This window comes from Dendropsophus ebraccatus, chromosome 1 (genome assembly GCF_027789765.1).
Source record: "Dendropsophus ebraccatus isolate aDenEbr1 chromosome 1, aDenEbr1.pat, whole genome shotgun sequence".
Classification (NCBI taxonomy): Eukaryota; Metazoa; Chordata; class Amphibia; order Anura; family Hylidae; genus Dendropsophus; species Dendropsophus ebraccatus.
This window is the reverse complement of record NC_091454.1, coordinates 154908494-155196851: the sequence shown is the minus strand read 5'-3', so window position 1 is coordinate 155196851 and position 288358 is coordinate 154908494. Positions and strand designations below refer to the sequence as shown.

At 41.7% G+C, this 288358-nt stretch overlaps 2 protein-coding genes across 2 annotated transcripts; one reads left to right on the top strand and one right to left on the bottom strand.

Moving 5' to 3' along the window:
• Nucleotides 1-49053: 49053 nt before the first annotated feature.
• On the top strand, nt 49054-148352 carry LIPC (lipase C, hepatic type). Its single transcript, XM_069956564.1, has 10 exons — nt 49054-49176; nt 85886-85945; nt 119077-119267; nt 120039-120218; nt 126220-126337; nt 130553-130786; nt 131149-131391; nt 144560-144680; nt 145195-145404; nt 147939-148352. Exons 1-10 carry the CDS (start codon nt 49098-49100, stop codon nt 148051-148053), a joined length of 1551 nt encoding a protein of 516 aa, XP_069812665.1. The 5' UTR covers nt 49054-49097; the 3' UTR covers nt 148054-148352.
• Nucleotides 148353-161058: 12706 nt separating this feature from the next.
• On the bottom strand, nt 161059-286446 carry ADAM10 (ADAM metallopeptidase domain 10). The gene is made up of 16 exons (XM_069982269.1): nt 286254-286446; nt 240646-240796; nt 202665-202783; nt 200555-200713; nt 190202-190308; nt 188774-188926; nt 183317-183409; nt 181462-181645; nt 176303-176466; nt 171799-171982; nt 170885-171035; nt 169606-169789; nt 167706-167814; nt 166193-166413; nt 164408-164534; nt 161059-163382 (listed from the first exon to the last, which is right to left on the bottom strand). Exons 1-16 carry the CDS (start codon nt 286303-286305, stop codon nt 163288-163290), a joined length of 2253 nt encoding a protein of 750 aa, XP_069838370.1. The 5' UTR covers nt 286306-286446; the 3' UTR covers nt 161059-163287.
• Between the last annotated feature and the right edge of the window lie 1912 nt (nt 286447-288358).

Below are 288358 nucleotides of genomic sequence, written 5' to 3'. Positions count from 1 at the left end.
ATTTTTTTATCGCTTTTTATTACAATTTTTCTGGATTTGATGCTACCAAAAATGCTCAATTTTGCACTTACCGTGCGAGATCAGGAAGGAAATAAATTAATATTTTGGGCGATTACGCACGCGGCGATACCAAGCATGTTTATTTATTTATATTTATAAAATGGGAAAAGGGGGGTGATTTGGACTTTTATTAGGGGAGGGGGTTATTTATTAATAAAAACACTTTTTTCTTTTTTCACATACATTAATATGAAGCCCCCTGTGGGACTTCTATATACACAGCACTGATCTCCCATTGAGATCAATGCTGTGTATATAACAGAGCACCAACCCATCAGATCAGTGCTCTATTATAATGGTCTGCTGCAGACCACATACATGGATTGCCGAGCCAGGATCAGCGTCATTCCGACGCTGAGCCCCAGCTGGCTCATTAGAACGGATCTCCCCTCCGCGATCGCACCGCGGGGGGGAGATCCCCACTAGACACCAGGGACAGGGGCCACATACACTATTCAAATGCAGCTGTCAGCTGACCCATTACCCCCACCACAAACCCTTTAAGCATTTTCAGATGACAAGACCTTTATAAATAATTTGGACATATAGCAGACCTTACCTCAGTAAAGCTTATGGGGGTCTATAGTTAATAGAAGATGAAAAGTAAAAGTATATAAAACCATTGTTCAGCCTTTTTAATAATGTTTACAATGTGCTTAACAATTGATTAGGCCTGGTTGTTTGTGTAGATACGGAACAATGGATTGTCTGTATCCTCCTCCTCACCATGTACTGCGATTCACTCCGCTAGCTACAATTTATTCACTGCTAAAATCTTCTATTTTCATGCTGCCAGTTCATTTCCAATGTCTTCTTAGAACCCATAAGATTTATAAAAAAAAAAAAAAAAAAAAAAAAATATCTTCAACACAATGGAAATTGTAAATAATTCTATAAACTATAATCTCAAAGAAGCAGGTATGAAAGCATTAATGCTGTTAGTAAAATAATGTTTAACTATATAATAATTCCCATTTATGATTAAGCTGCTGCAATGTCAATTAAGCCTCCTAGATCCAGGTTGTAATAGTTGCGTCCCTTCCTGAAAATGCTAAATGTGGCTGCTTGTGACCAAATATTAACAGTATGCCGGTAAATAAGTTTGGAATCCCAAACAAATCTAAGGGATAACTATTAGAGATGAGCAAATTTACAGTAGGAACAAAGCGAATCACTTTGTTCCTTTTGGCATTTAGCTCACTAAGCTGCCGTCTTTTAAGTCTGCTCTGCTATGTGCCGCTCCTCCCCGCCTGCTGGAAAAAGATGGATCCAGTCCTGGGAAACTTGGGGCACCTGGGGAGGAGCAGCATGGCGTGGAGCAGGCTTTAAAGCCCACAGCCTGATGAGCAGAATGCAGAGAGGAACTAAGCGATTTAGGAAAATAATTATAAGAAAAACAAAAAACACTTTTTGTTAGGCTTTGGATTTAAATTGGTGTTTAATGTGCATAGTAGCTATGAGCTAGTTAGTGTTTTTCTGGTGAACCCATGTTTTGGTCTATGGTTATTTGACACTAATATTATATGTCATGTATAATAGTGCCAAATTAAGGCATTATTAAATGGATTGTCTGTAATGAAATAATTGAAAACCTATGTATAGGCTATTAATAGTTTATTGGCAGGGAGCTGACTGGTATTGACTTAAAGAGAAGCTAAGGCTGCAGTACACTGGTGCCGCCACCAGGCAACTGCTTCAGGCTCCAATCTCACTATAGTGCAGCCACTGAACAGCTGATCGGCGCCCTGCCAATGAACTATTGATAGCCTATCCTGTGGATAGGCTATCAATTATTTTATCCAAGACAACCTCTTTACCAGACAACTTTGGTGCCTGAAAGAAAAAAAAAACGATAAAATTTTCATACTTACCATCATTCCTGGGTCCAGTTTCGTTTGTATTTCTCGCCATTCCCAAAAACTCCAATCTCCGTCTTCTTTTCTTCATGGGTCTTCGGCTGGGAACATCAGATGACTGATAGCTTGCTCGGCCAATCAGAGCTGAGCAAATGTGACGGTCTAACTAAGGGATACTAGGTAGGACAGCCTCCCCCTGTGAAGACGTCATTGACACATGGCGCTGTCCATGGTCGAAAAGGATCAGGTGATTAGACATGAACTCTCGACTTCTGATTCCCGCTGTCTGCAGCCTCCGTGGAGAGGGTAGATACAACCTTGAGGACCGTCTGGAAAACTGGGATACAGCCATAGCCATAGGCTGTATCCCAGTTTTTTAGGTGGTCCTCAGTCTGTATCCACCCACTGCACGGAGCAGGCAGACAGCGGGAATCAGAAGCCGAGAGTTCAGGTTCATTCGAACCCGAACCTCGGCTGGTTCGCTCATCCCTAGTAGTCGAGGGGGATGTGGATACGAAAGGCGGGCAGAAAGGTAAATAAAACACATTACAAAGTTATATAACTTTGTAATGTGTTTTAATTGCAGGTAAAAAAAAGTTTCCACAGCGGTTGTCCTTTATGTTGTACAGAATTGTAAAACCATGGCTTTTCCACTCCTGTCCATAGGTTGGTGTGGAATTAAAGCTCAGCCTCATTCACTTCAGTGGAACTGGACTTCAATACCCCAAACCATGGACAGGTGTGGCACTGTTCATGGAAAAAAAAACATAGCAATACATTTCTAATTCTGTACATTCTTTAGTATTTTGACGGCAGTAACTATCTGTATATCTGCTGGCATGGTTACTTTTGTGTATGTCCTATGGTTAATTTTCTCCACTGTTAGCTGTGCTTACAAGTGAACATAAAAAATTTGAATACTTTGTTTTGTCTCATGTTTTTCCTAATGTAAACTTCACAACTTCATGAGTTACCCTTTAACTATAATTATTGAAATTATTTTTTCAAAACTTGAGACCCATTGCTATAGCAGGAATGTTTTTCCCAAAGTTGCCTTCATTGTAAAAGACATTCTTCAAACAGCTCTTGTCCTCACTAAATTGTCCCTGTCACATGTCCAGCAGGAATAACATCATAGTAAGTGACAGCTAGAAAGGTGAGAGTCACCAAACACAGCAACATGATACAAGGATCTGTAGCATACACTACATGGCAGTCTTCGATCCATTGTGCAATAGGAAAAGGAAAACAAATAAGAAAGAAAATAGAAAGCATTGCCTCTCAAACCATAGGCAAAAGTCTTCTTACCTTCTTGGATCTTTGGCTGACATGCAGGGTGGACCTGGAGTACATGAACACAACTGATAAAGCAGTACTGAAATCCACAGTTATAGATGTATGTATGCCTTTTTAATGGATTTTAATAAAGTTATTGATGATTTTTTGTAGACTCTTGTAGAGGCTTGATTTAAGGCTATACACTAAAATTCAGTGGACACTCTATTATAATGAGATAGATAGATAGATAGATAGATAGATAGATAGATAGATAGATAGATAGATAGATAGAAGATAGAGAGAGGATATATCTAGCCATAACTTTATTTATCTTTATTCTATCTTTGGTCTCACCGAATAAATATTGTAAAACAATGAAATACTTAAGTGAGGAACAATGAAAATAAACCACTCAGTAGAAAACAAACTTGATTTTGGTCCATTTAACATATGGAAGTGAGTCTGGCATAAAATACAGAACTTTGGTTGAATACAATGTTTAATACCTAATGGTCACATCCTTGCTTTTGAACTCCTAGATCTCGTCCGCACATCATTTATTCTGATTTATGGGGGGAAAGGACTAGGGATGGTCCGATCCGAGTTCGGTTCAGGTTCGTACGAACCCGAACTCTCGACAATGATTCCCGCTGTCTGCCCGCTCTGTGCAGTGGGTGGATACAGCGGGAGGACCGCCTGGAAAACTGGGATACAGCCATAGCCATAGGCTGTATCCCAGTTTTCCAGGCGGTCCTACCGCTGTATCCACCCACTGCACGGAGCGGGCAGACAGCGGTAATCTGATGCCGAGCGTTCGGGTTCATACGAACCCGAACCTCGGCAGTTTCGGACCATCCCTAGAAAGGACCTATTGAGTTTAATGTCGTCATCCACACATCCATTTTTAAAAAGGATCCATTTTTTGGCCACCAATCCATTTGGCAAAAATGTAGGTCCTGCACTTACACAATCGCCAATAGAAGTCAGAGACGTTTTTAATGGACACAACATAAGTGCACCATCCGTGTGCTGTCCGTTTTTATACTGAAGCATTGCCTAGCCAGTCCTAGACAGACTTCACCCTGTGGCCTTTTATTACTCTCCTATCATTGTTGCCACACTAATCATTTCTCTAAGACATCACTGATCCAGATTTCTGAGGTCTCTGAGAAGAAAAACAAATGTGTGGCTAAAGCCTTAGAAGTTTTACATATAAGAGGCATTTTGGGGCCAATACTGTATATTTACCCAAGGAGATGGTTCTTTCCTACCTATCTTGCATCCAAAAGTCTGAACTGTAATTCTGGATATTTATTTGTTGTTACACCATTTTATTGAAAATGAGTGGAATGAATAAGTCAATGCTCAAATATACACATAAGCTTCTTCAAATAATTTCTTGATGAAGCAGCTGTTTATAATGGTGACTTGCATAATGCAGACTGATTTGATTTACGGATAATTCCCTGGAAATGACAAGTTTATTTACATAACCTTTACAAACATTCACTCGATTACATTACTCCAAGTCTTTTTGTTTATAATATTGTTTCTCTTTAAACACTCAATGTAAGTGTAAATGATGAAGAGCTTTGGCTCATACATTATCTAACATGTGGATGTATTTGAACACTAAGGGGAAATTTACTAAAGACCCTAATTTTTTGCTGGTCTTTAGCTAAACTACGTAGGAGCTAAACTACGTTGAAGTACAATTTACACCAGCTTTCTGGCATGAATTTTAGGAAATTTGGCTGTTACAGTAGGCCATGCACGATTAGTGGCAGTCACAGGAGGCCATGCACGATTAGTGGCAGTCACAGGAGGCCATGCACGATTAGTGGAAGTCACAGGAGGCCATGCACGATTAGTGGCAGTCACAGGAGGCCATGCACGTTTAGTGGCAGTCACAGGAGGCCATGCACTATTAGTGGCAGTCACAGGAGGCCATGCACGATTAGTGGCAGTCACAGGAGGCCATGCACTATTAGTGGCAGTCACAGGAGGCCATGCACGTTTAGTGGCAGTCACAATTTGTAACAAAGCAGGACTGTAAATATTTGCATTTGTTTTACTGGAAAACTGACACAGCCCTATCAATAAATTCACTGCTAATATGACTTATAATCTAGAACTGCAATATATATAAAATTTTAAATAACTGGCTCCTCTTTGGCTTTTGAAAGAAGATTAAAATATTATCTTATACTCATAACTAGAGATGAGCGAACCTCGAGCATGCTCGAGTCGATCCGAAACCGAACTTTTGGCATTTGATTAGCGGTGGCTGCTGAAGTTAGATAAAGCCCTAAGGCTATGTGGAAAACATGGATATAGTCATTGGCTGTATCCATGTTTTCCAGACAACCTTAGAGCTTTGTCCAAGTTCAGCAGCCCCCGCTAATCAAATGCCGAACATTCGGGTTTGGATGGACTCGAACCCGAACCTGGTTCGCTCATCTCTACTCATAACTGATCCTATTGTATTCACTTAAAATGGCGACAGATATCTATTTTGTTCATAGTTGCCGTTTATGTCTAATGGGTGGTTTTTAGTGTTGCCTTTGCATTTCCGAATTAGAGAAAAATGTATTTCACTGGCCAGGAGATGATCATATGCAATCACAGAGTGAGCATACAAAAAATATAAGGGTCCTCCCCCACAGCTTCCTTTATTTCTTACAAGAAACACTGTATTTTCCTGTGTATAAGACTACTTTTTAACCCAGGCAAATATTCTCAAAAGTCAGGGGTTGTCTTATATGCTGGGTGTTGTCTTATAGGGCGGGTGCTCAAAAAATTTGGAACCGGGTTGGAGAATCTGCAGTCGCTGCATAGGGTGGAGCTCAAAAATTACTTTGTATCCTACCAATATTACCGTACCTCCTTCTCTGCCCCTCAGATCTCCTTGCTGTCTTATGTCTTTTATTAATTTTTATGTGGTGTGCATTGGAAGAGGGGTAGTCTTATATGGTGAGTATATCCAAAACTCTATAATTTAACTAGAAAAGTTGAGGGTTGTCTTATACGCCCAATCATCTTATATGCCGGAAAATATGATACATAAGAATACACCATAACGTGTTTCCAGTCACTGGACAATGCTTGGGGGTTGGCCACCAATCATTATAAAGAAAAACACACTAGATTTGTAAAGAAAGTATGTACATACAGTATTAGGAGCCTGGTATTTATCATAGCTTTTAACTTTATAAGTTAAATTACTGTGCATGCCTACTTTGATAAGACAGGACTCAAGTTTATATTCTGCCACAGTATAGTTTATATTCTGCCACGGTATATTTAGAACAAAGCACAATATTCCAGCTAAGCATCTCACAGTTTGCACATGATCAACTCATGATTGTACTGCAAGATTTTAGAATTATATGTATCTAGTCATGAATTCGATCACTCAGCATTTGAATACTGTACCAATGGATCGGCTGTATCCATGTTTTCCCAAGGACTCTCTTTAGCCACCAGTATTTGAATACTGAATGTTCGGACTGGAGCATGCTGAATTTGTGAACATCTCTATATTTAAAGGACTATTCCACTCAAAATTAATTTTTAATACGTTGCTGCCCAGCTGCAGAACATAAACAGCCAATTCTTGCCTTTCCGCGCTCCCTCTTGTCCACATCATCTTGTCTGAACGATCCTGCCTCCACTTCCCATCTCAGTCAGTGATTGGCTGAGCAGGCTGTCTCTGCCAGGCAAGTCTGTTTCAGAAATGGAGCCGTGATAATTCAACCAGGGACCAAAGATGATGTAGGAGGACACCATGGGAGTGCAGAAAGGTAAGAATAGGATGTTTGTTATGTTCTAAACCTGGGCAGGAACATATTAAAACTTATTTCTAAGCGGACTACCCCATGGACTCTAATAATCAGGGTTACTATTTTATTAGATATCTGGGACCATTATAGTTCCAAAGAACAAAACAGCAGACATGTTTTATACTAACAGCAAACAGTACCAAGAAGCTTATGAATCAGGTGTCCTAAATGTGTTGCCTTCTCAAGTCATACAGATAACCAATGTAAGACCAAGGAAGAAGATGATAATGATGATGATGATGATGATAATAATAATAATGAAGATCAAGAAGATCCTGACTGGGAATCTGACCTGGAAAAAGAAAGCCAATCCAGGAAAACCTCCCGTTTCTGCACAATCGCTTAGGGAATTCATTCATCATAAACTGTCATAGCCTTTATTAACATAAGATTATATTCCTGTTTGTCTTTTGTTCAATTTAATTTGATAATGTTTTTTTTAAATTGATGACTAGTTTTAATTTATTAGGTTCAATTGATTTCAAAGGAACAGTTACATATAGTTCTGTTCCATGCTAGCATCTGCCTTTTGGTGCATGTGGCCATTGTCTAGAGTATGAGCCAGGCCTAGTGCCTAAATTTAAGAAACCTTGTTTCTAGGCCCAGTATTTAAAAAGAAATGTTTTTGCACTTCCTGTGCTGGAAAATACCTCTCCATATGCCTTGTTCAGGCCAATAAGGTAGACTGAACTTTGTATGTCATGAAAAATGTTTCCGGATTAATTTACTTTCCTTTAACAGAGAAATAAACATTGCCACTTAAAACTTGGAACAGAAGATTTTTCTTTAAAAAATCTTAAATCAATAAAGTCAATAAAAACGGTGACAAAAGGGGAAATATCCTTTACTTTACTTAAATCTCCTTTAGGGTGCCTTCACACCTACCGACTCACAGCGTTAATAACGCTGCAAGTCGGCTAGGTCCTGGCAGACCGCTGCGTGTATGTAAATCTGCCGGCCGCTTAACCCCTTCTGATGCCGGCCGGCCGCCTCCCGCTCAGCTCTGTATACATTACCTCCTCGCTCCATGGGGTCCCGGCGTCCTGCTCTCCCACCCGGCCAATCAGTGGCTGCGGCAGGGCGACACACTGATTGGCCGGGCGGGAGAGCAGGACGCCGGGACCCCGTGGAGCGAGGAGGTAATGTATACAGAGCTGAGCGGGAGGCGGCCGGCCGGCATCAGAAGGGGTTAAGCGGCCGGCAGATTTACATACATGCAGTGGTCGTTAAGACCGCTGCATGTATGTACTGACAGTGATCTGCCAGGACCTAGCCGACTTGCAGTGTTATTAACGCTGCGAGTCGGTAGGTGTGAAGGCACCCTTAGGGTGCCTTCACACCTACCGTATCGCAGCAGAAAATCCGCTGCGGATCCGCAGCAGATCCGCAGCAGATTTAACTAAATGAATGAACACAGCATCAAACCGCACTTACAAATCTGCAGCGGATTTGACAGTGCGTATTTAATGCTGTGTTCATTCATTTAGTCAAATCTGCTGCGGATCTGCTGTGGATCCGCAGCGGATTTTCTACTGCGATACGGTAGGTGTGAAGGCACCCTTACACTATTTCTATGATTGTTTCTACAATATGTCTGCAGTTTTCCATTAATGTAACAGCAGCATTTGTAGTACTGTTTTCCTGGCATGTCAATGTACATATTATTTCTTCCTTAGTTTTAAGAAATCAGGCAAACTATCTATATATAACATGTGCATCTATATCCAACAATAACATAAGCTATGCTGTTGTTATTGTTCAAACTGGTCATTTAACTACTTGCGGACCACCGGACTTTAACATGGTACTTTGGATTGGAGCCTTTTTAAAATATGGCCGGTGGTAGGTTGTTTGAAAATAATAGAGCGCACTTATCTGGCTCGGTGTCCCCTCTCTGCCCTAGGACCCAGTAGTTTTTAAAAAGCTGGACAGATCCAGCGGTGCTGCGGGAGCCAGGGAGGTAAGTTCACTTTATTATCTACAAACAAACTATTACCAAATATATATTAAAAAGGCTCCAGCCCGGAGTACCCCCGTAAACGTCCCTCTCAATGTGAATTGGAGGTAGGTAAAAATCCTAAAACTCAGTACACAGCAGAAATTACCAAAATCTTGACCTAGATCTGTCTAACATAGCGACTGGTATTGATTATCTTGTTTATAGCAGCTTATAGCAGAAATCTCACAGTTAAGCAGAATAATAGCAGGAGAAACAAGAGAAGGGGGAAGCAGTTAACCAATTAGAACTCTGCATGCCCCTGCAGGGCCCTCTGATAATGGAAAGACATTAAAGGGGTACTCTATATAACAAATTTAGATTTGTAATTTACTTCTATTTATAATTCTCAAGTCTTCCAGTACTGATCAGCTGCTGTACTGTATATCCTACAGAAAGTGGTGTATTCTTTCCAGACTGAAGATTCTAATAGAAGATCACCGGCATCACAGGTCACAGAATCAGGTGATGGGCAATCAGACGTACAACCACATCTATTATAAAGTGTTGCAAGTGGTGCTCAGCTGTCACACATAGTCATGCGCAGTGCAATTGCAGTTACATGATTTGTTGCATTAGTACTGGTAGTTGTTTTTTACTTCACATGCAATCAAGGTGGATTGTGGGAAAGTTTCTTCACTGTTGCATGGAAACAGAAGGATAGATGTTACCTTACTAAAACCACATATTTATTCTCCTTTACATATATGTTTGTGGTACACAAAGATTTTACCTTCTTTGGTTTGTGACACCGCCCCCTTAAAGTGACACTGTCACTCTTTTTTGCATTCTGACTTCTCTACATAGGTGTAAAGGGGAAATTTAGTAGTTTTCATACCTTATTTTATATCATACATCATGGTGCTTGTTCAAGTAAAAAGTGACATTTTATCAACTGCAGATTGTGCTAAGTGGGAGGGGCTTTACGGCAACTGCACCACTTAGTCCCGAACACAGGGCCACCATTGGCCTCGCCCCTCCATGATATCATTGGCATATCGCCCCGCCCCCTCGCCGACCATTGGAAAAAAGTGCCCTTAAGTTCTAGGCCTAGGTTCTAGGGGACTATGTGCCAATGACGTATGATATAAAATAAGGCATGAAAGCTGCTAAATTTACCCATTTCACCTGTGTAGAGAAGTCAAAATGCAAAAAGGGGGTGACACCGCCCCCTTAATTATAAGCTGCGATCCTTAGCTATAAGCGAGTAAAGTGCAAGGCAGAAGATCAGAGATATTCAATTCACTGCTCCAGAGCATGCGGAAAGATCATGGAAAAATCATTACATTGCTCAAATTTAAACGAAAATCTTATACAATCAAACAACTAACGGAAATTCAGAAACCATTGTTAAGCGTTCGCTAATCTTTTGGTGTATGTACACATTGTTTGTTCAGAATGATCACAGTTCTTAAACTCTAGTAGTGTGGTTGTAACTAATGACTATTGTTCTGTATATTATGGTGAGGGATTTTAGGTAGTTTTTAATAGCGCCCATTTACAATCATTTACCGTTAATTGGTGGAAATGAAAAATGGCTTTGTCTAATAAGACCCTAAGGCTTACAGGTTCTAAAAGGTTAGAAGCTGGGGGACTTCTTCCTTAGACCAGACTTTAGGTAAAAGCTAGAGAAGGTCACTAGTAGTGGTAATACAGAGCAATGTTAACCCCTGAAACTCCATAATACACCTGTGTATGCTGTAGTAGCAGTGTTTAGCAAAGTGACAAAATGACAGTCTATACCAGTCACAATACCCAGACACAGATGAAGACTTTTGAGAGAGATTCTTTAGCCACATGACAACTTTATACTTTTCGTAGCTGGCATATGGGTGTCAGGGGACTGCAATAATGTACATTGTAATGAAGAATAGATAAACCATCTAACTCTAGTCTAAGTCAGCAGCATTCTAGAAAAAAATATAAACTTCTTGATCCTGAATTACATAATGGCTAAATAATAATTAATAGCCAATAGCCCATTTGAAATAATTCTTGAAGTTACTTTAAGAAATGAATCAGTAGTAGGGAACAGACATGAAACTCTATTCAGATGTGTCTAGACATTTTAAATTGTATTCACATTTCCCTCCATATTTTACTAGTAATACATTAAAGACAAGTTGTCTTCAGCTACATGACAAACCATGTATCTCTGCATTTTATTCTAGGGCAATCTGGGAGCTGTCTTCTCTCAAGGACTTAATCTGTACAGCTTTACAAAATAAATTAGAAATAAAGAAGCTTGTGTGAATAGAATGGCATTGCGCAGATGAGAATGTAATCAGTTAGTCTAGTGCCATAAGTGTGAAATTGTACCCACTCCCATATATCAAGAGAATTGCAGGCTGGCAACCACAGGGCAAACAAGTGCCTGTATGTTTGTCCACAGACTTGGTCATTAGTTTGACGGAAATTTTAACTTAATGTGACTTTATTGGTCTATAAATAATAGATGTATTCAATACTGCAGCTCCTGATAACTCGCCATGAAATTATATGATATAGGTTTGCATTGTATGGTTTAGGCGGCGGTTTGTGAGGGACAGGAGTATTTAGACCAGGAATAGAGAACCAGCTACAAAACTACAATTCTCATCATGCCTAGAAAGCCAAAGAAAGTCTTCAGCTATCCAGGCATGATGGGAATTATAGTTTAACAACAGGTGGGAGCCACAGGTTCCCTTTTTACTGATTCCTGATTTAGACAATATGAACACTTTCCTAATTTAATTTTTGCATGCTATCTTAATAGTTCTGATATAAAGCAATTAAAGGGAACCTGTCAATCCCCCCCCCCCCCCCCCCCCCCCGTGCCAGGGCAGAGCCCGGCCGACCCTCCCGGTGGAGACCCTGCTACTTACCCCATGCACGGAGTCCCGCTCCAGGACCCGCTCTCATTGCCGAAATATCGCCGTCGGATTTCCAGCGCAGTCATCAGAGATGATTACGAGGCCCACAGAGAATGACAGCTCCATTCATTCTCTATGAGCGTCGGACTCTCTGATAAAAAAGAGGAAAGCACTAAAAAGCTCAGCAGTGCGAAAGAAGACCTGGATGCAAGATGTAAACCACGGGTAACATTCAAGAACAAAAAGGTCAGATATTATTTAGCTAGAAAACATCTAGAAATCTTCCATATTGCGGAATGAGAAAAGACTTCCATAAGAAAATAATTTTTTTCTTGATATTTATAGATTTTTTTTTTATTATTTTGACAGTACTATGCAATTAAAAAAGAAATACAAAATACTCTATTACCACAAGCCGTCATCAGCCAGGCATAAAGACATGGGCTATAATGTGACTTTTATGTAGCACTACCGCTTTATTGTACCAACATTGATTTCTCAAGCGTCAGCTGCAGTCCTCAAGATTGGATACTTCTCAATATATTGCTTTGGACTGCAGCGGTAAGTGTCTTGGCTCTGCAATGTGATCAGCGTTGCCAGGCTTGTTAGACTGCTTATAATAAGGACTGTTAGGGCTCTCCCGACCGACCACTGACAGAAGATGTCAGTGAAGATAGGGGTCGGCATTATGGATAATCACCATCTGAGCCCTTTATTCTGGGAGAGATAAGCCACATTTAGAATGCTCTGGCTGCAGCTTACCCCTTCCATCCCCATAGAGAATACAGGAAGCTCAGGCATGAAGGTGGGGGGCGGGAGAGATAACTAACAGTCATTAAGCCATCAGTTATTGAAGGTGTATGGCCAACTTAAAGGACAACTCTAGCGGCCAAAAGAAAAAACACAGAAACACACACTTTATATACTTACAATCCCTCCGGTGATGGCCGCTTGAATCTCCCACCGACCACCGTCCTCAGATCAATATGGGGCCAGATAGCCTCTCTAACAGCTATAGATATCTTTGTGACATATAAAATGATGTAAACCATAGATAGCACAATTGCACAATGATATAAAAGAAAATACCTGGCACTACATCTAGCATTTCATTTTAGGGATCAATGGTGGTTAAAGAAAATGGCACCGAACAAAGATTCCCAGGAATACAGGAATACAAGAAATGTGAAAACATACAGCTGAATATATGCAATCATTCAACATTACAGAAAAGCAAAACAAGAATGATCAGCTTGCTTTTCTCAGCTTAGCTTAAAAGCAAAATCATGTCAAACTTAAGATATATTGCTACGCTCCAAATTTCTGTTGGAAGGCAGAATAAAGTGCCACAAATCAGTCTAAAGCAATGAGCTGCTCATTGGTTACTCTCTAACTTTTAGTATGTATCAGATGAACTGTAAATTTCTTTTCCGAACCAAAAAAAAAATAAGCTAAACATGCAAAGATCAAAATGTCCTCGATGCTCCACTAAGCATTTCTTGCAATGTTTCTGTATTTATCTGTAACAAATGCAAGAGCCATTAAAGCAGAGTACATTTCCTATAAAGTAATAATGGCTTGCATAGCAATTTTGTGAACACAAATGGGAGCAATACCAACAACAAAGATACTTTTAGTTTAATGTATCTCCAATGTTTTCAGCATTGTGTCAATGTTTCACTCATTTTAGGAATTTAAAGGCAATTGAGCAAGTATAATAACTGAATATACATATTAGCGTTATGCAATGTAGTATCAGATATAATACAAAAAAAAGATGAAAGGTATCTCCAGGAGCTAAGAAATATAGAATACAATAATAAAGTACAATGATGCATTTAAAGCTATACAATACATACTTCTGTAATACCCACTGCTGTGTTTCCCTCATTGGTTATACTGCAAAGCAGCTCTCTGTGGGAGGGACTGTAATGCGGCAGTGTGATTGAAAACACTTTCTAAAGGTTTAGGATTTATTATACTGCAGTCCTCAAATGTCTCTTCGTTCTGCTGATATTAGTGATAAATGAGATAAAGGAAAAAGCAATTCACAGCCTACCCTGTATGATAACAGAGCTATAGATATATCATACCTCATAAATCATACCTGTTCCTTAGCTGATGGCTGTTTCAAAAATTATAAAATCATGTTTTCATTCTAAGCTCAAGTATCATAGAGGTGGGGTGGTGCTGAGCTGCAGCATGTAAGGCTAGGTTCACACTGCGTTTTTGCAATCCGTTTAACATATACGTTTTATGGAAAAAACGGATAAAAAAAACGGATGCAATTGTGTGTCATCCGTTTTCAATTTACTTCCATTATAAAAAAAAAAAAACAGATTAAAACGGATGCGGTTTTTTTACATACAGAAAAGTAGTGTCAACACTACTTTTCTGTGTGTTACAAAAAACGCATCCGTTTCAATCTGTTTTTGTTATAATGAAAGTAAATAAAAAACGGATTCAGACGGATGACACACAATTGCATCTGTTTTTTTCATCCTTTTTTTTCATAAAACGTATATGGTAAACGGATTGCAAAAAAGCAGTGTAAACCTAGCATCTTTTTTTGCATCAGTTTTTTCCATAAAACGTGTACGTTAAACGGATTGCAAAAACGCAATGTGAACCCAGCCTAAGGGCCCTATTCCACAGTAACGATAATCGGCCGGATTGGCCCCATTTGGCCCGATTCGGCCGATTATCGTTCGGTGAAATAGAGTGAACGATCAGCCGATAATCATGTCATCGGCTGATCGTTCATTTAGGGCCAGACCTAAAATCATCTTTCCCCCACCGCTCATTGCTACGGTGGAATAGCGGTGCGCGGCGGGCGACGGACGATTTCAGAAGCACCACACATTACCTGCAGGGCTGCTTCTCCGTGCTGTCTTCATCCCCGGGTCCCGCGCGCTCTATCTTCCGAATGGCCGGTCAGCTGACGGAGTGCTCAGCCAATCACAGGCCGGGACCGCTGCGGCCTGTGATTGGCTGAGTGTGGCCTGTCAGCTGACCGGCCATTCGGAAGATAGAGCGCGCAGGACCCGGGGATGAAGACAGCCCGGAGAAGCAGCCCTGCAGGTAATTTATGATGCTGCAAGGACATCGGTAACGATGTCCTTGCAGCCCTCTCTCAACGATCATCGGCCCTCCTCAGCCCGTGGAATAGGACCCTTAGCCTCCTCTCTCTTCCACCCTAACTGCCCTGCATGATTGATGTACAGGGTTCAGTCGTAGAAGACAAGCAGGGAGGGGTTGAGCAGAGAATAGAAGACAAGCAGGGAGGGGTTGAGCAGAGAATAGAAGACAAGCAGGGAGGGGTTGAGCAGAGAAAGGGGATGTGCATGCTGCAACTCAGTACCACCACTATGACACTTGAGCTTTAAAGAAAAACATGATTTCATACATATTTATATATATTTTTCGGAAATTAACTGAATGTAGTATATATAAATATATATACAGTGGTGACCCGGAAAATAATGGCGGCCGATACTGTCCGAGACAGCACTGACTGCCATTACTGTTAAAAGTAATGGTGGCCACGGTGCCACGTCCCAATCGCCGTGACCGGCCGTCCGATGACGACAATCAAAGTCCCCAAAAATGATAAATACCTGCAGGTATTTGGCCATACTTACCGGATCCTGGATGAATGTTAAAAAAAAAACGTAAAAAACACTACATTACACTACACTACATTGAATAAAGTTTTACACTACACCACTACATACCCCATATACCAATCCCTATATAAAAATGTCCCCCATGGTGTTTTCGGTGTTGGACGCATACGCTATTATTGCCTCTGACACCAAAACAGCCAGTGAGGATGAATGGGGGGGATCCTTTTTTCCTCCATTCACGTGTCTGGGGGTAGCGTAGCATACGCTGCCCCCCAGACACGTCTCCATCCTATGCATGGGCGGATTCCATCATCCGTCCAAAGAATGAACACATTGGACAGAGGGCGGAATCCGCCCGTGAATAGAATGGAGTGTGACACGAGCGGAGACGTATGCGCCTGCATCAGTCCGCCGGTGGGTGCCAGCTGCGGAATGCACAAAGGGTTATCCTTCGCCATTCTGCAGTGTGCACGTACCCTTAGAGTGTATGAAGGAAGGGACACCCAAATCCACCCCCAGATGCCCCCCCCCATCCTCGGAGTTAGGGGGAAGATCGTTCGGGAACTGATCTTCCCACTGCTGGATAAAGGTCACCATCTGTAACTTTTATACCAGCACCCCCTCTTCTGGTCCCTCGCTGCCCGAGCTACTGTAGCTTGCGGCACGATCCGAAAATATCAGAAGCAGTAATAGAGCCCTAATATTTAGCAGCCATGGAGCGGACCCAGCGCTTCTGGATATGAAGGACCCCATATTGTACCAGAGCAACATTTTCCAGGTGACGTCCCCCACACTGAAAAAAAGGAGACCCCAGAAGAAGTGGAGAGTGTGACGTAACAGGGGGATCAGGAAGGATACCATTTTCCAGTGTGACACCTGTCCTGATCCCCCCGGCCTCTGCATACAGGATCGCTTCAAGGCGTACCACATGTCATTGGGGTTCTACATTTTTTAAATTCTTCCCCTTATTCCTATTTCAGGGGTCTCGTTGATCCAGGGATTATTCTGATTGCCATTATGGAGTCGGGAAGGAATTTTTTCCCAGTGATGAGGCTACTGTCCTCTGCCTCACAAGGGTTTTTTTGCCTTTCTCTGGATCAAAACAGGTTGAATTTGATGGACACCTGACATTTTCAACCTTATAAACTAATAATTGGCCTAATACCCCCAAATAAATTAGAATTGTCCCTTTTCCCCAGCTAAATAGGTATGACCGCCATTCCCATTAGAGGATGCCATGATGCAATTACAAAGCCTCTGTGCGGCCAGGACAGTAGAAACCCCCCACAAGTGACCCCATTCTGGAAACGACACTCCATAAGGAATCTAATAAGGGGGGCAGCAGGGATATGGCCCCCTGGTGACGGCCATATTTAGGACGTAAAAAAGGAAATAAAATGGTATTTTTTATTTTCACGGCACATGTTCTACATATGTGCCCATCACCAGTGGGGTCCATATGCTGACTGCACCCCTTGTTAGATTCCTTATGGTGTGTAATTTCCAGAATGGGGTCACTTGTCAGGGGTTTCTACTGTCCTGGCAGCACAGGAGCTTTGTAATTGCGACATGGCCTCCATCCTCCATTCCAGCATCTAAATGGCGCTCTGTCCCTTTGGTCGCTTGCCCTGTGCCCATATAGCACATTATGTCCACATGTGGGGTATTTTTGTACTCAGGGGAAATTACCCTACACGTTTTGCGTTTATTTTCTTTTTTAACCCCTTGTGGAAATGGAAAAAAAATCAACATTTAGTGTAATTTTTTAAAATATTTTTACTGTAAATCATTGATCTTGTCTTGATTTTTTCATTTTCACAAGGGGCTAAAAGATAAAAAAACACAAAATGTGTAGAGCAATTTCCCCTGAGTACGGAAATACCCCACATGTGGACATAAAGCATCATGCGGGTGCAGGGTAAGCCTCCAAAGGGAAGGAGCGCCATTTGGTTTTTTGAGGCTGGATTTGGCTGGAATGGATTTCGAGGGGCCATGTTTCATTTAAAAGGCCTCTGTGTTGACAAGACAGTTGAAACCCCCCACAAGTGACCCCATTATGGAAACTACACCCCTCAAGAAATGTAACAAGGGGTGTAGTGAGCATATGGACCCCACTGGTGACGGGCACAAATGTGGAACAATGTGGCGTGAAAATGAAATATTACTTTTTTTACACTATAATGTTGGTCTAGCCTTGAATTTATCATTTTCACAAGGGGTTAAAAGAGAAAAAAACACAAAATGTGTAGAGCAATTTCCTCCGAGTCTGTAAATACCCCACATGTGGACATAAAGCGCCATGTGGGTGCAGGGCAAGCCTCCAAAGGGAAGGAGCGCCATTTGGATTTTGGAGGTTGGATTTGGCTAGAATGGATGATGAGTCCCCTGTCACTTACTGATCGGGACCCCCCCAGTGTGACTGCAGGGGTCCCGATCGGTAAAACGGGCCGCTGGAGGTCTCTCACCTGCCTCCGTGCGGTCCGATCGGCGCTCTGGTCACTGAGCCTGCACAGGCAGGCTCAATGAGCAGAGCGCCGATAACACTGATCAATGCTATGCCTATGGCATAGCATTCATCAGTGTAAAAATCCAAGTAGTGAATGTAAAAGTCCCCCAAAGGGACTTCAAATGTGTAAAAAAAAAAGTTAAAAACACACACACACTAGCCCAAAACCCCTCCCCCAATAAAAGTTGAAATCACCCCCCCTTTCCCATTATATAAATAAAACATATAAAAATAAATAAATAGATAAACATATAATATACCGTAGCGTGCGTAATTGTCCGATCTATTAAAATATAACAAGCGTCATTGCGAACGGTAAACGGCGTACACGAAAAGAGGGAAAAAAGTGCGCGGATTACCGATTTTATGTTACATTATATATATAAAAAAAATTAATAAAAAGTGATCAAAACGTCCGATCTTCACAAATATGGTATTAATAAAAACTAGAGATCATGGCGGAAAAAATGACACCCCATACAGCCCCGTAGGTGAAAAAATAAAACCGTTATAAGCGTCACAATAGGCCCATTTTATTTATAATTAATTGCCAAAAAAAAGGATTTCATTAAAAAAAAATATATAACATTAGAGAATCTGCGTAAACCTGCATATGGTTGTGTTCGTACTGACCTATAGAGTAATGGTATCATGTCGCTTTTACCATATAGTGCATTACGTAGACACAGGAACCCCCCAAACGTTACCATATTGCATTCTTTTTTGCGATTTCACCAATTTATATCTTCATAAATAATATATTTGGAATTCCATCATACATGTTATGGTAAAATGAATGATGCCATTACAAAGTACAACTATTCCTGTAACAAATAAGCCCTTACATGGCCTGTAGATAAAAAACTGAAAGTGCTGGAGCTCTTAGAAGGGGAGGAAGGAAAAACGGAAACACTAAGATCAAAATTTGCGCGGTCCACTGGGTCATTTTGGGCCTGGTCCTCAAAGGGTTAAGGGGTGTAGTTTCCAGAATGGGTTCACTTGTGGGGGGTTTCCAGTGTTTTGGCAGCACGAGGGCTCTGTAAATGCGACGTGGCCCTTGAAATCCATTCCAGTGAAATCCAGCTTCCAAAAGCCAATTGGCGCCCTTTCCCTTTGGAGGCTCGTACTGCGCCCGCTTGGCACTTTATGTCCACATGTGGGGTATTTCCGTACTCGGGAGAAACTGCGCTACATGTTTTGTCGTTTTTTTTTCCTTTTATCCCTTTGTGAACAATAAAAAATTGAAGGCTAGAACAACGTTTTAGTGTAAAAAATACTTTTGTCTTTTTTCACGCCATATTGTTTGGAAAATCTGTGAAGCACCTGTGGGGTCCAGATGCTCACTGCACCCCTTGTTACATTCCTTGAGGGGTGTAGTTTTCTAAATGTGTTTTTTAGGTTTTGGCACCTCAGAGCCTCTGCCAACCTGAAGTGGTAAAGTCAGAAATTACCAAATATAACAGAGCCATTGTAATTCACTAGGCGCTCCTTTATATCTGAGGCTTGTGGTTGCGTCAAATAGCGCAATAGGGACACATATTGGGTATTTCTATAAACTACAGAAACAGGTCAATAAATATTGGGGTGCATTTCTCTGCTAATAGGTTTATAATTATAAAAAATATTGGATTACAATAAAATCTCTGCACAGAAAATTTAAATTTTCAAATTTCTTACACACTTAGCTTTTATTTCTGTGACTCCCATAAAGGGTTAAAAAACTTTCTGGATGTGCTTTGGCTGAGTTTGGGGGGTGCAGTTTCTGAAATGGGGTGCTTTGTGGGGCTTTCTAACATACAGTCCCCTCAAATACACTTTCAGGCTGGGTTCACGCTATGTATATTTCAGTCAGTATTGTGGTCCTCATATTGCAACCAAAACCAGGAGTGGATTAAAAACACAGAAAGGATCTGTTCACACAATGGTGAAATTGAGTGGATGGCCGCCATATAACAGTAAATAACTGCCATTATTTCAATATAACAGCCGTTGTTTTAAAATAACAGCAAATATTTGCCATTAAATGGCGGCCATTCACTCAATTTCAACATTGAGTGAACAGAGCCTTTCTGTGTTTTTAATCCACTCCTGGTTTTGGTTGCAATATGAGGACCACAATACTGACTGAAATATACGTAGTGTGAACCCAGCCAAACCTGAACAGGTCCCTAAAAATATCTGATTTTGAAATTTTACTGAACATTTGGAAATTTGCTGCTAATGTTTTACGCTTTCTATTGTCTAAAAAAAATGAAATATAGTTTAATAAATGCCGCCAACATAAAGTAGACATGTTGCTAATGCTATTTAATATATAATTTATGTGGTATAACCATTTTTTGTATAAGCAGAAAAGTTTTAAAGTTCGAAAAATGCATTTTTTCACAATTTTTCCCGTTATTTTGTTTTTTTTCATAAAGATTCGTTATAAGTATCGACTCCAATTTACAAGAAATGTGAAGTACAATATGTCACGAGAAAACAATCTCAGAATCAGCCGGACAGGTAAAAGCATCCCAAAGTTATGAATAAAGTGACACTGGTCATATTCATAAAATTTGCTCCGGTCCATAAGGCCATTTCAGGCCCGGTCCTTAAGGGGTTAACCCTGTCTTAGAAAATAGACTATAAGCATTGTTTGATTACCTGTAGCCCTTACACATAACCCCCCCCCCCCCCCCATTCTGCCATACATAAAATTTACAAACATAATATAAATATAGACTACACCAGACTTTACATAGACATACACACATGCAAATCCACAATGCACACATATACACTGCCAACAAACATATATGCCACATATAATGGCAACAGATATACTGTACGTATACTACATGCTTACATACATATGCTGTTTACATCCACTACTCACATGCATATACATATATCCTGTGAGACAAACAATGTACCTCTAATAATGGGACTGCAGCCTGTAATACAAACTACACACATCCATTAATGTGACTGCACCCTGTAAGACAGACCCTCCACCTCTAATAATGTGACTGTGGCCTATGAGATCGACCATGTTTCTCTAATAATATGACTGCAGCCTGTGTGATAGACCCTGTACATCTCATATTGTTACTGCAGCCTGTGAGATAGATTGTGTACCTACAATAATGTGACTGCAACCTGTGTGATAGACTTGTACCATTAATATTGTTACTGCAGCCTGTGAGACAGATTGTGTACCTATAATAATGTGACTGCAGCCTGTGAGACATACCCCATACCTCTAATAATTTGACTACAGCCTGTAAGACATACCCCGTACCTCTAATAATATGACTGCAGCCTGTGAGACAAACCTTGCACCTATAATAATGTCACTTCAGCCTGTGAGACATACCATACACTTCTAATAATGTGACTGTGGTCTGTGAGATAGACCCTGTACCTCTAATGATGTGACAGCAGCCTGTGAGATAGACCCTGTACCTCTAATAATGTGACTGCAGCCTGTGAGATAGGCCCTGTACCTCTAATAATGTGAATGCAGCCTGTGAGACAGACCCTGCACCTGTAATATTGCATCCTGAGGGAGGGAGCCTTCTAAGGTTATACATGTTTATGCAGACCAGGTGTGAGGGAAATGGTCAGAGTTAAATTAGCATTAATTACATTAAGTAGTAACTAATTTGAATTAAAGATTGCAAGGTCCTAGTTTACAACATATAGACACTTTGGAAGCTTAGTTGACCTCCGCTATGTCATCTACAATAGCAACTATGGGGTGATGCATGCGCCGTGTCCTGGTCCCTTTTTTCTAGTTATTTTATGAATAGGTTTGCTATGTGGCTAAAGAATATCTTGCTTTCTATTCTAAAGTGTTTTTGGATATCTTATGTTCTTAACCCCTTCGGGACCAGGCTAACTATCGTTTTTGCGTTTTCGTTTTTTCCTCCTTGTGCTTAAAAGGCCATAGCACTTGCATTTTTACACCTACAGACCCACATGAGCCCTTATTTTTTGCGCCAATAATTGTACTTTGCAATGACAGGCTGAACTTTTGCATAAAATATGCTACGAAACCAGAAAAAAATTATAGGCGCAGTGAAATTGAAAAAAAAAACACAATTCTTTTTCTTTGGGGGGACTGTGTTTTTACGCCATGTGTCCTATGGAAAAACTGACATATTTTATATGTTCCACAAGTCGTTACGATTAAAACGATATGTAACATGTATAACTTTTCTTTTATCTGATGGCCTGTAAAAAATTCAAACCATTGTTAACAAATATATGTCCCTCAAAATTGCTCCCTTCCCAGGCTTATAACGCTTTTATCCTTTGGTCTATGGGACTGTATGAGGTGTCATTTTTTGCGCCATGATGTTTACTTTCTATCGGTACCTTGATTGCGCATATACGACTTTTTGATCGCTTTTTATTACAATTTTTCTGGATTTGATGTGACCAAAAATGCGCAATTTTGCACTTTGGGATATTTGTGCGCTTACGCCGTTTACCGTGCGAGATCATGAATGTGATTAATTAATAGTTTGGGCGATTACGCATGCGGCGATACCAAACATGTTTGTTTATTTATTTACTTTTATTTATAACCTGGGAAAAGGGGGTTATTCAGACTTTTATTAGGGGAGGGGACTTTTTATTGATAACAACACTTTATTTATTTTTTTTACACATATACTAGAAGCCCCCCTGGGGGACTTCTAGTATATACACTTTAATCTGTCATTGAGATCTTTGCTGTAAAGTTATACAGCAAAGATCAATGAGATCGGCACTCGTTTGCTTTCGGCTGCTGCAGCCGAAAACAAACGAGTGCCGAGACGGGGACGGCGCCATCTTGGAGAGGTCCCCGTCCGGCTTCAGTAACGGAGTTGTCCCAGAGGAGCGATCTCCCCCACTAGACACCAGGGAACGGCTGAATCCGTTAATCGGAGGCAGCTGTCATCTTTGACAGCTGCCTCCGATTATCTAATTAGCGGGCACGGCGATCGAACCGTGCCTGCTAATAGCCGCAATCCCGGGCTAAATGAGGCACCCGGGATCGCGGCGGTTCAGAGCGGGGTTGCTGCGCGGCCCCGCTCTGAACGCCCACACCCACACGAGGACGTACAGTTACGTCCTCGTGCGGGAAAGGGTTAATATGTATTGCTACTTCATTTGTAACACTGCTTAACAGCATACATTAAAGTATGAGGATATGAAGAGAAAAGAAAATGTCCAGCACTCACCGATAACTTGATAGCAGAACTTTATTCCGTCTTTAATTCATAAAAGTGAAGCAGCAGGGAGGGGAGAGGTGCGGAACATGTCTCTAATGGCGACGGCCGTTTCTGGCCTCTAGGGCCTGTCGTCTAGCCGAGAGCACACGCCGTGCAACAGGAAGGGGAGAGAAATAGACATCGGTACAATCACGTGACTAGTGATAATTAAAAACATATTCATTTAGCTACAAAAACATCACAAGAACACAGTTAAATCGTTTCTTTCATTCAGGCCTAGGGGACCCGTAGCGTCGAGACCTGTAATCCATAAGGATTCTCTCCTAAGCAGGGTTTGGTGCTGGTCTCCACCTCCTCTGCCGGAGTTAACCCTTTCGAGTCCAAGAAATTTAATACATTTAGTATTGCCCCCGTGTTCCTTCCGGATATGATCGATAAAACGAGGCACCCCCTTGCCAGTGCGTACGGAGTACATATGATCCTTATATCTGGTCCATAGGGGGCGCTTCGTCTTTCCGATGTAATATCTCTTGCAAGGGCACACTATTGCATATACGGTATAGGTGGACTTGCAGGTGATGAAGTCTTTTATGAAGCAATCCTTATCTCCTAGATGTATATACGCCGTACTTAACATTTGGCTACAATAATTGCACTGACCGCATCTGCGGTAACCTTGCGGTAGAGACGTATTCAGCCAGTTAAATTTTTTGGTCTGGTCTGTATTGCCGCTAAGCATGTCTTCTATGGTCTTGTTCTTTCTGTGCGTTATACAGGGTTTGCAACTAGCAATTTCATGTAAGTTGGGGTCATTTTCAAGTTAAAACCAGTGTCGGTTTATGGCATTCCGTATTACGTCATTTAGTGGGGAATTTTGGAAAATAAACATGAATCTTTTCTCTGTTTCTTTACTCTTCCTACTCGCAGAGTTTAGAAGGGAAGTTCTATCTTGGCTGGCTGCTCTAATATATGCGTCTTGGACCATGGCTTGTGGGTAGCCCCTGCGTGCCCGTCTCTTCTCCAGATCGCCAGCCTGCACCCTAAATGTGTCGTCAACATTATTGACACAACGTAAACGTAACATTTGTCCGTAGGGAACAGCTTTTTTGACGACAGCTGGGTGTGAGCTGGCGAAATGGAGAAGGGAGTTGCACGCAGTAGGCTTTCTATATACAGAGGTTTTTATGTTGTAATTCTCTATTTCCACGAGGACATCCAGGAATTCTAGTGTAGTACCCCCAAATTTATATGTAAAAAACATATTTCTGTTATTATGTGTATTAAGGAATTGCACGAATTCACAGAAGGATTCCTCACACTCACAAGGGGGTGCCTCGTCTTATCGATCATATCCGGAAGGAACACGGGGGCAATACTAAATGTATTAAATTTCTTGGACTCGAAAGGGTTAACTCCGGCAGAGGAGGTGGAGACCAGCACCAAACCCTGCTTAGGAGAGAATCCTTATGGATTACAGGTCTCGACGCTACGGGTCCCCTAGGCCTGAATAAAAGAAACGATTTAACTGTGTTCTTGTGATGTTTTTGTAGCTTAATGAATATGTTTTTAATTATCACTAGTCACGTGATTGTACCGGTGTCTATTTCACTCCCCTTCCTGTTGCACGGCGTGTGCTCTAGACTAGGGCTAGACAACAGGCCCTAGAGGCCAGAAACAGCCGTCGCCATTAGAGACATGTTCCGCACCTCTCCCCTCCCTGCTGCTTCACTTTTATGAATTAAAGACGGAATAAAGTTCTGCTATCAAGTTATCGGTGAGTGCTGGACATTTTCTTTTCTCTTCATATCCTCATACCTATTGTTTATTTCTCCGAGCACCACGATGCAGATGTCTTTATTGGAGTAGCCTCCCCACCTGTGGTTTTCCTAAGCTCCATTGCAGTGGCTGGACTGATTGCTACGCCGGTAGTGCTGAGGTCTTTATTGCTCCACCATCCCAATACATTAAAGTATATTGCCAGTGGAAGACTTAACTCTTCACAGATCAGAGAGCATGCCCAGAACATTTTCCTGAAGAAGTCAAAATGTTGTATCCTGACTCCAGTTTCATATATCATTGTGGCAGTTGTAAATCACATATATCTCTAAACTGCTGTTACCCGAGCAGTGCAGTAGCTGAGGCAAGCTGAGTTCTCCTAAGCATGCAGAGACAATTAAATAAAATCTACAATTTAAATATAAACAGATTGAAAAGAAAAGAATGTTTCATTATCCTTTCTAATTACTGAAAGGGAGCGTGTATTCCCATCAAACCAGAAACATATTTATCTAAATACACCCAATTGTGCACTAAAAATACAACACCTGCAAATACCAATGCAAATGCCCCATGTGGACTGCAACCTAAAAATATCCATGTTTGCAGGCTTAGATACATCTGCTCAGCGGCAACTATCAGAAGCTATCCCTGGAAATAATTTTAGTATATGTTGGCATCTATGCCACAGTTATGTTTACCCAACCGACACAAAATGATTAATCATTTGGCAAGTAAAGGGAAGTTATTTAGGAACAATCACAGTGCGGCATGTTATAACGTTATATTACATTACACAAGTACCTGTATCCTTATTTGAACTTTGAAACTTTATTGGAGGGAGGAATAAAAGAGCATTTTGTATGTGTATGTGTCCTTGTCTGCTTACACATAAAACATTATTCTGCTTAGAAGCGTCTTCACAGAGCTCTCGTACGGGAACAGCTTGAAACATGCTCATTATTTGATTGTTTTTATGAAACTGCACAAATAAAGCAGGTAAAGCCTTTGAACCCCTGTGGCTATGGTTACCTCCAGTGAAAGATTTGAACAGTGATAAGAGAGATGAAATGCAAATGTTCAACGCTCTTTGCAATAGAATGCAGAACATTTGCATCATATGAACATCACACATTCAGGCTTCGGGATTTTTATGTCATGGCGCTGCAGATCTATTTCACACATATGTAAATAAGAACTGATTCCACTTCATGCGCCTGCACATTTTAACTCTTCGAATATCAAGACACTAACAATGTTCAAGATGTGAAATGCAGTATGTACAATAGAGGGCCTAGCAAATGCGCCTATGGCTGCAGAGTAAGGAGTTTACATTAGGTTTAAAGGGTTGGATTTGAAGGTGGTCATGTGAGGGGAGGGTCACATAGAAAGGTACATATAGTAGGAACATAACTAATTTGCAGAGGTCTCCAGGATTCTTTATTCCTGGAATATTCTGCATAATGTCTGTGTATTTTTGGTAGTCCTTACCTGCACTCATAGTGCAAGACCCTCTCCAGCTGCAGCTCAAGACATCTCAGTAATATTAAGGAGCTGCAAAAGTCCATTGCAGTTTTTCTATTCTTGCATACTCCTCTGCAGCTGTCCACCAGTCAACCCAGCATTTTAAGGGGCAATTGTTCCTTTCCACCTGTTGATGGCATCACTCTTACAGAAATGTTGTGCCACAGCCCACTCAATGACTCTGCTTGAAGCAGTCCTCCTCTACCACTACAGCTCAGCTTTCTTACTATCTTCCCAAAGCAGAGTTTAAAGGCAGTCAGCTAACAAGCTTCTCTAGTACTGTAAATTTGATCATCCTTTGTTAGGTTTTAAGTTAGTTTTACATACCTCAGACTGGTCACTATGTATTCCCCTTTCCCCCACCCTAGATTGGTCACCCTGTACCCCTCTCTTCACTGACTGTTCTCCCTGTCCCTTTTCCACATATTTGTAGCTTTAGTATTCCTCCTCCATAGTGCAGACTGTACAGGACCAGTGGTGACATCATAGTCAAATATTAGGGTCCTTCAGTATGTTCTCTAATGTTACTGAAATCTCTCCTGGCTGCAGTTTTGCCCTAATTAGTACAAAATTATTTTTTAAAAAAACAACAACTTTTTTTTCTTTTTTTTCGGTGGCCATGAGAGTGTGTCTATTTGGGTGGCCATGGGACCCCTAGGAGCCAAGGGGTGGCTCCTGTAGGGAAAACCACCAAAACCACCATATTAAGTGGCCCTATAAGTCAATGTAATGACATGGGAAAAACCAAGGCTAGGTATCCATCCACATACAGCTGTTTCGGGGTGTTGCCCCTCATCAGTGTGGATCATTATTCTGGCTAGGTGGGAGCAATGCCTGGTAAAGCAATAACAGAAACAGATCGCTGATCTCAGGGACACCAGCCAAATGATAACACTGCCAGCTGCTAGTAAAAGTGCTCAATGCAGTGAAATCCTAGGTGCATTGCCCCCTGGTAAACATGAATATGCCAAAGAAGAGCCCGTGGAGCCTCATTAAAGAGTTTTGAAACACAGGACTAGCCAGATATCCCTCCGGAAAGGACCCAGCCAAGGGGTGGCTTCGGTAGGGAAAACACCAAAAACACCATGTTTAGTGGCCCTATAAGTCAATGTAATGACAAGGGAAAAACCAAGACCAGGTATCCATCCACATACAGCTGTTTCGGGGTGTTGCCCCTCATAAGTGTGGATCAGGATTGTGGCTAGGTGGGAGCAATGCCTGGTAAAGCAATAACAGAAACAGATCGCTGATCTCAGGGAGACCAGCCAAATGATAACACTGCCAGCTGCTAGTAAAAGTGCTAACTGCAGTGAAATCCTAGGTGCATTGCCCCCTGGTAAACATGAATATGCAAAAGAAGAGGCCGTGGAGCCTCATTAAAGAGTTTTGAAACACAGGACTAGCCAGATATCCCTCCGGAAAGGACCCAGCCAAGGGGTGGCTCCTGTAGGGAAAACACCAAAACCACCATGTTAAGTGGCCCTATAAGTCAATGTAATGACAAGGGAAAAACCAAGACCAGGTATCTATCCACATACAGCTGTTTTGGGGTGTTGCCCCTTGAGAGGAATGAGTTAATCCATCCATTATCAATTATTAATCCTCCCCTTGTCTCTTGGACTTCAGTCCAAGTATTGGGGTTAAAAACAGCATCGTGTTGGATGTTAAAATATTTCAACATTGCTTTTGCCCTTTTTGCTTGTTCTTTGCCATATCGGCAGGTCACTATGTGGGTTGCAGAAACCCCTTTTGATTCTGTGTGTCCCATTTTATATTACTTCGTGATCGTATAACAGGAGGCACCCAGAATGATCAACTGATGATTTCCTTTCTTGTGTCCTGTACACTTATGACCACGGATCACTACCAAAAGCTGGGACTTAGAATATTCCACGGTTCAGGGCTTCCTTTTCTAATGTTGAAATATACTCTTGCTGCTATGTAGATTGCAAAACAAGTTACCCCAAGTATACAGAGGACAGGGATTAGCATATTACAGATCTTTCCCTTGGAAACAACCAGACTACTGTCCAGCGTCCTTGTATAGTTAGGCTACTAGGCTCATTCCAAAGTGGTTTTAGCACTGGCACTGTTCCCACCGCACAACGCTCCGTGTCTATGAGGACCTGTGACAACCACGGCCGGGCTCTGGGTAACAGTTTTAGCCTGAATGAGCAATTCTTCGCCTACTATATACTATCCCTCACAGGTTAGGACAAACAGACATAGAACAGCCAACAAGAGGAGAACAAAGTTCAAATTGACACGCCTATCGTGAGTTCACTTTGATAACTTACTCTGCAGAGGTAGGTAAGAAAGATGTGAAGGAGGAGAGCACAGAAAAGAGCAAACAAATTTTTTACTCTTACCTGGCCAGGTTTTGTGGTCTCCTTGTTCAGACAAGTACATACTCATGTGGACCAGACTTTGGCATCTGGATGTAGTCAATTTGAAGTCTCTGAAAGGGATAATAAGCCCTTGGTAAATGTTTTTGTGGGACTTTTACTGTCTGTCCAGGGTTATTGGCCTGGCAAATGTGACATACCCTTAGGCGTTCATTCACATAGTGCCTGAACCCTGGTGCATACCAGAATTTTCTGCTTTGTTCAATAACCAGGTGTTGATATGTATGCATTTCCTGGGAAAAGCCAGATGCCCAGAACGCATTAGTTACGCCACAGTACACAGGGGAAAGGTTGTTTAAAAATTTGCCATTCTTTTATTTAATACAATCAGTGTAAAGCCTTCTTAAATTTGGGCTTTCCTCTATTCTCTATTGTTTTCTCTGTTGCGGCTGGGTTTTCCAGTCTATTTAAGTGGATCCCAATTGACCAGGTTTTCATTTCCATTTATTTTTTGGCAAATGAAATGCCCATTCAGCTCAACTGTCGGATTACAGTAATTTTACTTGACATGTTAAAAAAAAAATTATATATATAGTTTCTGTGTGTCTATTTATTTGGGGGCTTTTGTCCATTTCTCCAATATTTTAATAAAAATAAGAAAAGTCCCACTACAGTTACCAACCTTAACTGTCTGTGCTAGGTCTCTCAGGGTCAAAGAGAGTCAGAGTGCTGCCCCTTCCCAACCACTTCCTGATCCACTGGTATCCAATAATGTCCATGGAAAAAAGATAATTATATGCCATTGATTAACCAATGTCCGCTGCTGTCCTGGGATAAAATTTATCTGACGCTGCTGGTCCACCGATGTCCATTGCTGTCCTGGGAGAAAGTGTCACTTTACACCACTCATTTACCAATGTCCACTTGTGTCATGAGAGAAAATTGATCTTACACTGCTGGTTCACCAATGTGCACTGCTGTCCCTGGTGGAAACTAAATGATTGGCTGATTGGCATTTTTTTAAATTGTGATTTTTCAATTTTTGACACTTTAACAAGAACATGTGTTTACAAATTGGTAACTCTTTAATAGTCTCAGTATTGCAGCTACTATAGTTGAAATTTGTTTGCATTCAATTCATGAATCTAAACAAATTTGACCCAAAATTTGCGAACCTTGCAAAACAAATTTTCACCTGCTTCACTTATCTCTAGTAGCTACCTTCAAAAGGTGACACTGTAGAGAAAGTTATTTTCCTTCTTCAAAGGAGCTACTTTGCATACCTTTTTTTCCATAGCACATTGCAAGGGCTTGTAAGACTCTATATGCAAGTTTAACCATCTCCACACATTACTCCCCTAGTTCCCCTAAGTTAAAGTGACACTGTCACCCCCTTTTTGCATTATGACTTCTCTGCACAGGTGTACAGGGTAAATTTTGCCATTTTCATTCTTTATTTTATATCATACATCAAAGTGCTTGTTTCAATTAAAAGTGATCTTTTATCATCTAGGGATTGTGCTACCTAGGCGGCGCTTCACGGGCGCAGGGCCACTCAGTCCCGCCCACATCGCCACTGCAGGCCCTGCTCCTCCCCATCATCTGTGCATAGGCCCCAGCTATTTCCAATCACAGAAATAGAAATAAAATATAACTTTTATTATAAATATTTAAAATGACTCTTTTCAATACTCAAATAGAACATATATGCCAAAGCAATAATGACAATTAAATCTAAGATGAACAGACGATTGCCACAAATGCCCACCCAATAAGGGGTATAACGTACCAGTTATGCCTACTAGAGAAGGCTGCAAAGGGCCTGTAGAAAGGGCTCTACAGATATTCCAAGTACAACAGTTGGATCCTTGTAAGAGTGTATATGACATACGTGTAGAGATGAGCAAACCTCGAGCATGCTTGAGTCCATCAGAACCCGAACTTTGGGCATTTGATTAGCGGTGGCTGCTGAACTTGGATAAAGCACTAAGGCTATGTGGAAAACATGGATATAGTCATTGGCTGTATCCATGTTTTCAAGACAACCTTAGAGCTTTATCCAAGTTCAGCAGCCCCTGCTAATCAAATGCCGAAAGTTTGGGTTTGGATGGGCTTAAACCCGAACCCGGTTGGCTCATCTCTACATACATGTTATCCTAAGACACAAATATACCTTGTGCATTTGTGGAGAATAAAACTCTAAAAAAAGGACTCTACAGATATTCCAAGTATAATAGTTGGATCCTTGTGAGAGTGTATATGACATACGTGTTATCCTAAGACACAAATATACCTTGTGCATTTGTGGAGAATAAAACTCTAAAAAAAGGACTCTACAGATATTCCAAGTATAATAGTTGGATCCTTGTGAGAGTGTATATGACATACGTGTTATCCTAAGACACAAATATACCTTGTGCATTTGTGGAGAATAAAAGTCTAAAAAAAAGGGCTCTACAGATATTCCAAGTACAATAGTTGGATCCTTGTGAGAGTATATATGACTTACATGTTATCCTAAGACAAAAATATACCTTGTGCATTTGTGGAGAATAAAACTCTAAAAAAATGTCATGACATCACTGAGGGGCAGGGTCTACGGTGCCGTTGTGGGCATGGCTAAGTGGCACTTTGGTCTAGAAGCATCGCCCAGGTGGCACAATCTGCAGTTGATAAAAGATCACTTTTAACTGGAACAAGCACCATGATGTATGATATAAAATAAGGTATGAAAACTGCAAAATTTGCCCTTTACACCTGTGTAGAGAAGTCAGAATGCTGTGGCCAAACCTTCAACTTCCATAAAGTCATTGCTCGTTCTTTATTTTATTGAGAATTACACAATATTATTAATGTGTGTCTCACCCCCACTCATATGGTACACGTTATCTTCCTGTAATCTGTTAGAGTTCTGTGTACCTATACCCAACTCCGTATTCAAGACCTTTACGCAACTATGAATGGACTGTAGACAATGAACTAAACTGTCCTGATGTAATAATATAAGGTTACTTTAACATGGAGTGAAGTTATACTTTAACCCCTTAACGACCGCGGGCGTAAGTGTACGCCCCCAAAACCCGTGCCTTAACGCAAACGGGCGTACATTTACGCCCGCGGTTTCCCCGATCGCTGCGTGTACACACGCAGCGATCGGGGAAGATGGCCTGCTATAATGTATAGCAGGCCATCCCTGCTTGTCGGCACGGGGGGTGATTAACCCCTACCGTGCTGAAGATTGCCGCTATTGGCTGATCAATTCAGATCAGCATATGGCGGCGATCTGCAGCTTTCCGGGTCACCGGTGACCCGATGGCCCTGAAAGCAATGGCGGTCGGTGCTGTCCGAGGACGACACCGACCGCCATTACTGTTAAAAGTAACGGTGGCCACGGTGCCACGTCCAGATCGCCGGGACCGGCCGGCCAGGAGCGGCCGGCCGATCACGGCGATATAAGTACCCCATGAAAGGGTTAAATACCTGCTGTGGACACCTCAGCTAGGTAGCTGAGGTGTCCAGAGCAGGTATTGACCCATACTCACCGGATCCAGCGTCCCGATCACGTCTTCCGGGTTCCGAACGCGTCATCGTCTTCGTCGGCGTCTTCGTCTTTTTCCGGCGGTCCCCATCGGTAATCATCGGCTCCAGCGTCGTCAAACTTCGGCTTTTTCCGGAATTGGCGTTCTACTGCCCCCTAGCGGCTGATAAGTGTATATAATACACATATCAGTAGCTATAGGGTTGAAGAAAGATTTATTTTTTTTTTCCCAATTTTTTTTTTTATTTTCCGCACCCTATCGCCGCTGAGTGCTGATCAGCATCGCACGTAAGTGCGCCGCTGATCAGCAACTCCTCCTTTTTGGCGTAGAGTGTTTTTTTCCTATATCCTACAGCCACGGTCTGCTTATAAGTGCCGCACATAAGTGCGGCATTTATCAGCAACTCCTTTCTTGGCGTAGTTTTTTTTTTTATACTTAATGTTAAAAAAACATGTAAAAAACACCATTACACTACACGGAATAAAGTTTTACACTACACCACTACATACCCCATATACCAATCCCCGTATAAAGATGACCCCCAGGGTGTTTTCGGTGTCGGACGCATACGCTATTATTGCCTCCGACACCGAAACAGCCAGTGAGAATGAATGGGGGGGTCCTTTGTTCCTCCATTCATCCTCATCCTCATCATCCAATGACGTATCTGGGGGTAGCGTAGCGTACGCTGCCCCCCAGACACGTCTTTTCCGCCAGTACCGTCCCAATAAGAGATCACGGTATGGCGTGAAATTCTACAAACTCTGTCAGAGTACCTCAGGGTACACTTACAGATTTAGGGTACGTGCACACTGCAGAATGGCGAAGGATAACCCTTTGTGCATTCCGCAGCTGGCACCCGCTGGCGGACTGATGCAGGCGCGCGTCTCCACCCGTGTCATAGACTCCATGTTATGCTTGGGCGGATTCCATCGTCCGTCCAAAGAATGAACACATTTGACGGAGAGCGGAATCCGCCCGTGCATAGAATGGAGTCTATGACACGGACGGAGACGCGCGCTCGCATCAGTCTGCCGGTGGGTGCCAGCTGCGGAATGCACAAAGGGTTATCCTTCGCCATTCCGCAGTGTGCACGTGCACTTAGAGTGTATGAAGGAAGGGACACCCAAATCCAGCCCCCAGATGCCCCCCCCCCCCATCCTCTGAGTTAGTGGGGAGATCGTTCGGGAACTGATCTTCCCACTGCTGGATAAAGGTCACCACCTGTACGGGGATAACTTTTATACCAGCACCCCCTCTTCCGGTCCCTCGCTGCCCTGTAGCTTGCGGCACGATCCGAACATATCAGAAGCAGTAACAGAGCCCTAATATTTAGCAGCCATGGAGCGGACCCAACGCTTCTGGATATGAAGGACCCCGTATCGCACCAGGACAACATTTTCCAGGTGACGTCCCCCACACTGGAAAACAGGAGACCCCAGAAGAAGTGCAGAGTGTGGCGTAACAGGGGGATCAGGAAGGACGCCATTTTCCAGTGTGACGCCTGTCCTGATCACCCCGGCCTCTGCATACTGGATCGCTTCAAGGCGCACCACACGTCACTGGGGTTCTACATTATCTAAATTCTGTCCCTTATTCCTATTTCAGGGGTCACGTTGATCCAGGGATTATTCTGATCGCCATTATGGAGTCGGGAAGGAATTTTTTCCCTGTGATGAGGCTACTGTCGTCTGCCTTACGAGGGTTTTTTGCCTTCCTCTGGATCAACACAGGTTGAATTTGATGGACACCTGTCATTTTCAACCTTATAAACTAATAATTGGCCTAATACCCCCAAATAAATTAGAATTGTGCCTTTTCCCCAGCTAAATAGGCATGGCCGCCATTCCCATTAGAGGATGCCATGATGCAATTACAGAGCCTCTGTGCGGCCAGGGCAGTAGAAACCCCCGACAAGTGACCCCATTCTGGAAACTACACCCGATAAGGAATCTAACAAGGGGGGCAGCGGGGATATGGCCCCCTGGTGACGGCCACATTTGGGACGTGAAAATGAAAAAAATTGTATTTTTTATTTTCACGGCACATGTTCTACATATGTGCCCGTCACCAGTGGGGTCCATATGCTCACTGCACCCCTTGTTAGATTCCTTATGGGGTGTAGTTCCCAGAAAGGGGTCACTTGTGGGGGGTTTCTACTGTCCTGGCAGCACAGGAGCTTTGTAATTGCGACATGGCCTCCATCCTCCATTCCAGCCTCTAAATGGCGCTCTGTCCCTTTGGTGGCTTGCCCTGTGCCCATATGGCACATTATGTCCACATGTGGGGTATTTTCGTACTCAGGGGAAATTACCCTACACCCTTTGCGTTTATTTTCTTTTTTAACCCCTTGTGGAAATGGAAAAAAATCAAGGCTAGACCAACATTTGGTGTAATTTGTTTTAAATTTTAACTCTAAATCATTAATCTTGTCTTGATTTTTTCATTTTCACAAGGGGCTAAAAAATAAAAAAAAATAAAAAATTTGTAGAGCAATTTCCCCTGAGTACGGAAATACCCCACATGTGGACATAAAGCGCCATGCGGGTGCAGGGTAAGCCTCCAAAGGGAAGGAGCGCCATTTGAGGCTGGATTTGGCTGGAATGAATTTCGAGGGGCCATGTTGCATTTAAAAGGCCCCTGTGTTGCCAAGACAGTTGAAACCCCCCACAAGTGACCCCATTATGGAAACTGCACCCCTCAAGGAATGTAACAAGGGGTGTAGTTAGCACCACCCCACTGGTGACGGGCACAAATGTGGAACAATGTGGCGTGAAAATGAAATATTACATTTTTTACACTATAATGTTGGTCTAGCCTTGAATTTATTATTTTCACAAGAGGTAAAAAGAGAAAAAAACACACAAAATGTTTAGAGCAATTTCCCCCGAGTCCGTAAATACCCCACATGTGGACATAAAGCGCCATGTGAGCGCAGGGCAAGCCTCCGAAGGGAAGGAGCGCCATTTGGATTTTGGAGGTTGGATTTGGCTAGAATGGATGATGAACGCCATGTCGCATTTATAGAGCCCTTGTGCTGCCAAGACAGTGGAAACCCCCCCACAAATGACCCCATTCTGGAAACTACACCCCTCAGGGAATCTAACAAGGGGTGCAATGAGGATATGGACCCCTTGATGACGGGCACATTTTTGCCGTGAAAGTGAAAAAATGAAATTTTTCACTTTCAAGTCACATTGTTCCACATTTGTGCCCGTCACCAGTGGGGTCCATATGCTCACTGCACCCCTTGTTAGATTCCTTGAGGGGTGTAGTTTTCAGAATGGGGTCACTTGTGGGGGGTTTCCAGTGTTTTGGCAGCACGAGGGCTCTGTAAATGCGACGTGGCCCTTGAAATCCATTCCAGAGAAATCCAGCTTCCAAAAGCCAATTGGCGCTCCTTCCCTTTGGAGGCTCGTCCTGCGCCCGCTTGGCACTTTATGTCCACATGTGGGGTATTTCCGTACTCGGGAGAAACTGCGCTACATGTTTTGTGTTTTTTTTTTCCTTTTATCCCTTTGTGAAAATGAAAAATTGAAGTCTAGAACAACGTTTTAGTTTTTGTCTTTTTTCACGCCATGTTGTTGGGAAAATCTGTTAAGCACCTGTGGGGTCCAGATGCTCACCGCACCCCTTGTTACATTCCTTGAGGGGTGTAGTTTTCTGAATGGTGTCCCTTTAGTGGTGTTTTTTAGGTTTTGGCACCCCAGAGCCTCTGCCAACCTGAAGTGGTACAGTCAAAAATGACCAAATATAACGGAGGCGTTGAAATGCACTAGGCGCTCCCTTATATCTGAGGCTTGTGGTTGCGTCAAATAGCGCAATAGGGCCACATATGGGGTATTTCTATAAACTGCAGAAACGGGGCAATAAATATTGGGGTGCATTTCTCTGGTAATAAGTTTATAATTATGAAAAATATTGGATTACAATAAAATCTCTGCACAGAAAATTAAAATTTTCAAATTTCTTACACACTTAGCTTTTATTTCTGTGACTCCCCTAAAGGGTAAAAAAACTTTCTGGATCTGCTTTTGCAGAGTTTGGGGGGTGCAGTTTCTGAAATGGGGTGCTTTGTGGGGCTTTCTAACATACAGGCCCCTCAAATACACTTTTAACCTGAACAGGTCCCTAAAAATATCTGATTTTGAAATTTTACTGAAAATTTGGAAATTTGCTGCTAATGTTTTACGCTTTCTATTGTCTAAAAAAAATTAAATATAGTTTAATAAATGCCGCCAACATAAAGTAGACATGTTGCTAATGCTATTTAATATATAATTTATGTGGCATAACCATTTTCTGTATAAGCAGAAAAGGTTTAAAGTTGGAAAAATGCATTTTTTTTTCAATTTTTCACGTTATTTTGGTTTTTTTCATAAAGATTCGTTATAAGTATCGACTCCAATTTACAAGAAATGTGAAGTACAATATGTCACGAGAAAACAATCTCAGAATCAGCCGGATAGGTAAAAGCATCCCGAAGTTATTAATGAATAAAGTGACACAGGTCATATTCATAAAATTTGCTCCGGTCCTTAAAGTGTCACTGTCGTGAATTTTTTTTTTGCAGAAATCAATAGTCCAGGCGATTTTAAGAAACTTTGTAATTGGGTTTATTATCCGAAAAATGCATTTTTATCATGAAAAAGCAGTTTGAAGCTCTCCCCCCTGTCTTCATTGTTCTCCTATGGAGAGAGCTAAAGAAAAGACCAAAACAGGACAACAAAGAGTTAATCTACAAATCCCTCACCTGATATCTCTTGGGACCATCACCAGTGTCCTGTCTGAGCTCAGATTACAGCTGTCACCCAGCTCGGTGCCTGTAATCCTCTGTTATCTGCTTTCTGCTGCCGGCTAACTCCCTCCTTCCTCCTCCCCCCTCCCCTCTCCCTAGAGCAGACAGCGTACGTCTCCTGCAACAAGTCACAGTTTTCAGATTTTTCAGAGTGGATGAAAAAGAGGAAGGAGGGGGGGACCTGGGAAAAGGCTTTTTACATGCAGATAATGGCAGATTTGGCTAATAAACCCAATTACAAAGTTTCTTAAAATCGCCTGGACTATTGATTTCTGCAAAAAAAAAAAAATACGACAGTGACTCTTTAACCCTTTAAGGACATGGCCTATTTTCGTTTTTACGTTTTCGGTTTTTCCTCCTTGTGTTTAAAAGGTCATAGCACTTGCATTTTTCCACCTAGAAACCCACATGACCCCTTATTTCTTGCGTCACTAATTGTACTTTGCAATTACAGGCTGAATTTTTGCATAAAGTACACTGCGAAACCAGAAAAAAATTCAAAGTGTGGTGAAATTGAAAAAAAAAACGCATTTCTTTTATTTGGGGGAAATGTGTTTTTACGCCATTCGCCCTGGGGTAAAACTGACTTGTTATGCATGTTCCTCAAGTCGTTACGATTAAAACGATATATAACATGTATAACTTATATTGTATCTGATGGCCTGTAAAAAATTCAAACCGTTGTTAACCAATATACATTCCTTAAAATCGCTCCATTCCCAGGCTTATAGCGCTTTTATCCTTTGGTCTATGGGGCTGTGCGAGGTGTCATTTTTTGCGCCATGATGTGATCTTTCTATCGGTACCTTGATTGCGCATATACGACTTTTTGATCGCTTTTTATTACATTTTTTCTGGATTTGATGCGACCAAAAATGCGCAATTTTGCACTTTGGGATTTTTTTTGCGCTGACGCCGTTTACCGTACGAGATCAGGAATGTGATTAATTAATAGTTCGGGCGATTACGCACGCGGCGATACCAAACATGTTTATTTATTTATTTATTTGTTTACTTTTATTTAAAACCTGGGAAAAGGGGGGTGATTCAGACTTTCATTAGGGGAGGGGGCTTTTTACTATTAACAACACGTTTTTTTTTTTTTTTACACATATACTAGAAGCCCCCCTGGGGGACTTCTAGTATATACACTTGGATCTCTCATTGAGATCTCTGCAGCATAGATATGCTGCAGAGATCCATGAGATCGGCACTCGTTTGCTTTCGGCTGCTGCAGCCGGAAACAAACGAGTGCCGAGCCGAGGACGGCGCCATCTTGGACGCGTCCCCGGCCGGCATCAGTAACGGAGATCGCTCCTCCGGGACAAGGTCCCGGAGGAGCGATCTCCCCCACTAGACACCAGGGAAACGTTGCCTCCGGTAATCGGAGGCAGCTGTCAACTTTGACAGCTGCCTCCGATTAGCTAATTAGCGGGCAAGGCGATCGGACCGTGCCCGCTAATAGCGGCGGTCCCGGGCTACACGCGGCACCCGGGATCGCGGCACTTCAAAGCGGGGCCGCCGCGCGGCCCCGCTTTGAAGTGCTAATGAGGACATAGGACGTACCGGTACGTCCTATGTCCTTAAGAGGTTAAGGCCATTTTAGGCCCGGTCCTTAAGGGGTTAATAAGTGCATCATTCCAATGCAACATGGTTTTATTTTTGTAGCCAATTTGAGGAATCCATGAGATTCTTGCATAAACACATTTCAGAGTATTTCATCTATATCATAAAAATCAAAGTCTGTCTGTCTGTCTGTCTGTCCTTCTGTCTGTCTGTTTGTCTGTCTGTCCTCTATAGACTTCTAAACGCCTGAACCGTTTGACCCCAAATTTGGCACACAGATACATTGGGTGCCCGGGAAGGTTATTGCGAAGGTCCCGTCCCCGCCAGATGTACAGGAGGGGAGGGGGAGGGGAAAGAGAGGCGCCTCATAGAGATGAATGGGAAAATATCCTCACTGCAAACACAGGTGATATAATTAGCTGCAGCAGACACGGCAGTTGGAGCCTTAGCAACCAAAAGGATTACTGCTTTCATTTTCGCAGGGAGCAATGGTTGCTAGGGAAGCTGCCTCACCACATCCACAGTAATAACTGGTAGACCCCCTACTCCAAGTACATGTATATACATGTATATACAGGACCTCCTACTCCATCTATACAGTACATGTATATACAGGACCCCCTACTCCATCTATACAGGACATGTATATACAGGACCCCCTACTCCATCTATACAGTACATGTATATACAGGACCCCCTACTCCATCTATACAGTACATGTATATACAGGACCCCCTACTCCATCTATACAGGACATGTATATACAGGACCCCCTACTCCATCTATACAGTACATGTATATACAGGACCCCCTACTCCATCTATACAGTACATGTATATACAGGACCCCCTACTCCATCTATACAGTACATGTATATACAGGACCCCCTACTCCAAGTACATGTATATACATGTATATACAGGACCTCCTACTCCATCTATACAGTACATGTATATACAGGACCCCCTACTCCATCTATACAGGACATGTATATACAGGGCCCCCTACTTCATCTATACAGTACATGTATATACAGGGCCCCCTACTCCATCTATACAGTACATGTATATACAGGGCCCCCTACTCCATCTATACAGTACATGTATATACAGGACCCCCTACTCCATCTATACAGTACATGTATATACAGGACCCCCTACTCCATCTATACAGTATATGTATATACAGGACCCCCTACTCCATCTATACAGTACATGTATATACAGGACCCCCTACTCCATCTATACAGTACATATATATACAGGGCCCCCTACTCCATCTATACAGTACATGTATACACAGGACCCCCTACTCCATCTATACAGTACATATATATACAGGACCCCCTACTCCATCTATACAGTACATGTATATACAGGGCCCCCTACTCCATCTATACAGTACATGTATATACAGGGCCCCCTACTCCATCTATACAGTACAGGTATATACAGGGCCCCCTACTCCATCTATACAGTACAGGTATATACAGGACCCCCTACTCCATCTATACAGTACATGTATATACAGGACCCCCTACTCCATCTATACAGTATATATATATACAGGACCCCCTACTCCATCTATACAGTATATATATATATATATATATATATACAGGACCCCCTACTCCATCTATACAGTACATGTATATACAGGGCCCCCTACTCCATCTATACAGTACATGTATATACAGGGCCCCCTACTCCATCTATACAGTACATGTATATACAGGACCCCCTACTCCATCTATACAGAACATGTATACAGGACCCCCTACTCCAACTATACAGTACATGTATATACAGGAGCCCCTACTCCATCCATACAGTACATGTATATACAGGTCACAACAGGTATACCAAACTGTGACTGGGTAACACTGCTACACCAGACCTGACCAATACCGCCATACTGTGCTGGATAACACTGTCATATCAGACCTGACCAATACCGCCAAACTGTGACTGGATAACACCTCCATACCAGACCTGACCAATACCGCCATACTGTGACTGGATAACACTGCCACACCAGACCTGACCAATACCGCCACACTGTGACTGGATAACACTGCCACACCAGACCTGACCAATAACGCCATACTGTGACTGGATAACACTGTCATACCAGACCTGACCAATACCGCCATACTGTGACTGGATAACACTGTCATATAAGACCTGACCAATACCGCCATACTGTGAATGGATAACACTGCCACACCAGACCTGACCAATACCGCTATACTGTGCTGGGTAACACTGTCATACCAGACCTGACCAATACCGCCATACTGTGAATGGATAACACTGCCACACCAGACCTGACCAATACCGCTATACTGTGCTGGATAACACTGTCATACCAGACCTGACAAATACCGCCATACTGTGACTTGATAACACTGCCATACCAGACCTGACCAATACCGGCAAACTGTGACTGGGTAACACCGCCACACCAGTCCTGACCAATACCGCCATACTGTGACTGGATAACACCCCCATACCAGACATGACCAATACCGACACACTGTGACTGAATAACACTGCCATACAGGTAAATACAACCCTGCAGGTATACAGGACACTACAGGTATACAGGACCCCAAAACTATACACTGCAAGTGCACGGGACCTCCACAAAACTATATACCACAGGTATACAGGACCCCAAACTTTACACTACAGGTATACAGGACCCCAAAACTATATACTACAGGTATACAGGACCTCCAACTATATACCAGGACCTCCAACTATATACCACCAACTATATACTTAAGGTATACAGGACCTCCACCAACTATATACTACAGATATACAGGACCCCAAACTATACACTACAGGTATACAGGACCCCAAAACTATACACTACAGGTATACAGGAACTCCACTAACTATATACTACAGGTATATAGGACCCCAAACTATACACTACAGGTATACAGGACCTCAAAACCATACACTACAGGTATACAGGACCTACACCAACTCTATAATACAGGTATACAGCACCTTTACCAACTCTATACTACAAGTATACAGGACCCCAAATATACTACAGGTATACAGGAACTCCACCAGCTATATACTACAGTTATATAGGACCCCAAACTATACACTACAGGTATACAGGACCTCCACCAACTCTATACTATAGTTATACAGGACCCTCAAACTATTTACTACAGGTATACAGGACCCCCGAACTATATACTACAGGTATACAAGACCTCCACCAATTATACACTACAGGTATCCAGGACCCTCAAACTATAAACTACAGGTATACAAGACCTCCACCAACTATACATTACAGGTATACAGCACCAACTATATACTACAGGTATACAGGACCCCCAAACTATACAGTACAGGTATACAGGACCTTCAACAACTGTACACTGCAGGTATACAGGACCTCCCTCAACTATACACTATAGGTATACAGCCCCCCCAACTATGCACTACAGATATGCGAGACCCCTAAAAACTATACATTGTGGGTATACAGAACCCCTCCAACTATGCACTACAGGTATACACTAATTCCACTGATTAACTCAGATGAAACAATGCCTTTAGCTTGGCCTCCTGGGCACCTTAGAACAAATCTAATTAACACACTGACACTTTATACCCTGGCAGCGCCGGGTACATTTTCTAGTATATTATACGATTTAATTTTGGTTGTTTCCAACAATGTCATTCAGTGCTGCATAGAGTAGGCAGTAATACAGGCATTGGCTTTTCGTTAAGCTACTTGTCTGCTGAATCTCAAAAATTTAAAATTACCCGACGTCTACAATATACTACCCAAAGGGTCCCAAGCCTAACTGGTAGATTTCTGATACTAATGTTGTACTGAAGAACAGTTTTCCACCCAAAACTTAAAATATTAGTGAAGACCTAGACAAAGTTTTCTAACTATTTTTTACTTACTTGCCCAAATAAGGGTACAAACACACACACCGTATACGCTGCGTATTTACTGCTGCGATACGCAGCAGATACGCAGCAGATTAGATCTATATAACTGAACACAGCATCAAATCTACTGCAGATCTGCTGCGTATCTGCTGCGTATACAGTGTGTGTGTTTGTACCCTTAAGGTATTTTAGTGTTTTTATGTTTTTTTTTCAATAACAGCTGTATTGCTTGCCACCATTGACTGTGTTCTGACTTTATTCTACACGGTTTTTTCCACATTAGATTGATAGTTTTATCATCCTTACCCAACAACATCTATATCATAAAAATGAAAGTCTGTCTGTCCCATATAGACTTCCAAACACCTGAACCTTTTGACCCCAAATTTGGCACATAGATACATTGGGTGCCCGGGAAGGTTATAGCAAAGGGCCCGTCCTTGCCAGATGTACAGGAGAGGAGGGGGATGCAGAAGAGCGCCCCATAGAGATGAATGGGAAAATCTCCACACTGCACACACAGGTGACATAATTAGCTGCAGCTTTGCCCAGCAGTAAACGGCAGTTGGGAGCCTTAGCAACCAATAGGATAACTGCTTTGATTTTCGCAGGTAGCAATGGTGGCTAGGGCAGCTGCCACACAACATCCACAGAAATAACTGGTAGACCCCCTACTCCATCTATACAGTACATGTATATACAGGACCCCCTACTCCATCTATACAGTACATGTATATACAGGGCACTACAGGTATACAGGACCCCCTACTCCATCTATACAGTACATGTATACAGGACCCCCTACTCCATCTATACAGTACATGTATACAGGACCCCCTACTCATCTATACAGTACATGTATACAGGACCCCCTACTCCATCTATACAGTACATGTATACAGGGCAGTATTACCAGCTGCTGCTGCCCTAAGCACTAAACCTGAGGACGCCCCATCCTCACTCACCAATTAGCATCATGATAGATTGGTGGATAATAGCCCCATGAGGTCACATTTAAGACCACCATGTCAGACCTGACCTATACCGCCATACCAGACCTGACCAATACTGCCACATTGTGACTGGATAACACTGCCATATCAGACCTGACCAATACCGCCATACTGTGACTGGATAACACTGCCATACCAGACCTGACCAATACCGCCATACTGTGACTGGATAACACTGCCATACCAGACCTGACCAATACTGCCATACTGTGAATGGATAACACTGCCATACCAGACCTGACCAATACTGCCATACTGTGACTGGATAACACCGCCATACCACACCTGACCAATACCAACATACCGTGACTGGATAACACTTCCACACCAGAACTGGCCAATACTACCATACCCCCCTTCGAAAAGACTAGATTTTCTGGCAAGTCTGAACAGGAGGTGGAAGACTAGAAAAATTAAAAAAAAATAAAATTGTTTCCTTCCCCCTGCTCCCTGGTGCTGCGCCCATGCAAGGTGCTGCCCTAGGCAGGTATACAGGCAGGTATACAGGATCCCAAACTATACACTACAGGTATACAGAACCTCCACCAACTATATACTACAGGTATACGGCACCCCCACCAACTCTATACTACAGGTATACAAGAACCAAAACTATACACATGACAGGTATACAGGACCCCAAACTATACACTACAGGTATACAGCACCTCCACCAACTCTATACTACAGGTATACAGGACCCTCAAACTATACAGTACAGGTATACAGGACCCCTGAACTATATACTACAGAACACTTCAGGTATACAGGACCCCAAAACTATACACTACAGGTATACAGGACCTCCAACAACTATCCACTACAGGTATACAGGACCCCAAAAGTATAAACTACAGGTATACAGGACCTCCATCAACTATATACTACAGGTATACAGGACCCCAAACTATACACTACAGGTATACAGGAACCAACAACTATACACTACAGGTATACAGCACCCCCAACAACTCTATACTACAGGTATACAGGACCCCAAACTATACACTACAGGTATACAGGAACTCCACCAACTATATACTACAGGTATACAGGACCCTCAAACTATACACAACAGGTATACAGGACCCCTGAACTATATACTTTAGGTATATAAGATCTCCACCAACTATACATTACAGGTATACAGCACCTTCACTAACCATATATTACAGGTATGCAGGACCCCCAACTATACAGTAGAAGTATACAGGACCTCTACCAGCTATACACTGCAGGTATACAGTACTCCCCAAACTATACAGTACAGGTACCCAGACCCCCCTCCCCATTATACACTACTGGTAAACAGGACCTCCCTCAACTATACACTACAGGTATACAACAACCCCCCCCCAATTACACACTACAGGTATACAGGACCTCCTCAACTATACACTACAGATATACAGCCCACCCACCCCCAAACTGTACACTACAGGTATACAGGATGGATGTTTGAAGTTTTTAGTTTATTTCAAATGTGTATAAGCTACAATTTACATAAACAGTGCAGGAATTGTCGGGGAATATAGGGGCATATAGGGCTACTGGCTATTTCCCCTTAAACAAAAAAACCAAGGACATAGATTGGCCTCCTGGGCACCTTAGAATAAATCTAATTGACACACTGAAACTTTATACCCGGGCAGCGCCGGGTACATTTTCTAGTCATTTATAATTGACAATTGATATTGCTGCAATTTTGGTCCTTGCTTTAGGAATATGGCCCCAGCAGCTTAATTTACAATTGCTAATATCTCCCTGTAAAACAAAAAAAATAATGGACTTTATATATTATACTATTTAAAGCGACTGCAGGGGACTGCTTATATTATAGAAGTGCTGTTATTCTAGCAGTAGTTATCCTGAGTGCAATATTCTCCCCCCCCCCCCCCCCCCCCCCCCCCCCCGATAACTTCCCAAAGGCACATACTTCATACAAATAATTATGGAACTGTCTGTGAGCATTATGATAATAATTGCTGCCTGGCAATGGGAAAGCAAACTACACTGAAGAAGGGACAATACATCACCAGCTAATCGCCTATTAAATAGTATAGATAAAGTTTATTGCTCAGGGACTAGCTATTAAAGCTACCAAAGGGTCAGCCTTGAAAAAAAAATTAATATGCAGAGCATAATAGGCTCTTGATTTTTATTATTATTGTTATTATTATTATTATTATCATGTTAAAAAAGGTAAGCCTGAGAATGAGGTGGGGTCCTACCGCCCAATCTCGTTATTAAATACTGACTTCAAGTTGATTGCAAAATGTCTAGCTAGGAGGTTAGCTTTGAACATTAAGTCGATTGTAGCAGATACACAAAATGACTTTATTCCAAGTAGAACAACATTTAACAACATTTACCGGACTTTTTATAACATACAGACGGGGTGGGAGAGGGGCTCCGCTCGATCCTGTCACTTGACGCTACTAAGGCCTTTGACAGGGTCGATTGGCCCTTCTTTTCCCTGTCCTAGAGAAATTCGGGTTGGGGGATTATTTTATTAAATGGATCAAAACACTTTAAAACTCCCCTAGTGCTAGGGTTAATGTAAATGGAGTCTTATCGGATGCCTTTTCTCTTAAAAGGGGTACCAGGCAGTGCCCCCTCTCGCCATTATTGTTTGCACTTTTTATAGAGCCGCTAGCATGGACTGTTAGTGGAGGTAGGGAATTTAGAGATTACGGTATAAGGGGGGAGAATAAGAAATTATTATTGTATGCGGACAACATTATTTTATTTGTGAGAGACCCACAAAGGGCTGTGCCAGGGATTATCCAGACCGTAGAGAGGTATGGGGCACTGTCAGGTCTCCAGATTAACTGGCAGAAATCCACCTTGTTGCTGCTGGAGAGCGGACAGGTCACATTAGGGGACAGATTGGAGGTTTGGGGGTGCAAGGATAGTGTTGAATATCTGGGAATTAAAATATCCGGAGATGCCAAGGACTACTCTAGGCTTAATGTGGCCCCTGCTATTGATAGAGTTAGGAGGAAGGTGGGAATTTGGAGTGCGTTACCTTTGTCTATGGCAGATAGGATAGCGCTAATTAAAATTGTGATATTACCGCAGATGCTATATATTTTTAGATCCTCCCCCATTTGAATACATGACAAATATTTTAAAGACCTGGCAAGATTATTGAATCAGCTCATATGGGGTAGGAAGAGGGTAAGGCTGAAAAAGCACTTTCTTTCCCTTCCGGAAGAAAGAGGGGGTGTTGCCCTCCCAAACTTTAGGATGTATTTTCTGGTATCACAGTTGGCTAAATTAAAGAGTTATTGTGGAACTGAGACTGGGATTCATATTGGTAAACACGCTGGTGAAATGAAATCTGACCTCCTCTCTAGTTTGGATGGAGGCCTATTTAGTTTGGGGGATTGGCCCTCTCACAGGTTATTTAACAAAGTGTGGACACAATTTAGAAAGATTTTGGGGATTAGGGGTAGTATAAAAACACACCTATCTGGCATAATCCCAATCTTAAAGAAATTTATAAAATACAAGAATATGGGTGCTGGGTGAAAATAGGACTAACTAATATAACACATATGTTTGTTGAAGGGGAGTTGATACCTTATGAGGAAATTAGAGTAAAATATACATTACACGAGGGTTATAGATTCAGATATATGCAGATTGAGGATGCAATTAGTTAATCCACAGATAGGGAGAGATTTGCCATAGAGACACATGAGTTGATTGAATATTTAGGGAATGCACAAGTAAATAATAAGCCACTCACAGTTATATATAAACGTTTAATGCAGATAACAGCAGATAAATCTGTTATGAAGGCCAATAAATATTGGAGAGATGTTCTGGGAATACATGCTGAAGAGCAATGGTAGACAATTTATAAGAATGTAGCCATTGCTTCGAGCAACAGGAACCATAGAAGGATTCAGTTAAAAATTATTTATGATTTATATTATATGCCAAAGTTGCTGAATAAATTCAGGAGGGGTGAGGGGGATGGGGTAAAGAAATGTCTCAAGTGTAATATACAAGATGCGGATTTACATCACATGCTATGGGTATGTCCAATTATATTATTGGTAGATACTGGTCTGCGGTTCTTGAGAAAATGAATAACAAACTGGGTGTATCCCTGGAACTGTCCCCGGAGATGTGTATTCTAGATAATATCTCGGAGCATACTAAAAATAGTACGGTAATTAGTAAAATTCTCATGTTAGCACGAGTTGTTATAATGCAAAATTGGTTGATGAAAGATGGTCCATCGGTAGAGAAATGGAAGTGTATGATTGAGAAAGTCAAGAATTATGAGATTTTCTACTATAGGAATTCCCCCAAAGGTGTTAAAGTCAGAGCCCAATGGAGTATTCTGGGAATGGATTAGGTGTTGTTTTTTTGTTTTGTTTTTTTGCCTCCCTTCAGTCCACGGGCGGAGGGGGTGGGTTGGGTTTTGATTGTATATTTTGTGTATTTTTTAATGGAATGTTTGTAATATGCAAGATAATGTGATTTTGGAAAATAAAAATCTTTAAATTAAAAAAAAAAGTCAATACTGCTATAAAAGAACTATTAGCGCAAAGGATTTGCGTAAGAGCTGAAAAAAAAAAAATAGGATCATTTTAACCAAAGAAAATTTTTTACAAATATTGAAGCAATTTCAGGTACATTCACTTGGACTCAGCATAAATGCATGGACAAAGAGAAGCATGGTGATGTGTTAAAAAAAAAAAGTCAAACTTTAAGCAAACAAGCAGTACAAGGTAGTGTTAGTACCAAAAGACAGATGAAGAAGTGTTGATATTGCATTGCTTCCGCAGATATTCGCTTGAGGTTTGGTTTATCATTCACAGCGAGATTTGTAATAAATAAATAAATAAATATATATATATATATATAATTTTTATGGAGTACCCCTTTAAATAATGTTCTTTATGCTGTATACAGTAGTTGCAATTTACACCATTGTGGTATTTAACATATTTATCAAAACCCGTTCAGTTCACAAAGTAGGTGAAAGGAGTATGGGAACTTTTATTTGCGTCTAGGTTATGGCCATTTCCCAAGGTAAATGGAATGAACCATTTATCATCTAGCTTGTTTCACGTGACCTATTAGAAGCTTTAAAAAGGTGTGACACATATTGCTGTGCTCTTTACAAAGCCTGGTGTGCCATAACCTTCAAGCATCAGGTACTCACAATGTCTCATACTCATGCAATGTCTCAAACATGTTTTACACTTATCAAATAATGTACAGATTTGTTGTTTTTTTTTACCTTTAAAATTAAGTTCAAAGCTGTGTGATAAAACCTTTAATAATTAACATGTCTTCTGACTCCTGTGTAGGTCCATAGAGTACAGACATCTTCCATCAGCAAACTCATCTCAGTCACTATGGGGAAAATGCAAATTCTCTGGCTCTTTCTGATTCTTCTGCTGTTTGAACAGATATTTGCAAAAAAGCCATGCAAATGTAAGTAACATACCACCCTATACATTTTACTGTTAATAAATATTGCAGGTATTATTCATATCGACATATAGAAATGTATATGAAACAAGAGGTACACAAATAGGAATATGATTAGTAGACACCCAAATGCATACAGTAGATCAGATGGGATAAGAGTTATAGTAAACGATATCTGTTTTTATTTAAAAAAAATTATATATTATATAATTAAATATTAAATTATTTGTTATTTAACAATCAAACCTAAGAGAAGAAATGATTGGCAAGTGTTACTACAAAGCGTGCCCATACACAATATGCAGCTAATAATCTTGCTCATAGCCAATACAGTCCTGTATTTATAGCTTGCCAAATAGCAAACTACTAAAAGCAGACAACACAGAAAACACATGAACAAGAAGGAATGAGTGCAACTAAAGGCAGGATTCTATAGACGAGACCACTATCAGGGATGAGCTCTTTAAAGCGTCACATACCTTACCTATCATTGCATTTTATATCATTCCTATCATAGAGATATATTTTTCCTATTCAAATCTATTCAGGCTAAATATGATTTAATCTTCATCTCTGTTGTCTTAAATGAGGCAAATGCAGCATAGAAATAGGAAATATATTCATCACTGAATCGGCAGACGTGCTAATTTGCAGGATTTGCTTCATCAAAGGCAGTAGCATTCCCTATGTGGCAATGAATAAACACAGTCCTAACCCATTTCTGTCAGTAAATTCCAGATAACCTTTCAAAGTGGTTATCTTCCCTATCTTGTCCAAACATCAAACTATAGGACCCAAATCAGGCCATGTATCTCAAGTTTAAAGTACATGAAGACTTTCGGACAAATTTAAAGTACAATATGAATTGTAACTTCCGATAGAATTGTAAGTGCAAATGGAAAATGGCACAAAAACTTTACTGAGCTGAATAACAATAATCACAGAATAACAAGGATATTGAATTTCCAGTATTACCTAGCAAGAACCCACTGCAAGTAAACGGCAAAAATAACATCTATTAAAGTCACTGAAACCGATGTCAATATGGTTGGAGCAATGTGTCAGATTTCCAGAAGCATTTATCCCTGGGCAGTGCTGCAATGCCAGAGAAGTTTGATACATCCATAGACTCTGTTTTTCTGGGAATCAGGGTAGTTTTTAAATTAAAGCAACTTGATCTTTTTACATCTATGACATGTCAGAATATTATTGTGGCTGGATGTTCTTGACTGTGCTGATGCCGCCTGTGTATGACCTTCTCTCTGGTTTATATTTTCAGGCTGGAGTTAGATATTTGTAGGTCATTATTCTGTTTGGCAATTTCAGAGTGTACAGAAAGGACAATAACCTTTCGAGGAACCAAGCTTTTTTTTTTCTCGATTAGCTTTCCCAGAGAAAATGGTGTAATCAGACCTGTTGGTACATGAAACAATTTTCTTCTTACTATTATAGATTAATAATATAATTAATATATATTATTTATATTCAAAAACATAAATGCAAATGACCACAATCCTAAGAACTCCTAGTGGATAATCTAATATTGCTAATATTAATGGTAAGGTATACCAGCAATTTCAAAAAAGGATTTTATAGGGAATTAAAGAAGGGTGAATCAACAAGGACTGGGCCAGTTGGTTCAAGGAAGTTGGGATACGATGGCAGAAACCAGATTTAAACCCTGTCTGAGTTTTGCTTTAGGGGCCTCTCCTGCTCTAAGCCAAGCCATTGTACATAATGAAGATAGAAAAAGACATATAAATATGTGCATTAGAAAGCAAGTAAATAATCAGTTCCTTAAATTGATTGATTGGAAGTTGGAAATTGGGAAAGTGCAAAAACTATGACAAAGGCCAATTGGGTAAGAGCATCTCCCAAAGGCAGGTCTTGTAGGGTGTTCCTAATATGCGTCTGGACAACTTAAAGGGAACCTGTCACCCCCCCGTGCCGGGGTGACAGGCTCCCGACCCCCCGTTAGAGCACCCTATACTCACCTAATCCCGCCGGGTCCCGCTTCTGGAGGTGGTCGGGTGATGAAGATCTCAGCCGCTGCAGCCCGGCGCGCGCTGAGAGATGAGTCCAACACCCATAGAGATTGACAGGAGAGTCCAGCGCTCCGTCATTCTCTATGAGCGTTGGACTCATCTCTCAGCGCGCGCGCCGGGCTGCAGCGGCTGAGATCTTCATCACCCGACCACCTCCAGAAGCGGGACCCGGCGGGATTAGGTGAGTATAGGGGGCTCTAAAGGGGGGTCGGGAGCCTGTCACCCCGGCACGGGGGGTGACAGGTTCCCTTTAAGTCAGATGCAGTCAATAAGGGTGCCCTCTTTAACTGTTAGCATGTCATTAGACATGCTTACAGTTAAAAAGGATGGCGCAGCACCCACCAGCGGCCCCAACATGTGCCACGGTGTGCAGTGTGCTGGTGCCCCGTTTTGGTTAAAGGTTGCAGTCCCCTAAGGCCCTATTCCTACACAAAAAATATCTACAATGGACACAATGGACATGTAAGCATCAAAAGGTAATCATTGAGTAATGAAAGATGCTGTCTGGTTTGATGGAATCATGTTTGCATTTACATCATGTCAATGGATAGGTGTACCTAGATGGGTTATCTAAAGAAGAGATGGCACCATCCCCACACAGTGGGATGAGAGCAGCATAATGCCAGCTGTAGCATGGAGCCAGATAGGTATGTGTTCTTTTTTTTTTATTCACTGCTCCCTAAACATCTATCTGAAAAGTGTCCTGCCCGGACAACCCCTTGAAAGGACATCACCTACATTTTTATCACTAACAAGAGCTAGATACTCATACATTTTTTTGTAATCTGTTTCTATTTTCTGTTTGTATACTTTTGTATTTTAGCCATCTTGTCTAAGACGTTTTTAGCATTATTAAGTGATATGCATCAAAGCAAGCCCCATGGATATAATATATTTTCCTCTGTATAAGGCTACTTTTTAACCCAGGAAAATCTTCTTAGAAGTCAGGGGTCGTCTTATACGCTAGGAGTCGTCTTATAGGACGGGAACCAGACTGGAGAATCTGCGGTCGCATACGGTGGGGGGAGCTTAAACACGGCCGCATCCCCGCCGTGTGCGGCGACCATATGAAGGGCAGAGCAAGCTGCAGGTGTCCAGGGTATAGAAAAAAGAAATACAATAGAGTGGCGCTGTGCCCAGAAAAACACACCTCTTTTAACAGTCTGGCCCATGCTTGCATCCTACCGGTATTACTGTACCTCCTTCTCTGCCTCTCAGATCTCGCTGTTGTCTGATGTTTTTTATTTGGTGTTCGTTGGAAGAGGGGTAGTCTTATACAGCGCGTATATCCCAAACTTAAATTTTAACTGGAAACGTTGGGGGTCGTCTTATACACCCAGTAATCCTATTCCTCGGAAAATAGGGTAGATAACAATGAACAGGACATGTTCCATTGACGCATTAGAAAACATTACAGGTAATTCCACAGGTAGGGAAAGGCTGAGCTGTAAATTTCATTTATTGTTTTCTCTAGCAATTGGTATCACCTTCCACTGTAAGCCCTTATTCACACGTTCAGTAATATTTTCTAGTCCTGAAATAACACACTAAAAATTACGGATTGGACATCCGTAGTGCATCCGTATTGCATCCATATTTCCGTAAATCCATTTTTACTACTGAATGCTTTATACAAGTTAATAAAGTTGAGTAGGTTAAAAAAAAATAGCAGCAATTTGCCCAACCCCTAAAATAAGTCACATGATTGATTGTCATCCTGTGGTTGCTTAGAAACAAAACCTTGTGACCTATGAGTCATCCGCATTTTTTTACGGGAGTACGGAAATACGGATGCCAAACATGTTGCAATCCGTAAACAATCCGTAAACAATTGATTTCAATGAGAGGATCCGTAAAAAAAAATCTGGGTCCGAACTAGGACATGTCCTTTTTTTTCGGCATTGATTTTCATCCGTTTCATCTACTGATAGTGTGAATAGCCCAATAGACATCAATGTGCACTAACTCGGATACGGAAATATGGATCCGTAAATTACGGGACGTGTGGATAAGGCCTAAGGCCATGTTCACATGGAGTAAGAGAACGGCTGTTCCGTGACCCGGCCGGCTCACGGAGCGACCAGTCCCTGCAAAGATCATCACGGTCGGTACTGCAGTACCAGCCGGATTATCTTTCCTGCCGTAGAGTTCTGATGCGGGCGCATCAGCGCGCACCCTGCATTAGAACTTGCCACTGCTCACTATGAAGCAAGCAACGGGAGCCGCTCGCTTCATTGTGTAAACTGACATGGTTTCCTACAGCCGCTATTCACTGAATAGCGGCCGCAGAAAACTGACATGTCAGTTCTTTGTGACGGTGCGAGGGATCCCGGCCGGAGCGTTTTTGATGTGTATACGCTCCGGACGGGATCCTATGGAAGGAGAGGCAATGTATATATTTGTCCAAAGTACGGCCGTTGCTGCCAATTGCAACAACGGCTGTACTTTTACATAGTGTGAACATAGACTCATGCTGTACAAATCACTTTCCAGCAGCGTTATAATCACAGACACAACAGAAAATCTCAGCATAGTTTGAGGCCTAGTGGTGAGAATGGAAACTATAAGACTTCGGCATTATTTTAAAATGTAGATAGTAAAATGGAAAATTAGAAAATAGGTGCACACCTCTCAGTAAATCTGGTCAAACTGGGCCTGCCATTTGACAGATGCAGAAATCGATACCTGCTAGCAGGCATAAATCTGGTGCAGGAGAAGGCCAGGTATCCCCCCTGCCTTGCCTTGGCCCCTGCCTACCTATCAGACGAGCTCGACATACGCCCAGGAAAAGGTACGGATTTTCCTTGGTGTATGCCCAGGTGCACATTAATAAATTCCCCCCAATATGTCTAATGTGTATGAGGTATAAAATACTGTATAAAATGTACAACTTTTATTGTAACACCATGCTCTTTGTCACTCATCCTAGTTGTAAAACTCTTATTTATAACATAAAGTCTAGTTTTTGGGGGGAAGGGGTGTGCGTTGTTTTATTTTCAAATTTTATTTCTTAAGAATTTGTCTTTTGTTTGTTACTAATAGTGTACCCAAACCAATCCGGGAGGTATAGATCAATCAATATCAATCCTAGCAAGCTAGTATATATACCCCATTTTCCCCAGTGGTTAAAAATTAACTTTTAACAAATACTTTAAAATACTATATAATGAATGAAAGAAAAGTGCAAATTTTAAATATCATCACAAAGTGTATGAATACAGTATCACTTACCAATGTAGCATTACTTCATGCCACACTGGTATAACTACAGTATTATTGGTAATAACAAAGGACTCTATCCAAATCGTCTTGCTACAGTCACATAAAGTGACACTGGAAATTGGAAATCAAAATCCTAACAGTATCAGAAAAAGCTCAAGACACATACACTCATTCTGTTGAGTCCTTTAACCCCTTAAGGACAGAGCCTGAAATGGCCTTAAGGACAGAGACAAATTTTATTAATATGACCAGTGTCACTTCATTCATTAATAACTTCGGGATGCTTTTACCTATCCAGCCGATTCTGAGATTGTTTTCTCGTGACATATTGTACTTTACATTTCTGGTAAAATGGAGTCGATACTTATAACAAATCTTTATGAAAAAGACCAAAATAACGTGAAAAAATGCATTTTTCCAACTTTGAAACCTTTCTGCTTATACAGAAAATGGTTATGCCACATAAATTATATATTAAATAGCATTAGCAACATGTCTATTTTATGTTGGTAGCTTTTATTAAACTATATTTCATTTTTTTTAGACAATAGAAAGCTTAAAACATTAGCAGCAATTTTCCAAATTTTCAGTAAAAAAGGTTTAGGCTAGGTTCACACTATGTAACAGTGCAGCTGTAATTGTGCGGCGGTATTTTTGGTGGTTCATGCGTACGCTGGAAAGTATACGATATACGGCTGCACAGTGCACACTATGTATGAATCTACGGCCCTATCGTAAACGGACCCGTAAAAATTAACAAGACCATTGTTTGCGGCTGGAAATGCGGCCGTGGATTGACAGGCGGTCCGTACGGAGTACTTCAAAAATAGCCGGCAATGATGCCGAATGCCGATGCCTCTAATAGTTAATATATTAAATTAATAAAACACATTTTCTTTGTAATAAAGTCCCTTTCGTTGTTCAATAATTTAATTCTAACGAATCCATCATTGTGCAATTAAATATAATGTTAAAATAAATATATATATAAATAAATGTATATTTATATATATATTTATTTTTTGAAAGTATATTTAATTGCACAATAATGGATTCAGTTAGAATTAAATTATTGAACAACGAAACTGATTTTATTTCAACGAAAATGTGTTTTATTAATTAAATATTAATTAGTACAGGAAGCTCCAGTAAGCCGTTAATTCATATTGCCGGCAATAGAGCTTTCTGTACTAATCATCACTTTACTTTAATTAAAACATCAAATGTTTCTTCTAATTATGTTATCACAATAGCATTATTAGAAGAAACATTTAGAATTATATGTGCGCTCAGCTTATTGGCTGATCGACTGAGCGCACATATAAAGAGCCGGTCCGCAGTACAGTGACTTCATTGTGCTGCGGACCAGCGAAGAGGACACATCGGGGTGAGTATAAAGCTCTCCCCACCCCCTCCCCAGCACTGCACCCCTCCCAGCAAGGAAGGGGGGTCACTTAACCCCTTCCTTGCTGGGATGGGTGCAGTCTGACATCAGTCTGGCCCCCAAGGGGTTAAGGGGGATACAATACATCCTCCCTTAACCCCTTGGGGGCCAGACTGTAAGCAGCGATCTGTAAAGATGCTGCATACTGTAAGGAGCACAACACCGCTCACAATGATGGGTGTTGTGCTCCTGTTTGTGTGTTTTTTGTGTGTTTCTCCCTTTTTGTTTTTCAGATATCGGTATCCTGGGGATTACGTCGGATTCGGTGGACTACGTCGATGACCAGCGGTTGTTTTTTTTTTTTTTTTTTTAATAAAATGGTCAATGAGGGGTGTGGGGGTGTTTTTATTTGAATAAAAAAAATTTTAACTTGTGTCTTGTCTTTATTTCTTTACTTTATAGACTTAGTAGTGGAAGCGGTCTAATAGACGGAATCCATTACTAAGTTGGGGCCTAGTGTTAGCCGGTATAAAATGGCTAACACTAACCCCCTATTATTACCCCAGTACCCAATGCCACCAGCGGTACTGGGAAGAGCCGGGTGCCAGTGGTCCGGGAGCGTCAAAATTGGCGCTCCTGGACCGGGCGGCAGCAGGCTGGTAAGATTTAGGCTGGTGAGGGCATAAACCAATGACTCTTCCCACCCTGGTGTTACCAGGCTGCTGTCGTTTGGTTTTTAACCCGGCTGGTTATAAAAATAGTGGGGACCCTATGCGTTTTTTTTTTAAATAAATAAATAATTAAAAAAAAACGCATAGGGTCCCCCCTATTTTTATAACCAGCCGGGTTAAAAACCAAACGACAGCAGCCTGGTAACACCAGGGTGGGAAGAGCCATTGGTTTAGGCCCTCCCCAGCCTAAATCTTACCAGCCTGCTGCCGCCCGGTCCAGGAGTGCCAATATTGACGCTCCGGGACCACTGGCACCCGGCTCTTCCCAGTACCCCTGGTGGCATTGGGTACTGGGGTAATAATGGGGGGTTAGTGTTAGCCATTTTATACTGGTTAACACTAGGCCCCAACTTAGTAATGGATTCCGTCTATTAGACGGCTTCCACTACTAAGTCTATAAAGTAAAGAAATAAAGACAAGACAAATAAAAACACCCCCACACCCCTCATTGACCATTTTATTAAAAAAATTAAAACAACAACCGCTGGTCATCGACGTAGTCCATGGAATCCGACGTAATCCCCAGGATACCGATATCTGAAAAACAAAAAGGGAGAAACACACAAAAAACACACAAACAGGAGCACAACACCCATCATTGTGAGCGGTGTTGTGCTCCTTACAGTATGCAGCATCTTTACAGATCGCTGCTTACAGTCTGACCCCCAAGGGGTTAAGGGAGGATGTATTGCATCCCCCTTAACCCCCTGGGGGCCAGACTGATGTCAGACTGCACCCATCACAGCAAGGAAGGGGTTAAGTGACCCCCCTTCCTTGCTGGGAGGGGTGCAGTGCTGGGGAGGGGGTGGGGAGAGCTCTATACTCACCATCCGATGTCCCGATGTTGTCTCTTCGCTGGTCAGCAGCACAATGAAGTCACTGTGCTGCGGACCGGCTCATTATATGTGCGCTCAGCCGAACAGCCAATCAGCTGATATAATTCTAAATGTTTCTTCTAATAATGCTATTGTGATAACATAATTAGAAGAAACATTTGATGTTTTAATTAAAGTAAAGTGATGATTAGTACAGAATGCTCTATTGCCGGCAATATGAATTAACGGCTTATGGAGCTTCCTGTACTAATTAATATTTAATTAATAAAACACATTTTCGTTGAAATAAATACAGTTTCTTTGTTCAATAATTTAATTCTAACGAATCCATCATTGTGCAATTAAATATACTGTCAAAAAATTTATATATATATAAATATACATTTATTTATATATATATTTATTTTAACAGTATATTTAATTGCAAAATGATGGAATCATTTACATTTAATTATTGAACAATAAAAGGGACTTTATTAGAAAGAAAATGTGTTTTATTAGTTCAATATATTAACCATGAGAGACATCGGCTATAGTGCAGAGGATCGCAAACCCCGGTAATAGCGATTCATGTAAACTGTGTTCCCTGCTTTCCCAGATGCATCCAGAGGTGTTTGCATCACTTTCTTAACATTTTATTTGTTATTTTTAGTTGAACCAGATTTCCAAGTAAATGACCGTATGTTTTGAGCCGCATGTCTATTTTTTCCCACGGCCGGAGTTTCACCCGCACATTTACAGCCGCATAAAAAATACAGCCGCACAGTTACATCGTGTGAACCTAGCCTAAATCTGTAAGTGCACCCTGAGGTACGCTCACAGAGTTTGTAGAATTTCACGCCATACCGTGATCTCTTATTGGGATGGTTCTGGCGGAAAAGACGTGTCTGGGGGGCAGCGTACGCTACGCTACCCCCAGACACGTCACTGGATGATGAGGACGATGAGGATGAATAGAGGAACGAAGGATCCCCCCATTCATCCTCACTGGCTGTTTCGGTGTCAGAGGCAATAATAACATATGCCTCTGACGCCGAAAACACCCTGGGGGCCATCTTTATATGGGGATTGGTATATGGGGTATGTAAATGTGTAATGTAGTGTAGTGTAAAACTTTATTCCATGTAGTGTGGTGTAGTGTAGTGTTTTTTTTACGTGTTTTTTTGACAGTAAGAAAAAATATCCCTACGCCAAGAAAGGAGCTGCTGATAAATGCCGCATTTATGTGCAGCACTTATCAGCAGACAGTGGCGGTAGGATATAGGGGGGGAAAAAACGCCCCTACACCAAAATGGAGGAGTTGCTGATCAGCGGCGCACTTATGTGCGATGCTGATCAGCACTCAGCGGCGTTAGGGCGCAAAAAAATAAATAAAAGAAATTTTGAAAAAAAGTTTTTTTTTTAAATCTTTTTATATTTGATATTCACTGATCAGCCGCTAGTGGGCAGTAGAGTGACGCTGCCGGAGATTGCCGAGGCCCGCCGAACCCGAGGACCCGAGCGTTTCCGAAGATTTCCGACGCTGAACGACCGAACCCGGAAGTGAAGCGAAGAAGACGCGAGGACGGCGCGGACCGCAGATCTTCGCTCCAGACGCCCAGATCAGGTGAGTATGGTACACCTGCACCACACACACCTGTTCTGCACCCCTCAGCTACCTAGCTGAGGGGTGCAGAACCCGGCAAAACTGTGTTTTTACAGTATGATCGCCGTGATGGGCCGGCCGGTACTGGCCCACCTATTACGGCGATCGTGGGGGTGGCATCGGCGCCATCTTTGGTGGGGACACTTATGGCGATTGGTGCTATCTCGGACAGCACCAATCGCCATTGCTTTCCGGGTCACCGGGTTACCGATGACCCGGAAAGCTGAATTTAGCTGCTATATGCTGATCTGTATTGATATAGCCGACGAGCAGAGATGGCCTGCTATACATTATAGCAGGCCATCTTCCCCAACCGCTGTGTGTGAACACACAGCGATCGGGGAAACATCGGGCGTAAGTATACGCCCGTTTGCGTTAAAGCCCACCCTGCGGGGGCGTATATATACGCCCGATGTCGTTAAGGGGTTAATTGAGACTGTATTTGCTGCTCGGCTCAATACTCTATCTGCCTGCGGGTGGAGCAATTTTGGATACGCTTCCTAACGCCCCCCCTCGTGGCTGGCTAGAAAAGTACTAAGTACCCATTAGGCTAGTACAAGAACCGCTATTATGAGGATAAGTAAAATCATGCCTCAAGTTTGTTACTAAAACTTTCATGTGTTGCAGTTGCTATTGTTGCTAAGGTTCTAAGTCCAAAGCTGCAGGTTATCTTGCAGACATTCTTTGTTAATTTTTGATGGAGCAATGTTTGTTAATTGCGTACATGGGAAAGGTAAAGAAATGCACACTGACTGTACTTTGAGTAACTGTATTTTTTATTTGTGCTCTGTAAACTGCAGAGATGTCATTTTAAAATGTGTGGGTTACTCTTACAGTTGAATATGTTTCTTTAAAAAAAAAAAAAAAGGGCAATGAGAAAATCTATGTCTTATAGAAAAATATGTGAGACCTCTTACTTACCTGTGCTTTTTCTAACATACAGTACAGTAGTTTGGAGAAAAAAACTGAAATACTTATACCTAAACATGATGTCAAAGCCTCCTTAGTTACATCAATCAAAAATTAGATTTAAACTGGCTAGGTTGGGTTTTCTGAGTTTTATAAGTTTGTTTCAAAAAAGTTTTGCAGACAGATCGTTAAATGGGTAATACCATCTCAACTAACATATTTAAACTAAAAGGGTGGCTCAAGTTTAATAGTTTTGTACATACATTCATTTAGAATATTTGTCTTCTTCTCCTCATATGCCACTCCTTTCCTCTCTATTTGCTTTAACTTGATGAGCCCTACAAATGTAACTATGTTAATTAAGAATAACCCTTTACATTTTTTTTTCTTACTAAACTGAGCGACAAAATACTAATGCTAGTAATGCCACGCTTTAACACTAGTCTCACAAGTATGTTGCCAGTGTATAGCCTGATTTTAAAATTTGTATGATAGTTTAGCACCAGTAACAGTTCCTGACACATGAATTATGGACTCAGTACACAAGAAAGACTGGCAAGGAATCTTTTTTTCTTCTCTGCTATGAGCATTATAGTTTTCATAACTATTTTACACATTTTAGCAATGGCAGCCATTTTTATACAGCAATTTAAATTCTTTCTTATAAAATTTTGCTTAAAGATAGCAGATATGTAACTGCTATTAATAAAAATGCTGTTAGATCAGTTACACTTAGGCAGGTGTAACAGTATAATCTGTAATCCCTATGCATTAAAAAAAAAAAAATCTAAAATCTTGCAGTTTTTACTCATTTCGGTGCAAATCTTTGTGCAACAGTTGTTGCCCAAAAATTATAACGACAAATTTATAAATTGTGAAAATTTGATTTTGATGCTACATTTTGCAAAAAATCAAATAGGCTATGTTCCTACAACATCTTTTTTACGTGAATACTGTCCATCCTTTGATAACGATAGATGTTTCTAATTATTAAGATCATTAAAAACAAATGTCTTTTTTTAAAGACAACCGTTTTCCATGTAAAAAAAAGACAATCTGGGAACTAAGCCATAAACCACTATCGAAAGCAGACTCTATGCTGTCGGCCTTCAGAAATTACAACAGACATTTGTCTTTTCTGTCATGGGAAAGATGCAACCAAAATTATCAAAGACAATGCAATAATTTAATAAATCAGGTGAGCGATCTAAAAATACAATAGAGAACTTATACAGGTAAACTAGATGTCAAAAATCCCCACAAGTGATGAATTGCCTCTATCTGGTTTAAGGAGGTTTTTCCAGGCAAAACTAACTTATAGGGGACAAGTAGGGATCGCGGAGGGGTCTGACCTCTGTTCCCCCCATCGATCTTTGTATTGGCCCCCAGCTCCTTTGTTATGACTACAGCCGCAGGTACGGTATGTGACCCACGGCCCTTTTCATTCCTAAGGAGCCACTGGAAAGAGCAGAGTGTTGTACTAGCAGAAAGTACCTGTGCACACATGGTAAGAACCTCCTAGTTCTCCCATTCTACCTCCGGTGCAGTGGTGAGTTGTAAGCCCTTATTCAAACTTGTGTTGCTTGGTGGCCGCTTTCTCCGCTGGCGGCGGCTGCTGGGTTTGGGGAGGCCCTTGGGGTCCTGTGACAGTGGGGTTGCAAGGCCATTCTATGGCCTCCCTGCTTGCGCTCTCTTTGCAGGGTTGGCGGTCGCTGATCAACACAGTGTTGGTTTAGTGTAGGGACTCATGTGGGCCAGGGGACCTGCACGTGGTTCATGAGGCAATATGGTTTGATCAAATTATATACCAACATCCTGGCGTTGGTTTTTAAATGTAGCCGAGAGGCATTGGTGTCAGCCCTAGGTGTGATGTGCAACAGCTCCTTTCTCTCCATGTCCTAGTGTTGTACTTGCCTCTCTCCAGCGGCTCCATTCATTCTCAATGGAGCCGCAGGTCATGTGCCGTCTCGCTGCTGTATTCATAACAAAGGAGACAGGGGTTGATACGAACATTGGCAGGGAGTATGGAGATCAGACCCCTCTCGATCTCTTGTTTTTACTGAACAACCTCTTTAAATATTTGGAAGCTGTATGTCATTGATATTTAGCTGCAAACCTATCTGTAATGGAATTTTTAAGAGCTATTCGGTTCAGTATTCGAAAAAAGTTAAGAAGTCCTCTATACAATGTTTTACATGGTAATCCTGTGATCTAGCCATACACTATGTCTACACTAACCTTGCTTTATCACAAACACAATTTGTTTCCCTGTTTGGGGGCCTCATCTTCTCATTCTAGCCGGCTTACTTATAAATTCAAGAGCAGTGAGCTGAGTGAATGATAGCCTGAGATTTAACATACATTTAAATATAATGTGGTAAAGTGATCACTTTTTCCGCCATCTGACTAGCTGTCTAGCAGGGAAGATCATACTGTGCACCATAGCAAATTCACAAATTAGCTTAAGTTCAGCAAATCCAATCACTTATTTACTGAAACAGCTCATTCATCTCTAGTAATTGCATCACCTCTCTCTCCCTGCCATGTTCTGGAAGAAAAATTGTAATGTGTTGTTTATATTGTTGCAATGACTTTTTCAGCGGCATGTCTTTGAAGATCTCATTTCAGTCAGGCAGCTGTTGCTTTTCCAGTAAATAAATGAGGGCTCCACTTTGATACCTGTGTATGGAATGAGTATTGCCTTGATCATACGTTGTTAAAATTTTCCTGTTTGTATTTATATTCAGCTGTTTATATTGTTAAAAATAAGGGTTACAATTATTATGGATGAGAATAAAAATGTTAAAGGATTTTAAATCCAGTTTAAATTTATTAGTGAATTGCAAAATTTTAGCAGCATAGGAGTGGTGGTTGTGTCTAAAGATACAGGATTGGATCCAGCTTTTCCCGGCATCCTGGGAGGAGTGGCAGGGAGTAGAGCAGCGCGGATGAGTGGAGCACTGATCAAACGATTGTTTCGTTTACATAAGCGATTTGTTGATCTCTAGTTGTATCCCTTTACAGTTAGGTACACTTGACATTTGGAGGCCTGGATAAATCTACTTATACTGGGAGACTGTCCATGTGGAATTTGTCTTGTTCATATTGGTTGTTAGTTATGAAAAAGAATGTATATTTTTAAGTTTAACAAAGTTCCAATAAAGCATGCATAGGCTGAACAGGTTTCTCAAATTTACCACTTCGGAAGCCGAAAGATAATATGAAATGCAGTGGAACATAGGCGTACGGAGCATAGCGCTGCCCGCAGTAACAAGAGTGATTAACAGCATGAGGAGCAAGGGGTCTCGAGGTGTCAATCACAGCGCCTTATTCAACTATGAGCATGTCATTAGACACGCTTACAGTTAAAGGAGTCAGCGCAGCACCTATCAGCGCACCCCTTTTGATTGATGGGGTGATGCTCCTTTTTAGTTACACAGTTTGCACACTCCTAAGGTTGGTCCTGATCCTGAGATCTTCTTGCACAAAAGTTATATGATGAACTAGTATATACCTATTAAAAGTACTGATATATATTGGTCTTTTATAGAAATCATAAATAGCAGCCATTATGATTTTGCAATTGTAATATGTACGTATAAATTAATAATTTATAATAACCACTTTTTATTTGAACTAATCATCTGATTTACCCTAAAGAATATTGAATTGATATTGTTATCAATTGTAATAGAAACTAAGTACTCAACATCCTGATTCACTTTATAACTTACATCCAGATATTTAAAGGGAACCAATCAGCCCAGTCAGTCTGATATGGTTCCCTGAACCGCTGTATACAGCTCCTGCAGCAGCCACGGCACGTACCACGGCTGCAGCAGTAGCTGTATACCCCCAAAAAAGCTGTTTAATCCCCCGGACGCGTGACAAGCAGCGGCAGGGAAGTAGTCATCTGGGCGTCTCCCTTCCCGTATCTAGTGACTCTCTGCCTGTCAGCGTGCTCAGAGGGGATGATTGACAGGCAGAGAGGACAGTAAGGGACCTCTCTGTCTGTCAATCATCCCCTCTAAGCGCGCTGACAAAATATTCTGCTGTGTCCTCACACTTTATTTGTGATGTCCAAATGGAATTCACAGATATCGATGTACAGATGTCTGTCTGTTTCACAAAATTTACCTTGGTTTTCAAACGTTTATCTGTATGCTTTCTTACAATGAAAACAGGTTTTCTTACTAGGTGAGTACACTCTGGAATAAATATATGACCCTGAGGCTATGTTCACTCAACGTAAAAAAAAAAAAAAGAGAAAAGGCGGATGCTTCTGCTATATAAAAAGACGTCCGTTTTTGTCGCGATTTATTTGACAATGGGATGACAGACGTCCAATGCACACAAAGCATTAAATGATGGACGTTGTCTGTGCGGACGTCAAAATAATGATCATGACAATTATTTTCGGACATCTTTTGCAAACAGTGGAGATAATTTTTTTTATTCACACAAAGTTTTTCTATTATCACCGTCCTTTCTTCATTTTTACTATTAAATTCAATTGACTTTTCAATTAAGCCTTACTCAAAGTCCAATTAGTAACCAAACTAGAATAATGTACCAACAGTCGTCATTGCAAGGGGAGGCCAGACAGTTAAATGACGTCCGTCATTTCAGACTCAAAATGACGGGAGTCATTTTAAACAGAGCTGTAAAAACATAGTGTAAACATAGCCCCTGAGTTATCTACTGATAGGTATTTCCTATATTCTGCCGTTCCCCAACTTTTCTTTGTAGTAAAACTGGAAAAAAAATATGCCACGTTTGTTATTTACAGGCCACAACCACACTGTGGGGGGCATTTATTAAGTCCGGCGTTTTTTACGCCGGACTTATAAATGCCCCCGCAGCTCCGGCGCTACGGGGATTTATGTAGAGGCGGACTGCCTCTACATAAATCCCGTGCGCGCCGGTGCGCACCGACGAAAACCTACGCCAGCTGAGGACTGGAGTAGGTTTTCGGCGTACATTTGGGCGGAACGGACGGTAAATCGCGCGGACTCTGAGTCCGCGCCCTCCGTTCCGCCCACTACATGCCCCCTTTCCGCCCCCCTGGCGTACTCGGCGGAAAGTGCCGATTTGCGAATATTTTATTCGCAGATCGGCCATTTGCGTATAAAAAAAAATACGCAAATCGGCACTTTCCGCCGAAAATCATCCGTTCGCCGGATGATACATGTGGCCCAATGTCTTTCTTTTTGCCATTTTTTGGACGGACGTCATCTTGTCAATTATCCTATAGGAAAAGAAGAAGGAAAATATACCAATGTACTTTACCTTCCTCAGCTTTTATAACTTAGAGCCTAAGGGATACTTATTGTGATTATTTGGGTCTAAAGCTTGAACTACATATTTTCTATGTACTCAGACTCTTACTCAATTTTATAATAGACTTGCTTTGTTTTGCTTTTTATAAAGGCTGAACAGTTTGTAAAATATAGTACTGTTTTATCAAGTTATAACATGTTATGCTGCTGAAAAACAAAACTCAATTTCATAAGAGACTACAGCAGATCGATTTTTCAAGAAACTTATTTGTAACAGAAAATGAAAGATCCTCTGTAAAAAAAAATACTTCAGGGAGTTCCCCTTTTGATATATTAAATCTTGCTTATAAGATATTTGTAGTGAATGGTGTCTTCAACAAACATGGAGGGCAACAATAGAATGTTAGCATATTTGAGTCAGAATACAGAGTTATATGAAAGTGGCCAGACATATTATCTTCAGTTCAGTGTGATAGCTTTACATGTGTATGTATTGTATTCATATTTAATACAGCACAACACAAAATTAAAGGGGAATTTCAACCTCAAAAAAAAAAAATGTGCGTCAGGGTGCTAAAAAATAAAACAAGCTCACAGGCTCACAATTAAGTGATTGGCCGAGGAAGTGGTTCCTGCAGAGTGGATGAAGCACAGGAACCAGTAGTGAGGAGTCGAATGTACAACATTTGGAAAGGCAGCAGTGGGGAATCGGGGCAGATGAGTATGTGTTCAATTTTATATTTTTTTTGTTGGGGCCAGAATACTGCTTTATGTTTAATGTTCCCTAATTTATTATTGTAGTTTAAAAAAGGTGGGCATGTTGGGCTTCAATATCCCCCATCACTTTGTTCTTGGCAAGATAAGCCACCACTAGTGGCATCAAGTAGCAGATTTCTCCCTTCTTACCATTCCGAGCTGAACATGCATGTGGGAATGAGGGGAAATATCTGTTAGGCAAACAATTGTGTGGCCAACAGCTTTAGGAATTGTATAGCCAGCAAATTAGACATAATTTTTCATTTTGATTAAGCATATTATAATTACATATATGACAATTATGTACTTCATCCTACTAATGCTTTTCTTTATAATGCTTTTCTTAATTTTCTTTATTGTATCCATAACACATTTAAACTCTGTATTGCTATTCTTGCACAATGGAGGGAAGTCTTGCAGAAATTGATAAAAAAAAAAATTGTTCTTGTGACGTAAGCATCATGACCTGTGGTTCCTTACTACTTTTTACAATGGCACATATAACAGTTAAAAGCATATTATACAATATTATGACTAAGCTATTTTTAGAAACATAATATAAAAGATGATTAATAGTATGTTAAGCAATTAAAAGTAAACAATATAAATTGATAACTCATTATTATGAGACATTGGCCAAGTTTTTGAATTTGTTACCATCAATAGAACAGCTCATAATGGCTGTCAGCGATAGCTGGGCACCTGCTAAAACTGTCAGCACTAGAGCTGCACTCTGATGCAGGCAGTTAACCCTATAGATGCTGCAGCCATCGTGGCTGCAGCATCTATGGGGTTACAGTTTTGTGTTTTGCTTCTATAAAAAAAATCTTCAGTCTTCCAGTACTTGTCAGCTGCTATATTTCCTGCAGAAAGTAGTGTATTTTTTCCAGTCTGGAAAGCAGGAAAGGGGATTTTCTACTGCTCTCATTAGTTTCTGTCATGGACAAAGGTGGCAACAGACAATGGAAAGAATACACCACTTCTTGCAGGACATACAGCAGCTGATAGGTAGTGATGAGCGAACATCCCAATGTTCGGTTTGGATCGTAACGAACATAAAAAAATGATTATGATCGGTTCGTGTTCGCTGAACATTCACAAACAAATAACGAACATTCAGTAGAAGCGAAAGTTTCAGTCTACGCACATGCGTACAGATTATCAGGAGCAAAGCGTTTTATTTGTACTCATTTGCATACAGGTTTTGTGTGTAGAGTTAGGAACAAGCATACAAATTATCCGGTGCAAAGCGTAAATTACGCAGTGGCGTACGTTCGCAAGTTCGATTACATTCGAAAATTATCATTATAACTATTACGATCATCGAACAAATTGTTCGTGATCGGCGAACGCGATCAATAAGCATCATGTTTGTACGAACATACGAATATTTACGAACATGTTCGCTCATCACTACTGATAAGTACCAGAAGACTAAAGATTTTTAAATAGAAGTAAATTACAAATCTCAGGCACTTTCTGACAGCAGTTGATTTGGAAAAATAAAAATTTGCCAGAGTACCCATCAATGACAGAGTAAGACCATAATGGTCTGCAAAATATGGTGACATATTTATAGAGTTAAAGAATGTCCTTTTTAAAGGGTAATTGTCACTTCTGAGGAGTCATACTGACATGTAGTAGGGGTCTTGGTGATGAGACCCCTGCCAATCTTTAAACAAATATTCAGGGGCCTTTTCTCCTGATTTTTTTTTGTAAAAAAAAAAAAATTTTGAGCTACACTACATATTATTGTGAAAAAAATACTGTTTCATTCTTGTGGCCCAGGGCCAAAAACTTTGCTCAAATACCTGTGGGGACAACATGCTCAGTAAAGGCCTTGAGGAATTTCTTGAGGAGTTAAGTTTAGAAAATAGGGTCATGTCTAGGGGATTTCCACTGCACTGGTACCATGGGGGTCTCTGCAACTGGACATGGCATCCCAAAACCATTCAAGCAAAATCTGCACTAAGAAGACTGGTGCTCCTTTCCTTTGTAGCCCGGCCATGCATCTAAACTGTATTTTATGACCCCATATGGAGTACTTTTGGGGTGAGTATATCCATTTGTTTTAAATTTTCATTGACACTGCTTAATATTAAACACTTTCCTTAAAAACTTGTGGGGTCTAAACACGACCTATACCCATAGATAAATTCCTTGAGGGGTATAGTTTCCAAAATGGGGTCTCCTGAGAGGTGTTTCTTATATTTGGCACCTCTGTGCTGCACAACCAATACAGTGCCTGAAAAACACTGTAAAAAAAAAAAAGCAAAGCCCCAAAATCCACAAGCTAGTCCTTAACTTCTGAGGCCTGTGTTTGCCACAAGAAGCTCACTAGGGCCACATATAGGAAATTTGTGTAAACTACAGATTTAGTGTAATAAATATTGAGTTAAAATTTTTAGTTATAACCTGCTGTACTACCAAAAAATGATTTAATTGAAAAATTGCACAAACATTTTTTAACTTTTACTTTTTATTTCCACTGTGGATTTGTCTTTGTGATTCAACTAAATGGTTAAAAAATGACACAACTTGTGTTATGTATTACGTTATTTTTTTTTTATTATTCTTTGAGAGGGAATGTTTTTTATATGGGGTGATTTAAGGGAGGTTTTAACATACAGCTCTTTCAAATCCAATTTTGAACTGAACAGGTCAATAATAAAATTGATTTAGGAAAATTTGAATTTTGATAAATACTACATTTTCCAATTTTTTTATGAAAATTTGGATTTTTTTCAAAATCAAAAGGTTGAATGTAGCACCCAAAATTTAACATTATCATAAAATACAGTATGTCACAAAAAAGCAATCTCAAAGTAACTTGGATAGGTTTTCACAAAAAAGGAAGACAGGTCAGATTTGCAAGATGGTCCTTGGTCCTTAAAGTGTAAATGTCTTTTCAGGGGACTTTTTAGGATATGCTGTCCTCTTTATGTCCAAGATGAGCCTGACTATATCTGCCCATTCTATCACTAGTATATGCCACCCTACAAACTCCATCTAAGTGTCTGCATTTCCTATGCGCAGTTGCAGTGTGGATAAACACTACCTTACTGTACCTTACTGTACCAAAACTTCAGAGGTTAGCAGACCAGCACCGAGCAGTCTAACATGTGAATCCAGCATTTTCTATCACCACAAAGTCTTCATTGTATGAGCTGTTTGTCTCCTTCCTGCTTACTCATTCCCCATTATGGGAACTGCAAACCCATATTCACGTTGCTTCTCGGTAATGTAGATATATTTTTCTTGAAAATGAACAGATAAGAAGTGAGGGGAAGCTGGATAAACAACCTTTATTGCCTTATTAAACCTATTATAGAGTTTCTTATATTTACTTGTACTATTTATTTCCTCAAAGATATTTTAAATGACAGTTACACTTTAAGGCCAAAATTAGCCCATTCCTGATGGGGTTCAAGAAAGGCTTTGGGTACCATCATTTTGAAAATCAATGTGGAGCCAACCTTATGGATGCCTTTTTCATAATTTTAGCTCACATTACCCTCAACATGACCCATTAAATTCATTGAATAACAGCCTCTATGTTAACCATAGGAAATGTGTTATATTTCTCCATGGAGAATACATTTGTCTCAGAAGTATTGTATATACTTTGTTTGTGCATGACAGCATGCTGGTGCTTGTAACGGTACAATGTGATATCATGCAATGTGCAAGATCTAAGGTAATTACCGTTAAGCATATGCTGTCATACATAACTCATTTTATTATGCAACTCATTAAAGGGCTGTCATTTCTATACAGAAATATTTTAAAATGAGATCGCTATAAGAAGTTCAGCACAAAAGGAGACAATGACATGTAGGTTTTGATTCCCACTTGTTATAGGGCACACTGAAGTACAGTCTGTCATTTAAAAAAATTATTTATTGATTTTCTCTACATGTCAGTTGACAGAAGAGAAATCCCTGTTCAAATTACATTTATTGTACTGTGCTAGCTGGACTGCACAACATAAACTTAACAGAATAGATGTGTAGAGCCTGTCACAAGATATATCCTATCCTGTCAATACATCTAGTCAGAAAGTCATTTAAAGAAGGATTTATCTTCTTACTATAATACACTCTTTAAATGAAGTCATTGTATATTATATATGTGCAGACCACAGTTAGCCCACCAATACCAAGAAAGAATTACAATATCAGAAAAAATGAGTGCTTGTAGACTAATTGTTAAAAGGAACAACTTAAAGCTCTCTGAAAGGACTATATCAGTTTCATAATTAGTTGCCTGTCACTTTAAATAGTAATTTTACACATGAGAGACTGCTTAGTAAATATTGTTTGTTTTGACTTTTTACATAAATAAAATGATGTAGATTTGATGGTAGAATGTGTAGGGGCCTTAATAACAAGTGGCACTGCTGTGTTGGATTGTTGTGGTTGGCAGGTTCGGATCACGAACATAAAAATATTAACGTCATCAGTTCGTGTTTGCTGAACATTCTCCAACAAATAGCGAACATACAGTGGAAGCATACGTTTTGGTCTACACACAGGCGTAAATTACGCAGTTGTGTACGTTTCCGTCTAGATTTATGCAAATGTGTACAGATTATCAGGATTACGAACATACGAATGTTTACGAACGTGTTCGCTCATCACTAGTTGTCAACCAGGATAAAGCTGGGGCTACACAATTCCCAGGAACCACTGCATCACATCGCCTGTTGTGCAACTCTATCACTCATACAAGTGAATGGAGTCGTACTGCAGTTGCAAAAAGTGAATCTAGGACCACCTTATTTTAACAGGAGACTTGGGTCCCCACTCTTCAGATCATGGTGGTTTGGCCACTGAGATAGAGGATAACTTTCTAATGACCCTATATTATGGGTCGTCTAGAGGAGCAAACGAGCGCTCTCAGTGCTCGTTTGCTCCTCGTTCCCCGCTCGCTGCCGCCGCATTGAATAGCGGCGGCAGCGAGCAGGTGAGTGCGGGAGGGGCGGCGGGGAGCTGCCGGGGGGGGCCTCCCGGGTGATCGCTGACCGTCCAGGCAGCCCATAGGATACAGCAGCGTCTGCTGCCGATGCTCCTATTCAACGGAGCGACGGCAGCAGATCGTTGCTGTATCAGTCGCTTGTTTTTCAACATGTTGAAAAACAAGCGACTGCAACGATCAGCCGACATGAACGATGTCGGCTGATCATTGCACTCTATTCCACGGGACGATTATCGTCCGTAGCAGCCGATATCGGCCGAATACGGACGATAATCTTTCCGTGGAATAGGGCCTTTAGACAGGTGAACCCCATCTTGTCCAGTTTAGAAAACCTATTAGCATATATGCTATTAGAGAATTTTGAGTTAACAACGGGGGATATTTGGTCATGGTCCTAATCCCTTGACCACAGTGGACAGCAGTTAAAAAGAGCATATGTGTCTCTGGAGGACTTGTCCTCTCCTGCATCAAACAGGCAACCTATCACATTTAATGGGTAGTGGTTAATCTTTTAAATCTGCAGGAAAATTGATGATTACTCACATGTTTCTTCCAAGAAAACCATTTCCAATCATTGTTTGTAAATTATAGCCTGCAGTCTGTGTCTTTATTTTTCATTCCTTTCTTTTATGTTTATAGCCTGCAGCCTGCAGTCTTTATTTTTCATTCCTTTCTTTTATGTTTTTCACAAAATTGTTATGTGTGTATAATCCACTTATATATCAGTTTTTCCCATTGAATTCAGTGGAAAACATCTTTGCGGTGTTCAGTTTCATTTTTATATATGTGAACAAAACAAAAAATGGCAATTTGACAACATTGCAACTTGAGACAATAACTGAATGTAAAACTAGTAAGTGCTTCAAAAGCCAAAAAATCCTAAAATAAGGAGAGATAAAGGTTATCTGTTTTTGTATTTGTATCTGTATCTATTTTCATTTAGATAATTTAAAGTGTTTTTCAAAATATTTCTTTAACTTGTTCAGTGTGCTTCCCCCAATTGAAAATGCCATTGCTATGTTTAATCTGTACACATTAGCTGTGATTTTCTCTGTGCTCTCTATCTTAAACAATGTAATTACCAGGAACAGCTTATTTATACAATGTATCCCAGCTTCACGATCATACAACTTCATGTGAGTGCAAATATATAAACAAAGACCACTCACTTTTGTAGTCTTTACTTTGACTTTTCTTTATTTTCAAGCAGTAGTATCACTTAGGCTGCGTGTGAACAGAGCACTGGAGGTAGATGGAGGCTAGGCATCCTCTCCAGGAACAGCTATGTGTCAGTGAAGGTGTGGCTACTCTATTCCCTGCTGCTGCCCGTACTGCTGGTTAAGGACAGCAGCAGGGTCAGTGCCATGTAATCACAGAGAAAAGCCAAGTGTACAGAGCAGACGTGCCTCTGCTATTCCCTGCTGATGTCTATATTCAGCAGCACAGGCAGCAGCAGGGAATTTCTGTCTAGTTTACCAGATGCCATGCCCATTGCTTTCTATGTTTGGCATTGGGTATGGCATCTAGTAAAGCTGTTTTGAGATAGAAAACATTAGGAGCAAGGAGGGGGAATAGAGTTTTGCTGCACTTGTACACAGATAATATGTACAATTTCAGCATAGCAACAGCTATTAAAGCGTAACTGTCATTTCAGGGTCATTTTTTTTAAAACATTAAATATCAATAGTACAAGCGATTTTAAGAAACTCTGTAATAGGTTTTATAAACCAAAAGAGTTTCCTTCTGGACTGAAAAAGCAATCTCCCAGCCTTCCCCCTCACTTCAGAAGAAGCAGGATTTCTGTCTCCATTATGTGGCTATGGAGAGGGGAGGGGCTGTTAGGAGTGACTGAACACGGAGCAGTCTTGCAAAGCACAACACCCTGCAATCTTCTCTCAGTAAGTTCATAGATAAGCACTGACCTTTCTGACCCCAGAATCCTGCGTTTTAGGTGCCCAGACAGTGTGCAAACAGCGGACCTTCATGTCACCTCTTCCTGCTCCCTCATCTCCCTCGGCCCCTCCCCCCTCCATAAGGATATTACCTGATAATGCACAGATAAGAAGTCAGGGGGGGAGGCTGGGAAATTGCTTCTTGAGTACAGAAGGAGGCTTTTTTGGCTGATAAAACCTATTACAGAGTTTCTTAAAATCGCTTATACTACTGATTTCTGCAATAAAGAAAAAATATGACAGTTACGCTTTAAGGATTGGGGGTCCTATTCAATTGCAATTTTCTAATAGATCAGGCTGAACAGGCTACAGAAGTACAGTATATTGAACAAAAAATGTTAAATTTTCAATAAAAAAAGACATGTTAACCTCTTCAAAACTACCCACAGTATATGAGGGGGTGCTGATAAGTCTTTGGCTTTACCCAGAAAAAAATGACATAGGAAGATGAAACTTTACATTTATTCCACATACTCTCCACTGATGGCAACAGACTTCTTACATCGGTATTCCAAGTTCTGTAAGCCTTGCAAAAAGTAGGATTTCAGTTGTGCCTCAAACCATCTGTCATCTGCAGCAGCCATGGCATCAGAAATGGTGGGTAATTTAGTACCCTTGAGGTGTTTCTTCAGGTTTGGAAACCAATGATAGTCAGAGGGAGCTACATCTGATTAATAATTTGGGTGGTCAATCAGCTGGAAGCCTAGCTCCACCAGTTTTGCAGTGGTCGTTAGTACAGTGTGAGGGGAGGTGTTGTCTTGCAGGAATAAGGTTACTTTGGACAGCTTGCCTCGTCCTTAGGCCTTCAGAGCTGCCTTCAATTGGTCCAAAAGTTCAATGTAATACGTTGTATTGATGGTGGAACCATTTTGAAGTTAGTTAACTAGCAGCACACCCTCCTTATCCCAGAACACAGACGCCATCACCTTAGCGGCTGATCTTTGCACCCTGAACTTCTTTGGACCAGGAGAACCACTTTGCTTCAATTCTTTTGATTGCTCCTTGGTTTCAGGGTCATACAAATAAATCCAAGTCTCATTCATAGTGACCAGTTGATCCAGGAAGTTCTTATCCATCCAGAAACCAGGGGCGTTGCTAGGGTCCTAAAACATCCGGGGCCCGGGCCCTCTGAGTGTCGTCATAAATGGTTAGCGAAGGAGCCCAGTGCAGAAGTTAGTAACCTCAATGACCGCTCTATTAGCCCAGCTCTATTTCTGCCACTCATAACAACTGTGGCTAAACAGAAAGAGGCAGCCACCTGGCCTGAGCTCCTGTCAGGGTCACTGTCACCAGTCGCAGTACACCCGAGTGGTGAAAAATTGCCAAGTAAAAGCATTTCTAAGAAGATTTTCTTGCTGTGTCCCTCCATAGTAATAATGTCCCCTGCTTTTTTCCCTATATAGTAATAATGCATCTGCTGTATCCACTATAGTAATATATTTCCCCCTCTCTGCCTGCAGTAACCCCCCCCCCCACACACACACACACACACACTACCCCCACCTAACCCACACACACACACTACCCCACCTGACCCATACACACACACTATCCCACCTGACCCAAACACACACTACCCCACCTGACCCACACACACACTACCCCACCTGACTCATACACACACACACACACACTACCCCACCTGACTCATACACACACACACTACCCCACCTGACCCATACACACACACTACCCCACCTGACCCATACACACACTACCCCACCTGACCCATACAAACACACACACACTACCCCACCTGACTCATACACACACACTACCCCACCTGACCCATACACACACACTACCCCACCTGACCCATACACACACTACCCCACCTGACCCATACACACACACACACACACTACCCCACCTGACTCATACACACACACACTACCCCACCTGACTCATACACACACACACACACTACCCCACCTGACCCATACACACACACTACCCCACCTGACCCACACACACACTACCCCACCTGACACATACACACACACTACCCCACCTGGCTGACACCCCCCCCCCCCACACACACACACACACACACACACTACCTCATTTGGCGGCCATCCTCCACACATACACATTACCTCACCTAGCGGCCACCCCCATCCGGCCGCCATCAAAGGTGGTTTAATATCCCCTGCTGGTAGTCCCCCTGTGTATACATCATATACACCCCATATGCATACACACACACCCTAAACACACTGCACATACATCACATACTTACACACATACTATACATGCATACACCATATACATATATCATATACACCAGCACTGTACATGCATACACTCTATACATCATATACACACATACACCATATACATACATCATATACACATACTGCACATATATCACATACACATACTGTACACATATGCATACACCATATGCACACACTGTACATGCATACACTTACTGCTCATATATCATATACTGTACATGCATACACTTACTGCTCATATATCATATACTGTACATGCATTCATACACGTTTAATACACACACTGTGCACCTTACATACATAAGCACACTTTACACACATACACTTGCACACTGCATAGAGACATCCACAGTTCTCATACACGGACAGGCAGGCAGGCACACACACTCACATAGACACTTACTTTTTATCAGGTTGTCCTCAGCTCCTGTCCAGCCACCCTCTTCCTCATGGTCCCGGCTCTCCTGTGTCCTCCCGCCCCTCCCCCTCCTCCCGACAGCAGAGGACAGCAGGAAACATATGTGGAGGGAGCAGGACCCCAGACTACAGCATGAGGCAGCCTACTGGGCCTCTCCAGGAGCAGGGGCCCCGCACTGGCTGTCATCTGACTGGGTAAGGTAAGAGCCCCATCAGATGACAGCTTGCACTCACTGACTGCTGCACATCCTGCTGCGGGGCCAGGACAGTCACATTCAGTGTGCAGTGTGCCCGCACTGACTGGCATCTGACTGGGTAAGTGCCTGAACCAGGGCCCAGTCAGATAACAGCTTGCACCGGCACACACTGACTCTGACTGCACGGGACAGTCAGAGTCAGTGTGAGTGCACTCACTCACTGACAGTCTATAGGAGATGCAGGGGGAGAAAACATTCGGGGCAGCAGGCATTTTATCCGGGGCAGGAGCCCCGGATAAAACTGCCTAGCGACGCCACTGCCAGAAACACTGACAAATGGACCACAAAGTGTTCACTCACATGCTTTTCTGATCTGTTGTCAAACATTAGGGAACCCACTTTGCAGATAACTTCTTCATGTTCATATGTTCATGGATAATAACACACACATTTACAAGAACTCCCCATGATGTCCGCTATTTCTTTAGCTGAAATTTGCTGATTCTTCAGTATGAGATTGTGCACAACATCGACGATCTCCGGAACAACAACCACTCTCGGACGCCCAGGACGTTCCTCATGATTGGTGCTGAAGCGACCTGTTTTAAATTTTGCAACCCAGCTCTTAACTGTAGAATATGAAGGGTATTGGTCCCCTAATGTCTGCGACATATCACCATAAATATCCTTTGTGGACTTTCCTTGCAGAAACAAGAATTTTATCACTCCTCTGCTCTCGTTTGCTGTGAATATGGCATTAGACTCCGCCATTTTGTTGCACACCTAGATCACTGTTGCCATAAGCTACATACACAAAATTTGGAAAACATATATTGGACACGTGAGACACATGACAATGGGAGGTGCTGCCCATGTCAGGTGTCCAATCAGCACCTCTGCAATGTGATTGTGGGACGCCAATCAGTTACCATGCAGCCAGTGGCTTTACTAGCCCTCCATGCATGCCATAGTGACTGTGCTGGCTCAGACACTCTCTGCTAGCAGAGCACCAATCTAACTAATCTATGCAATGCCAATCTAACGATTGCTTATGAAAGTTCTCTAGAAGGCCTACAAAGTGCAAAAAAAAAATTTAAAAAATATGAAGCACCCCATAATATAAGTTCAAATAACTTCCTTTTGCCATTTTTCAAATAAAGATATGCAAACAAAAATAAACATCTTACACTGTAAAATAGATGCAAAATAAGGCCATAAAATAAAAAAGCCATTTTCCTTATCAAATACATTAACCCCTTAAAGACAGAGTCAATTTCGATTTTTGCGTTTTCGTTTTTTCCTCCTTGTGCTTAAAAGGCCATAGCACTTGCATTTTTCCACCTAGAAACCCGCATGAGCCCTTATTTTTTGCGTCACTAATTCTACTTTGCAATGACAGGCTGAATTTTTGCATAAAGAACACTGCGAAACCAGAAAAAAATTCAACGTGTGGTGAAATTGAAAAAAAAAAAACGCATTTTGTTTATTTGCGGGAAATGTGTTTTTAACGCCATTCGCCCTTGGGTAAAACTGACTTGTTATGTATATATTCCTCAAGTCGTTACGATTACAACGATACATAACATGTATAACTTATATTGTATCTGATGGCCTGTAAAAAACCATTGTCAACAAATATATGTCACTTAAAATTGCTCCATTCCCAGGCTTATAGCGCTTTTATCCTTTGGTTTATGGGGCTGTGTGAGGTGTTATTTTTTGCGCCATGATGTGTTCTTTCTATCGGTACCTTGATTGCGCATATACGACTTTTTGATCGCTTTTTATTACAATTTTTCTGGATTTGATGCCACCAAAAATGCGCAATTTTGCACTTTGGGATTTTTTTGCGCTGACGCAGTTTACCATGCGAGATCAGGAATGTGATTAATTAATAGTTCGGGCGATTACGCATGCGGCGATAGCAAACATGTTTATTTATTTATTTGTTTACTTTTATTTATAACCTGGGAAAAGGGGGGTGATTCAGACTTTTATTAGGGGAGGGGGCTTTTTACTAATAATGACACTTTTTTAAACTTTTACACTTATACTAGAAGCCTCCCTGGGGGACTTCTAGTATAAGTGCTTTGATCTCTCATAGAGATCTCTGTAGCATAGATATGCTGCAGAGATCCATGAAATAGGCACTCGTTTATTTCCGGCTGCTGCAGCCGGAAGTAAACGAGTGCCGAGCCGAGGACGGCGCCATCTTGGAGCGGTCCCCGGCCGGCTTCAGAAACGGAGATCGCTCCTCCGGGATAAGGTCCCGGGGAGCGATCTCCGCCACTAGACACCATGGATAAGCTGAATCCGGTAATCGGATGCAGCTGTCATGTTTGACAGCTGCATCTGATTACTGTATTAGCGGGCACGGCGATCGTACCGTGCCCGCTAATACCTGCGGTCCCGGGCTACAAGCGGCACCCGGGACCACCGCGGTTCAGAGCGGGGTCGCTGCGCGGCCCCGCTCTGAACTCCCTTACCGGCATTAGGGCGTAAATATACGCCCTTTGTCGTTAAGGGGTTAAAAAGATACTGTATCCACCAACCCACTCCCTTAAAGCCTGGTACCATCCATTTGATGAGATTAAGTCCTTCCCAGTCGTGCTTCTGATGCCTTAAGGCCCTATTTCACTAACAGATCTGATGACAGATTATCTGCCAAAGATTTAAGGCAAACCCAGGAGTGGATTTGAAAAGAGGAGATCCAGTCTTTCCTTTATGACCTGATCTCTAATTAAAGTCTGTTCCTGGGTTTGGCTTCAAATCTTTGGCAGATAATCTGTTGTCAGATCTGTTGGTGGAATAGGGCCTTTAGTTAGGGTAAAAAATTATCTTTTAGGCTGGGTTCACACTACGTATATTTCAGTCAGTATTGTGGTCCTCATATTGCAACCAAAACCAGGAGTGGATTAAAAACACAGAAAGGCTCTGTTCACACAATGTTGAAATTGAGTGGATGGCCGCCATATAACAGTAAATAACTGCCATTATTTCAATACAACAGCCGTTGTTTTAAAATACCAGCAAATATATGCCATTAAATGGCGGCCATCCACTCAATTTCACCATTGTGTGAACAGATCCTTTCTGTGTTTTTAATCCACTCCTGGTTTTGGTTACAATATGAGGACTACAATACTGACTGAAATATATGTAGTGTAAACCCAGCCCTAATCTGTAGCAGCCAAGTCGATGAGGCTTGGCCTAGAGCGTTCGACGCCTCACCTTTCTTCCTCCTCGCCCTCCTCATCATTAGGAACACACCCCCCCCCCCCCCCCTGGATTTCTCCTACACATTGCTTGTCTTAACAGTGAGCAAGCACCTTAGCGATCCAAAGCAGCATAATTGTACTATTTAGACAAGCAATGAATAGGAGAATTCCAGGCCAGGGGTATGCCTAATGACAATGAGGGCAGGGAGAAAAAAAGGAGAGGCACCGCAGGCCTAGGGCAAGGACATTCTAGGCCACTGCTTCTCAATTCTAGTCCTCATGCCACCAACAGGTAATGTTTTGAGGCTCTCCTTAGTATTTCACAGGTGATATAATTATACTCAGTGCATCAGGTATTATCACAGGTGTTCTTCGTATCCTCAAAACACCTGTTGGTGGGCCATGAGGACTGGAGTTGAGAAGCACTGTTCTAAGCCACGCCTCATTGACTCAGCTGTTGCAGATTAAAAAGTCATTTTTCACCCTAATTAATGCACTGGGCATATTTTAAAAGATACAACCGGGAAGGACTTTGGCCTTATGCACATGTTCAGTATTTTTTTCCATGTCCGTAGATTCCTCTTGCTATCCACCCATACAATCTGCTAAAAGATAAGTGATGGGCATCTGTAGTACATCCATAGTTCATCTGTATTTCTGTAAGGGTATAAACCCACACACCGTATAAGCAGCGTATTTACTGCTGCGATACGCAGCAAATACGCAGCAAACACGCAGCAAATACGCAGCAAAAACGCAGCAGATTATATCTAAATAACTGAACACAGCATCAAATCTGTACCAACAAATCTGCTGCGTATTTGCTGCGTATTTGTTGCGTATCTGCTGTGTATACGGTGTGTGGGTTTGTACCCTAAATCCGATTTTTAGAAACACAACCTTTCAGGGATCAGAATTTTTCAGAATGATGTTGAGGACATAAAGGAAAGCAAAATTTCAGAAGATTATGTTTATTAAAGGAAATGTGTGATCAGAATATAGGAACTGTCTGCAGAGTCAATCAATGGCTGAAGCTTGTCTGTACTGCTTCCAGTGATGGGCTGAGCAGGTATTTCCAATGTGTCAAGACATAAGCAGAAAGTACTTAACAGAGGGAATGGCACACCAGCAGGAAATTGGAGGCAGGTGAGTACCAGTGTTTTTATTTTCTCCCCCAATATAAAAATATTTATGCAGAAAACTTCTTTCATTATTATCATAATATTCTAATAATAATAAATATATATTTATTTTATTTGCTTTATATATCAGTATTTTTCTGTACAAGCCTTCAATTAAAAATAACCATGTGACTATTGAGTCAGTCACCCATATCAGTATAACATATTTGCACCTGGAGAGCATTCCTTGATACAAAAACAAATCATTTCCTCTACTAATTCTGCCAAGTAAAATAAGATTTAAGTTGGATGCATAGGAAAATACCTAGTTCTAGACTGTGCTGGTACAGCAAGGAATTTATGTGATATTGTTCCTACTGTCTGCTTTTGCCTCTTGGATGATTACAAAGCTGAAGGAAAAGCCGGTGGCATGCGTTGTTTTGCTGAAAATTATATATAAAGGTACTGGAGCATTTAATTGGATATTATAAATGCACATTAAGTATGCCCTTTCCTTCAAGACACGCAACAATAGCGCAGTTTAGAAGAACAATATCTCCATATATTAAGTGAGGGACTTATCAAAAACTGCATTACTTGTAAGGCTGAAGAGTTCAATTGGATTTCCATCAGATTTATTTCAATGTGTTGTACTACAGAAGATATAGCAAACATAGTAGCCAGTAGATATGAAGTACTCATAGCCATGTGAACCTCTGGCCAGTAAAAAGTGTTGGCAGGACGTGCAATTAGAAACGCCATGTTAGTTCAGTCAGTAACAACCAGTGGGAAAGACAAGGACACGGACAGTGAGCCCTGCTCTGTTCCCGATGACTGTCCCTGCCTACTTGTCACTGACAGCCCTAGGCAGCTGTGGACAACCATGAGGACGGTCCCAGCACTGATATAGGTGGTACATGCAACACAGACAGACAGACAAACACAATAATTTCAAGTGGTCAATCAAGGTCAGCAAAAGTACAAAATCAGAGGCAGTTGGGTGGTCAATAGGAGACAGAAAGGTCTAGGCAGGCAGCAGACAGGGAAGTCAAAGAACAAAGCCAAAAGTCAGAGATTCACAGACAGATAGCAGAGGTACAAGCTGAAGCAGGGATAAAACTCAATAGGTAGCGGTAAAATTAAGGACTAAGGGAGGTATTTATATAGGATCGGAAGCCCAGTCCAGATATGATTGGACCAGACCTCAAAATAAACACATCACACAGCTTTAGGTTATTTTTACACAATGTATGAGACGGGTCATGAAACGGCCGGTCTCTGAAAAGATCATCCCGTACCGGCCGGATGATCTTTATGGCCGCAGAGTTCTGATTCGGATGCATCCCTGCGCGCCCGCATCAGAACTCTCCACTGTACGCTATGGTGCACGGTGTGCACTGACATGGTTTTCAACAGCCACTATTTAAAGAGTAGCGTCCAGAGAAAACTGACATGTCAGTTGTTTGCGGTGCCGCTAGGGGTCCCGACCAGAGCGTATACTATGTGTATACGCTCCAGCTGAGATTCCATAGAAGACAAGCAACCGATCTTTTCATAAAAAGTACGGTCATTGTTGCCGATTGCAACAACGGCCGTACTTTTACGAAAAGATATGTTGTGTGAACATAGCCTTGTTAATCAGCTAGAATAAACATATTGTAAGTTTCGATTGTGAAGGGTTATGTGTGCTGCTAAACTGATACAGTGTACTATTTGCCCTTAGGGGACAAGAGAATTCTGCCTGCAGGCAGATTATTAACACAAAACTAATCCCCTTATGTATATACATCATACTAAGAGATTTAGCTTATTTTATTTCTTTTCCCAATTGATGAGCAAGTGGTAACACTGTTAAATATGCTCCTCATTTTATGGTAATATATACCGTATTACAATTAATGTAAACGTTGGTGTATTTTAGTAGATTGCACATTTATGCACACGGTGATACCACATATATTTTTATTGTTTGTTTTTTATTTTATTTTATTTTTAATTGGAGGGGGGTGATTTTATTTTTTAATGTGGAATACCTTTATTTATTGGAAAAACACTTTGTAATCCCCCTAGGGGACTTTTATGAGTGATAACTCGACTGCTCATATAGAACAATGCTTTACCTATGTATTGAATTGATCCATTAACTTAGCACTCCTTTGGTACAACCTCTGACCTGACAATAGATTGGATCACATAGCGGGGGAACAATCTGACCCACTGCACCACCAATTGCATCCTGTAAGGCCATTACAATGATGCTGTGAGTTTTGACATATAGTAATAATGCCCCCTTCCCTGCTGTACCACCATAGTCAATGCCCTCTTCCCTTCTGTGCCCTCACAGTAACTGCCCCCTTCCCAGCTGTATCCCCATAGTAATAATGCCTCCTTCCCTGCTGGGCCACTATAGTCAATAACCCCTTCCCTGCTGTGCCCCACAGTAACTGCCCCCTGTCTGGCTGTGTCCCCATAGTAATAATGCCCTCTTCCCTGATGTGCCCCCATAGTCCATGACCCCTTCACTGTTGTGCCCCCACAGTAACTACCCCCTGCCCTGCAGTGCCCCTATAGTAACAATGCACCCTGTGCTGTGCCCCATAGTAATATTGCCCCTGTGTTGTGTCCCCATAGTAATAATGCCCCCTGTGCTGTCTCCCTAGAGTAATACTGCCCCCTGTGCTGTGCCCCCTTAGTAATAATGCCCATTGTGTTGTGCCCCCATACTAATATTGTCTCCTGTGTTGTGCCTCTATAGCAATAATGCCCCCTGTGCTGGGCCCTTAGAGCTCTGTCCCCATAGTAATACTGTTCCCCTGTGCTGTCTTCTTATACTAATAATGCCCTCTGTGCTTTGTACTCATAGTAATAATGCCCCCTGTGCTCTGTACTCATATTAATAACGCCCCCTGTGCTCTGTCTCCATAGTAATACTGTGCCCCTGCATTGTTCAACACAAAAAAAGACATTATGCTCCCCTAATCCTGACATGGAGCGGGTCCCTCTATCTTCTTATCTTCTCTCTTCTTCAGCCTGTGTGGAGCAGGATGGATCCACCAGCAGGAGCAATGACTTCATATCACTGCGCCTGCAGGAGGGATAGATCACATCCAGGCCCTGCTAAGGGAGAAGACACCTGCCATGATGAGGTACAAGGTTATGGCGGCTGGCAGTGGTGGCCCAGGCAAGTGATGGGCACTGAGCTGAATGCAATCCAGGGGTACAGGTGACGGTCTGGGGGGGTGGGGGGGTGGCATGCTATTCATTGCTGCTGAGTAAGGTCTCCGTGGGTGCTACCAGCGCCCCCTAGCTGTCAGCACCCCGTACAGTCTTCTGATGCGCCCTCCGCTAGAAACAGCCCTGGTGAACAGTTCCTATGCCAGGTGGGAAAAGGTTAATTTAGAAATATTTTACAACCACAAATATTCACCTTCCTAAATGTCAGGCGTAATATGCAGTGATGTTCTTCTAAGATTGCAAAGTGTTTGCCTTTGGGGTTTGCTGGCACAATTTCCAAATTATTCATGGTTCTACCTTCGACCAGTGACAGCAAAATGTGCCTGCTGTTCTGATTCTAGCAGCTGAATGTGTGAATATACAGTAACCTTAAATGTTATAACTGCAAATTCTCTAGATGAATGGATATTATGGAAGTTCTTGTTGTGCGTTTTAGAATGCAGTAATAAATGGAAACATCACTATGTTTAGGGAATAATTTACCCAAAGGTAAAATGCCTGGAGCAGAACAAGTTATGCATATTACCTGAAGCGTTTAACTGGATTATTCATCTAAAAAACAAAACATTCAGACCTCAAGCGGCAAAAAAAATATCATAGCCCAAAATAGAGTACCTCCGGTATGAAACATGTGGACTAACAGGCAGCTGTAAGCAATTTCTCAACATTTTGCATCTATTAAATGGGTACTTCAACACGAGGTAAAAAAATAAACATGCTATAGAAGCATATAGCGTTCCCTAGCTGTCTGTCTCAGTTTTGAACCTACCAAAAATCTGTTTGTTATGGGAGGTCTTCGCTTTGTATTTGATAGTTGTTAGCGATAAGTGAAAATCAAGCATGCTTGAGTCTAATCATTCAGTATTTGAATACCGGTGGCTGATGAATTTTAATGCAGCCCTAGGGAGTCTTGGAAAACACGGATACGGACTATGGCTATATCCACGTTTTCCAGGCAGCCTTAGGACTGCAGCCAACTTCTTCAGCCACCAGGAGTCAATGCTGAACTAAAATTGCTCTCATCTCTAATGGTTGTACTTCCTTGTTGGGCAGTTGTTAAGTACTAAGTTCCAAGAATTTAGTCTATGGGGGGGAAAACGTGAATGCTTCTGTGGAAAAACGCAAATAAAAAAAAAAAAACACGCAGAACAAAACCGAAAAAAAAATCATGCAGGTGTTGTGTTTAATTTTTCTCCATTGACTCTCCGCTAACATGTGGATGCCGCGTTTTTGACCCCCAAAAAGGCCACGGCCAAAATTGTCAATTTTAGTTATGTCTACATTGGAAAAATACATCCTTTAAAAAAAAAATCAATTTCGCAAGTTCGTTTACTCTCTAGCACAGTTTCTCTTTTCTCTGTTCTGCAATAAAGAATGGAAATAACAATCCTATACTAATTCAGGTTGTATTTACACATATTGCAGTTTCATTGCAGTATTTTCACCATACTACAGCATTTTCACTTAAATGATTCAGTATCGCGACAGTACTGCAATGAGACTACAATGTGTGAACACAGCCTTAGAGGATTATAGATTGTTGCCAGAAAAAGACCACTGGGTCCATCTACTATAGTCTTCCCTTTCAGTATTTCCTTTCTTATTATCTTAGGATAGATATTTTAGATTTATCAACCACATTTGCTGGAAGTTTGTTATTTAGTCTTGTAACATATTTAAGGGTTTTGATCATGTCTCCTCTTTCCCTTCTTCTTCCCTAAAATCAGTTACAGTTCTATACTTGTCTAAATTAGTGGTATCTTTCTATTATGTTTACAAATAAATAAAATGTGAAGGTTTCACATGGGGTTCAAGCTCATATATAATGAAACGTTATGCCCCACTTTAAGGCTATGGTTACACAACGTATAGAGACCTTAAGTACCGGCTGGATGATCTTCCCAGCCGCAGAACCTCCTATAGCACACAGTGAAGTGAGCGGGCGGAGCCGCTCGCTTCACTGTGTGAACTGACAGGGTTTCCTACCCTATTTCAATGAATTGTGGCTGCAGAAAACTGACATGTCAGTTCTTTGCGGCCCTGCATGGGATCCTGGCCGGAGCGTATATGATGTGTATACGCTCTGGCCGGGATCACATTGAAAATAAGGCATTGTTCCACTCCGCATAAAGTACGGCCGTTGTTGCCAATGGCAACAATGGCCGTACTTTTACGTAGTGTGAACATAGCCTAAGGGTAGGTGCATACTTCGGAACTCTCGCAGATAACATCCTGCGTTTTCCTGCTTTTATCAATAAGGCGGGGCAGGCAGTCAAACTGCCGGTGGTTAAGGGGTAGCAAGGTGCTGGTACCGAGGCACTTTAATATATTCTCTAAGCATTGTGTAATACTCTTCCAATATCGATAAAATTTTAGACATCTTCGTAATAAATGTGTCATAATTTTACTTATGCTCAGTTATCATCTTTAATCATGTGTATTGATAGCAATTGTCAATGTATATGTTTATTTATGTTTGTTAAATTGTAAATATTAATGTGTTGTGTTTTTAGAATTGCTATGCTTATGTTTCTTATGCTTTATAATTTTAGGTCTTTCTGATGGAAATACTAAAAAGAATCACCTTTTGAGTAGTAGTCCATATTCTGAAGGTAATCTTGAATCCTTTGTATTTTTAATTGATGCTTTATGTCAGATGTGATCATATTAAATTATTTTATACAAATTTTTCTAAAATAATATTTTTTACCTCTGCTATTTTTTTTTTTTTTTTTGCAACATTAAAATTGGACTTTACTGTAAACAGTATTTTACATTAAGGTGTATGCCACAATGTTGCCCCTGGGAGGATCCACATATGAGGAAGAGGGTATACTTTCTGTAAACTGTAATGTGAGAGGAAGCTTATGCCTACAAACATATAGCAGCGTAGTTACCAATGTGACACAGATATAAAACCATGTTAAGACTTGCATTTTAGGGTTTCCATCAAGCTTTCCAGTTATTATTTTGATAGCAAGAGTGGCACGGTCTGCAGGGATATTCTTTTAACCAGGAATACCAGAAACCCTATTTTAGTCAGTGGGATACTTTAGTGTTAGTTTTGATCTGTTGACAAATAGATCAACTTATAGCCGCAGATATCCTGCTAGTCCAAGCCATAAGAATTTAGTTTTTTTGCTGATTAAAACATCTATGACTAAAAATGAGCAAACTTACAGTAAGTTCAGGTCCGTCCGAAGCCGAACTCTCTGCGTTTGACTCCAGGTGGCTGTAGGAGATGGATGCAGCCCAAGGGCTCCTCAGAAAACATGGATGCAGTCATACTCTAGGCTGTCTCCATGTTTTACAGGCAGTCCTAGAGCTGTATGCATCCTCGAGCACCGAGCATCCAGGATTCAGCAAGCCTCCACTTACTGAGACTTTCCTCATCTCTACCTTGAATTTTGTCTCAAAAATGGATGTTGTAGTGGTATGGTGCATGACTTTATAATCTTGTTTGACATTTTCGTATCAACATGAAAAGACAGACTAATCTTCCAAAAGTGGTATAAACCTGTCAGTGCAATGCTTCCAGGAATGATAAGAATAAACTCTGTAATGTCAAACAAGAGCGGAAAAGCTCTGCAAGGTATCCTGCTGTCATTACAACTCACAGGAAAATAATTGTATTCATCACTATGTTCACTTGTTAAAGTGCCAGCCAATTATTGTCATGTTGTAGAAGCCAGAGTGGAGAGACCAGGCGGTGAAAGTGTGACCAGGCTCAGCGGGAAAGGGAGGCCCACTGGTGGTATTACTAGTGTTGTTTTCACAGGGAATAAAGTGAGGCCTTATTATTGTGTGGGGCACCAGGAGGAGCACTATTACTGTGTGAGGCACCAGGAGGAGCACTATTACTGTGTGAGGCACCAGGAGGAGCACTATTACTATGTGAGGCACCAGGAGGAGCACTATTACTGTGTGAGGCACCAGGAGGAGCACTATTACTGTGTGAGGCACCAGGAGGAGCACTATTACTGTGTGAGGCACCATGAGGAGCACTATTACTGTGTGAGGCACCAGGAGGAGCACTATTACTGTGTGAGGCACCAGGAGGAGCACTATCACTGTGTGAGGCACCAGGAGGAGCACAATTACTGTGTGAGACACCAGGAGGAGCACAATTACTGTGTGAGACACCAGGAGGAGCACTATTACTGTGTGAGGCACCAGGAGGAGCACTATCACTGTGTGAGGCACCAGGAGGAGCACTATTACTGTGTGAGGCACCAGGAGGAGCACTATTACTGTGTGAGGCACCAGGAGGAGCACTATCACTGTGTGAGGCACCAGGAGGAGCACTATCACTGTGTGAGGCACCAGGAGGAGCACTATTACTGTGTGAGGCACCAGGAGGAGCACTATTACTGTGTGAGGCACCAGGAGGAGCACTATCACTGTGTGAGGCACCAGGAGGAGCACTATTACTGTGTGAGGCACCAGGAGGAGCACTATTACTATGTGTGAGGCACCAGGAGGAGCACTATCACTGTGTGAGGCACCAGGAGGAGCACTATTACTGTGTGAGGCACCAGGAGGAGCACTATTACTGTGTGAGGCACCAGGAGGAGCACTATTACTGTGTGAGGCACCAGGAGGAGCACTATTACTGTGTGAAACCTAAAGAAGGCACTATTACTGTTTGGGGCACTATGAATGTATAGAGGAAGAGAAAAGAGAGAACGTTGCTGAAAAAGCATGAAATTTAAGCTGTATGGTTAATTCTCCAGAGATGAGTAGTGACTGGAATAAGTCTTCCTGGCAGTCTAAGGCAGAAAAGGGAAAGTGAAGAAAAGTATACATGATTGGAAGTAACAAGTTCTGTAATCACTTATGTAATGTGCACAGCATCTATGCAGGGCTGTGTCTACCAATATAAGTTCACTGCATTGTGGTAATACTGGTCTTGGTATGGTAGCTTCAGTCAATAACAGTATTTTAGTATTCTTCAGTCATTACTCAGTAGTAATATGTGGCCTTGTGTGGAGGTATAATATGTAAGCAATTAGTAATGTAATATGTAGCATGCAGTAATCCTAGTTTTTTTTTTTTTTGGTGCAATGAAGAGCGCCAGAGTAATGTCACATCTAGAGTACTAGATGAATATTCACAATGAGGGGTGGGCCGGTGGGAGATAACCCACCCAAATTAATATTAAATAAGGTGAAGATGTTCCTAAATTATCATGAGCTGGTTGTCTCTGCACTCTGTAATGCCACCCAGGTCAAGTTGCTGGTGACCTCACTGTGACTAAGCCTCCTGGCATCACAGAGCGCAGTGACAGCTGCCAAGGGATGTTGTTTACATGGAAGTCTGCAAAGGGATTAAGAAGTTTATAGTGGGGTTGGAGAGGACACCTCAGACACAGTTTTCTGTGTCTTAAGCAAAAAGCAGCAGGCTCAGAACTCAGGAAAGGAGACTAATAAAGTAATGACAAGTATTAAACAGATTGTTAGTCTCCAGGAGAGGCAGTAGCGAAATTTGATGGGGGCAGGGGGGGGGGGGGGCGGTCGCTCCCGGGCCCACTCAGGCAGGGGCCCACTGAAGTCCCAGACGGTTAATGCTGTCTGTAAAAGCTATTGCTTTTGCAGACACCCTTAACACGTCTGTAGGGGCCCCCAGACGGCATTAGCGCCCGGCAGGTGCGGGCCCCACTAAGTCATCTGATGCTGCCCCTGGCGGGGGATATTCTCCTCTCTCCTCTTGTCCTTGGCACAGCACGCTGCAGACAGCTCCTCCCCCTCTGCTCCTCCACTGGCCTGCATAGTTTAGTGCAGGGTTTCTCGGGCTGTCTTACTAGCCTCCTGCACTAATGAACCTCCGACACACTGAAGTCCTGCAACTTGCCGGCAGCCTCAGGATGAAGGTCAGAGCAGATCAGTACGGGAGTCTATAGAGTTAAAGACAAGAGCGCAGGACATTTGTGCCTTATCACCTCCTGTACTGATAACCTCTGACCTCCATTCTCAGGCTGCTGGCAAGTTGCGTGTGCGTGTCAGAGGTTCAGCAGTGCAGGAGGATAGTAAAGGAGAATATATCCTGTGTTTTATCCCTTAACCCTTGTAGTGGTAGCATCCCCCGCAGCCCAGAGTGCTACATGCACCCCCCAGTATACCAGCCCTGTCCCCAGCATCCTCCCCTTCCCTCCTGGGAGCCCAGCAGCCCCACAAGAGGAGCTCCTCCCCCTGCTACCTGTCCTATGCCCACTGGATCAGCCAGGCCCAGGCAATAGAGAGCTCCCCTGAGAAGAGGCTTGCCCTGTCCCAGATCTAAGACTGGATGCTTCAAGGACAAGGGGGGCAGCATCAGCTCCACTAGCTGGAAGGTGAGGTCTGCTGACCCATCTCTGTGCTGCTTCCACACTTACACAACTACAACTCCCAGCATGCTGAGAGGTGTAGTTCTTCGACTGAATCTGATGCATCTGTATGTGTTGAAAAACTAAAACTCCCAGTATGCCCTGACCGCTTGTAGCTGTAAGTTCATGTTGAGAGTTGTAGTTTTGCAACCACTATTAGCAGACAGCCTGCTTCATCTGTATGCGGCTCTCCAGCTGTGGAGACTACGACTCCCAGCCATCAACAACAATGTGAGTTTTAGATTTTAATACAGATGAAGCAGGCTAAGGGCCTATTACACCAAAAGATGTCTGACATTATCTTTCAGATTTTTTCAGCCAAAGTCAGGATGGAATACAAACAGAAAACAGGTCGTATAGAAAAGACTGAGATTTCTCCCCTTTTCAAATCCATACCTGGCTTTGGCTGAAAAAATCTGTAAGATAATCTGTCAAACATCTTTTGGTGTAATAGGGCCTTAACTGTGGTGCAGAATTGCTGGGAGTTGTAGTTTTTCATCCACTGAATAGTCATAGGTTGGTATGTAAACCTGTTGCAGCTCCGAATTGTAGTTTTGCGGCTGGTGTATGATGTGTCATGTGACGCAGTGAACCTGCTGCTTCAGCTATTGCAAAACTCCCATTGTGACCAGACAGCTGGATGGCCACAGGTTATGTATTGTGAACTGCATGTGTATCTGACTATCCAGAAGTGTAAAAACTACAACTCCCAGCCCTAGTGGGAGGTGTAAAAAAATTTTTTTTTTTTAATTTATTTTGGCTCTGGGGCATTCCTATCACCACCGCTCCTGACTCCATCCACCTTCTTTTCCCCAGCAGTGTTCAGTACAGGGGGTGGTGCTTGGTGATGCTGCTGGGGAACAGAAGGAGAGAGTGGATGCACATTCTCAGGAGTGTCACTGATTGGTCCAGTTGCAAGCCTGACCTCCCCTAGCTCTTCCCACTAGCCTCATCCTTCCTGCTTAAGCGCCAGCCGCTCAACCCTAGCTGCAAGTGACAATGTATCTACCTACAAGAGGAGGTGTATCTGGCTACAAGGTGGGGGATAGATAGCTGCATGGGGGAGGTATGTGGCTACAAGGGGGAAGTATAAGGCTGCAAGGGGGCATAACTGTCTGCAAGAGGCATATCCAGCTGCAGGGGGCATACCTTGCTAGGGGCATATCCAGCTGCAGGAGGCATACCTGGCTAGGAGCATAACCAGCTGCAGGGGTTATACCTGGCTAGGGGCATATCCAGCTGCAGGGGGCATACCTGGCTAGGGGCAAATTCAGCTGCAGGGGGCATACCTGGCTAGGGGCATATCCGACTACAGGGGGCATACCTGGCTAGGGGCATATATAGCTGCAGGGGGCTTACCTGGCTAGGGGCACATCCTGATGCAGGGGGCAGACCTGGCTAGGGGCATATCCAACTACAGGGGGCAGACCTGGCTAGGGGCATATCCAGCTGCAGGGGGCTTACCTGGCATGGGGCATATCCAGCTGCAGGGGGCATACCTGGCTAGGGGCATATCCGACTGCAGGGGGCATACCTGGCTAGGGGCATATCCGGCTGCAGGGGGCATACCTGGCTATTGGCATATCCAACTACAGGGGGCATACCTGGCTAGGGGCATATCCAACTGCAGGGGGCATACCTGGCTAGGGGTATATTCGACCACAGGGGGCATACCTGGCTAGGGGCATATCCAACTGCAGGGGGCATACCTGGCTAGGGGTATATTCGACTACAGGGGGCATACCTGGCTAGGGGCATATCAAGCTGCAGGGGGCATACCTGGCTAGGGGCATATCCAGCTGCAGGGGCATACCTGGCTAGGGGCATATCCAGCTGCAGGGGGCATACCTGGCTAGGGGCATATCTGGCTGCAGGTGGAATACCTGGCTAGGGGCATATCCGACTACAGAGGGCATACCTGGCTAGGGGCATATCCAGCTGCAGGGGGCATACCTGGCTAGGGGCATATCCGGCTGCAGGGGGCATACCTGGTTAGGGGCATATCCGGCTGCAGGGGGCATACCTGGCTAGGGGCATATCCGGCTGCAGGGGGCATACTTGGCTATTGGCATATCCGACTACAGGGGGCATACCTGGCTAGGGGCATATCCAACTTCAGGGGGCATACCTGGTTAGGGGTATATTCGACCACAGGGGGCATAACTGGCATGGGGCATATCCAACTGCAGGGGGCATACCTGGCTAGAGGTATATTCGACTACAGGGGGCATACCTGGCTAGGGGCATATCCAGCTGCAGGGGGCATACCTGGCTAGGGGCATATCCAGCTGCAGGGGGCATACCTGGATAGGGGCATATCCAGCTGCAGGGGGCATACCTGGCTAGGGGCATATCTGGCTGCAGGAGGCATACCTGGCTAGGGGCATATCTGGCTGCAGGAGGCATACCTTGCAGAAAGGGGGATATGTGGCTGCAGGGAGCATACCTGGCTTGGAATATATCTGGCTGCAGTGGGCATATCTAGCTGAAAAGGGCATATCTAGCTGGCTGTAGTGGGCATACTTGGTTGTATGTGTCATATCTGGCTGAAGGGGGCATAGCTGGCTGCAAGAGTTATACCTGGCTACTCAGGCCTTTCTGTCTAAAGGGGGCATACAGTATCTGGCTACTGGGTGGCCATTGTTACTGGCCATAGGGCTGTTATTATTGCATTAATAATGACTACAGGGGCTTTATTACTAGGGAATGGGGATTTATTATTAGGGAAGAGTAGATAGATAGATAGATAGATAGATAGATAGATAGATAGATAGATAGAAAAAATATGGTTGCTGCACACAGACTTTGTGGTTCAGGTGCCAACAATCTCACCAGGAACCAGTGGTGTAGCTAAATTCCAAAATTATTTTGGAATGCTACGGTCATCTCTTTACCATAGATAGATAGATAGATAGATAGATAGATAGATAGGAGATAGATAGAGGTGCCGTTTTTGGAAGAAAGCAGCTATGTTTTTCTTTTTCTTTTTTTTTTAAGAATTTATTTAAACTTTTTTTGTTTTGTTTTGTCACAGAAGGAAAAACATACAAAAGAAAAACCAGGCACAATCCGCCCAACACATGTAAACAGATACACAACTTCAGGGGACAGGATGCAATAGCACAGGCCATAACTACAATAATGAAGTAGGGAACGGTAACGGTTAGACTGCATCTCAGAAAATTCAAACTGCCAGAGAACAGTTGTTCCTGACCATTATGGGAAAGACGGAACAAAAAAAGACACCACACACAGCCCAGCACACGCACACCAAGACAGCGCCGCACCTCCCCCCCCCCCAACCAGATAGCCCATAGAAAGGTCTACACATCTGCCGTTTCATCTAGCATAAGCCAGTGAATCCAAATTTTTAAAAATTTCTTGGGGCACTTGCGATGTTCATAAAGGGCCTCGTATAGCGGGACATATTTATTAACCATCTGTTTCCAGCGGGCCAGGGAGGGGACACCTGTGCATTTCCATTCCATGGCTATAATTTTTTTGGCACAGAATAAAAGAAATCTAATGAATACCCTGTAGTATTTGTTTTGTGTGATTCCGTTAATAAGACCTAGCAGACAAACAGGGGGTACATACAAAAGGAAAATCAAAATGATCGGACAGAAATTGCAAGATGGATCGCCAAAAGGCTTGTATTTTAGGGCATGACCATACAGCGTGCATGAAAGTGCCGACATCTGACATACACTTAAAACAGGTGTCAGAAGGGGACACCCCCATCTTCCTGAGTCTCTCCGGAGTGTAGTATGTTCGCATTAGAAAGCAAAACTGAATCAACCGGTCTCTAGCACTGACCACCGTAGGATAATAGGTATGTACCACCTCTTTCCACTGCTGATCCCCCAGGGAGGGAACATCCACCACCCATCTCTCATACGCCTTCTGAAAAGGGGACGAGTCCTCCGGGCTTAGCATTAAATAACTGTGCGTCAGAAGTTTATCCAGGTCAGGGGAACCCAGGAGCTTTCAGCCTGTGTGAACTCCAGGGGAACCTCAAGGCTGCCAAACTGAGCACGAACAGCGTGCCGCAGCTGTAAGTGGTGAAAGAATGCTGAGCGCGGGATCCCATACAGTTCACACATGTCAGAGAAGGAGCGGAACACATTATCAGGGGAAAAAATGTGAGACAAATAGCGAACCCCATGTTTACCCCAGAGAACAGCGCCCTGCAGGCCCATGAGTTCTGAGAGATGGGGGTTGAACCACAGAGGGGTACGGGGAGAGAAGGACGAAGACGGCATCTGCTTATGTACAATCCTCCATACCCTCTGCACTGTAGCCAAGGGAGGAAGCCAGGGCGAATAGGGGGTGGACCTATAAAGGGAATTCGTCAGGCCCTCATATGACCCAACCAACGCCCCGGCCAACGCCACCGCTACACTGCTAAGGTCCAGATCCAACCACCAATTTGCATATACCAATTAAGAGGCTAGGAAGTAGTGGTACATATTTGGAGCAGCGAGGCCCCCCTGATGTTTAGGCGCAAGGAGGTGAGAGTATCCAATCCTAGGAGACCCGCCTTGCCAGTAGAAGGATCTCAGAATCTTGGTTAGATCTGCAAAGAACTGCTTAGAAGGGAAGAAAGGGGAAGCATGAAAGAGATAGAGGAATTTAGGTAGAAAGATCATTTTGAAAATGTGGATCCTATCCAGCAGGGAGAGCGGCAGGGGGCCCCAGATTTTGTAAACGAAGATCAGTGACCGACAGGAGAGGCGCTAGATTCAGGGACATATAACTGTCTATTGAGGCAGTGACCTCCACCCCCAGGTACCGGAACTGACGTGTCACCAACAGCCGATCCGGCAAGGTGGTAGGCAAGGGAAGAGAGGGCGACAGGGGCATAAGGACCGACTTGGACCAGTTCACCATCAGGCCCGAAATAGCACCAAAGTCGTGAATGAGTGACATTAGCGCTTCTAGAGAGGATCCCACATCTGCAAGGTACACTAGAGTATCGTCTGCATATAGCGACACCTTCTCTACTATCGACCCTCTCTGGAGGCCCCTAACAGAAGACGAGGTACGGACAGCCGCCGCCAGCGGCTCGATGGCGATAGCAAAAAGTAGGGGCGACAATGGGCAACCCTGTCGCGTCCCCCGCCCGAGGGAGAAGGAGGAGGAGATATCGAGATAAGTACGAATTCTGGCTGTGGGCTCCGCATACAGCAGCCGGACCCAAGCCCGAAATCGCGGACCAAACCGCATCCCGCCGAGCAGAGACCACAGATACGTCCATTCTACAGAATCAAAGGCCTTGTGGATATCAAGACTAAGTACATACCCTGGGGTTGCGTCCGAAGCACTAACTGCTATATTCATAAATAGACGAGAGATGTTGACATCTGTGGCTCTACCCGGCATGAACCTGGTCTGGTCAGGGTGGATCACCGAGTGCACGACCCCATTGAGCCGCACCGCGAGCACCTTAGCTAAGATTTTAACATCTATTGTGAGGAGAGAAATGGGTCTATATGAGGAAGGGGATAACGGGTCTTTGCCCGGCTTTAAGAGCAGTACAATCAGGGCCTTCCGGAGTGACTGCGGAAGACGGCCCACCTCTAAGGATTCCCCATACATAGCAAGAAGACGAGGAGCCACAGCCTCAGCGTTATTTTTATACCAATCTATAACTAGACCATCCATACCCGGTGTCTTCCCCAGGGGCATAGATTTAATAGCCTCCACTATCTCCTTAACCGTAAGGGGCGCGTCAAGGGCCTCGAGCTATGTTTTTCTAACCTTAGATAAACCTTTTAATTTTTACATTGTTCTATATGTGAAATGTAGAAGCCTCTAACACTTTTCTCAATCCTTATTCACTATGAGTAATGTAGTAGACTATAGCCTTTGTTATTCAGAAAACATTGTCGTCTGCCAAGGTTCCCTATGGGTAACATAATTGGTTGGGGGCCCACTCAGACTCACTCGCCCCCCCCTAGGCTGAACCCCTAGCTACGCCCCTGAGGAGAGGGAATTATTGAAAATGTATTTTGTCTAACCTGATAACTCTTTTAAGTCAATTAACCCCCTCCACCTCGAGCTAGATACTTTATAGGGACTCAGCACCTACCCCTCCCCACTCCTGGCTGTTTCTTTAATTATGCTGCAACCTCTAGTGAACATTACATAGACAGGTGTATGTAGTCCTGCACTATACTGTTGAGAGGTGCTACCAAACAGATATCAGTACATGCACGTCAATAAGATAAGTCTTTTATCAGCAAAATGCCCATCGTATGTGGAAAATATTTGAACCTAAGGCCATTGTAAATTGAGAAACCACTGTAATTGTATACTGAAAAGCAGTACCATTTTCTGCTGCATTTTTCGTACCATTTCTTTTCAGGTTTTAAGGCACTACTACTGCTAACATTCAGTGGCAGCATTTATTGTAAAAAGGTGTCCTGGCCATGTGAAGGACACAGATGTAGTGTGTGTGTGGGGTGAAGGGGTTGTTGTTTTAGGCCAGTTTCACACAGAATAGAATCGTAGCTGATTTCATGCTTCTGAGTTTGCAGCAAAATTTACCGCGATTCCCAACACTGTCAGTTTCTGCTGCAAGTATATAATGCCAACCCCCTTAATCCGCCTGGTGAATACATTACCGGTCCACTCTCCGGCTTGATTCTATGGCTCCTGGTCCCCTGATGTCCTGCTCAGCCAAACAGTGGCTGGGGAGGGACAGCGCACTGATTGGCTGAGCGGGGCGTTAGGATGCCGGGAGCCCTAGAAGCAAGCTGGAGTGTAGACCAGTAATGTAATCACTGGGCTGCCGCGGGTTAAGGGGGACTGTGTTTACATACTCGCAGCTGGATGAAAATTCCACTGTATGTAAACCTATTGAAACTGACATTGTCAGGAATCACAGTGGATTTTGATGCAAACTGCAATTCCGTTCTGAATGAAACTGGCCTTAAAGAGAACAATTGTAGAACAAAGTAATTCACATGGATCAACTTTATTTAGCCTTTGTAACAACTTTGTAACAACATATTCCTCCTTACCAGAAATGCATAACTTAGTAGCCAACCAGCTGTTACCAGTTGGAGCTTGCCCTACATAATCTGTCATCTTTGATTGGATAATTTCAGCCTATATAAGAACATCCCCTCCCTCCACCTTGTTGGCTATTTAGTCTTAAATCTGAAGTGAGAATAACAGAGGCATGGCATAACATAGAGCAATAAGAAAGGAATTGTAAGGGCCTGTTTACACTAAGCAAAACAGGCAGAAATTCCAAGCGGAACCCACTCAGAATCACTCCTGCCTATCTGTCTCAATGTGATGTCTTGTGCGCCTTTGCTCTCCACTCAAAGAATTGACACATCCCATGGCCCTATTTGTATGAGGAATACAAATATTTACTAAAAGTGCCAGATCAGGAGAGGTCACAAATCCTCCTTAAGAAGAAATGATTGAACAAATATCAGACAATTAACTGCCATCGACTACTCTGCCTCATCTGTGACCAGTATTATGTTCTTACAAGTACAGACAACTCAGTCTGTAAAAAAATAAGATCTTCAGATACTCTATATACAAAAGTTACTATTAGGGTACAAACTCACTGGGCGGATCCGCAGCGAGTTTCTCACTGCGGATCCCTGCCCTGTACACATATGGGCAGACAAACTCGCAGCAGGATGCACATCGCGCTGCGAGTTTGTCCGCAGCCCGCCCTGTTAATCCCCCGCCGACTGGAGCCAACACTTCACCTGGTCCCCGCTCCGGCTTGCTTCGGGGCTCCCGATGTCTGCATGTCCCGCTCAGCCAATCAGTGTGCTGTGGCGGGGCAGCACACTGATTGGCCGAGCGGGACGTGCCGGGAACCCCCGAATCAAGCCGGAGCAGGGACCCAGTGATGTATAGGCTCCAGCCGGTGGGGGGTTAACGGGACGGGCTGCGGAAAACTCGCAGAGGGATGTGCATCCTGCTGCGAGTTTGTCTTCCCATAGAGTTTACTGGGCAAGGATCTGCAGCGTTCTCACTGCAAATTCACAGCAAGAAACTCCCTGCGGATGCACCCAGTGAATTTGTACTCTAACTAAACCAGCACAGTAAAACTCCTAAACCTGTTTGATACATAGTATTCCCAGTCATTGCTTTTAGGATGCTATGAAATCCACCGACAAATGAATTCAGAACATTTTCCATTACATCTTTGCATTTCTCTCTTCTGCAGTTTGTTTTCTTCCATTTGGTAATCTATAATCTAAGACTGATAAATTGTCGCTACGTCTTTACCATCTGCCATCTAATATAAAGTGTGTGATCTCCATTTGCATGTACTCAGCATATTCCAGTTTACTAATTCCCAAGAGTCCCACCTTACATCTGTTGTCACACACAATACATTCTTTCCACTTTTCACATCTCTGTCTGTCGCATCCCAGCAAAACGCGGAAGTGATTAAAAGTGTGATCCTGTTATCTGGATTTTGTATACTTTGAAGGCAAAGCTTAGGGCATGAACAGCTGCCAGCTAAATGGCACAATCTCTTAGCTTCTTCTTCTTCTACCGAGACATCCATCTCTCTTTGGACTTCTTGTCTGTAAAGATTTGGCAGTGACATTACAAATTACATTCAATTTTCTTTTTATTTTTCTAGTGCATTAAAAAAAGACTTTAGAGACCAATTGTACAATGAAATTCTGTCTGTTACAGGAATAGCGAGAATTACACTTGAGTGTACTGTATATTGTGAAAATGTAAGAATGTAATAGTTATTTGTGATGGTCCCACTGTGTGTTACTTTATTGTCTTAGAGTATTTTCTTGACCCTGTAGCAGCGAAAGAGCCAAATAAAACAATGTATTTTATTTTTTTCAAACAAAAAAAATTGTTACTGAATTTAGATAGGATTAGGAGTCCCTGGAATGTGGTCCCCTGGTCATCAGTCATAATGCTCCTCACATATAAGTAATGGCTTTTCAAAAATGAATGGAAAAAGTAATGTGTTAGCCAGACAGGCCAAGAGCAAATACAGTGATATAAAATACTGTACAGCATGCTTTCTTCCTAATCTTTTCTTCAGCCTTGAAATAGATTTTACAGTTGGAGAAATAACAATGTGAAACGAGATACACAAAAAAAACAATAGTGTGAAATTAGTACGGTAAGAATCTACTTTCCACCAGGTACATACACAATTATTAACACACGGAGGTTCAGCCTTGTGGAGCAACTTATAAAAGAGAACATTTCTGGCATCCTTATAATTAATGGCTAGACCTTGGACCATTGCTCCGAACAACGTCATTATTTGGAAAGATTTCACTTAATGAGCTTCCTTGTAAAAATATAATTTGTTTTGCTGGGAACTCTGCCTTGGCAGAATTTCCAGTTTCTGTGTAATATTACATTATCATAGTTGCTGTGCATTGAAATTTTTTGTAATTCTTTATGTCACTAATGAATTTAATGACATAGTAATCTTTGACACATTTTACTATATGCCAGAAATCAAATACATATAAAGGCTGTTGTTGAACCTTCTGTATTAAAAAATATAGAAATGTGGGGAAAATTTATCAAAATTATGACTGGCGTAAACGCTTTGCATGCCTGATGGGCGGGTTGGGGGCATGGCAAGGTGGGGAGGGGGTGGGGCCTCCTCCTGCACCTAATTTAATTATAATTTATCATGGCAGAAATCTATATGTGCTCTAAAGCAGATGTAGATTTCTGTGCCTGATGTAGTCTCCACTAAGAGGCGTCCTCCAGCAGTCAGGCAAACCAATTTGGACCTCTATCGTACAGTGACAGTAGCCACTCTAGTCACTCACACTTAAATGTCAATGCGATCAAAACGTTTAAGGGGTTAATGATGGGCGGCAGCATGACCACTGCTGCCCATCATTGATGTTGAGGACTAAGACTAACCTTCCTCACACTCTTTGATAAGAGCTGAGCTCCCGATCTCGATTCATAATTCCATGGCAAATAATGGTGTACGGGTACGACATGAGTCATCTATGGGTTAAGAGGGGGTGTATAATTAAAGTGAGAGAAGTAGGATGATTATTTCAACAAACTGCCCACTATCTAGACTGTTCTCACCAAGTTGTTAGAAAGTGTTAGGAGCAGTGGTTGAATGAGAGCAAGGACACCTAGGAAACAGGCTTTGGATGGCCAAAACAGACCAACAGTAGAGAGGATCATCTGATCCACTGACAAGCACAAGCAGCTATACAGATTCCTTCTCCGCCATCCACACACATTTGGCACCTTCATTTCACACCCGTGTGTCTGTATAATTATTACATTTACATAAAGTTTTATTCCATTACATCTCCTTCTTGGTGTGTGTTATTGTTATTATTATTTATTTAAAAATTGTTCAAGACTCTAGTTAAATAAAAATGTTTTCGATGAGAACGTTATATGCAGTTGTATTGAAATGCATTTCTAAATCCACTATAAGGCTATGTTCACACAACGTGAGAGACCGGCCGCTCGCTTCACAGTGTGAACTGACAGGGTTTCCTATGGCCTGCAATTCAATGAATCGCATACGATATGTATACGCTCCAGCCGGGATCCCATAGAACAATAGGTATTGCTCACCCGTACAAAGTACGGCCATTGTTGCCGATGACAACAACGGCCATACTTTTACGTACTGTGAACATAGCCTCAGGGTATTCCGATGATTTTGTTTAGTGTGAACGTACCTTAATAGTCAAAAGTAAACTCTCCAAATGTATGCATAAAAGAAACTCTTGTGGTATTTGTTTGGCTATTAAAGCCTTTAGACACATCAGATGTATACTGTATGTTGAGAGATTTTCCAGGGGAAAAAATGCTAAACGGTAATCACTAGGTGTAAACCCAGAGTTCCTTTATTAAAGCCAGTCACCACTTAAAGGTTACAAAGCTGCCAGTAAAGAATTTGAAATGCATTTAAAGTTCAGATTTTTTAATTCACCTTGAGAGCACATAACTCTCTATAGCCGGCAACAAATGAACACGACAGAGTACAACATCAGCATTTGCTTTCAGTCTTGTATTCTTGCAACATCATAGATGACCTTTTGTTCTGCTTACACACAAGTCTTTTCTTTACATCTTGTGCCTCAAAAAGTCCTGTAGTTTGCTGCACCTGGTGACCCTGTTTGAAGAAATCCTGTTAGTAAAACTGTTCAAAACAGATGTATCTGACAGAAATCAATGACATACGGCAAATATGCCATAAACACCAAACAGGATGACAGGATTTTGTCTGTTCTGAACGCAATAAACTAGAAGCTGGTTGTCACCCACTTGTTCACTTCAATTCTTATTTCAGCCAGGACTCTTGTTAATAAACCAGTTTTTTGTTTCAGTGTACTCATATTAACATAGAAAGGTATGTTTCCATTCCTATAGAAAGTAGGCCATGAATAAATCCTCCAAGTTACCCTCCTCCACAAGGCCATCAGTTTACTGTGGCTTATCAGAATGTAGCATATGTACCTGGCCTTCAACATGAAAACATTAAAGAGCTAAATATCTCCCATACATCTGTGACAGCGCTTGATAAGGCGAGAAGGAGCCTATAAAAAAGAAATAATGCACTGGTAAAGAAAGGACAGTATAGGTAACAATGTAAGGGTTAACGTCACTGTATAATGAAACACAATCTCTACTGTTATATAATGCTAGCTCGAAACTATAAAAGGCTGAAGAAGGGAATACAATGGTTCTGAACACACTGACTCTGGTAACTTAGACTGATTTTAACAATGTGCCAAAGTAGAATAAATTCACCATTAACTACAATGAAATGGATAAGAGTGCACTACTAGGTATACTATACATAGTTTCTATGAACTACACTCACCGGCCACTTTATTAGGTACACCTGTCCAACTGCACGTTACCACTTAATTTCTAATCAGCCAATCACATGGCGGCAGCTCAGTGCATAAAAACGACGTCAGTTCACACAATGGAGCGTTTGGCCACATGCTCCATTGTGTGCAGCGGGGAATTCGGATGCGGGCGCACATTGATGCTCCCGCATCCAAATTCAGCTGAAGTGAAGATCATCCGACCGGTACTGCAGTACCGACCGGGATGATCTTCTCAGACACCGGCCGTTCTGTGATACGGCCGGGTCACAGAACAGCCGGTGTCTTACGCCATGTGAACATGACCTTAAAGCAAAAGTACCATCAGGCACATTACTTTGGGTTTTTTTACCTTAACGGATTGGCGATGGCATGTCGGTGGCACAGTCCTTTTTTTGAACCATCGCCCGGTTCACGTGAATGGCGCCAGTCTACTCCCAAGCCTGCAGGCCCCCAGTGTGATGATCTGCCCTCCCTCTGTGACACTGCTCCATTAGAATCAATGGAGCCACGTCACAGAGGAGAGGGGACAGCATTATATCTCATTAAGAGGGGCACAGAGCATTCTCTTATGAATAGGATCTGAACAGAATACTTAGCAGGTGTCTTGTATAGAGTTTATCAGTGCTCATATTGGGCAACTATGGTAGCTCGTTATGCAAAAGGACCATTAGTCATCCAATATGAAGAAGACAGCTAGAGCTAGTTTCCAGATAATCACATCTGAGAAATTCTGACTGGTTGTTTATGATGCCTTTTACTTAAGCTACATTTACACAGGACGATAATTGGCCTCTCCGCAGCCCGGCCCCGCATCCTACAGCCCCCTGGGCCGGCTCGATCTCCCCCCCCTGCTGCCCCGATCGCCACCCCTGCCAGCCCGATCGCCCCCCCCCCCCCCCGCCCACGAGCATACCTTACCTGCTCAGCGTAGCGGATGTTCAAAATTCCCGACTCCCCTCTTCAGTGCATTGATTGGCTGAAGAAGGGAGTCGGGAATTTCAAACAGCTCCTCTTCAGCCAATCAGTGCTGCCGTGCATTGATTGGCTGAAGAGAGGAGCCTGGAATTTCAAGCAGCTCCTCTTCAGCACTGATTGGCTGAAGAGGAGCTGTTTGAAATTACCGGCTCCCCTCTTCAACCAATCAATGCACGGCAGCACTGATTGGCTGAAGAGGAGCTGTTTGAAATTCCTGACTCCTCTCTATAGCCAATCAATGCACGGCAGCACTGATTGGCTGAAGAGGAGCTGTTTGAAATTCCCAACTCCCCTCTTCAGCCAATCAATGCACTGAAGAGGGGAGCCGGGAATTTCGAACACCCGCTACGCCGAGCAGGTAAGGTATGCTCGCAATCGGGGTGGTGGGGGTGGCGATCAGGCTGGCAGGGGTGGCGATCGGGCCGGCGGGGGTGGAGATCGAGCCGGCGCAGGGGGCTGAAGGATGCGTGGCCGGGCTGCGGAGGAACGGGGGCCGGGCAGACTTTCGCGACGACCGTTTACAAGAAGCGATCAGCGAAATTTTAGCGAACGACCTACGATGATATGAGAACTTGTTCAAAGATCAAAATGAATGATTTCTCGCTCATCGTTTGATCGTTCGCTGCGTTTACACGTACGATTATCGCGCAAATTCGCACGATAATCATTACGTGTAAACACAGCATTAGATTATCCAACCATTTAATATAAAAAAAAAATCTGATAATTTAACATCTAGTGGGGATTTTTAGCTTTGTGCCAGGGTAATGTGTGCACATGGATAGGGTTATCTAAAGTTTTGCTCTTTTCTAGGAACAAAGTGACCTGTTTCTAAAGAAGAGAGGTCATTTCAGGCATGGAACAAGAACATCTACACGGAAACATTATGGGGGAGATTTATCAAAGGGTGTAAAATTTAGACTGGTGCAAACTGCCCACAGCAACCAATCACAGCTCAGCTTTCCTTTCAGCACTGCCTAAAGCTGAGCTGTGATTGGTTGCTGTGGGCAGTTTGCACCAGTCTAAATTTTACACCCTTTGATAAATCTCCCCCAATATATCTATATCATATGCACACAGGGAATGAGAAGTATAATGTATCATTTATACATGTAATAATGCATAAATATGAATAAAGGGACTAGGCAACAGGCATATGTGAGCTGTTATCGGTTTTCACAGTTCACATTTGGCATTAACTAGTATAATTAGGGATGGTCCGAACCTGCCGAGGTTCGTGTTCGTATGAACCCGAACGCTCGGCAGCAGATCCCCGCTGTCTGCCCGCTCCGTGGAGCGGGCGGATACAGCGGGAGTAACGCCTGGAAAACTGGGATACAGCCTATGGCTATGGCTGTATCCCAGTTTTCCAGCCAGTCCTCCCGCTGGATCCGCCCTCTCCAGACAACAGGAATCATTACCGAGGGTTCGGGTTTGTACGAACCCGAACTGAACTCGGTTCGGACCATCCCTAAGTATAATGTTAAAGGAGAAATCAAGTCCGAAGCTAGATTAAAGTATGTCCTTGCAACATAAAAATTCTCAGCACATATAGACCTTTTCCTTGATAAAATGGTGACGTCAAGACATACTGTATTAGTCCCTGAGGTGCGGGCTGTGCTGTGTGATCACAGCAGCCTGCCTAACATCCTGATTTCTGGGAACCTGTCCCACCTGCACTGTGCCATCACCCATCATTGACGGAGGAGAAGAGGAGGCAGAGCGGGACACACTCAGGGGACATCAGCAGCAACCGCATACCCCAGCCCACACATAAGGGACACCATTGTATCAAGAAATTGAAGACTTAAAGGGGTACTCCAGCCCGGGGTTATTTTTAAGCTATGGCCGGGGAGGGGGTGGTTAAAGACGCCGGGTCCTGGATTGCGCAGCATTATACACCCGCCCCACGGCCGCTTCCTGGTGTGACCTGCGGCATGAGACGTGATGTCCCTAGGCAGCTCAGCTATTCATTGGCCGTACAGGACTCCGCTACGGCCGCTGAATGGCTGAGCTGCCTTAAGACATCATGTTGCATGCCGCAGCTCACAACAGGAAGCAGGCGCGGGACAGGTGTACAGAGCAGCGCGATCCGGGACTCAGCGCTGGAACTGGGGAGGTAAGTGACCAGCAGCGGCTATAATCACCCCTTCCCCGGTCATAGCTTAAAAATACCCCCGGACCGGAGTACCCCTTTAATGTAGTAGTAAATGGAGGGATAAAAGCACTTTATGTCTATTGAGAATTTGTATAACATTTATGTTACAATAACATACTTTAATTTAGCTTTGGGACGAACTTTAAATCATAATTAATGCAAAAATTTATTGGATTTACACAGCTTTATAATATATATAATTTTTTTCTTTAGCTATTAAAGCAGAAGTCCGGCCAGAAATATTTTTTAATATGTTATTACTTATGGAAAGTTAGGCAAATTTCTAATGTACAATAATTATGGGAAATGCACATATACTGCTATTTCCCTTAATTTATTAGATCATGGAATGTTAGAATTCTGTCCAAAACCGTGACGTCACAAATCACTTGTAACTCCTATGGAGTGTCCAGCAGGGGGCGCACCATATATAGAAGTCAATGAGTACCATTGACTTCTATATATGGTGCGCCCCCTGCTGGACACTCTATGGATCCAATTGATGTGTATGTAAAAATGTAATGTACAGTATGTTTTTGATTGAATACATTTATGGAATACTTTGGGGAGCAAGTACACTTGCTCCCCAAAGTATTCCATAAATGCATTCAATTAATACATTTGGAGGGCACCGAGAGAGGTGCCTATGCATCTAATTACCTCCCTCCCTGCTCGGTGCTAGACACATATACACCGTACTACTTCTCCCATGATCTGCTCATAGTATGAGCAGATGATGGGAGTAGTAGTACCAGGGCCCTCACCAAACAGTCCGCCCTCCCCGCCGCCGCCATATATGCACTGTACTACTACTCCCATCATCTGCTCATAGTATGAGCAGATGATGAGGGAGTAGTACCTGTGCTATCCCCATGACATCCCCATGAGATCGGAAGCGCTGTGCTCCCTGCAGGGCCAAGAGCGGCGGCCAGGCAGTGAGTCAGCGGCGGGATAGTTTGAAATTTGAAGCTGGGGGGAGGAGTAGGGGGGGCAGAGGAGGGGGCATGATGAAGCCCTTGTGTGAGGAGCGGCGTGGCCAGCGGTAGAGATGTCATGGGTATAGCACAGGTACTACTCCCCCTTCATCTGCTCATACTATGAGTAGATGATGGGAGTAGTAGCAAAGTGCATATATGGCAGCAGCGGCGGGAGGGCGGACTGTTTGGTGATGGCCCTGGTACTTCTCCTCCCATCACCTGCTTATACTATGAGCAGATGATGGGAGGCGTAGTACTGTGTATATGTATCCAGCACCGAGCAGGGAGGGAGGGGGGAGGTAATAAGATGCATAGGCACCTCTCTCCCTCCCTGATTGGTGCCATCCAAATGTATTGATTGAATACATTTATGGGATACTTTGGGGAGCAAGGACGCTTGCTCCCCAAAGTATTCCATAAATGTATTCAATCAAAAACGTACTGTACATTACATTTTTACATACACATCAATTGAATCCATAATTAACACTCCATATGAATTACAAGTGATTTGTGACGTCATGGTTTTTGATAGAATTCTAACACTCCATTATCTACTAAATTAAGGGAAATAGCAGTATATGTGCATTTCCCATAATTAATGTACATTAGAAATTTTTCCAATTTTCCATAAGTAATAACATATTCAAAAAAATACTTTTGGCCGGAGTTGTCCTTTAAAGTTGTAGTTGGGTAAATGGTTATAACATTACAGGTGGGGGTTTTTTTGTTTTGTTTTTTTTGCACCGACAAAATCAAAATCAGTTTAACAAGTTCAAATATCCTTTTATTATCAATGTGCAGAATCATACATGAAATACACGTGCACTGTGCTAATGGTCAGTTTATTCCCAGCAGTTATCTTGTCAGTCTCAAGACATAAAGAATACATATTCAACTGAACAGTCTATTTTGACAGACTATTAAAATAAGCCAAGGACAAAAGAGTCTTTAATTATATTCATGGACGCATACAGAAGCCATTCAGCTAGAGGTGTGCTGAGCACAGCTTTTCTTACAAAACCCCAGAGGTTAGCTTTGTATCCTAGAAAGCCTCACTATTTATTCCAGGGGTGTAACAATATCAGGGCATGCCAGGGCAATGCACTGGCACTTTTTTTGGGATGGCAGAACGGTCTTAAAAGAGATCCCCTGTGTCCTGCCACTCTCAACACATAGTACTTAGGTACTATGCCAAAGAGAGGGCCATAAGCTCTCTGCCCTGCTATATACTCTCTTAAAGGGGTACACCAGAGGAAAAAAAATTCAAACCAGTTGCTTCTGTTTAAAAAAAAAAATCCTTCAGCCTTCGCGTACTTATCAGATGCTGTCCAGAGCAGTAGCAAGTCCCCATAGAAAACCCTCTCTGGACAGTTACTGACACAGCCTCTGAGAAGCCATTGTTAGTTGAATCAATCATATGTTGGAGGCAGGGGCGGTCTTGGCATTTCTGGGGCCCCAAGCGAAGTTATGTCTGGGGCCCCCCCCCTCGACACACATTCCAAAACAATAGACCGGTGTGTATTGCCCCCAGTAGTATATACCCCTTGTGCGCTACCGCCAGTAATATATACTCCTTGTGTGCTGCCCCCAATAGTATATACCCCTTGTTTGCTTCCCCCAGTAGTATATAGACCCCTGTGTGTTCCCCCAGTTATATAAAGCCCCCCCCCCCCGTGTGCTCCCCCCAGAAGTATATAGACCTCCTGTGTGCTGCCCCAGTTGTATATAGACCCCCTGTGTGCTGTCCCCAGTTGTATATACCCCTGTGTGCTCCCCCACTAGTATATAGGCCCCCTGTGTGCTCCCTCAGGGGTATTTAGCCACCCTGTGTGCTCCCCCACTTGGATATAGAGCTCCTGTGTGTTCCCCCACTTGGATATAGACCCCTGTGTGCTCCCCCAGTAGTATATAGACCCCCTGTGTGCCCCACCAGTATTATATAGACCCCTTGTGTGCTTCCCCAGTTGTAAACAGACCCCTGTGTGCTTCCCCAGTTATATATAGACCACCTGTGTGCCTCACAAGTAGTATATAGACCCCCTGTATGTTCCCCCAGTAGTATATAGACCCCCTGTGTGCCCCACCAGTAGTATATAGACCCCTGTGTGCTCCCCCAGTAGTATATAGCACACCTGTGTGCTCTCCCAGTTGGATATAGACCTCCTGTGTACTCTCCAAGTTGTATATAGACCCCATTCTGCTGCCCCAGTAGTATATAGACCCCTCTGTGTAGCCCCAGTAGTCTATAGCCCCCCTGTGTGCTCCCCCTGTTATATAGCCCCCCTGTATGCTCCCCCTAGTTATATAGACCCCCGATGTACGCTCCCCAGTTAAACAGACCCCTGTGTGCTCCCCCTCCCATATAGTATATAACACAATAAAACAAACACTTATACTCACCTGGGTCCGGGCATCTCCTCTTCTCTTCACTCTTGTGGCCACAGGAAGGGTTTTCCCTGCGATCACAAGAGGCCGCACTCCCCTTGTCCTGGCGCCGATGCTCCAGTGATGTCACTGGAGCGCCGGCACCACAAGGACAAAGCTGCCACTTGTGATCGCAGGGAAAACCCTTCCTGACAGGACTGACAGGAAGAGAGCCAATGTCTCTTGCCCTGTTAGTGCTGCTGCATGTAACTATGAGCGCTCATTACGAGTGTTCATAGTTACAGTTCAGATGGCAGCAGCGAGCGCGGCAGCGGCCCTGTCCAATGGTCTTGAGCACAAGAGCAGGGGGTGTGGGCCCCCTCACTACACTACTCTAGCTATCCAAACATCATAGATTGCTAGACAAGAGCTCTAGGGACACTGGAGTCAAGGGAGATCTCAACCTTGCCTACGCCAGGGACAGATCAACAGAAAAGGACAGTCAACCACCTTAGAAAAGGGACGGACAAGCAAAGTAACTGTCACGTTTGTTTGTTTTTTTTTATTGCAGAAATCAGTAGTAAAAGCGATTTTAAGAAACTCTGTAATAGATTTTATTAGCCAAAAAAGCCTCTTTCTGTACTCAAAAAGCAATTTCCCAGCCTCCCCCCCCCCCTCACTTCTTCTCTGTGCATTATTAGGCAAATATGTCTTCATTACAGAGAAGCCAGTGAAGACGGGTTCTGCTGTCTCCATTATATCCCTATGGAGGAAGGGGCCGAGGGAGATGAGGGAGCAGAAAGAGGAGACATGAAGGTCAGCTGTTTGTAGACTGTCTGGGCACCTAAAACGCTGGATTCAGGGGTCAGAAAGGTCAGTGCTTATTTATTAACTTACTGAGAGAAGATTGCAGGGTGTTGTGCTGTGCAGGATTGCTCCGTGCTTACTCACTCCTCTCAGCCCCTCCCCTCTCCATAGCCACATAATGGGCACAGAAATCCTGCTTTTTCTGAAGTGAGGGGGGAGCTAGGAAAAGAGCTTTTTCAGTACAGAAGGAAACTCTTTTGGTTAATAAAACCTATTACATAGTTTCTTAAAATCGCTTGGACTGTTTATATTTATTGTTTTCAGAAAAATGACCCTGAAATGACAGTTACGCTTTAAGACTGATTCTACAGTAGAGCAGAGTACATGTTCAGATGCTCTATACTGACAAGTGCTCAGCTTAGTAAGAAGGGTTCTATAAGCCAGCTCCACCTAGAGCAGAGACCTGGGACTCGTACTACCCCACAGGACAGGTTACCCGACACTGTGGGGCAGAAGGCAGTTAAGTGAGATGATTAGACTCATCCATATGTGAGTATGAGGATTTCTTCAAACACTTCTCAACACTTAACCACATCCCGGATGAGTACAAAGTACATTAGGCAAGGGCCCTCCTATCTGGTCCCTATCTTCTATTATCTTCTATTAACTTATCTGTTTTTGCACTTCAGCACTGTTTTTAACTGTTTACACTAAGATACCTTTTTCAAGTAAAGTTTACAAGTTGCTTAAAGTAGGACTCTGCACCTTCACCTACAGTTTGCACCTCACACCTGTCCAAACCAAGGTCCAGATGCTGTGTGTCCAGGGGTGGCTGTTACCACTCCTGGCAACCGTGGCAAGTAGCCTCCAAAACACCAAACCACTAGCAGGCGCAACATAAGTACCAGCAACCCGGGCCACGGAACCTATCCTGCGGATAGTGAATAACTTGTCCAAATAAGAACATCCCTTTAAAAGTACTGTATGTATCACCCCTGGTACGGTTACCATGAATAGAACGGCGCTGTATGCGGGAACCAGGTCGTGGTTCCAAAAAGGACCACAGCACAGGCTTCCCCATGCCGGCGCCGCTCGAATTATGTGTTATTTTGGTACATCCTCTTTAATTGCATAACCACACTTCATTTGCATAAAGATGCATTCACATAGCACTTTGGCCTATGCATCAGGAAAACCTTTGACATTTACATTTAATATATTTATAGACTCTTATTTACCTGATGAAGGCCATAAGAGTGTTCTTTTTTTCACTGTATAGAACACTATACAAATATATACACAGACATCCATTACAAAACCTTTACTGCACAGTGTAGGTTTCCTTAAAGGAGAAGTCCTGTGGAAAAAAAAAAATCACCGACGGGAAGGGCGGTTTGGGAACACAATAAAGAATATGTGTCACATCAGATATTCCAGTGTATTTCTTAATAGGGAATGTATTAAGAATGCATGCACTTGAGGTATGCATCTGTAAATCATCCAAAAGAATACTTTCAACATACCCTAACTGCACCCAAAAATAGCCATGGTTTATACACAGTTAAGCTTAGCTTCTCTATTTCAAGGGGTATTTTTATCTCAATTAACATATTTAAACATCCAGGACTCGTCAGTTTTTTAGGTTACCAACCACTACTCTGTTTTAAAAGCAGTGGTCTGGCTGGTGTATATATAGCTATAGTATACATATTCATATATATATATATATATATATATTATCCAGTAATATATAGTGGTCTGTAACCTAGACAATGAGCTGTCAACAATAGGAGGAAAAGAGCAGCATATCAGGAGGAAACAAATTTGTTAAATAATGTACAGTATTTAAAAAAAATTAAATGGGAATACCTGTAGGCACATCTATGAATCATTGGCTAGAAATTCCTTAAAAGACCACCTATACCTTACATGATTAAAGCACCCAAAAGGAATTCAGTTACCATTGATGACCAGTAAAACGTTATCCCTTGTGACCTGATGCTCTTAGTAATTATTATGGTTATTATTTTTATTACTAGCAGATTCATTTGCATTTTCCCCTTCAGATTTCTGATTTATTGGATTCTGTTAATTTTACGGCCAATCAGGAATATCTGTGAATGTCACCTTGACTTGATATGTTAAATCAACTTCACTTTCCAATTAACAATTTAAAATGTAGAAGACAGAAATGGATGTAATTAAAAAAATAAAGATCACAGAATATTCAAAATATCCTAAATGTTGTATTTTAGTAATGACACATTTCTAGAAGCATTAGAGAGGTTGTCTAAGAAAAATTTACTTTTCCCGTATCCACAAGACCCTCTGAACCCCCCGCTTCTCTGTTATGAATAGAGCCACGGGTACAGCATGTGACCTGTGGCTCTATTCATTCCTATTGAGCTGTTGGACAGAGCCGAGTAAGGGGCCTATTCCACAGGAGCGATAATCGGCCGAATCGGTCCCATTCGGCCCGATTCCGCAGATTTTCGCTCCGTGGAATAGAGAGAACGATCAGCCGATGATCGTCTCATCGGCTGATCGTTCATTTAGGTTCAGACCTAAAATTGTCGTTTGCCACCAGCGCATCGCTACGGTTGAATACGGTTCTTCCTCCTGGTCCCGCGTGGCAGCATCGGCTTCGGAGCGGGGCTGTCTGAACTGACAGACCACTAAGCCAATCACTGGCTGGGACTGCCACGGCCAGTGATTGGCTGAGCGGTCTGTCAATTCAGACAGCCCCGCTCCGAAGCTGCTGCGGCTCGCAGGACCGGGAGAAGAAGACCTGCGGCCCGGACAGGTAATGTATGGAGCAAGGGCTGCAAGGACATCAGAATAGGCCTAGTAAACGAGTGCCGATCTAGCAGATCAGCGTTCGTTTACGTCGTTGATCGGGTCCTGCTCGTCTGGTGGAATAGGACCCGAAGCCGGAAGAGTGTTTACTCGCCTCTTTCCAGTGGCTCCATAGGAATCAATAGAGATTGGACCCCCTGCAATCTCCTACTTTTCCCCTATAATGTGGATAGGGGAAAAGTTAATTTGTGTAGGCACTGCAAATGAGTTCCCATCTCACTGATCGGCACTTGTTTTTGCCCACGTACGGCTGAGAATCATGCAACGTAAGAGAACGCTTGTCTCCTATTCTGTGGATAGGTGATAAGGGTTTATGGTGGATAAACAACTATGGGGCCTTCTACTGTCCTTTTATTTTATTTGTTTATGGGGGAGTAAGTTATGAATTAATCAAAAGCACAAAGTCTATTGACAGTTAAAATATTTTCCAGGAAAGTCTCATGAATAATGAATGTGGATTTCAAGCTCACATTTTTCTGGGAAGGAATGGGAAGCAAACATTTTCATTAAGTATTGATTAAGAAAAAGAATAAATCCACAGTAAGCATTACATTTTAACCCTGTGCTTTAAATAAGAATAATATTAAATATATCTAGCATGTATATAGGAAAGTAACAGACTTGATGATGTGTTACAGGAAAACCTCTTAAATAAATGTAATGTTATTTGTGGAACTGGACATTAAAAGGAAGTTTCCCATTAAGATAAATAGGTCTAAATGAGGCATAATGTGAAATAAAACATAATTATTTTATATGTAGAAACATTGTTTATAATGTCCTGTTTGGAAGATATACACTAGCAAATCGTCTATGTCCCCTTTTTTGAATGTGTCCACTTGATAGAAATTACTGAGGTGGTCACACGTGCTCAGTTCAAAAGCAATCTCTTGATCTGTCCCAGAAGCTTACGGCAGTGTCCTTTCTCCCTATGGACAAGTCTGTCAATTACTTGTCATTTTCATGTTATTTTCTTGATTTTATGTTACATTCTGTATGTGTACAATCTGTTTGTTATTCTCTTAAAAAATGTACAGCGCTCTGGAATTAAGGGTGCTTTAAAAATAAAAAAAATAATAGTTATAAAGAAGGACTTTGAGAAATTGTGTGAAACGGTGTGCAATGTCACACATTTCACAGTATGGCCACAGTTCAGAGAGGAAACCAGTAAGGGATCAATGGGGGTGAAGAATAGAACTATGTCAGTGTACAGTACTTAAGACTTATTTGTCCTTTACATTATGTATGTGGCACACATCTTATTTTACCAACTTTGCTTTGTGAGCTGAGCCATGCTGGATATTTTCAGCTGTGCATTTTGGCCTAAATCCACTACAAAGTAAGAGTGTAGCTCTTACATATAACCTACATAGTCACATTTGCTCAATCACAGAGCATGCTCTCAACACTTTCTTGTAGAACTTAAGATTTTTTTAAAAACTGATGTTTGGTGACATGACTGAAAGAGTCAACATTGTTTTCAAAAAGCTTGCATAAACAAGTAATCTTGTAAAATATTGTATAGGAGAGAAGGGCTTATACCAGGCCTTATTAACAGCTTACACTGTTCATTACTGCTCTGTAATGTCTTCCATGCTGCTGTTGCTTTTCAGGGCATACTATAAAGAGATAAAGGAGCAAAGTACCCTCCTCTGTGCAGTATATAGGAGGCATCATAGATGCTTGGCTCCACCCACTGGTCAGGGATATTTGAGATGTAGAAATAAAGCTTGCAGAGCACAAATCTGTTGAAAAAATGTACAAGTAACATAACGTTCAGAAATTTAATCAATTCACTCAACGGCCTTGACAGCACAATCATTGAGGTGTTTTAAAGGTTCATTGAACGAGCACTGATCTGGTAGATAGCCTATCACAGATGGGTCTGCCCATCTAAAAAGATTATAGCCCATGTCTAGCAAATTTCAAATGATAGCAGACAGCAATCTAAAAGATACTGAAACTGATGATTGCCTATACTAGCTTACATCAGTAATATAGTATAAGGCTATGTTCATACTACGTAAGAGACCGGTCGAGTCACAGAACGGCTGGTCTCTGAAAAGATCATCCCGGCCGATACTGCAGTACCGGCCGGATGATTTTCAGCCCCGCAGAGTTCTAAAGCGGCACATCCATGCACGCTTTTGGAGCTGCTCGCTCCATAGTGTGCACTGACAGGGTTTTCTGTGGTCCACTATTCACTTAATAGTGGCCACAGAAAACTGACATGTCAGTTGTTTGCAGCGTCGCTAGGGATCCCGGCCGCAGTATATACTATGTGTATACGTTCTGGCCGGGATTTCATAGACGGGAAGGCAACGTATATTTTCGTATTAATCAAGGCCGTTGTACAACGGTCGTGATTTTACGAAAATATATGTTGTGTGAACATAGCCTAATACAGTATAAAAACACATACTGGTGGGTACAGTGCCTTTACAAAACTTATTTATTGCACCAATATAAAAGAAAATTCTATCTTCCTTAGTCACTGGCTTGGATATGCAACATTAATATGCAGCATAAATGCCAGTTCTACAATTGTTCTAGTGCTGGAGCCTTCCTCTTATATCAAACATGTAATGTATAATGAACAGTTACACAATGTAGTTGTGCCTTATCATTTGGATATTCACCACATTACAGACTATACAGCAAATAAGACTGGACATAGTGAGACCAGATTTGCGTGTGTGCAACATTAAATGACTTTATCTCATACATGCAGAAAGGATCATACATAAATAATACGCTAGCTTGTTAACCCATGAATGAGCAGAAACAGAAGGGTGATCATGTAATGCATGCATTTGGCTCTGTATGATTAACAAACAAAGTTATAGCCCACAGCAATTAACCTTAATTATTAATGTACATTATGTGTTCTCGGAATATCTTAATTAACAAGCCATTGTACGGCGTTCATCAGGCGCACTACACGGGAAGCACCATTATACTCATACAGTGTTAGAAATATTTATGCATTAGTGAAAATTAATGTGAATTAAAACCTGTTACAGGATTGCTAATAAGAATATATTATAATGCTCACATAGGGAGAATATTATCGGATAATTCGCTTTTGTTGCTCCTGCATGATTTTATATTCAATCCTTTATTAGTGGCAATTATGTTCCTACTTTGAGATCATAGCAGAGAAAGGCGTCCATCTTGTAATATAGACGGCCCTAATAATGACCATATGACTATATTACAAGGCGGACGCCTTTTCCTGCTATGTGGGAAGTGGGAACCTATATCTGACATGTATTTTAAATAAAAAATATATAAAGACAGAGTCTCAAAGGGGTTGCATGATTTAGAAAGATGATTTCAAACCCTATATAGGGAAGTCCCTCTGTTTCCTATGTGTTACATGGACAGTGCCCTGATTTAATTAAAATTTAATGCTTCATCTCCCATGTGTGAGTGCAGCGTGACGGTTGAACACTTGCTGCCTGGTTTTATCCACAGACAAATACCTGAGGTCCCAGAGTTTGGACACTCTGTAATTGTAATTAAAAAAAATCATTAAAGTTGACAACCTATTTTTTGTATTCCCCCTAATAATACCAAATCATGGTGCAGTAATGGGGTTATGGGCACAGGATCTTTACATGTGCCCAGTACCATTGACATTACTGATGCAGGAAATCCTGGTAGGTTGTCATTAAGGGGACAAGAATGCATGTATAAAATAAGCCTATGTTCATACCATGTAAAAATAAGTGCAAATAACAACTGTTGTTTACATTTATTTTTACACTGTGTGAACATAGCCTCAGTGTGAATTGTACTTAAAAAGTCACTGTCGTGAAATATTTTTTTTTTTTTTGCAGAAATCAATAGTACAGGCGATTTTAAGAAACTTTGTAATTGGGCTTATTAGCCAAAAAATGCATTTTTATCATAAAAAAGCAGTTTGAAGCTCTCTTCCTCTGTCTTCATTGTTCTCCTATGGAGAGCGTGAAATGAGACACCAAAACAGGACAACAAAGAGTTAATTAAAAGCTACAACACAGGCTCTCTCCTCTGATGTCACCACTGACCTATCTGACCTCTGAATAGCTACCCCCCTGTGTAATCCTTTGTTCTCTGCTCTCTGCTACTGACATTTCTCCTCCGTTTCTCCTTCCCCCTTCCCTCTCCATAGCATAGACCGGATTCATCTGATTGAGATTTCCTGATTCTGATTCCCGCTGTCTGCCTGCTCCGTGGAGCGGGTGGATACAGCCTGCGGACCCCCTAGAAAACTGGGATACAGCCTATGGCTATGGCTGTATCCCAGTTCTCCAGGCGGTCCTCAAGGTTGTATCCACCCTCTCTACGGAGGTGGCAGACAGCGGAAATCAGAAGCCGATAGTTCAGGTTCATACGAACCCGAACCTCAGCCAGTCGCTCATCGTTAGTCCCAATCATTTTTGAATATCTGTGACTGTCCATTCACTACACATCGAAATTTGTGCCAAATTAGCAGAGATTTGTACTACATATATTTATGCCACTTTTTGATGTAAATTTTAGTAAATATGTTAGAGTGCGGGGCACAATGCTCTCTACCCACTAAGCCCTGCTCACTTTTTCGAACCCCACCCTGCCCAAAATATAATGTTATTGACCCTGTATGTTATACAGTGTATATAACAAAAACATACTTTTTTTTGTTGCAAAATTGCATTTGTTTGTCACAATTTCAGAAAATACTACATAGAACAGTCAAAAGGTCCTACATGCACTAAAAGGGTACAAGTAAAAATGTCAGATCACCAAAAAATTTGCCTCTATATAGCTTAATGACACCATACTGCACAGTGAATGGTGTATAAAATACTGCTCTTACGTACACCAGATCTTTCAGAGAGGCATCACAATTTTATAAGAGCCAAGTTAAAATTTGTGAATTGCTTAGAAACTGTACAGTGAAACAACAGTAGAAGCAGGTTGTCAGCTCACCATTCACACATTGTGTAATCACTGTCCACCATAAAGCACGGAACAGTCGGGCTGATTCCTGATGAAGATATGGAGAACAATTGAAAGTGGTGTCCGACTGATGAAGTCAATCCCCTCCTTCATCTGGTTCGGCTTAAGGAAGCCAGTGGATCTTAGAGCAAGATTGTTGCATACCTTTAAGCTTGAATAGGAACACTTGGCATACAGTAGATATACTAAATATTATTACATACATTACATTACATACATGTTATTAAGGTTTTCTTTTTCTCTGTATATATGTATTGTTCTCCCTTTAGGCTATGTTCACACTACGTAAGAGACTGGGGTCACGGAACGGCGGGTCTCTGGCCGGATCGTGCGCGTCCACATCAGAGCTTCCTCGAGCACACAGTGAAGCAAGCGGCCGGAGCCGCTCGCTTCACTGCGTGAACTGACAGGGCTTTCTGCGGCCGGAATTCACTGAATTCCGGCCGCAGAAAACTGGCATGTCAGTTATCTGCGGCCCCGTATGGGATCCCGGACGGAGCGTGTACGATGTGTATAGGCTCCGGCCGGGATCCCATATCAGATAAGGCTATGTTGCTCTCCGCAAAAAGTACAGCCGTTGTTGCCGATGGCAACAATAGCCGTACTTTTATGCAGTGTGAACATAGCCTTATACTTGTTGTACATTTTTATATTCTAATGCCCTACCTCTGGAGTTCTGCCTCTTGTGGGTGGTGAGTTAGAGGGTGTCCCCTCACACACGTTGGTACTCTGTTAATAATACTCAATGTGCAAAAGTATATATACGTATGAATTTGTTATACGCAATGTGCCATGACTAAGGAATGATATTCCAAAACATGTTAGCGTTAAGTTGCATCGATCTACCAGTTTTAATGATCTATATAAAGCCTAGTAATTTTTAATTAATTGGAGCCGAACACCACCTTCATTTGTTCTCCATTACTGTGCAGTGTTTTATTAGCAATACTACACAGTGACCAAATAGCAGTGTCATATATAAATGAATGTACTCACAGGGATATGCAATGTCGACTGTTATCACTATAGAGTGGTACCTCGGCTCTCAAACTGCTCTGAACTCAAACAGTTCAGTTCTCAAACAGGATTTTCAAGGAAGGTTTGCTTCAGTTCCCAAACACTTGCTCGGTTCTCAAACACTTTTTTGGCACCCAGTCTTGAAGTACAGTTATACAGTGTTGGAAAACATCTGAATTCGAACTGTTCGGTATTTGAATGGAAAATTACCCAGTTTGGAATGTTTGGAATTCAAACTTTTCTCGATATCTGAACGTTTTTGTGAGTGAGGATCATGCGTTGTACCTGGTGAATTTAGCACTGGAGGAGCTTCACATACAGTACAGTACTGTAAAAGACTGCTAGAGTTCACATATAGTACAGTAGTACAGTCAATGCACCAACATCTCCCACCCTATACAGTGCTGGGGTGGGGGTCCACTATATAGAAAAGGATGAGTAAAGAGCTGGCTCACTTCTTTACTATAATTGCTGGTTTTGTTGAACATTTCTTGTTTAAAATATATGGTAGTATAGTACCGTTCTGAACTGTACTGCAGATGATTAAACTAGGCACTTTTCAATGTAATTGAGTACTGTAACAAGTTAAACACATTTACATTATTTCCTACGGGAAGTCACTGCTCGGTTCTCACATTGCTCTCCTGAACCAATTAAGTTTGGGAACAGAGATACCACTGTATGTAAACAGATACGTAGATATAGTTTTTCTCAGAAAATAAGACAGGGTCTTGGAAACATGTTATGACCTTACATTATACACTGTACACACTGTACTGTACTCTCTCCCTTCTCTGTGGTTGTCCTGCATGCTCAGCCACCCATTGTCCTGGATTTGGTCAGCTGACTTTACTAGGGTCTAATTTGGAGTAGGGCTTATATTTCAAGCCTACTTCAAAAGTCTTGTTCACGTAGAAACACAGCATATATAAGGTTTTATGGAGGTCCAACACCTTTTGGTGTTAGATAGCATGTGATGCCGCAATGAAGAGGGGCAGCTGGTGGTTCTTAATGTATTTCACATGGTAAAAATTCATTTGAAATTGTAGATGAATATTATGCATGACTGATATAAAATACAGAATTAAAATGTTAAATGTATTAATTGATGTTAATATCAACTATGAATAGAGTTACTCTATGAAGGTCTTGATAGGAAATCAGTTGGAGACTGTGAATCTATTATGCAGATAGGTTGAAACTGTATTTATTTTTTAGTGTTTATTATCTGATTCCAACCTTATATTATAACCTACTGTTTTATCTCGATGTATTCTATAAACAGCATATATGTTTTTTGTTATGGTTTCATATTTACTTATTTTGTTATACTTAGAATCAATATTTGAGGCCAACTTTTTTTTTTTTTTTTTTTTTTTTTTAGAGTACAGAGAAGGACTACGCAAGCAAATGGAAAACAAAAGGGATCCAAATACCATAAAGGCCAAGCTCTTGTTATATAATGACGGGATCATTAATAATATGTGTCCAGTTGTAGCACAACAGCCTGAAACTCTAGAAAATTGTGCATTCAATGCTTCATTTCCCCTTGTTATGATAGTACATGGATGGTCGGTATGTATTTCAATATTTTTTGTATTCTCTTTTCTATTTAAAACTGGGAAGGGTCACCATGACAAGAGTTTTTTAGTCGAAGCCAACTTCAGGAAATGGGGGAATCTACAGTCAGCCTTACATTGTTCCTGATGTCGCCTTTGTAGGGCAGAGGAAGTGAGGATTTTCAGCTTCAAGGTGTAAGTCAGAATGTGCTGCAGATTATCGGTTGGAACAGGGTTAAATCTTTCTTAAGTGCAGTACCCCTTTAAGTCTCTTTGTTATGTAAGTCATATAGTTGACTAAAAAGATATTTTTATACAATAGCTTTTACCAATAAAATGTAATCTGGCCCTTGTAGTTGTACTTATTGATGACTGGCTTGTATAAGTCTTCTTATGTCTTGCCTCTTTTGTATTCTGCAGGGACACATTTTTAAGAAATGCTATATTGTTATTGCTATGCTTAGTTTGTGGGTTGTGGTTCTGATAAGATTATTGTTTTCTTTTAGGAATGAAATTGCTTTTTAAAAACAGTGTTCTAGTTAAAGTATACTTTAAGCATGTGGGCTGAGGATGCAACACTCCTGTTTTGTCAACATACCCAACATATACATAAAAGACATATATAACTCATATAATGTAATTTAAAATAAAATATAACATTATATATATATATATATATATATATATATATAGCGAAAGAGAGAGAGAAAGATCTTGCTATAGAGAATCAACAAGCATTACATGTTAAAGTTTGTCATTGTTAACATCTTTTTTACTATGTTTGTAGATTGATGGAAATTTGGAAGCTTGGATACCAAAGATGGCTTCTGCATTCAAATCTAGTAAAAAGCAGATTAATGTCATCATCGTGGACTGGCTATCCTCTGCTCATACACATTATGCAGTTGCAGTGCAGAACGCTCGATTTATTGGTCTAGAGATAGCAGAATTTCTGGAATGGCTTGAGGTAAGATTACTATTGAGTGAGAAAAGGCTTGCACATTCTAGTGTAACCACCACATAACTGGTCATTCACATTAGAATGAAGTCAGCTGAACCCTATTTTAGCAGCATCATCTAAACGTTTAAAGGGGTTATTCAGGATTCGGAAAAAAAAAACTTTCGGAAACAGCAAGACTCTTGTCTCCTGTTTGGGTGGGGTTTTGCAATTAAGTTCCATTCACTTTAATGGAACTAAGCTGCAAAACCCACACCCAAATTGAAGACAAGATTGGCACTGTTTCTGGAAAAAAGTCGCCATGTTTTTTCAAGCCTTAATAATAACTTTAATGTGTAGGGGAGTCAGGTTAGGTATGTTGACTTTCAATGTGCCTGATCCTTTTGTTCTCAGGGTACAACAAGGATCAGAACTGCCTGTAGGAGACAGATGTGCCTGGTAATTAATGATTTTATTTCTTTCCCCGAAGAGTAAAAATTATGGTGATTTCTATCACTATTAATTAACAAAGACATTTTTAAACTTGTGTTACAATAATGCTAAGGAAGCTTCCATTGTTCAATCTTTAAAAAATTCTGTAATTTACAGAGAGTAACTAAATAATACTTCTAAACAAGCCTGTTCTTGGAACCAATGCAATCTAGCATATGCAATAGCTTTTAAAGTCATGGCTTTCATTGAAATAATTCCGGCTGTTGTAGGATGGCTGTTTTCCATTAGCCGTTGACTATTGTGTTCTTTAACATAAGCTAATTTGTATTATTAAGATAGTTGTTGGTAAAATATGGCACACAATAGATTAAGTAGTCAATAAAAAAATGACTACTATTATTGTTATAGATTAATCCATCTCCCTGGTTATCATGGACTGTGCTGGTATTCTTTCATCCATGTCATTTACAATAATATGTTGTCACTTAAGCAGATGGGAAGCATTTTGCAGAATGATAAATAGCAATAAATGTGCTACAAATATCACAGGCACAGGTTATATATACTACTGCTTTTACATACATATAAACATAGAGAGATCATTTATTGTTTTAGAACAGCACAGTCCAAGTGGGTGATGGGTGATTACTAAAGATTCCTTCTGGGGGGAATAGCTAATGTATGACATCATCACAGTTTCCTTTGTGTTTCTCTTACCAACTTTTTCAATTGTCAACTGTTTCATAATGGACAAATATTTTTTGTTAGCATCCACTGGTCCCTAAAAGGGTATACCCAGAAAAGTGACTTTTTCCCTATTCATAGACTCTGTTATGATTAGAGCAACAGGTCGGCACATGACCCGCGGCTCTATTCATTCCTATGGTGTGACAGAAAGAGCCGAGTACGGTGGAAGAGCGTTGTACTCGGTTCTTTTCGACGCTCCATAGGAATAAATGGAGCCATGGGTCACATGCTGACCCGGTGCTTTATTTATAACAGAGCCGGCGGAGTCCAGTATGGAGATCCGCAGGGGGTACAGAGGTCGGAATCCCCGCAATCTCCTACTTTTTCCCGAAATACCCATTTAACCTCCTGCCTAATGCCTTATCCCATTAGCCTGTCAAAGTAGAAATGCAGTTGATGAACAAACTGATATGCAGTTTTGTGGCAAATGTTACAGACTATATTGTCATTTATTTATGTAAACCTCTGTTCATGTGGGCAATGCTAATCAGTGGCTAACAGCTATCTGTGTTTGTTTGCAAATAGAGAGCAGGAGAATGGAGAAGACGTCCATGGTGCATAAGAGCCGGGGAGCACAGCGCCCCCCTGTGCCTGGCGCCTGCCACACTACTGTGTGCCGCCAGCGCCCACCGAACACACGTTTGCAGGCCACATGAGAAAAACTCGGGGGCCGGAAGTTCCCCATCCCTGTATAGGAGAAAAGTAGGAGATTGCGGGGGTCCGACCCCTGAACCCCCCCTCCCTCCGCGATCTCCGTATGGGACCCCTCCGACTCTGTTATAAATGGATAGGATAGGGGACAAGTTAATTCTTCCTGGAATACCCCTTTAAGTATGCAATTTCATGTAGACATTAACTTGTATAATATGGTGAGTCTCTGGGAGTCATATTCTTTGTTGACAGCGAGGTAGACTACTCTGATGTGAAATTGCATGGGAATGGACCCAAGGATGCTTGTGAATGCACTACTATCCAAGAAAATTATAAGTCAATATCTTATAAACAAAACTAGTCCTTTGTGATGGAACAATCCCTGCAGTCCTCACCTCGTTTCTGATTGTATGCGACATAAAAGCGTAAATTACTGCGCAATAAAAATAGAATGAAAAATCCAGATTAGTCATAAACAAAAATGATTTAACTGCCATATCACAATATACAGTCTATGGCTGAGAGCGGGCAGTGATTGAGATAACAAGTGGCAGACGTGCGCGGGTGTCTATTTGATGGCCAGCTCAGAACTGTATTTCTTTCTTTCTGGACACTAATGCACCTGCCAGATTTACTCCTCTGCTCTTAGTTTTATGACATTGTTAAAGATGTAGTTCAGCAGCCATATAATCAGCCTCAAGATGTTCAGCTAAGTTAACTATTCTGCTGTGTGTACTGGTGCCAGCACAAACATTTGCATTGTAAAATATAACAGCTATATTTATTTACCTTAGCTTCTGCTAGCTCATTTGCATTGGTGACTTGTCATTTCCAGTAGCTGGGAAGCAGTTTGCTCACAAAGAGAATCATAAACAGGGGAAATGAATTTGTTTATATCATGTAGGTCTACATAGAAAGATGATGGAATGATTTACCTTTCCTGTATAGTTAGGGTAGCATTACTGTAGCAACACAGCTAGAACACGAAAAAGTTATTGTGCCATAAAAAGTGGACGAACATTTTTGCTTAACCTTCCAGAATACTTATTAGGAAACCATGAAAGCGACTCTGTACCCACAATCTGACCCTTCCCCAAACCAATTGTAGTTGCTTTTAATCCAAGATCTGTCCTGGGGTCCATTTGGCAGGTGATGCAGTTATTGTCCTAAAAAAACAACTTTTAAACTTGGAGCCCTGTGTCAAATTGGCGTGGCCTAGAGTGTGCCCTAACTTTGCACCACCCCTCCATCCCTCCGCCCCACCCGCCCCATCATTAGGAACACCCCCAGGCAGACTTTTCCTATTCATCACTTGTCTGAATAGTGCACAGGGACCTTAACGATCAGCACATGTGCAGTGTTCAGACAGGTGATAAATAGGAGAAATTGTTCTAGGGGCATTCCTAATGATGAGGAGGGCGGGGAGGAGGGATGGAGGGGTGTGGGAGGTCTAGAGCACAGACATTCTAAGCCCCGGCCGTTTGGCATTGGGCTGTAAGTTTAAAAGTTGTTTTTTAGGACAATAACTGCATCATCTGCTGAACGGACCCCAGGACAGATCTTGGATTAAAAACAACTACACAGTAGTACAAGCGGTTTGAAGGGGTCAGATTGTGGGTACAGATTCGCTTTAAAATAAGAATTTTCATATGTATATCTGGAATTATAAGTTCAGTGACCTGTATAAAAAAACATTTGATCTGTAGCCTTTTACTTTTGTATGGTTGTAAACATTTTTTGGTGAATTTTAATATTTTAGTTTGTCTTAGTAGAAAGTACATAATTTTGCACAATATATAACTCATAAGGATATAAGAAGGAGCTTAGTGTCAATTACTGATTTAATTTAATGAAAGGTATCTTTGACCTCTTTCGTGCCTCCCCTCCCAAATTGTAATTTTTGGCTCACATTGTTATCCTCCCCTCATTCTATGATCCATAACATTTTCAAGTCATACGAGGGCTTGTTTTTTGCAGGATAAGTTGTACAGCGTAAATGTATGTCATGGGCCGGAAAGGGGTTACAATGAGGGTCTGAAGCAGCTGACTTGTGTATTACTGTGTCAGTCAACCTTCACTCCCTACAGCACAAGCCTGGCCCAAGCAATTCACGTCCCTTCCTTAAAAATCTGTATGTAACAAGTTCTGCAAAAAACGAAGAAATCTATAGTCAGACATTAGTGGTACTAGCGTCCCCCACACACACACATCCCCCTGATGCCTGCCTCCAGTAACAAGTACAGCCTGGTTTCTAGTAATTTTAGTGGTGAGTTCTCTAGTGACATCACAGTAAGTGGCTGTAGGCTACGTCAGGAGGTCAGCCAAGCAGTGAAGTCTCAAATTAACAAGAAAGACAAATACATTTTATTTTAATCAGGAACGCAAAGTATTCTACAGAAGTGATGATGTAGACTTACCACCCTTACTAATAATGTTAATAAGATGGCTCATCTACATAGACTTCCCATTGACAGTTAGCTGTTTATAAAGTAGTAACCTGCTGGGACCTCCAGCGATCAGCTCTAACCTTATACTAAATGTATCTGCAGAGCCATCACAGGGAAAATGAAACATTACATAGTCTGCATTCAAATCAGTGGCCTAGATTTACTAAAAACAGTATAATTTTTACAATATTTTTAGTGCAAACTTAGTTGGACATTGTTCAATCCACTAGATTTATAAGAGATTTATAAGAGTGTATCATGCTGTCACGGCCGCGGCGGCGTCCCATGTTCCGGGCCGCCGCCGCGACCTCCTCCTGCCCCATGCAGCCGCCGGGGTCCTTGTGCAGGGACCCGGCGCTGCTGCTAGTTCGGCCCCTGGGGGCGCCTCACCTCTCCTCCCCTCCGCTCCTGTCTCTCACTGTGCCGGCCGGCGCGCGCGTCCCCGCCTCCTAGGGCGCGCGCGCCGGCTGTCTCAGATTTAAAGGCGCTCCTAATTGGTCCACATGTCAATCACTCCCCTATAAGTTCCAGCCCTGCCCCACTACAGGTGTTGGAGCCTCTACATGCTTCCCATAGCGTTTGGCCCAGCCCCCTGTTGTTCCTGATTCCTATCCGCTACCTGGTCCCAAGTCCTTGTTCCTGATACCTATCCGCTACCTGGTCCCTAGTCCTTGTTCCTGGTTCCTGCTCCCCTGTCACTCCATTGCTCCTGTGTTCAGCCTGTCACCTGCGGTTACGTCTACAGACCTCTGCCAGCACCATCTCCTGCCTACTGCTCCTGCCACGCCTCGCCTGCCGTCGCTAGCAACCAAGCCAGGGGTAGCGACCTGGGGGTCGCCTGCCGCAGCAAGTCCATCCCGCCTTGCGGCGGGCTCTGGTGAAAACCAGCGGCCCCTTAGACTCCGCTCCCTGGTGAGGTTAGTGCCATCGCTGGTGACGGTCCAGTGGATCCACTACTCCAGGCGTTACACATGCACCTAAAAACTGTCTAAAGCGTACCTGTCAGGGTGTGAGTTTTTAAAATTTACCATGCAGACACAGTTGCCGACAAAGTTCCCTTTGCTGTGGAACATTCTAAATGTCGGCTAGTTCACTGCACTAGTCCTATTCTTCTCAATAGGGTTTATGAACGGAAATGGAAGACACCTAGGAAATTTCCACAGCAACCCGAACTTCCATTGCCAGCTGCGTCTATGCAAGTCCACAATTCACTGGTGTGCTTTTTTTTTTAGTGTCAGCTTATCCCTCTGAGAACAAAAGGGCCAGGCAGTGAAAATACATCATGCCCTACTTAAATCTCCACTGACAACATCTGTTAATGGAGAGTCAGGACAGAGTCTTGTTTTTTTTTGTTTGTTTTTTTCAATAAATCTAGGCCAAATGTGCCATTCTAGACAAAAGTGTTGCCGGAATAATGTGGGGCAGGTTGTGAGGCTCACATAGGGGGTCTCCCTAAATTAAATAAGAATTACCTAATAAGATGTATGAAAATTGGTTTCTGTACTGGATCACTATAATTAAATGTGACAGCTGCAGTAAAAATGTTGTTTCCCAACCACAATGCGTATCTGATAAAACTGGAAAGAAAACCTGTGACCTGTGTTTAGTGAACAACTGGGGCCGACATTCCTTTTCTCCAGATATCATTTTAATTGTACTGCCTGCTCGCCAATGCACATCATCCTGGCCTAATCTTGCAGTTGTCTTGATCTCTAATTCATGATCTTTTCCAGTCATCCATCCAATTTCCTAGAAGTAATGTTCATTTGATTGGGTACAGCCTTGGAGCTCATGTATCAGGATTTGCTGGCAGTTTTATTAACAGATCAGACAAGATTGGAAGAATTACAGGTAATTTCTAATTATTTACTACAATCCTGCAACACAATTCATTGCAATAATGTATTGACAACTTCTATTCACAATCCCATACTGCACTGTGTGATAAATAGCGTGATTTCAGGAGTCACATCCAGTCACCAATATTACTTATAGGTAATACAATAGCACAATCATTCTCCCTAATGTAAAGAAAAAGAAAAAAAAAAACATCAAAAAGTACATTTACTTTATATTACAGCACAGCATATATTACTCCAACTGTTACCTATAAACCTTCATCTTTTTCCTATAACTGCACTTTATGGTTATTATTTGCCTGTTTAATTATGCAGTTGTTTCAACTTCTATACACTTGCAAGAATACTAGTTTTATGGAGAACCACAATTCTACATACTACAGATTCTGGCTATGTTATGAGTCTATATCGCTGTGTATATAGACCAGTACATAGAGGGGTTTTGTGATTGCGTTATTGTCAGATTTTTATTTTAAATCCACGTGGAAATATGCAAACTTTTAAAAGATATGCAGTTTTTATGTGTTTTTTACATGATCATTTGACTTAAAGGGAACTTGTCACCCCTGGACGGCCCCCCCAAATCCACCCTAACCCTGGATATGGCCCCCCCTGTACTTACCCTATCCTGCTGGTCCTGCTCCTAATGCCTGTCCTGCTGCAGAGATACAGCGGCCGCTCATGTGTGCGCTCAATGTGCAAATGACTGCTGGAACAGTGATTTTCTATGGACGTTGGGCTCATCTCGGCTTATTTGCATACTGAGCGCACACATAAGCTGGCTGCTGTATCTCCACATCGGGAGCAGGACCAGTAGGATAGGGTAAGTATTGGGGGGTGTATCAAGGGGGAGGGTGGATTAAGGGGCTGTCCAGGGGTGACACGTTACCTTTAATAGTGAAAAACCATATTGAGAACTAACACAGCTCTGCCATATTTTAAATGTCCCATTGAAATCAGTTTGGAACATTACAGATATACATTATAGCATATATTTATGATGCAAGATGTTAAAATTGGGAGTCAAATTAGATGGATACAATGATTTGGTAACACATACTTACTGTATAAGTGCTGTTTTTATTATTTTTCATTTGGCAATTATTCCAAGATTAGGTAACCATCTTGATGCCTGTAGTTTAGCATTATAATTGTACAGTGGGTATTTAAATACTTGCAGACACAGAAATATGACAGTAAACTGAAATTCTTGAAAGAGAAATGGGGAAAAATCGAGCTGCTGACATTTAATTAACAAAAATACGTCTGTTAAATGACCCAAATGAACTGACCTTGCAGCAGATGACACAAACAGATATCATTTTCTTAATTCAGACTGCATTTATAGAAGGATCAAGAAATGGAAAAGTATTAGCCAATATAATTCCTCAAGGAAGATACGTGTGATCAGAGCGTCATCTAGTACAGTGAGGCAAGGTTCATGGTTCTGCTGGGGCTCTGTTCAGAGACTCCATTGGAAAGTCTTTGAGTCATCAAAAATCTGGGCCAGACAGTCTGTTTAAAAACAAACACTACCTATTGAGGGATAGCATTGCTTTTAGTGGGTTCCACCTGGTTTCTGGTTTTTGACCGCAAAATACCAAAAATTACTGCTTGCAGATTTTTAAAAATAAATGGAACTTGTGAAAGACCCCCCTAAAGAGAGCCCTGATGGAAATGTGAACCCAAACTAAGATGAATCGACAACAGATTAGAGAAACTTTCTTTCGATTGTTGTTTTGCAAAGTCAAGGGCTTAAGGCTCTTTTACTCAGGTCGATCAGTACCAAGCGTTTCTAGGACACTCATTCAGCCTAGTAAAAGTGTCGGAGATCAGCTCACTCATTGTCCGATTTGATCTTTTGTGCAGCTGTGAAAATCATTGTTATGGGCCGCACATCTCTCTGTCTAAACAGTAGACGTGCGGCTGATAACAATGTTTGTTAATGGCTGCACAAATGATACAGCAGCAATATAGTCATTTTTAATTATTTATTATATAATAGCAACCCTTATGTTTCAAACAAGGGTACTACATTACATAAGGAACATTTTCTTCACGTTAAAAGCATCTTCAAAAATAGCAGTGTGTCCTGATGCTGGAACCCCTATAGTACGTTACAGGACTTGTCTGAGAACCAGAATTCGGAACCACTATATGGAAAATAAAGCATTACACATCATTTAAATCAGTCATCTATCTGTATAATATATGGATGTGCTACATCCTCCAGAGACATTCCTTCTAGCCTCTCTCCTTCTAGTTAATAGATTAGCGTTAAACAGGGGGCTGCCCTCTATTAACTCAGAAGTCCATAAAGCAGTGTTGGAAAAGAGATTTTCCAAATCAACCTTTTTAAGGCCTCTACTAGCCTAGGCAAGTGTTTCGCCAAGGTTAAGAAAGAACAATTTATCTTCCTTGCTGATGGAGGCTTATGTAAATAAGCTAGTTCAACATTAATTTAGATTTCATTTGTCCAACATGACCTTGAGTACTTTGTGTGAGAAAATTCAAAATCCACAAAAAAAAAAAAGTTTAACATACCAGTCATGACCTTGCTAGGTACATCCAATTATCGAGGTGACTATGCTAAATCACCATGTTCTTGTGGAGGTCGCCACTAGAAGTTACAATTACTAAATTGAGGGACAGTGCCTTCATGTATTAGGCGAACATGCCTTAGATGTATGCCCGTATTGGACCTACAATTGGAGGATTTTTAGGACAGGTACAGATTAGAGATGAGCGAACCTCAAGCATGCTCGAGTCCATCCGAACCCGAGCATTCGGCATAGCGGGGGCTGCTGAAATTGGATAAAGCCCTAAGGCAATGTGGAAAACATATCCATGTATTAATGTTTTCCAGACAGCTTAACAGCTTTATCCAACTTCAGCAGCCCCCACTATGCCGAATGCTCGGGTTCAGATAGACTCGAGCATGCTCGAGGTTCGCTCATTTCTAGTACAGATGCTCCCACCAACTTATAGAAGTCTTATTGTTACAGGATCTGTTCATTTTAAACACTCCATTTAACGAAGTCACAATATCATGTATTATATCATATTAAAAAATGTATCCTTGGAAAATTGTATGGCTTAGCTGAACACGTATCCTGTAACTAGCTTTAATGATGTTGTATTTCCAGCACTGAAAAAAAACAATGGCAACTTTTTAAACACACTGCTAAAAATGTCTCCTATGCACAATGTATTACTTATTTAAGGGGCCCAGTATAGAGCTGTGAGGCAGGCAGCCAGTGTGCAAACTGATTGGAATATTGTTTGTTAATGCTCTATTTGTAGAGATTAGCTGTAGCTTCGCTGTACTAATCCTGCACAATCATTAATAAAAAAAAGTTTTGAATTGTAAAAATATCTAAGAATATCTCTAATCCCTTCCCCAATTAGCAATGCAGAATAACAATACGGCTGATTAGTAATTTGTACCTGAATATTATAGGATTAGTATGGATATTACCATTCCTATTCCTTTAGCACAGCCATGTAACCATTGTTGATTAAATCTTTATCATTATTATGTATTCATTTTGACAACTACACTGATTTTAGTAAATAGTAATAACATGTCATCTCAATGTGACATAGACTTGCTCCCATCTCACTGTATGGCTATGTTCACACGTCATCAAAAAAAGAGAAAAAGTGTCTGCTTTTTCTATTTAAAAAGACATCCGATATTGTCGCAATTTAACTGACTGCAGTGTAATGCGTTGAAGTCAATGAAATGACGGATGTCCGATGCACACAGTATATAAAATGAACGGACGTCAAAATAATGATCATGTCAATTATTTTTGGACGTCTTTTGCAAACAGTGGGCGTTATTTTTTAGCTGTTCACATAGTTTTTCTTTTTTCATCATCCTTTCTGTTTTTACTATTAAATTAAAGACACACCCAAAGGCTAAATGGTCCACCTAACTAGAATAATGTACCAGCAGCTGTTATTGCAATGACTGGAAGCTAATCCTTAAAATAATGGATGTAATTTTGGACTCAAAATGATAGACGTCATTTTAAAAATTATAAACAGACAAGAATAAACGTTGTGGGAACATAGCCTAATTTAGGCTGACTTAAAAAAAAATGTACAAAAAATGTAAATCCTAATACAACGCAAGAAAACTACAAAATACCAACCTTCTTTCTCCAGTGAAAGCATTTAAAGTATGTTCTTTTTTTTATAGGTCTTGACCCTGCCGGTCCGTTATTTGAAGGAATGTCACCAATAGATCGCCTGTCATCCGATGATGCAAGCTTTGTTGATGCCATTCATACAAACACACAACAACATATTGGATTAAGTATTGGTATTAATGAGCGAGTTGGTCACTATGATTTTTACCCCAACGGAGGAGATATTCAGCCTGGCTGCCATTTCCGAGACTTGTACAGCCATATAGCAGAGCATGGAATCTATGGTAAGAAGCAATAAATTGAATCTATTGAAGCTGATATCCAACTTGCAAAATAGGCAACTTTTACAAACAGGAAAGCAACGCTGAGTTTGGCGTTTCTTTTATATGATTCCTTTTCTGTGCTGTAGTCCAGAGTCCCATAATGTATGGTAAAGTAGCCACTATAAACAACATAAACAAAGTAATACAAATGCTTCACTAATGCATTGCTACCAGAAGCAGGAAAAGAGAAGGGTCTCATAAATGTAGAAAGTCATTATTCTTCAGGTGCACTACTGATTTATGCAAGTTTGGTGAAAGAAAAGTATATTATTTAATATTAATATTAACTTCACGCATTTAATATTGCATTTTTATTTTTTAAGGGTTTAAACAATCTGTGAAATGTTCTCATGAGAGGTCAGTCCACCTTTTCATTGACTCTATACTAAATGAAGATATGCACAACATTGGCTATGAATGTAAAGACATTAAGACCTTTGAGAAAGGGATGTGTCTAAAATGTCCAAAAAGTGGATGCAGTGTTTTGGGGTACAATATAAGCAAGGAAGGAATATGGCCTGGACACAGTCTCTTCCTTAAAACACGTTTTAACATGCCATTCAAAGGTAAGTAATACAGCAAATAAATTTTATTATTATTACATTTCATGTTTCGGAGTCTAAAATGTGTAAAAGTAGATGCAGGTTTTTTTTTGTTTTTTTTTTAAGGAACCTTAAAGGGAAAGTAGACTTATCTAACCTGTTGATACAGTATGTCCCTAAAGGATGAAGTTAAGTTTATTACCATTATCCTCAGCACTGTTCCCATGCAGTCAGTAGTTAGATCCTTATGTTAATCGGGTGGTTTGGAGCACTGGGGGCAGGGCTACAACCCCCAGAGCATTGATCTGGCCTTCCCTTGGCAGGCCCGGGGCAGACTAGTGCTCTAAGGGAAGGTACCCCTAGTGCTCCAAACCACCCGATTAGCATAAGTATCTAACTACTGACTGTACGGGAACAGGGCTGAGGATGACAGGAAGAAACTTACCTTCATCATCAGAGCTCAAAAGGAATATATCAAAAAAGAAATATATATCAGGTTATCATCATCATTTGTCTAACCTGCTGATTTACTTACAGAATACAGTTTGTTGTAAACAGCCTCTGTAATTCAGAAGGTGTGGGCTGCAGGGAGTTCCAGTGATTGCAGCTAAAATTAAAGCAATGTGGATAATATCCACATTAAGGCTATGTTCACACTACATAAGTTTCCGGCCGTAGTGCGCTCTGTGAATAAGCAGCCGGAGATTTACGTAGTTTGCGTACAATGGAAAGTATAGGATCTACGGCTGCACAGTTCACACTACGTAAGAATTTACGCCCGGATCGTATGCGGCGCCGTAAAAAATGAACCAGACCATTGTTTCAGGACGGAAATGCTGTAACTTACGCCCGTAGCGTAACATGCTGTCCCGTACGGAGTGGTGATTTCTTAATTTTTACACTTTGATTTGCCGATCCAAAAGGTTCTGTGGGGTGTCCGGGGCTAGCGGAAGATATCCAAGTAAAAGACCGCTGTCAGATTGCTATGTACGCCGCTCGGGAAGCGTACGTAGATTTTACGGGCGTAAGTTCGCGGACCGTACGTAGCCGGCCGCAACTTGCGTAAATCCCGGCCAGAGTTTTACACGTATATGTCCGGCCGCGAAAAATATGCGGCCGGACATATACGTAGTGTGAACATAGCCTAACACTGCTGATATAGTCTGCAGTGTTAATTAAATATGGAAAGTGACTCATCAATCTGACATCAATCTAAAGTCATTTCTATTTATAATTAATCATAAAGATGATTTGTTGCAGAAATGTCCGTGACTGTACCATTCCCCTGAATGGGGTGGCAGAAATGCAAATGCGGCAGAAACAAATTCTTTTCCAGCTACTAAAATTTCTGCAATACATTCAATGCATTTGAAAAGTCTTCCTTGGGATAAAATTTAAAAAAAAGCAAAAACTTTCCCCTAATCAATGTGCAAGATCACAAAATTTGAATGTGAAAAGAGAATTTTAAAATTATTGCAAAATGACAGAATTTTGCATAGACATAAGTAGACCCATTGCTATGAAACATAAAATTTAGTTTAAGGGGTCTCCTGTTTCTCTTCAGCAACTTTAAGATGATTTTACACCTTTACTAAAGTCATGTGATAAATTCAGCTGATTGGGCATGATTTAAACTAAGCAAAGCGGTCCGCTAATCAAGCCGCTGGCCTTTCAGTGCTGCACTGCTCCCTGCCACTCTTCCCAGGATGCCAGTAAAAGCGGGATCCAAATCCTGGGAAACTTCTCTCAGTTTCCCAGGATTGGATCCAGCTTTTCCCCAGCACCTGAAGTGGAGCGGCAGAGAGCAGAGCAGCACTGAAAGGCCAGTGGCTTGATGCATAACAGCTGACAATGCATAACAGATCAAACCTAAGCCATGAGGAGAAAAGAACTGCCTGTAAAGCTCAGAGACAGGATTATGTGGAGACACGGCTGTGGAGAAGTTTTAAACAACCAGGACTCTTCCTAGAGCTGGCTGCCCCACCAAATCAAAGTAAAGTAAAATTAAATAATCGGGGGAGAAAGGCCTTAGTACGAGAGGTTTTCAAGACCTCAATGATCGCTCCACCAAAGTGGGTTTTATGGCAGAGTGGTCAGAAATAAGCACCTAAAATCATGTCTGGAAGAAACCAGGCACGGCTCATCCCCTGACCAACATCATCCCTACATGAAGCATGGTGGTGGCAGCATCATGCTGTGGTATGTTTTTCAGTAGCTGGAACAAGGAGACCAATAAGGCTTGAGGGAAAGCTGAATGGACAAAGTACTAAGATATTAGTCATAAAAACTTGTTCCAGAGTGCTTTGGACCTCAGACTGGGTGGAAGGCTCATCTTCCAACAAGGCAATGTCCGTAAGCACACAAAGTGGAGCAGCTTAGGGACAACTTGGTTAATGTCCTTTAATGGTCCAGCCAAAGTCCTGATTTGAACCCAATCGAACATTGCTGGGGAGACCTGAAAAAGGGGGCCCATCAACCATTTCCATCCACCCCAAGGAAGCTTGAGAGTGTCTGGCAGAAAATCACCAAATCCAGGTGTGCAAACCTTCTGGTATCATACTGAAGATGACTGGAGGCTGTAAGAGCATAACTATTTTAGTGCAATAAAATGAAAAAGTGAGAGTCTGATGAATTTCTGAATTCATTGTATAGTCTGTAACATGTTAATACATCCTAAAGTGCGGCATGCAAACATTGTAAAAGTTACACTTTAACGCTTTGACACATTATTCTTTGGCTAAATCTGTGGGCTCTTACAGTGACAGAATTACGTTTACTGCAAACAGACTATGTATGCTCATGAGGAACCACTCTGAAAGGATGTTACAAACTGCTCCATAAATAACCTTTCAAAATGAAGATAGGGAGACTTACACTTGTTATTCGGTGTCTGAAAATACTGCCTTTTTAGACATCAAAACATCTGCCTTTATGCATCATATTTTTTTATCTTCTTGTAAATGTCACAGATAATATTTCACATGTTCAGGACAGAGGGTGGTAGCACACCAGCTGTCTTGCATATCTGGGAAAACAAATTATTGGCTGAAATGTTAATATTCAAAGGGAATTTCACCATATGTTTTAGTAAATATATTTCTGTTGTTGTCATCTCTGTGGCCAATAAAGTCAGAGATGGGGATTCTACATAGAAATTCAAGGCATTCAATGGTGGGCACTCGACTGGGCCACTTGCACTGTTACTTGCATTTTTGCCAATTTAGTCCTTGCAGTTAAAAAAAAGGCTTTTTTTTTTTTTTAATAATCCTTTTTTACAGTATTTGCTTTGTTACTTGACATTTTCATGTTACGGTGTGGTACCGAGGACAATTTTAGCGAGTTTGTTACCTATCTTAATCACTGTAAAGACATGAATATGTCCTTTACGCTAAAGTCCTGCTTCAATAGACTTCCTGGATGTGACAGTGAAAGTTCATGATGGTACCCTTAGTCACCACAGAAGGTTATAGAAAATCTACCACCTCTAATTCTCTTTTACATTACACTAGTCGCCATTCAGAACAAACAAAGAAGGCAGCTTATTAGGGACAATTTATTCATTTGCAGAGAATTAACAATTGTGACAGAGCTTTCTATGAGAAGGCTGACAACCTGAAAAAAAAAAGTTTTTTGATGGAGACTATTCACCTGACTTACAAAATAAAGCTTTTCTGAAAGACAGGGGCTTTAACCCCTTAACGACCGCGGGCGTAAGTGTACGCCCCCAAAACCCGTGCCTTAACGCAAACGGGCGTACATTTATAGTATGTATAGCAGGCCATCCTAGCTTGTCGGCACGGGGGTGGTTAACTCCCCCCGTGCTGACGATCGCCACTATTGGCTGATCAATTCAGATCAGCCAATAGTGGCGACCTGAAGCTTTCCGGGTCATCGATGACCCGGAAAAAAATGGCGGTTGGTGCTGTCCGAGGACGGCACCGACCGCCATTACTGTTAAAAGTAATGGTGGCCAAGGTGCCACGTCCCGATCGCCGTGATCACGGCAATATAAGTCCCCAAAAAGTGTTAAATACCTGCTGGGGACACCTCAGCTAGGTAGCTGAGGTGTCCCCAGCAGGTATTGGCACATACTCACCTGATCCCGGCATCCCGATCGCGTCTTTCGGGTCCCGATCGCGTCCTCTTCTTCGTCGCGTCTTCGGGTATTTCCGCCGGTCCCAGCTTCGGCTCCTCTCGGCTCCCATCGGCAATTTCCGGAATTCGGGACCTACTGCCCCCTAGCGGCTGATAAGTGTATATTATACACTTATCAGTTGCTATAGGGCTGAAGAAAGGTGTGTTTTTTTTTTGTTTTGTTTTTTTAGTTTCCGCACCCTATCGCCGCTGAGTGCTGATCAGCATCGCACGCAGCATCATAGACTCCATTCTATGCACGGGCAGATTCCGTCGTCCGTCCAAAGAATGAACACATTCATTCTTTGGACAGAGGGCAGAATCCGCCCATGCATAGAATGGAGTGTGACACGAGCAGAGACGCGCGCCCGCATCAGTCCGCCGGCGGGTGCCAGCTGCGGAATGCACAAAGGGTTATCCTTTGCCATTCCGCAGTGTGCACGTACCTTTAGAGTGTATGAAGGAAGGGACACCCGAATCCAGCCCCCAGATGCCCCCTCCCCCAATCCTCGGAGTTAGTGGGAAGAACTGATCTTCCCTCTGCTGGATAAAGGTTACCACCTGTACGGGGATAACTTTTATACCAGCACCCCCTCTTCCGGTCCCTCGCTGCCCGAGCTACTGTAGCTTGCAGCACAATCCAAAAATATCAGAAGCAGTAATAGAGCCCTGATATTTAGCAGCCATAGAGCGGACCCAGCGCTTCTGGATATGAAGGACCCCGTATCGCACCAGGACAACATTTTCCAGGTGACGTTCCCCACACTGGAAAACAGGAGACCCCAGAAGAAGTGCAGAGTGTGGTGTAACAGGGGGTTCAGGAAGGACACCATTTTCCAGTGTGACACCTGTCCTGATCACCCCGGCCTCTGCATACTGGATCGCTTCAAGGCGTACCACATGTCATTGGAGTTCTACATTATCTAAATTCTGTCTCTTATTCCTATTTCAGGGGTCACGTTGATCCAGGGATTATTCTAATTGCCATTATGGAGTCGAGAAGGAATTTTTCCCCTGTGATGAGGCTACTGTCGTCTGCCTTACGAGGGTTTTTTTTTTGCCTTTCTCTGGATCAACACAGGTTGCATTTGATGGACACCTGTCATTTTCAACCTTATAAACTAATAATTGGCCTAATACCCCCATTAGAATGGTCCCTTTTCCCCAGCTTTTCCCTGTGCCCTTATGCCATATTATGTCCACATGTGGGGTATTTTCCTACTCAGGGGAAATTACCCAACACGTTTTGCGTTCATTTTCTTTTTTAACCCCTTGTGGAAATGGAAAAAATCAAGGCTAGACCAACATTTAATGTAAATTTCTTGATTGCTCTTGTCTTGATTTTTTTCATTTTCACAAGGGGTTAAAAGATAAAAAAAAAAACACAAAATGTGTAGAGCAATTTCCCCTGAGTTCAGAAATACCCCACATGTGGACATAAAGGGTGCAGGGTAAGCCTCCAAAGGGAAGGAGCGCCATTTAGCTTTTGGAGGCTGGAATGGATTTCGAGGGCCTTGTTGCATGTAAAAGGCCCCTGTGTTGCCAAGACAGTTGAAACCCCCCACAAGTGACCCCATTATGGAAACTACACTCCTCAGGGAATGTAACAAGGGGTGTAGTGAGCATATGGACCCCACTGGTGGCGGGCACAAATGTGGAACAATGTGGCGTGAAAATGAAATATTAAATTTTTTACATTATAATGTTGGTCTAGCCTTAAATTTTTCATTTTCATAAGGGGTTAAAACAGAAAAAAAAACACACAAAATGTGTAGAGCAATTTCCCCCGAGTCCGTAAGTATCCTACATGTGGACATAAAGCACCATGTGGGCGCAGGGCAAGCCTCCGAAGGGAAGGAGCGCCATTTGGATTTTGAAGGCTGGATTTGGCCAGAATGGATGATGAATGTCATGTCGCATTTACAGAACCCTCGTGCTGCCAAAACAGTGGAAATCCCCCACAAGTCACCCCATTCTGGAAACTACACCCCTCAAGGAATCTAACAAGGGGTGCAATGAGGATATGGACCCCTTGATGACGGGCACATTTGTGACGTGAAAGTGAAAAAATGAAAATTTTCACGTTCACATCACATTGTTCCACATTTGTGCCCGTCACCAGTGGGGTCCATATGCTTACTGAACCCCTTGTTAGATTCCTTAAGGGGTGTAGTTTCCAGAATGGGGTCACTTGTGGGGGGTTTCCAGTGTTTTGGCAGCACTAGGGCTCTGTAAATGCGACATGGCCCTTGAAATCTATTCCAGTGAAATCCAGCTTCCAAAAGCCAATTGGTGCTCCTTGCCTTTGGAGGCACGTGCTGCGCCCGCTTGGCACTTTATGTCCACATGTGGGGTATTTCTGTACTCGGGAGAAACTGCGCTACATGTTTTTGGGGTTTTTATTCCTTTTATCCCTTTGTGAAAATGAAAAATTGAAGGCTAGAACGTTTTAGTGTAAAAAATAAATTTTTCTTTTTTCATGCCATATTGTTCTGAAAATCTGTGAAGCACCTGTGGGGTCCAGATGCTCACCGCACCCCTTGTTACATTCCTTGAGAGGTGTAGTTTTCTAAATGGTGTCCCTTTAGGGGTGTTTTTTACGTTTTGGCACCCCAGAGCCTCTGCCAACCTGAAGTGGTACAGTCAGAAATGACCAAATATAACGGAGCCATTAAAATTCACTAGGCGCTCCTTTGTATCTGAGACTTGTGGTTGTGTTAAATAGCGCAATAGGGCCACATATGGGGTATTTCTATAAACTGCAGAAACGGGGCAATCAATATAGGGGTGCATTTCTCTGGTAATAGGTTTACAATTATGAAAGATATTGGATTACAAGAAAATATCTGCACAGAAAATTTAAATTTTCAAATTTCTTACATACTTAGCTTTTATTTCTGTGACTCCACTAAAGGGTTAAAAAAAACTTTCTGGATGTGCTTTTGCAGAGTTTGGGGGGTGCAGTTTCTGAAATGGGGTGCTTTGTGGGGCTTTCTAACATACAGTCCCCTTAAATACACTTTAGACCTGAACAGGTCCCTAAAAATATCTGATTTTGAAATTTTACAGAAAATTTGGAAATTTGCTGCTAATGTTTTAAGCTTTCTATTGTCTAAAAAAAATGAAATATAGTTTAATAAATGCCGGCAACATAAAGTAGACATGTTGCTAATGCTTTAATATATAATTTATGTGGCATAACCATTTTCTGTATAAGTAGAAAAGTTTCAACGTTGGAAAAATGCAATTTTTAACAATTTTTCACTTTATTTTGGATTTTTTCATAAAGATTTGTTATAAGTATCAACTCCATTTTACCAGAAACGTGAAGTACAATATGTCACAAGAAAACAATCTCAGAATCAGCTGGATAGGTAAAAGCATCCCGAAGTTATTCATGAATAAGATGACACAGGTCAAATTCATAAAATTTTCCTCGGTCCTTAAGGCCATTTTAGGCCCGGTCCTTAAGGGGTTAATGGGGGAAAAAAAGAGTGATTAGGTCTACAATTCATATATTTTGGTAATTGATTTAGAGAAATCCTAACTAATAAACCTTGTACTACTTCTAGGAGGCAAAAGAGTCTCAAAAGCATTCTAGTACAAAGCATGTATATGAAGTACTACTCCTGTGGTCAGTGTAACAACCTTTGCATAAATGGGGTTTCTTGGATTGTAAGACCCATTAGCTGCAAAATTAAGTTTGTTATTTATGTGTTTATCTTTCTCGTTGTGGCTATTTCTATTTAGATATGACAATCCGCGCTTTGTGCATTGGATTCCGAAATCACTTCTGGTCAATTATGGAGGGAAAAGGTTCCTCCTGTCTGATGCAACAGCTCTGAGATATGTTGGGTGACAATCCTGGTGTGCTGGGGTTTATTGGGATTAAACGTGTCAATTTTAGACAGGGTGCCAATAGACCCCTAAAACTTTGATACAAGCTAAATCACGTTGGATCCGAAAAATAGATGCTTAGGGCTTCAATGAGTGAATCGATTCAAGTATATTTATGTAATTTAATTGTGTTCTTTTTTTTTTATTACATTGTTTTTATTATTATTTGCTCTACTTATCTGATTGGCTTGTGTAACTGCTGGGTGTATATTTATTCCCATTGATATCAACCATTTGGCATAGTCTGATGAAGCGCATACACAAGTGTGAAACAGCTGTTACCTTACTTCACATGTAGCGTCTTCTTGTACTATGCTATTTTGCTTTTTTGGATTAATAAAAGAGCATTAAATTTGCAATCTGCTGGTAAGTGCCACTCTTTATGGTTTGGACTTTTGTCCAAGTGTAGCACCACACTGGCAGTTCTATCCTAAAGTGACCCTTTACATACATTTTTATTTTCTTCTGTTTGAATAAAAAAATAGGTGATCTTTTTAGTGCTTACTTGCTATGTTAGCATGATCTGCCTAACGTGAACATGTCAGCAGATAGTGTTTCCTATAAGGATCCCAGACATTTCTTTTTTATCTGCATAGTCTAATTGAAGACATATAAGCTATTTTGTTAAAAGGTAAGGGAGGATAAGGTGTACAGGAGGAGTTCTAAAGCATGGCAGGAGCCCAGAGTTATCCAGGCCTTTTATTCTTCGCCTCCATGTCGGCTTGCAAGAGCCTACCTCCTTTTGATTGACAGCGTACATGGCCTTGATAATCCTGGGCCCTGATGAAAAGCCATCTAGTAATGGGAAATATTTTTGCTCATGTTTAGCTGCTAGCAAGTCCATATAAAATTTCACAACTTACATAAAAAAAATTCACATAGATGCATTATAAAATGGCAGAAAACAGTACCATAACCTACTTAATAAAAACAAACATTGCATGGAAGGAAGTAATTGAGCACCAGCAATAATGGTTGTTTTTAGTATCTTCAATTATACAATAATGGTCAATTGAAAAAAACATATAGACCTCGGAAACAGTCGATGATTTGTTATTTACATCAAAGTAGCTATCCGTGGTCCTGATGAAAGGATAACTAGAACACAGCACTGCATGTCTACCTCTACCAGATAGAAGTAAATTTAAAAGCTAGTCATACTACAGTATATCATACTTTATACATTACAAACCACCAGCAAGTAGATTTCACAATATTTCTCAATGTTGAAAGTAAAGGTAGCCAGTTAGATAATTTCACCACCTGATTTTAGGAAACTAAAAGATGTCTATTACTGCAATTTTCTTATTGACTCTCTGCTTGTAGAGTTTCCACCCAGTGTACTGTAACTGTAAGGAGTTGTACACCTCTGGGTCTATTATACCAGGACATAGTTTTGTATCCACTGGACATGAACAGTGCAGAACTGAATGATGGCACACAGATCTTGAAAACACAAGGAAGTGATACAAAAAATTGGTACTGGTACTTGAGAAATTGTAAAACATAAATATTTATTGTTTATTGGCTGAAATCAGAGTTCCCTTTATAGAGTAGCCTTAAAGTGGATCTTTCTCATGTTAGCACAAAGGGTAGAAAAAAAACAACAAATACAGCTGGACTAATGACAGGATCTGTCCCCATATTCTGATGGCAGATTCATTTCATAATGCAAATATAAATTTATGTTTAAATGGTATGCCATGAATCTCTGTAAGAAGCAGTGAACTTACCTTTAATAACCTTCAATTCTTAGAAGAGTTGTCCCATATGTAGTATCTGCTAGAAGCAGGTATGTATTTTGTTAGTTGTTTTACCTTCTAGGATTTCCATATAATCTTTCAGTCCCCTTGATATCTTATGTTAGAGCATAAACTACTGTATTCATATTTGCTGTGATATGGGGGAACCTGTGGTACTTTCATAGCATGTGTATACTACGTTCTCAGCTTGTACCTCTCTGTTTCTGAGGTCACATAGCTATCTTCCTTACTCAGGATTCTTCCCTAGAGGTAATAGCATGAACTCCTCCAAAGAAATTTGGTATAGATCTTTTGGTTCCTGCTTTGACTTTGAAGATGCATAACCTAGGGTTAAATCTCAGCCTCAGTTCCTCAGGAGTGTGGCCAGCTTACTTTATCACCAATTGCCTCAGGCAGCATACTGCAAGATTTTTCCTACCAGAAACTCAATGTACCTGTAAATTCAACCATGTAATTTAGTTTGTACATTGCCTGCAAAGGATAAGAATAAATTATAAAAATAATCATTATAAAAGTGGATTTCAGTGAAAGCTGTGGAAACGCAGATTATTACCTATGACACGTTTTTAGCAGACTTTGTATAATCAGATACAGTTGTCAAACTTGATGAGTTATGTCTGTTTGTCTGCGTTACATCTCAACATCTTACCCGCAGCTCAAATTGTCTGGGTTATGACCTAGTTATGGCTTCACGAGATTTAACATATTCTAATCTGTAAGATGAGCAATTTTCCAAAGACCTTTCTTCTTTCTTTTTAATTATAAAGAGAAGCAGATTTCCCGGAGACTAATACTGTATGCTTGCTTCTAATATAAATATGCGCAAAAGAAGCTGCTGCCTGAATCCCAATGTGCAAGGTTTTATTGTACCATCACTTCTTTGTGAGGCAGAAGGAACATATGCAGGCGCCCAGCCAAGCACGAGAAAGTCTCAGTAATTGCTCTTCGACACCTGAAAGCATTTCCATTCTGCATACAGACTAACATTTATAGCCGTAATTAGTCTGCGGAGGGCTCATTGTTACTCTACGAGTCAGGAACTGCTACAGAACATTTCGGGTTCTGTATAGGAATATACATTAACTTCTATTAGATGACAGTGGTGGAAGACGGGTCCTCCAAGTACACAACCGACTCTTACAAGACATAATCACAGATACTTTCCTTGAAATTTGAACCGCCTTCTCAAAACTAAGAGAGTTTATTAAAAAGTTTTACCCCAAAAATTTATGGGTTGTTCAAAATGATTTCTCAATAGTGCATTAAATGTTTAGATCTTCATTCTCCTTCCAAGTGTGTTGTGACTGTCACTTTTTCACATTTTGTCATGTTGTTGCCCTGTGATAAAAAATAAAATAAACACTAGTTCCCCTCTAACAGAATGTTAAAATTCTTTGTTAGTTTACTAAATACTTAGTTGAAGCACCTTTGGCAGACATTACAGCCTCCAGTCTTCCTGGGTATGATACCACAAGGTTTGCATACCTGGATTAGGGGATTTTTCAGCCAATTTTCTATGCCAAACCTCTTAAAGAGACTCTGTCAGTAGGTTTATGTTGTCCTATCTAGGTGTAGCATAAGCTAGTGACAGAGAAGCTGAACAGGATGATGTATTACTTACATTGTTCTGTGCAGCTGATTTGGAGAAATCCTCCTAACATCCTCCTGACATGGACAATAAGTAGTCCTCTCAATTGGGTGTATAAGCCTAGTAGTCCTCAATATACATGAAAAGCAGAAAACTCCTCCCACCCGCTGCTGATTGGCAGTTATCTATCCATCCTGTGTATAGGCACCTGTCAATCTGTCAATCAGCAGCTGGAGGGTGGGGGAGGGGTGTGGCAAGAATCCTATTCTCCTGCATATTAGGAGAACGGCTGAACAGTATGATGTAAGTAATACACCAATCTGTTCAGCATCTCTGTCACTAGTTTATGCTGTCCTCATTTTAAGCGGCATCAATCTAGTGACCAATTACCTTTAAGCTTTGTTAGGTTGGCTAAGGACCGTTGGTGGACAGCCATTTTCAGTTCTTTTAGAGATGTTAAATTGGGTTTCCCCAACCAAATCAGTCTCCACACTCCATGAATAACTGAACTTCTGACAGGTATATTTTAAGTCAGGAGTGGCTGGGCCATTCGAAGGACAAAGCTTTGGTAAAACGTGTCAGAACTGGGCTGACCATACAAGTTGACTATAAAACTGTAAACTGTAATAAAGGCTTCAGGTCTTTTTTTTATTTTATAATAGTTCAGACTGTATTAAGACAAGAGATGAGCGAATTTACAGTATCCATGTATTACAGGACTCCTTCGCGCAAACCCAAACCCTTGACAAATTTTCTCATCTGTATTTATTTTGTAATGTACTGTGTATTTACAGGGGTAGTGCGGTGTAATGCATTTATTCACTAAATAACAAACATTATAAAGTTATACAACTTTGTAATATGTGTTTTTTAAGTGAATGGCCTCCTTCCCCATGTTTCCCCCCACGCACGGTAGACCCGGAAGTGTGGTGCATTAGACTTAAGGAATCGCTTTCATAACTTTGCTCAGCCAATCACGGCTGAGTAGCTGATGACGCGCTGGAGGGGAGTCGGCATAAGGGAGGGCTGGAGAGATCAGGCTGGCCTCCTGAAGATTACATGATTGTCCCAAGATGGCGGCCAGGGTCGACAGCGATTCTGTAAGTATAATGCACCACACTTTCGGGTCTAGCGCAAGGGGAAACATGGGGAAGGCGACCATTCACTTAAATAACACACATTACAAAGTTGTATAACTTTGTAATGTGTGTTATTTAGTGAATACATGCTTTACACCACACTACCCCTTTAAACTGGGTTTTTAACTTAAGGTTTTTTAATATACTTTTTCAACTTTAAAAGTTTTGTTTGGGGTAAAATCTAAACAATAATGCATATGGAAAGACCTACTAATATTATTTACAATATTGATTGTTGCAGATTACCACTATATATTATAACTGGGTTTTTCAACTTTAAAAGTTTTGCTTGGGCTAAACTGTATTGACTTTGCCCATTGCCCTCTGTTAAGGGTTAAACTGGGTATAGAGTCTTATAAAATGAAACTTAATCAGTTTACAATGACAATATATGAAACTAGCCCAATAATGCAGAACCAGGTATGGTTGCATATGGTGATGCATGGGGGTGATAAATTTTGACATTACCAGAAGACCACCTGTGAGACCTAGAATTGATTTAGAATAAATTGTTTGAAATTGGGACCATTCTGAGGGCAGTTTAAGTAATCCTGTGACTTACTGCACCAACTCAAAAAAAACTGAAACTAAATTAAGATCTTGTAAACAGTAATGCATATGGAAAGAGCTACTAACATTATTCACAAATCTTACTGACTTGGTTGTTGCAGCTTACCACTACCAGATCAGAATACAAATAACCAATCACATTGCAGACAAGCAGCTGTTTCCTCAAATATCTACATCGCTTACAGGAACTAAACAAGACATAAAAGACCTAATCCTAGAAACGTAAGTATGGAAGTTATGTAAGCAGATTTTCATCTATGCCAATACTTAAAGCCCCAGGCTTAAGGGCTTTAAGAGGGGTAGGGGGCAAGTAAGAGATTGCGGTGGGGTCTGACCTTCGCATCAGGCCCCGACTCCTTTGTTATGAATACAGCTGTGGGTATGGCATGTGACCAGCGCTCTATTCTTTCCTGTGGAACTGCCGGAAAGAGCCAAGTACAGCTCTCAGCTATTTCTGGCGGCTCCATTAGAATAAATAGAAACGTGGGTCACATGCTGTGGGGGGGGGGAGGGGGTGATCGACGGGGGTTACGGAGTTCTAGGATGGGAACTGTCAGTTGACAAGAAATGTTTTCATTCACTTACGGCAGAGAGTGAACCCCTCCTTCTGCCCTGCTCACATGCTATATGTCACAGATATACGACCAACAGCTGAATGAGGCTTTTTGTATTTTTTTTATAACATTCAGGTGGCTTATGTTTTGCTGTGAAATTATAAATTATATTTATTTCCTAGATCTGGAGGCATAAACGATAGTGGGACTTACACGTTCCTCATTACATTAGACACTGATATTGGAAATCTCATGATGATGAAATTAAAATGGGAAAGCAGCAAAGACATTAAAAGTCTTTGGTATACTCTGCAAAAGAAGATTTCTTGGGATACACTCCCTGGACTCCTAGTAAAGAGAATAAAAGTCTTAGTCGGAGAAACCCAAGAGAGGTTAGTATCTGAAACGCAGACTAAGAATATATTTTCCATTTGGGTAATGTCATCATTTATAATTTAAAAGCTTGCCAATAATAATTTCTAGGAATGCAATAGGAAGACTGAGCCAATTTTAATTTTTGCATTTTCGTTTTTTCCTCCTTATGAGGACTTAAAAGGCCATAGCACTTGTATTTTTTCACCTAGAAACCCACATGACCCTCTATTTTTTGTGCCACTAATTATACTTCGCAATGACAGGCTGAATTTTTTCATAAAGTACACTGCAAAATCAGAAAAAAAATCAATGTGTGGTGAAATTGAAAAAAAAAACAACAAAAAAAAAACACATTTCTTTTAGTTTTTTTTCGTTTTTACGCCACTCACCCTGGGGTAAAACTGAATTGTTATGCATGTTCCTCAAGTCGTTACGATTACAATGATATGTAACATGTATAACTTTTATTGTATCTGATGGCCTGTAAAAAATTCAAACCATTGTTAACAAATACATGTTCCTTAAAATCGCACCATTCCCAGACTTATAGCGCTTTTATCCTTTGGTCTATGGGGCTGTGTGAGGTGTCATTTTTTGCGCCATGATGTGTTCTTTCTATCGGTACCTTGATTGCGCATATGCGAGTTTTTGATCACAACTTTTTATTACAATTTTTCAGGATTTGATACAACCAAAAATGCGCAATTTTGCACTTTAGGATTTTTTTATGCTTACGCCATTTACCGTGCGAGATCAGGAATATGATAAATTAATAGTTCGGGCTATTACGCACGCGGAGATAACAAACATGTTTATTTATTTAATATTATTTATAACATGGGAAAAGGGGGGTGATTCTGACTTTTATTAGGGGAGAGGGCTTTTTATTAATAACACTTTTTTTACTTTTACACTTATACTAGAAGCCCCCCCTGGGGGACTTCTAGAATGAGCACTCTGATCTCTCATTGAGATGTATCCTGTATACTAATACAGGATAGATCGATGTGTTGCATCACACGCAGCGAGAACCTTGTTTTCACTTCAATGGGAGTAACCGATCTTGGCTATTACACAATGGAAGGAATGGTCTGCTTCCTTTTCCGTTTCATAGCGTATATCGGCAGCATAGCTCTTGCGGGGGTGCTAAGTATTAGACCCTCACTGACAGGGACATAACTAGAAATGGCTGGGGCTCATAGCAAACTACTAGGCTGTCAGGTACGGCAAGTGACGGGGGCCCACTCAGATCCTAAGTAGAGATGATTGAACAGGGCCGATGTTCAGGTTCGTGCGAACCCGAACCATCGGCATTTGACTTCAGCTGCCTTCCCATTCTGTGAGGAAGGTGGAGACAGCCCGAGTACAGGGAGGCAGCGGGAGTCAAATGCCGATGGTTCAGGTTCGTACAAACCTGAACATCGGCCCTGTTCGATAATTTCTAATCCTAAGGCTAGTCCATTACAGTACCAGGCCACCTGATCCGATATTAATTACCTTTCTTGAGAATAGCGCAGCCATACATTTTGCTAGAGAAATCCATTTGAAGATGTTACGCCACCTGTTAACCTCAACAGGATGTCACTGCAGTGGAGTGCTGTCCAATATGTAACAATACTCAGAACAAAACATAAAAAGAGATTAACTGATAATTTGTGTTGTAAATAGTGTTGAATGGAGAGGCTGAACTGTTAAGGTTCAGCAACATGTTGTGCAGGGAGTCAAATACCAAGCATTCATGTTCAGAGAACGTTGCAGAATCCAAACAGTTCAGTCACACTTGTTAACAACCAAACCAAAGAAATGGAGATCTGGTAAGTGGACTTACATCTGAAGGGGCATGGGGGGCAAAGATTGTAACCCTAAAATCATGTGGGCTAATAAAGTACTTAAAAAAGCTTAACAATGAGGTATGCTTGTACTCTCAGCAACCTACTCCATGATGAACAATAATATAATGTGACTATACATTTTTCATTGTGTGCTCCATACTGAAAATCAGCAAAAATGTTAAATACTGTAGGTGTTATTTTTAACTCAGTTACTTTGTAAATGAGCACATTCTTCAAGCTCCCATAGCCTGTGATTTTCTATTAGCAAGAGTGCTCAAGAGAAAATCTTTAATTTTTTATCTTTAAAAAAAGCCACTAAGGGTTTCACTGCCACTGAATTTTACAGTTGACTGCCTGTTGTTAAGTTCAGTCCATCACTACCTCTTACCTCTGACAACCCATAAAGATCTGGGTAGCTGAGTGTGGTGCAGCTTGTCATCACCAGCAGCCGTTCACGGCCTTGGCCAGAGCTACTCTTAGAATGTAACCTATTTACAGTAATAACAAATCAAATCACTCATTAGCCTGCTTCCATTTAACTGACAGCCGTTCAGTCCTGGAAAACTGGGAAAACTTTTCCAGGGCTGGATCCAGCTTTTCCCAGAACCCAGGGAGGAGCGGCACTCAGTTATTAATAAAAGTGTTTTATTAATATTAACCCATTATTCTTTTACACTCGATCTTTACTGAATATATTATGCTAATCTTTTTTTTTCCAGAATAACATTTTGTGCCGAAAATGCTGATGACTTTGAACTCCATCCTGACCAAGAGAAGAACTATGTGAGATGTTTAGGCAGACTGAAGAAGAAAAAGTCCAAAAAACATTTGTAAGAAATTACAAGGATAAGACAAAACAAAAAAATCAGCTAAAGAACAAATATTTTGCTAGATAGTTTAAGCAAATGTAACAAATCCTTGGAGCCAACTAACCCACTGTGTTTTAAGATATTGCTTGAACCTAACCTTCAGTAGTACTCCTATAACTCACTGAAAAAAATCAAGTAGTCTTGATCTGAAAAACTAGAAATTAAGGTTTCCTTTTGTCCAACCCTGTTTAAGGAGACTTTTGCTTTTTATTGTTAGCACTTTACATTATGTAACTAATTGAAATAAAATGTTACTTTCTGGGAGGGTTTATCCACTTTATTTGTCACTTTTATAATGCCTGAATATCCTTGCCTAGGGACATCCTTCAGGGTATGAATGCATAGGTTTAATACTTTCAAGAATTACAATATGCAAACCTTTTACCATAAGAAACACCCTAAGGCTGGGTTCACACTGACTTTTTTTCTCTACGCCACAGTTCCGTTTAGCTGTTCCATTTTTAAACAACATAAATAGAATCTGACATATCCGTCCAACACCCCATTCATTTCTATGTATTTTTATTGTGCTCCGTTCGTCATAGTTGTGCTCCGTTTGCATGTATTCAGTCAGGGTTCCGTTTTTGTGTACGGAAAAAAAAATCCTGCATGCATCTTTTTTTCCTCCGTTTGAAAAAACAGAACACAAACGGAAAGTGCACTTCCGTTTTTTTTTTTTTACATTATAGTCAATGAGGACGGATCTAAACTGATGAAAACTGTTAACTTGCAAACGGATGTAAACGCAAATACCTTCTGTTATTTCACAGAGCATGCGCAGAAGTGAGAAGCCAAAAGGAAAAAAAATAAACTAACAAGCAAATAAATGCTGAATGATGCAAATGGATGCTGACTGATGCATGATGCTGACTGAAGCTAACTGATGGACAAAAGTCAGTTTTTTAAAGCCAAAATGCAAACAAACGATGAAAAAGGGGAATATTTTGCAATCAGTTTGCATCAGTCTGCTCATCAGTTTTTTGCTTATCCGTTCAATTAATATGGACGGATCTGTTAGCAATTAAGAAAAACATTAGTGTGAACCCAGCCTAAGGACTTGGTAAAAAAAAATAATAATGTGAAAATATGGAGCCACTTACAGTTCCCAAATAATCAGCTACAGTAAACTACTTTTTCCTTGCAATCTTGAGACACTGAAGGTAAGCATAACAAATCTACTGGGATATTATTGACGAGGAATAGTAAATCTTTAAAACACCAGATTTCACTGTAGCATGAAGACTGTTCATACAAGCAAAAGAGAGAGAGAGAGTCATAATTCAGTATTCAGTCTACACTCTCTAGTGAGTATGGTCCGCCTTAAATGTCAATTCCAAGGGGGCAAAAAATCACTTTTCCCCTATCCACAGGACCTCTGAACCCCCCGCTTATGTCTGTATCGGGCCCCGCCGTCTCTATTATGAATAGTGCCCCAGTACGGCACCCAGCTCTATTCATTCCTATTGAGCCCACAGAAAGAGCCGACGACAGTGCTCTTCTGGCGTACTCTTCTGGTGTAGCTTTATCCATTGCTCCATAGAAATGAATAAAAAAAAAATATTTTTTTTTCTTCAAACTACTAAATGTTCAAAGTTTAAAATCAAGGCATATGAAAAGCTTTACATGGTTATTCATTCATTCATTCATTAAAAACACAAAAACATTGGGTTCACAAGAAAGGCAGGAGTACTGGGTGGTAAAAAATAGCTTAAAAGAAAGCTAGGTAATATTGTATGCTAAAAGATATGATTCAAAGAATGGACACAAGATGGAACCAAAAAATAACAAAACAATAGCATTAATACAATCATTTAAGATTACAAGATGTGCAAGTAATAACCTAGAAGAAAGTTAGGCAGGCATGAAAACCTACAAGGATGCGTATGATCGCACCAAGGTAAAACGCCCATAACCAGCGCGCATTTTGCATGGAAGTGCTTTGTCAAGTGGTGGCTGTTAGTGGGTGTACAATATTTATATAAAAGCTGACTAATACCATACTGACTTTAAAATGAGTAATGCCTGGTGTGACACAGAATGTGCCAATAACATACAAAGATTTTAAAAAAAAAGTTACCAAGATTGGTGTAAGCATAACATGTCATGTAGACCAGCCAGCCACCACTCATCATAAACAAAGGAGCATGTAATCAAAATGCGCCAGATGTCTTCATGACTGAAGTGCACTTGGTATCGATATATACACACACAATAAATATATTCATTAAATGGGCATATAACATGGCAGTACCTAGATATCATTGCATGCAGGCGAAAAAGGATACATTTAATAAGTAACGTAAAGCACAATGTGCATAGTGATGAAGGTGAAGCAAAAAAAATGCAATTTACAAAACAAACAATCATGAACAAAGCGTATGGTGCATAACTTCATATAATATACACCTGAACATAAATAGATAAAGTATATCAATAAATACATAACATGACAATGGGATCCAAAAAAGGAGATGTTAAAAATTATAGTAATTTATAAAACTAAATATATATATATATATATACACACACACACAGAACATATAAGTAAACACATCATCTAAAGGAATGTAAAAGTGCTGATGCCCCCCAAAAATGTACATATGCAATGATATTCTGAACTTTCAGCCCAAAGAGTAGCAGCACAACATCAAAGACCCCACAATGTACTCTAAAGAGAAAAACACCAATTAAATCAGCATATGGCATAACCCTGAAATAGAAGAAATTAAAATTCATATCAAAACCTAAAAAGTTAACCCCTTCAAGACTGAGCCCATTGATGCCTGGATGTCCAGGTCAAATTAATGCAATGTTCCTCCCCGCCTTCTAAGAGCCATAGTGCTTTTATTTTCCACCTACAGGGCTGGTTGCGGTGTCATTTTTTTGCGCCATGAACTCTATTTTAAACGCTCTTGTATACGCTGATGTATAATTTAAAAAAATCAGCAATCCTGTTTTTTTTATTTTTTTAACGCAGTTCACCGTACGGGAACTATAATGTTATATTTTAATAGATCGGATAATTCCACATGCTACGATATGTAATATGTTTATTTTTTTTTATATTTTTATTTTTATAATGGGCAAGGGTGTATTTTAAACTTTTATTTGGGGGAGTTATAAGGTTTGTTTTTTAATACTTTTAAAACCTTTTTTTATTACTTTTTTTTTACACTACTTTCACTTTAAAACATGCATTCAATAGATTTCATATAATGATCTATGCTACGCCCTAGCATAGCATAGATCAGTGTTATCAGCGATCTATGCATAGAGCCTGCCTGAGAGCAAACTCTATGTATGGATGGCCGATCCGACAGGACGAAGGTAAGCCAATTACAAGCGATTAGGTCCCGATCACTCACTGACAGAAGCTTGTTCTGTCACTGAGTACCTTAAACGTTGCAATAGCTATAGATCGCAGCATTTAAGGGGTTAATGACATGCAGCTGCGGGATTGCAGCTGCCTCTCATTACCTCGGGCCCCAGACACACTGATGTGTGTGGGACCACTCTCATGCAGCGGTCCCGCACACATCTACAGCCCCTTCAGTCGCGAACGTATATATACATTTCTACTCCACGGGGTATGTGCAGTAGGAACGTATATATGCAGATAGCTGATGTGAAGGGGTTAAAAGCAATTAATGTTATTAATATTGATATGTCACTAGTCAGGCATTATATAACTTATGTATACTATAAGTGGCCATCCATTTCTGATGAAGCACTTGAATGCAAAACATAGGTCAGTGGGTAGTTTACAGTGGTGCCATCATTCTAATCTATGTAAGTATTTATCATTGTCGCTAGGTTATTACCTTTTACGTTATTACTTGCACATCTAGTGATACTAAATATTTGTATCAGTTACTTTCAAGTTATTTTAGGCACCTAGGACCCCCACAAACTTCTGGGGAGTCATGTTTTCATATTATTTGTATTTTTAATTTTAAATAATAAAGAAAAGGGACCTTTGGTGGGGTTTGTTATTTTACAATCAAGGTTCAAATTATAAAAAATGAGTAGGGAATTTATTATTTGCTTATTAGGCAAAACATTGTGCAAAATTTACTATTAGGCACACATGCATTAATCGATTATGTGTAATTTCTTTTTGTTCACTATGGGGAAGGGTATCTTACTTAAAACAGTGGTTGGGTGGTGATTTTCCACCATGCCCAACCTCTCCACTGACATTATGGCAAACGGCGGGCACAAGCAACTAAAGTCTAAGGTGTAGACACAGCTTAGCTAATAAAGTATGACAGAGTAGCAGTTGAGTTATGCAGGAGTTCTGCAAATTTTTGTGCTAACATTGCACATAATTCTCACAAACCATGTCCCTTCTTAATGAAAAAAATAGAAAAGGATAACATGGGAAAAACAAACTAAGGCTGGGTTGACACTGCGTTATTGCATTTTTTTTTCCCCAAAACAATCGATGAAAAAGCAGATGCGTGTGTGCATCCATTTTGATCAGTTTTTCCATTATAAAAAAAAACGGAGCGAGAAGCATCAGTTTTTTTAGCATGACACAACATGGTCGATCACATTTTTGTGTACCCCCCCAAAAAAGGATGTATTTTGATTTGCAGCCATCCATTAAAAAAAAAAAAAAAACATATTCAATGATACATTACCTGCTAAAAGTCATATGCTTAAAGGCCCTATTCCACAGAACGATTATGGTTCGTATTCGGCCGATATCGGCCGCTACGGACGATAATCGTCCCGTGGAATAGAGTGCAACGATCAGCCGACATCGTTCATGTCGGCTGATCGTTGCAGTCGCTTGTTTTTCAACATGTTGAAAAACAAGCGACTGATATAGCAGCGATCTGCTGCCGTCGCTCCATTGAATAGGAGCGTCGGCAGCAGACGCTGCTATATCCTATGGGCTGCCCTGATGATCAGCGATCCCCCGGGCAGCCCCCCGCCGCCCCCTCCCGCTCACTGCAGCCGCGTCGAATAGCGGCGGCAGCGAGCGGGGAACGAGGAGCAAACGAGTGCTGAGAGCGCTCGTTTGCGCCTCTAAACGGCCGGTGTAATAGGCCCATTAGTAGTGAATATCTTACTTCTATAAAAACTGTACTACATTGAAGTTCCAACATGTAATTTTTAATTGATGGCCAAAAACAGTGCAATACAGAAATATTAGGCTAGGTTAAAACTACGTAAAAATTACATCCGTCTATCAAAATAACATTGCGCAAATATTTTTTTAAATAACAGACATTATTTACATGACGACTGTTGCTATGAAAGATGGATGTCATTTTTACGTAGTGTGAACCTAGCCTTATAGGTGTTTTAATTTGTATATTTATATTTAACCCCTTAAGGACACTCATTTCTGTGAGAGATTAGTGTAGTTGTATTAGAAGTCCCCCAGGGGGACTCCTAATTAATGTATATGCAAAAATAAAAAAAAAGTTTATTGATATAAAAAAAAAAAACCTTCAATAAACGTTTTAATCATCCCTGTTTTCCGATTTTATAAATAAAATTAAAAAAAAAAAAAAACTTCTGGTATAACCGCATGCGTAATTGCCCAATCTATTAAATTATCACATTCGTGATCATACAAGGTCAACGAAGTAAGTGCAAAACTGCTGATTTTTGGTTGCATCAAATCCCAAAAAATCTGTTTTATTTTAAATTTTATCGAGCAAATAATTTTTTTCAGTTTTACAGCATATTATGGAAAAATTAAATTTGAATTTGCAAAGTACAATTTGCCAAAATATTGGTACAGACAATGATAAAATATGCCCCATTATCTATATTCCTCAAGTCAGTACGATTACAACCATATTTAATATTTATAAATTTTATAAAATTTTTTTAATATATTTGTTTACAGTTGTTCTTATAACATTTTTATTTAATTTTTTTGTCTATAAAGCTGTGTGAGGGCTCATTTGTTGCACCATAATCTTTTTATTCTGTACCACACTTGCGTATATGCCACATTTTTGCCCACTGGAATGTGATGTGCCCAAAAATTAGCAATTTTCAACTTACACGGGTTGTTGCGCCTATGCTGTTTACCATGTGTGATCATGAATGTGATATTTTAATAGTTCAGGCGATTATGCATGCGGTGATAATTATTTGTTTATTTTTTTTTATTTGGAAAATAGCAAAAGGGAAGTGCCTAAAAATATTATTTAGATGGATTTATTTATATTTCAAAAAACCTTTTTATAATCACTTTTGTAGCCTCCCCTACAGGACTACTAAGAGAAATACCATGATTGTTATGTACTGTAATGATCCATAGAATCTGCACTCGATTGTGCTAAAGGGTGTTAAAAGGTAGCCTGCAGCAATCGCTTATCTCAGGCAGCCCAGAAGGCCTCAGAACTGCAGTGAGAATGGATCGGCTCCATTATTTATTATTTTCACAAACATGATCATCTATCAACCAACAATAAGGTTTTACTTAAAAAAATATATATATACAGTATATTAAAATATTGTTAAATACAAAATTTTAGAACATATTTCCCTAAAATACAATGTAACTTTCGTTCTAAAGGCTGAATAAGTCTTTCTAAGCCATTACTTTGCTTTCAAACTATTAGCTTCAGAATGGAGTAGGTGTGCAGATTCTGGTGGATGACATCACCAGCTGGCCCGGGGCCTCCTCTATTCACGTATGCAGCATTGATGTCTAATTACAGGCCATACAGAGTAAGGGCGGGTTCACACTACGGAATTCGCGCGGACAGTGTCCGCGGAATTTCGTCAGCTGTCCGCCCGGACATCTAGGCGCCTTTCCGCCGGCCCCATAGACACCATTCTATGGGCCGGCGTATTCCGCTATACGCTGAAAGAAGTGTCATGAAAAGCGCGTGCCCGTGCGGGCGAACAGCTGACGGAGTTCTGCGGACATTGTCCGCGAGAATTCCGTAGTGTGAACCCGCCCTAAGGGTACTTTTACATGGAACGATAATGGGCCCAATCGGCCCTATCCAGCTGATTATCAATCCGATCGTTGTCATCGGGTGATCGTCGATATAGGTTCTGATCTAGCAGATCGTCGCTAGTTTACATTTCTCATCGGGCCTTCATCGGCCCGTGTAGTAGTACCCTAAGTAACATCTTGGCTATGGTCTCTCTTCTTCCAAAAACTGGATTTTTTTTCGGCCCAAAAAACTGACACTACTAAAAGCATCCCATGACATTCCATGTACCACACCACCAACAGGTATTGCACAGCTGGCCCATGTATCTCCAGTGCACCGCTATGTTTACCATGTACCTCCTGTGCATTCTAACATCATTAAGAAGCCTGCAACAGCTCCACTAGACCATTCCACATCACCCCATTAACCTATAGTGCGCTCCTACATCACAAAGAAGCATCCCACAATTCACTATGTATTTCCACTGCACATTAACTTTACTAACAAGCATAATACATGCCAACACTCCACATATATCTCCATTGCACTGTTTGTACTATGGTTAAGGCCCCAATACAACTGATGGCCAAACAACTGTCTCACCCCCATCCTCCCCCTTCCCCACACAGGAACGTTTGGCGGCACAGCTGAGCTATCCTGTGTTCTCTATAAGGGATGATTCCCTGTGAAATTTACCTCACACTAAACTGGAAGACATATCCCTTTTCACAAATTCTGTAAGGATTAGGAGATAGAATCTGATCGGTGGATGGATGATGTGCTATAACATGAACATAAAATGAACTATAATATTTTATGATCATCAAATATGGTATTTATGTCTGTGAATATTGTCAAACCTATTCAGCCAGCTCCAAAACCTGCAAATCATTATTTGTGCATCATCATTATCCATGCAGCAAACGTAATCCCAGCGCACTTCAGGGATGCCTTTAAATATGTACATTAATGGAGGAACATCCATAAAGTCAGATCTTATAACCGGAATCCATCACAGCAAATTCCACAGTAAGAACCCCACTCTGCTGCATGACTACTCATTAACTTACTGTATAAAGTCTTTCTTCCAACGCAAACCTTCTCATAATTCAGCTCGCCACATAGCAAGATGTCATTGTCATCTTTATGACTTAATGACCTGTGTGCAGCCTAGTTATGGGGGAGCTGCTGTGAGAAATGGAAACATTAGCCTTTATGAGAATCATTATGCAATCACTGCTGGGGCCTCTTGTGGATGGGGCTAATTCTTAGACATCTATTATTTATGTGCTGTTTGTTAAGAATTGGGTTATTAAGCCAATTATTTAGGTTGCTACTGTGCAACAAGAACATGCATTACATGAAATTCATATTTGCTGCACTGAGAAAAAAAATGGCAGCTTCAAATCATCATGGAGATGTGATCATTTACCATTCCTACATGGCAGTAAATAAGCACAGGGGTTGTCCAGGCTTAGAAAAAATATGTCTGCTTTCTTTCAGAACCAGCTCCCCTCCTGTCCTCAGTTTGTCAGTTGTCAGTTTTTTCAGCTCATTTGCATCAACATGAATGCAGCGGTACTGTAATACCACAGACAACCTGGAGACACATGTGGTGCTTTTTCTAAGCCTGGATAAGCCCTTGAAAGCAACTCTGTACCCACAATCTGATCCCCCTAAACCGCTTGTACCTTCGGATAGCTGCTTTTAATCCAAGATCTGTCCTGTGGTCCGTTCAAAAAGGTGATGCAGTTATTGTCCTAAAAAACAACTTTTAAACTTGCAGCCCGTGCCAAATGGGAGTATCTGTGCCCTAACTTTGCACCACCCCACCGTCCCTCCTCCCCACCCTCTTCATCATTAGAAATGCCACTGGAACATTTTCAACATGCTGAACATTGCACAGGTCCTTAACGATCCAGCCCATGTGCCGGGCTGCCACAGGTGGGGAATAGGAGGCAATCTGCCTGGAGCATTCCTAATGATGAAGAGGGTGGGGAGGAGGGATGGAGGGGTGGTGCAAAGTTAGTGTGCACGCACACTACGGAATTCCCGCATATAACCCGCGGCATATTCCGTTGCTCGTACACACACGCCACGGCGCGCATTTCCACCTGTGCCATAGACACTATTCTATGCACGGGCGGATTCTGCCGAAAGAATTGACATGTCACTTCTTTCAGCGGAATCTGCACGTGCAGAGAATAGTGTCTATGGGACGGGCAGAGATGCGCGCTGCCGCATGCGGGTATGAGCGACTGAATCCGCTGCGTGTTATACGTGGGAATTCCGTAGTTTGCACGCACCCCAAGGGCAAAGATATGCCCGTTTGGCACAGGCAGCAAGTTTAAAAAGTTTTTTAGGACAATAACTGCATCACCTGCCGAACGGACCGCAGGACAGATCTTGGATTAAAATCAGCTATCTGAAGGTACAAGCGGTTTGGGGGGGGGGGGGGTCAGATTGTGGGTACAGAGTCGCTTTAAGCGCAATGACAACTGCAAAGCATGATTTGTCAGATTTAACTGGTACAATTCAATGTTCCAAGTGACCACGGCTTGTAATAATGGATTCTAGATTATCGGTCTGTACGGCTATCGATTCTTTTCTCATGGAAAGCCTCATGCTAAATAGGGGGAAATTTTGCATTTATTTATGCCTGATTTAAAGCCTAAAAATATTTGCAAGGTTTTGCACACCCATTTGTGTACAAATTTGCACCTTTTGAAAGGTTTTTCTTTTCCTATGACTTCCTATACTGGGGTATTTCAGTAAAAAATGTTAAAGGTTTGGTGCGGCGTTTAACATTTATTCACTAAACACACATAATGCAGGTGCATGCTGCCATGGCTAAAATGCAGACAAAAAAAGGAAAAGTGCAACAGCAACCCGCAAGTGCTAGGACTTTCCATATATATTTCCTCCCCCCCCCCCCATCATATACAGCATGGGTCTCCAAACTGCGGCCCTCCAGCTGTTGTGAAACCACAACTCCCATCATGCCTGGACAGCTAAAGCATTGGATTTGCCTGTCCAGGCATGATGGGAAATGTAGTTTTGCAACAGCTGGAGGGCCGCAGTTTGGAGACCCATGATATACAGTATCTCGTAGGACCATCTGAAGTGACCTTAAAGCGAATCTGTACTGGTATGTAGCCACTCCAAAAGCACCAGTACTGTGTCGCAGAGATCCAGTGTCCGGATCAGGGTTGCCCTCTCTCACAGTGCCAGGCCACGCACTGGGAGAAAGGCCAACCTCTGAACCAGACAGCGGTTTGGGGGTGGCTACATGCCGGTACAGACTCATTTCAACGTGGTGAGATGATACACTATTTGATCAAACAGTTTGCTAAGCTCTTTAAAAAAAAATAGGATTAGTTTTTCCATTTCAAATATCTATAATCTATATTGTGATACAATTTGGGGGGGTATAAACATACCTAGCACTTGCAGGTTGCTGCACTTTGTTTTGTCTGTATTTTAGTCTGCAGTGTAAACAATGGTATTGGTGTGCTGGCCATTTTTTTTTTTTTTTTTACGTCAAGACATGTCAAACATTATTGATTGGAAAGGGTCTCACTGCTGAGACCAGCTGTGACCAGAATATATAATCAGCAGTGCAATCCTCCCCCTGGCTGGCCCTGCATACTGTCTATCAATTTTCATAGACTTCTATGAATACTCACAGACTGCATCGCACTGCCACTATCCCAGCTCAGCAGTGAGACCTGCTCTGATCAATAACTTTTGACAAGACTGATGACACGTCAAAAGTTAGTTTTAGTGACAGGTATGCATTAAAGACAGTAACCACCATATTGGAGACACACATTTTCTGTATTCCTTTTAAGAGTGTGTACAAAGGGTTGTGTGCTTAAAGCGACTCTGTACCCACATTCTAAACCCCCCAAACCACTTGTACCTTCGGATAGCTGCTTTTACTCCGAGACCTGTCCTGGGGTCTGTTTCGCAGGTGATGCAGTTATTGTCATAAAACAACTTTTAAAATTGCAGCCCTGTGCCCTAACTTTGCACCACCCCTCCGTCCCTCATCATCATTAGGAATGCTCCAGGCAGATTGCTTCCTATTCCTCACCTGTGTTACCACAGCACATGGGCTGGATCATTGAGACACCTGTGCAATGTTCAAACAGAAGTAAATGTTCCAGTGGCATTCCTAATGATGAAGAGGGTGGGGAGGAGGGACGGAGGGGGTGGTGCAAAGGTAGGGCACAGATACGCCCGTAGGGACGGAAGGGTGGTGCAAAGTTAGGGCACAGATACGCCCGTAGGGCATGGGGCTGCAATTTTAAAATAAATTTTTTATGACAATAACTGCATCACCTACCGAAGGACAGATCTGACCGCAGGACAGATCTTGAATTAAAAGCAGCTATCTGAAGGTACAAGCAGTTTGGGGGGGGGGGGGGCAGATTGTGGGTACAGAGTCGCTTTAATCATAGCCAACATAACGAAAGCCAGCATAACGAACACAGAGTCTAATGCCTGGTTTGGGCATGTCACCCCACCGGCCCCGGGGTGACACCATCACTGGGACGCAGATAGGTTTCCATAGCAGTAGTGGTCCTAATAAAAGGTCCTTAAGTATGCCATGCATTTGCATCTTCTCAGCTGTATCTCCAGCAAGGCTGGATAGATTACAGCATTATTACTGAGCATAATACAGTAGCAGTGAAGTTTATTATATTTGTAGATTGCGATTTGAGATTTGTAGATTGCATTTCAGATTCCTTTGAGAGACTAATAAAAGTTTTGCAAAAAATAGTATTTTCAGAGACATGACATGTGGTCTGAGTGTTTGGACCCATACTGATGGTCAGAATGATCAGGGAGAAGAACACGCTCAGTGCGGTCCTCTCCTGGTTCTGTGTCACATGATCAGTCAGGCTCTGACTGGCAGTCTATGTAAGTCTATGGCGTGCAACTGATTTGACACAGAGCGGGAACCTGACGGCGCTGCAGCGCGATGCTCTCCTGACTCGTTCTCACCACACGTCTAAACACTCAAAACCAGACCGATCAAAAATTTTTACATGTCAGTGACACTTAAATAAAAAATGCCTTCCCTTTTCCCCACATTTTCTTTTATATAAAACATAAAATTAAACACATTTATTATTGTCAACACATTCATAGCAACCTTAATAAAACTATTTCAATATTGACCTCACACAGTGAAAGCTATAAAAATTTTAAACCATGCCTGAATTGCTTGATTTTGAATCTGCCTCCAGTGGAAAAAAGTGATCGACAATCATTGCTACCCCAAAATAGTGCCCCCCACACACACACACACACTTTGATGACAACTGTGAAAACATGGGGGAAAAAAACAAAGACAAAACTGCTTGGTCATCCAGGAGATTTACAGCAGATAAAGAAAGCCCTTACATTCCTATGGCACTGCTGTCCCAATGGACTAAGCTTTATATATAATTAAAGGCAATCTGTAAGCTCTAGATCATGCTCAGCGTCACTTACCCCTACCTGCCCAGTATGATGCACAGGGTTAGTCTTCTAGCACTGTGTCCTATAGGTCAGGCAGGGAGGGAGGGAACTGCATGCTGCAGTTCACATGGCACCCTTAAACTAAACAGTGCAAGCGGGGTACAGGAATGTAATATATACTTGCCTGTCCCCATGCCTTTGCGAGCACTGCCTCACCACTTACGGATCCCTGCCGGCTTCCTGCAGTGTCACAACCGTACTCGGGATTGCCCACTCAGCCAGTCAGTTACTGGGACAGGACATCTCTGCAGTTACTGACTGGGTGAGTGGGCACTTCCCGCTGAGTTGTGATGTCACCGCAACCCGGAAGAAACTGGTGCCTGGTGGTGGTCAGTGAGCGCACTCCCCTGCTTGCACTGGATTTTTTGTTTTTGAAGGAGTTCACCTTTAAACACTTGGGCTCTGGGCATTATTTAAAGCTGATAGAGCCACTTTAACAATTGCAAATACAATGGAAAGGTGTGCTAATAAAGAGCAGAACCTACCTATAGATTTTGCAAAAATCCTTCTCAATAATATACCCATCATTTTATATTGTAAATCAATTCTATTTATTAAGTCAAGTTTCATGGGGAAAAAAATGAAATTTTTACATATGTTTGCACAATACTTTTTATTTTATTTTTTTGCAATTTAGTAAAAATTTCAAAAGTGAACAAAAAAATACTGTATAAAACACAGTGGACATTAAATTGACAGTAGTATTAGATTTAATTTGCTGCGCTTCTGCTTTGCTTACCACATCATGACATACTGTGGAGAGGTTCAGTGCATTTCTGCTCAAACATTACAATTAAAAAATAAAACTGGGCATTTTCCTGAAACCTAACCACACAAAAATAAAGAAATAAAATTAAAAAAAAAATACACATTTTAAAAGGATCTATCACATTGACAAAGCTACGAATAAACCACCCTGTTCAAAATCAAAAATCCTTTTAATCCCACCTTATCCATCAAAGAAATGCATTCAATTACTTTCAAAACTACAATTGTTTTAATTTTTGTTTTCTTTTTCTATTTTTTTTTTTATTTATTTATTTTTTTAGATTGTTTGAGAATTCTTTATAGTCTCCTATCTACCAGACTGGGATTTCATGTACAAAATTGTTTCTAAAGTGTTGTACAAAAAGATGTAAGTTTCTGTTTGGAAAAAAACAAACAAACCAAAAAACCCCACACACTGTACAATTCTAAAAGGAAGAAATTGTGTTCTTGTTTTTCTTTATACCTTGCTGGCATGTCAAGATGAGAATGGATGTGTAAACTTTCTATTCTATCATTAACTATCTGCCAGACATAAAACTACCTAAGTCTTTACGTGTTTAAAGCCAAATCAGAAAGAACTGAATAAGACCAAAGTCATACAGACAAAAATATCCATCTTGTTGCCAATACCATGGCCACTGATGTCCTTGGAAGTAAAGAAATTAGAAGGCTCTTGGTAATGCCCATACAAAGACATGCATAGCACTGGATGCATGAAGTGTTATATTCATTCTCCTCCATATTAGAACGATGGTATAAAATACACTGATTTTAGACACGGGAACGGTAGAAAAGTCATTTGTTGGATCTAGTGACAGTGGATAAACATAATATAATTTTACCTTCTTACCCAGAATTAGTAGTTATTCATTCAGTGGCTTCATGCTGAGGACACTACCGATCAGTAGAGGTCAGACAAAAGACCATATCTTCCTACTACAGCACACAAGCAAGTCTAAAGAAACTACTTCATGAATTTCTTGCAAGCTACCAATCTTACAATAGGCTTGTTTTTATTAAAACACGTGCCTAAAATTCTTGTGACTTGGGACTACCGCTGACTTTTCCAAGAAGGGACAACAGAAAGTACAAAAACCCCCCAAAAAACATGATACAAGGAGTCCTGATGTCCGAAGTGGCTGTAGATTTAATACATCTGTAGTCAGCTTGCAGAACATTCAAGTCTGTGAAATTGTAAGCTCATTGTAAGAAAAAAATGTGTGAGCACTTCAACCATCTCGGGTCATAAGACATTTAGTAAGGAAAATGCAGATGGATACTTCTTTCAGCTAATGAAAGCATCTCCCGAAAAAAATAGATATATATTTCAGTCGCCTTTATACACCAATTCCTCGGTTATCCTGAGTATGTCACTTAAACAATAATGTCTTCGTTTACAGTTGAAAAAACCCAAAACAAGATTTATAATACAAAGTAACATATCCATATTGCAATTATCTGTTTGTTTTTTACAATTGCACATAGACTTATGCTTGTACATAATTACATGTCTGCATATAACAAAGTATGTACATTGGCAGGAGATGTTCTCCAATGCTGAAGTGGCCTCTACCTTCCTAGCCTTCATTGGCAGTTCGGGGGAAAAAAAGACAGGTATTGTCTTCAGCGAAGATTCAGTAAAGACAATTTCACTAAAAGTGAACTGGAACTGAAGAGAATGAAGGGGGGGGCATAAAAACAAGTGGTAACAATTTTTAATATTTTATGCCATTAGAGAAGTTAAAAAGAATTTCTTAAAAATTTCTGGTTAATTTCTTCATCAGGAGACTGTCGTTAAACTGTGTTAAAGGGAAATGTGTTAAGGAACTCCTCCTGTTATTATGTGATGAAAAGTTCTTGACTTCGCCTCACGACAGGATCCAATTCATCTTCGTAATACGGGAACAGTGACGATTTGTAGGTATTTCTTTGGAGTGAATCTTTCCCATGGTAGGCACTAGGAAGAACCAAAGGCAAAAAAGCTGCAGTTAACGTCTCATGTGACCCATCTGGTATGTTTCCCGTGGTCTCTGGCGTGGAGGTTGTTGAGTTGTTTGTGGTGGCCGCCTTCTCTTCAATGTGCCTGGAATAAAGAAAATATGTTAAAATACACAGTAAATAAAAAATTTGGAACAGCATAGTGGTTTGTTATCTACACAAAATTTAAAAGGACACTCCCATCAAATAGTAGTATTTGTTTTAAAATTAGTATTCATGGAATTTTTTCTTTTAATTTATTTCAGCACTACTATGCACTTGAAAATAAGATTGCAAGTCTTGTAGTTCTCAAAGCAGCCATCAGTCAGGCTCATTACTAGCAGGGGAAACTACTGTCACTTTCCTGCTGCTGTGATGAGAAGACGTTATCTGTAAGGTAGTCCACATAGTAAAAATGGATGGGGATTGGCATGACAAAATGTTGCAGTGACAGCTCAATTGTTCTCTTTATAAGTTTTAACATGGCTCAGACAAAGTGTGCTCTTTTTAGTTCCAAAGGGGCAATGTTTCCACGGTATGCTTATACAGTGAAATACACAACAGTGGTCTTTTACATATATACACGTCAGGAGCTTTTCCCAACATGTGTGTCAAACAGTCCAATAGCATAAAGTGAAATTAATACAGCGCAGGAGTCCAGGGACCGCGGAGCAGGAAGGGGTAGTGAGGGGCGCTCTGCCAGGCCACCTGGAGGTCCGGACACTTTCCTGATGTGCATCAGGAAAGCGTCCGGAGCTCGGGTGCTCCCATAGGCTTCTATGGGAGCATCCGGACCAGGTTTCCGGATGAAAATAGGACAGGATCTAAAAAATCCTGACCTATTTTCCGGAACGGACAACCTTCCGGAAAAATCCGGAAGGGTGTCCGTATCTAATGCAAGTCTATGGGTCCGGAAATCTGGGCAGATTTTCCGGACGTGTGAAGGGGGCCTTAGTAGGATTCCCTTTGTTGACCACAGTAAAGAATCATTGCTTTAGTAAATTGAAAGCTGAGTATTATGAGAGATAAAAGGTGAGTGTCGACTGGTTGCCATGTTCTACAAATCTTAGGAGAATCTTAGGATAAGATTAATTGATAAATGTCCCTCAATGGCTTTCTATTTCTACTTACCCGGTAGAGGCTTTGGTGGAGGTAACTTGGGGTTGCTACTTGGTGTATGTACACTGCATATCTTAATAAACCCAGCCATCAACATTATCAATGCTATTCCCATTAGGAGAACAGCCCACCAGTGTGCCTAGAAGACAAGAAAGCAAAGTCATTAAACCGCAAAATACACTGTATATGTACATGAGTTATACATGATCAGGGTAAATTATTCACTTCTATAGCTAACAGTTGCTATAGATAAATGCACACATCACTGTAGAAAATTTACATCAATGAGAAACCACCGTAAACAAAAAATTTGTACACATAAAGCAAATCTGTAGGCACTGACAACGCCTCCTGCCCCCAAACCGCTGCATTGCCAGCAACAATCCATGTCTGGTCCTGGGGCCCACTTCTCTCCACGTGCCCACTTCTCTCCACGTGCTGGTACTTGCGTAAAAAAAGGAACTTTTAGTTGGGTGTCAAAGAGGCGGGGCCTAGATGGGGGGTCGTGGTGCCTACAGATGCTCTTTAAGAGCATAGGGAGTTGTATGAAAAATGCATATAGGGTTGGGGGGATTGTAAAACTTATATTTACCTACCCCAAACCCGCACAGCTGCTGTGCCAACACTTCTGGCCCCCATCAGTAACGACTACTTCCTGGTTCTTGGTGGCACAACCTACCCACACGAACTGCTCCATTCAGCCAATCACTGGACACAGTGATGTCCCGCCTTAGTCAGTGAATGGCTGAGCAAGCATTTCTTGTGGGGAAAATGCATTGAGAGGAACCAGGAAGTATCAGTGTCAAGTGAGAACCAGACTAGTTAGAGCAAAGGCGGCTTGGGGTGGATGAATATAGCTTTCATTTTTAAAAGATGCCCAGCCATATATAAATTTAATCCAGAAACAAACCCTTAAAAACAAGATTTAATTTGAATTATTGCTTGCTTAGTTTTATACAACCGTCACTAAATCTGGCACTTTATTTGTCTACAACCTCCTACAGAGACTTTGTACAGTCTATTCAAAAGGAGATTTACAAAATCATAGAAAGGAAGAGAAGTAATAGGCTTTGGATACGGCAGCTTTGGGACACATAACTTTCAGTTAAAAAAATTACACTACACGTCTCTCACAGATGTTTGATACGTGGCAATCTGGCTTTTAGTCAGGATTTAGAAAAATGACTTACAAAAAACACATGTGAAAAGAAGCTGTCTGGTTTGGGAGCCATTTTCAAGTTATTCTGAGAAAGGTCTCATTCACAAGGCCGTAGTAAGACCCATAATTACCCGCTCTACGGTTTTGCATCCGTAGTTGTCCACAGTTCATGGACCTCTGCATAGACAGATCGTGATCAAGGGGGCCATTGAGATGTATGGCTCAGTAGTGTAGTCTGCAATTATGGGCAGGTGAATGAGGCCTTAAAGTGATTCTGCTAAGAGTTTTGTACTGTCCCAGCCATGGGCAGCATGAGATAGAAATTGGCTCCCTTAACAGACACCAAAAAGATGGTATGAAAGCAGCCTAACTCTAAAATACTGAAGCATTTTAAAGAAATTATACTTTTACAAAAGTTAGTGAAAGGAGTCTCCAAGTAGTCTCACCAATGTGGTGGATCCATCTATGCAACTCCATCTCCCCCACCCCAGATATACAGAAAGAGGGTGAGCAGTTAAAACTATAATAGTTATATATTTGGCCCATTTAATTTAAGAGTGCAAAGCGAATATATAAGTTGTACACATTTGAACCCTTTTCTTAAAATTTTTTGTGTGTGTCTTGAAATTCATACATACCACAATCCATTCCGCAATGTTCTCATAAAGCTCTGGGTTGAAAATGGCCTTTTTCAACCTTGCTAATGGACCATCAGCATCAACCAATCGACAGCGCATGAACACATCACAGTATCCTTTAAATTCATTGCAAGGTGACCCGGGCTGCAGAGTAATAGTTTTCCCTTTGAAGTAAGCTCGCCATACCTCTGAACCAGTACTGGCACACGTGTGGAGCTTCACTACAAGTATAAAAAGAATACTAGTTAAATCAAAAATAGTAAATATTTTCTAATGTAAACTAGAATCTTTACAACTAAAATCGGCCATGAAGTACAGAGCCGGAGAGTGATGACGTATAGAGTAGGACTATTACTGGGAATACGAGTGAAAGAGCAACAGTGCCACACTTGTGCACATTTTGTGTGAGGTTTGTGTGTAAATGAATGGAGCTGTATTGTTATACGAAACATAACCTGAGGACAGGTGTGGCGCTGCTTCTAGTAGATTGTTTGGGTGGCTCTTTGATTTCACACTGTCGGCCACACATTCTCCCATTTACACGGGCAACCTGCAGCCGATAAAAAGGAATTGAATGCTAGCATAAAATCATTTTAGAGGGTATGATAGCTGATTCTTTCACACTGGCCAATTATGAGGGATGAAGGCTCCACTAAGCTATCACCCCGCCAATAATTGGACAGTGTAAAGTAGCCTTAATTTTTTAATTTACTGCTGGTTTCAAGATCTCTATAACTGTGGCACAGATTGTCCCACATAAGGGAATGTCCATAGTTTTTGGGGATCCGTAATTTCTATTTATGAAATGTCTAACGTCTGCAAATTTGAAGGAATATTGATAACTCTTTTAAACACCATTTCAACTTATCACCTTCCTCTTTTTTGCTGATCTACAAAAAAATATGGATTACAGATGCATTATGGAATCATTTTTTTACAGATTGCAGATGCAGATATGATATAAGGACCTGAAAAACTGCTCAACATATGAATGTAGCCTTAGGGTGTTGTTTGCGATCCTTCATTTGAATTTCCAGTTCTTTGTATTAGTGGAAATTAAGGCCTTAAAGTAAAACTAGAAGTCCCCTCAGCAAGAAACATTTGGAGGTTAGAATGCATGACAGGCTGTACAACGTCTGTTAGGATTCTATCTATACAAACAACAGATCTTCAAATAGCTGGTGACTGCCTACTGACGTACTGTCCAATTAATAGATACAGCAAGCCATGGAGGAAAATTGTTAATGCACTGACAAATAGTGCAGCCTTCTGTGATGTTCTAGAGAAGGAAGAGAATTTGTCAAACAAAATCACGGTAGTAAAAGAATAGATGTTGGTACCACTAGTTCTCTTTTTTTCAGGGTCACTGTAAATGACTTTTAGCCCAGTAAGCCATTTTTCAGAGATTTTCAGTACTATACAATATTTTAACAGTAACGCAGATCAAAGTCTTGCAATCAGAGGTATCAAAATGAAAAAAAATCCTCAATTTGCCTTCACACTAAAGACTCACTTTTTTCCATACAGCAGACATGACACAATTCCTTATCATCTTTTCCGTCAGTACTGGCACAGGTGCACTCTTCCAAGCCATACTTCTCACAGATAGATCCAGCACATTGCTGTGTAAGAAACGGAATACGGACGCAGGTTAAACATTAATAAGGAATATACTGAGTCTTGGGGTGCACCTAGTATGCAGTCTGGGTGTAATGTACCAGATAAACAGGGAACTGTAAGGGTGGTATTACACGAAGCGATTATCGTTCAAATAATCGTTCAATCGGTCGTATTTGAACGATTATCTTTAAGTGTAATAGTAGACAACGATTAAACGACGAACGATTGGTCGTTGGTCGTTTAATAGGTTTTGGATCTATTTTTATCGTTTGTCTTTTACACATCGTTCGCACATCGTTCGTTTGAATAAGATGTCGTTAGCCGTTCCCTGTTCATTCGCAAATTGAAAGGGGAGTCTTCTTGTTATTTGTTGCTCCAATTCAACTGATAATCTTTCCGTGTAGTAAAACGAACGATTATTAGGCAACCGCTATTGCGATCGTTGGAGATTGTTTATCGTTAATCGTTAATTGAAAAAAATCGCTTCGTGTAATACCACCCTAAGTCAGATGACAGGTTGGATTTTTCTGTTACGTTACAATATCATTTGAATTTCTTATTTAAAATTTAATATGTTAGAGGTAAAAACCTACAAATAGCATTTTGTACTGATCATTGGTTACAGCATATGTTAAAGTCCAGAGCTACACTCACAATTCTTTTGGACTTAGACCTAGTATTTCCCTCTATTGTCCAAGATATGCATATAGCTTTCTCTGGCGAGTCCCATTCTGGGTAGAACAGCTGTTGCTGCACAGATATCAGATGTAGGAAAGACCTAATTGTAACACTGCATTTACAAACTTAAAGAGGTACTCCAGTGATGAAAATGTTTTGAGCCCTTCTGTGCAACAAACATTACCTAACCACATTCCCTGGGTGTCCTCAAGCGCTGTCTTCGGGTCCCCCGCTAAACGAACCTGTGGCCACTCAGCCAGTCTCGGAAGTGGTGGTGAAATCGTTCAGCAGGGGACCTGAAGACACTGCAGGAGGGCACGGGTGAGCACGATGAAGTAAGAAGTGCATATATATTATATTGTATGGAAGGAAAGCAATATATTAAGTTTTAATTTAAGTTTCGCTGAAGCACCTTCATCCTCTGCGCTGTTCCCATGCAGTTTAAAAGTAATCCAGTGTACGGTACGGTAGTTTGGACAATTGCCCTGCACCCAGAGCGCAGATCTGCCTCTTCTAATGATTATTAGTGTAGCTGGCTGGCAGGGGTGGAGCAGTGCTCCAAATTCCCTTAACAGACACAGGAGTGCATTAAAACTGCAGAACGGTGCAGAGGATGAAAGTAAGAGACTTACCTTCAGCCTCAGTGCACTGTATGCAATAGGGAACTATGAGCAGGTTAGCTTTGTCTAATATCTTTATCAGGGCGTCAACTCCGCCTAGGGCAGGGTATACAGGGAGAAGGGAGTATAGGGGGAAATAGGTCCTGCCCCTCATCATTGACCTGAGTCCCTCCCCGATACCCGGACCCACATACTATGGGGGTACACACATCAGGGTTCCTTTAGTGTATTGCGTTATCGTGGCATATCCATTTTTTGCAACCACTGTGATCACAGTTTTGGTTGGAGGATATCATTGTTTGTTTTGTTTTGTGACTTTTTAGCGGAATTGTTTATATTAAAAGTTAAGTTTTAGAATTCCCTATTCCTTTTGCATTAGCTTTGTCTAACTAGCTGATTATTCCCCTTTAATAATGAGAGTGAAGACAAGAAAACTAGCAGTGGAGGTTAACAGTTAATCTAAAATAGGTACAAAAAAAGTAATCCGATATTTACCCCCTTGATGCAGACTTGGGTTTCACGGTTACACTCAGTCAAGTTTTCACGAGGTTCAGATGGAGGACATTGTGCAGAAACACCATTGCAGGTTCCCATCTTTGCACAGTCTGATTCTTCACGACATTTCTGAGTTTTGCTTTTGAAGACACACTGTGCTGTACAGCAAGGGCCCTGGCTGGGACTGAAACACCATGTAGGTATTAAGTAGGATGCATGATTGCCATTTAAAAACTTTTTAGAGCGCCACCTCCGAAATTCTAAAATATATGCACAGAAAAGCCCCTCAAAGCAGATCTGTCACCCCAAATGAGCAGCTAAAACCAGCAGTACATTTAGATGTTTTTTTGTTTTCATCAGACCACGTTAATTAGTAAAGTGGTAACAAACAAACAGGTATGGCCAGTTTGTACAAGGACTGTAAGGACTGTAAGGGTGCCTTTACACACAGATTTATATGACAGATTTTGGAAGCCAAAAGAGCAGAAATTACATACAAAGACACACAGCTTACATCCAGAATGAAATGTATACAGGTATTCGGGTGATAAGAGATTCAAACTTTTTTACTGAAAATCAAGCACGCAATTAATAAAAAGTATGACATGTTTCATTAAGACCTATCTAGGATGTGTTGCCAGTTCTAGCCATGCATTTGGAGTGACAGATTCGCTGTAACCTATTACCTTGCAGAACGGTTTATAGAACAGAACATCCTTAACTTCTTATTTTAATATGATCTGTAATTTCCTCATCTGTGCAGTCAACTAATAATGCCCATAAACCACAATCAAATTTATGACTTTTGACTATTGCTGGTGAATTGGCTAATTTGTTCATTTTTTTTTTGTTGTTGCCAGCGCGCTTCTTTACGTTAAAGCACTGAGGGGTCATTCACAAGGTCTCAGAATACCGTCTGTACATGGACAGAATTCTACAGATGTGTGAATGACCCCTTACCCAGCAATAGCAATATTTTAGAAGATTTATATAAATGTGTTTTCCTGGGTGAAACCAAACTGTTAACAGTCTTATTAGTTATATATAATACATGTTATGTTTGGAGCAAAGCAAAAATTTTGCTCAAAATAATTAATTTCACAACACGAGGTAATCAAAACATGTATAATGAATGAAAAATGTCATGCTTTACAGTTCCTACAACATTATGGAAATAGAAATGCTTAATCATACTGACAGCTCAATGCCAATCTGTGGCTATTGTGACTCTATGCCCACACTGTTCGAAGTTTACGAGACTCATTAGGCGCACACATACCTGCAGCCTTTTCCAGGTCTTAATTTACACTTCTTGTCTTCTTGCTGGTTAGCATCATAGCAGCACTCTTCTTTACACTGATCACTGTAGCCACAATCACACTCCTCTCCTTGCTCAACCAGACCATTACCACAAATGGGCTGACCAGACTCTGTAACACATACATTATACTTCAGTTCAGGAAAAAATATAAACCCTGCATCCAGATTATTCAATTATATCCTATTATATCATAGTCAGCCGCACAATAGCAATGATTTAAATACCCGCAACAAAATATGTGACTGGCCGAAGAACTAGAGATTTCTCATCAGTTGGCAGATTGCCGGCCCTTTTACATGGGCTGATTATCAGCAGTGAGAGTTCCTGCCTGGAAATAAACAGCCCACGTAAAAGGAACCTTAGCCTAAAGTCTGTCCACAGCACATCTGCAAATGGCTGCAAATAGTGTATGGCTATACGTGGCTAATTAAACACAAAAAGAAACACAAATGCACTGCAGTTCCCGATTGTTTAACTTGGGAACTGTAATAAGGGAGCACAAAGCATAGCCAGAGCTGTAAAATAATAAAGGACATCTTTTTCTGAATAATAAGGGTTTAACAGGAACCCCAGTGGACGCTGAGAATGAAGTGTCCCTAGCCACTGGCAATGCAAGGAACTTCCTTCAATTGAACCTGGACGACATCCCTTTCGACATACCCCGAGCAATTATCAGTTCTCTGTGATATTAAAAGCCTATATAAAAGCACAACAAACTGGTAGATTACATAAAGGTCTTAATGGCATCATCATCATCCATCCATCAAGTCCTGAAGAAAATAAGCCAAACTAATATTTTTATGTTTTGCAAATGTGCAACCTTCTAGAAATGTACCATAGAACAAAGAAATAATTAATGAAAATATACATACCGACAAAACATAAATTCCTTTTCTTTTCCAAGACCTGACTTATATTGCGGACACTGCAAATTGAGAACTTATTGTTGTTAAGCTTGTCCCCAGACGTTGCTCTGGCATACATGATAAAGTTGCCATTCTCCTTAAATCCCACATTCTTAGACTCTCCTGGTGTGCATTCAGAGCCAGAATCATGCTGGGGAAATAGACAACATGTGAGCATCTTAATAAAAATGATTCTTAGATATCTGGTAATGCTTTCTTCAGAGAAATATAAAAGTGAAACATCTAAGAGCACCATGGAATAAGTCAAGACATTTAGGTACAATGAGGATGTAGGAAGCCGTTCCAAGAAACAAAAGCTTTATAGTCCTATTTTCCAAAGCTTCTGGCAGGTATGAAGGAAGTACAGCTTTATCATCCATAAACTGCTGCTTATGATCAAAACTAACATCTTCTACGCACCAAAAAATGCAGTAAGCAAAGCTGAAGAAAAGACTAAATGGAGCAAAGCTTAGAAGAGATGAAATACTATGGTTTTTCAACAGCCATAATGAAGATTTGGGGGTATAGATTTATTTATTTTTGAGCAATATAAGAGCGCGAAAGACCACCAATATGTATAGTTAGTCTCATTAGCTACTAACACTCTTATTATTTACTGTAAGGATTTTCTTATTGTGTGTACGTATGTAAGGTACTGTGTGTACGTTCAGTGTGTGTATATGTAATAAACTGCCATGTGTGCAGAATGTGTATATGTATGTATGGTGTGTAATCGTCTGTACAGCGTGTATATATGTGCGTACAGTGGTACCATGGCTCTCGAACTTAATTGGTTCAGGAAGGCAGTCTGAGAACCGAGCAGCGTTTTCCCATAGGAAATAATGTAAATGTTTTTAATTTGTTCCAGCACCCACTAATAATTACCTACAGTACCCATATATAACATTGAAAAGTACCCAGTTTAATCTCTACAGGACATTACAGAGCAGCCCTATATACTGTACAGGACATTACAGAGCAGCCCTATATACTGTACAGGACATTACAGAGCAGCCCTATATACTGTACAGGACATTACAGAGCAGCCCTATATACTGTACAGGACATTACAGAGCAGCCCTATATACTGTACAGGACATTACAGATAAGCCCTATATACTGTACAGGACATTACAGAACAGCCCTATATACTGTACAGGACATTACAGAACAGCCCTATATACTGTACAGGACATTACAGAGCAGCCCTATATACTGTACAGGACAATACAGAGCAGCCCTATATACTGTACAGGACATTACAGAGCAGCCCTATATACTGTACAGGACATTACAGAGCAGCCCTATATACTGTACAGGACATTACAGAGCAGCCCTATATACTGTACAGGACATTACAGAGCAGCCCTATATACTGTACAGGACATTAGATAACAGCCCTATATACTGTACAGGACATTACAGAGCAGCCCTATATACTGTACAGGACATTACAGAACAGCCCTATATACTGTACAGGACATTACAGAACAGCACTATATACTGTACAGGACATTACAGAACAGCACTATATACTGTACAGGACATTACATAACAGCACTATATACTGTACAGGACATTACAGAGCAGCCCTATATACTGTACAGGATATTACAGAGCAGCACTATATACTGTACAGTACATTACAGAGCAGCACTATATACTGTACAGGACATTACAGAGCAGCCCTATATACTGTACAGGATATTACAGAGCAGCACTATATACTGTACAGTACATTACAGAGCAGTCCTATATACTGTACAGTACATTACAGAGCAGCACTATATACTGTACAGGACATTACAGAGCAGCCCTATATACTGTACAGGACATTACAGAGCAGCACTATATACTATACAGGACATTACAGAGCAGTCCTATATACTGTACAGGACATTACAGAGCAGCACTATACTGTACAGGACATTACAGAACAGCACTATATACTGTACAGGACATTACAGAGCAGCACTATATACTGTACAGGACATTACAGAACAGCACTATATATTGTACAGGACATTACAGAATAGCACTATACTGTACAGTAAATTATACACAAGAAACACTCAACAAAACCAGCAATTATAGTACAGTAGTCACTAACTCCTCACTCATCCTTAAAGGGGTAGTGCGGCGCTAAAAAATTATTCACAGAATAACACACAATACAAAGTTATACAACTTTGTAATGTATGTTATGTCTGTGAATCGCCCTGTTCCCCCCCACCCCACCCCCGGCCCGTGTACCCGGAAGTGTGTGGTGCATTATACATTACCTGATCCGTGTCGAGGCCGTCCGCCATCTTGTGCCAAACGTCATCTTCGCTGATCGTTGCAGTCGCTTGTTTTTCAACATGTTGAAAAACAAGCGACTGATATAGCAGCGATCTGCTGCCGTCGCTCCGTTGAATAGGAGCGTCGGCAGCAGATGCTGCTATATCCTATGGGCTGCCCGGACAATCAGCGATCCTCCGAGCAGCCCCTCCCGCACTCACCCGCTCGCTGCAGCCGCGTTGAATAGGGGCGGCAGCAAGCGGGGAACGAGGAGCAAACGAGCGCTAATAGCGCTCGTTTGCTCCTCCAAACGACTCGTGGAATAGGGGCATTATACAGTATAGGATGGGGATGGTGGTACACTGCATGTACTACTACTGTACTGTATATGCACTCCAGCAGTCTTAGGGCCCTATTCCACCGGACGATTATCGTTAAGATTATTGTTAAATCGTTCGAATCTAAATGATAATCGTTCGGTTGAAATGCAGTTAACGATTAACGACCGAACGAGAAATCGTTGATCGCTTTCTAAGACCTGGACCTATTTTTATCGTTGCTCGTTCGCAAATCGTTCGCATTGAATAAGACATTGTTCGGTCGTTTGCAATAGATACGAATGCAATAGCGAATAAATAGCGAAGAAAAAACTATCGCAATTACGATCATAAGTAACGATTATCGTTCCATGTGTGAATGTTTTCAGGTCTTTCGCAATAGCGGTCGTTTGGGATCGTTAATCGTTAACGATTATGCAAACGATAATCGTCCGGTGGAATAGGGCCCTTATACAGTACTGTACAGGATGGGAGATTAATGGTGCACTGACTGTACTACTACTGTACTGTATATGCACTCCAGCAGTCTCATACAGTACTGTACAGGACGGGAGATGATGGTGAACTGACTGTACTACTACTGTACTGTATATGCACTCCAGCACTCTTATACAGTACTGTACAGGATGGGAGATTAATGGTGCACTGACTGTACTACTAATGTACTGTATATGCACTCCAGCACTCTTATACAGTACTGTACAGGATGGGAGATTAATGGTGCACTGACTGTACTACTAATGTACTGTATATGCACTCCAGCAGTCTTCTACAGTACTGTACAGGATAGGAGATGGTGGTGCACTGACTGTACTACTACTGTACTGTATATGCACTCCAGCAGTCTCATACAGTACTGTACTGTATGTGAAGCCTCACCAGTGCTAAACTTACCAGGTACAACCCACCATCCGCGCTCGCAAAAACCTTCAGATACCAAGTACTTCAAGACTGGGGGCCCGAAAAGTGTTTGAGAACCGAGCAAGAGTTTGAGAACCAAAGCAAACTTTCCTTTAAAATACTGCTTGAATTGAGAACCGAGCAGTTTGAGAACAGAGGTACCACTGTATTTATTTATATAAAATAGTTGAGGTAAATATTGATCTGTTAATTAAATTCTAAGAATAAAACTAAACAACATCACTGTATACAATAATTCCTAAACAACCAACAGGCTTTATGAGAACTTTCATTCAATATTAATGTTATGCCAATGCCAAGACAGCAACACATAGCCAACAGTCTGTAAAATTGGGGATTTTTTCTTGTGCCTCTATAAAACTTCCGGTATCTGATTTTTTGGGGGGGGGAATTTGAACAAACTATTGAGTTCATAGTAAATGTTACTATTGTGTTGGGGGGGGGGGGGGGGGGGGGGGAATCATTGTGTAGCTGATTTTTGGATAAGCTGTCCATCACACTTGACCCTGTTAACGGAGAGCCAAGAGGCCCCCATACTCCTTAAATAGTAAGTCGAACCCAGTGTTTGGTTCAGCAAACTTTAGTATACAAGTACTTTTGTTGTATACTGTGTATACTAGATGTAATTAGAGCATCCCAGGGATTTATTGTACTGCAACTCTGGCTCAATGGAATAGCAGTGAGTCTAGATATAGCACCCCAAACACAGTTTAACCCCAATACATATGTTTTCACACAGGACTGGTCTGCGTACCTGCAGGTAAATGTACAGGTGTGGATTTGTCTGCTGAACCTGGTGGATCCACTCCAAGCACATCCAGTATCCCGATATATACACTCTACTTACAGTGTCCCATAGAACAAAATTATATGAATATAACTCCCCAACAGATTTTTGTCAATTAAGTCCAAAATCCTTATTGCAGACTTACTGGTGATCCAAAGTTATGTCCAACCTCATGTGCAAAAGTGATATGAGAGACTTTGGGAGGAACATGGGATCCATAATTCTGTACAGTGATGATTCCAGTGTTCAAGGACTTTTTCTTTCCATCAGAGTACAGTTTACTCTTTTCACATATTCCACCTGAGCTTCCTGAAAGCAGAACATTGGAAAAGAATATTTCATTCTGAAAAAAATAGCCTGTAACCACCACAGTAACAATATAATAGGAGTACTAAATCGAGTAACATACACTGTCCAGAGAAAATCTGTAATTTCATAATATATAGCTTGCCTTGTATTCACATTATTCTTGATTGTCAATATGCTTTCATATATGTATCATTTTTTAATTTGTATTTTTGTATCACCGTATTCATATGCATTTTCTGTGATATACACGTCTACTTTTTCAGGACAACTACATATATAATCTTGGTTTTAAGTGGAATTGTATTTTCTATTTCTTTAACCATAAAAAAGGACAAAGTCTCCAGAATGTGTTGAAGCATAACACCAAGTTTGTCATTTTATTTAGGAAGCTGGAGAATGTCTCTCTTATTGGATGGATATCTAACCCGACGCCGGTGGGTTGCTTCATGTGTTTTTTCTTAAAACTTTTGGCTTTGGTCTAGGTTTGTTAGTTTAGAGAATGCTACTACCGCATGCAAACCTTAATTGCAAGTGAAAGCATGAACATGAAATATACACGCTGAAGGAACCCCATCATGAAAGCCCACGGGCACCATGAGCTGCATATATCAATAGTGCTTCTAACTTTTTATTTGCTTCATTTGAACCGGTCATAAAGGCAAATAAATCCCCAAAATATGGTAAGATGTGAATTTCTATAATGAGAAAGCTACAGCACTCTAGTAGTGCACCCTGAGGCACATCTCTGAGAGAACCTTTGAATAATAGTTGGAGATCAGCTTTCAGGCACTGCATATGCTTTTGTGTAGAAAGCAGTGACAAGAATTCAAGAAGAAAAAGCCAGTCATTTAGCCAGCAGTCACATGCTTGTACCATACTGTACTAGTGTGCGCTACACGTGGGAAGTCATAACAGAACAGCCATTGTTCAGAAGCCATCTCTCATAGGAGTCTTCTGTAGCTGCAAACGGAATCCCCTGCTGCGAAAACACACCTGCACTCATCTCATTTTTATTTCTAATACATCAATATATGAGCAGCAGAATATGCTGGGGGGGGGGGGATAATCTTTTAAACTGACAGGTACACTTTAAGATAATGACTTAAAAAGTTTAAAGGTAGATATGTAACCCAGCCCCTTTAACCGCCCACAGCCCCCGACCCAGAGTATACATTACCTGCTCGGTGCCGCGACTGTGTGTGAGGCTTCCGGACTCCTGTCGGTCCCCATCAGCCAATCAGTACTGCTGTGCACCAGTTGGCTGATGGAGAGAGATGGGAGAGGGCGGCAGGCGGTTAAAGGGGCTGGGTCACATACTAGCAGCGGAATGAACATTTGCAGCGTGAAATCCGCTGCAGATTCTGTACATGTGAAGCTACCCTAAACCTATCAATATCTGGTAAATATGTGTTACATACATCATTCATGTAACTCCTGAAGCCAACTGCTGACCATCGCTGTAGAAGTCATGTAAATGATGCGTGTGATGTCACTGATGCTGGACAGACAGAACCTCCAGAGGCAGGCAGGTGTTAAGTGATTAAAATCTGTCATTTAAAAAAACCTGACATGTCAGAGATATGTCAAAAGTTCTCAATGGTCGGGGTCTAAGTGTTCAGACCTGTACCCATGGGGAGAACGAGCCAGGAGAGGATGAGCTGCATCATGTCCTCACTCGGCTTAGAAAAAGAGAGTTTGGCTTATAATGGAGTTCTATGGAGCCCAACTCTTTTCTTACACAAAGCTGATGCACGGTCCTCTCCCCATACATTCTCACAATCGCTAAGGGTCTGAACACTCAGGCACGGACCAATCAAAGGTTTTGACATCTCAAAAGTTTTTAAAACGGCAGGTACACCAACTGTTTTACACAGGCAGGCCTAGGCCTGATAAAAGCTATCAGCACTAGAGATGCTTAAAGGGGTATTCCAGGGAAAATCAATAATTTAGCAAAGGAAAGGGTTAACCAAGGTTAACACTTTCCTAATATACTTACCTGTTGTTTTTTGGCCCCCCAAGGAGAGCTCCGGTCCGGTCACGTGATCTTGCAGCTTGTGGCTCGGATCCTCTTCTCCTTCCGGTTCGGTGACGTCACCCAGCCGGCGTCGCTCTCCGTCTCATCAGCAGTAGAGCACTGAACCCTGACTGGCTTGGTAGCGTGCAGCCAATCAGGGTTCAGTGCTCTGCATCCCCACACGCTTCAGAGTGGGGGTCCCCTGAGGCTGCAGTAAATTATCAGGGGTCGTCGGGCTCAGTGCCGGTCACCAGTTACATGGGCCGGCACTGCACTACAGCAGGTGAATGCGGGGTCTGGCGTCAATCATCACTCCGCAGAACCCCCCCCCCCCCCCCCCCACCTTGTCAGCGATGCCGACCGAGCCCCGGGAGGGGATGCGGCGGGCGGCATGACTTCATTCATAGCTACCAGAAACCCGGCCGCCCGCCGCATCCCCTCCCCCCAGGGACTCAGGGTCGGCATCGGTGGGGAAGTAATGTGTATCGGCTGCTGATCCCCCCCCGGCCCCCCCTCCCTGTGTCCCTGTCAGAGATCGCTCACCCCCACCCCCGGAGCGGAGCGTGCTGCTGGCCCAGATCTCTGCACTGGTCTGAGGCACCTGTACTCAGTAGCTGACAGGCTCTGTGTGAGTGAGTCAGGAGAGATTTCTTGCTCCGTACACAGAGCCTGTCAGCTGAGTACAGGTGCTTCAGACCAGTGCAGAGATCGGGGCCAGCAGCACGCTCCGGGGGTGAGTGATCTCTGACAAGGACACAGGGAGGGGAGGTCGGGGGGGGATCAGCAGCCGATACACATTACTTCCCCACCGATGCCGACCCTGAGTCCCTGGGGGGAGGGGATGCGGAGGGCGGCCGGGTGTCTGGTAGCTATGAATGAAGTAATGCCGCCCGCCGCATCCCCTCCCGGGACTCGGTCGGCATCGCTGACAAGGTGGGGGGGGGGGGATCTGCGGAGTGATGATTGACGCCAGACCCCGCATTCACCTGCTGTAGTGCAGTGCCGGCCCATGTAACTGGTGACCGGCACTGAGCCCGACGACCCCTGATAATTTACTGCAGCCTCAGGGGACCCCCACTCTGAAGCGTGTGGGGATGCAGAGCACTGAACCCTGATTGGCTGCACGCTACCAAGCCAGTCAGGGTTCAGTGCTCTGCTGCTAATGGGACGGAGAGCAACGCCGGCCGGGTGACGTCACCGAACCGGAAGGAGAAGAGGATCCGAGCCACAAGCTGCAAGATCACGTGACCGGACCGGAGATCTCCTTGGGGGGCCAAAAAACAACAGGTAAGTATATTAGGAAAGTGTTAACCTTGGTTAACCCTTTCCTTTGCTAAATTATTGATTTTCCCTGGAATACCCCTTTAAGGTTTGCTCATCTCTAATCAATACTAGTTTAAAGTGTCACTGTTGTTATAACTTTCAAAATCTAGATCAACAGTAGATGTGATATAAAGAAAGTTTGCAATTTACATTCATTTTTTTTTTTAGTTATGGAAAATACGGCACTTCCTGTTTTCTAATTTTTTCTCTCAAAAACCAGGAGACAGACAAAAACCATGAAGTCTTGTGTATCCCAGGCCATCGGAGCGCTCACAGAGAGAAGACAGTCATGTGACAGATGGACACATTAAGCTGTGAATGTCTGTACTGGCCAGAATTCCTGTGTTTAGGATAGCTTCACATGTACCGGATTTGCAGTGGATTTCACACTGCGAGTTTGCAGCGAAATCCGCTGTGGATCCTGTAGTGTGAAGCTGAATGGGTCCCATAAACGGAGGAGATCCGCTGCCTGTATGGGACCCGGCCCCTTTAACCCCCTGCCGCCGGCAGCCCCGGCCCCGAGGATACATTACCTACACAGCAGCACTGATTGGCTGATGAGAAGAGAGGGGAGTCGGGAGCCTCACACAGCCACGGCGCCGAGGGGTTAAAGGGGCAGGGTCCCATACAGAAAGCGGATCCCCTGCATGTATGGGACCCATTCAGCTTCACACTGCAGGATCCGCAGCGGATTTCGAGAAACAGACCAAGGGTAGCTTCACATGCCTTGGATCCGCAGCGGATTTTACACTGCGAGTTTGCAGCAAAATCCGCTGCGGATCCAAGGCGTGTGAAGCTACCCTTAGGGCCCTATTCCACCGGACGATTATCGTTAGCATAATCGTTAACGATTAACGATCTCAAACGACCGCTATTGCGAAAGACCTGAAAACGTTCACTCATTTCCATGGAACGATAATCGTTACTTATGATCGTAATTGCGATCGTTTCTTCTTCCGTATTTCTTCGCTATTGCGTTTGTATCTATTGCGAACGACCGAACGATGTCTTATTCAATGCGAACGATTTGCGAACGTTTTGCGAACGAGCAACGATAAAAATAGGTCCAGGTCTTATAAAGCGATCAACGATTTCTCGTTCGGTCGTTAATCGTTACTGCATTTCAACCGAACGATTATCGTTTAGATTCGAACGATTTAACGATAATCTGAACGATAATCGTCCGGTGGAATAGGGCCCTTAGTCTGTTTTTTATAACCAGCACAAGTCAGAAAATCTGCCTTCAGGAGACTGGAGCTGGATTTCTGGTAAGTTCAGCTTTGTTTTACAGCAAGGTAACAAAAAAATAATGAATGTATATTGCAAACTTCCTTTCTATCACATATAGTGTTGATTTAGAAAGTTATAACGACAGGTACACTTTAAGGAGGCTATTATATTATGTATCAGCAATTTACACCTGAGAAGACGCCCAGACAATGAACAATTGCTTTTAAAACTTGCTTAAAAGATGAGCTCAGAAAACAAATGCGTATTTGCTCTTTTCCAGGCTGATTGCTGAGCCTATTACACAGGGCAATATCAGCCTGATCGACCGTAATTGGCCCATTAAGAGAGCATATCAATCTAGAGCTGTATGCACATTTGTTGATAAGCTTGTTCAATGTTAAAAACTATAAACCATAAATGTATAATACCTGACGGAGCTCCAACCCAGGCAAGCCCAAGGACACCATCATCGAAATCTCTGTCTGTAAACACATAGGCCAAGCAGTAGTCATCATGGTTCTGTTCAGAGTTTAGCTCCAGGAACTTCTCAACTCCAATATTAGGAAATCGGAAGGGATTTGAGGGATCTTTCTCATCAGCTGTAGTGTTGATCTGGAAAAAAAAATATCCTTACTATGCAGAATGTGAACTGCTGGAAAACATGCTGAGGTGTCACAAACAATTGGTCCTTGATGCAATCACAGTAGTACTGCACTGCTGAAAATTCTTATTATTGCTCATCTGCAGGATGCTTGTGAAATCTCCAATGCTATTTGCTGATCATGTGATACAAAGCAGCACAGCTTCAGTTTGCATTACTGGTAACATATGGTGAATGATACTGGCTCAATGGTCCATGTGTTACCTTATGTCTGAGCTTTAACATGACTTATATTACCATAGGCAGCTGTGCAGGAGCAGCAGTTAAGCCTGGAATGACTATTTAATATAGTCCTCAGGAGGATGCAAAAAGTTTGCTTTCTTTCTTAGATCACCAATCACATGGTCCTAAACAAGTCTAAAAATTCGCTTGTTAAAGCACACGGTTTCCAGCAGTAATAATTTTTACCACCAATGTGTGATTTGGGTAAGGTTGTCTGGATGATACTAAACCACCGAAAGGTTTAGCCTTGTACTAGTAACTTAGTCATGCTGCAAGCTTAGAGCTTCCATGGTATGTTCACATGTATGGTTTTCTTTGTAGTTTGGCTGCTTCAGTTATAGGATTATATAAATACACAATTGTACATGAAATTCTTTCAGGGCATAACCTAGGCATCAATGCTTACAATCCAATTAGTAGCAGCTACTTACCTCAATGGACAGCATGTTTGTAACTGTTGCCTTGTAGCTCTGGCATCCAAAGTACAAATCCCACTAAGTGAAACAGTCAGTCTAACCATTTTTCGGACGAAAGTTGTTGAAAGTGTATTACCGCGTAACATGATCCCCTTTAAGAGCCAGTTCACACTGAGCAAAAGCGGTGGAACGCTCTGCCGCAGAATCCCGCCTGCCTCAGTGTGACACTGCTTCTCTTTAAGAGGGCATGAGCTCCTCCGTTTCCGTTGCTCTCCACTCAAAGAATTGACACATCAATTTTTTGAGCGGAATGCTGCAGAGAGCGGAGGCGTGCAAGCCCTCCCATAGAGAAACTGTCACACTGAGGCTGGCGGGATTCCGCGGCAGAGAGTTCCACCGCTTTTGCTCAGTGTGAACTGGCCCTTACAGCACATGCAGACAGCGGTGATGCCACCTATTGCTAGTGAAGGATTCAACATTAAAGAGACTGTCACTAGGTTTTTTCTGCCTATTCAAGTGTAGCATAAACTAGTGACAGCGAAGCTGAACAATATTGCTTATATTGTTCTGTGCACCTGATTCAAAGAGATCAACCAAAATAATATGTAAAATAAGTAGTCCTCTCCATTATGTGGATGTGCTCAGTGGTCCTGGATACTCATGAGCTCCAGCAGACTCTGCCCACTAGGTGCTGATTGGCAGTCATCTAGCCATGCTGTGTATAGGCAGTCAACTGTCAATCGGCAGCTGGAGGGCGGGGGAGGGGTGCTGCACAAATCTCATTCACTTGCATATCAGGAGAATGGCTGAACAGAAAGATTTAAGTTAGGTATACATTGTTTTGTTCAGCATTTCTGTAACAAGTTTATGCTGTCCTCAGTTTATGCTGCCCTCATTTAAGGCAGCATAAACCTAGTGACAGACTCTAGTGACAGATGGTGTAAAACAACATGAAAGAGGGAAACAATCTTTAGAAATACTTACTCGAATACGCTTCACCATGAAGCTTATGTTTCGAATACCCATGAAGTCCGTTGATTGATAAATTGTATCAATTGCTTTCACATGGCTGGATATCTGTTGAACAGCAAATAAACATCTTATTTAACTGGCAAACAAAATATGGATTCAGCGGTTCGTTCTGGGAAATCTAAGGCCCTATTACACCAAAAGATGGCTGACAGATTATCTAACAGATTTTTTAGCCAAAGCCAGGAATGGATTTGAAAAGAGGAGAAATCTCAGTCTTATCTCCACAACCTGTTCTCTGTTCATAGACTGTTCCTGGCTTTGGCTAAAAAAATCTGTCAGATAATCTGTCAGACATCTTTTGGTGTAATAGGGCCCTTAAGCACTTTCTACTGCTCCCCCTAGGGCATAAAACTAAGGAGACATACCACCCCACACTCCCACTACTGTGCGACCTCCTGGTCCCAACTGGTTTCCTGTTCTACCAGCTTCAAATTACATCAGTGTTCCGCTAAGCCCTACAATTGGATGAGCAACGAGCAGGACATAAATCAGAAGCTGGCAGAACAGGAACACAGTTTGGACTGCAGGAATGAACACTAGGAGGGGTGGAGGTTAGGGCAGGTAAGAATGCCTTGTTAGTAGCTTTATTTCATGGAGAGGCAGGGAGTTTTAAGGATTTTCCCAGACATCCCCTTAAAAAAAAAAGGAAAAAAAAAAACTTCAAAATTAAGAAAAATCAGGCAATCCATATTGATAGTAGGTGTTGGTAACCGCTTCCCTGCCTGCACAATGACCTCTGCATACGCCACAGAAAATTTCTGGAACATTCTTCCATACATGTCAGTAGGGTCACATTCTGTTTCCAATGTTCATTGGGCTTGAAGAATCTCTCTAAATGCTGCGCAAAAAAAAACTGCCAATATGATCTCACCCATGTTGATGTACAAAAAAAAAATGTCATTAAAAATTATATTATATATGTATATTTATTTTTATTTTTTTAAATTATCTGGCTCTGATTGGTTTAAAAAAAAAATCCCATTAAGTGTGAGATCAATGAGAACCTACTGCAAAGCCGCCTATGAAGCAGTAAATTACAGACTGATTTATGATCTGTAACCTGGATCCCTAGTACACAGCATGCTGATGGATAGAGGCTAAAAGCTTGGGTGATCTGTGCATCTATGTAGCAGAGTGAGATCATTACTGTAGCTAATGGAAACCAATCTGAGTAAATTGTATCAGAGAATTTCCACCACAGACTATTATGGCTACAGCAGATATACCATTAAAGCGGTGGGGTTTTTAACCTACTGGACCCCCTTAAATATTAAACAATTGTTTCACTGCCTTTAGGATCATACTAATGCACAAAACATCTTAAAGGAGAAGTCCAGCAAAAAATGTTATTAAAGTATTGTGTTGCCCCCCAAAAGTTATACAAATCACTAATATATTCTTATTACGGGAAATGCACATAAAATGCTTTATTCCCTGCACTTACTGCTGCATTGAAGGCTTCACTTCCTGGATAGCATGGTGATGTCACTTCCTGGATAACATGGTGATGTCACGACCCGACTCCCAGAGCTGTGCGGGCTGTGGCTGCTGGAGAGGAGGATGGCAGGGGGATGCTCAGTGTCCCTCCAGTGCCCTGTGTCCCTCAGTGTCCCCCTGCCATCATCCTCTCCAGCAGCCACAGCCCGCACAGCTCTGGGAGTCGGGTCGTGACATCACCATTTTATCCAGGAAGTGAAGCCTTGATGCAGTAGTGAGTGCAGGGAAAAACACTTTATAAGCATTTCCCGTAATAAGAGTATATTGGTGATTTGTATATTTTTATTTTTTTTTCGGGGGGGGGGGGGGGGGGGGGGGGGGAATACAATATTTTAATTAAAAAAAATTCACCTGGCTTCTCCTTTAAGAAATGTCCATGCTTTAAAGATATTAGTAAGAAGGCAGTGATCTTCCTGCATAATGTGCCCTAAGAGACAGTATAACATGCTTAAGTACCAGTGATTCTGTTCAGGTTCTAGCAGGATATTTGTCCCTATTTAAATGGTCATACTCAAAATCCATGGCAAGGCATATAGCCAGTTCAGGCAACACTTAAAAGGAGGATCCATCATGCCGGAAAGGACTTAATGTACTACGTTGCTTTAGAAAATACATCCTCCCTTTATGGCTGCCACTTTCAATTTAGCTTTAAATGCTAGGATGAAGCATAACACAGTATTATTTTATAAGACTTTTACCCAAAGGATTTCCAATCCTAAATGTTCATGAGACTGTCTACATTTCCTTTGTGAGGCTTGGTTATTTCTAGTAAGGAGACATGCTAAATTCATCCCTTGACATCAACATACAAAATGAAGGCAGAAAAGGCTCCAGCAAAGAGCACAAAAACGGAAATTCACACTTTTCAATATAAATTACAAGTGAAAAGCAAAGCACTGGCCTGAGCTCAGAGTCCATTACTATAATGATATCTCATGAGACGCAGACTGCAGCTGGATGATAATGCGTTCAGAAACACTAAGGGTCAGAGATATTAAAACTTTCTGCACTTGTGGAGGAGTTGGATCAGGGGAACACAAGACGAGAAGAAAATGAGGCAGATTAAAAAGATAGAGGAAAACGTTCAATCTACGGAATAAAGTGGATACATCGTCTGGGAACAAGGTTTTATATACACCGGTGAAGCCCTTCAATTGTCAATTTAATTATAAGAGATAAGGTACTCCCTGAGAAAATGCCAAGCATTCAAACTTTATATACAGCAAGCACAAGGAGAAAACAAGCAGATTTTATTAACCTTGTGTTTTGTCTTACTTCAGCAAGAAACCAAAGTCAGTTCTGAATTTACATTACACTAAAGAAAAACTACCATCCCCCTGGTGATGCCAGCAGAGGTTCACACTAGCTGTAAACTACCATACTGTATTTATTCACTAGTGCCAGCAATCCTTTAGAGAAAAGAATGGCCTGTTTCTGAGAAGTCCATCTAGTTTTCTGGAAGACTAAAGGAGAAAGCAGTCTATGGAGTAAATTAATAGCACTTAAAGGGGTAGTGCGGCGGTAAAGAATTATTGACAGAATAACACACATTACAAAGTTATACAACTTTGTAATGTATATTATGTCTGTGAATGGCCCCCTTCCCCGTGTCCCACCACCACCACCTGTGTACTCAGAAGTGTGGTGCGCTATACATACCTGTCACGTGCCGACTCGTCTCCGATCTTCAGTCTGCGATGTCGTCTTCGGAAGGCCGGGCCGAATCCATCCAAGCGTCCTGAGTGCCGGCCGCCCTCTTCAGCGTCATCAGATGCTCAGCCGCGATTGGCTGAGCACAGTTTGGCTCAGCCAATCGCGGCTGAGCAGCTGATGACGCGGGGGTCATTTGGGGGTATATTTTTGTGGTATTTATTTAAACTATAAATATTACAAAATTATGTTTTGTTTTGGTCAAAGTGACACCCCACCAGTTTTTGTTTTTCCTTGCTGAATTATGAAGCCAAGCTAAAAAGGTTGCCCATCATTGGCAACCATTCTTTAGACCATGCTTTTTTGACAGAAACTAGCAACATGGCACTAATAACTTATGCACTTAGGGCTTATCTTACCATGCCCCTCCAGCATCTGTAAAACAATTAAAGCACACTTACTTCACAGACACATGTAGTCAGCATGTGCATTATTTTAGGCTTGGTTCACACTGCATTATTAGAGGCTGTCCTAGGTTAAAGAAGTTAGCCAGCAAATATCTTTCTTTCAAATTAACTAGTGTCAGAAAGTTATATAGATTTATAGTTTACTAATATAAAAAAATCTCAAGTCTTCCCATAATAATCAGCTGCTTTATGTAATGCAGGAAATGTTTTATTATCAGTCTGACGGAGACAGGAACTCTCCAGAGAAGGAGGTTTTCTTTGGGAACCCCTCTAGAAAGCCTCTCCTGCTCTGGACAGTTCCTGTCTTGGCCAGAGAGGTCAGACTGATAATAAAACATTTCCTGTTTGGGAAGGCGTGAGATTTTTTTATAGTAGTAAACTACAAATCTATATAACTTTCTGATACAAGTTAATTTGAAAGAAAAAGATTTTCGCTGCACAACTCCTTTAATGTTGGCTTCCTATCAAAAATGAGACATCAACATATACAGCAGCGTACTGCAGCAAGCCCATCCAGTTTAATGGTCCAAACTAGTAACTACATTCGGGTCATCTGACGCACATATACATTTGTTTACAACAGATCACTTTTTTTTTATTCCCACTTGATACAAATGTGTGTTGGAAGGAGCCTGAACCAGCTGACTGAAGCATGTCACAATCCCATTTTGGCAGGATGCTAATGTACAATATACCTATAATGGATTGAGTTCTTAGCGTTTTATTTTTAAAAACTTCTCCCACTCTCTAAATAGCTTCATTTGACACTAGAGAAAGAGATATGGGTATAGCATCAGGTAATCTTATTAAGGGAGACAGCACCAGTAACAGCCTGCTACTACCTATACACACCTAAGTGTAGGCAGTAGCAGGTGATAACAGGGTCATGGTTGCTGATACATACTTGGCTAAATAGATTTACCCAATGCTCTGTCTTTAGCATCAGGTGATTAAACTATTTTTATTTCCCCCAGTTACATCTGTTTTTATTTTTTCAAAAACAAAAATTACACAAAAAGGGGGAAAAATCTGATGACAAATATGAAATGATTAAGAGTTATTTTCTTTTACATAATAAATACTTTTAAGTTCAGGCTAAACTTGGGAAAATGGGAAAACCACGCACTTACAGAAACTCTACCTACCTCTAACCCAGTAAGTTTAAAGTAAATGTACCATCAGGTACATTCGCTTTAAGTGTTGCACATGAAAAGAATGGTGCTGGGAAGCCGGTGCCACAGTCCTTTTTTGAAGTGCATCCCAGTTCCTGCGCACAGTGCCAGTCTATTACCGAGCACCAGCCCAGGCTGACCCACTGGAGGCTGGCCAGCCCACCCACAGTGTGACAAAACCCCTCCCCTCTGTGAGACGGCTTCATTAGAATCAACGGAGCCGCCGTGTCCTAGAGGGGCGGGAGTTTCCTCCCACTGGAGATGGGACAGCCTACCGCTCGGTAATAGATCGGCGCTATGCGTGGGAACCAGGCAGTTCAAAGAAAGGATGCCGGCGCCTTCTATTCACGTGCAACACTTTAAAGCAAATGTACCTAATGGTTCATTTGCTTCAAAGTAAAAGAGAATAGAAAAGAGAAAAAATACCAGTTGAACTATTTTAGATGAATAGCGGAAATTCTTTTAAATATTCTTTAGAAATGGGAAAGAAAAAAGTGCCACTAAAAATCACTTAAAGATGCAAAGGTAGTGAAGCGACACTTAAGACATATGGTTATAAATGGACCTGACAACCCAAACAATTTGCATGTAGTACAGCAATCTCAACATGCAAGAGATGTTACCTGGGCAATCACAGCTTCCCTTGCCTCTCCATATCTCTTGTAGAACAGATGGTCAGTCTGGATGTAGAGCTGGCAGGTATTCTTCTCTGCCTGCGCTGCACGCCTCTTTCTGAGGATGACTGGGCCAGTCTCTTCATGCTCTTCTAAGTGTTCCTAATGGCAATTACAGATATATGTAGTGAAAATCTAACTGCTCCTACTATAGCAAACACAGTATAAATGGATAATGATCAATAAGAACTAGTGGGAGACTCTAATTGGTATTAATGAGACTGGTAACTGCTCAGCAATGTAATGTTCAACTAGAAACACAAATATCTAACCATGTGTTTCAATAAAATTCTCTCAGTTTGACAACCTGAAATAAAAAGAACAACAAGTTGCTTCAATTTACATTTTAAAGGGAATCAGTCAGGAGTTTCATGGTGCCCAAGGCACAGGCATCATGAAAAAAGGCCATGCTCCCTTCACCACAACCAGCTATGAATTACTGCGAAACACTGGTTTAAATCGTGGTCTAAAAACGAGCAAGGAACTAGCATACATCTGGGTGGTCCCAGCCTCCTTTTCCACACCAGGGAGGGTTTGACTGACAGGACTCTTAAGTTACATAGAAATAGGAAAAGATAGGTAAATCAAGCCAGTTGCATTGGAAGAAGCTGGCTAGGGATGTTATTAAATAATGAATTTCCTAAACCAAGAAAAGGTTTCAGAGAGAACCATAGTTGGTTGTAATAAGGGAACCTGTTTCGGTTTCATGCTGCCTGTGATTTGTGCCCCACTCAGGGATAGCAGTAAATACAGCATGTGGCCACCGATTATGGCAGGTCTTCACCGGTGGCCTATAAATAAGTGACCAAAGGAGAACACCAAAACATCTGTCACATCTGTGGTGGATAGGTGCAGCTCAGCCTGATCGACATGTATTTCCCTATATATACAACTGGAGTTGTATAGGGAGATCATCTACCAGACAATTTCCTGATGCCATGGCTCAGTTTTGAAAGTAAGTTTTTTCTCTAAAATGCTGCAGTGATTTTGTATAAAACTTTGTATATTGCAGGCAGCATAAAATCCCTACAGACTGCTTTATTGTTACCACCTGACAGACTACCCGTAAATGCATAATGCTGGTAGCAATTTATCCAACAAACCTCTACAGTTGCTTAGGAATTGCATTTTTTTTGTTTTTGTCACCAAACCTAAATTAGAAACCTTCAAAAAAGAAAAAAAACTGTAGTAATACAAAATAATCTAGATGTTTTCATAACTACAATCCTACAATGATGGGAGATGAAGTGATGATCACAGAAAGGAAGGGGCTTTTTTTTTTTTTTTTAAACTTCCCATCAATCCAATTAGTGACCTCTCTCACTTTAAGCTAGGAAGAGGCGATAAAGGATTTTATTCTTTTAAAATGTCCCTTACCTGTTGTTTGGTTGGATTACTTTGAGCTGACTTCTGATACATTTTCATCCTTTCAAACACAGAGTGATCTGCACATCCCCCCTGAGCGCCATATTTATGAGGATATTCTGTAAAGCAAAGATCAAGAAGGTTACACAAGCCCTTTGTGTACGTTTTAACACAGCACAATAGAGCAACGCCTAGTTGCCTTTGTGAAGCACACACTCTGCTAACCTGAAGAGTGTAAAACAATAATACATTTGAAATAATATCCATCAATGGCATAAAGTACACGAACAGGAAATCCCAAACCCAACCGAAGTCAACAGATGGGTGGGGCTCACAGTAGGTACAAACTCATAGACTTTGGCAACAGATGCGGTTTTAAGCTTTGTTCACTCTATGTAAAAACAACGCTCGTATTTCATAACAACAGCTGTTTCAAAATTAATGTCCGTTGTTTGTACTACAGCCATTGTTTTTGCATAGTGTGAACATAGCCTTAAAACTGAGAACATATGTGAATGCATCCAGAATACAATTCAACTTTACCATTGTTGCCCTACTTAAATAGAAAGCTTAGGACTTATTACATTTCAGCAGATAAAAGTAATCCATTGTATCATTTATACAATATTTCAACATTCATTCTGTATCAAATCTAATTGTTTTGAAGAACTCTTCTGGGCGTCCTTCAACAGGATTTCACACTGTTTACTACCAGTGATAAAAATCTACCCTGGTCATGTGATGAATGTTACAGCTCTGATGACTACTGTATACGCTAATGGGTCAGAGCCCTGGGTGTCCATGACATGATCAATACTGATTTTTATCAAAATGAATTTATGTAGGCAGCATATTGGAAAACCAAGAAAATCTTAAAATGTTATCTGCACAAAGCTGCCGTTTATATTTTCTATGTTCCTGAAAAATAAAACAGAAAGAAGAGCATATAACAAGCCATGTTACATTAACACATCTTCTACCCAGAGTTTCTATATTTTCAAGGTGTAGAATTTATGGTGCAGACAGCACATGCAGATGGGGTTTGATGGTATGACAAGTAAAATTGTTTGGACACTGGTGACCGCGGGTAGTTGGGGGTTTCTACTGCACGAACTATCTGCACCATGAGGCATGACCCAAGAGCGAGCCTCCTTTCCTACACTCAGTTACAGGTATTCCACATCACATCACATTTTGCAAGAGGTTATTTATAATGTTAAAAGAATCGCAGAGGTTAAAAGAGCAGAGCAATTCACTGTAAATCAATGTTTTTATCTTTAAGGAGCACTGACTCTTGCCCCTTTATAATAAGAGTAGTAACCAACAAACAGCTATTAAAGTGGGTACAGAATTTCACCAGATTTCTTTTCTCATGTAGGACAGCAGATGCTCAAATAAAGGGATGTAACAACAACAAATGGTAATGGGAAAATAACAGGAACATTTCCATAGGACCGGAAAGGCTCAGCAGCATTTTTGCCAATCCTCTGCTTTATTAATATGTTAATTAGGTGGTCTGGTGCACATGTGGCGGTACTACAGCCCTTAATGCACCGATCCGCATGTCCCTTTCATCAACATTGAGGCACTGCAGCGATGCCACTCATCACTGCAGAGTGGCGGATGAATTTTCATGGAGGGGAAGGCAGATTAGTGCATCAAGAGCTGTAATACTGCCCCCAAAGCACCCACCTAATTAACATATTCATAAAATGGGGGATTGCAGAAAAACAGCACTATGAAAGCTACCATATCTCTGTCTCCTGCCCTATGGGCACGTAACAAAAGATTAGAGGAGTCTTCTTCCCTTTAAATACATATTTGAACTCCCCCACCCCACCCCCGCAAAAAAAAAAACTTGCTTAGTATAAGATTTTAGTTTTCATTCTGTTTAAACGGTATTGAAGGAACACTAAAACAGTGTGTGTAATACTGTGTGTGTGTGTGTGTATATATATATATATATATATATATATATATATATATATATATATATATATATATATATATATACACACACACACACACCGGCCACTTTATTAGGTACACCTGTCCAACTGCATGCTACCATTTAATTTCTAATCAGCCAATCACATGGCGGAAACTCAGTGCATTTAGGCATGTAGACATAGTCAAGACAATCTCCTGCAGTTCAAACCGAGCATCACTATGGGGAAGAAAGGTGATTTGAGTGCCTTTGAACGTGGCATGGTTGTTGGTGCCAGAAGGGCTGGTCTGAGTATTTCAGAAACTGCTGATCTACTGGGATTTTCACACACAACCATCTCTAGGGTTTACAGAGAATGGTCCGAAAAAGAAAAAACATCCAGTGAGCGGCAGTTCTGTGGGCGGAAATGCCTTGTTGATGCCAGAGGTCAGAGGAGAATGGGCAGACTGGTTCGAGCTGATAGAAAGGCAACAGTGACTCAAATAGCCAACCGTTACAACCAAGGGTAGGCAGAAGAGCATCTCTGAACGCACAGTACGTCGAACTTTGAGGCAGATGGGCTACAGCAGCAGAAGACCACACCAAGTGCCACTCCTTTCAGCTAAGAACAGGAAACTGAGGCTAAAATGTGCACAAGCTCATCGAAATTGGACAGTAGAAGATTGGAAAAACGTTGCCTGGTCTGAGGAGTCTCGATTTCTGCTGCGACATTCGGATGGTAGGGTCAGAATTTGGCGTCAACAACATGAAAGCAAGGATCCATCCTGCCTTGTATCAACGGTTCAGGCTGGTGGTGGTGGTGGTGGTGTCATGGTGTGGGGAATATTTTCTTGGCACTCTTTGGGCCCCTTGGTACCAATTGAGCATCGTTGCAACGCCACAGCCTACCCGAGTATTGTTGCTGACCATGTCCATCCCTTTATGACCACAATGTACCCAACATCTGATGGCTACTTTCAGCAGGATAATGCACCATGTCATAAAGCTAGAATCATCTCAGACTGGTTTCTTGAACATGACAATGAGTTCACTGCACCTTGTTGAGTCTATGCCACGAAGAATTGAGGCAGTTCTGAAGGCAAAAGGGGGTCCAACCGTTACTAGCATGGTGTACCTAATAAAGTGGCCGGTGAGTATGTGTGTGTGTGTGTGTATAATATAAATATATATATATATATATATATATATATATATTTATATTATACACACACACACACACATATACATACACATCCATACATACATACACATAAAGATAGATAGATAGATAGATAGATAGCAGATAATAAAAACCAGTTCACATCTGAGAAGAGAAAACAGAAGTGTAAGGCATAAAACAAACTGAAAGAATTTGACCCATTTTGAAACTGGTCTATTGATTGCATGTATAAAATTAACCAATCGCGGCTGAGCACAGTTCTGACGCGGCAGAGGGGGGCCGGCATGAGCGGTCGGCCAGCCTCCCGAAGATGACGTCTTTGACAAGATTACAGACGGGGTCGGTTGACACGGATCAGGTATGTATACTGCACTACACTTCCGGGTACACGGGCGGGGGTCGGGGAACACGGGAAGGGTGCCATTCACATACATAACATACATTACAAAGTTGTATAACTTTGTAATGTGTGTTATTTTGTGAATAATTTCTTAGAGCCGCACTACCCCTTTAATTCTTCATGTGGCTTCTGAACATTGCCAAGCTCTGCACAGGGCAATATTCAGAAGCTCCAAAGAGAACAAAGAGCACTGGGTGTGATCCAATGCCCCAACCTATGGCTAGGGGACATTTCTTAAATAAAAATTCCCCTTTAAAAGGTGTGCATACATCTGTTGAGTGTACATGTGTTCTCAAATGGGAAAGAAATAAGCACCCAATACAAAACACCCCAGATTATCCTGTGTGATCAATCAAACACGCTCTTTTCAAAATTGCTGTCATTGGTCAAGAGTCTGGACACCGCAGACATAAGACAGACAGCTTATGTTCATCTAATTTACATGGCCCCTTGCACTATGCCTATGACAATCCTGTGAACAATGGAGTCCAAGCAAAATAAGCCTTAACCCTGTCACATTAAAGTCAACAGTGCAACAGGCCATTAGGTGAAAAACCGGTTTATCTGTCTGACTTTTCAAAACTGCAGAAAATCTTGCAGAACGATACGCTCCCGACACAAAGTGGTGTCTTCCAGAAATAAATGAGAAGAAACCGCTGAAAGGTTTAGTGTTCCCTTTAGTATAAAGCATAAAAGTAATTGTTTTAAAATGAATTTCATTTCATTTGGGAATAGTCTCTGATCTACTGCTGAATCTGAGCTAAAGGCTTCCCGCAAATTTTAAGTCGCTGAATTACGGACTGGTAGACTCTTCATCTTCTCTATTAGCAATTATTTTAAATACTTTAAAATCCCTCAGCATAGATCCCCCCCCCCCCCCCATCTAAAATGTCAGTATGAAATGTGTCCTAGGACCCAACTAAACAAAAACTATAGGTACATCTTCAAAGATATAAACATAACTTAAATCACCTGCAAAGCTCTTACACCAATAGCCTCCTCACTGAATAATCACAATACGGTTGCGCTATGAGGATCCCATGACCACTTGGACCCAAGTAACGTACAGCACATCACAACATAATCTTTAATATTTCAAAAACCTTGCATGAGTTGCTTATTTATATCTTCCTGAGCTACAGTCTTAAAACAATGATAAACTACAAATGCAAAAACAAAATGAAAAACAAAAAAAAAAAACGTAATCCCCTGCTTTCCACCAGTGATCACAGCAGTGCCACAGCCATGTCCCTAGCACACCTCCCCTCTTCCATGGCTGTCATAGAAAAGCATTCTGCTCTCCCTATTATTTATTGTACAGTCCCACAATGTACTTTTTGCTACTAATGTTGGCTACTGTATAGCTAGCTTTTTCTCCATCCTTCCCTGCTAACTAAAGGCCACTGTAACAGAAGCTATTATTTATATGAAACTGTCGCTAGCCTTGTGATGGTTGTCATCTAAAACACAAAGTCTAAAATGATGTTGCTTCCAAAAAATATAAAGTTTGTACTGTTATAGCATTGATCTAAACATAACAGGCATTTAACGACTCTTACTAACAGGAAGGAAATAGGAATTTAATCTCGACTCACACACGTCATAAAAAAAAAGCCTAAGTGCACAATTTATCCAGCTCAGGCACTAGCCATCAGGTTAAATGACACAAAGGCTAAGTCTGCAAGTGCATATTATCTCTGCTCTCCAGTATGTAAAGAACAAAAGCAGAGATTGAGTCATCAGCCTATTACCACTTACAAACACCACAAGCTGAGGAGACAGATCAGTTGACCTGGGAGACCACATTATTATTAGCTCTAATTGGACTGCTATCCCTTCTCACCATTCTGTCATGGCAACAGCTGATCCTTCTAAAAAGTGCATCCTTCATGTGCTTAAAGGAGAAGTCCGGCGAAAATTATTTTTTTATATGTTATTACTGATGGAAAGTTATACAATTTTCTAATGTACATTAATTATGGGAAATGCTCCTATACTGCTATTTCCCTTAATTTAGTGTACCAGGAAGTGTTAGAATTCTCTCAGAAGCAGTGACGTCACGACGAAAGGTGTAATTCCTATGGAGTGTCCAGCAGGGGGCGCTCTATATACAGAAGTCAATGAGTACCATTGACTTCTATATATAGTGCGCCCCTGCTGGACACTCCATTGGAATTACAATGGATGTGTATGTAAGGTAATATACAGTGTTTTTGATTGAATACATTTATTAAATACTTTGGGGAGCAAGTGTCCTTGCTCCCCAAAGTATTCCATAAATGTAAGCAATCAGTACATCACAGTAAGCCCGCCGCTACCGAGCGCCCGCCACTGCCGCCGCTATGGACTACTCTCAACTACTACTCTCCCCACCTGCTCATAGCATGTGCAGGTGATGGGAGAGTAGTAGCCGGGTTATATGGCTGAGATCGCCGCCGCTGTTGATGCCGCGCAGGGGGAGCCGCTCATCACTGCAGCTATCATCCCCCTCCGCTCCCCCCTCCTGCTGCTTCCTTACTCTATGTGATAGCTGACTTCCTGCCCGGCCGTCGGCACGTGTGAACGGAGAGCGGCGGCCCGGCAGGAAGTCAGCTATCACAGAGTAAGGAAGCAGCAGGAGGGGGGAGCGGAGGGGGATGATAGCTGCAGTGATGAGCGGCTCCCCCTGCGCGGCATCAACAGCGGCGGCGATCTCAGCCATATAACCCGGCTACTACTCTCCCATCACCTGCACATGCTATGAGCAGGTGGGGAGAGTAGTAGTTGAGAGTAGTCCACAGCGGCGGGCGGCGGGCTTACTGTGATGTACTGATTGCTTACATATATGGAATACATTTCATAAATGTATTCAATCAAAAACACTGTATATTACATTACATACACATCCATTGTAATTCCAATGGAGTGTCCAGCAGGGGCGCATTATATATAGAAGTCAATGGTACTCATTGACTTCTATATATAGTGCGCCCCCTGCTGGACACTCCATAGGAATTACACCTTTCGTCGTGACGTCACTGCTTCTGAGAGAATTCTAACACTTCCTGGTACACTAAATTAAGGGAAATAGCAGTATAGGAGCATTTCCCATAATTAATGTACATTAGAAAATTGTATAACTTTCCATCAGTAATAACATATAAAAAAATAATTTTCGCCGGACTTCTCCTTTAAGTTTTCATTTACCTGCATTTAGGCTTTTTCCAGTTTAAAGGGGTGATACAGCCCTAATAATTATATTCATAATGCATTTATTAAATTTTCTACTGGGGCTGTGGATAAATAGGAAATAAAAATAAATTAATTATACAACCCCCCCAGTCCCACTGCAACTTCTGTTCTTCTGGTCCCCACTGCTCTCCACTTATGGTGCGTTTACACAGAGAATTATCTGACAGATCTTTGAAGCCAAAGCCTGAAACAGGCTAACAGACTATAAACAGAGAACAAGTCATAAAGGAAAGACTGGGATTTCGCCTCTTTTCAAATCCATTTCTGGCTTTGGCTTCAACAATCTGTCAGATAAATCTCTCTGTGTAAACACACCATTAGTCTGCTTCCGCATAAGTGTCCCATTCTGGCTAATTGGTTGAGCAGGCAGCTGGTCCAACTCTAAGCACTTATCTACACAACTTAAAGGGGTTATCCAGCTCTACAAAAACATAGCCACTTTTATTTCCAGAGACAGCATGACTCTGGAGTCAAGAGTGGTGCTGTCTCTAGAAGAAAATGGCCATGTTTTTGTAGCACTGGATAACCCCTTTAAAAATTTCATCACTTTTTTTTTTGCCACATATTTTATGGGGAACAAAAATAATCAAGAGTATAATTACACAGTAGAATATGTCCAGCAAAAAACACCCTAATATTGTTGTAAATGTAAAAATAAAAAAGGACTATACATACTTGCAGGTACAAAAAAATCCAAAAGAGAAAATATTGCACCCAGGAAAATGTTATTCATAAAAGAACAAATGCGGCAGTAAGCCTGTAAGCTTACATAAAAAAAAATCCTGAATTCATTCTTTGTAGACTGTAGACAGTAACCAAAAGAGCAAGCATGAATTGAGAGCAATTTACCTCCTAAGGTAGAATTTTCCTACCACAAACAGAAGCATACAAAGGATAGCTGGAGAACAAGACAAGTACCATTAATCTGATATCAAATGCAGCATGCCGGCAATGACAATTACCTTTGGTTTATCTGCTCGTATCAAACAGAGGTCCTTCAAGCCCCCATAATGTCATTTTAACTTGTGAAGCAATACGGGTTGCTCGTGTTACAGAGGCTCTTAACTACCACGCAGGAGATCTAGACAACCGAGACCAGAGAGTAAGGTATTTACTATGTAATGTGCGATTTATTTTTATCTTCTTGTACCGATCCTTATAGCCACTTAGTGAACTAATGCACAGCTATGAGAACAATCTCTTCTCTCTGTATGTAATACATATGACTCAGTCCCCAAGTAAAGATTAAAAAAAAAAAAACCTCTAACCGTATGTCTTTTCGTTCATAAGTACATATCATCATAAGTAAATTTTAAGTTTGCTGGATAACAGCTGAGAAATGTTTCAAAAGCCTTCATGTTCACAATGAAGTTCTGGGCTTTTGTCATTTTTTTTATAGCAAGAATAGGAGTAGTAAAAATCCAAGTTCCCTCAACTAAAACCAGGGAGACCCCAATAAAAGGAATTTGGATCCACCATAGCTGTAATAGCTTTGTTATGAAGGGAACCCATAACACCAAAGTAACCCCAGAATATATACATCAGTGATAAAGCCCTTGCTATACATTCCTTTACTTTTTTGTGATATTGGACACAGGATTTAACCAGTTGGGCTTCATTGTTTTCAAGGAGAAATATCATGATGTTCTGAATAACCTGGCATGCCATATGTTGGGGATGACCTCTATAGGTACTGCAGAATATGCCGAGCACTATGGAGTCAAGGAATTACAATTAAAGGGTTTTTTTTCCAGAGCCATGGCACCACAGTACAACCAGAAGCATTGTCAATTGAGGGGAAGGGTCGGATGATGTGGCAGTGCTCCTAATGGTGCTCTGGAGCGGAGCTTACCCCGAATAACAAGCCGGGATCGGCGTGGAGGAGAGGGTAAGAGACATACCTTCCTCCTTAGCATCCCGGGCGCTATAGGGGGCCATCAGCAGGTTAGTCTCGTCTAACCTACTGATAGTTCCCCTTTAAACCAAACAAAACGGTCCTAATACAGAGATAAAATCATTGTTTTATTAGGGCATGTTAACAATTTAATTATTTCCACTTCTTGATCTTTTAAGGTCAATCCCACAACTGCAGGGAGGCTCAGATGCCGGTAAACAAGCAAATATACTTATACAGAGCAAATGCTTGTGATTTGTAATCATGTGTGTGTAGACGACTATTAATCTGCCAAAGACGTCATTTGCATTTGCACTACATAAAGCAAATAACTCCCAACTATATGAGGCTTCAATTGCTACAGTAGATACAAGTTTTGTCAGATTAATAATATATTCAGTAGACATTCTGGTAGCGTTGCTAGCAGTGAAAGGGTTGTCGGCTTGTCTTGATTTTTAATTCTTTAGGTTTATATGCCTTTGTAGCTGACATTTCATATTTTGACAGCTAAAACTTAAGGGGGGTTCCGGGCAAAATGTACTGATTAACTTCTCACAGGGTGGCTCATCGATAACCGATCAGCGGGGTGACGAAAGCCATGGCGATCAGCTGTTCGGCACCACACTACACAGGGAACAGAGCTTATGTTAGTTAATTGTGTAGCAGTGGCGATGTGTAACTGCGCTCATCTACTATTCACTTCGCCATTACAACACAATAAACATAGATAAACTTCATTCCCTGTGTAGAGTGGTACCGGCTGATTTGGGTGTCTCTGCCAATCAGTTATTGATGAGCTATACTATGGATGGCTCACGGGTACAATCTGCCTGGAAATCCCCTTTGAAGGCGTATTCTCCTCTTAACTAACATAACTTGAGCTTTTAGCAAATGCATTCATTCAGCAAATTTGCCTCCCTAATCTCTACCAGTATTCATCTCTTGACCTCCTATTATGTACAGTTTGATGTCTAGGTTACCAGACTCTTCTCTGGACTGGCTGGTGTATGAAAAAAATAATAAAATAAATTATATATATCTGTATTATACAGTATATAATAGATGCTATGAGGAAGATTTATCAAAGGGTGTAAAATATAGACTGGTGTAAACTGCCCACAGCAACCAATCACAGCTCAGGTAACATAAAAGCTGAGCTGTGATTGGTTGCTGTATATCTCTTATATGGCTACACTACCAGTCTGAACACACCTTGTATAGTACAGTGGTGGTTGATTCCCCAGACAACGAGCTGCCAACAATGGGAGGGAAGGAGGGGGTAAGCAGATGAAGTTTGCTGAATGAATGTACTGACAAAAATATTTAAGTTGACAAGCCCTAGAAGTTTAACTTTATTAGTTAAGATGGGAATACTGCTTTAAGCCAGGGCTCTTGTGAGAGCTCTCAACTTGTAGTTCTCATTAACTGTATTGTAACTTGATATACCATAGAAAACACCAAGTGTTTAAAAAAGGGAAAAAAATTATAAAAAGGAGTAATACACTAGGAAAAATTAACATGGGAAGGGTGCCCTACAAGGATACAGTTGACTTCATGCACCACCATACAGAGTGTGTGTGTGTGTGTGTGTGTGTGTGTGTGTGTGTGTGTGTGTGTGTGTGTGCGCGCTCTGATGGTAAGGAGTAGAAGGCTTTCCATAAATATACAATTAAACATCTGCATTCAATTTCAAATACTGGATACTTCGTTAAATGATCTTGGACAATACTTACTGATATCATCTTCATGATACATAACAGAATGAAATGGAACAGCTTTGCCTTTGAAATATCGTTCTGCTGGCTCAACGTAAAAGGTGCCTTGGGGGGTCTTAATAAATCCTTCAAATCTACCATTCAGCACAGATCCATGAGACATTGTCCCATGTTCACCTATAAACACAATAAAGTGCAAAGTAAGCATTACATAAAAGGAATGTACAACATGTTAACTAAGGTCAAAGACTAATCCGAATGTCATCAATAAAAAGCTTGTATGCTTTGTAACAGAACACAATGAAACATTTGGATCACAAATCTCAAGAGTAAGTCTTTACAGGAAAGTTATCACAGCTCTTTCCCAAGATATCTATTTAAAGGGACGGTTCCTAAAGAAGCCAAGCACACTGTAGAGTAATAGCTGAGATACGCCAACTTAAAAGGACAAGTGCCATGAAAAACTTTTTCCCAGTAATTGAAGCACATTATAAAGTTATATAACTCTGTAATATGCTTCAATCACCTATCTGCCTCCCTTCCCTGTCTTTTCCCCCCTCCACCCCCCAGCAGGAAGTGTCCTGACTCACACAGACCTTATTACGGTCGTCACCAAGCTCTTCTCTCAGCTCCTTCTCCTGTTACACTAGCCTCCCCCCTCCCCTGCCTTGTCAGGTGACTCAACTTGCTCAGCTCCCATTGGCTGAACAACTGCAAGCCATCACTTGGACTGGGGAGGGGGAGGCTGGTGTAACAGGACCTAGAGCAGCCCTCCTGCTGATGACTCATCCTCACAAGAAGGAGCTGCCTGGTGAGGGTGACAACAGTAATCAGGTCTGTGTGAGTTAGGACACTTCCTGGTGGGGGGTGGAGGGGGGAAAAGACAGGGAAGGGAGGCAGATAGGTGATTGAAGCACATTACAGAGTTATATAACTTTGTAATGTGCTTCAATTACTGGGAAAAAGGTTTTCATGGCACTTGTCCTTTAAAATAAGCTATATAAAAAGGATCAATGTTGCATCAAAAAGACATCAACAACTCAATGTGCTGGCTAAAAGTGACAGGTATTGTCCCCCAATGCCCCTTTTCTTGAATTTGTGTGTGGCGGATGTGGGGAGTAAATTGCTTAGCAATAATAAAAAGGCTAGTTATAGGATATTAATTATATTCACATGACAGAACTTGCTAAAATTTATAAAAACAACGTGTTAGGTGCTAAAGGGATTACCCAGACAACCCCTTAAATATACAGTCTTCATTCTACTGAGGGAGAAGCTTTTTTTTTTTTAGGCCCCTTCACACGTCCGTAAAATCTGCCCAGATTTCAAGACCCATAGGAATACACTAGTTACAGACACCCTTCTGTCTGTTCCGGAAAATAGGTCAGGATTTTTAAGATCCTGTCCTATTTTCATCTATAGGAGCGCCGGAACCACCAACGCTTTCTTGATGCACATCCGGAGTCTGGATTGTCTGTGCACCACCCGTACCGCTCACCCAGACCTCATCAGACGGCTCCCCTGCTGCCTCCTTCTGCCGCTGTGCCCCGGGCTTCTGCTGTAGCCGCCCCCTGCTGCCTCGGCACCCCCGACCTTCTGCTGCCTCCTCCCAAACCTCAGCAGCGCCGCTCGACATAGCCCCCTCACCCGGACCTTCAGAGCCCACCGGTACACGAGGGGGAGATTGTGGCACAGTACACTAGGGGCTATGTTGGTACTTGTAATGTATGTTTGCATACTAGACCATATTTAAACTTCATTTTTTCTGATCAGGAAATCCTGATAGTTTCCTGATGCCATTTGAGGCCTCCTGATCAGTATTTCGTGGCAGCAAAAACTGACACGGACATGTGAATGCGGCCTTAAGCAGTAACTGTCAGATTACACCTGTGCCAGAGGTCTGCTATTACAGCATTTACCACACCATTAAAATTAGTATTATAAAGTGGTAATATTGCATAACAACAACAAGATTGCATTGTGTTACACCTAGTGAGGAAGCTGGTGCTTGATGCTGGGATTCTCACTATGGTTCAGTCCTCAGGACACAATGCATAGCTCATATTGTTTCTTACTGCGTATCTGCAGCAACTAAGACATACAGTGACTTTTTACCAACATTACTTACCAAAAAGCTGCCCAGTGTATATGTGAGAGGTATCATAATGTAAAGTTTCTCCTCCCATTTCTAACTTGAAATCAGGAGAAAATAGAGATGTATCCTTCTTCATCCGAAGATTGAAATGTCTGCAATATGGAGAAAATATGGACAACGTCAGAAACTACTGTGCAGGAATTATATATGGGGATTACATTGCGAGAAACAGAGTGACATCAGTGCATCACAGCGTCTGCCCGGATAAAGCTCTGAGCCCACCCAGCAAGAACAATAGAGAGATATAGTTACAACAGCTACTGTATAGACACTGTACACAATTTATTCTACCAGATATCAGTAAAAAGTGGAGATCCACGTGGTTTCCTGAGAAAGCATAGGAAGGTTTAGGACTCATACTGATATAGGTTGTGTGCACAGTCCCATACTGAGGTGTACATGTCCATGGTAACTACTGGCGCAAGCTACAATTTTCCCTTACAAAACCCGCTAAGAACAAACTTGTTTGCTTTCCATGCAAAATCAGAAAAGGATGAAGGTGCATTATATCCATGCATATTTCCAGTCCTGTTCTATGTTCTGTATACATAAGATTATTAACTGCCTCCAGACCACAAACACGGGATAACCGTTGTATGGTATAGTGACCCTCTCAGCTCTTAAGTGCCCACTTGTGTTGGTCAAATGTCAATATCACTTCTATGGTAAAAACCATACTACACTTCAGCTCCCTTTCAATCAATTTTATCCAATAACTTTTGGCCTTCATTTGCATCTTGAGCAAAACCCCTGAAGCCCTAAAAAAAAAACACAAAACACACACACACCAAAAGAAAAAAAAAAAAGCAGGAACTACTTCGTTTTTTGGTTGTGATTTTTCAGACAAAAAATAAATTCGAGGGAATCCGAACACTTAATATGAAGAGAGGAAAAAAGTCAAAAGAAAAGCAGACCGTTATTTTCTATTTCTCACAATTCATGCTGCAAAGCCAAGTCATTAAATCCCAGACAAGCCCTTTAAGGACTCTGTACTATAATGTAAAATCAGCTGGACACAGTTTCTTACAGTTTCGCTGTCCTATACTACCTATGAGCTAAAAGGTGCCAGAGAATTTGCCATCATCAAAGCGGTGTTCCTAGCGGAGGACAATTATCATGCAGATGGAGAGGGCTTGTTTATCAGACAGTTATTTGCACGTCAGCTCGGGCCACAAATTGATGAAGCCAGGAACATTGGTAGCCTGCAGCTGCTTATTAACCCGGGATGTGGAGGCAGTTTATCTAATGTTTATTGAAATGCAGAGAAAATAACAGAAATGGATTGCTTAAGTCACTGCATTGTTATTTACTACACAATTCTCTAAGGTTTTCTTTTAATGGAATACCAGCTCAAGCACTACCCGCTATTTTCTCCATTGGTGGCTGCTTAGTTTTTAAGGCTATGTTCATATAATATCATACACATGTGAGTCATATACTTTAAAGGGGTAGTGTGGCGCTAAACATTTATTCACAAAATAACACACATTACAAAGTTATACAATGTTCCCCCCCACCCCGGAAGTGTGGTGCATTATGTCGTATGTGGCGCATTCGTGTCGAACAGTTTCAGCCGTCCCTCATGCCGGCCCCCCTCTGAGCACAGTTATGCTCAGTCAATCGCGGCTGACCAGCTGATGATGCGAGTATAATGCAGGGGGTGGGGGGGGGGGGAACACAGATAAGGGGGCCATTCACATACATAACACACATTACAAAGTTGTATAACTTTGTAAAGTGTGTTATTTTGTGAATAAAAAAAATCTTTAGAGCCCCACTACACCTTTAATATTCAGATGCTGCAGGCATTACATTTTATTTTTACACGTGGGACAACATCTAGTCGCAAATTTGTTGTGAATCTTCATAATGGATTTTACTCCTTTCAATGTAACCAAGGTGAAATCTGTAGAAAATTTCTCCATATCAACCCTTAGGGGACACAGCCAGTTATAATTTTTGCGCTTTCCTTTTTTCCTCCTTGTGTATATAAGGCCATAGTGCGTGCATTTTTCCACCTAGAGACCCAGATGAGCCCTTATCTTTTGCGCCACTAATTGTACTTTGCAATGGCAGATGTAATTTTTGCCTAAAATATGCTGTGAAGTCAGAAAAAAAAAATTGTGTACATAAAAATTGTACGATTACGATATGTAAGTTGTATAAATTATTTTATTTGATGGCTTTTAAAAAATTTAAACCTTTTAAAAAAACATATATGTTCCTTAAAATTGGTCTATTCCCATGCTTATAGCGCTTTTATCCTTTGGTCTATGGGGCGGTGTGAGGTGTCATTTTTTGCGCCACGATCTGTTCTTTCTATCGGTATCTAGATTGCACATTTGAGACTTTTTGATCGCTTTTTATTACAATTTTTCTAGATTTGATGCAACCAAAAGTGCGCAATTTTGCACTTTGGAATTTTTTACGCTTCCGCCGATTACCGTGCGGGATCAGGAATGATAATTTAATAGTTCAGACGATAACGCACGCGGTGATACCAAACATTTATTTTTACTTCTAAAATAGGGAAAGGAGGGGTGATTCAAACTTTTATTAGGGGAGGGGGCTTTTCATTAATTAAAAATTTTTATTTATTTTATTTTTTTTTTTTTTTTTATACACATACTAGAAGTTCCTCTGGGAGACTTCTAGTATGACTGCTCTGATCTCTCATTGAGATCTATGCAGTATAGATATACTGCATAGATAATGAGATCTGTGCTCTATTGCTTTCGCAATAGAGTGCCGAGCCAGGATCAGCACCATTACAGCGCAGACCCCGGCCGAAAGCAGATGTGGGGATCCCCCCTCCGCGATCCCCCCACTAGACCACCAGGTTTGGGGCACAGCAAGTATTTAGATGCAGCTCTCAACTTTGACAGCTGCATCTAAACACTTAATTAGCAGGCACGGCGATCGGACCGTACCCGCTAATAGCCTCGGGGTCCCAGGCTGCATATAGCACCTGGGATCTCAGCAGTGCAGACCCCCCTCTGATATGACCCAAGTGGTACCAGGACATTCAGTAACAACCTGGTGCAGCTAGGGGTTAATGGGGTTGCCCAGCAAAAAACTTTTTCTTTCAAATCAACCGATATGATTTGGGACCCATTGATTTCAATTGTGTTTACACTTTCAGTTTTACGGATCCGTAACTGAGGTACAGATTCACGTATAGAAGACAAAATGGATACTCGTTAGGAAGTCATGTACAGATGACAGCATTACAGAAAATCAGTGAAATCGGTAATCTGTCAGCTTAGTTTTAAAGTGATATCGCCCCCCCCCCATTACTCTATGTGTGGTTCTCTGCACCATCCATAAGCTTAGATGCTACACATTTGATATATACTTTTAAAAAACTTGTCTGTCTTCTCTCCACTCTAAAACGGACAGTGTCACCTAGGTGGGGCTTCATGGCAGGTAATCCCCTATTACATGGGGTGATGGAGAGGAGCAAACGAGCGCTGTCAGGGCTCGCTTGCTCCTCGTTCCCTACTCGCTGCCGCCGCCATTGCAGAGGGCGGGAAAGTGCAGGGGGGACGCGGGGAGCTGCCAGAGTGCTCGCTAGATTGTCTGGGCAGCCCATAGAAGATAGCAGCGGTCTGCTATTCGATATTCCACGGAGCGATCCTGGTCATTTGTCTTTCAACGTGTTGAAAGACAACGACAATTAGTTGACATTGATCATGTCGGCTGATCGTTGTGTTTTTACACAAGACAATTATAGTCCATAACGGCCGATGTCAGCCTAAGACGGCCGACAATCGTGATGTGTAATAGGGCCTTTAGGCATTCTACCCAGCCAGGAGATGGGGCCCACTGTCTAGCAATGAAATTAAGTTAATGTAACGTTACAGTATCACTTTAAGCCAAAGATATGTGCAATAAAATAGTGCTTTTTTTTTTTTTTTTTTTTAAGAGCATTTATGCTGGTGCAGGGGGAAGAGACTTGCTAATGCCTTATGGATCATTCACTTTAGTATCCCTTTATGTAACTAACCAAAGTAATCTTATTTGCTTAAATTGTTCTTTTTAATAAAAGATCACACTTCTAACTCATAAATAGGTGAGCCAGGCATGTCATATCTAGCACTGTGTTTTTATTAAGAAACCAAAAAAATAAAATAAAAAATCAACTCAATTATAACAATACCAATTGCCAGCGCAGCACAAACACCTTGGGCAAGCAACAAAGCATAGCCTCTAGCCCTTACAGATGTTCTATTAACATGCTAATTCACCGTATATTCACTGGGGAGATGGAGGAAGAGATACATTATAAGAATGAAATAACAATTTTGACTTTTATGTTAATTCACAATACTCCAAAAGGAATAATTCACTTCAGAGGAGTCCAATGAATACGGTTGTGTCATCTGCACAAATGGAGCTGCCAGGTTTCATTTTTGGAGAAGTAACAGTTAAATCTGAACTCCAGGCACGGAGAGGAGTAAGTGATCTCTGTAATAAACAGGCACATATCCAGACAATTATTAAGCCTTCCGTAAACACTCAAATATAGACATGGAAGCTGCAATTACAGAGCGCCTCTCAACTGAAAGGAACAAGGGGTTGGAGGAATTGTGGAGTCCCCGAATCACTCTTCAGGACTAGCTCTCGTGTCCTGCCGTTCCAGATTACAGTAACAAAAGCTCCAAGGTATGGCGTTACGCCCCACAGAAGCCCTCTTCACAGCAGGAGGATATTTCACAATCTACAGCCCAGCAGAAAGAGCAGCCACCACGGCTGCCATCTCCTCCCGGCAACACGGCATCCATCATATTTATATACAGGCCAGCAGAGACTGTCAAAGGGCGAGAAGCTATAATGAAAACATGTACAAATAGGTTCAAGCCAAACATTATTTAGAAGACTGGGCACAGTTTATTGATCTGACTTCAAAAGGTCAATAAAAACGTTTTTCAGAATTACCTTTGGACATTCCATAAAAAAATTATAATTGAAAACGTGCCGTAAGTAATTTCTCTTCTTTGGAAACACATTTTAAAAAGAAAAAAAAAAAAAGTGAAGGAAGGAAGGAAGAACCAGGGCAAACGTGTCCTCCGAAGCAAGTTATCAATTTTATTTGGTCTTTCGGAGAGAGCTTATGTTTCTGGACATCACAATATTCTTGGTTATGAAAGACATGGAAAATAAACACTAGGGCAGAAATATTACATAGTGATCGGCATCTCTGCAGAATCAATACAACTTCATTATTCGCCAATGGTATATGAAAAGGACCCCAGCTACTGTTGTAAACCTGCCTTTCTATTATGGACAATGGCCTTCTGTTCAGTGACATTGGTGATCTCATTGCCATTCTATTGAGTAGCTTTGCCGTATATGACGGTGGATTATGTCAAGGACAAATATCATAAAATACTCTCAACATACTGTTCCATTCCTGCTTTAAAGGAGAAGTCTGGTGAGAATTTTTATCAAAGTATTGTATTGCCCCCCCAAAAGTTATACAAACCCTTAATATACACTTATTACGGGAAATGCACATAAAGTGTTTTTTTTCCCTGCACTTACTACTGCATCAAGGCTTCACTTCCTGGGTAACATGGTGATGTCATGACCCGACTCCCAGAGCTGTGCAGGCTGTGGCTGCTGGAGAGGATGATGGCAGGGGGATGCTCAGTGTCCCTCCAACGCCCTGTGTCCCTCAGTGTCCCCCTGCCATCATCCTCTCCAGCAGCCACAGTCCGCACAGCTCTGGGAGTCGGGTCGTGACATCACCATGTTATCCAGGAAGTGAAGCCTTGATGCAGTAGTAAGTGGAGGGGAAAAAAGAACTTTATAAGCATTTCCTGTAATAAGTGTATATTGGTGATTTGCATAACTTTTGAGGGGCAATACTTAAAAAATTTAGCTGGAATGATAAAATGAAAAATTAGAAAAACCAATCACCAAAAATTCCCCGAAGCAAGCTGGAGTGGGGACCCGGTATAGTATGTACAAGGGTTAAGGGTGCTGGCGCTGAGTCTATCTCATCCCATTGAAGTGTATGGGAAGGTATGTAGATATGAACTCGCAGCAGGAAATCCACTGCAGTTACGGTACGTGTGAACCCGGCCTAAGAGAAGAGAAAAATCTCGATTTATAGGTCTGTTCTACTTGAATGGAACCAAACTGATTTAAAAAAAAAACAAAAAAAAACAGAACACTCCAATAAATATTTTAAGCAGAGTGTCAAGTAAAAGAAAAAAACCAAGGGGAAAAATTTATTTATCTGCCGCCTCTCCCCTGATATCATGGTAACATTTCCTGTAAATCAGGATCTACAACAGGAAGCATTGACAGTGAGGACTGGCACTGGGGAAAGGGCAAAAGCAGGTGATGTGTTTTTAGATTTTTTTTTTTTCCCTGGACACCTTGAGCACTTTTAAAAACAGAAAGAAAAATCTTTTTGTTTTTTTCTTTCTGTTTTTTAAGTGGAATAATCCTAGCCCCATAGTGGTTTTACCATCTCAACTAATGTAGTTAAATATTTTTGCAAATACAGTGGTACCTTGGTTTAAGAGTAACTTGGTTTAAGAGCGTTTTGGTTTAAGAGCTCACAGTTTTTCAAAATTAAGACTTGGTTTAAGAGCATTGCTTTGGTTTAAAAGCTCCCTGTACTGGGTGGGAGCGGGAGTGGGGCAGGGGCATGGTCTGCATAGCGGGGTCTATAGCCCTGTACTCTGACCCAGGAAGTCTCCCTCACCTTACAAATCATAGCAGATCCACTTCAGGCTGGGGCTTGCATCAGGGGACAGGACTGTGGAGGTAATCTCTCCATAGCTGTAACCCCTCTCTCCCTGGACAGAGAGTGCTGCATGTATGTGCCCACATCTGCCCTGCTCATTCCTTCATGCTCCCTGTAGTCTCTGTCAGCCCTTGTGTTTCCCATCCTCTCCATTATTGTACAGTAAGGCTTCTTTCCCACTGATCAAAACTAGCGGAATTGCTGTTAGCCTCCCTCTCATAATGGGAGTCTATGGGAGGCGCGCACTCCTGCTTTGTCCGCCCTGAAGAATGAACATGTTCATTCTGCAGCGCGGACAAAGCAGGAGCGCGCGCCTCCCATAGACTCCCATTATGAGAGGGAGGCTAACTGCATTCCGCGGCAGACAATTCCGCTAGTTTTGCTCGGTGGGAACGAAGCCTAACTTATAGAATCACATATTCTGCTGTTTCTGAATGTTTGTTTCATCTGTTTTACATGTTATTCAGAATAATAAATATTTATTTTTGGGGTGTGGAACCATGTGTCTGCATTTCTATGATTTCTTATGGGAAAATTTGCTTTGGTTTAAGAGTGGATTTGGATTACAAGCACGGTCCCGGAACGGATTATGCTCGTAATCCAAGGCACCACTGTACATTAATTTATCAAACATGTCTCCTCCTCCTATTATGCTGCTCTTTTCCTCTCATTGTTGACAGCTCATTGTCTTGGTTACAGCCCATCACTCTGCTCCAAAAGCAGTGGTCTGGCTGGTGTATTCAGAGATATAGTTTACATATACTTTACAGAATATATACACACACAGTTGATATATGTCTATATTATACCTATATATACACACACATACCATCTTCTAGACCACTGTTTTTAGAGCAGAGTGGTCATCCATAACCAAGACAACAAGCTGTCAATAGGAGGGAAAGAGAAGCATATCAGGAGAAGGAGACAAGTTTGCTAAATAAATGTATTTGTAAAAATAGTAAGCTTGACAAGACCAACAAGTATAACTATATCAGCTGAGATGGGAACACCCCTTTAATTGTCAGCTTGTCTACTTCCAGCAAATTCCTAGTAAAACCTAGAAGCGCTTTCCATGATTACAGTGTTTTAACTAGAATTACCATTAGCTTTATACATAAACAAATGAACACTTGTAATATATGATAAATGTATAGGAAAGATAAATTTGCCAGAATACCTAAAGTAACAAACATGAGATAATACTTTCATTTCCTATTAGCTGCGGATAACTGAACTTTAAGGCGGACAATTTTTAAGGACCCAGAATAATAAGACATTTTACTAAATATCTTCAAACATATGCAAAACGTTACTGCTATTAACATCAAATAGCGGCACTTAAGTAAAAGACAGAGTTTTAATTTGAATATAATTGTACAGTGTTTCTTCAGAAATCTCATTTACCCGAGCTTATCCTGGTGGAATTGGGAAAATCACAGGGTTGCCTGCAGGAAAACAACTTCATTTTATGTACGTGTAGAGTCATTCCCCAGAGCCTTGTCATGCCGTCTCCCTCCTGAATTGCTACTGGTGAATGAATTTTCTCATCTAGTTTTTTTTTAAGTTTACCTTCGAAAGACAAAGAAAAAAAAAAAACTCTTCCTAGGAGATCTAATACTTAAGGACCAGATTCCTTTTGATTATGCTTTAAGAGATTAACTAAAAAAAAAATCTTTGGCAGATAATCTGTCATCAGATCTGTAGGTGGAATAGGGCCTTTAGTTTACAGATCTGTATGTCTTTGAAGTATGAGAGGAGCAAACCCACACAAAGACGGAGAACAGTAGAATATAAGACCTGGCGGGCAGTGTCCTCTATCACTATGTAGCAGTCTGCCATTTTCCGTATTCATGCAATGTGTTTTGATTTTGTCATGTTCTGTTTGTCACTCCCTATCGCTTTACGCGCTCTGGAATCAAGGCGCATTTTAATAATAAATAAGCAAGCTTCTTACTGATCGGTGCTCTCTTGCTATCATACATGCTGCCTTTAACATTTACTGTTCTAGGCCGCACAACACCTACTTACATCAAGGAAGACCAAAATCAGCCTATCAGCAGGTGTGTACTCGCTTGTTGACCTCTGGCCATTTTACACAGGCCGAATATCAGGTGAACAAGTGTCCTAGAAGCTTGTAAGCAATGATTGGACTGTATAAAAGGCCTTTACTGTATCTTTTATTCAACTCCAAAGACCCTATTGCTAAAGGACAACAGAGATAACCACAGAGGCACAGTACTGCATGCTGTTGTATGCTGATGTCAAAGCTTTCCGTCTTGCACATACATCACCATAAATGGGGAATGCCAGCCAAAAGCATGATGTGAATATAACACAGCAACCAATAGTGTGTGCCATGTTTTATCTTTTTTCTATTATAAATGTATGTAATGTGACAAATTAAAGAATCATGGTCTTAAGAGACTTTGTAAAAGGTTCTATACTTTGTGTGTATTTCCCCCAAACTTATGTCTAAAATTTGACTACAAACAGAAATTTTTAAAATCTGCAACTACAAAGAAACCAAGGCAAGAATAATCTGGGAAGGGGATGGTGGTAATTCCAATATTACATGTTAAGCAACTCAATAGTGGGTTTAAATACATGCAACCATGAATGCCCTAAATGGCCACATACTGTATTTCTCAACATTTGAACAACTTTTTAAGTATATTATGTCATACAACCGTCACAAGCCCGAAGCCTTTACGTTTCCCAATTTTCATGATGAAACACACATTTTATCTTTATAGTAACAGGAAAAAATAAAAGCACGCCATCCAGAGTGTCCGGATGCACTGTGCAATGTTCTATAATAAGAAAGATTCAACAGCAACAGGTTCAGAACTTAAAGGGGTATTTCTAAGGGGGCTGACCAGCTTTATATTACATACAAATACTAAACTCATTTAAGGGGTTATCCAGCATTTACATTTTTTTTTTTATACATATATTGTTGCCCCTATTAGTAAACATAACTAACATGTTATGCTTACCTACCTCTTTGTGCTCCCCCGATACGGCCTCTTGGTTGTACCCCGCTGACTGCAACCCCAATACTTCTGAGAACAACTTGTCTTGAGTGTGACAGCCTGCTCAGTCAATCAGTGGCTGAGACGGGTCAGCGCCATGGCCAGTCATTGGCTGAGTGGGCTGTCACTCCCAAGACAAGTTCTTTTCATAAGTAGCAGAGCTGCAGTCAGCGGGGGACAACGGAGAGGCCACACTTGGACACTGGGATGTGTGCAGAGAGGTAAGCATAACTTTTGTTCATAAACAGTGCAGCAATTTTATAAAAACAAAAAAAAAACTACAATTTAAATGCTGGATTATCCCTTTAATATTGTATTTATCACAAACTACAAAACAAACAAAACAAACGGAGGGGGGAAAAAAAAAAAACTTATTTGACCCTCCGGTGGCTCTAGGTCCAGCCCTGCCACTGATCTTCATCGGAGATCCATAGGTCACCACGTACGGGACCACTGCAGCCAATCACTAATGCCAGGCACTGTGAGCAGTGTTTAGCTGTAGCAGTATTGTGCACAATATATAGTTATGTTACTAGGAAAACTTTAATTGGGGGGACAATCAGTAAGAATATTTTTTTTCTCCCAGTTCCTTCCCACAGGAAATATGTTGACTAGTCTGCAATAGTGCCTATAGATATTAGATGTAACTTAAATAGGATGTACCATCAGGTACATCCTCTTTAATATAAGCAACAAATAGAACGGCGCTGTCACGGGGAAGACTGTGGCGCAGTCCATTTTTTTTTTTTTAACCGCGCCCAGTTACCCTGTACGGCGTTGTTCTATCCACAGGTCCCGGGCCAGGGCTGAAGCACAGTAGGAGGGCCGGCCCGCCCCCAGTGGGCGGAATCCCCCGTCCCTGTATGATGCGGGTCCATTGATTCTAATGGAACCGCGTCATAGAGGGGAGGGAATTCCCTCCCACATGGAGCGGGCTGGCCCGCCTCCTGTGCTTCAGCCCTGGCTCGGTACCCAAGGATAGAAAGACACCCTACACGGGATTCGGGAACTGGGATGTGGTTCAAAAAGCAGACTGTGGCACCGGATTCCCCGTGATCTGTGGCTCATATTAAAGCGGATGTACCTAATGGTACATCCTCTTTAACTAATCCTTTGTTTCCATTCTCTCCAAAGAAAACACATACACAGCAGGGAAGAACAGCACATGTACAAAAAGGTCCAATGAGAGGGCAACTAGCAGTTTGTTTCCTACATAACCATTACATTTTAATTTCTGATAATAAAATCTATTTTCAAGCTGTCGGCAATGAGAAGTCTTGAATGTGACCTATGTCAATTAAGTGGCAAAATAATAGATATGGAATCAAAAGGATAAAGTTTTAGCAGCCATCACTAGGGATACAACATACTTAGCCATTCATAATGTAATCTGTAACCTTTAAATGAAATGTCACTTACTAGAGAGCAGAGCAATGCCTGCATGAGGTGTTAAACAGGAATATAAAATTCACCCACCTCACATATACAAGTTGACACGAGGCACAGAGCACTACTGGCAAGTCAGTTTATATGCCGTTCACGCCTTTGTTTCCTCACTCCTCCAATTGCCTGCTGCCTGAACGTACATTGCTACGCCCCCAAATGACAAGCCAGAAAAATATAAAAATAGCTCCGTGTTGCTAATGCAATTCCAGAAAAAGTGAGGACATTAGGATTGATGAAAACACAATAAAACCTGACTATATAGATAACCTGGATTGCACTTAGACAAAAGTAAAAACAAACGCCTTAGTAGTCACAATAAGAATCATATCTATACAAAACAGAATACATTCAGTACTTATACACAGATTGATGATACCATATAGCAATCATTTCATATGCGATATGGATGCCTTTTTAGGAGCAAGGCTGCCATGACAGGAAACTATTGAAGCCTTAGCTTAGGGCCTTATGACCCCATTCATTTTGATGATCAGACCCATGGATGGTCCAGGATTTACAGCTTCAGGCGCAGAAATGTGTCCATGTTACAATTTCCACGTTGTGAAATAGTTCTGAAATCATTAGGCCATAAAAGTGAGCGGTAAGATACAGCAACAGCAGGAGCCTGTATAGTAGCACAGAGAGCCCCCTGCGGCTCTATAGAACATACTGCCATATGACGTTTCATCATGGGATGTGTGCCGCAGATATTCTCACCTAGAGGCAGTGCTCCTTGGAGATGAATACCTCGCAATACAGCATGCAATGAAACATGGCACAATTATTTGCTACTTTTATATGAAAGCAAAAAACACTCCCTGACTCCATAAGATACTGTACAAAATTAAGCCAAGACAGAGCTATGTATAGAAGTGCCCATACATACAATTCCAAACCCTAGCAGGATTTGTACAAATGTCTCCCAGCAGGGGTGACCTCTCTGCCGTAACCACACTGCTATTTTTGATGTTCTTTAAGTCACCAAAACAGCATTCAGATTTAGTCAAAAACAAGCGGCAGTCTGCTAAGGTTGTAACAAAATAAAGCATACTCACCTACTCCAGTCTACCCAATCTCTGCATTTATAAACATTATCGGCAGAGTAGGGAGGGCTTTTTAGCAAGTGAACAGAGGAACAGGGGCAAACCAAAGCAATGGCTCGAGACCAGGCAAGAAGAGAAGGATTTTTATTTTTGTGTTTAATCCAAACCTGAATAGCCCTTTAACTATTTTACCATATGAAGGTCTATTCAAACATTTTGCTTTATAGCAAAAAAACAAACAAACAAAAAATCACAACTAGGATAGCACAAACTCTTTAAAGGGGTATTCTGGGTTTGGAATAAAAAGTTACATGCAGCCATTGTTGTCAGGCTGGCAGGAATAGGGGACAAAAAATAAATAGCACACAGCGTACTTACCTAGTCCTAATCCTCAAATCTTATTTCCTTTTCCTGCTTCCAATACGAGCATTTGGGACCAGGACCTGATGGCCAATCACTGGCCGAGATGGGACACCGCTGCAGTCATTGGCTGAGGCGGCAGCTCCTATACCCCAGCACTTGCCTCAAAAGCAAGAGGAAAAGAAACAACCATAGGATCACACAGTTGTGACTGGGAGCCCAGGGCAAAATAATGTCCTTATCCCTTTAAAATCAAAGGGGGGGATTTATCAAAGGGTGTAAAATTTAGACTGGTGCAAACTGCCTACAGCAACCAATCACAACTCAGCTTTCCTTTCAGCACTGCCTAAAGCTGAGCTGTGATTGGTTGCTGTGGGTAGTTTGCACCAGTCTAAATTTTACACCCTTTGATAAAACTCCCCCAAAGTGTCAGATGTAATCAGATGTAAAATTGTAACTTCCGTACTTTATGGAGGAGGCAGAAATGACATTTGATCCTGTATGCCATTTACTAGCACTGAAACTACTATGAAATACTTCAGCTAGGTTGACCTAACCTTTTGAGTTCCTTCTGTGTATGCATCCATAATATTCAGACTCCTACAGTTCTGACGGCCTATACAGATCAGCTGTGTGATATTCCACAGCCATGCACTAGGGATATTTAGAGCTAAAATTGGAGGCATATGTTATTACAGAGGTAACGCTTCCAAGTGAGAATATAGCTTATTATACAGTAACACAGTATACACACCTGAAATTAATCTGTATTGTACCATTTGATTTTACAACCATCCTCCAGGAACATGATATAGGCACGCTGCTACCGGTAACTAACCATCTCGGAACCCATTCTACATGAAGTTATCTGGTTGAACTGATTATAGGATAATGCAGCTAATAATAGAAAGACGGTGACCTAAGCGTCAATGTCAAATGCAGACACTTGCTCCAAGCGATTGCAAAGGGTATATCATGATCACAACGTGCATATCTATAATATGTTCAGTTCAGCAAAACATTAGAAATCATTCTTTTATACCCAGTGGCTTTAATGCAATAAGCAGCAATATACACACACCAAAACATAAAACCTGATCTTTAGTTAAACAATAAAGTCACAAATAAATGAACTAGAGAAAAAAAACAAAACAGTGCTTGTTCCATCACATGCTATATTATGCAGTTCTTATGCCCAGAAGACTTGCCTCTAGGGGAGAATACATTATATGGAGAAGGCACTGTACAACAGTACACATAATACAATGCCTCAGGCAAACTAACAATAACCATAAAAAGCGGACCATAAACAAGATAAGCATGAAAATATATGGGCGATTTTGCTGGTTTTCTTAAACTAAAAAGGGCATAACAATTTCTTTATTTAACGCTAATATATTTCACAGCACTATACAAAGCCTGCCATCACTATATTGGTCCTGGTCCCAGTGGGGTACACATTCTACAATCTAAATCAAACTATTGGTATGTTTTTTTGAGTGATACCTGGTACTTGTCATGTTGCTGGTGGAGTCATTCATGCAATCCCATGAACTATCCCACCAATCTGTAATCTAACCAATCCTAAATTTACATATTATTAAAGAGGTTGTCCAACATTTTTTCCTTAGGCTGCATTCACACGTTTAGTAAAATTGTCAATGGTTGCGGAGCCGCGACCACAGACAATTTTAGGGTCCACTGAGGTAAATACAGCCAGTCACATGATCAATGCCCCAACCCACACTGCAAAAAAATAGGACATATCCTAGTTGTGGATCACGGCACAGATCACCCTAGAATCTGATGCTATGGGCAACTGTTACCCTGTCCCTTTGCACAAATTTTGATAAATCACCCTCATAGTTCCTTTATTTATATAGTTCCAACCTATTCTGCAGCGCTGTACAGAGATTGGAGTCACTCATCTTGGCCACTGTTCCCAATGGGGCTCACAATGTATTGGAGAGCGTGATAAAATCCATGCAGACATTGGGGGACATACAGGCAGCTGTTATCCCAGGACCCCAAAACTACAAAGCAACATGGCTAACCTGAGTGTCCTCCACAACATGGCTACCCTCTGTGCCCTGCACAACATGGCTGACCTGTATGCAACAGGAAACAAAGGGAACGTGACATCCCAGGAAGCAGAGATAACACGGGCAGAGGGGGTCATGAGACTGAGCCTGAGAACACAATAAGCTCTCTAAATAAAAAAAAATAGAAGTTTATAAAGAATGTACAACACCCAGAAAGGTCAATATAATGTTTATTGAAAAATCCTAGACAACCCCTTTAACTAAACATTATAAAGTAATGCTGGGGGTTGTCTATAGTCGTTGTCTTAAATCCTGCCCTGCCATGACATTCATTGCGAAAGGTGGCCAGCTAGACAAAAGTCTACATTCTGTAAGTGACCCCAAACCAAACTGGTTCAGGAACAGGTCCACACTCATTGGCCGTTACAGTATGTGCTCACTACGGTATAGTCTCTGGTCACATACCATTTAGTATAATACGTTTCCTGTATACATACACACAACCATATAAATATGCATATGCAAGGTATACATCTAATGGGGTCAGGAAAATGCCAAAAGATTATCCTCTAGGTGTATATGATGGTTAATGCCAGTATAAATAAAAAAAACAAAAACAAATAAAACGCTATAAAAAGTATAAAACAAAGTATTTTTTCTAATTAAAAACACATACAAATATGGCAGACAACAAAAGGTAGAAGCACTAAACATTTGTATAGTGAACCTCCAGCTAGTCCGGGAATGAGGCAGGGAAATGTCACACAGAGTGATCTGCATAGGTTTATAAAAATGCCAGACATGTATAGGGCGAAACGAGAATGTGCATATTATTCAGTGTAATGAGAAAATCCATTATTCAGTCTGTGTACATAGGAATTAGGAACAGTGTGGACAGGATCAGAAAAAGACGAATAAAAACAGAGGGCTAATCCACAGAGCATAGCATAAATACATAACGGCAAAGATCCGCTATAGACAAGGCCAGAATAACCCGATTTGCAGCAATGCATCAAGTTTTAAACAGAACAAATGGAGTCACATAACACGATATAGTCACATTTACACCATAACTGGATTTGATTCTGCTATCCTTCAAAAAAAATAAATAAAAAATAAGACCCTTCACTTTAATCCGCAAGACAATGTGTAGCTATGAGATTGCTGCTTGTCAGAGTCTGCTACATCGATGCTCTCACATATGAATATGAGGAGCTGGAACACACTGTACCGGGCAGAACAGCACAATCTCTAGAGGCCTCATTTTCTACAGTCTATAGCATGTCTGGCTGTAGGAATGGAAGAGAGGGACAGAGTTGCATCTTTTAATAAGGCATCTCCCATTCTAAATCACTGTGTACCCCCTTTATTGACTGGGACAGATAAAAAAATGGTGTGTCTGCAGATAATCCAGATTATACCAGAAAAGCCCCAATTCTCTAAACCAAACGTACTCCTGCACATGGATCTGCAGCACAAAGCCTACACTCAAACACCATGCCATGTGCAGAGGCCATAGAACTCCACAGCTGGACTGCAATTTACACTGTATAAGGTCTTGCATGTATTTTTTGCTTCCTAGGCAAATGCACAAACCATATAATCCACAGCCACAACAGAATACAAAATACAGTCCACAAATAGTTTGCAATATTATATGTTCGCAAAAGAGGCCTCAGCCAGTGCCAAAAAAAGATCTACAGCCCTTTTTCTAGCAGAGCCCTATGGATTCATTTGGGGGTTCAGACCACCACCAATCTCTGAAACATAATGGGAGAAGCACTCGACTAAGCACTTCTCTTCCCAGCTCACTGCTCTCCTCGTCTCACTGAGAGATGGATTTTGTCAGTCTATTGACTCACAAAATAAGCAGAGCATCAAGACAGTTGAGCACTTCTCACCAAATTCAAAAGGTGAAGATTTGATCTTGTAGACCCCTGACATGGCTCTGTGTTTTGGTAAAGAACAGTAGCATTTTAAAGAGTCATTGTCTTTTTTTTTTTTGCAGAAATCGATAGTCCAGGCGATTAAGAAACTTTGTAATTGGGTTTATTAGCCAAATATGCCATTATCTGTATTTAAAAAGCCTTTTCCCAGGTCCCCCCCTCCCTCCTCTTTTCCATCCACTGCAAAAAAATCAGGAAATTGTGACTTGTTGCATCAGACGTACCCAGTCTGTTCTAGGGAGAGGGGAGGGGGGGGGGGGGGGAGGAGGGAGTTAGCCGACAGCAGAAAGCAGATAACAGAGGATTACAGGCACAGAGCTGGGTGACAGTTGTAATCAGAGCTCAGAGAGGTCAGTGGTGACTGTCAGAGGAAATAGAGGGTGATGTATTTGTAGATTAACTCTTTGTTGTCCTGTTTTGGTGTTTTATTTCCCTCTTCATAGGAGAACAATAAAGACAGGAGGGGGGGGGGGGGGAGAGCTTCAAAAAGCTTTTTCATGATAAAAATGCATTTTTTGGCTAATAAACCCAATGACAAAGTTTCTTAAAATCGCCTGGACTATCGATTTCTGCAACAACAAAAAAATCACGACAAGGGGCAAAAATTTTGCCAAGGGTTGAAATATAGTTTCATTTAATTTCTCTAGGAGCATGTGAACAAGGATGGCTTAACATATGAAATACAAACAATGGCACAATGTCAAACTTAGATAATGGTATTTTCATCTTTAAAGGGAATCAGTCAGCTGTAATTCACATTACTGACGACCGTGTTAGATAGCGGTTAGGACGGGAAGACACATGGTACCTTTCATATATCCATCCGCGCTCCCAGAATGTAGAAAAATGCTTTTATGCTCTAGAATGAAGAGTAAAGGAGGCGTTCCCGAGCTCCTGAAGTGCAGCAAGCTGTAACACCTCTATAATGCCCTCTCCCATACCTTACCCTACTTGGGACTCAGCTTACAGGTGTCAATTTCAGAGGGGGGATAGAGGAGGCATTCCAGCTTGCAGCAGAACAGGAGCTTAAAAAAGCCTGCTTGACTCCTTGTACCAGAGAATAAAAGCATTTTTCTACATACTGGAAGCACAGCTGAATATAAGAAAGGTACAATGTGTCTCCCTGACCTAACTAGATATCCAACAGTGATACCAGATTGGAACATGAATTACAGCTGGAAGATTACCTTTAAAGGGTGCATAGCGAGCAGTTGCCTCAGTAACCCATTTCCCCAGCATGACCTGGATCTCTTCTCGCTGAACAGTACTTGGAAACTTTTTAAGGGTACAAACACACACAGCAGATACGCAGCAGATACGATGCTGTGTGTTTGTACTTTAAGGGTGCGTTCACACCTACAGGATCAGCAGCGGATTTTCATGCCGCGAGCTTGCAGCGAAATCAGCTGCGGATCCTGTACTGTGAAGCTCAATGAGTCCCATACACGCAGCGGATCCGCTGCCTGCATGGGACCCGGCCCCTTTAACCCCTGCACCGCCGCCAGCAGCTTACAGCCCCAGCCCCCTTAAACCCCCGCACCGCCCACACGCCCGATCGCGGCCACCGCCCCCCCTTTAAGGGGGCCGGGGCTGTAAGCTGCGGCCGGCGGCGCAGGGGTTAAAGGGGCCGGGTCCCATGCAGGCGGCGGATCCGCTGCGTGTATGGGACCCATTGAGCTTCACAGTAAAGGATCCGAAGCTGATTTCGCTGCGGATCCTGTAGGTGTGAGTGCACCTTCAGGGTCTGTTCACACATACAGACTCGCTGCGTAAAACTCGCATCAAACTCGCATGAAAGTAGCTGCGTTTTTGTGGTGTTGAACTTGCCTGTGAAAATCATGTGAAAATCTAAACTCGCATGTAAAAAGCGGATTTATGTGCGAGAAACTCACAGCGATAAATACGCAGCGAGTCTGTACGTGTGAATGGGCCCTAAGAGTGAAAATCAGGTATGGTGAACCTGTGGCCTTCCAGCTATTGCAAAATGACAACCAAAACTAAAGCTTGGATTTTCCAGGCATAATGGGAATTGTAGTTTTGCAACATACACATCTGGTGATAGCTTTTCTTCTCGACACACCTGTAATTATTGTGCCTCATTGATAACAAACCAGTCAATACGATATGTACTTGTCTCCATTAGAAGAAACAAAAATGGGGCATACTGAAAAAACATGCCCAACTACCATCAGTTGGTGGGGTCACATCCATATTACATGACCAGATAATCCTACCAAAGTGGATGGATTTGGCACACTATAATCTCAAGTGTATGGCCATCTTGAGGTGTAGCCAACAATAATATGCACGTTTGAACTAATAGCATAACTTCAAACAATACAATTCAAAATAAAAGTTAAATGGTCAAGTAAAATAATCTTTGTACGTTACTGGTGGCCAAACATTTTAGAAAGCATTCCCATAGCAAAGAAAGCAAACCCCAAGAACTGAGTACTCTGGTCATTAGGCAATATTTATCTATAAAGAGTGAAAGCAGAAGGGATTGAAGACACCACTTGGAGAAGACTGAAGTAACATTCCATGTTAGCCTAATGTTCTCTAATTACCACATTAGATGACTAATAGTTCTCGGACTATAGTAAGATCCCAATCAGAAAGAAGAATGAACAAGGAATGGTACAAAATTGCCTTAGTTCAACCTTTTCTTTTCCTCCAACCTATATAATACATTAATGAGCACTGCGAATAGGAAATCAGTCCATTGCAAATCAGATGAAATGGGAGCTTTGATGTAATGCACTGTAGGTTTTTTTTCCACCTGATTAGAACACATGACCTGGAATCCCATCACCCCTCCGATGGAGGAGCAGCGGCGGCGCACTAATAATGATCAGCCTGATGAGACCATAGAAGCTGATTAAACACATCTTGATAAGGCGCCAGTCACTACGTGCATTTGGTACAGAGCAGATTAAAGAATGTCAAGGTGACTGATTGTGATTTATAGATATGGAATTTAACTGAACTGAGTTTTATAGGAGGATTACAGTATTGTAATGCCACCAACAATAGATTTATGCAGTGCAATTTCCATTGCAGTAGAGGCAAAACATAAAACTTTCCCATATATGAATGTTTAGCAACAAAAGATTCCAAGAAATAGTAAAATATGCAGCAAAAATGGCAGGGTATGGCTACGGAAAAAAAATAATTAGGAAAGTTTTTTTTCTTAAATCTGCATTTCCACATGTACGGTAGGAATTCAATTCCAGCCCAGGCATTTGTTACTCTACACCAGGGGTCTCCAAACTGCGGCCCTCCAGCTGCTGCAAAACCACAATTCCCATCAGGCCCGGACAGCTAAAGCTTTGGATTCGGCTGTCCAGACATGATGGGAAATGTAGTATTGCAACAGCTGGAGGGCCACAGTTAGAGACCCATGCTTTAAACAACAAGTGTCAAACTCAGGCCCTCCAGCTGTTAGAAAACTACAATTCCCTTCATGCCTGGACAGCCAAAACAAAAGCTTTGGCTGCTCAGGCATGATGGGATTTGTAGTTTTGCAACAGCTGGAGAACCTGAGTTTGACACCCCTGCTCCACACTAAGTATGGGTTTACAAAAAAAAAATTATAACAGCACGAGTTCTATATATAATCTAATTCATTATGAGTAACACCTGAAAACTGAACTGTTTAAGGGAAGTATTACAACGCCCAATGAGCGAGGTAAGTGAGTGCCAATCTGCTAGATCACCATTTACTTAAAGAGCCTATTAAAAGAGCTTGATGATTGTTAGCGATGTCCCTGCAGCCTTTGCTTTAAGAGGATAAAATAATATAGTTATATGCTTACCTCTCCATGTTCCCCCGGTGTCCTCCTGCCTTCTCTGCATCCTACACTAATCGCAACAGCCGCCAAACCAGTCTCAGCAGTGACAGTCCCGTCAGCCAATTACTGATCGAGAAAGCACACTACCACGGTCAGTGATTGGCAGAGATGGCTGTGACTGCAGAGATGGCTTTGAAAGTGTTGGTGGCAGTTGTGGTCAGCCGGGGAAGCAGAGACAAGGCCTGAGGAAACCAGGGGAGCATGAAGAGGTAAGTATGGCTGCTTTATACTGAGACCAAAAGACCCCTTTAATCAGCCAGTGGCCGCACATCACCTATTGCATGAAGCGATGTGCGACCAGTGATTGAACTGCTGAAGGACAACGATCAGCCAACAAGCAAAGGACTGCTTGCTCTTCAGCTGATAGTTGTCTATTACACAGAACAATAGCGGCCTTATTTGGCAAATGATCGCTCTGTGTAATAGGGCCTTAAGTATCATTGCAGTACTGTTGTGATACTGTAGTGTCTTCACAGAAATGCAGTACCACAACACAATGACTTCGTAAGGTCTTATTCCCACGTTCCGTGTTTTTCACGGCTGCTTCACTATAGCGCCCCCTGCTCCCATTATCTTATCACAGATGATGCCTTAGCGGGGTGGGGGAGTCCATTACAGGCCCTCCACGCCCATGTCCCGTGTGAAACACGGAACATTGGAATAAGGCCTAAGTGACATGCCCCCTTAATAATCCCCACCCTAAAGTCACTGCAGAATTTCAGGAATAGAGACAGAATCTTGCATTATGACGGACAGCAGGGGCAAGATCATTCTGTGCACCATTATTACTTATTCCTGGTTCAGTGTTCCTTTAAGATCTATATCATCAAAGGTTATCCGTTTTCTCCTTCTGGTCCTTTTTCCAATTAGGTTGTAGTGTTGAGACTTTGAGGATATTGTTAAGAACTCTGAGTGACCTCTGTCTCACGCTACCAATACACCAGGTGGAAAAGAAAGTACAGATCTTGTTCTTGCTGTGGAGTGCGGGTGTGAAAATTTTATGTAGCCAAACTCTCAATAATTCACAAGTCACTTTAAGCTGTAAAGTAACATCAGTGTTTTTTGCTAACACTAAGCAAAAGAAGAAAAAAACAAAAAAAAGCTACACGAATCATCTCTATACAATTGCTTCCATTAACAATGCATCAGACAGAAGACAATTTGGGGCATTAAATATTTTTCATAAATAAGGGCCTTCCATTGATCATTCCTCTGGCTCTCAATCGAGAACTATAAACTACAGAGTTATAAGAGATACAATAAAATTGATATTTATAAGGTAAAATAGAAGCACAGAGAGAAGAACCTCCATAGCAAAAAAAAAAATAAAAAAAAATAGATGTGTCATACTCATTCCTAATCCTCACACACAAATGTAGCCTGTGTAATTATCATATACCAACTACAAGCCTAAAGGCACACATACACACCTTTAATAACAGACAGCCGATTGATTGTCTGGCTGTCGGTTTTGTCTTCCGCCTTCCCCACACAGGAACGTTCGGCGTAGAAGCTTCCACTGCAGTTTATCACTCTCTGAACAAAAGGGTGGGCATGTTTGTGGTTGTTCTAGGCAGCCCTATATACCTTATTCCAGCAGACGAATATGTCGGTCTATGGGGATAGAAGCCAATAAGCTGCATGGATGAATGCACTGGAGGCTTTCAATATGCATACACCATAAATACATAAGAAATAAAAAACAAAATACAATAGCAAAATGACAGCCCTCTGAAATCTATAATGTATGGCTAACCTGAGACCCCATGCACACGTGAAACTTATCGAGATTTCTTATGAGAAAATATCAGTTTTTACTGATGATTTCCTCAAACCTCCTAACAGTAAAAACAGACAATGAAGTGCTGTCTCTACGCTTACTATTGGACTTAATCCGGGCGGTGGGGATCCTGTTTGGTGAGGCGTGCACAATCTACCGACTCTAGCCGATGCTGTTCCAAACCTATTTGTTTAGTAAAAACAGAAAGTCGTGTTAATAGGGTGCTACTATGATAATTTTTATTACCGCATTGTACATATTTTGGTGTAAAAAATGCTGCTCAGTTTCAGTCTGAAACAATTATGGAAGTAGCCTAAAGCTGTAAAGGAGGGTTAAGGGGGGGGGGGGGGGGTAGACTATACCTACCCCCTGGTCCTCTGCAGCTCCTCCAATGTTCTTCACTTTTGCCTGTGTCTGAGACAAGGTGAGGAACTTAGCCAGGACGTCCTGCCCTGACCTCTTCTGACGAAAAATAGGCAGAAGAGACGAGCATCGAGAGACCTAGAGGAGCCAAAACAGAAGCCGCAGGGGGACCTGCAGAAGAACAGAGATAGGCAAGTACAGCTTTCTGTTTCCTCTTTCTACAGATCCAGCATTATAGGAAGCTTTGGGGGACATTGGAATAGCCTTTACACGTGCCAGATCCTCAGCGGATTTCACGCGAGTTTTCAGCGAAATCCGCTGTGTATACTGATAGTGTGAAGCTGAATGGGTCACATACACGCAGCGGAATTTTCATTTCGCTGCCTGTATGTGACGCGGCCCCTTTAACCCCCCGCCTCGGCCCAAAGCATACATTACCTGCTCTGCGGCTGTGTGAAGCTCCTGGCTCTCGTCACTCCCCATCAGCCAATCAGTGCACGGCAGCACTGATTGGCTGATGGGGAGCCAGGAGCTTCACTGCAGCGCTGAGCAGGTAATGTATGCTTCGGGCCGGGGCTGGGTTACATATCCGCAGTGGAATAAAAATTCTGCTGCGGATATGTAACCCCTATAGACCTCGCAGCGTGCAAACTCACAGCGTGAAATCCACTGTGGATCTGGTACGTGTGAAGGTACCCTTAGGTATAGATAGAGTGGCACTGTGAACTATGCTGCTTCATGTTATAGGTTCAAGATGATAAAACACGGAGCATTGGGATCCAGGACTTTTTACAGGATTCTGCTACCAACCTAATATATACTGCTGTTAACCATACCATGATGTTTTTTATCTGGGTGAATGTACATTACGCATAACAGAACTTAAAAACCCTGTATTCTACACATTAAATATTAAAATGCCTATCACCTCGAAGATAGATGGCATCACAACGGAGTATCAGCAGCTTTTTGGCCGACACCTATCTAAAACTTCAAGCAGGAGCTGTATGTTAAGTGCCAAGGACAGGATCAGATCACGTCCTGTTAGATGAGGAAAGTCTGGGGGGTGATGGGCTTGTGATAATCAAGCTGATGGCCCTTACCTACACTGACAGGAGTCTAGGACAGGAGAGAGATTACAGCGTCTACATCCATCTATGCAAATGATAAGAGTCACTATATGCATAGGAGAAAAATTGCCTAATATTTAACTACTGATACAATACAGTTATTGGCACAACATATTCACTTTCCCATACAGCAGGTTACATATGTGCCTCAATCACTTCTGACTAACTGGTTCATAATTTTAACAGAAAAATGATAAAACCACAGGAATAATTGTAAGGGCTGTAAAATAGGCTTCTATCAGCATCAAGGATACAGATTTATTATTGCTTAATGCATTGCCATTACTCCTGGAAGTAAGCTAAACCTGCACTGACCACCATACATCATCACACAAGACTCCTCTTCTATATCCTTAGCTTGGGGGATTAGAGAATTATTAACATCTAACATGTGACACAACATGAATAAAAGGCGGCTCACGATTACTCATGTGGCGTGTAACACTTGAGCCTAGGAGAATGAATAGAGAGCATAGAACGAAAACCAGCAAGCTTTACAAATGTGCAGCCGGCTGACAAATAGCTTTAGTCACACAAAACAGTCCACATGGAACCATTTCCTCAAAATCCATTGCCGTCTGAGCTTTTTGTAGAAGTCCATTCCAATATAACTGCTCCTGAATAAGCTGCCATGTCGCTTATTATTGACAAACATAAAATAGCAAGCAACAAAAAAGAGCCAAAAAAAAAAAAAAAAAAAAAAAACAGCCCCTTGACCTTTCTTTGCATACTGAAATTGTCACCACAAGGTGGCAGCATTCATGGCTTCTCAATAGAGAGAGGGGTGGATAGGCTGCTCAACCAGGAAGTACCACCACAAAACACAGAACCAAGAATTGGTCAAACAGGTGAGCAATGTTATATGCTACTGCTGCATGTTTATTTACCTGATGTCAGAGAACCCCTTTACGGACTATTTGGTTTTCATTTCACAGATCCACATTTGCAATTTTGTTGTATAACGACAATTGGAGAGGAGCATGGCAAACATAAGCACATCACAACTAAATAATGTTCCGGTCGACACTTTATGCAAAAAACATAAAACACAACAAAAAGCAACACAAAGAAATAGGTTTTGTGTAGAATACTTATTATGTATTAGTGACAATGACTGTCACACATACAGTAATACATGTGAACACTTTATATACTGGGAAAGGAAAGACTATATCAGTCTTAGTAAGCTTTAGAGTCCATGCCAAAGACAATCAATACAAACCGCTTATGAAAGAAACCCCTTCAGTCTCAAATCCCCAGAGTGGCGTGTAAAAGGGAGATTCCCGCATACAAATAATGATTTCTCTAGAAGTCTTTCAAAGTAATTAAATACAATGTGCAGCTCAGAGAACAATGAGAACACTGGCGCCCAAAAACACCAATTCCACATTAGTACATGCAGTACACTAATGTAGTCTACCCAAAAAGTATAACACTTTTACAAGGAATGTATTCTCAGAATATGACCTATATTTATGTAAAACTTAATTTTTTTCCACTTTACTATTATCCTCAAATATTTTTGAAATCTTACAGTTTACTTGTACATTCTTGTAAGGCTTAGCGTTCCTGTGTTCTCTATGGGGAGGGGGTGCTCTGTTGGGGGGCTGCGGCATTTGTCTGAGAAGAAAGGGTTGGGCCATGATATTACATCACGCCCAACCACTATGACCACCAGCATCATTGTGACTGTCATGTGACTGTCAGCCCAAAACACCTTATTCTGATGGTCGAACCGGTCTGTACTTCCTGGTGGAGTAGGTGCCATTACAATAATAAATTATAAATTTATATAATGGAAACCATTTCCTTTTTGGGATCTATTCCTTCTTTTATGAATTCGATATTTTTCTTAAACTTATTCTAGAGGTGGCCATAGTGTGCAGCTCCTCACTTCTTATTGCCACCATAAACAAATGTTTATTATTTAGCAAGACAGTGATTGGGTTTTGGGCACTGTCCCAGAATGTCGCACATTTGACCTGATAGAAAGGGATCGATCATAATTTTTGTCTGAGGGAATTTGCTGGTGTAGATCTATTACTATAGTGAACTGCATTTATGTGGCTGCTCAAATATTCTGTTAACAGAGCAGACCACAGAACAGGAGGACATAGGTTCTACTATAGGGGGCACTGTTGTAGTAAGAACTACGCTGAGCACTACAGCAACATGGCACTAACATTACATGCAATGTTGCAGTACAACACAACTAGCCGTGAAGCCCTGGCCTTATTGTAACTAATTGGGGGGCATAATTTTAGAAGTGTTTCTATATTGTAAACAGATTTTAGAGACATTTGATTTAGAGCCTTCCCCTGTAGATAAAACAAGCGGGACTCTTTGCACCAAGCATTCTACCCCAGTACACCATTGGCTTAAATAAGGAACTATGCCAAGCCAATGACTGACTCTGCATATCTACCCTTTGGCATGGTTGCCCTGGATTGAAAAAGACTGCATAAAACAGGTTTGATGCAGCAAAACAGTAGATGGCAACTTATCAGCTGACATATATCAACCTGACCAACCTATACACATGCTACCACTGCAGGGTAAAATACTATCAAGGTGACAACACAATAGTCTGTGTCTTCTATAAGTACTGCAGTGTATAACCCTTCTGGTGCATAGTTTGCATCACTAGGTGTGGGAATTTCCTAACTAAATATTTCTGATAGCAAGGAGATTTTGCAGAGAGCGACCATGTAATGTAGCTGTAGTGGAACCAGTCAGTTGGAAATATTCTGATCAGCAAGCAGTCATGGGATCTATGACATGAACAAGGCTATCAACACCTGCTAAGCACAGGATCAACAACAAAATGAAGCCTCGCCCTTTGATGGTCACATATGCCGTATCTGCCTTGAAATACATGATAAATTCTGTAAAACATGCTCTTTCATACCAGGTTTCCCAATTCCAATGACATATAATCAGGGATTGCAACAGTACCAGGTTACCATTTACAGTAAATGCTTATTTTTGTAAGAAAACAGAAGTGAAACTGTGGGCAGTCGTTTTTCCAGTTAACCATGCTACTACACAAAAACAAAGGCAGATTAACTTTCCACTATTTTTTACACTATTACACTCAAACATCAAATAATATATATATATATATATATATATATATATATATATATATATATATATATATATAGGGATTTATGACATAACCAACCAAAAGAAACAAGTAATTGTGAAGTGTAAAGAAAATACAAGGTACTCAAAATAAAAAAATAAAAAAAAAATAAAAATTAAAAAAAAAAAATTTTGGATGCATTTGTAGACAGACCCCATGTATTCTGTTACCTCTAAATGAAATCAAGTCTGACCAATAAACCACAAAGTCACCTCTTTAGTAAATAGGTCACCTCTGTTGTGTCTTCTCTGTGGGAGAACCTGTCCACAGGACAATCATATGTCGTGTACTTCACAAACCTGGCCTTTATGGAGGAGTGGCAGGAATAAAAACCATTTCTTAAAGCAAGCCATAAGAAGTCCTGTTTGCAATTTGTCACAAGCTATGTAGAGGACACCACAAACAAAGGGAAGAAGGTGTTGCTCAGGTCAGATGAGACCAAGGATAAACTTCTTAGCTTAAAGTAGTATAAATCAAACAACGAATATCACCCCGAACACAATAGCCTGACTGTGAAACACAGTGGAACATCATGCTTTTTCCTCAGCAAGAACAGGAAAGCTGGTCAGAGTTAAAGGGATACTCTGGAGGGGAAAAAAAATCTAATCAGCCTGTATCTCAAAATCTAATCAACCTGTATCTTAAAATTATACAAACTGTATAAATGTAAATTACTTCAATTTTAAAATCTCAATCCATCCACTACTTATCAGCCGTGGTTATGTAGTGGGGTGGTATGTAGTGTAGGAAGTGATGTTTTTTTCCAGTCTGACACAGTGCTCTCTGCTGACACCTCTGTCTGTTTTAGGAACTGTCCAGAGCAGTAGAAAAGTCCCACAAAACCCCTCTCCTTTCCTGTCATGGACAGAAATGGCAGTAGAGAGCACAGAGTCAGAAAGGAACAAAAACTCCACTTCCCGCAAGACATACAGCAGCATCAAGTATAGGAAGAATTGTCATTTTCAGAACTTGCCAATACCAGTTGATTTGAAAAAAATGTTTTCAATGGAGTACCCCTTTATTGGGAAGATGCATGGTACTTAATAGAGACCAATCTTAAAAGGAAAACCTGTTAAGTGGCTGCAGAAGACTTGAGACTGGGGTGGAGGTTCACCTCCAAGCAGAACAAACCTGAACGGAATACAAATGCACACCACCAGTTTTTATTTATTTATTTTTTTATTGAATACCACATATCCTTTTATTTACACTTAAATACTACTTTCTGAAATGTGGAAAAATTAACAAATTCAAAGGGTAGTAATACTTTTTCAAGGCACAAAAATAAATCAGAAGTGCCATTAAAAAAAAAAAAAAAAAAAACAACAACAAAACATTTTTTCCCATCTCTGAATTGAAGTTTTAAAGCGAAACTATCAGCAGGTTAGACAAATCTAACCTGCTGATAGGCCCCTATTGCACAGGAGATGAATTCCTCTCTGCGCTGTTTCGGGGCAATTAGCAGTTTGCTCCACAGTCCAGTAAGACAGTCAGAAGCACCAGTTAGGAGCACTGCCCCATAGTGCTATTCTCACTCCACCCCACCGGGCCTACCCCTTGATAATCATATTCAATGGAGCAGGCCGGCCGGGAGCGGGCCTGACCAACGCTATGTAGACTGGCAGTGCTCCTAGGGGTCTTAATGGACCGTAAAGAAAACTAACTGGAACAGCGCAGAGGAGGACAGTAAGAGACATGGCTCCCTACTGCACAGGAGACGCCGAGGAGGAAGTTATCAGCAGGTTAGACAACTTAGTAAGTTTCTCATCAATATATGAATGAACATATTGTTTCTAGTGTTTATTTAAGTGAATCAATAACCCCCTGGCTTTCTACTGTTCAGGATGATTTTATTGATTTCTATGCAGCTCAATGGGTGGTCGGGGGGGTGACGGGTTCACTTTAAGATTGCAACTGATGTCCTATTGAGTGGAAACACATAGAACTAATCCCACATGTATAGGGCAAAGAAGGCAAAGCCATAGAGTTCATCTTAAATAAATTGTTGTGATTCTACAAAGATCTGTAGATTATACAAAATAGCTCTGTGTGACGGTAATACCGTAACAGTCTCAAACGTACCCAATCCAACATATTATAAAACCGTCACTATTATACAATTATTGGAAACCCACCAAAACATTATCCACCAAAACAAACACATGGGCATCTGATTCCATTATAAAATATTTAAATCTTTATTTAATACAATTAAAAAACGTAACAAAAATTAGATGTAAATCGTGCTTAAAGAAAAACCCAGTAAACAACAACCACCTACACAGTACCCATGGGAATATGACTCAACATGTAATAATTGCACTATGCCCGACTATGTAAATATAATAAAGGTTATATATATAACAAATGGGTTATGACAGAGGTAAACCTTTACATTGTCTGGCCACTCATAGAAAATATGTAACATACATTTTTGGGAATCATATCTCTTATCTTGTCAGTCTAGTCACACAATTTCAATGTTTCAACACATGTGCAAGTTATAAAATTGTAACAGGTCTTACCCATCGCAGACTATGAAGACGGCGATCACCCAGACGCGCGTTTCGCTTATGATGCTTCCTCTAGGGGGCATTACGATTTACATCTAATTTTTGTTACGTTTTTTAATTGTATTAAATAAAGACTTCAATATTTTATAATGGAATCAGATGCCCATGTGTTTGTTTTGGTGGATAAAGATCTGTAGATGTAAAAAATATATACGCAGCCTTTATTCCTGCATGCCAATACACCAGTGTACGAAGAGCAGGTGCCAAGGCTCTGAAGAGTATGATCCTACATAAGGATTTGCGAGGCACTGAGAAGAACCTTTTACTTGAGATTACAAATCAGCTCTATCTAGAAGGTAGTGTGTGTTTCTCTCTCTCCATTGCCGCACTTTACACCTCCAAGTCCCAATTACTGACAAACACGACAACTATCTCACACACCAGAACCAGGCAAACCCTTACTCGATCGCTAATGTATTCCATCTAACATCTCCCCGTCTTCTTAGAGGGAGCGGATTTCCCCCATTGTGCGTGGCGTCCATATGTTCACATTTGATAACCATTAAACGAAGTGATGAAGTCATAAATGGCAAACAGGCAGCTCAGATGTGTACTATTTAATCTTCAGGCAAGTAGCAGGTTAGGACTGTCACAGGCTCCTTCATCTGGTAGCGCTGATACCGGCTGCTTAAAGGTTTGTTGACCAGGAAGGAGGGTGTTATTTTGAGTGAAAAGGAAGCGGGGAGTGATAGGTTACAGCGCAGATAAGGCACATCTCATCTTTCGCAGAGGTGACTAGTGAACAGCGAGTTCTCTAATGGAAAATAACATGGAAAAGGCTGGTATATAGTAAAATAATGCCATTTAAAGGCCTGTGTACACTGGACAACTCATGGCTAAGAACTTGATGCTTCCAAGCTGTTATAGTGATTAACCCATAGCTGCACCAGGACGTTACTGAACGTCCTCGTGCCGCTATGGGAGTTCAGAGGGGGGTCGCGCGGCGACCCCTCTCTGAACTGCCGCGATCCCGGGCGCCGCATGTAGCCCGGGATCGCGGCTATTAGTGGGCACAGTCCGAACGCCGTGCCCGCTAATTAAGTACTTAGAATCAGCTGTCAAAGTTGACAGCTGCTTCTAAATACTTGCTCATATCCATCCCTGGTGGTCTAGTGGGGGGATCGCCCCCCTGCGGCACGATTGCGGGGGGGGCAATCCCCGCATCCATCCCGGGCCGGGGTCTGCGCCGTAATGGCGCCGATCCCGGCTCTGCATTCTATTGCTTTTGGCTGCAGCAGCCAAAAGCAATAGAACACCGATCTCATGGATTCATGCAGTATAACTATACTGCATGGATCTCTATGAGAGATCAGAGTACATATACTAGAAGTCCCCCAGGGGGGCTTCTAGTATATGTGTAAAGTAAAAGAAAAATGTATTTTTAATAACACAAAATCCCCTCCCCTAATAAAAGTCTCAATCACCCCCCTTTCCCCATTTTATAAATAAAAATAAATAAACAAACATGTTTGCTATCGCTGCATGCGTAATCGCCGAAAACTATTAATCACATTCCTGATCTCACACGGTAAACGGCGTCAGCGCAAAAAAAATCGCAAAGTGCAAAATTGCGCATTTTTGGTCGCATCAAATCCAGAATAATTGTAATAAAAAGCGATCAAAAAGTCATATATGCGCAATCAAGGTACCGATTGAAAGATCACATCATGGCGCAAAAAATGACACCTCACAAAGACCCATAGACCAAAGGATAAAAGCGCTATAAGCCTGGGAATGGAGCGATTTGAAGGAACATATATTTTCTTTAAAAGGTTTTAATTTTTTACAAGCCATCAAATCAAATAAAAGTTATACATGTTACATATCGTTGTAATCGTAACAACTTAAGGAACATATATAACGAGTCAGTTTTACCCCAGGGCGAACGGAGTAAAAACACATCATGCACATCCCAAGGTATATGGGATAAGCACCCTATGATGCATATTCTCGATTTCTTTGCAGCATAGGGTTCTCATCCAATTACCTTGAGATGTACAGGATTTTTAGTGTTCGTACCTACCTAGTCTGATTAATAAAGTTTTTGTGTTACATTCATTTGTGTGCACAGTATCAATGCTCTGGTTCTTTTTTACTTTGTCCTATATATGCTTAAAGAGGATCTGTTACCCCTCTTGGCCTGTGTTTCAGCAAATGCCTGCAATGCTCATGAAATCCCGGATTTAGTAGTATTATATCTGTGCACACTCTTTGGTGCGATTAGAACTTCAATAAATCATGTTGTAATATTAATCGCACACCTTTGAAACAGTTATTTTGCTTTTTTCTTATTTTCTTTTATTATTTAAATAATAAAAGAAAATAAGAAAAAAGCAAAACAACTGTTTCAAAGGTGTGCGATTAATATTACAACATGACCAGTAGGATATAGTGAGGCTGGGTAACTGATACCTACAGAAGCAAAAGCAGGTCAGGTAAATAGTGGTCGACTTAATGTCGGGCAGTTTCTTAATAGAAAAAAACTTCTGTACTGAAGCCAAGATGATATAAATGTAAAATAGGAACAGGCATCTACATGACATCAAGTCACCTTGAAGATGATGGAAGCACTATGCTTCACATGTTTTAATAGAAATGTGCCCCAATATATTTCTAATAACTGATAAAAACAATACTTCTATGAACATGTGCTCTTGCACAAGACTGCATGTATTAAAGGGGAACTCCAGGTAGAGGTTAAAAAAAATGAAACTTCTGCAGAAGCATAAAGCATTACTTACTAGGGATGGTCCGAACCTGCCGAGGTTCGGGTTCGTATGAACCCGGACTCTCAGCAATGATTCCCGCTGTCTTAAACCTCCGTGCAGAGGGGCTGTCTTAAACCTCCGTGCAGAGGGTGGATACAGCGAGAAGACCGCCTGAAAAACTGGGATACAGCCTATGGCTATGGCTGTATCCCGGTTTTCCAGGCGGTCCTCCCGCTGTATCCACCCTCCGCACGGAGGTTTAAGACAGCGGGAATCATTGCCGAGAGTCCGGGTTCATACGAACCCGAACCTCAGCAGGTTTGGACCATCCCTATTACTTACCTATCTATTCCATTTTTTGAAACTACTAAAAATCCATTTGTTTTGGGGGGTTTTGTTCTGTTTTGTGTTTCTGCACTTCCTGATTTATCAGTTGTACACAGTACTACAGGTTCCAGAATGCAATGCTTTCCCTCAGCTGTTCATCACAGTCCTCCACCCTATTCCCCACCCAAAGCTGTTGCAGAACATCTGGGCTGTGTTCACACATTGCAGTTTCATTAAGTTACTGATTTGCAACATACAGGACACAGTTACGACCTTTAACACCACACAGCACACTGTATTCTCTACCTGTAACACCTGACAGCACGCTGTATTCTCTACCTGTAACACCACACAGCACTGTATTCTCTACCTGTAACACCACACAGCACACTGTGTGATAGCTGCAGGAGCAGGAGACAATGTGTATTTGCACAGGGGCCATTTTTTTACTTCCTGGATTTCTATCAGCTACCAGTGTGGCAGAACCGTACAGATACGGTAATACATTGTATAGACACATATATTTAACTTTTAATGTACTTTTAATAGAAAACAAGTTTTTCTTATCTAGAGTTCCCCTTTAACCCCTTCAAGACCAAGCCTATTTGCACCTAAAAGACCAGGCTCATTTTTCAAAATCTGACCTATCTCACTTTATGCGCTTATAGCTCAGTGATGCTTTAACGTATGCTAGCGATTCTGAGATTGTTTTTTCGTCACATATGGCACTTTATATTAGTGGCAAAATTTGGTCACTACTTTGTGATTTTTGTGAACATCAAAATATGAAAAATTGAAAAAATTAGCATTTTATGAACTTTGAAATTCTCTGCTTCTAAAAAAAGAAAGTTGTATTACATAAATTAGTTACTAAGTCACATTACCAATATGTCCTCTTTATTCTGGCTTCATTTCATAAACATATTTTACTTTTTTAGGGTGTTACGGGGGTTAGAAATGTATCAGCAAATTACCACATTTTCGTGAAAGTTTCCAAAACTGATTTTTTTAGGGACCAGTTCTTATTTTAAGTTGATTTAGGAGATTTGTATACTGGAAACCCCCATAAGTGACCCCATTTTGGAAACTAGACACCTTAAAGAATTAATCTAGGGGTATAATGAGCATTTTAACCCTACAGGGGCTGGAGGAAAGTATTCACCATTAGGCCGTAAAAAAATGAAAAATAAAATTTTCCAATAATATATACATTTACATTAAAGTTTCTCATTTTCAAAAGGAACATGAGAGAAAAAGCACCCCAAAATTTGTAACATGGGTTCTCTTGAGTACTACGGTGGGCGTAAACCACTGCATGGGCACACAGCGGGGCTCAGAAGGGAAGGAGCGCCAATTAGCTTTTCCATTGCAGATTTTGCTGAAGAAGTTTCCGAGCGCCAAGTGCATTTGCAGAGCCCCTGTAGTGTCAGCAGAGAGAAAAAAACCCATAATTCACCCCATTTTGGAAAGTACACCCCTCAAAAAATTCATCTTCGGGTAGGATGAGCAATTTGACCCCACAGGTGTTAGAGGAAAGTATTCAAAATTAGACAGTAAAAATGAAAAACTCAAATTTTTTCCAATAATATGTTCGTTTAGTTTGAAATTTTTCAATTTCACGAGAAAAAAGAAAAAAAGTACCCCAAAATTTGTAACGCAGGTTCTCCTGAGTAAAAAGGTACCTCATATGTGAGCATAAACCACTGTATGGGCACACAGCAGGGCTCAGAAGGAAAGGAGCGCCAATTAGCTTTTTCAATGCAGATTTTGCTGAAGAAGTTTCTGAGCGCCAGGTGTGTTTGCAGAGCCCCTGTAGTGCCAGCGGAGTAAAATCTCGCCATAAGTCACCCCATTTTGGAAAGTGCACCCCTCAAAGAATTCATTTTGGGGTGTGGTGAGCATTTTGACCCCACAGGTATTAGAGGAAAGTATTCAAAAGTAGACAGTAAAAATGAAAAACTCGAATTTTTCCAATATGTTCCTTTAGTTTGAAATTTCTCAATTTCACGAGGAACAGGAGAGAAAATTCACCCCAAAATCTGTAACGCAGGTTCTCCTGAGTAGAACGGTACCCCATATGTGGGCATAAACCACTGTATGGGCACACAGCCGGGCTCAGAAGGGAAGGAGCGCCAATTAGCATTTTCTCTGCAGATTTTTCTGAAGAAGTTTCTGAGCACCAGGTGCGTTTGCAGAGCCCCTGCAATGTCTACAGAATAGAATCCCCCCCAAAAGTCACCCCATTTCGGAAAGTACACCCCTCAAAGAATTCATCTTGGGGTAGGATGAGCATTTTGGCCCCACAGGTATTAGAGGAAAGTATTCAAAATTGGCCAGTAAAAATGAAAAACTTGAATTTTTCCAAAAATATGTTGGTTTAGTTTGAAATTTCTAAATTTCACAAGGAACAGGAGAAAAAATGTACCCCAAAATCTGTAATGCAGGTTCTCCTGAGTACGACGGTACCCCATATGTGGGCATAAACCACTGTATGGGCACACAGCAGGGCTCAGAAGGGAAGGAGCGCCAATTTGCTGGAGCAAAACCGCAGCTAGTAACAGTTATTAGAATAGCGCAGTTACTAAAATACAATAAAAAAGAGGTGGTTGCGGGCAGTCTGAGGTGGTTGCGGGCAGTCTGAGGTGGTTGCGGGCAGTCTGAGGTGGTTACGGGCAACCTGCTGTGGTTACGGATAAACTGAAGTGCTAATAGGTAATCAGAGGTGGGTACCTGTAATCTGGCGTGGTTACGGGCAACGTGCGGTGGTTACGGGCAACGTGCGGTGGTTACGGGCAACGTGCGGTGGTTACGGGCAACGTGCGGTGGTTACGGGCAACGTGCGGTGGTTACGGGCAATGTGCGGTGGTTACGGGCAACGTGCGGTGGTTACGGGCAACGTGCGGTGGTTACGGGCAACGTGCGGTGGTTACGGGCAATCTGACGTGATTACGGACAACCTGGGGTGGTTACGGGCAACCTGCGGTGGTTACGGGTAATCTGGGGGGGGTAGGGGTAATTTGGAAGTAAACTGCAATTATTACTATAATGAAAAGTGTGTGTTTTATTTTTTTGTATGTTTGTCACTTTTTGTACTTTATACATTCATGTTCAGTGTATTACTATGATTACTGTGATATTTTCTATCACAGTAATCATAGTTCAGTGACAGAGACCAAATTGGTCTCTGTCACTTTAAATTTTCAGAGCTTGGCTGGTTGTGGAGCGCATGCGCACTTCATAACCAGCCAGGACACGGAAGAGGAAGGAGCTCCAGGAGCAGGTGAGTATATGGGGAAGGGGGGGGTGACTGGGGGACGGGGGCGACAGGGGGGGTGGGGGGGGACATCACTTTTTATCCCCTGTCACCAATCATTCATGGTGACAGGGGATAAAAAGTGCCGGCGGCACATGGCACAAGCGATCAGCGGTATATAGTATATACCGCTGATCGCTTGTACCGGGACCCCCCTGCCCCATGCTCTCCGCTACCTCCGGTGGCGGAGAGCATGGGGCTTTCATTCATTTTTCTTTTTTGATCACTGTGAACAGACATTAGTCTGTTCACAGTGATCGCGGCGGCCATCTTGGATCCGATGGCCGCCGCGGGAGGGGGGGTTAGTGACTGGGGCACTAGGGGCTGATCTGGGGTCTGATTTTTACTTATTTCATCTCCCCCCACCGTGGATTCACGGTGGGGGGAGATGAAATACAGCGGCGGCACCGGCCCATTAGTGACCGCCGTTTCGGCGGTCACTAAGGGGTTAATGGGGGTCAGCTGCGGAATCGCAGCTGATCCTCATTATCTCCGGTGCTGTACACAGATGAGAGCGGGATCGCTGTCCCTGCAGCGATCCCGTTCTCATCACAAAGCCCCTGTCAGTCAGGAACGTATATGTACATTCCTACTGCACGGGGCATGTGCAATAGGAACGTATATATACAGATGGCTGACGTGAAGGGGTTAAGGAAGTCACAATTCTTTAAAACTAAAGCACCTAACATATATTTTAAAGATTTTTTTTTAAATAAAACCAGAATCTTGCAAAATGGCAATTGCATAGGAATATCACAACATATCCGAATGTATACTAAGTTACATTAAATCCTACGTAATACGCAGTTTCAGCCAACTCCATAGAGATATGTCAGCCATATTATTGTGCTACCACATACCACTGTTATTGATGCAATCCTCATAGAAGTTTAGCTGTAGTGGAGTCCTGTCCTTATAAAGCAGATAAACTTTCATTGCAAACCTACACTATAGAAAACTTAGAGTAACCTTGCAGTTCTGCAACTTTTACTTATTGTTGGTGACAGTTCAGACACAGCAGACCGGCACTGTAAGGTAATCTCTTGTGCCACTAATGATAGACAGATCGGCTCCAGGTTAGTAATCACAGAAGATAAGCACTGGGATGTGCAGACAGACAGGAGCATGACAATGAATCGCAAAAAGAAAACTCCAGCACTCACCAGGAAGAAGCCAACCTGGTGAGTGCTGAAGTTTTCTTTTCATGATTCATTTGACCTATTTTGCAATCTCCTGACAAGTATGTCGTAGGGATATGTCCACAAAGACACCAGTTAAACTTGCGAGAACATTTGATAGCTCTGTATGTTACTGCCACCTATAGCTTTATGATTTCTATCTTGATCTTGAGATATGGCTTATAATGAGCAAAATATGACAAAGTACTGATTTTTTTTATAAATGCTTTAAATTCTGCATCTTTCCCCAACGTAGGAGAGGATACATTTAGAGGTCATTGATCCAAAATTGGCGGCCTAAACACTAGCTCACAATGGTTCCCATTCCCAGCATCCCTGCCTAGTAGCAGTTTGAAGGTGTCCACCACTCGAAGGGGTCTCTTCAATGTTTACCAGCATCTGCATTGCCATACTGTTAGTAGCACTGGTGCAAGATTATGTAACACAGCCCCACTAACTTTAATGGAACAACAAGGCAGTACCCTGCACAGCCACTTCTAATCATACAATGATGCAGGCATGGGCACTTATAAACTCTGAAGAGTCTGGCCTCTACATATCTAAGGCTGCATTCCCACGTTCCGTGATCCTGACGGATCACGGACGTGGAATGCATGTACCGGAGTCCCCCCGCGCCCGGACAGCATCTGTAATTAGATGCTGGGAGCGGGGGAGACTGTATTCATAAGCGCCGCGCTGTGATGAATCAGCCGCGCGGTGCTGTTACTACAGCGCAGCACTTATGAATACAGTCTCCCCCGCTCCCAGCATCTAATTACAGATGCTGTCCGGGCGCGGGGGAACTCCGTTACATGCATTCCACGCCAGTGATCCGTCAGGATCATGGAACGTGGGAATGCAGCCTAATAGTGATGGCCTAACCAGAAGATGGTTCTGGATAACCCACTTAACATCCAACATATTTAGCAAATCACAATAAAAACTGGCTCTTACCTTCCATGGGCATGGAAATCCAAGTGTACAAACTGATCCTCGTTGGACACTGCTCTCTTGGCACGTTGGTGTTTTTGGTGTAAGGAGTCCATGTCATAAGACAATCCTTCATAATGTCTAATATAATTATTCAGTTTGTTTCCATACTGACCTGGAAATAAACAGCATAAACAGATTTTACTTACATGGAAAACACAACTGTTAGGCTGGGTTCACACTACGTATACTTCAGTCAGTATTGTGGTCCTCATATTGCAACCAAAACCAGGAGTGGATTAAAAACACAGAAAGGCTCTGTCCACACAATGTTGAAATTGAGTGGATGGCCGCCATATAACAGTAAATAACTGCCATTATTTCAATATAACAGTCGTTGTTTTAAAATAACAGCAAATATTTGCCATTAAATGGCGGCCATCCACTCAATTTCAACATTGTGTGAACAGATCCTTTCTGTGTTTTTAATCCACTCCTGGTTTTGGTTGCAATATGAGGACCACAATACTGACTGAAATATACGTAGTGTGAACCCAGCCTTAATCTGTATACACACGTTCTGTGAAGTTGTCCAGTGCATTGTTAATGTAGCCTTTTTGCAGTCTGCTTTTTCATCTGTTGTTTTGGGGGGGAAATTTATTTGTGTGCATCCATTTGATCAGTTTTTTCATTGACTTTCTTTATAAAAATAAAAAAAATTAAAAAAGGATGAAAAATTCTAGCGTAAACAAAAAAAGGTTGCTTTTTTTAGTGTACAGAAAATCAAAACACAAACTGATGCATTTGATCTCTGTTTTGATCCTTTTTTTTATGATGGAAGTCAATGCAAAAGCGGATCAAAACAGATGCACACAAATACATCCGTTTTTTTTCCATCCATTTTTGCACAAAAAAAGAGAAAAAAAAAACAGATTGCGAAAAACGCAGTGTGAACCCAGCCTTATACTGTTGGGCACTAATAGCCCTCCAAGCTTTGACACAACATGAAAGCACCAATGAATATAGCCTTGCAGCAGGGGCTGCGTGCAAAAAACCCAACAGAAAAAAAAACCTGCATGCAAACCATTCGGGGGACGAACCTCTGGTACAGACAGAAGTTTGGTGCACATTTGCTGAGCTGCAAACCACTGTGGAAAATCTACACTGTACATATTATATATTTATTGCAGTGCATATATAAATAAAAAAATAGCAACATGCAGTGATGCTAGGCAGAGTTCACACCAAAATTTGCGCCTCCGAGGCATGGATACATCTGAAAACTGTCAAATTACACACTGACGTATCTCTGCTCAAAAGGGCACCGGTCTAATTAATTTCAATGGCCTAAGCGTTGTCAGCTAGTGATTATGCTCTGTTCATTTTCTGAACATGCCCAAATTTTGCCCCTTCTAAGTAAGAGCTAAAATTTGGGTATGCACCTATACAAACAACGCTTAAATCCCTGAGGTAGCCAAAGAGCGCTGAACAGCGAGATGCAGCGCCTCAGAAGACCCCATCAATTGCACTGCTGGGATGCACAAATGACCCAAACTAAAGGCCCTATTCCACCAACAGATCTGACGACAGATTATCTGCCTTAGATTTGAAGCCAAACCCAGGAGTGGATTTGAAAAGAGGAGAAATCCAGTCTTTCCTTTATGACCTGTTCTCTGATTATAGTCTGTTCCTGGGTTTGGCTTCAAATCTTTGGCAGATAATCTGTCGTCAGATCTGTTGGTGGAATAGGGCCTTAAGTGCCTATTTAGTACATAAGCATTCAAAGGAGCCTTTCAAATTGCTAAATGTGTGCAGTCAAAGCTGCACCAACAATTGCTGGATTGTTCATGCAGCCCTTCACTTTTATCACTGTCGGCCACACAATCTCCTATTGACACAGTAAATCAAACCAATGATTTCTGAGCCTGCAAAAATCCTAAGCCAAAAAATGTGTGTTCCTTGTTCATCAACTAGACATTTTACCCAATTCATTTGACCCATAGGAGGCCTGTGTATAAAAGCCCATAATGTCTCTACTTTCTTTCAGCAAACAGAATTCTAGTTTACTCATGACTAGAATAGAGTAAAATATTGGCTGCTGAAGAGCCCACTCGGAGGGTAGAGCCTTACTGCAGCCAGCCAGCACTGAATAATTTAACCCTATTACATTCTTGGTGTGACATAAATACACACATTATGCACCAGGGCGGCTTCTATCACATATACATATATATATATATATATATATATATTACATATACATATACACATACACACACACACACACACACACACAAACACAAAGAAATACTTCTGGAGGTTCAGTACTGGATGTATGAGATAAAGTAGTTCTTACAGGGGACAGAGCTTTTTCTTGATTTCCTGCCAGTTATGGACAACACTACAGTAGGGTTGTGACACTGATACGCGACACTTCAGGTTTAATTTCCCTTTAATCTGACAACTGCCAAGAAATCCCACAAATCTGGCATCTGACAAAAATCCCCACCGCAGCTTCAGTTCAGAGATGTCCAGACTTTTGGATGCATTTCTGCAGAGCTGCTGTTATTCTATTCTATAGTGTTACAATCATTTCACCCGTGAAAAACAGATGAAAAGATGAAAACCCTGCCACAGAAGAGAAGGAGTAAGCTTTAGACTACACATTCCTCTCTTTCAATAAAAAAATTTAAAAAATCTAAATAAAAAAATAAAAATAAAAAAAGGAAACATTAGAAAACATTTGTGTCGGCTTCTATTAAGTGGGTGAGCCATTCCCTTCACCTCCCGACAGTCCCCAGGACTTCATCTACCTGCCACAAATCAGGCAATTAAAAACTGCAGCTCCTTTAAGATTCCAGTCCTTGGTTCAAAGTACTAAAGAAGCAATTGTCCTCAAGGAAGGACATCTGTTGTTTTTTCCTTATCTTCTTGTAGCTACTTGTTCCTTTGAGAACATCCCAGTAAAAGGATTCTAATGTCCTTTAATCTTTTGTCCCTCCGGGTCTGATGTGGCTCTGTGTATTCATTTATCTTACACGCATGACAGCTTTCCTTCATCTGAATATTTCTGTCACTTTTTTTTTTTTATTTAGGAAAGGTTCAGCACCTTCTAAATATCCAACTTTGGGTTTATAACACAGGAACGTCTGATGTTAATGAGCTGGAATATCACTGGTATTGTCGGACAGAAGAGCTAATGATTGCCTTTACATTCTAGACACTGTCCCAGATCTTAAAGCGACTCTGTACCCACAATCTGACCCCCCAAACCACTTGTACCTTCGGATAGCTGCTTTTAATCAAAGATCTGTCCTGGGGTCCGTTCGGCAGGGGATGCCGTTATTGTCCTAAAAACAACTTTTAATCCGGCAGCGCTGTGTCTAACGGCCGGGGCTTACATTTGTATATGCATTAGGCTGGCACACCCTCTGTCCCTCCTCCCCACCCTCTTCATCATTAGGAATGCTCCAGGCAGATTGTCTCCTATTCCCCACCTGTGTGCATAATGAACATGGGCTGGATCGTTAATACACCTGTGCAAAGCTCAAACAGTAGTTAATGTTACTGGATCATTCCTAATGATGAGGTGGATGGGGAGGAAGGACGGAGAGGTGGTGCCAGCCTAATGCATATACAAATGTAAGCCCCAGCCATTAGACACAGCGCTGCAGGATTAAAAGTTGTTTTTAGGAGACTAACTGCATCACCTGCCGAACGGACGGATTGTGGGTACGGAGTCGCTTTAAGGGCCCGTACACACGACTGAATCGGCACCGAAATTCTGTGCGGAAACTCCCTCCCCCCCCCATGCAGACCTGGCGACAAATCCTGCCTTTTATCTGTTTGAATGGAAGGGCTCGTGCACCTCTCCGCTCAAAGAATTGAAATATCAATTCTTTAAGTGGAGACACGTAGAGCAGAGGCGCAAAAGCCTTCCCATTCAGACAGACAGAAGCAGGATTCCTCACCAAGTTCCAAGGGAACAAATGAACATCAAGTTTATACAATTATACTATTTGTAGAAGTGGTGCAAGGTACAGTAGTGTTGTTCCGCCATGACACTTGCACAGGCAATGTGACTCCTAGCTGCTGATCAGCAAAAACATAGGGAGGTCAAGCCTCCCAAAATTATTATTAATGCTCTATTCTGATGGATAGGCTAAGCATTTTTAAAGATTGAATAACCCCTTTAGGGTATAAACCCACACACCGTATATGCAGCAGATATGTAACAAATACGCAGCAGATTTGTTGGTACAGATTTGATGCTGTGTTCAGTTATTTCGATCTAATCTGCTGCGATTTTGCTGCGTATCGCAGCAGTAAATACGCTGCATATACGGTGTGTGGGTTTATACCCTTAAAGTGGCGAGCAGGAGTGTAGCAGCAGAACTTGCTAGGGAAAGTAAGGAATGGAAGTAACGGCTGTATCCATGATTTCCAGGCACCTTTTTTTGTATCCACAATTTCCAACTTCTTCAGCCACCAGTAATCAATTGCAGCAGAGCAGATCATGTGCAAGGTTCTCTCATCTCTAATCCCTCCATCTACTACTAGATTTCATAAAGCATTATTGTTTATCAAGTAGTATAGGGAGCAAAAGGTTTGTGCAAGCCCAGATACAGGATAAGATAACTTCATTCTAATCTTCTAATTCTAAAAATCATAACTAAATCTTACAACATTTAGTCAGAACTTAACAAATTTATATCTGTCCATTAGGTGAAAAAGGATTCACAGCACAGTAAATACATTTTTAATGAATACCTACATATGATGCTAAGAGTTACCTGATTTGCCCTTATTAAAACGACTGTAAAAAAAGATTGCACAGTTTTGTAAAATGTTGCCAGGACTGTGGAGTAAAATCTGGTAGGACCACAAGAATTATCAAATCCCTCCCTAGGACCAAATGCAGAAACCCCCAATTCATAGTGCTAGCCTCTTTGTAAGGGTCAGATCGACCTGATCAGCCACCTCATCAGGACATGGGTGCAAACACAACCTGTGCATCCTTTATAATTACCATCCCAGAATCGCTATAAACCACAATACTATACAATTACATTTGAGGCACTGTTTGCTGATGTTGAGGGCCATGCTATATTGCTACAACTCAGATTCACCACCTGGATTGTCTAATTCACCTCTGTTGGCTAAATAAAGTACATGATGCCCTCCTCAGTACACCTACTTCAGTGAATCAGAAAGAAGCACACAGCAGGATCCTAAACACAAGTAAGATTTTATTTTTAATCCTTTTTTGGTCTTTAACCTTGTGGCAATAAAGACTGATCACTGCAGACTTAGGTTGGCCAACTGCGCATGCAAGTTCACCAAAAGCTATAAATGTATAGCATTCAATTCATAATTTCTCAAAGAGCAAATCCAGGATAAAAAGCAAGAGAGAGGGCCCAAAATATATAAAATGATGTACAGTTCGGGTAATTCCTTGTGTCTATTTCGAACATGCGAAGTTGTGTTAGTGTAACATGTGAACCTGTGAAGTGTCAGCCTTTGGCAATGTGTTACCTCCATCCTAGTTACTGGATCTTGTGTGATGTTCACTGTACTTTTCAGAAACCACAGATGCTTAAAATGGATCCCATCTGCCCAATAGGGCTGATCTGGTTCCCTGAACCACTGCATACAGCTTCTGAGCAGCCCGCAGCATGTACCTGCCGCGGCTGCAGCAGCAGCAGAAGCTGTATACCCGAGAAAAAGAGGTTTAATAACTTAGGCAGGTGAGAGGTGAGAGGTGGGGAGGCAGTCATATGGGCAGCTCTCCGCCAGTCAGTGTGCTTGGAGGGGATGATTGACAGGCAGTGATGACTAGACACGGGCGGGAAGCCTCCCCGCCTCTGCCTGTCACTTGCCCGGGTTATTAAACCTCTTCCTTGGGTATATAGCTTCTGCTGCAGCCGTGGCTGTTACGTGCCGTGGGCTGCTCGGAACCTATATACAGTGGTTCAGGGAACCATATCAGCCCAATTGGGCTGATTGGATTCCTTTAAAGGAAATGTGTCATAAATTGCTGAGGCTTATGTTTAAAGCGAACTTATTCCAAGTTGTAAGGCTACTAGCAGCGCCCAGAAAAGGTGCTTACACACTGCCTTACCATGTGTTCTGGGTCTTCTGTAGAAACTTTAGCTGCTGAAACTAAGGGTGGTATTACACGGAACGAATTATCGTTCGAAAAATCGTTAAATTGTTCGGATTTGAACCATAACCGCTTAGTGTAATAGCAGACAACAATTAAACGACCAACGAGAAATCGTCATTTAATAGAATTTGGACCTATTTTTATCGTTGATTGTTCACAAATTGTTTACATGTAATAATTCGTTTGGTTCTTTGCAGTAGCGGCGAACACAGTGGCGACGATAGGACGACCGCAATAATGATCATAAGTAACCATCATCATTTCGTGTAATTAGTGAACGATTTCAGTCATTTGAGATCGTTTATCGTTAATTGCTGATCGTCAAAAACTCACTTCGTGTAATAGTACCCTAAGTCTTTTATGCCAGCGCGCGAGACCAGTAGACACGGAAACTAGCGATCTGGTCCGTGACTACTCATGGCTCTCAGCAAAATAAATGAAAGGAAAAGAGGCTTCTAACTGACCTCCTTGACTGTCAATCATCCTACAGAGCATGCTGACAGGTAGTGAGCCTGACTAGTCATGGTCCAGATGGCTAGTTTCCGGTTCTCCGCCTGCTTTGCACATCAGAATAAAAGACTTTATTTCAGCAGCTAAAGTTTCTACAGAACACATGGTAAGGCAGCCTTTTAGCACGTCTTCTGGTCACATTACCAAGAAAATCTAAATGATTGATTCACTTTAAATAATAAAATATAAATAAAAAGGATGCGTTCCATACATAGAATCCAGAAGAGGCACATGAGAGAATATAAATATGTAAGTTTGATTAGAGGCTATTGAACTGAATTTAACTTGAAAAAACAACGCTAAAAAGTGCTGAGCTTGCACATTATTTATGTAAACCCTCGGTAAAAATGTGTGAAAATAAAGAAACGTAAAGCTGGTGGCTTCCTGGGAAATTACTTTGATGAAGAGATGAGCCAAGGAGATAAATTCACATTACTCCCGTGCCTAAATCGGACTTGTTCCCATTGAAAGTGTAATGACAATAATGCATGCTGCCAATCAACTCGAGAGCGCCAAATTGTCATATTTTATCAGCAACGAGAGTCGTTCTGTGCGGAAATATGCTTTCAAGAAGGCTGTTAGATACTCCTCATAAATGAAACCCAGCACATTATGATAAATGAGACTTCCTTTAACCAGGCGTACTTTAAACATACACAAGTATTCACCAGAGAGACCCTGTGGGAGACTCATTCCAGTCAATGCTTTGCAAACTATTTTTAAACACCACATTAAATGCTAAATCAACTGCAGTTATCAAAATGTTGTAGCTTGAGATTCATTACTTCCAAATGGGTTGTTTTCTTGTGTTTTACTTAATTACTGGGAAAAAGTATAGCCAAGTATAGTATTTACAGACACAAACGAAAAAGGGGAGACTTCTCACTGCTGTCAGGGTATGCATACATTAAGAAGGTGGCCAAAATGCTAAAACCCGCACCAAGTGTATCAGGTATTTTTCTGAACCCACTAGGCTTGTTAGCCGCTTAATTCATGGCTGACATGTACAGCTAGGTTCACATACAGCAATCTGGCTCTTATTTCTACCATTTTTCTCTTTACCGTTTTCCAACTTATTATTATTATTAATAATTTTTTATTTATATAGCGCCAACAGATTCCACAGCACTTTACAATTCTGGGGGTACATACATAGACAAAAAATAGACATTACAGAGATATACATATAATTATCCATACATGAGGAGTGAGGTCCCTGCTCGCATGCATCAGCTTACAGACTATCAGGAGGGGGTGCGAGACAAAATGGCAGAGGGGCAAAGTGCATCATTGTTCTTATGGTCCAGCCATCTTTATAAATAAGGCAGTGCAGGTAAGAGTGAGTGAACCTGTCACCAGCCAATGCCTGCATGTACAAGTCTAAGTGCTATCCAGTTATAGCTCAAAATAAGGTTTGAAAAAACAAATATTTGCATGAAAAAATTATTATAATGAAGATTATACAGTGTCACCTCTGATGTCTTGAGAGGAACAGCAGAAAAACATATGCCCACCAAAGTTTCATGGCCATGGCCATAAAAACGTCCATGGCCATAAAAGAAACTGGTATCTCAAGTCCTAGTGATCTATAAAGGTCCCAGTGATCACACAGTGGTAAGTAGCATTTGTGAAAAACCTGGTAAACCCTCACTATCACATTTCAGTGGAGCTGCAAAAATGGGCTGTCAGGACCCTCCTGAATCCGGATGGGCCATAGAAGGGAGCGGTGGTCTTCTGCCACCGCTCCTATTACATGGAGCAATGGGTGGAAGACAGTCGCTATAGTCATTAAGATTTTAGAACATGGTGGAAGACCAGCGTCAGCCGACATTGTGCATGTCGACTGGTCATTGCTTTTCAACATGAGCTATTACCCAAAATGATTATCGGACGAATATGGGTAATAGTTTTGAGTTATAGGACCGTGAGGAAATATATTTTAAAAACATGGCTGTGCTGTGGTCATTGCACATGGTTTTTGGCAACCAGCTATGGTTTTGTGGTTTTAATGAACTTTACCTATTCTAGCTGTAAAAACAGGGTTTTTCCTGCTAAGCGTCACCAACTGCCCTGTCCGGCTATATCCCTAGCATACATATGCAATTCACCGGAAGAGAGAAATAAATCCATCATTTTGCATAATTCCATAATTTTTTTTATTTTACCCATTAAATTCACATACTGACATTCTCTTCTTTATGAGCAAATATGAGCTGTGTACAGAGTCTAAGATATAAAAATACATGCCAGCATTTCCATATTCCTCCCCGCCCATCTGCTTGGCTTTAGCCCTACAGATTCCTTCCAGGCAATCAAGTCGGGATTTCCTCTACCATTAAACACTGCCAAGTTCTTCAAGTCTTGCTTAGCACAGGGTGATTATATTAAAGATAAAACATAGTTTCACTAATGCAATCTCATTTTTGAGACTTTAAAAGGACAACTCCAGTGCTAAGAAAAAAAAAAAAAAACAATTGTAACCTACAGTTGATCTATATGGTATTGGGGGGAATTTTTTTTTTTTTTTACGTTAAATAAGGCCCCTTTCACATATATGTTTATTCTGGTCATATTTGCAGACAGAATACGAATCCATTATTTTCTATGGCTCACACACACACACACACACACAACTGTAGGTATTACGGGTCCATGTTGGGGACGCGATCGGTGCCCTTATGCAACCTGTAGTGGCACAGATCACCTATTCTCAACAAATGGGTCTGTGCTAATGTAGATAGGTGCACATCAGTAGTTGTGTCCGTAGCTGCTGACAGCTCTATGGGTGTGTAAATCGGGCCTAAGGGTCCTATTACATGGAGCGATTTTTAGAGATCAACGACTAACGATAAACGATCGCAAACAAGATTGTTTATCAGTAACCTGAAATCGTTCATCATATTACACAGAACGATGGTCGTTAGATACAATCGTTATTACGATCATTATTGAGATCATTACTATGATCGTTTATTCCTTCTTACATGTAAAGGAGACCATACATACAGATTTTACCCCTGCTACTTAGGAAATGGGGAAATACACAACATTTCAAAAAATTCTCAAATCTCCGTGCAAAAAAAAAAAATAGACCACAGCATATGGATGAGATCTGCTACTGTAAGACACTGCGGATATTACCTGCGCATATCTGCAGATAAACTCTGCAGCATCCCGTCCCAGGTTGATTCACCCGTTTTCCTGTTTTGCTTACATAACTGAAAACAGTTGTCACAGATCAAAACGCAAGCTTCTTATATGGTAAAAACTGCGGTTCTGTCATTTATTGTAGTATCGTTGTTATGTAGAGAGTATTTAACCCTGCGCAACAATGCACATAAAATTAGGGGTTGGGGTCAAATAATGGTGGATACATTCAGATTTGTCTCCGTTTTGAACATCACTCTTAGCAAATTCTTTTTTCCTCCTCTGTAAACATTTCTAGACAAAGGGCACAGCTGAGAACATGATTCCCCCTTCCCCGCTGGGAATAAAACCGGCAGAACTGTAGCATCAAACAAATATATTCTTTTTGCACAAAGTCAACTATAAACCTCTCTCTGCTAAAAAGGAAAAATTTTCCTTGATCAATTGTGTTAGAACAGTTTTTCTACAACTATTAGAAAACATGACATCACTGTATTACTACAGCTAAGATGGAAACATAACACCAGTATACTCCTACATATTCCTCCAGCCACCTGCTAACCAAAAGGAACAAATCAAAAGTATCCAAGAACACAGGCAAAAATTGTGCAAAATACAAATTTATCAATGTAGCACACTAGGCTTTGCCCAGATGCCAAATCAAGGCTGGCATTCACTTCACTGCATTATCTTTCGCTCTGTTCACATCATGTTTACAGCCTAACTTATTGTAAGGGACATGTACGTTAAAAGATTCCATAACAGGGCATTGGTGACAACTCACAAGGTTCACAGTTCAGCATCCCAGTGTCAAAAGTACAGATCCGGCAGCCTCTGCTCTATACATTGTGCAACCCAAACAGCTGATCGGTGGGGCATTGACATGGCACCCCGCTGATCAGATAAACCTACATAACAAATTTTGATGTAAACATGGCTTTAGCCCCACTGTTTTACACCATCATAGGCCTTGGGGGCGTATTACAATGCAAGACCCCTGACAGTAAGCATACATCGATCTCCTAAATCAGCGATGTCTTATCGAGCCTATACGTGGCTCTATTATCAGGCAGCCATTGCTTTTTTTAAATAAAGAATTTAATTACCTATTCTCTCCCATTATCCTGCAGACTTTGCCTGTGTTTCCTGCTCACGACAGACACTTCTGGCTGTCTCTTCAGTGACAGGATGCACAGCCAATCACTGGCCAAGACAGGACAGCGCTGTGGGCAGTGATTGGCTGAGCAGCCTGTAACTGAAGAGTCCACACCAGAACCGCCAGTGGTCCAGTCTCAGCCAGTGGTTGGCTGAGCATCCGGTCACTGAAGAGACAGACAGAAGTGTCCCTTGTGAGCAGGAAACAAAAGGAAAAGGCTGCAGGATAACGGGGGAGAATAGGTAAGTATAGGTAAGGTCATCCACCTTGATTTTTAAAGGGCATGTGTCAACTAAATTTTCTATGACCGATTAGAGTCAGATACTCAAGTTATTTTATTCTAATCGGTTTCTAGTTTGACTTACTTTATTTCACTTTTTGTGCATTGTTATGAGGTTTGACATCTTGCCTCTGCTCTTCTTAACAGCATTTAGTGACATGTTTTACAGCAAGACCCAGGGACATAGATGACAATAGACAGTCCGTACCGTCCCCTATTATTTATGAAAATATAAATTGGTGCAATTAGAAAAAAAATGCATATTGTATCCTTTGGGGGGTTCCAGTGTCTACAAAATGCACTTTACGGTAAAAGTGACATGATACGGTTATTCTATAGGTCAGTCCGAACACACAGACATGAAGATTTACACAGATTTTCGAATGATTTTTTAATGAAATAGTTTTATGCAATTATAAGCAAAATGGCCCTATTTTTTTTACTTTTACGGCTGTATGGAAAGTCATTTTTTGCGCCATAATCTTATATGAATACCATATTTGCGTAGATCGGACATTTTGATCACTTTATTTTTTTAATATATAATGTAACAAAAACTCAGGGATCATAGTGTTCCCCCCCCCCCTCATTCCGTTTGCCGTATGGGATGACTATTGTTTTATTTTAATAGATCGGATAATTACGCACTCCATGGTATATAATATGTTCATTTATTTTTATATGTTTAAATTCTATAATGGGATAGAGGGCAATTTAAATTTTTATTGGGGGAGGGGCTTTGGGGTATTTTTAAAAACATTTTTACTTTACTGATTTAGCAGATTATCGCTCTGTGTAATAGGGCCCATACCTACAGACACATGGACAGGTCAGAGCATGAGTAGCCAGCAATAGGTGTAGTGACCACGCTCACTGGTAGTTTACTGGTCATGCCCATACTATTAGAACAGGTGACATCTAAAAAAACAAAACAAATATAAAACAGCATGCAGATCTCACCTGGACAGGTATTTTCTTTCCATTACAAAGTTTAAAATCAATGGCAGAAACGTGCCTTAAAGCGACTCTGTACCCACAATCTTTCCCCCCCCCCCCCCAAAAAAAAACAACACTTGTACCTTCAGATAGCTGCTTTTAATCCAAGATCTGTCCTGGGGTCCGTTCGGCAGGTGATGCAGTTATTGTCCTAAAAAATAACTTTTAAACTTGCAGCTCTGTGCCCCATGGGCGTGGCTTACAATGTCTGTGCCCTAACTTTGCACCACCCCTCCGTCCCTCCTCCCCACCCTTTTTATCATTAGGAATGCCACTGAAACATTTTCTCCACGCTGAATATTTGCACAGGTGTCTTAACGATCCAGCCCATATGCCGGGCTGACACAGCTGACAAATAGTGGGCAATTTGCCTGGAGCATTCCTAATGAGGAGGAGGATGGGGAGGAGGGACAGAGAGGTTGTGCCAGCCTAATGCATACACAATCTAGGCCATTCCCGTAGGGCACGGGCTGCCAGTTTAAAAGTTGATTTTTAGGACAATAACTGCATCACCTGCCGAACGGACCGCAGGACAGATCTTGGATTAAAAGCAGCTATTTCACGGTACAAGCGGTTCGGGGGGTCAGATTGTGGGTACAGAGTCGCTTTAAAAGGCATGTTTTTTATCAAGTGCTGGGGAGGGAGAGGATAAAATAACATGCTTTTACCTCCCCTGCTCAACTGCTGGTGGCCACGTACCACCAATTCGGTCCCTGGCCACTTCCTGGTCTGAGGCGGGAGCAAGGCCGTGATGTGTGCGTATGCAAAAGTTGTGACTTATCCTTTCCTGGTCCAGTAACAGCGTTGGGCTAGTGTTACAGAGCACGAACAAGATCTTGGTCGGGGAGGGTGATGTCACTACTTATTCACATGAGTAGGCAGCAATGAACAAGCTGGCGGGCTAAAGCTGCTAATGTACATGTTTGGTTTTTAAGCTTTTATTCAGCTGATCCAGATACCTAGAACATTGCTGAAATAATCAGTACTTTATTTACAGCAGGTTCTTGTGTACTAAACTTGTTGTTAGTTTTCCTTAAAGTGAAAAGGAAAGAAGCACTGCCTTGAGAGAATGTTCTCTCTCATCATTCGAGGGGAATGCTATTGTTTTACTGGCATTTTTAAAAGCTGCCAGTAAGGAGAATGCCTCCCCCATACACACAGTCAGTTAAATCCACTTGATATATGAAAAGAAAAAAAAAAAATACAAGCACTGCAAAACCTGAGAACAAAAAGTAAATTACCAGCGGCCCTCGCAGCCGGCATGGCAGGAAAAGCTACACATTTAGAAACTAAAACCCATTGGTTAGGTATCCATGATTCTAGTCCTTACCACATGATTACGTCTAATAATGGTATGTTTTAGCAATCCGATTTTATTGTGTGCTATAATGCCATACACCTAGCAAAGCTGTATTCTTGTTGCCAACATAATCCTCACACACCCTTACTTCTAGTAGTCACTATCAGACCATGTGCAGCCCATTATAGTGAATTGGCCTGGAACAAATAAGCTAGAGTAATGCTACGTTTACACGAAACGATAATTGGCCCAATCGTATGATTAACGATGTCTGAGTAACGTTTTTTTTTTTCATAACGACCAGCATTTAGACTGTATGATATATCGTACGGAAAAATCATTTGCGATCGCCCGCCCGCAGCCCGGCCCCATGGTCAACCGCAGCCCCCTGCGCCGCCCCGATCGCCACCGCTCCGATCCCCCGCCGCCGGACTTTAGCGTGACGAGTGTTTACACGGAACGATCGGCGAATTTTTTGCGAACGACGATTTAAGAACAAGTCAAAATGAACGATTTCTCGCTCGCCGTTCGATCGTTCGCTGCGTTTACACGTACGATTATCGTTTGAATTCGATCCATTATCGTGCAAATTCGCACGATAATAGTTTCGTGTAAACGCAGCATAAGGGTCCATTTACACGCACAGATTATCTGACAGATATCTGCCAGATTTTTGCAGCCAAAACCAGAAATGGATTTGAAAAAAAAAGAGAAATCTCAGTCTTTCCTTTATCACCTGTTTCCTGTTTATAGTCCATTTCCTGGCATTATCTGTCAGATAATCTGTGTGTGTAAACGGACCCTAAACCATTGGTATACTATTCCTAGTATGAACCCAACCCCATCAGTACTTTTCCAGAAACCATGACAGCAATTCCAGGGGGGGGGGGCGCGCAAGGGCACAATGTGCTACATGTCAAATAAGAAACTAAGGAGAACGCAGTCATAAGAAACTGTTCTGAGTGTATGGAGCCTGCATAGACCCTATAAGAAACAACAAGACTATGTTGTATGTAATATGAAAAAGTACTGCGGAGACACCATCACGTGTTTCTCAACGTCAGTGAGCTAGCCAGACCTTCCTCCGGGAAGGAACAACCAAGCCAAAGGCGTTCTCCAGTCAAGGAAACCACCTCAGCAAGGTATCCATCCACAGACAGCTGTTTTGGGGTTTTTGCCCCTCATCAGTGTGGAGTAGGTTTCTGGCTAGTGGAAGCAAAGCCTAGTAAGTGCATTCAAGAGAATGATGGTTGACCTTAGGAAGATCAACCAAAACACTGCGGAGACACCATCATGTGTTTTTCAACGTCAGTGAATCTAGGAACATTGCCCCCTGGGAAATCAAATATGCAAAAGTACTGCGGAGACACCATCACGTGTTTCTCAACGTCAGTGAGCTAGCCAGACCTTTCCCAGGGGGCAATGTTCCTAGATTCACTGACGTTGAGAAACATATGTTGTATGTAAGGCTGGCTGAGATGCCATATCTGGCTGAGACACCTCTCACTTGGTGACAGTGTCAGGATCTTCTTAAAAAAATTCTGCAGGTGGGCAGTCCTCTTCTGAGATCCGCGGTTCAGAAGAGGACCATCCACCCGTAAGATTTTTTTTTTTCCCCTGAGGATCCCGCCAAGGTCACCAAGTGAAAAGGTACCCTTTAAATAAAATATCATTTGATAGGCTTTTGTGTGCCTCAGTTCCTCAGCTGTAACATTCAGTAAATCCAGGCCTAAATTCAAGATGGTGCCGGCCAGGAAATTACAGAACATTGATGTCAATGGATCACATGTTCTACATCTCCAATTGGGGGGGGGGGGGGGGGAGCAGAAGCAAGACAGAGTGGAAGCCCTGATGAAGTGTTTTAGCATCTAGAGAAGGCGAGTCACATCGGAAGTGCAAGAATGAAGCAGAGGACATTACATTATATCAGAAAGATGTAAAGATTGCTGATTAGACTTTAATAATGTGTTAATAATTTGGGGTGGAGTACCCCTTTATCATAAAATGTCAAAACAAAAGAAGTTTGTCATTCATTGATGAAAAGTATAACGGCTCAGTAGCACTCTGCTTACATACTGCTGCCCACTCATAGCTGATGACTCTAGAGCAGTGTTTCTTAACTCCAGCCCCCAAGTACCCCCCAACAGGTTCTCTATATGGAATATCCTTAAATCATAGCCTTTTGGGGGTACTTTGTAATGATATATTTGAAGTTCCCTGTAAATAACTTCCTATACAGGTCTGGAATAAACGTTTCACGTGGCCTTGTGGCTTCCAGTAATTTGTATTTTAACCTCCTGTCAAGCTGAAGACAAGTTCCCACAGCTCTGAGCATCTAGTTAGATTATATACGGAAAGGGTGAACAGCCACATGCCCTCAATGTATTTATTAGGGGCAAGTGACCTTATGCCAGCAGCAAAGGGCCCTCTGTTAACTAACGTCCCAGTAAGTTAAAGGAACAACTCCTCCATTTTTCATGTAGCATGTTAGAAATTAATCAGGCGTAAAACAAAAGTACGTAAATGTATAGTCATAAAAGACAGGCATCAATATCACCACCGCTGTGGAGACCAGCACAGTAGAGTTTCATGGACCATGCAGAGCTCATTTTCAAGTTGTTACACTGTAAAGAAAACAGACATTTTCTTAGAAACATAGAAGATTGTCGGCAGAAAAAGACCACTGGGTCCATCTAGTCCGCCCTTTTAGTATTTTCTTCCTTATTATCTTAGGATAGATATATGTCTATCCCAGGCGTGTTTAAATTCTGTTATTGTAGATTTACCAACCACCTCTGCTGGAAGTTTGTTCCAGGAATCTACCACTCTTTCAGTAAAATAATATTTTCTAACATTGCTTCTGATCTTTCCCCCAACTAACCTTTCACTGTGTCCTCTTGTTCTTGAGCTCAGTTTTTTACTAAAAACACTCCCCTCTTGAACCTTATTTAGTCCCTTAACATACTTAAAGGTTTCAATCATGTCCCCCCTTTCCCGTCTTTCCTCCAGACTATACAGATTCAAATCCTTAAGTCTTTCCTGATATGGTTTATGCCTCACACCCTCCACCATTTTTGTAGCTCGTCTTTGGACCCGTTCTATTTTATCAATGTCCTTTTTTAGGTGAGGTCTCCAGAACTGGACACAGTATTCCAGATGTGGCCTCACCAGAGCTCTATACAGCGGGATCACAATCTCCCTCTTCCTACTGGTTATACCTCTAGCTATACACCCCAGCATACGATTTGCTTTCCCCACCGCCTGGTTGCACTGGTGACTCATTTTAAGGCTTTCAGAAATCATTACCCCTAAATCCTTCTCTTCTGAAGTCTTTTCCAACACAGTACTGCCGATGTGATACTCGGATAGAGGATTCCTCCTCCCCAAGTGCATTATTTTACATTTGGAAACGTTGAACTTCAATTTCCACTGTTTGGACCACGTATCTAGCAAAGCTAAATCATTTTCCATATTACTGACACCTCCAGGAATATCCACCCTATTGCACACTTTTGTGTCATCAGCAAACAGACAAACTTTACCTATCAACCCTTCTCCAATGTCACTTACAAACATATTAAAAAGAATAGGACCCAGAACAGACCCTTGTGGCACACCACTTGTAACCAGTCTCTGCTCAGAATATACACCATTAACAACAACCCTCTGATATCTCTCCTTCAGCCAACCACAAATCCACTGAACTATCCAGGGATTTAGTCCAATTTTCTCCAACTTCTCTATCAGCTCTTTATGGGGAACTGTATCAAAAGCTTTGCTGAAGTCCAGATAGGCGATATCCACAGCACCACCTTCATCCAGCACTTTTGTGGCATAATCAAAGAAATCAATGAGATTAGTCTGACATGATCGGCCCTCAGTAAAGCCATGCTGGTTTGGATCCATCAAATTGTTGATTCTTAGGTGATCCATTATCTTCTTTTTTAGAAGAGTTTCCATCATTTTCACTACTACAGATGTCAGGCTCACTGGCCTGTAGTTACTGGGCTCTTCTCTATTCCACTTCTTGTGGATTGGTATAACATTGGCTGTTCTCCAATCATCGGGGACATCTCCTGTTAGCAGGGATTGGTTATACAGATCTGTCAGGGGGGCAGCAATCACAGATCTGAGTTCTTTAAGAACCCTGGGATGGATCCCATCTGGACCCATCGCCTTATTCAGCTTTAAACGGGCAAGTTCCTCTGCAACTTCAGCCTCTGAAAATACTGGAGCCGAACCCATATAGCTGGAGGCAATGTTGTGTCCAACCATCCTGTGATTGTGAAGGCTGCCTTCTGAAAACACTGAGCAGAAGTAACTATTCAAATAGTCAGCGACCTCCTTATCTCCATCAATAAACGTATTCTCCCCATTACTTATTTTAGTAATGCTGCAGCCATTCTTCTTCTTCTTCCTGTCACTTATATATCTGAAGAAGGTTTTATTCCCCGCAGTAACAGATTTTGCCATTTCCTCTTCTTTTGAGGCTTTAGCAGCATTTATAATCTGCTTTGCCTCCTTCTGTATACTTTTGTACGTCTCTCTGTCAGCTTCATTCCCAGTCTCCTTATACTTCCTATACGCTGCCTTTTTTCCTTTTACAATGGCCTTAACCTCTCTAGTAAACCATAATGGATTCTTCTTCCTTTTACTTTTGCTAACTTCTCGTACATATAGTCTAGTTGCCTTTAATATGACATTTTTTAATTCTGCCCACTGAGTGCTCGCCCCCGATGTTTTATCCCACCCTCTTAATTCTTTATCTAAATACTCCCCCATTTTATTAAAATCTGTCTTCCTAAAATCCAATACTCTTGTTGTAGTATGGGATTGGACGTAGTCAGTTTGTACGTCAAACCATAGACACTGGTGGTCACTGGATCCTAGATTTTCTTCCACTCTAACTTCAGACACCCGATCCACATTAGTAAATACTAAATCTAGAATGTTCTCTCCTCTGGTAGGTGACTTCACTAGCTGCTTTAGAGATGCCCCTGTAAGGGCCTCCAGTACATTCTTGCTTTTACATGTAAGTGCAGAAGGGATATTCCAATCCACATCCGGCATGTTAAAGTCGCCCATAACTACAATGTCCCCCTTTAATGACATTTTAGTAATTTCATCCATCAGCATATTATCATATTCTTGCTACATTATATCGTCTCCTGACCAATTGATAGCCAATAGATAGTGTTATCAACTACAGTAACAAAACTAGTGTCTAGAGAGCTAAGAGTTACAAGTGAAATACACTGGAGTACACCCAAAGGCTCAATTTCCATGTGATAGAATTATATCAGTAACATTTCTATCATTCCATAACATAGATTTGACATTTTAGTGAAGAGAGAAAAAAAACATTGTTCTGTAGCCTTAATGATTATTATTTTCATCTTGTTGCATTGCAAAAACATTTTTCATGTCTGTTAGTGCTTGTCAAAGAGGATGTTAATGCCCACCCTATGCTAGGGAGCTAGAGGAGGCACAAGCTTTGATGGTGCTGTCGGCAGGGCTCAGAGTGCCACCGGAGGAGGAAGACGTGTAGACTTGTAAGCATCACTGATATATGGAACAAAAAGAAGGCCAAACTACTAACTGTTTATCAGAGTGCCAATTAAAAGAAAGATTTAAAGGGGTTATCAGGGATTAAATATAACAGCACCACCCCCATCCTCAGGTTTTATGGAGCATGGGTGAACCAAACATCCACTGGTATTTGTTACAGGGAGTTGTCCACATTTGCTATGTCTACATTTCTTTCTCACAGGACAATGGGCACACAAACAGGTTACACTTAAATCTTAAACAGCATGCTTCTATCACCCCATAATCTACTTAGAGTCTAAATATGCTCTAATAAGATTATCTGTGTATAACTTGTTTACCTTTTCCTAATACCCATCTACAGCAGTGCTTTTCAATTCCGGTCCTCAGGCCTCACCAACAGGTCATGTTTTGAGGATTTCCTTAGTATTTCACAGGTGATATAATTATACTCAGTGCATCAGGTGATCTTTGTATGAGATATCCTCAAAACATGACCTGTTGGTGAGGCCTGAGGACTGGAATTGAGAAGCACTGATCTTTTTTTAGTTTTCGGGTAAAATACCCATCAAGGGTATATTCACATGAACGGGCTCGCAGCGAGATTCTCGCTGCGAGCCCGGCAGGTCCTGGCAGTTCCCATATACTACATACTTGCCCAGCCGCAGCCACTGATTGGCCGGACGGGAGAGCAGGACGCCGGGACCCCGTGCAGCAAGGACAGGTAAAGTATGCTTACAGCGGGGGAGCCGGGCGGGAGCAAAAGGGGTTAAGGGCGGCAGAATTACATACTCGCTGCGGTCGTTTAGACCGCAGCAAGTATGTAGTGTATGGGAATTGCCAGGACCTGCCGGGCTCGCAGCGAGAATCTCGCTGCGAGCCCGCCCGTGTGAATATACCCTTAATGTTAAGGATTATTACAGGGATACATATTAATTATTTTTCAGATTGGACTTCAAGTGCTGTAAAAGTAAAGAGAAACCATACTTACCTGCCCTATCTTCCACAAGTGCCTTTCAGCAATTACTGCTACTCACCACTTCCTATGCGGTTTCATTTGTGCCAATCAATGGCCACAGTGGTGACATGCCCCAATCAGTATTTGGCTGCATTTCCTGCTCTAACAGGAGGTTAGAAAGCTTTCTGGTTAAGGCTGTGCAGCTGGGAATCAGTCAGCCATATAGCCCCAGCCTTATTATTTACAGTAGTTTTTTTACAATATAAAAGAAATTATACAAAAAGTCCAATATAAAAAAAAGTTGACACACCCAAAGAAACCCTTTAAGAATTTAATACTAATTTCATAACCTCAGATATACATAGATAGGCTGATAGCGTAAGGTTCTTTGTACTTTCATTTGTCTAGTCTGATTCTGTAGGCTTCTCCTGCAATGCTGCCTTCTATGGAATTTACTTTACATGTAAGTTGCTATGCACTTTTTACCCTGAAATCTGTCAACCAAACCAACAAAGGATAGAACATATTGTAGTTAAAGGGATATTATTACCCCCCCTTAGGGTCCATTTACATAGAAATATTATCTACCAAACATTTGAAGCCAAAACCAGGAATGGATTTGAAAAGAGGAAAAATATCTGTCTTTCCTTTATGACCTGATCTCTGTTTATAGTTAGTTTCTGACTTTGGCTTCAAATCTTTGTCAGAATTTTTCTCTGTAAATGGACCCTTACTCTATGTGCGATTCCATGGAGAGAGCGATATCTGGCTATTCCCGTGTTTTGAGACTCGCAACTGAGGCTTCACTGACCCATTCTTTGCATATTGTGTGTTTTTTACTCTGGGTAAAACCAGAGAGTCCAAGGTGAGACAGCATCTGGTCATCAGTGCTCGGCAGGTGGCCAACTGGAGTGCAAACCCAGATCCAAAGCACAGAATGCAAAAGGGTCACAGTGGAGTCAGAGGTCAAAATATGCTGTTATTACCTGGCTGCAGCAACTTATCAAATACTGCAGTGATGTGGAGATATTCATTTTTTCGTGATTTGTTTTTTTCCATGGATGTTATTTGTGTTGTATTACGTACATTACTTTAATAAGGAATAAGTATGCGAGAGGACATTAGATCACTATTGCTAGCGATGCCGTATAATAAGTGTTCTTAAATCTTTTTACTGTGCTGCATTAACACATATGGGAGGGGATGTTATCAAAAGCAGTCTTTTATATGCCACTTATGTAAAATCTTGTATCTGTCAGTAGTACAGGATTTATTAAGTGCCAGCTCTTAACAAATCCAGCGCAGCTATGGCTGCCCGTGTGACAGTCCCAGAAACCTATGCAGGCTCTAAGATAGTGTAGATTACTGTGGTAACTTACACCGATTAATAATGTAAATTATGAGAAAAGCGATTGGCCACGGCAGCCCCGCCCTTTGCCAAGAAGCTCCATCCACTTGGCGTAAAGGGAGTAAAAAAAAATTGAACAAATTACCATTGTGCAAAAATTTATGTTTTTACCTAAAAAAATGGCATATTGTTTCGGAAAAATTACCCCATATATCTTTCATGGTGATTTTATAAAAGTTTACATTTACAGCTAAAAAGCACATTAAAAGTGTCACTGTCATTAAATTTGTTTTGCAGAAATCAATAGTACAGGCGACAGTGACACTTTAAAAAAAGTAAGCATTTGCTTATTTAATAATAACTATTGCTTCTAAGCTCCCCAAGAATACAAGTATGCTTAGCCAAATATTCATGTGTTCTCACTGTGGAGAGGGTAATAAACCTTTGCCAGACACCAATTGCAAAACAATCAATACATGATCCAACATGTCAGACATTTAGCATCAGGGGGAGCAGGAACATCCCCATAAACTTTACATGCATCCTGGTAATTTCTAAGCATTCTACCAACACTCATCTAAACTTTCTTTCAAATCAACGGTGCCAGAAAGTGGCAGAGATTTCTAACTTACTTCTATTAAAAAAAAAATTTCTCCAGTATTCCAGTATCAGCTGCTGTACATCTTGCAGTAAATGGTGTATTCTTCAGTATGGAGAGCAGAAGTATTTTTCTATGAGAATTTCCTACTGCTCTGTACAGTTCCTGTCATGGACAGAGATGGCAGCATAGAGCACTATTAAAGACTGGAAAGAAAACAACACTTCCTGCAGGACATACAGTAGCTAATAAACACTGGAAGACTGGAGATTTTTTAATAGAAGTAAATTACCAAATCTCTAGCACATTCTTGGACCAGTTGATCTAAAAGTTATTTTTTTTATAGACTAGCCCATTATCGGTGTATTGAGACACTAAGTGGATTGTAATCTCACTTCTCCAATGTCTGCCACTCCCTTCCTGTCACAGTTCATTATCTAAACTTGTGACACTGGCCACACCCCACTCTAGTTGTGTGTATTTAGCTGTCAGAAATGTGATAATGATAAGTCCAATGTTAAAGGCAATTTATCAGAAAACAACTTGGATAATTTTTTTTTTCCGTGATAGTACAAGAAAAATAAATATGAAATATTCCAGTTTCTATAATGACCTCTGGTCCTCTTACCATTAGAGGGTGGGGGATTTAATGGACCAGTAACCCTAAAACTTTGGCTGTGCCAAGTGTGCCAGGGAATGATCTCCACGTCACACTTCCTAATAACTGTTGTCATACATTAAAGATATGCTACAGACACCATCTTCCTGACATACACCTCTGGTGGCTTGAAGAGTGTGCATAGAGCCCTAGTGCACTGTAGAAAATAATGAACACTAGTCAAAAGAAAAAGGTGGCTGGTTAAAACTGCAACAAATATCTAAACTATGAAATTTTCAAATGCAATAATCAACAGACTATTATTTTCTGTACAAAACGGATAAGCAATTTGTCAATGGGCTATAGATTCCTTACAGGGTAAAACCATGACCCAATAGTGCAGATTCTATTTCCACAGAACAACTTCAGACTAAACTGATACATGCCAGCTGATGTGGACACCAGCAACATAGTACCGGACAATACATCTTAGTAAATATAGCATATGTGCAGATTTGCTTATTAAAGCCCATACTAAATATTTATCACCACATTATCATAGGGAAAGTTTCAACCATGTGGTAACACTGCCTAAGGGTCCTATTACACCAACAGATTATCTTACAGATTTTTTTTTAGGCCAATGCCAGGAATGGATTTGAAAAGAGGAGAAATCTCAGTATTTCCTTTATTACCTGTTCTCTGTTTATAGTCTGTTCCTGGCTTTGGCTCAAAAAAATCTGTCAGATAATCGATGTAATAGGGCCCTAAGGGTACATGCACACTACGGAAAGGCGACTAAAAACTCGTTGCACATTCCGCAGCTCGCGGACTGTGGTTGGCGTGCGCCCGTATCATAGACTCCATTCTACGCACGGGCGGAATCCGTCATCCGTCCATAGAATGAACCTGTTTGAGAGGACTGAAAATTCCAGAAACTACTTCAAGTCCCCTTTTACCATCTAGGATTTACTTGTTCTAGCAGGTTTTGTTTACTTTGTAGCTTTCACCAGGTGATATGTTATCCTCCACTAGCACCAGGTGTGTTTCTTAAATATAGCTACTTAAATACATTGAGGAGGGAAAAGATGGGGATTCCACAATTAGCATCACATTGCAGAAAATTATTATCCGATCACTATCATATTTTATTACTACATATTAGCGGAAAATATAAATCACCTCCATGAGTAGCATCATCATTTAACCTGGTGGATTCAGAGTAACTCACTTGCTCTTCCACTAGCACCAGGTACTTTAAGGAAACCAGTCACGTCTAACAGCGACAGATTACAGAACACTTTGCTGATTAAATATCAACCCGACGAGGATGGGGAGGAGAAGGAAACTTCAGCTGAACTTTAATTATGAAAGTGTTTATTTGAGCAGTGTGCGCGATCTACAAGACAGTGTATAAACAGAAGCCTACATGGACTGAATTCAGGAAAGGTAAATAGGACCGGGAGGATTCTTAGAGAGCACATCACAAGGAAGATCGCAAAGCACAACTCGTTTGCTAAGAATTGGGTTATCCTTGTGCGTTTCGTATATACAGTAGCAACCTGTTAAAAAGAGATGCCAACGTATGCTGCGTCAGGCAGAATATGGTAAACTAAAGACTCAATACTTTTTTTTTTTTTTGCTGAAGTGGGAAATTGGCTGGCTTTTAAACATATGAAATGCCACACAATGTCCTAGTGCATGGACACGCAACATGTAAGTCCTAAAGAGAAGAGCAATATATAAAACTGCATGGGAGCAATACGTTACAAACTCCACCAGCCCTGCTAAGTCATCAGCCCATTGCTGCTGCCATTTTCCATACACACCGCCGAGACACATCTACACACGTACTGGTATAGGAGTCCTCCTATTATAACCAGTTTACCGTCAGCCATGTAAACAAACTTACAAACAAGGAAACTGCTACCTGTTCACACATTGCACGTTTTGGAATCAGCAACACAAATCAGCAAGATATCCAAGGAATTCATAGGGAGGAAATCCTCATGCAGCAGGTGCTGGTTTCTCTGAGCAGATTACAGGCCTTACTTTATTTAATACAGGGATGGGGAACCTTCGGCCCCCCAGCTGTTGCAAAACTACAATTCCCACCATGCCTGGGCAGCCGAAGCTTCGCTTCGGCTGCCCAGGCATGGTGGGAATTGTAGTTTTGCAACAGCTGGAGGGCCGAAGGTTCCCCATCCCTGATTTAATAGCATAACGTAGTAACATTGTGTATGTAAAGTATCCATTGAGGTATATAAAAGCATTCACAGCAACAAAGCAGAAAGTCCCACAGAGCGGTGTAATGTTTTTGTTTATTGCCAAACTGTCAGGAACCTTAAAAATACAGCTGTCACCTAAACCCCACACAGAGCTAACCTTCTCCTAGTAATAATGCTCAGAATAGGTAACGCTAATGAGAGGAGCGACACTAATCCACTACTGATTGGTGTAAAACCCTGACACCAGTTGCTCTAGCAACCGAATCTAACTACATTGATTCACTGACTACATAGGGAAGCAAGGACTGGCAACAGGCAGCTCAACTGGCATCCTCAAAGTAAATCTGTCAGCAGCAATTCATGCTTTAAACTGCTGACACTGTTAGATAGCTGATAAAGAGAAGCCTGGATAGGAAGCTGCTGTACTGCGCATGTCCGCCAGAACAAAGGCGTGGGAGCAACTGTGTAATGCCAGGCCGCCTCTGGATGATGATTCCATGACACAGGGCTGTAAATCACAGCCATAGAGACCTGTTTTTAGCAAAACCCAGCCCTGGGATTGTGACTACTTGGCCCTGAAAAAACGTCCAAATGACATCAATTAGCATACAGCACAGGAACAAATTTATATTTTGTATCCCAGGCAGTAAAAGGCGCTATAGATACATGTTTGGTAAATGTGTTACGGGATAGATGTGTTAGCATAGATTAATAGCGTTATAAGGATTAGTCAGGTGATTGGTTCCCTTTCCATAGCTCACGGAACACTGAGAACAAAGATGGCTTTCTCACCTTCAGCCTCAGTGCAGTTTTCACTAAATCTTAACTTTAAAGGGGTTATCCAGCGCTACAAAAACATGGCCACTTTCTTTCAGAGACAGCCCCACTCTTGTATCCAGCTTGGGCAGGGTTTTGCTGCTCAGTTCCATTGAAGTGAATGGAGCTTAATTGCAAACCACACCTGAACAAGACAAGAGTCGTGTTGTCTTTTAAAAAAAGTGGCCATTTTTTATAGCACTGGATAACCCCTTTAATGAATATGTAAATTAGGTACCGATTCTTCTAATCTGTTCTTATTCAAGGAGATACATGGTACCAGTCACATATCATGCCTGTGCTTCTGTAAGGTAAAAAGAAAAGCATTATTTCTCTTAATTTCTCTCCCAGGCTTCTGAATGTTGCAAGCTGGAACACCTCCTCACTCCTCCCTCCGATCCCTGACCCAGCCTGACTGACGGTCAGCACTTAGCCAAGCCTAAGCAGAGACAAGGATAGGAGGACATCTCATTCCAGCTTGCAGCAATTCAGGGGCTTGGGATGCATTTGATACTTTGCACAGGAGAATGAAAGCATTTTATACACTATAGAAGCACAGATAGATATACACCTCCTTGACCTAACAGCATCAGCAATTTCAAACTTGAATTGCAGTGGACAGATTCACTTGAAAGGGAGGGTATTGCCTAGAATTATTTTTTGCTCAGTAAAAACAGATCCTATACAGTGAAACCTCTCCAAAAAACATAACAGTGAGGTATACTTACCTATCCCGCTCCGCCTTCTTCCTGTTGCGGTCATTGTTTTGACAACAAAATAGACTATGCTATACATTATGCTGAGAGGCGGTTTCCAGTAGGAGCAGCACGTCAGAGGATGTTGTCAAAATGATGACAGCAAGTGGCCTAGAAACCCACAGCTGCAGAGGAGCAGGACAGGTAAGTATACCACTCCCAGGGCTGTGTTTCCCACACACCTGGGAGAATAGTAGCTTTTCAGTTAATGCCAAACAACTTCTTTAATCATTTAAATGGCTGCACAAAAAATATGATCAGCTAGAACCTTATTTCTCATTTGCGTGCTAATCACTGCCAAATTCCGGATTGTAAATCAAACAAGCATTGCATACATACCTTTGGTGATGTTCTGGAAGACACATTAGCAGTCAGAGAGTGGGTGGGCTAAGGCCGTGTGGGGCAGGCACAGACAGTGTCAGACACAGTCAGCCCGGAATAAGGATTCCACCCCCCCCCCTCCGCCCCAAAAAAAAAAAAAAAAAAAAAGATGCCAGATCTAAGTTGAAGGTATGAATGCTATACTTGTGTGGTCGTCTTCTAGAAGCTGGCAGCAAGGATGTATGCATATCCTTAAGTTTTTTAAAGATGATGTTTCCACATGCATAAAATCACACCCCAACTGCATTTTCCAATGGCAGCACAATGTTGCAGGAACTGAAAAACTCAAGTGTGGGGACCACAATGTGGAGACGCAGCAACAGGACAATTATTGGGAATGGTTCCGATGGCCACATATTTGCCCAATAATCAGCCCATGTAATGGGCCTTACTGTCTATGGGACAAATTTCTACTACCGCATGTGAATAAAGCCTAGCACGAGAATAAATGAAACATGATGTGTGATCCATTTTCTGTGCTATTTAGATTGTATGTTCTCCTTGTTTTTACCCATTTTACTTTTTGGCTTCTACTAAACTGCAAAGAGCTGCAGAATCTGCTGGTGCTCTATAAAGGCTTATGTGACTACTACTTCCATCCAGTAGACAAAAGAAAGCTCTACCTATTTGTAAAGAAATATTTAGTCAGGGAAGTGTCATGTGTAGACCACCTGAACTATTGTACGTTGATTTTCCTTTTTGCGGTTAAAAAAAAAAAAACAATAAAAAGAAAATCTGAAAGAAAGCTATACCGACCATGAGAAAAACAGCCTCCTTTGCAAAGAAATTCAGCTAAACAATCTCAAGATGTCAGCGTTGCAGACTTCACATTTCTGAAAATTTCACTAAGTAGGGTGTGTGGGAGTTGTCAGGAATGTGTTGTGTTATTGACCAGATGACTCATAGCTCGATAAGAGATGAATAAATTAATCAGCGGCGGTGAGCACATACTGTAGCTATGGAGGCTAACTATAGGATGAGCGCTCCCAGCACCCACAATGCCCTGTGCTTGGCCAAATAAAGAAACAAAGAGGCAGGTTTGGCACCAGGGTCAAAACAGCATGAGAAATCTTACGTGCACAGGTATTCATCCGCTTCTAGTCACTCACTGAACATATGTGGGCTCTCAGGTTTATTTCTGCTGCATTATTGTTCTCTTTTCATAATGACAGCTTTTTATGCATAGCTTAAAAGGAGTCTTGTAGTCTGTATAAAAAATATATATATATATACTAATTAGTAGCCTCTAGTGCCGTCATTTTAACACTTAATTGTGTAGCTAGGCCAGGCCCACAGGTTATTTTAGCTACGTACTACATTGTTACAAACAAGTCAATGGGGATTTCAAACCCCAGAAAAATACCACAAGGAAACAGCACGCTGTAACATAAAATGGTAAACACCACTGAAAAATCTGCATGTAACATGCCTAGGAGCCATGTAAGCCAATGGTGGCAGCAGAGAGTGTTTACATGGGATACATATGTAGTAAATATTGTGACGTAAACAGGTAAATAAGAAATTTCCCTGGCTGCAATGACAACCTGTTAATTCACATTGCCTCCACTATCTTCCTTCTGATGATTCGTACAGCTTAGGCTGGGTTCACACATGCGTTTTTGCAATCAGTTTTCTCATCCATTTTTTGCACTGTAGACTTGCTATATAGTGGATCATTGCTGGTAATAGACAATAATTTGCCTGTGTAACAGGACCCTAGTTATCAGTGGGTATCTGAGCAACCGGACACTGTCAAAACTTCTGCATGTTCTAAATTGGTCAGAGACAAGTTGGCAAAGTTTCTATTTTATTACAGTAAAGAGCTGACATTTTACTTTCATGCAAGCAGATATAATTCCTATTACGCCACAATAGCTGTAGTATAGCAGTTAGGAAACAAGAAAATTCAAAGAGTAATATTTATATGTAATTAAGTGTACAGCAGGCTAAGGCTGTTGAACAACTACAACTCCAATCATGTCCTGATATGTTTGTCATTATAGGAGTAGTTATAAGCTTTAGATCAGTGGTTATGGTACACTCCTAGGAATAGGGTTGTTGTTTTATCGTATTAACTGGTAATTTGCTTTACTGAGGCAGAATTAGATCATGAGGGATGATTTTTTTTTTAATGTTCTAGGAAACTAATATATAGTTATATGCTTATAAAGTTATATGGGAGTTACATAAAAACTTTACCATGTGTGCTGCAGTTACTCTCTTTCTCCTGGAGCTCTCCATAGGGCCAGTTTACACAGAGTAAAACTGTCAGAACTCCGCGGCAGAGAGCCTCCCTGTCATACTGGCAGTCTATGCAGGGCTCCAGATGGCGACCAAAATGGTCGCCAATGCAACTGACATCTTGCAAATGGCAAATTAATAAATCTGGGCGCCATTTGCGACTGGCCCGGGCGGCGCACTGTCTCTTTAAGGACTTCCGCGCCGAATCACGTGGCGCCTCTGCGGCCGGCCGTCCAATGAATGACGGACGTGCTGGATGACGTGTGCGGGGACACGCTTCTCCAGTGACGTCATTCAGCACGTCCGTCATTCATTGGACGGACGGCCGCAGAGGCGCCACACTCCTCCAGCGCTTCTCTCCCGCCTCTCCTCACCCGGCGCCGCGGTTCTTCAAGTTCACCCCAGCGGCACCAAGCTTAGATAGTGGGTGAGTACAACCGGAGGGACGGCAGGGGTGGCGGCCGGACAGTAATGTGTGTGGGGGGACCGCGGCATGGGCGGGGGATTGGTAGTGTGTCTGTTGTGATGGCGGCCAGGTGCGGTAGTCAGTGCGTGTGGGGTGCGAGGGGGGGTATGTATAGACTGCACAGTACCACTTCCCTCAGTGTGTGTATGTATATACACTGCACAGTACCACTTCCCTCAGTGTGTGTATGTATATACACTGCACAGTACCACTTCCCTCAGTGTCTGTATGTATATACACTGCACAGTACCACTTCCCTCAGTGTCTGTATGTATATACACTGCACAGTACCACTTCCCTCAGTGTCTGTATGTATATACACTGCACAGTACCACTTCCCTCAGTGTCTGTATGTATATACACTGCACAGTACCACTTCCCTCAGTGTCTGTATGTATATACACTGCACAGTACCACTTCCCTCAGTGTCTGTATGTATATACACTGCACAGTACCACTTCCCTCAGTGTGTGTATGTATATACACTGCACAGTACCACTTCCCTCAGTGTGTGTATGTATATACACTGCACAGTACCACTTTCCTCAGTGTCTGTATGTATAGACTGCACAGTACCACTTTCCTCAGTGTCTGTATGTATAGACTGCACAGTACCACTTCCCTCAGTGTCTGTATGTATATACACTGCACAGTACCACTTCCCTCAGTGTCTGTATGTATATACACTGCACAGTACCACTTCCCATATACATTGCCACAGGGGCTATATGTCATCGGCTGCTATATATATATATATATATATATATATATATATATATAGTTATAGTAGATCATTGCCGGTAAGATGGCAGCTGGCTGAGGGAACACACCGGCAGCAGGGGGGGTATATGGTTGTCAAGTTACAAGTTTCCATGTTGAACGTTTTCAAACTAAGAAAAGAGAGAATCTAAAGGAGGAGGATGCTGCCGTGACCTCTGCACACAGTAAGTCCCATTTAACATAACATTAATTTTACATGTTTTAAAATGTTGGCGACCAAATATTCTATTTGGCGCCTAAATTTTTCAGGTTAGGTGGCTCCTAGGTAAATTTTTTGGTCTGGAGCCCTGCTATGGGAGGCTAGCGCGCCTCCGCTCTCCACATGGAAGAATTGACATGATAGGGGTGTAGAGGAGAAGAGAGAGGAGACGCACAAGCCTCCTATAGACTGCTGGTATGACATGGACACGGAGGCTGGCGGGATTGCGTGGCAGAGAGTTCCGCCACAAAACTCCGCTAGTTTTACTCTGTGTGAACTGGCCCTTACTGAACTCCTCTACTGCCCTTACTAGGTAGGCTGTGAGGACAGATGACATGACTTTCTGTACCACCCATACATTTAGAAGAACCGCAGATAAGGTGAGCAGAGGAATAGGGCTATTTAAAAAAAAAAAAAAACTTTCAGCTCTGCCACAAAGGATACACGAAGGAGACCCTCAAATTCTGTAGAAATGTAAACAAAAAAAAAAAAACCTCAGACATCTTAGTGCAGTTACCAGAGGATCAAAGCCATGCCTAGGTAACCTCGAAGCCAGTACAATTACATGAACTGTGCAAATGGTTCTTAATACTGGAACCTATGGTTAATAACGGTCACGCAGCAGATTAGACTTAAAAAGCTGGAAACCGATCAGCTGCAGAAGGCTAAAACATCTATTCTTATTTTAATTTTTTATGCACCTGGTCCAAAAAATTTAAGTATGTGTAACTTTGAGAGTGGGTTCAGACTACGGAATTCTGTCGCCTGTACGCGCTCACGGCCGTGTCTTTCCTCTGGCTCCATAGTCACCATTCTATAGGCCGGCTGATTCCGCCGAAAGAAATGACGTGACAATTCTTTCAGCAAAATGCAGAATCAGCCGGCCCATAGAATGGTGTCTATGGAGCCGTCGGAAAGGCGAGAGGACATGAGCGAGTACAGGCGATGGAATTCTGCGGAATTTATCCGCGAGAATTCCGCAGTCTGAACCCGCCCTTAGAGAGGAAATCTGCTGAGAACCAAGCCAAACAATGAAAAAAAGTAACAACTGGTTTTAGTAACTTAAAAAAATGTGTGTGTGTGGGGGGGTAGGGTATAGTTGCATACTTTGAATCTATCCAGTATACTTCTTTCTTTACAATCCTCTTCTGCCAGTAACTTCCAGATAGAAGGCAGATAGAACTGTAATTTATCACAAATTTGAAAGACATTGGGCATCATAAATATGGCATTCAAACCAGAAAGCTAGTGCAATGCCACAGATAAAGCGGTCCTAAACTATACTGGGATATATAATCTATACGACCAGGCACAAACACAAAGTTTGTACTGCTTTACTAGTAATATAAAAGCTATGTCCATCCATCTCCGCAAAACTACAACTGTAAACAGGATCAAATAAAAATTATGCTCCAATAAAAGCAAAGCAAAAGACAAAGAAAAGCTTGAACTCCATTCTGAAAAGGAGGAAAATTGTTAGCATTAATATTTAATAGAATAGATGGCATGGGGACTACTACAGAGAATTCATGGCCAGCAGGGAGCCGGCACGCTCTCTGGCTAACAGGAAAAAGGAAGGAAGCCTGCAAAAGAAAAAAAAAAAAAAAAAAAATAGTAATGCTCAATTGTCAACTGAAAAACAAGAAGCACAATGACAGCGGCTATTATTTCAGCTGTCCTCTACAATTCAAAGGAATACTGCAATCACACAAGGCCAAACAGGGTCAGTCGTTCCAATCTATTTAGGTTTAGGTTATACTTACCTAGTCAGGTGGTCCGGCCTACGCAATTCCCGAACAGTGGATGTCATAGGCTGCCCAAGACCTGGTACATAAAATATGTATGCGTCCCCCTGAACTGCAGAAACCCATGCCACCATTACACCGACTCTAAGGTACCATCTGCCCAAAACAACCACCCTAGGAAAGTTTGACTGATGTTTTTCAGAAGGCACTGGAAAAAACACCATTAAAAACACTGCATTCGTTTAGTGTGTAGGGGGGGTGAATTGCTGTGGTCAGATGTTAGTTGGAAACAAATACTATACCTACAGGGCTGTAAGTATGTCTTGTGTGAAAAAGGCCCTAAAAGAAGTTACACACTTCGCTATATAGAGGCTGCCAACATGGCATAGAGGAGAGAAAATAAAAAGCCCACTTATGATACCTATAACAGCATTGCAATACAGACCCTATCTCCACCAACTGAACATCAATTTTAGGCTCACATGCACGGCTCTATACTGGAGTACAGTTGCTACCTGCAGATCAAGATGTGTGGTTGTGAAGATCCTTTACCCCTGTTGGCCCACTCACATGCCATCATGCTAACAATCATAAGCAACCGCTGCAATATGGATTTTACATCATGGACGAAATTATTCAGGGACTGGTATGATTACATAAGCACTGTGAAAGGGTCTCAACTCCAACAATGTATGCTGATTTCACTATCTCAGACGATTAATAAGAAGGTAAAAGCCTGAAGCCAACGAGCAAAGAAGAAGTGACACCACCCCAATACTTGACATATTAGCTTAAATTATGTATAAACCCATTAAAAGGTGCGTTCACACCTACAGGATCCGCAGCAGATCTGCATCAGACCCCGTGATTTATACAACACATACGTTGAATGAACAGAATCCCGACCGCGTATACACATAGGGGGAGATTTATCAAAGGGTGTAAAATTTAGACTGGTGCAAACTGGCCATAGCAACCAATCACAGCTCCTCTTTCCTTTCACCAGAGCTGAAAGCTGAGCTGTGATTGGTTGCTGTAGGCAGTTTGCATCAATCTAAATTTTACACCCTTTGATAAGTCTCCCCCACAGTATACGCTCCGGACGGGATTCCATCCGGCAGTATGACAAACTGACATGTCAGTTTTCTGCAGCCGCTATTCATTGAATAGTGGCCGCAGGGAACCCTTCAGTTCACACAATGGAGTGTGCGACAGCAAATTGGGATGCAGGTGCACACGGATGAGCCCGCATTTCAATTAATCAGAAATGAAGATTATCCGTCCAATACTGCAGTACTGGCCGGGATTATCTTCTCCGACACAAAGTTTTTGTCCCCAAAGTGTGTATTAGTGCCTGTGGGGGTTTTAGGCAGTTTTTCACTTGTCTTTCTCTTATTACAAGTCTCTTTCATCATTCACACAATGATCTTTGTCCATACAATTAACTGGCACCAATTCTATTGAATATGGAAGTAAAAAATAAAATAAAAAAAAGATTAGAAAAAAATATATACACATACAAGCAAACACACTTATTTGTGCATTTTTTTTTTACCTACAGAAGGCTGTGGCAGGAAAAATTGTGCAAAGTAAATAAAAAAAAAATATATGTTACACTGCATTTAAAAGGGGGGGGGGGGGGGAGGAAACTACGACAAACCCCAAAATACACATTAAAGGGGTACTTAGGCGAAATTTTTTTCAAATCATATGGTTTCAGAAAGTTATACAGATTTGTAATTTACTTCTACTTAAATATCTCCAGTCTTCCGTTACGTAACAGCCGCTGTATGCTCTGCAGGAAGTGGTGCACAGACCCTTAGTTGAATAGTTATGAGCCCAGAAACACATTTTCCAGAAAGGAAAATATTTTTATTTACTGCTTGCAGGCCAAAATGCCATCCAGAGATGGCAGACATCAGCCCTAGCAGCCAGATGTCTAATATTAAACCAGGGTCAGGAAGCCAATGGGCCCAAGCTTACTGTCAACGCCTAACTTTAAAGGTTCATTTTAACAATAATTTACCATGATCTAGAAAGATCTGATGATTGTTGCTAATACACAGTGGCTACAGACAAAACTTGTGTACTTTACGATAAAAGTTTAAGAACGCAAGATGAATGAAAATCATATGACTTCAGAGAACAGAGGCTTCCCATTGTCCAGAACACATCTCTCCGAAATGGTTGTTGCCCGTTAGGCTGGAGTCATACACACGCGAACATCATGCCTTAGCATAGTGATCAAAGGTCGCAGCGTACAACAAAGAGGTTTATATGTGCTGTGCACAGTCATCTAGCGGCTGCTAAAATAGAACGACTGGACAAGATCAGAATTTACTAATAAAAGAAGAACAAATAGGATCTCTCTGAGCAGCCAGAGCTTTTATCAGGCAGCTTATACATATCGCAGTGTGTAAATCAGTAATCTGTACGGCTACATGTTCCTAATAAAGAGATAGCTGTGATGTGCCATGGGCCCTCCTACGCTACAAAGCCTTGTGGGAAGACAAGCCGGAGCAGCAGTGTCTGTTTTCGCAGCAATGCTTTGTGTCAGGGGCACTGCTCTGTGACAGCACCAGTCATCAGTCAAGGGAAGGAAGAATGGGCTTTGTCACATGGATAAATCTTCAAGTGTGCTGCACGGCCTGAAAGGAGGACACAGAAGAGAATAATAAAAACACTTCTACAAATGCTGAACTACCTAGGTGTGGCTTGCATAACGCCACGTAAATACTAGTACTATTTTACTTTATTGACCTGATCATTCAAGACCTTCTAACACCGACATATACAAGAGCTTCAAAATACATCCAAGAATATAAGCAGACAAAGGACAAATGACATGTGAGATTTCTGATGGACCATAACAAGGCCCAGATCACACTAGCGTCTGGTCAGATGAGGGCTACATTGTGTCTATATTCAAACAGTACCCAAAGGGGTCCCATAATGGAATCCATCAGGTTTTCAGTAGGGTTCAAGATTTTTTTACGTCAAGAACAATGCTGCCCATCAATGAGGACAGTATGCAGATTGCATATTACGGTCGCATGCAACACATAAATAATACTGGAATCCAATCCAAATCCATAATCTCATTGAAGAACACCACAGCATGCGGCTTGTAGACTATTGTCCTACTAAGATGAGCTTTAGGTTTATAGGCCCTTTCATTTCAATAGTATGTGGTGAAAGATCTTCACATGGGAGCTTTTAATCATAACATTCAGCCATATTGCCCTCCACACCCTGAAAGCTGCGGCATACACATTAAACTCATACAAGGGTGTGGAGGCCAGAATGTTGGTCAGATGAGGAGGTTTTCTGAGCCAGATGGACAGCTATGAGAACGTCAGCATGGGTGGAAGGAAAATGGAATGTAGTGTCTGCCAGCAGAGGGGCCGAGTCTTTGAAAGCCAATATGAACTGTCAGCCCTATAGAAGTCTCCCGGCAATGGATAAGGAACAGAGCTGGATGCACGGCCAGAGCCACAGTACACGTTCAATACAACGGCATTGGTTTCGCTGAATGATCATAACAAAATGAACGCAACAAAACTGCAAATGTATGAACAGTCTCATCTAAAAGGAAGATTACTCAGAGCAGCTGTGGCATGTTTGGAGTAACCATAGTTGTAACTTCACCTAGGAAAAGGGTGGTCCTCATAGGCTTGATAGACATATCTTTTCCTTTTTGCGTATAGGGAGAGATCTATCAATCTGGGCTGGGGGACCACCTGAGGACTCAGAGCCACATTCCAAGCTAAAGTTGCAACTATTATTTCTCTGAAATGGCAAATCTAATCAGAGTGAATGTATTCTAGTGATACAGAATCCTTTGTGTTTCATTCTTTTAGGGTCCTATTCCACCGGCCGAGCAGGGCCCGATCAACTTTGTAAACGAGCGGCGATCTGCTAGATCGCCGCTCGTTTACTGGGCCTATTCCACGGCCCGATAATCATTAGCGAGGGCTGCAAGGACATAGTTACCGATGTCCTTGCAGCCCTTGCAGCAGCATACATTACCTGTCAGGTCTTCTCCGCGCTGTCTTCATCCCCAGGTCCCGCGCGCTCTATCTTCAGAATGGCCGGCCATTCTGAAGATAGAGCGCGCGGGACCTGGGGATGAAGACAGCGCGGAGAAGACCTGACAGGTAATGTATGATGCTGCAGCCTGTCAAATCGTCGGTCGCCCGCCGCGCACCGCTATTCAACCGTAGCGATGCGCGGTGGGGGAACGATGATTTTAGGTCTGGCCCTAAATGAACGATCAGCCGATGACACGATCATCGGCTGATCGTTCTCTCTATTTCACCAAACGATAATCGGCCGAATCGGGTCTTGTATGCTGCAGAGGGTGGGAGGTTAAGGGGCCGGCGTTACATACACACAGTGGAATGAAAATTCCGCTGCGGATATGTAACCCCATTGAAGATCACAGTACCAGGATTCACGGCCAATTTGTGTGTTGACACATACAGGATCTGCATCAGATTTGAAGCTGCAGATTTGCTTGGAATCTGCAACTTCAAATCTGCTGCACCCCCTTAGGGTGCCTTCACATGTACCATATAGCTGCGTATTTAACGCTGCGTTTTTAATGCAATTTTTACATGCGAGTTTTGATTTTCACATGATTTTTATGTGAAAATCAAAACTCGCATGTAAAAATCGCACCAGACACGCAGCGGTAGCTTCACACCTTAGGGTAGCTTCACACGTACCGTATTGCTGCGTTTTTATCGCTGTGTTTTTGGTGCGATTTTTACATGCGAGTTTTGATTTTCACAGTTACATAGTTATATAGTTAATACGGTTGAAAAAAGACACATGCCCATCAAGTTCAACCAAGGAGGGGATGGATACAGGGAAGGGGTGATAGGTTCTATACATATGCATTTATATTATTTTGGTCTAAGAACTTGTCTAGGCCTCTTTTGAAGCCCTCTACTGTTTTTGCTGTGACCAGATCCTGTTCCACAGATTCACAGTTCTCATTGTAAAGAAGGCTTGTCGCCTCCGGAGATTGAACCTTTTTTTCTCCAGGCGGAGGCAATGCAAGGGGGTTTTACCCAGAACATCTTTTCCCCATATTTCTTGTAGGGGCCATTTATATATTTAAATAAGTTAATCATATCTCCCCTTAAACGTCTCTTCTCCAGACTAAACAAATGTAATTCTTTTAATCTCTCCTCATAAGTAAGATGCTCCATTCCCCTTATTAGTTTAGTTGCCCATCTTTGACCCTCTCTAGCTCTAGAACATCCTTTTTATGAATCGGGTTCCAAAACTGGACAGCATACTCCAGATGAGGCCGCACCAAGGCTTTATAAAGCGAAAATCATGTGAAAATCAAAACGCGCATGTAAAAAAACGGAGCGATACGGTACGTGTGAAGGCACCCTTAGAAGTTAATCAGCATGTTAGGTTATCCTAACCCGCTGATAGATCCCTATACTGTAGGCAACCTGACACAGTGGCACATGGTGCCAGTTTTACCACCATAAAGATGAGGCCATTTGGTGCTTCAAGTGGTGTTTTACCCCTTGGTGCACCGATATAGCTGCCCTTTCACTCCTTATACCACAACCCTAAAGAACACAAACTATATATATATATATATATATATATATATATATATATATATATATATATATATATATATAATCTGCAGCGGCCATTACTTCAGAGGGACCGAGCACCACATCAAAGGCATTATGTGCCACTGTGTAATTAACAGAATTTTGTGTAATTAACAGAGTACAGAATGAGTCATAAGCAAATTTACCATGTAGGTAGGAGGAGAACTGAATATCACTGCTCCATGTTACACAAAAGCTGATCATCACCTTCTTAACTAAATCTCGAGCATTGATTAAATACAAAACTATAATATTCTTCCTATACAAAACCGAAGTAAATGAAATAATGTAGAGAAATTCTACCTTGAATGTGTGTGTGGGGGCAGGCTAGACAATGCATTTACCACATGTATGTAATACTAAATACAACCCACTTCCTTTTTGTCACAACATGAGAAGCGGGACCCAAAGACGGGGCCGCAGACAATGCATCTTTAGGATTTAGTTTATTGCTCTCTACAGCTTTGCTATAAATGTGATCCAACTCCTACGGCACTCCACAAACCTCCACGTGAAAGGCAATAAACTCTCTCATTCTAGACTGAATTAAAATCTAGTATACAGCTCAATGACCCACCGAGAATTCGGTAAGGTGTAAAGGCAAGTACGCCAACTCCGTAATACAGAAAAAATTATTCTGAATACTAAATATCCACTTTATTAAATACATCCATCTAGTAGTGTGTTGGACCTCCTCTGGCCTTCAGAACTGCAGTCATTCATTAGAGAAGATTCCACCAGGTGCTGGAATTGTTTTGCAGGAATATTGGCCTATAGGGACAGGGAAGGTTTTTGCAGTTACAGAACATTAGATGGAGTTACAGACATGCTCTGAACATAGGATTATGAGCTAGGGAATATAAAAGGTATTAGTGCAAAGAAAAGTGTCATATTCTTGGAACCAATACATGATTGTAAGACTGCATTCACACGTCCAGTAAATTACAGGCCTTATGGACGGGGGAAGCCCTATAATGGAATGTTTCCCCGCCAGGCATGACCATGTCGGGCGGGGTAACATTCCATGACAGAGCTTCCACATGCGCAGGGTCCGTAATTTACAGGACGTTTGTATGGAGCCTTAGGGCCCTATTACACCAAAAGATATCTAACAGATATTTGCAATCAAAGCCAGAAACAGACTATAACCAGAGAACAGGCCCTAAAGGAAAGACTTGACTTCTCTTCCTTCTCAAATCCATTCCTGGCTTTGGCTGTAAAAATCTGTCAGATAATCTGTTGGTGTAATAGGGCCCTAAGACTCCTGTAGCATGGTGCATTGTGCAACTGAAAATGTCTTCCTGCCATGGGGTAAAAAGCTAGAATGGAGCAATAAACTCAGTCAACCACAATACTACTGCCCACGCAGGTACCAAAAGACCCAAGGTGTGCCAAGAAAACATTCCCTACACCACTGTACCACCTCCACCTACCTCAACTATTGACACTTGACAGAAAGGGCTCACCTATTCACACTGCTTGTGCCAAGTTTTGGTCACAATAAGTACACAAAAATGCATCTGTATTATGCTAACATAATTCCAACCTTACACAGGCTGATGTACTGGGTAAGCGAACACCAATCTGCTAGATCGGTGCTTACCTACTGAACCTATTACACGGCTTGATGATCTGCACAGATAGTAATAGCAATGTCCGTGCAGCCATTGCTGATGAAAGCGTATTTGTAAAATAATGCTTACCTCTTGAGGTTCCCCCAGTGTTCTCCTGCTTGTTCTGAGAAATTCCCTGCTCATCACAGCGACCGCTGGCACTTCTGAAGCTACTCTGAACATGCACCTAAACAAATCACTGGCCAAGACAGGACAGCGCGGCCAGCGGTTTGCTGAGTGGCTTGTCATTTCACAGAAAGTTTTAGAAGCGGATGCAGTCAGCGGGGAAAAGTCAGAAGGACACGGGAAGCATGGGCAGGTAAGTATTAATCTTTATTTTACCTTGTCATCAACAATCAGCCACACATGTCTATTACATTCAGCAATACACGGCCGGCGGCTGATGATTTTTAAACATGTTAAAAGACAATGATCAGCCAATGATAGGCTCTTCGGCTGATCGTTGTCTTTATTACACAGCCTGATTCATCAGATGATCACTCTGTGTAGTAGGGCCCTTAGCTAAAACACCAGTGATGTATCCGGCTTCAGTGTGACTGTGCAGAGTGATTCTTAACCTCCACCTATCTCTCTGGGCCCTAACTATACTATTCCAATTTTTAAAGATTTTTATTTTGTAAAGACCAGGAATGCCAATTTTGTGTTTTAAACACGCACCAACACGGAAGGGATTTTTGTGACTTGAGTTGCAGTGTGACCTCATTCAGTTATACGAGTTAAGGAGTCACGTGACCAAGAATCTCCATGCCGCCCTAGTCTAGTGAACATATTTTCATCAACTCCTGGTTTTGGATAAAAATAAATAAATCAAACATCAACTGATACTATATCTTAATGTGTAAGATTCACAAACCCCAAAGCTTCAGGTAAAGGACACAAAAAAAGAAAAAAAAATACTTAGTATTCAGAGACATTTTAGACTATGGAAATTCTGCTGAAAATTTTGTAAAAATCAGACGCTATAGTTGTATGTTAAGCAATATATCTGACATTACAAGAAGACATGGTGCAAGTCCCAACAGCTTTTCTTGCCACCATTTATACAGAAGCTTTTTCTATTCTTTTCGTGCAAATAAGAATTTCTATCCAAACAAAACCCCTGAACAATCCCATTCTGAACAGATCTGTTATTACTAGTGACGGCAGGAAACAAGGAGTGGTTCTAGCACAGAGGAAAGGCCCTGAAGCAAGGGCGTGACAGGAGAGCACAGATGCCACGGCTATCCTCTACACACTGCTTCTCTACCTGATCTCATCACGTATAGCATCATTTAGCTTTTCATCCTTTCACTTTCATCCTTCTTTGGTCTCTGCTCATTATGTGCAAGGGTATTTACTTAGGTTTGCTGCTGGCTGTACAGAGCGGATTCAGGTAAACTGTACAGGAACCATGACAGGTAAATAAAAGCCAAGATGGAATCACAAAGCAGTGCCCAACAATCTGAAAACACGACCCCAGCCTCTCTTTAAGACGGTTTTCTAGGACTTCTGATATTAACGGCTTATTCCCCGGCTAGGCCATCAATACCAGCCTGGTGGTGGTTTGAGAATCAGCTGACAGAAGGAGCTGTGCACTGAGGCCTACTAAAAGGGTTATCTAATGCTGCGTTTACACGAAGCGATAATTCGCCCAATCGATCGTTTAACGATTTTGAAGCAACGATTTGGCTTTTATAACGATCAGCGTTCAGAAGAATAAATCGTTAGAAAATTCGTAAGAAAAATCGTTATTGTGATAGTTTTTAAGATCACTTAAGCCCATCTTTTACATAGGGTAAATCGGTGAAAGAAAGTTTACACGAAGCAATCTGCGAATTTTCAGCAAACGACGATTTAACCCCTTCGGGACCAGGCTAATTTTCCTTTTTGGGTTTTCGTTTTTTCCTCCTTGTGCTTAAAGGGAACCAATCACTTAAACACATGTAAAGGTATGAGAATGTACTGTAGCAGCACCCAGCACACTTCCCAAATATGCTTTTATACCCCCCGTCCCTGCAATGTACAAGCCAAAAACGTACTTTATAAACTTGGCGCCCTGTATGTAAATTACCCCCAAGTAGTCCTCTGGGAGGGGAGCTGCGGGCAAGTAGTCACAGTCCCTGGGCGTTCTGCAGTGCTAATCACGCCCCTCTGGGCGTGATTAGCCTGCATAATTGTGGCGGCGTCATCGGAGGCGCGCTGTCTCTAACGTTAGCACGCCTACGTTCTTGCTGTGCCGCTCATGCGCAGTACAGCGGGTCCGGTCTGCGCCGTACTGCGCACGTGCAAAATAGCCTCGAACTCATTGCTGGATCTCCAGCAATGAGTTCGAGGCTTTCTGCACGTGCGCAGTACGGCGCAGACCGGACCCGCTGTACTGCGCATGAGCGGCACAGCAAGAACGTAGGCATGCTAACGTTAGAGACAGCGCGCCTCCCAGAGGGGCGTGATTAGCACTGCAGAACGCCCAGGGACCGTGACTACTTGCCCGCAGCTCCCCGCCCAGAGGACTACTTGGGGGTAATTTACATACAGGGCGCCAAGTTTATAAAGTACGTTTTTGGCTTGTACATTGCAGGGACGGGGGGTATAAAAGCATGTTTGGGAAGTGTGCTGGGTGCTGCTACAGCACATTCCCATAGCCCTTATTTTTTGCGTCACTAATTGTACTTTGCAATGACAGGCTGATCTTTTGCATAAAATATGCTGCGAAACCAGAAAAAAATTATATGCGCAGTGAAATTGAAAAAAAAAAAAACAATTCTTTTTCTTTGGGGGGACTGTGGTTTTTACGCCGTGTGTCTTATGGAAAAACTGACATGTTTTATATGTTCCTCAATTCGTTACGATTAAAACGATATGTAACATGTATAACTTTTCTTTTATCTAATGGCCTGTATAGTTATACAGCAAAGATCAATGAGATCGGCACTCGTTTGCTTTCGGCTGCTGCAGCCGAAAACAAACGAGTGCCAAGCCGGGGACGGCGCCATCTTGGAGAGGTCCCCGGCCAGCTTCAGTAACGGAGATCGCTCCTCCGGGACAACGTCCCGGAGGAGCGATCTCCTCCACTAGACACCAGGGAACGGCTGAATCCAGTAATCGGAGGCAGCTGTCATCTTTCTCCTCCCCAAAACCCGTGCGCTGCAGCTTCAGAGAGGCCTGTCCTGACTGACAGGTCGCTCAGCCAATCACAGGCTGGGACCGCCGCGGCCTGTGATTGGCTGAGCGGCCTGTCAGCTAAGACAGACCGCTCTGAAGCTGCAGTGTGCGGGACCCGGGGAGAAGACAGCAAGAGAAGCCCTGCAGCATGGCTAGATAATGTACAGAGTTTAAGCAAGGGCTGCAGGGACATCGGTAACTATGTCCATGCGGCCTTTGTTAAACGATTATCGGGCCGTGTAACAAGCCCAGTAAACAAGCGCCGATCTAGCAGATGGGCGTTCGTTTACAGTTATTATTGGGCCCCCATCGGCCCGTGTAATAGTAACCTAAGCCGGGATAAACACTTTAATTTCCTACTAGACACAGCTCCATATAACTGGTACTGTCTGATACCAAAGCTTGCCCTATTCACTTTGAATGTTTATAGCTCAACGCTACGTGACCTACATGCAACAATTCTGCAACAATACCCCCAGATATAAAAGAAATGCAGAAAAACCTTCCTTTTCTCTAGCATTCAAAAAAAAGGTATGATCCTGCTCAATGGGGAAGAGCAGAGACACAACAAGCAATGGGACATATTCAAATCATGAACGTAAAATCAACAGGCCATAGAGGCAAATTCCACTCCATTCAGATAGACAATGGAGGGAATTTATTAGCTGCATTGTAAAGTATGTGGTATGTACAGTATGCTGTGTTTGTCTGATTATCCATGCGCCAATTTACAGAAAAATGCACAAGCTTGTTAGTGATTTTTTGGGTGAATCCTTAACCTAGCAGATGAAATGTGTGTGTATACACAAATCATGAACTTAGGTACACCAAAGCACATCTCTAAATTTTGCCCAATTACGTTCCCTTTTAGCAAAACCTACATAGAAAAAGACAGGGCAGACTATGCCAACATTTAAAAAAAAAAAAAAAAAAAAAAAAAAAAAACACATGATAAATTCTATAAATGCTAACTTACGAAGCAGAAAGAGTAAAATGCTAGGTTCATACACAATTTTAGGCACAAAACATAAGGGTTTATTGAAATGAATGAATTTCAGTCAAAGTAAAGCGCAAGGTCCTTTTTTTAAATTTAAATTTTTTTTTTATTTCTTCTGCATTTTTATCTAGTTTGTTACGCACATACCAGGAATTTCTATAGCATAAAAAGTAGTCTGAAATAAATAAAAAAAAAAATAAAAAAAAATAAAAAACTAACATAACCTGACATGTCCAGTCATGTGGTCACAATGGCACAGTAAGCTAAGCCTGGGTGTAAACATTTATGCTTCATATAAAAAACATCAAGTCAAGGCACCAAAACATTTACAACCAATGGAAACAGGTTATCAATAGCAGAAACAATCATGGAAAAATCTATGCAACTGTTCCCAATAAGAAGCGAGACGCCTGCACAACAATCCGGAGAGTTTCAATGAAGTGTAACAATATTTGCAACTTACAGGATTGAATGTCCCCTGTAAAGTGTCTGCATATAAATGACTATGCCATCTGTATACAAGTATACCAGACTAGGTTGGAAACTGTAAAAGACAATTCTCCTCAACAACAGCATTTATGGCTCAACATCGCTTCAGTCCAGGCTTCTCCCCATCAGGCTCTATGTCTGACTAATGGCGCACACAAAAAAGGTGTAGACGCCAATGGGGAGTCATTTCCTAGAAGTAAAACTAGAAGGCGAAAAGCGAAATTACAACAAAAACAGGAAGCATCGGCAGCATCTGACGAGAGCAAAGGTGTGTCAAAGAGGAGAAACAAAGCAAGTTCAGTATGACAACAGCATTGTTACATATTATGACATCAATACAGCCCTACATACACAGGAAGCCAAGACCAACCCCATGTTCTCAGGAAGTTGTAGAACAGATAAAACCAAGCTGCCCAATTGCCAAAGAAATAATAAAAATGACATCATTACACTAGCAGGATATGGAGTGACTGCAGCAGAAGAGGGCTGGAAGATGACAGACTTCTCCAGGAACCCGCCAGCTCTCCATGTCGCCTATGCCTGGGTGCTACATGGGAGACGCAGAAGCATCTGCTGAAAGGGAGCGTTGTGGGTGCATTAACCCTAAAGAACCCAACACCATCATAGACAGATGAGAACAGAGCGAATCAGTCCCATATTTATCCCCATTCATTGCTACAGTAGGCGAATGACAGCGCTGCCAGAGCATGGAGCCAGCTAAGAACACCGTGTACATGTCCGTCATGCCAACACAGATCAATAATACATGAGGGGAGACAAAGGGTTACACAGCTTGCTTGTGACTAAGTGCAAAGGGGAGGAGAAAGAGAAATCAGGCAGAAATCACAACAAATCCAGCAGATCGGCTGTCTCCAGGTCTTGGAACGCCTAAACCCCTCCATCTTTCCTTATTCTCCCCCACAGCCGCCTACACAGGGGGTGCTGGGCAGTCTGCAGCAATCCTCTCCCACACTGGAGCAGGTTGTCCTCTTCTGACACATAGGGAGCACCAAGGCAGACACAATACAGGGCTGCCCACTCATCAGCAACTTGGTCCGCAGAGCCCCTCCAGTAATAAACAATAGGGGCCCCCCAAATCTAGGAGGCAATAAGCCAAGCCAGGAGGTGCCCAAAACACGGAGAGGCTGTGCCCGCCATGTGCCAGCACAGATGACGGATGACAAAGAGGTGACCAGGGTGAAGCGCACTCCACTGGAGAACAATGGTCAGGGGGCTGGCACAGGGGCGATCCGGGGAGACGTGTGCTGCAGCCAGCAGACGGGCGAGCAGTGCCAGGATGTGCCAGGCTGGCCATGTGCCCTGCTGCAAACTAGTGTACGGCTGGGGGGGAGGAATGATAGAGGGGGGGGGCTGTCACTGGCCGAGGAGGCACATGCTGCATTTGTATACGGTGCTGAGCTCAGCCTCGGAGCCCCCTCCCATTCCCCCCTCCTGGGATAGCCGGGCTGCAATAACAGTGGAGCGGCCCCGTAGTCCCCCTCCCAGCTCACCTCCCGAACTGGCCGCCCAGGAGAGCAGGAACACAAGCCTCAGGATTGCCATGATCCCCGGGGGTCAGCAGTCACACATGGACCCAAGCTGCGGCCGCGGCACTTGGCGCTTTCTCCCCTCCAAGCTCCAGGGGAAAGCGGAAGCTCCCGGTGTCCCGACCAGCTCTGTCCGACGAGGGGGGAGGGAAACAGGCTGCACCGCCTCCCGCCTGACGTCACTGGCCGCGCCCCGCCCACCGCCTGACAAATACTGTGCTGCTCCTATTAACTCTTGTTCTGCCGTAGTGTAGGACTCCGGGGAGGCTTCGCCCGGGAAGAAGCTGCGGAACTTGGCCGGTTCTCCAGACTGAGGAAATCGTTACCTCACGCCTATTCATTGTAATGGGGCCGGATGAGTGGCTCTGTGGTAATAGGGTGAGCTCTGCAGAGCCTGACAGTCCGGTACTAATAGCCTGACATAACTGGTACTAATAAAAAATAATACTGCCCCAACACATGGTGTTTTCCAGTGAGATTCCCCCATTTTCAGTCATATGATTTAATTTTCCAGAAGGTGTCCCCATGTAATGCAGCGGTGGTAGTCACCTGTAGTCTCCATTGGGCCGGACAGCACCAGTACACCGCCACTGTATAGGTCAGCATGCCTGTCTGCCTATTCCAGTTAATAAGTAGAATATGGAGAGCGTCAACTCAGGCTCCAGCATAAGATTTACAGTTTATAAAGACATATGGGTGTTATACGTCATAATACTGCCAGTAAGTAATTCTATGTATATATAGCACCATTGGTTTATGGATGATTAGCATTACCAGGCTTCATCGCCGTTGTTTGTCTTGTCATTAATAATCTGATTGCACCTGTTGGTTACAATGACAGAATCGCAGAGCCCACACAACCTGGCTCTATGTCCACCAACCAAACGCAACAAAACGGCAAGTGTGTTACATACAGCCCAGGATAATGGACTGCGTTATGTCAGGACACAGGGTGCAGCAGTTACCCCCACCAGGGGCATAGCTAATGACTCCTGGGCCCTGGTGCGAGAGGTCAACTTGGGCCTCCTTTCACGACCAAGTGATGCTTTTGGTATATATAAATATATATATATATATACACACACACACCAAGACAGATATTACCAATAACACCAGCATATAGGAAGAGAAAATACTATTACCATACATATTACCACCATACTGTAAGGCTGCATTCCCACGTTCCGTGATCCTGACGGAATGCACATGGAATGCATGTACCGGAGTCCCCCCGCGCCCGGACAGCATCTGTAATTAGAGGCTGGGAGCGGGGGAGACTGTATTCATAAGCGCCGCGCTGTAGTAACAGCACCGTGCGGCTGATTCATTACAGTGCGGCGCTTATGAATACAGTCTCCCCCGCTCCCAGCATCTAATTACAGATGCTGTCCGGGCGCGGGGGGACTCCGGTACATGCATTCCACATCCGTGATCCGTTAGGATCACGGAACGTGGGAATGCAGCCTTACTGACCAAATCCTGTATACTGAGACCAATATTACCTGTAATACCAGTATATAGGAAGGAAATATTACCGCCACTCCACAACCATCACCACCATATTGTTACTGACCAAATCGAGTATACTAAGACCAATAAAACACAGTGCCAGATAACAAGTAAGAAATAATACCACCACATACTGACTAACACCACCACCGCGTACTGACTACTGCCACCACAAACTGACTATTACCACCACCACATACTGACTAATACCACCACCACATACTGGCTAATACCACCACATACTGACTAATACCACCACCACATACTGGCTAATACCACCACATACTGACTAACACCACCACATACTGACTAACACCACCACATACTGACTAACACCAACGCCGCTACTGAATAACATCCACTGTATACAGATCACTATCAACTTATCCAGTCATATAGAGGTACCTAGCTCTACACAGGTTCTGTACACCATATACATTACACTGCAGTTATATCAGGTGACTCACAGGGGACGTTTTCTCTGAGTTCTTCCCTTTTCATCTTCTCCATCCATCCTGGGCCGTTATCAGAACGTCTCTGAGCCACGAATCCACAGAATC

What these genes read in the sequence shown, in the direction of transcription:
- ADAM10 (XM_069982269.1), bottom strand. Translation starts at nt 286,305, where the DNA reads ATGGCAATCCTGAGGCTTGTGTTCCTGCTCTCCTGGGCGGCCAGTTCG. An exon ending in AAGGAATTTATGTTTTGTCG is followed by an intron (nt 171,036 to 171,798) that starts GTATGTATATTT and finishes TATGTGTTACAG; the next exon opens with AGTCTGGTCAGCCCATTTGT. An exon ending in AGACCTGGAAAAGGCTGCAG is followed by an intron (nt 169,790 to 170,884) that starts GTATGTGTGCGC and finishes ATGGTGTTTCAG; the next exon opens with TCCCAGCCAGGGCCCTTGCT.
- LIPC (XM_069956564.1), top strand. Translation starts at nt 49,098, where the DNA reads ATGGGGAAAATGCAAATTCTCTGGCTCTTTCTGATTCTTCTGCTGTTT. An exon ending in AAAGACCTAATCCTAGAAAC is followed by an intron (nt 144,681 to 145,194) that starts GTAAGTATGGAA and finishes TTTATTTCCTAG; the next exon opens with ATCTGGAGGCATAAACGATA. An exon ending in GTCGGAGAAACCCAAGAGAG is followed by an intron (nt 145,405 to 147,938) that starts GTTAGTATCTGA and finishes TTTTTTTTCCAG; the next exon opens with AATAACATTTTGTGCCGAAA.